Raw genomic sequence first — 285,599 nt, 5'->3', positions numbered from 1 at the left:
TATTAGATAGGCTTACTTCGCAAAAGATTTTTTTCAAACTATTTTCAGGACTAGTCATAGCTACAACATATCAGTGAATGTGCTTAGGTGCAGCCTCACAGTGCTGCTAACATGTCTATAGGCTCATAGTTCTTTTCTACCCCTTATTTTGTTTACCTCTGTGAAAAACATCCTGTTTGACTTCTACTAACTAACTCCTTTTTAGCTGCCTTCATCCTCAACTTGTTTGTTAACTGAGCGCTTCGGGGAGAAGCACAGGGATTTGGACTGGACCTGATTGGAGAGCTGACCACTATGACAACAACACCCACCTGTTCTTTATTGAACGCAGTCACCCCTGCTTGCGGGTGGTCGTGGGGAGTGTGTGTCTTTTGGTTGGGCAGGTGTGTCTGAGTTCAGAGCTAAGGGGAAGACAAAGAGGGAATTATTGCCCCCCTCACTTTCGTGTCCAAACGAAGCCCCTAAGATTCCTCCACACTAACACCTCCCCAAGGAGAGAGGATCAGACAGTCTGCAAGACGAATGAATCAGTATGTGTCCGTGTGTGTGTGTGTGTGTGAGACCAGCAGCCATGTTGAAAGTTTAGGTTAGCATGGACCAAAGGACTAAAGACCCTCTGGCAGCCTCTTCTCTATTCATTTCCTATGTTCTCTGTTCACTCCAGCTCCTCTTTGTCGCTCTCCATCTTCATTGTGAATAAAGCCTGATTTTTTTCTATTCCTCTTTTTAGTCTTCTAGCATAAGGTTCGACTGTTAATAGCCTCTGTCAACACCGGTGGTCTTTTCTCTGAGTGTTTGTCTGCTTTTTTCTCCTTTACCTTTAAAAGGCAAATACTTTCAGCATCCCGCTTTTGTCTATGTAGCTGTCTGTTTTTGACACTTTCTCCCGGTGCTTCATAAACCCTTTCTCCACTCTTGTCTCGCTTCCTCTCACCTCTGCAGAGACAGTGACAAACATATACGGTCTTATTTAAAAAGCACACTTGTATGCCTCCCTCCAGCCATTTAGCTTTTCTCTCATCTCATGTCTCCTTTCATTTATCTCCCTTTCTTTTACTTATTTGTATCCAGCCAGCGAGAGCAGGGACGTGAGGTGCATTTACCTCTTAACATGTTACTTAATTTATTTGTCTCTTCATATCATCTTATTCTGCTATCTCCATCTTCTGTCAACACACTATCTGACAGACACTTTTCAGTCTGAAATGTCTTGTGTCATGCTCTGGACATAATTGTGTATATATAATGCATCTTTATAGAAGCATCTCTATGGCGGCACCCGCATGCTGCCCCTGAGTCAGATAAGGTGGTCTCTTGTTGAACAAGTTTACATGCAGTAGCCCTGGCAGCTTCTTATTCACTCACTCCCTCTCTGTCTCTCTGTGTGTTTGCCTATCTCTCTTACCCTATGACCAGCCTGTCCCTCTGGGGTGGGGCAAAGGAGAGCCCAGTGGACCACAACAGACCTTGTCTATTTCTATCTCCCTCTCACACTGTCCCTCTCTGATGACACAAGCGTCCACCCTGGTAGCATGACTGACACCCTCAGTCAACTCTCATCTGCTGGATTGAAAGCTGTCAATCAAATGTCTGGACTGCAGTGTGACAGGGAGACGCATTGATAGACAGTCTCTATGTTTGCGTGTGTGATGTTATGTGAAAACAAAAATCACATCTCAGATTTCTCCCAAATAAAATGTATCTAGTGATCAGAAGTGTGAAACTGGAACTCAGCATCGTTAAAAATAAAGTATTATATTGATATATCTCTGTATGCACAGCACAAAAAACAAAGAAATACTCTGCTTAATTACATTTACTTGATTAATATACAGTGATTAAAGTCAGACAGGTGAAATTCAGCTCATTTTATTTAAATCACACCTCCTGTGTTGTGTTATTGAGTAAGACAAACATTTCCAATCTTTTCAATGTTTTGTAGCCGGTGGCAAAGGAGCAAAGCAGCAAGGATTTCTCAGTTCGCCTCTCTTTGTTGTGTGGGAGAAGTCAAACCCATTGTTTATGTGCATTATTAATCTTCATTCCCACCAGACAGCTAATGGCTTAGCATTCAGATCATAACTTTGGTAGCCAGGTTGGAAATCTAACCACATTCACAAATGAGTAACATTGTCATTTAAAGCAACAAAAACAATTATAACAAGATTTATCTATTCTCAGTTTGGAAAAAATAAGGGGTGGATAAAAATTTAGTATTAAAATTGCACTTGCTGTGTGTCAGTCTCTGTATAAATTCCAGTTTGATGAAACATTTCACTGTTATTTCCGTTACTATTACTAAATCTGGATAAATCCATTGCTGACCACAGCATATACAGTATCACCTGTTTGCTCACTCAGTGTACTGCATTCACTGCTGCAACACAGCTGCCACCCTCGACCCAATCCTCTGTATATCTATCTAGTGTGTACCTGTCGAGGTTAAAGAATGTGAGTGTAATAGAAAAGTTCCCAGTTTGAGTCCCCACATCCTCTGGGAAAAGGAGCATGGGGAAAATGATTTTCATTTTGTGAACCACCAAGGTGTAAATACATTCTATTTTCTCAAAGCTAAACATTGTTAAGTGAATCAACAAATCAGCTGACTTAACAATTTGTCATTATATGTAATGGAAATCTTATTATCTAAACGCAGAACAATTAACACTGTGATTTATATGACTGCAGATTAACATATCAATAAGCCTTATAGGAAATGTCTCATTAATTAGTCATCCCTTAATTGGCCCTGAATGCCATTATTGTGCTGTGTGTGTTAACAACGCATTCATTAATAAAAATACTGTGCGACCCAGATCTGCATAACCAAGCTAACTGTTGTTGTCACTTCAACTGTTGCACAGCCCTTTGTATGTGTTTGTGTGTGTGTGTGTGTGTGGTGTGTGTGTGTGTGTGTGTGTGTGTGTGTGTGTGTGTGTGTGTGTGTGGTGTGTGTGTGTGTGTGTGTGTGTGTTCTGTACGGTGCGTATGTGTTTAGTGAGTCTAAGAATGATATGACAGCCATGCCCATGCTGATGCACAGGCTGGTTCTGCTTTGATCAATGGCGCCTGGCATTGGGAGGGGGCGGCTGGAGGTGAGGTGGAGGGGGTGAAGAGGGGGTCTGAACCTCCCACTGGTGCTGATGAAGACGAATGAGCTAACAAGACATGACGGAATTGCTTTTGCAAAGAGGTGGGGCTCAATGCTGTATCGTGATATTGTGTTGAGGGCGGTTAAGGGGGCAGGTTGATTTATTGTTCCAACAGTAGATAGCCATCGTTTTACCTCCCCTCCCTCATCACCAAGACCCTGTGGTCTTTAATTACAGCCCCTGGCCTGCTCTATTCTCTCATCCATGTCCTTATTAAACAAGCCATACCATACATCATACATCTATGCTGATGGAGGACAACAGTACATATGAGGCAGAGCCTGAGGGGTAAGTACTGGTGCCCAAAATGTCATATCCATGTTGATTTTGCATTCCATTACCAGCTTATGGTCAGGAAAATGGGGAGAAATACAGAAATGGAAGCGAGTAATGAAGCCAGAGAACTGGAGGTCAAAGGAAGAACTAGAAAAAAACAAGGATAGTTAGATGAAATTAAGGACAAGAGGAAAGGCAGATGTGTACATGATAGGAAAGAGGGACAGGGCATGAGAAATGGAAAAGTAGAATAGTCTTCTGGGAAAAGGGGAGGGGGTAAATGATGTGTGTGGGGGGGGGGGGGGGCTTAAAGCCCAGTGGTCCAACCTGATGAATTCACATGAGGCCTCTGAATAGAAGAGAAAGAAAAAGAACATGATGAAAATACAGCAAATGAGGAAAAAAAGGGGGCCCAGCAGTTTCTGCCTCACCGGATAACAGTCTGTATCTACTACAATTACTATAAATCTAAATAATCTAAATACATAACACAAGACCAACACCCCTGCTGCAATAAGTGGATAAATAGCTGTGTGTACTGATTCTCTGCAGCGAACAGGGGAGACAGAAGAGGGGAAAGGTGTAAGGGAGGGGGTCTAGCTCACCCAATCAATTTATCACTGTATACCAATTCACCCTCTGAAATATCAGCCTATTAAAACATTCATTGAGCTGATTAAACTGCAATAAAATCTAACAAAATCTGCACCAACACTTTCAGTGCATGATTTATTAGGCCAAGGCTTTGCCCGAGCTTCTCAGCAAAGATCAGATGCTGCTGCCACCTGTTGGCTGACTGTGATCTGAGGGGAGGTCAGTCTGGGTTTTCAATTTATAGATTGTAAAGATCAGAAAGAGCAGAAAGACTGCTGGCATTAAATTACTTTCCTTGCTTTACTGTTTTACCTTTTAATGCAGGGCTTTAACCTTGAACGACTCCACTCAACAGGGGCAGATCAGTGTATAAAATAAATGTTTACATTTTCAGTAACTCATTTATTTTCATTGTAAATTCATGATGATTGTGTTCTCCATTCATTGATCAATCACAAACAAAACCAGAAAACCATGAAAAGCCTGAGACAATTTCCTAAAACCTGAGCTAATTTAACTAAATGCTTGTTTTGTCCAACATATTTGATGTATAACTTAAATTTTTCCTAAAAGATACTTATTTGCAGTTAATCCATTAATTAATATCAATTTAAATTTAAACTGAGGTGGTCCCAGACTGAATTAAGGCAGCAAGACATTTAAGTGTGATCATTTGTCTGACTGCTGTACAGTAACCAAGAAGCTCACTCACACCAATTTAACAAAATTAAAAAGTATGAGGATGTGGAAAAAACTGAAATGAGCCTAATGAAAAAATGTTCCTAAGGTAAGAAGAGAAAAATGGACAAGAAAGTGTGTTGAGAAAGAGAAATGTAACGAACACATGTAGGTATTAGAAAAAAGGGTTTGTAAACAGCTGTTAAATATGTAGATTCTGGTTTCTAAATGTCAGTGCAGTTTCTGTATGCAAATTGGAATTACATATTCTCATATGAATTTTGCAGTCAATTAGTCCTATGAAACACGTCAAAATCTATTCCATTCTCCTTTACAGCACGCACTCCAATTACTTACTGTATATCTGAGATAACTGGAGAAGGCGAGGGGTCAAATTGTAACAAGATCCAGTTCACATTTCACTGCATTAGCTGAGGTGGAAGTGTTTTGTACCTGGTGTTGTATTGATCCAAATGGTTTATTACAGGCTGTGTGAGTGTTAACACTGCCCGGGAAGACAGGAGAGGGGATTACCTGGAAATTGTGCTATTGATTGGGGTTTGCCACAGGAGAGAGCTACACGTCGCTCAGTACACCAGGGACTCGGAAAGATGTGTTATAAAGATGCAGCACACAAACGCCACCTGAGACGTGTGTTTATGACAAACTGCCTTTCGTCCACACTGATATATCGGCTGTAAGGTCATTTTACTGGTGGCAAAGTATGGTGTTAACAGAGAGCCTGTGGACTCATGATGTTCACAAATGAAATGAGCTGATGAATCCCATCCAAACCATTTGATTTCAGTTGGTTTAACTGTTTTATGTGTTTGTGAATGTGATTTTGAAAGACATTGACTCCATTTAATTTAATGGGATTGTTGAAATTTTAGTCTCAGCTGAGCTTTAAACATTTTGCACAGAATGGGGCATATGCATTTTAGCTTAGATTTCTTGCAGTGTGGTTCTGAATAAACAGTGGCATGTATATAACAAAAAGATGCTGTTGTAGCCACCAACCTTTTGTTACATGTATAAAAGCACCTTGATAACGTATTAAGACCAGCTTTAAAAAAGTCTGAACTATTACTTTAAGGTTAAGGTAAGGGTTTGGGACCTTTTATTAGGGGGGATGTTAGTGAGGGCATGTATGAGTGCTCTCACACTGTCAGGATGCATGTGCTTCTCTATTGTAACCTCAGTCTGCTTTGGCATCAGGCGTCACAGCCAAACTGTTGCATATCTCACTGTCTGCTGAGTGGCTGCCATGTCAGTATGCTGACCCACTTTTCCATGGAGGCATACAGCAGTGGAGTACACCTTTGAAATACATTTTGTTAAATAGACATAAAATGACGGTTTCTTTTTCTTTTTTCACAAAGTTGCACTGAGATAAATAAACTTACTAGGTACAGTATATATATATATACTTTATAAATATATGCACACACGCAACATAGTTGCATTAAAGTGCATTGTTATTGTTGTTAACCATGCCCACTTTATGTAATTTGATTGCATGCAAAGTTTCCATGCCATTTTTTAAACAAAGATTCTAGGTAAGATTTTACATTAGGGCAATGTATTTCTGTCATGTTGGGCTGATGTCAAAAAGTCCAAAACATTATCAGACAGGATGAAGTTAAATTAATGCAAATGTTCACTCTCGTTATATTGCAAATACTTGATGTAAATATAATGAGACCTTGCTTGTAAACCTTATGTGATATTTCAAATAGTTGATGTAAAGGTAATGACAGAGGAGCACGTTTAGCCAGAGACTGATCGACATCAAGCGCTCCACAGGCGATCCTTTCTGCCTGTGCCCATGAAACTGTACAGCTTCTCACCCCACTGTAAGGGGGAGGGGAACTGACTTTCATCAGAATAATTATTTATGTCATATACTTGTTGTTATTCCACCCTGGAATATTATTATTGACCTTTTCATCCATCTTGACATATTCTGTGTATATACTGAGTTTTGTGTATAGATGTTGCTCTTTTCTGGTTTTGATTGGTTTCTTTTTCTGTCAGGCTGAATTGAGAGCAACTGTAATAAGACAAAACCATTTTCTTTAGGGTTGAATCTTAAATCTTGAAGATGTGGAAAGGTGTGTTGCTAGCCAACGTTTGGTGTGGTGGCGGCAGAAGCTGCCTAAGTTGCAGTGTTAAGCAGTGTTCTCCACCTCAGGACAGCATTGAAATAAAACTTAACAATTACTAACGGTGATACCAGAGTCGATCTGTGCTACTTACACCAGGTAAACTGACAGTAGATGTTAGCACGACAGGATGCTACCAGAGATAATTAAGTAAATCATTCACTTCACTTGTCTCTGAAATGGACGTGCCACATCAGTCATCTTTGTTTTATGAAAACCAAACTATGTTAGGTGGATGTAGAAGTCAAACATCACTACACTGTAATGTATCACTTGCCACTGATAAAGTCAATAGTCATGAAAATTCATAATGCAATTATGAACTGCTTTTTTTTGCGCACGTGCAGTCTTTCCCACTTATCTTCTCTTTTAAATAAGGCAGACTAGATGCTACATTGGCCTGTTGCTGCCCCCTACAGCATAATCTTTTTAGACTAACTCAAATAAAGATTCTTGGATTTAGGTACATTTACATTATATTTATTTAAATGAATGGATAAACATTTGATATTGCACATTTCAGTTAGCTTTTACCTAAAGATAATAAAAGGGCCAAGAATCATTTTCAGGTGTGTATTGTCACTTTGTGTGATGGCGGCCTCCAGAGACACACAGCATTTGGAAATAACCTTTTCTCTTTTGTCAGCATGACTTCAGTGTCTCAGCATTTTTCATGCACGTTTCTTAATTAATTTACTTAATTACTGTCTAGGTTTGTGCATTTTCTCATTTGTCAGGTAAATAACTACATTTAAAAGGTAAAACCTATATCATATTGTGTGACATGATATATCTAAGTCCCTAAGAGAGCTAAAAATGCGCTTGATATTTGGACACCACTTAACACAGTGACCCTCCGATTATTACAGATGTTGGCAGCATGTAGCTGCTCACTCCCCAAGCTTTAGGTCATTAGTCTACAATGAAGTAGTTATAGCAAAGCTATTAATACAGATACAATTCAGAATGGTTTCCCAACAAGAGCATGAGGATGTGGTACCTGGCTATTTTCTCAGTACAGTGGTTTCTCATTGTCACACTGCTATTGTGTTTGCTATTCTGGCTCAGAAAGAAAGGTCAAGGTAAGAACACGGTGTGGATATTTGTGTTTGTAACAGTTATGTTGTTTCTGTCTGTTTCACATTAATGCAGGTAAATGCATTTCATTTCCCTTAGCATTGGAAACATTTAACTCGTAATAGTTTGTAAATTGTCATATAGTGTATATTGTATTTACTGTGTAATAAATACACAAGCATGTCATGTTATGAAAAGTTCAGTCATAGGGATGACTGTGCAGTTTCACTGTAATGGCGGTGAAGAAGGGGAAGGGCTTCAGTGTGTTTTATAGATAGCAGTTCTCTGTCTGCCTTCAGATGTCCTGTGTCTATTTAAAGACAACTCCAATGAGCTGCCTGCAAGAGACAAGCCTCCCACTTTCAGTTATTATCAGTAGAAAGAGAAAATAACTTTTAGTTGTTTCATTGGGTTTGAATTTCTTCCATTCAGAAATTAAATGCAGAAATCACAAACAACCACAATTTGTTATAGATTAGCTATATCCAGTGGTCCCACTGGTGTGCAACCAGTTTTATCCATCCATTTTTAAACGTGTGTGCAAAATACATTACATGCTTTTTCCTCAGTGACTAGTCTATCAGCTGCAACTCAAGATAAGCCCAGTGGGAGTAAACTGACCTGCTATACGCAGATAGAGTAGGTTTCCGTGATGACCACATACACTTTATACATATAAGAAAATGGATAGGAGAGAAAATGTGAGGAACAATGCTTGAGCAGCTTGGCTTTTGTAGGAAAGGTCTATTGTGTAAATGAGAAGTTGAATTGTACTCTGGAGAGAGTAATGAAGATTGTTTTCCATGACAACATGCTGATGATTCAGCTGTATAGTAAAGCCATATGCACAGTATAGCTCGCTATCACATTTTAGTAATATCATTCTCCATCTTCAGGTGATGATGACTTCTCTGCATCGGAATGCGTAAGCAAGACACCCTCGAACTCTGACCCAGCAGGGAATGCTGGTAAGCCAAATGCAATTGATCACTATCATTTTGAATATGTTGAGTGTTGCTAATAAGGCAGTGGTATATGAAGATCCAGTGTCAGATTTCTATAATGCATTTTATCATGTGTATTGGCTGCTGTACCGATCTTTAGAGATTAGCTGTACCTGCAGCTGCTGTGACAGTAGATAGTGTATTACTGTAAACACGGACACGATACCAACAACAGGGAACCACAGTGGATGTATTGATACTGAGCTAGAAAAACATACTAACATATAATAAATGGAGATATAAAATATACAATTTATTTCACTGAATAATGGAAGTGTAAATTACCCCTGTCACTGTCATACATCTAATGTTCCAGCAAGTCTCCCCACCACATTTGGAGATCAGTGTGCAATAAGAGTATGACAAATATAATACCGATATCTATAAGATGCAACGGCTCTTTTGTCAGATGTTCAGCCAAAACCAAAATAAGGATGATACTTAAAAAACACAAATCTGTGACAATTTTTTTTAAAGTAACAATTGAAGAAACTAAAAACTTACTTAACCTTAATATTCAGAAATGAATTATAAGTACAAAACAATAACATATGCACACTTAAAGAGGTGTTAGGGGATGAGAAGATTTAAATACTTCTAATAGTGTATGTGTGTATCTAAATACATTGCTCAGCTATGTGTGCTTCAATGTCTGCCAAGAGGATAGTTAAGCTGTGCCCCCTGCAAATGCTATCACTTTCCATAACAGGCAGGCTGAGTTAGAAGTTAGAGGCTCCTTCTACTCCACGCAGTGAACCAAGGTGGCAGGGAATTTTACACTCAAGGCCTCTTTCCTTCAGCCAGCTTCAGCTCCAGAACCATGGCACAAATGGCTCCTATCGACCCAACCAAGCTGGGACAGGGTCGGGCGATTGCTGTGCTGACCTCAGGAGGTGATGCCCAGGGTAGGTCAAGGAAATCCTGTGTGCCATGTGAGTGTGGAGTGCCAAGGCTGGGCATGTCTGCTGTTTGTTTCTCTCAGCAGGTGGCTGAGAAGAGAGCTAGTGAGGCTCTGGAGTTAATTATGGCAGGATTTAATGATGAAGAAGTATTTTATTTTAAAATGAGTCAGATAATCTAGATATTTTTAGCACCTTCATTGTTACTATTATTATTATTATTATTATTATTATTATTATTACTTGAAAAACATTGTAGCCAGTTCTTTATTGACACATATTTTGCTTAAATCTGACTACTCATAACTTTGTGATAAATGATTAAATGAATCATACCTCTATTTAACACATCTACTGTACCCACTCTGTCATAGAGCTAAGTTATGTTAAAGAGCAGCTTTAATGTTTTTACCTAAAGCTGCTAGAAAGTGAGACAGACTCTCCTCTGACCTTTAACTCGATGAGGAATGTCTCCACTGTGACCTTTGGGGACTATGTCAGTGACCCCACACAACCTGTACTGGGAGACTATCCGGCCTCCTTATGACTGTTTTTAAACCTATTTAAACATTACAAGGCAAGAGAAGTGTTTTGATGCTAAAGTAAATTGTCCTTCCTTCTATTTCACTCATAATTCTCATTACAGCCTTGCCATTTTGGTTTCTCCCTGCTTTCTCTCTAACAGTGTATATGTTATGAGGGCTAATTTTAGAGGCACGACCTTTCTGACAGGGGTTTGTAAAGTGTTGAGGGAGCATGAGCGCGCTGTCCTGCTTTTTTACCCTCTCCTCTGCTCTTTCACACTGTAAGTGGAGATGCTTTTGGCAGTCTCAAATTTAATCTAACCCCACACATCCCACACACACACACACACACACCACACAACCCCAGTAGGCAATGGCCCCCTTGCCTTTCCTGTAAAAAGCTATCAAATAATTATAACCGTCTTACAACTTAAAAGTAACCTACACTCTACTACAGACCGTAGTACAGAGTAACGTTAGTTAACTTGCATTCATATTTGACAGCAGCATGGTGATGTAAACTAAAACATTATTTAACATTTGAGTTGTACAAGATCGAAACTAAATATCTTTATCCAAATTGGAAGTTTTGGAGGACAGTCAAAATATCCCACTCCCATGAGCACCTTGGTAGCCAAATGGTTACAGGACATACTGAGTAACTGCAGCATCCCTGGTTTGAGTCCAGCTGGGTACCATTGCTGCATGTCATACCCCCTTTCTTCTCCCATGTTTTGTGCCAGTTTTACCAACACTCTAATTTTATCTATTTTTATAAAATGTGACCATACCAAAATAGTAAACTTGCCCACTGTTGCTACAGGTATGAATGCAGCTGTGAGGGCCACAGTTCGAGTGGGAATTTACACTGGAGCCAAGGTGTTTTTTGTCCATGAGGTAAATTATACAATTTTGTTTTTGAAATTTAGATTTTCCAAGATCAAAAATACAACTAACAATGCAAATGCTTTTTTAATGAGTTGCAACTATACTATTTTTCCATTGCTATTTTTTGGACACTTGTTGTTCTGGAATAACTGCACATGACAAAGAAGAAAATATGTACGATTGTATCAAAAAAGCCTAAAGTTTCTTCCCAGCAATGAGCCGTTTTCTGTGTGTTGTTTGTTAACAGGGTTACCAGGGTCTAGTGGATGGTGGAGACCATATTCGTCCCGCTACTTGGGAGAGTGTGTCAATGATGCTGCAGCTGGTGAGAACATAAATGCGAGATGTTTACTATGTCTGCTGATGTTGATCTGTGTAACTCTAGCAACTTTTTATAGTCTACAGTGCAGTTCTGTAGGTCAAATGGTCATTTAAATGTCAAGGATCATTAAATAGCAAGACTGCATGCATCTTAGACACAAGCACTTAGGTTTCAGATAAATCTACCCCTTCTCTTTTTCTGCCTCCTCTTGTTTGGGGCTAAAATGCTTCCCTTTCCTTTCCCCCCTCAGGGTGGGACTGTGATTGGAAGTGCCCGCTGTCAGGATTTCCGCACAAAGGAGGGACGCACCAAGGCTGCCCTTAACTTAGTCAAGCTGGGCATCACCAACCTGTGTGTGATTGGAGGTGATGGCAGTCTAACAGGTGCCAACCAGTTCAGAACAGAGTGGAGCGAGCTGCTGGCAGATCTGGTCAAAGCTGGTGAGAGGCATTAAAACGAGAATATTTTGTAACACAAACTGCACAAGAGTTTTTTATTAAGATGCTGTTGAACACTGATGCCATGGAACAACTTACTAGAGGCATGTTGGCAAGAGAGTTGGAAAAATGATGCTCTGTATCTGAAGCTGTCATTTTAATCCCTTCTCAGGCAAAATCACAGCCAATGAGGCCAAGAGTTCCTCTCACCTCAACATTGTTGGCATGGTGGGCTCCATTGACAATGACTTCTGTGGCACAGACATGACCATCGGCACGGACTCTGCCCTGCATCGTATCATAGAGATAGTGGACGCCATCACCACTACAGCTCAGAGGTTTGTATTTGCTGTAGGCATTTATACATCTATACGAAGAGCAGGCCTGGTTTGTTTTATTATTATTGTTATTTTAGAACTAATTTTAAAAATGTTGTTCTGTAGTCACCAGAGGACTTTTATCCTGGAGGTAATGGGCAGGCACTGTGGGTGAGTTCAGCCTGTGTGTGTGCTGCATGTAGTAGAGGTTTATTGGTCACCGGTTTAGTGGGCCTAGCCAAGTTAGTTTTATTATTTGTTGTCTGAAAAAAAGTTTGACCTATGAAGAAACTAAGTTCAATAATTACCCTCCCTTTAATTTTGGTGAACATATCTACAGTTACCTGGCTTTGGTGACAGCTCTGGCCTGTGGCGCTGACTGGGTGTTCATTCCAGAGATGCCCCCAGATGAAGGATGGGAGGAGCATCTGTGCAGGAGACTGACTGATGTAAAGCTCTTGTCTTGCATCATCTTTAATACCTATGACTAATTTGCATCTCGCATAAAGAAAATGTACACTTTGTTATCTAAAGTTTTTCACTGACCTTCTCAGCAACGAAGCCGAGGCTCCCGTTTGAATATTCTCATTGTTGCAGAGGGGGCAATGGACCGCCATGGTAAACCAATCACCTGTGATCAGGTCAAACAGGTCAGTAACGAGAGTATTCCAACATGCCAGCACAAGAGAATACCCATGTTACCCATAGACTACTCACAAACTATCCGTATGTCTAGCTTGTATCAACGAAACTGGGCTTTGACACGCGTACAACCATCTTGGGTCATGTGCAAAGAGGTGGCACTCCATCTGCCTTTGACAGGATCCTGGTAAAAACTGGTTTCATGTATACACTTAATTATATTACTTCATATATATTTGATTGTGGTGAATCAGCTTTTCTGACTCAGTCTGCTCTCTTATGAACTGTGATAATTCAGGCAAGCAGGATGGGTGTGGAGGCTGTGATGGCTCTGCTGGAGGCCACACCAGACACTCCTGCCTGTGTTGTCAGCTTATCTGGAAACATGGCTGTCAGGCTGCCTCTCATGGAGTGTGTGCAAGTGGTAAGTCAAATATTTTCCATAGAGTGCATAAAACCAATCATAACTCTTCACTCATACAAGGCAAATGAACTGAGCATCAACAAGCATTGTTTTCTGATCTCCCTTTGTGTCCTTTTGATTTCATTTCACATCAGACTAAAGATGTCACCATAGCCATGGGGGAAGGGAGGTTTGATGATGCAGTGAAGCTCAGGGGAAAGTGAGGCATGCACTTTTGTGTTATACATTTGAAATTCTCCAGGGTCGTGTTGCAATTTAAATGTATGTACATTTCTGCTTATTTTGCCAATAGGAGCTTTGAGAACAATTGGAACACTTACAAAATGCTGGCCCATGTGCACCCCCCAGATACAAAGGTGAGGAACTACAATTGCACTTACTCTGGACTTATTGACTCACTCACATCATGCATTTTGCACTCACTGGGTGAGCCCAGTGAGTGAAAAATGCAGTACCTCTGATATATTTCTGTATGAATTTGATGCTGCCAGAGTAATATCAACATTGCTATACTGAATGTGGGAGCTCCATGTGCTGGGATGAATGCTGCAGTCCGATCGGCTGTCAGAATCGGGCTCCTACAGGGTCACCAGATGCTGGCAGTGCACGATGGCTTTGATGGCTTGGCCCATGGAATGGTAAATTATAGTTACACACACACACACTTTTTTGTTTCAAGACAGTTAATCATCTATATATAAACCACACCAACTGTCCATGCACAGATTGAACCTATTGGTTGGTCTGGAGTGGCAGGGTGGACTGGAAAGGGGGGCTCTATGTTGGGAACTAAAAGGTGAGACATTTAAAAATGCGCTGACTTTACATTTAGCTGTTACACTGTCTTTCAGTGTACACCAACTTATGCAATACTGATTTTATTTAACAATAATTAGGTGTCAAATACTATAATTATTCATTTTCCCTTTATACAGATCCCTGCCAAATGAGTTCATGGAGGAGATCAGTCTGAGCATCACTAAGTTCAACATTCATGCTATAGTCATTATTGGAGGCTTTGAGGTGAGCAGATTAAGTATAGGGGTTTGGTGGGTGTTTTGCTATAATGTCTTTACATAATCACACACTAAGCAAATGATGGTGAAAGTCAGTCATTGTAATTTCCCCCTCCCTGTCTTCACTAGGCATTTGTTGGAGGTCTGGAGATGGTGCAGGCTAGAGAGAAGTATGAGGAGCTGTGTGTTCCCCTTGTTGTGGTTCCTGCTACTGTTTCCAACAATGTTCCTGGATCTGACTTCAGCATTGGCACTGACACTGCCCTCAACACCATAACCATGGTACAATTCAAATAGCACACAAAAACACTAGAGAATCAAATCCTGGATTATCCAAAGATGTCTCACTCAATATATTATTGTTCTCGATCTTTGCTGTTTACCTTTTCCATTCCTGCTTGGCAGACATGTGACAGGATCAAACAATCTGCTGCTGGTACCAAACGAAGAGTGTTCATTGTTGAGACTATGGGAGGATACTGTGGCTACCTGGCAACCATGGCTGGCTTAGCATCTGGAGCTGATGCTGCCTACATCTACGAAGAGCATTTCAACATTCATGATCTTGAGGTCAGTCCTCCTAAAACTACATTAACATGGATCAGCCAGTGACCTGATTTTATTTTTGTAGTGCATAGGGGTCACTACTCTGCAGCTATGGAGCCCCACACTAAGCAAACTGTTCATCATGGCAACATTCAATTTTTCATGTTAAAGCCTATCTACCACAACATTAAAACCGCCAAGTGGTGTTACTGTTGAAGCTAATTGGTGTACACAACTGAAGGATTCATTTTAAAAAGTATTTTTTATTAAATCTATGGTCTTTGATTTTTGTTTGTAGGTGAATGTGGAACATCTGGTGGAGAAGATGAAGACCACAGTAAAGAGAGGACTCATTCTGAGGTGTGTGGGAAATCAAAGCAACTGCACGCACTGCATCTCATTGTTTGTAGCTAGTGGTTTTACCATTTACTCAGTGTTTTAATCTTATTCAGTATTGTACTTATATTTTTCAGAAATGAGAAATGCAATGCAAACTACACTACAGACTTTATCTTCAACCTGTACTCAGAGGAGGGCAAGGGTGTGTTTGACTGCAGGAAGAATGTACTTGGACATATGCAGCAGGTGTGGCATGAAAAGCTGATCTTCTGTTTTTGTGCACAGACGTATTGTACTGTATTTGCCTCCCAATACTATCCTGTCCCCGTTATTAGGGTGGAACACCCAGTCCTTTTGACAGGAACTTTGCCACTAAGATGGGTGTCAAAGCTGTCCTTTGGTTGACTGACAAGCTTAAAGAATGCTACAGACATGGTAAAGTGTTGTAAGACATTTGGTCTGCTAACACTCTGTGCTCCCGGACCTGATGTAGGCTATAACTTGTTTTTAATCTCCAACTGCAGGTCGCATCTTTGCCAATTCTCCTGATTCAGCCTGTGTGCTGGGCATGAGGAAGAGATCTTTGGTCTTCCAGTCTCTGGCAGAACTTAAAGAACAAACTGACTTTGAGTAAGACTTCTTACTTTCCATTTATTTTGTTGTCACTTATTCTCATCTCTACTCACCTAATGAAGTAGACCATAATGAAACACTCTTTAAGTGTACTGTTTGGAATATCCAAACTAAAAAAATAAGAATGTGAAGATGTTAATGAAATTGGTGAATAACAAATTTGGGAAGGCAAACATGTCCTCCTATATTGTAAGAGTAACAAAGACAAACCAAAGTTGAACATAAGTATGTTACACAGAAGAAGACTCTCATGATATGTAAATGGTGCTCTGTTCTGTTGCGTATGCCTTGAGAATTCATGTTTTCTTGTTCCTCTTTGCACTCACGCATTCTTTTTTCCTGCAGACATCGTATTCCAAAAATTCAGTGGTGGCTAAGGCTGAGGCCCATTCTTAAAATCCTGGCCAAGTACAAGATCAACCTGGACACCTCTGAAAGGACTGCAATGGAGCATGTCATCAAGAAGAGAGGCTTAGTTCCTCAGTAGTCTTTGTGATTATCCTTGTCACTGAGATCTGACATGTTCTGTCTTCTTTTTGAAGCACTTTGTAACTTCGGTCTCTGAAAAATGTAATATAAATAAAGAGAATAACGATATCACCAAAACAAATTGCAAGTCTTGCAACTATTCCTATAAAAAGGCTGTTGTGTGCAGTCCAATTTTTTTTTCTGTCCCTCTATTTTGATCTGAAGTGATCTAACTAAATCAACAATAGATACACTTCTGTAATCATAATTTAAGCTTTTAGAAAGGAAAATAAGCCAATTATGCCATAAGAATTGAAACTGTATAACTCTAGTTAGTGTAACTCAAGGTTTTAGGAGAAATCATGGTTGATCAGGTCTTCAAATTCTGCCATCAACCACAACATTAACTCAGTTGTTGTGGCTTCAATTCTGTGTAGTGTTAGTTTCATGTGCCGCTGACCTCCAAACTTCCTACTAATCTAATAATGATAACCTTCTACTCAACCATTTTGGTGACTTTTGTGCTGTACAATCAGCACTATTCTAAAGTGACTGTTCATCATAATCACTGAGTCAGTGTCTGGTTTACAAAGCTCATGTGTAAGTAGTCATTGAAAACTACGGGTGCATGTTGGCATGATAATTGCAATACATTTGGCTATAAGGGCATGGTGGAAAGTACAATCCAATTATGAGCAGTCGAATTTCCTTTGTTTAAAAGCCCATCCATCCATCCATTTTCTTCCGCTTATCCGGGGCCGGGTCGCGGGGGGAGCAGCTTAAGCAGAGATGCCCAGACTTCCCTCTCCCTAGACACCTCCTCCAGCTCTTCCGGGGGGACACCGAGGCGTTCCCAGGCCAGCCGAGAGACATAGTCCCTCCAACGTGTCCTGGGTCTTCCCCGGGGCCTCCTCCCGGTGGGACAGGACCGAAAAACCTCCCCTACGAGGCGTCCCGGGGGCATCCGAAACAGATGCCCAAGCCACCTCAACTGGCCCCTCTCGATGCAGAGGAGCAGTGGCTCTACTCCGAGCTCCTCCCGGGTGACTGAGCTCCTCACCCTATCTCTAAGGGTGCGCCCAGCCACTCTGCGGAGGAAACTCATTTCGGCCGCTTGTATCCGCGACCTTGTCCTTTCGGTCATGACCCAAAGCTCATGACCATAGGTGAGGGTAGGGACGTAGACTGACCGGTAAATCGAGAGCTTTGCCTTTCGGCTCAGCTCCTTTTTCACCACGACGGACCGGTACACCGACCGCATTACTGCTGCCGATGCACCAATCCGTCTGTCAATCTCACGCTCCCTATTTCCCTCACTCGTGAACAAGACCCCAAGATACTTAAACTCCTCCACTTGAGGGAGGATCTCCCCCCCAACCTGGAGGGTGCAAGCCACCTTTTTCCGGTTGAGAACCATGGCCTCGGACTTGGAGGTGCTGATTCTCATCCCAGCCCCTTCACACTCGGCTGCAAACCGCCCCAGTGCCTGCTGGAGGTCCCGGTCTGATGAAGCCAACAGGACAACATCATCTGCAAAAAGCAGAGATGAAATCCTGTGATTCCCAAACCGGATTCCCTCCGACCCCTGGCTGCGCCTAGAAATCCTGTCCATAAAAGTAATGAACAGGATCGGTGACAAAGGGCAGCCCTGTCGGAGTCCAACATGCACCGGGAACAAGTCTGACTTACTACCGGCAATGCGAACCAAGCTCCTACTCCGGTCATACAAGGACCGAATGGCCCTTAACAAAGGGTCCCGAATCCCGTATTCCCGGAGTACCCCCCACAGGATGCCACGAGGGACACGGTCAAACGCCTTCTCCAAGTCTACAAAACACATGTAGACTGGATGGGCGAACTCCCATGAACCCTCGAGCACCCTAGCAAGAGTATGGAGCTGGTCCAGTGTTCCACGGCCAGGACGAAAACCGCATTGTTCCTCCTGGATCCGAGGTTCGACTAGCGGCCTAACTCTCCTCTCCAGCACTCTGGAATAGACTTTCCCAGGGAGGCTGAGGAGTGTGATCCCCCTATAGTTGGAACACACCCTCCGGTCCCCCTTTTTAAAAAGAGGAACCACCACCCCGGTCTGCCAGTCCAGAGGTACTGTCCCCGATCTCCACGCGATGCTGCAAAGGCGTGTCAACCAAGACAGCCCTACAACATCCAGAGACTTAAGGTACTCGGGGCGAATTTCATCCACCCCTGGTGCCTTGCCACCGAGGAGCTTACTGACTACCTCGGTGACTTCGACCAGGGAAATGGATGAATCAACCTCAGAGTCCCCAGCCTCTGCTTCCTCAACAGAAGGCGTGACGACGGGGTTGAGGAGATCCTCAAAGTATTCCTTCCACCGTCCTACAACGTCCCCAGTCGAAGTCAGCAACTCCCCACCTCCACTGTAAACAGTGTTGGCGGGAAACTGCTTTCCCCTTCTGAGGCGCCGGACGGTTTGCCAGAATTTCCTTGAGGCAGACCGATAGTCCTCCTCCATGGCCTCGCCGAACTTTTCCCAGGTCCGAGTTTTTGCCTCTGCGACCGCGCGGGCTGCGGCACGTTTGGCCTGCCGATACCCATCAGCTGCATCAGGAGTCCCACAGGCCAACCAGGCCTGATAAGACTCCTTCTTCAGCTTGACGGCTTCCCTTACTTCCGGTGTCCACCACCGGGTTCGGGGATTGCCGCCACGACAGGCACCAGAGACCCTACGGCCACAGCTCCGAACAGCCGCATTGACAATGGAGGTGGAAAACATGGTCCACTCGGACTCAATGTCTCCAGGCTCCCTCGGGACCTGATTGTAGCTCTCCCGGAGGTGGGAGTTGAAGACCTCTCTGACAGAGGGTTCCACCAGACGTTCCCAACAGACCCTCACAATACGTTTGGGTCTGCCAGGTCTATCCAGCTCCCTCCTCTGCCATCGGATCCAACTTACCACCAGGTGGTGATCAGTTGACAGCTCAGCCCCTCTCTTCACCCGAGTGTCCAAGACATATGGTCGGAGGTCAGATGACACAACCACAAAGTCGATCATAGACCTCCGACCTAGGGTGTCCTGGTGCCACGTGCACTGATGGACACCCTTATGCTTGAACATGGTGTTCGTTATGGACAAGCTGTGACTAGCACAGAAGTCCAATAACAAAACACCACTCGGGTTCAGATCAGGGAGGCCGTTCCTCCCAATCACGCCCCTCCAGGTATCACTGTCATTGCCCACGTGGGCGTTGAAATCCCCCAGTAGGACGACAGAGTCCCCAGTCGGAGCACCTTCCAGTACCCCTTCCAGAGACCCTATGAAAGCTGGGTACTCTACACCGCTATTTGGCCCGTAGGCACAAACAACGGTGAGAGACCTATCCCCTACCCGAAGGCGCAGGGAAACAACTCTCTCGTCCACCGGGGAAAACTCCAACACATGGCAGCTGAGCTGGGGGGCTATAAGCAAGCCCACCCCTGCCCGCCGCCTCTCACCATGGGCAACTCCAGAGTAGAAGAGAGTCCAACCTCTCTCAAGGAGTTGTGTTCCAGAGCCCAGACTGTGTGTGGAAGTGAGCCCGACTATCTCTAGCCGGTACCGCTCAACCTCCAGCACAAGTTCAGGCTCCTTTCCACCCAGTGAGGTGACATTCCATGTCCTTGTTTAAAAGCCATTCCTAGAATTTACCAAAATCATCTAATACCCCGACTTTGTTAAAACAGTTTACTTTATTGTTATCATTGTAGCCTGTTTGCTTGGAAAATCTGATCTGTTAGTTTAGCCTGAACGTCTCACACAGCACTTCGGAGTTTTAATTATGTGTTGGTCAATACAATAGTCTCTCTGGCTTCCACGTTTCGTTGTACTATAAACTATGTTACCCATAAGTCTTTGCGTTTCCGTGCGAAAGCGGAAGTGTTTTCGGATTGGTTAGAAAACACCGTTCAAATCGTGTGCGCGGCGGACGGAGATTGAAGTTGTTGACGATTTGAGTCATTAAATTTAGTTACACACGTTTAACAGCAATTGTACTGCTGCCTGGAAATACGTTATTATGGACACAAATTCTCACTTTTATATGTTGTAAATCAAAGTCTCTCGCTACAAGTAAGTAAGTCACCGTTCGCTATCAAACGTGAACGTTAACTTCACGTTAGTTGAACAACGTCAATGTAAGACGCTGTCACTAACGTTAGCAAACAGCTAAGCTAAAGCGCCTTATCAGACTTTAACACTGAAGCATATAACTATTAACTAATGTCTCCTCTGCAGTTTTCGACATGAAGTGTTTAAAAGTGGACGAGTACATCAAGCGGACTGCTTCTGTGAAAGAGACGGAACTTTTACTTCAAGATCTAGAGGTTAGCTTAAGTGTTACATCAATCTCCAATTTACTCCTGTGACGATTTGACTTTATTTACTAGTCTAAGACCAAAATAAAACACTGACTTTCTACCGATTGTCTTAACTGTTCAAATGAGCTCATTCCCATTTGTTGACTTATTTATTAGGCATGTTCTGTGTATAATATTAATAATCCGTTACTGTTAACCACAAACACAAATATAACAAAGTATCGTCACTTTAAACGACACTAATCTTAATCTGCTTGGTTTACAATTTGTAGACTTATGTGAAGAGTGGACCAGGCCTTCAGGGTCGCACGTTGTGTGACCGGGTCATCAGAGCCTGTAATCATCATCTAGGAGCTGGATCCCCTAACTCTGATCATATCACTCAGTTGGTGAAGCTTGTGGAGCTTTCCCTTCATGGTTATGATGTTTCAGCAGCACTTGTTTCTCAGAGCAGTCCTCTGTACATGGAAAAAATCATTTTCCATATCGTCAAGAAGCTAAGTTCCCTAGAAGCTTACAGTCTGTGCAGCCATGTGGCTGGGCTGCTTTACAGCAGGCTTACACCAGCACAACAGGTATGTTTTACTTTCTCCAGATGTTCATGTATTAAGTAGTATAATATCCCACATGAATGCTTCATGATTGCCTTATTACTGTCAGTGTTAACAAGGTTTGTATGTTCGTTAGACTGAGGACTACTGTGTTCTTGTGCGGAGCTGCTTCTCGGTGCTATGGAGCGGACTTTCTACAGCCAAAGAGAGGAAAATCCTGAATGCCCGGGATAAACTTCATTGCCAGATGCAAGCGCTGAGCTTCCTCCTGTTGTTGAATGCAGAAACCTCCTCCTTCTCCAAAGCCCCTGTGTACACAGAGGATGCCATCACTGAATTTGAGAGTAGCTATAAAATTGTGACCAAGGAGGATGCTTCTTTTCTTCTCCAGGAAGTGAACACACTTTTTAACAGATGCTTGACTGGTGGTCAAGGCTGTGAAGGGAACGGGCACAAGCAGTACATTGCGACATCTAGTTTAAATGTGCTTTCAGAAATGGTGCTAACTATAGTTAAGGTAATTTGTCTTGCTGGCCACTACAATCTGGGCTCCACCTTTCTGAATGAAATTGAGAGCAAATTGAGAGACTATGGTGACTATCAGTGTACAGCTCTGTTGCTTGGTAAGTGGGCAGTAAAACTCCATTCAGGGATGAGTGCAGGAGAGGACAGTGTCCAGGCCTTAACAGAGTGCACCAGAGCCATGAGGTCACTCTCAGAAGATTTGGGGGACCGAGAAGCTCATGCTGTTCTGGAAGGGTGTGGACTAGTGGTGTGGGCTGTCGAAAGTGCCCACAAGAAGGGATTAAGTGGACCTGTGCTCCTGGCCTGGTTTTCATTTCTTGAGGAGCACCAAAATCTGATTTCAAAAATGCTAAAGAAGGTAAGTGTAATTGCTGACCAGGAAATATGTATCTGTTCTGTTTTTTTAAAACTTGTGGAGATAATAATAATGTTACTAACGTGATGTACTCTGTTTACAGAATCCAACATGCCAGACTGAGCGTAACAGACTGCAGCACACCCTCTGTTTTAGTATTTACCAAGGCTTTGTTTTTGCTTATGAGAGTATGCTCTCCTCCCAGGTGAGAATAAAATCTGTAATACCCAACTTCATGTTTCATCACACAATATAAGTATTAACCATCCCAGACATAGTCTAAAATTGACCTTAATTCTGATTGTGATTTGATGTTTTTAGCTGGAAAACAGTGACATACGGGACAGAGTGCTGCTGTACTGCCAAGCCACAGCTGGGCAGTTGGTGAATGAATTGCGAAAGCTGCCAAGTGAAAACCTTCTTATCAAAGCAGGTTATTTCTTTCTACTTTATTAGTTTTTGTTCAGGCCACTTTGGACATCTCTGAAATGCTTTCTAAAATTTAAAGGAACACACATACATACACAAAAAAGATTATTTGAAATTGGATTTATTTTTTCATTTTGTTGTCATGTCTCTTGTAGTGACTGCTGTGAGCAACTTAACCTGTGGATTATACAACCAGCGTCTCTATGATCAGGCTTTCATGTTAGTTGAGATCCTTTGCAAGGATCTATGTAAGAGTTACCCTGTCTCACTCCCTGTTGATAAGGTATGCAGTACGTTTTCTTTACATATCTTCTATATACACACACACCTGTGTTTATAGTAAATTGTACTATTATTATGGTTTTCATCATTTGTAATTGATAAAGAAATCTACATTATCATCCCCTAGTTGAGTCGCCTCTTCATGCTGGCTGTCCAGACTTCACGGCGAGCTGGAAAACTGGAGCGAGCACTTGACTGGGTGATCCTGTGGCTGAAAGCTCTAGGGGACAAAATCTCTTCTCATATGGTTGAACCAGTTTCACTGTGGGTGAAAACAAAGACTGATGCTGCACGTAACTCTGATGAGGACATCCGCCTAAGGTAGAGCTGAGTGTCTAAGTGAAATGACTTACAATGAAATTAAGTCTCAAAATAATACCTGCCAAGACACCTAAATGCTAGTTCTCCAGTTGTATGTGTCACCAAGCTTTGTGAATTGATGTTTTGTTAATGGAAAGGGAACTTATGACCGTTGGCTTGTCACATTTTGGACAACAACAGGACATTACGTGATGGTTTTGGTCCTGATGTTCCCGATGAGGAGGTAATGCTCTGCCTTTTGGACGAAGAGCTGCGTGCCTATAAAGAGGTGGCAGGGGACACTGCCCAAGAGCGTTACAACACTCTCTGTGATCTGCTGGAAATCTGCCACGAAGAGAGCTCTCACACCCACCTACGTGCCGTCTACCTCTGTGAAATGGCCCAAGTTGTGTGTTTCCAGGATTTCAGTGAACAGACCGACTGGTAGGAGCTGTTATTATCTTCATAATTTCTAATCAGAAGTGTTTGTCTGAATGTTAATTTGACTGTTATTCTGGCTTTATGATCAGGGTTGAACATATTTTGGATGCTCAGCTGAGTTTTGTTACATTTGGAAACATATTTACCACAGCCTACTCTAAAAAGAGTGAGAGACCACACGAGTGGTAGTAAGCGACTACAAGAGAAACTTACCCAAACCATTTCTTTATTTACTGTATCACTAATTCAATTATATTATTTGTTTAGTTATGAGCATGAAACTTCAGTTGCAAGTGTGATATGTAGAAAGATCATGCAACAACTATCTAATTCAGCAGAGGGCATATTTATAGATCTCATGCTGGTAAGGGAAAGAAATAGTAAATGTGATTAGTGAGGAAAATTGGTTCAGGTCTGCAACCCAGATGTTTTGGGTGCAACTAGACTTTGTGCTGGAAAAGTGAATGGCCCCAGAACCACTGATCAGGGGGAAAAGCCATTCTGTCTCTGTGTTCACTGTTTTTCTATAACAACACAGTGCAGCGGTTGATTTCACTCATGAAGCTCTACGGCTACTGGAGGAAGAACCAGAGACCCCGGATAATGCTGATAGACTGAAGGATGACAAGGCTCATGCGTTACTTTGGCTCTATATCTGCACTCTTGAGAAGAATCTTCAGGAGGTGAGCACTGCTAGATCTAGCCTTTTTTTAAGCATTTTTTCTCAACCTCAAATGGCATAGCAATTAAATAAGGCCACTTGAAATAGCCAGAGGATGAATGTGGTAAAATAACAAAAATTATAACGTGCTTTCACAACCTTAACAAGAAACTGCTACACTCAACTACTAAATGTATTTAGCCTGTAGTACTCAAAGATGGAATAATCAAAGTGGTTGCACCACTGATATGTTGTGATTTTAATAAACTATACTTTGTGTTTTTTGTCCAGGCTATTGAGAAGGACAAAAAACTGCGAGAGTTGCGTGAGCAGACACAATGTGTGGCCAATCCCATAGGAACCAATGATTTTGATTATGAAAACAAGCAGAAGACACAAGATAACATTTTGGTCTATGAAGGTCTACATTTCAACCTGGCTGGCGAGAACAGTAGGAATTCCCTTTTCATATAATCCACTCTACCACAATAGCTCTGTATCAAGTATGTTATGCTTAAGAATGCATTTCCACTATGTACTATTTGTGGGTCAAGTCTAAATTCTCTTATCTTTCCTTTTTAAGAGTTGTGCAAGCCTTTGGAACGAGCACTGGATGAGTGGTCCACTCTTCTGAAGAGTCAAGTCCTTCCTTCTGTCAGGAACGCCAAACAGACCTGTAGCTCCATTGCTTTGGCTGCAGCTCTCTTCAGACTCATGGGAAAGGTAATGAATGATACAAGATGCCGGTGAAAAAGATCTAGATGATTTCTTCCAGTTGTCTCTTCAGCTCGAATACAATTTTCAGTTTCTATTTTAAAAGTAACCAGTTCATGCAATTTGTGAAGCGTAGAGACTTGTATGTAGACACATTTTATGGTCTGCTCTATGGTCTATGGTAATTACAGTATCTGTGTAGTAATCAGATTACCTCATTCCCTTCTGTAGCCCCTTAAGGCTTTGGAAGCTTACCAACTTACTATTGGACTTTCACAACAACTTGCTGATGCCCATGGTTGTGCCAACTCCCTCTGTCAGTCAGCCAGCCTCCTTCTGGATATCGGCTCTCCTGAACTGGCTTTGGTAATGTGGTTCTTCTAATAATTATTTAAAATAGTGCCCTTTCACATCTGTATAGGATAGGTACATGTTTTAATGTTTTATTTAAATAAGAAATTATTTCCTATTCTAACTTGTTTTTTAGGCCCAGCTAGAGCAAGCAGAAAAAAATCTTACCTCAGACATCACTGCTCAGGGACCTTCTTCCCTCTCTATGCTGGCGGTTCTGTTGAAAGCCCAGTACTGCTACAGAACAGGACAGGTACTAGCTACTATTTTTGATATATTCAAATTAATGTTTTTGCTGTTACTTTCTCTTCTTATTTGTTTTTTTCCCAATTAAATTTTCCCTCTGCTATTTGGCCACATTTCAGGTGGACCGTGGAGTGCCTTATCTGTGTGAGGTGCTAAAAGAAGTGAATGAGCAGAGACAGTCAAAGAGCTGGTACCTTCTGCGAGCTCGTGCTCTCCAGACCTGCTGCTCTTACCTGTGTTTGGACACAGCTGCACTGCCACAAACTCTACGGAGCCGTATCACACAGCTTGGTTAGCGGAAAAATGTGTTGCACTTTCTATAACATAATGTTTTTGCATTGTTACAATGTAGTGGTGAAGTGTGCCAGCTTAAACAAAGTGTGGATCTCTGTGTATGTGTGTGTGTGTGTGTGTGTGTGTGTGTGTGTGTGTGTGTGTGTGTGTTTGTTAGGTATAAATAGCCCTGACACTGCCATCTATGAAAGTCTGAAGCTTCTGTGCAGCCTACTGGTCACATTGGTGGGGAAAGGTCTATATGGGACAAACGGCAGCAGCTCAGATGTGCGCTTTGTTGACCAAGGTACATTTGTCTCACACATTGATGATGTTCATGGAAAACCTTATAATATTTATGTTTAATGTTTAATATTGCCTACTATAAAGGTTACTAATTTTTTCACCTCCTTCACTTGCATGAACAGGAGGTAACTTGGCGTTGAAATGGCAGTTGCTCTCAGAGTTGTTAAACTGCTCTATGGAGATGGTGGCCTTGAGGAGCAGCTGTGGGGCTATCAATGATGCCAGGCTTCAATGCCTAGAAGCCCTTAAACTGGCCATCAAGCTGCAAGCACTCAGCCAGTATGTACATGTATATGGTAGTGGGTTAAAATGTAGATGGTGAAACTGTTTCTGAAAAATGACTTTGATCACAACTTACTGAAAAGCAGTAGAAATGCATGAAACACGTTGTCAGTCACAGTGTGTTTCTCCTTTGTGTGCTTTTAATCTTGTTACAGTATTTAAGCATGTTCATCCTTGATTAGCAGGTGTACGATACATGTGAACAAACAGTATGCAAGCATGTGTACAATGTGTTATTACAAGCAGTAGCCCTGCAGCATTTTGAAAAAACTCTTAAACAAAGTGCATTTCACTACCAGCTAGCATGCAAACTCACATTCACTTCAATCTTTGGGCCTCTCACTTTGTGTAACGAGAGCACTCAACTTCACAACAAACTTATATATGTAATCACATATGATCACATAATATGATCCTGTTAAGCTTTTTGAATGGATTATTCTCTCATTTTTTTGGTTCTTATTTTAGATGTGCTGAGCTACTGGTGATGAAAGCTGAATTGGAGCTCATGCTAGGGGAAAAAGAGGAAAGTGGATTTGATCTAGACAAGGTTAGGAACCTTCTGGAGCTCTGCACAGGTCAGTTAAATGCACAACTTCTTAAGTCCAAATAATGCTGAGCATTGACTCACTTTTTCATGCTTTGGCTTTCAGTGAGTTTCTATTTTGATGAGATCACATTGTTTTTGATTATTGTTTTACAAAACCATGTCAGTGTCAAAAAGGCATGTCAGTGATTCCAAATAAAATAATTTATTCCAAGGAAAAATCTACTGAAGGGCCTGTGATATTGTGGCTGTTGGTCACATTACATTAGACCGTTCATTCAGTCACAAGTTTAAATGTTACTTGTGTTATTGCATTTTTAGTTACACAATGGACTTTTTTTCTGTCTTTCTTTCAGATTTTTCTGATCAAGTGCAGAAGGCAGAGGTGAAAATCAAACCAAGGAAAGGTCGACCAGCACAGAAATCCCAGTCTCCCCTTCCTGCTTTAGAAGAAGATTTTAAGGACATTCTGAGCACTAGGTGGATTGGCAAAGAGCCTGTAGTTAAAGATCAAGCCAGCTCCCCACCTCTCAAAGCCCAGCCTCGCCGCTGGCTCACCTCCCTGACTCATGATTCTGACTGCCAGTGCACCTGTTGCTCTGAGCCCTGTCTGGGCCGAGCCACTGCTCGCTGGGCAGCTACACAAGCTGATGTGGTTCTCCAGCTTGATCCCAACGAAGCCAAAGTCAGTTTCAAACTTCAGTCGGCAACATTAGCTCGCTGTAAGAGTGTCACTGCCAAACTTGGGGCAAAATTGGCAAAACTCTTCCCTTCCTGTAGCCATGCCAAAAGCTCCTTTAAACCTTCCCTGATGCAAGACGTGGTGGGCAGGGTGTACCTTCGTATGGCCTTGTCTGGGCTGGACCCAAGGCTCAACAAGGTCTGTAGTATATGGAAAGTACTCGAAGCTGGCTTATCATTTGTCGATTCCACTCCCTCTCCAGCACTAAGACCTGTTAGAGCAGGCCTAAATGCAACCAAAGCCATAGCATTACTGATTATGTTGGCTTCCAAAAAGGGCTGCACCCCAGAGGAACTTTTCTCAAATGCTTGGACTTGGAATGCACCGAAAGAAGAAAGAGAGCTGAAATCAGAAGAGAAAACAGTGCACTCCTTATCTTTGCCTAAAAAGTCTAAAGACTGTGGTAAAAAAACTGACACTGACAAAACAAAGGTCAAGATTGTCAAGCCCAAGATTCAAGTGACAAGTTCCTCAACCAAAGCAAAGGGACTGGTTCCCATGACCCCAGTTACAGTGAAGTCAAAGGCCACTGTCAAGGAACTTAGTTCTTTTGACTTTAACACACTGGTACCTACATTGTCTTGTACTCCTGTCCAAAAGGTAAAAACCTCAGTTCAGAAGGCACCAAGGACTGCTCCTAAGCTACACTTTCATGTGTATGAAGAGTTGTCACCAGTTCAAGACAAAGCCCAACCTGTGCCTGCTGCCCCCAAACGCACAAAGAAATCGCGTTTCAAGGTTGGCATCTAATCTAAGTATAGGTATTATAGTTACAAAAAATAGACTTGTTTTGTGTTTCATTGTGAAATATATTTTCCTTCATAATGTTTTAATACAGGTGGACTTTAGTGATGAGAGTGACTCAGAGGCTAATACTCAAGCAAAGCTCCAAGAAAAAACTGATGTCCCTAAAAAGACTACTAGAAGAGCTGCCTGCAATGCTAAAAGAGCTCCAGATCCACCTGCGGAGAGAGTTCCAGTCAAGAGGCAGGTGAAGGGTAAAAAAAGCACTGCAGTGCCTCGGACCACATCGTCTGAGGATGACGACACCTTGATCTGTCAGCCTGCTGCAACAAGGAGAGGCAGAACCAGAAGGGAGCTATCCAGGGCAGCGACACAGGCTGTGGAGGAACCAGACGAGATGAGGACCATTGAGGAGGAAACTACCGAAGTTCTGGACATCAGCATTGAACATTTAAGGACATCAGACACTGAGACTGAAGACAATCCTGCTGCAAGTAAAGATATTGGTGTGTATATAGTGAAAAATATTAACTGGTATTATCTACAGATTCACTAACAACATTCTAAAGCTGCTTTTACACATCGACTAAAACCCTGAATATGTCCACATAATGTCCTTGCAATGTCCAGACCTGATTCTCTGGAGATGGTCTCCATATGTGGAAACAGCGCATATGCAGTTACATTTCTACCACCATAAACACAACCCTACATTTCTTCTCAGCTCACTGCTGTTGTTTTGAAAAGTTACATTAGAAAATATCAACAATAACCTGGTACTAGATTTGTGGATATGAGGCTTCTATTGGGTTGTATTCAAGGATTCAAAAAACTTTATTAATCCCAGAGGGAAATTCTTTAAGTATGAATTTTAAGTACTATTACCATGAAGTGTTAAATGTGAAAAATGCCAGTAGCACTGGATAAAAATCTGGATAAATGCTCACACACTGATCTCTTTCTTGACTTTCTGTAGACGTTGACTTTGAGGTCTTACGGAGAGATATGCGTTGCAATTTTGAGAGAGATGACTTGTCTGAGCTCAGGAGCAGAGGTCTACTAAGAGAAGGTCCACAAACCCAGATCTCTCATTCCAACACCACACCAGGTGAGCTGCTCTAAAATTTTATAATGTGTACTAATATTGGATAACAAAGGCATTAGAAGTGTATTTTTTAGGATTATTTTGCAAGATCACCCACATTAGTACCTCAGAAAAAGGAAATGCAACATGAACACTTTTTTGGAAGCAAATATTACCTACTCAGTGTCTGTTAATAGTATAATGAAGGAGGGATATACTGTACCTTACCATATATTAAGGGCTATGGCACTATTATACTGTTTATCCATATTTATGTGTAGATGCCTTTCAATTTCCTAAATCTAGTGTAGAACAGAACTAGTATAATAGAAAATGTGTCACTGTCAAAACACGCATACGCCACATCTTTGACGCAGTATTACATGAGGATATAGTTTCATGTAATAATGCCTTTAAACAGTATACGTTAGTAGAGTTAAATTAGCAATTAAACTGTTATCAAGATATTTGCAGTGAATCCCCACCTCCTTATCAATTTCCTTTAGTAGTTTATTTGTTTGTTTTTCTAGAAAATGTTTCTCTGGAAGATGTTCAGTCATTGCTCCGCTCAGCTTGGCTGGGCCTTCAGCACTTCCCCTCTCCCACTCTCTACCCGTCCCTCTGTGCTCTTCTGGCCTTGACCATCGGACAGCAGGACCCCGTAACAACAGCAGTGCTACATGCCCAGTCCTTGGGCATCACAAGCCGTCATCGCACCATCCGGCATTTAGCCAGTTGTCTAAAGTAAGTATATCAGCTTTTTGTTCTGAAAAACAAACACTTTGTTTTATATATCAACATATTTCAAACATTTAATTTAAAGCTGAGTTTTTGCAGTGTGTATTAATTGTATTACAAACTGTTACAAAATTGTTCTTTACTTTGTTTAAAAATTTTTACAGAAAGCTGAGAAAACCATTGAATGAATTGGCAGACAAGATGGATGTCATGAGTCTAGATGAGCACAAGTCAACCGAGCACAAGACTTCTACTGAGCAGAGGTTGATTCAGTTGGAAAACATCTTTTCCTTCCCTACTGCCGACTCCTTATCTTTTCCCCAGAACCACTGCCAAGAGTTTATCCAACAACTTCAACACCTTCCCCCTGGTAAAGTGAAAACTACTTATTGGTGCATGCATGTGTTTGATTCTGTTCCCCATGTGTGATATATTATGGGAGGTAATAATGAAGAACAAATGATAATATTGCAGTGAATACATATCATGCCATTTTTTCTTGCATCTGGCAAGTGAGAATTATATCCTTTCCCTCCCACTTTGTATTCCTTTCCTATATAGGCGTAACAGTGTGTGTGATGTCAGTGCTTGGAGTAAAACCTGGGGAAATGGGCAACAGCCTCATACTGTCACGTCTTCAAAAGGGATGTGCTCCCATAACGGTTCACATCCCGACATCAAAACAACAGGTGATGCAGATTATTTTATGATTTTTCTCTTTCTTTTCTTTTTTTTTTCTTTTTTTACAACCAAAGAAAATTCCAAAAAGGTAAAAATGGTGGCCATGGTCTAGAACCAAGTAATTATATTATCTGTCTTTAGCAATGTGATCATGACCTTAACTTTGTCTCTGTCTTATGTAGCACCCTATTAGTTGGCTGGTGCAGGAGATGGATAGTATTCAGGTGGAGCAGAAAGTTGTGAGCTGTGTATCTGAGAAAGCCAAGTGGTGGGAAGGCCGTAGGGCACTTGACTCTCGAGTCGAGGTAAGTGACGAGTAACGAGGGCATTGCAGTCTTGGAGTTTACACCAAGAAAATAGGACAGAACAAATATATCAAAGAAAGAATATATCAAGAAGCAGGAAACCTGAAATAACGTTTCTAGTAGGTTTTGAGAAATGTCACTTAAAATGCTGAAGATTTTGTCTAGACACCCTTCAATCCCTTTTTCAGCAACTTTTGAAGGAGATGGAGGAGTTGCTGGGATGTTGGAAGAGCTTTCTTCTACCTCTTTCATCTGATCCTGACCTCACCAAACAGACCCAGCACCTTTTTAAAAAATTGTCTGCCAGAGGATTGACAGTCAGCGAGGAGATGCTGAAGGTGCGTGTTTGTTTTTTATTCCATGAATCCTGGAGCACCATCATCCAACCCACCTTTCTGCATTGGTTTCAAAAGCAACTGGAGTAGAAACTGCAAAACAACAACCACTTCACCTCTGACTTATGTTTCAGGCTGTGCTGTCAGCATCCCCTGTGCTCTCCCAAGAAGAACTCCGACGATTTGCTTGGGGACTATCTCCACAGTGGGACGTGGAGTGCGACCAGCTTCTCCACACAGCTGTGTCCCAGCTCACAGAAAGAGAGGAGCCTCAGGGTCATTTGGTTCTTATCCTGGACAAGGTTGGTTTAATTATCTCTTTCAAGTAGTCGAACTCTAGTATACTGTAATGTAATCTAATCTTCTGTTCTGTATCCAGTACCTTCAGAAGTTGCCATGGGATAGTATCTCCATCTTAAAATCTCGCTCTGTCAGTCGAATGCCTTCTCTACACTCACTGATTGGACTAAGCATTCAGAAAGAGGTAAGATTATACTTCACAACTACAGAATGGCCTGTACTGAAGATATGATTCGTTTTTGACAGCTAAGTGGTGGTATGTATGTATTATAATGTATAATTTAAATCTTTCCTTTTAGACTGACTCACAGTCCATCTTGAAGCAAGGTGTAGATACAAGGCAGGTGTTTTATGTTCTTGACCCTGATGCCAATCTGGGAAACTCTCAGGACAGATTCAAGGAATGGTTTAGCAGGTGAGAGCAGTACTCCATAATGCTTAAGAGAAGTATTTGACACTAGTTGTGTACTAGTGGTTGACCGATATGGGGTTTTACAATGGCTGATGCCAATGTTTGGAGAGGAGAGTTGGCTGATTTATGATATACTGTATGATGCTGTTGTTGTCGTCGTCGTCATCGCCGTCGTCGTCTTGCATCAGATCTTGCATTGAATTTTTTTTGAAATATTCCAAATAAAGAGTTGCAGAAACTCAGATCACCTACATATCACACTCTCCCTAAATGCATCACTAGGGCAGCTATTCTGAAGAATGCTTCATAGTGTACTGCCTGCAATAGTTTTATTTAATAGCTGGTGTAAGTGCAGACATCAACTGATGCGTGTGTTCAGTCATTGGTTCATTTCCCCTTTACTACTTGACTTTTTTTTTTTTCTTTCTTTCTTTTTTTTTTTTTATTTAAGTCAACCGGACTGGGAAGGCGTGTGTGGAGTTGCTCCAGAGTCAGGTCGGCTGGAAGCAGCAGTTGCTACCAAGGATCTATACATGTGAGTTTGTGATGGTCTTAAGTGTCCTGATAGGAATGAGATAGTTACAGAAGAGTGAGGGTATCTTATGTTAAAGAATAACCGTAACCAACCTAAAGTGTAATGCTGCATCTGCCTGTGTAACTGGTCATTATTCTAACTCTGACAGTTCAGAGAATGAAAGACTTGGTGTACACAAACTGTAAAAATGTTGTGACTGTAATTTTATTACTTAAGAGACTGATGAAATTACAGTTTGTTTAGAAATCCATGTATGTAGATATTTACTTCGTAGAATAAAAGACTGCAGTAAAACCTCGGTGATTAATATTTAATGTTTTTTTGTGTCTTAATCTTTGTTTTAATATGACTTTAATAGTAAATGATTCTCTTTGATTTGTTCCATTAGTTACGTGGGTCACGGTGCAGGTGCACGGTTCCTAGACAGCCAGGCGGTCCTGAAGCGGCAGATGAGAGCAGCTTCTCTGCTTTTTGGCTGCAGTAGTGCTGCTCTGGCAGTGCGTGGCGATCAGGAGGGACAAGGCATCCTCCTCAACTACCTCATAGCAGGCTGGTGAGATAACCATCTTTTCATTTTATTAATTAATACATGAATATGAAACCCCTAGTGCAGTCGTGTCGTTTTTCTCCTCAGCCCCTTTATTTTGGGAAACCTGTGGGATGTGACAGATCGGGATATTGATCGCTTCACTAAAGCCTTGCTAGAGTCCTGGTTAAGTGCTGGATCTGGTGCTCCTCTTCTGGACTACATGGGCCCATCTCGTCAAGCCACAAACCTGAAACACCTCATAGGAGCTGCCCCTGTGGTCTATGGCTTACCGATCCACCTGCAGTAGGTGGAGTGGCAAGCTAGAACAGGATGTAAACAATTCATTCAGTATCTAAACATTATTTTAGCACACAATGTGGAATACGACTTAAAGTTTATAATACTGCATTTTCTTAATTTAAAACGGTGCTTAAAATTTTAATCCAATGTTTCTGCAGGCTCGCTGATTTAAAAAGTCTCGCTAATTTTTATGAAGGGACGTTTTTGAATTCACTTTTAATGTTTGACAATTTCTAATAAATGTGTTCTCACACACAGTCAATGTTTTTCTTGTGAAAAAGATTTGCATTTCCAGCAGTATCTTCTAGGAGCAAATAACTGATGTGTTTGGAAACAAAATCAATTTACTGTGGCAACTTTTTGGATACAACACCATGTAGATCTTGTTCTTATGATATATGTATCTTTTCATTTAACATTGTGACTCATTATTGATCATATCTGTAAATTATCTCAATGAATAGTAACTAAAGAGTATTTATAATGCATATAATTAATCAGACCTCATTCTATTTTACTGTTTACGTACATGACACACACACACACAATTGATAGTATTGTTTGTTCAAATGATTCAAAAGTGACTTCACTTATTTTGAACTTGATTCCTGTGTTTATAGTTTAGGGGGGTACATAATAAATTTATGTAATTAAATTCCTCCCTATATTAAATCACTCTACTGTTTTTTTTTAGTTCAGGCTACAGATGGGTCCAAAAGTATGTGGACCTACTTGATGGTTTTGCCTTTATTCACCACCACTATGGATCTGAAACAGAAAGTATACAATTTGAAAAAAGTTAATTGACCTGGTAAAGCAGATAAAAGGCCTGGAGCTTATATCAGGCATATCAGTTGGCATTTGGCAGATGTCTGACTAAAGCTACCAATATAAAGTCCAAGTAAACATCAGTGCAAGGGGACCATTGTTAGGTTTGGAAAAAAAAACAACAAAAAATCTATATGGCAAAAACCTTGTGTGTGGCCAAATCAACAGTTGGAAACATTGGTAAAACAGAAAGCACTGGTCAACAGCATTGATGGGTCTGGAATGTGTTGATGTCTGTGGGCTTCAGACTTCAGGCAGTCACTGATTACAAAGGATTTGCATCCAAGTATTAAAAATCATGGTTACATTTACAGTTATTATTCTGAATCCATTGTGGTGCTGATAAAACTCAAACTAAACTATATAACTAAAAAGGTATATAATAATGTACAGTCTATACTCCTACTACAGAGGTTACTGTCTCCTTCCTCAGATGACTTTATCTGAACTCATCAACTTATGTCATCAACTAGGAGCTCAAAAACAAGGAAAGAGGGAGGGAAATGAAATATACTAATTATATGATATAATTATATTTAAGTACCTAAACTAAAAGCATGAGGAGCTCTGAATTTTCATATACATCACTTGTGCATGCATGTATACTTCATGGTGTGAAGTATGAAACGTACCGCAGGGGGCGATGTTACAGATCTAAAGTCTAAAGACGGCTCCTTCACCCGGAAGCAGTCACTGACGAAGTCACTTAGCATCGCGGTTCCAACATGGCGGTGAATCTCACAGACCTCTCCCTCCCTCAGTTAGAAGGACTGAAAACCCAACTAGATCAGGTAATATGAACAAGTTTAGTGTATTTCAGTCCCGCGTGTGTTGTTGTACATCGGCTTTCTTGGCCCGATGATCTGGATAGAAGCGAGACGCTCGGTTGGCTAGCTAACGTTAGCTAGTTGAAGCTAACGGCACCAACCTCAGTGAAGGATCCAGTTACTCAGCGTGTTTCTGTCAGCCTCCTGTCTTTGAGAAGCTTTTCAACAACACACAGCCATGTGTTACCATCTTCAATCTGTGCATCACTCTTGTTATGGGAGGCCTGATTTAAAAAACGTGTTGGCTCTCTGTTGACCATCACTGTCGTTTTTTATTATCTTATTATTACAAAGAGTTGAAGCGCGTCGTTTATGATCTGAATGCATTACATAAAATATTTGTAATATGTGCAGGTTATTACAATATGAATACATTATAATAAACATAGAGGAGTGCAGGCTTTTAATGGTGGATTTCCCCCACACAGCTGACAGGTGTGGTTGTGTTGACATTGATCTGAGTTGTTTTGTGAATTTTGCAGGAGGTTGAGTTCTTGACGTCATCAATAGGGCAGCTCAAAGTTGTCCAGACCAAGTATGTTGAAGCAAAAGATAGTTTGAATGTCCTGAATAAAAACAATAAAGGTAAGTAAAATATGTTTTTACAAGAGCCTTTGGCAGCGGTTCTTCATTTGCTATTATATATATGGTTGTCGGGCTGTGTTGGAGCACTGCTTTGTTTTCCATCAGATAATAATATATATTGTATAATTTATTTATTTATTTATTATTTATAACTATGTCATTACAGTCTTTACATGTATACATGTATGGAAGTTAATGAAATTATCTACCATCTGCAGGTTCATATTATTATTTAGTCATCTTTTTTCCCCTTTCTCTCTCAGGAAAGGAACTGCTTGTGCCACTTACCAGTTCTGTATCCTTTCTTTTGTTTTTTGAAACAACCAATACTTTGCTGTTTTGTGTCATGTACCTTTAAAGAGATTCAATGCCTCGTGAGATATTTATGCTTCTCCTTAACAAGGCTTCTTCTCAGATGTACGTCCCCGGAACATTAAATGATGTGGAACACGTTTTAGTGGATGTGGGGACAGGGTATTATGTTGAAAAGGTAAACATATGTGAGCATTAATAATTTATTATTTTCATGTTTTTACCAAGTGATTTATCACATAAGTCAGATCATTATTATGTAAATAGTAAATCTGCTCCTGTATTTCTATCTGTAGAATGTTGAAGACTCAAAAGCCTTCTTCAAACGCAAAATAGACTTCCTCACAAAGCAGATAGAGAAAATTCAGCCAGCCCTTCAGGAAAAACATGCTATGAAACAAGGTAAGGCACATTTACTGCACAAATTTAATAGATATATTGATCTCCACCTATAACCTTTTCTAATGTAAAGCCACTCCAGTTATTTAGCATGCAGGGTTTGCATACAGTTTGTACATTTTTGGAAGTGTGATAAATTTATTTTGGAAAGTATTCTTTATTTAATTACATACATTTTCAGCAGCAACCTTGTTTTTTTATTTAAGAATGCACAACTATGTGTTTAATACGTTATGTTTTGTGTTATAGCTGTGATTGAAGTAATGAATGTGAAGATCCAGCAACTACAACAGAGTCAACAGGCATCACCAGTGGTTGGGACCACAAAGGCTTAAGGAAAACACCTGTTTGAACTGATCATAATGGGAGGGGGGGGGCACATTAAGGCTTGTGTGCAAAAAGTTGACATTTGCTGTTGTAGTACAAGAAAATCTAATTAAGTCATGTTAAATGCACAAGAATAAAAAGGGATGCTTTTGTTTCTATCTGAAGTAACTGCAAAGACCTGGTCACTCGTATATACAAGTTTGTCAGTTTTAATGAATTTGGAGTCCAAAGATTTTCCATAATTTAAAAGTTCTCTGCTATCGAGGAACATAACAGATCTTTTATCTCCATTGCTGCACATCCCTCAGTAAGATGGTCTCTACAAAGAACTAAATTGTCACTCATCAGACTTTGTTAACCTGAGCACAAATGTAGGTAAACAAAACCCTCTGCAAGACTTTTAGTTGTTAACATTAGAATCTGGTTGTGGACATAGATGGCAGACTGTTGATGCAGGAAGAAATCATTATTAGTCTAATGTTGCTGATATATAGATAGACTTTAAGACACGGATGGTTAGTATTGGGGACGGCTGTCGGTCAAGACATTAAGCGCCAGAAACATTTGAAAACTATTAACTTCTGTATAAAGTGGACCATCTTGTTCTCTCACTTGTAAGACCCTGTACACCCCCCACAGGTGTTTTCACTTACTCCGGTCAGTCAGACTACTCAGGTTGAACTGGGAATTACATGATGAAGTGTGTACACAGCAACAGTCTGGTGAAGAGGTCTAATCAGCCTCAAGTGAAATCCCCTGTGTGGATCCTTAAAACCAGAACTGAAAGAGTGATTACAGGACTGGAAAACTTTGGGGAAAATAATTTCCTGTGCAAATTGTTCAATCAAACATTTCAGTGTTTCAACTAAGGTAACTTGACCACAGCATCAATGTGTTGTCTTACACCAGTTTTTACATTTTTTGAAATTAAAATTAAATGTTTGTGCATATTTTGAAGACTTAAAATCACACTTGTGGAATGGCATTTTGACACCAATTGGGTTGTTAAAATTGGTTTTATGTGGACAAAATTGACTATTAAACTATTTGATCAAGTATTCTTTTTGCAACATGGTTTTTAGTATAGTATAGTTTTTGTCTTTTTTTCCCCCCAATATTGCAATTTGATCTTGATAAACGTCAGTTTCATGTGAGCAGTTGTCATTTTAATTTAAAATCTTGAATATAAAGTCAACACAGTACAGTTATAAGTTAAACACTTCTTGAAGGTTGACTGAATTTAGCTGCACTGGTTGCAGATTTTGCACAGAGTCGTGTCCTATTCACTGAGATTTGACTTTGAGTCATGCTCAACTGTGTGCTGCCATTAGGAACATAACTAAGCACATTAAATTCCGTATTGTAATTTTGTACTACACTAGTTTAAATTTTGTTAAAAGCTAATGCGATCTGTTCTAGATTAAGCTATAAAACAGAACGTGTTGCCATACGTTTCTCCACTGTTCCTGCCATAACCACCAATAATTACCTGGATGAGGAGTGTTCAGTCATTCAGAAGCTGGAACATACCACTTCACTTTGTCTTCCCCACTCTATCCTCATCTCAGATGGTATCTTCCAGCTTCTAAATGAATGAACCCGTCTGATCCAGGTAATGAGCAGTAGGTGGGTCAGGTGTAGTTGGGGAAAACGAGCAGGGCGGGGGATTGTGAGACGAGGTTTGGCAACCACTGCTCTAGGTCATTTGTTTCAATTTTCATACTCTGCAAATCAGGTCAGACTGAGGTCATACTACTTCAGGGTGTTCTGCACAGGAGACTTGGCCTCTCGGTGACGCGATCCTAATTAATAAAAATTAAAAGAATAAAATGTGAGGGAAATAATTAGTTCGTGCCCTATAAAATACATTAAAAAAACATTTCATCTCAACCTACAACACTAAAAAGCTTGTTTCAACAGTCAACTCATTTTTTCTTATGCTGATAATACATGCATACTTCCACTTAAGAATATAACCTAAAAATAAATAATGAATCAATATGCATTAGGCATGCGGTGGTACATAAAGTAGTTAAAATGAACACCAACTTTATTTACCTTAGGGATGTTTAAACATCGATGCATCAATAAATAAATAATATGGCGTTCTGCATAATGTTTGGTGTTTTTGCCGTGTTTAAAACTTTGCACCATATATTTGCCCAGTATATCGTGAGAGATATCAGCTTGTGTAGAGTACGTGTTTGTTGTTAGCAGTGCGCGGACTCGCTGCGCTGCAGCTGCCGGGCGGAGGCGGAGGCGGAGTGCGGCCTGTCGGGACGTACGCTGGAAGACACGCGACGCAGCTGTCACATGCTGGACGCGCCGCGCCTCGAGCTGGACTGTGGGATGAGGAATTGAGCGGAGGACCGATTCGGACGATGGGAAACGCGTTTTACTAAAAACAGCTTTAATTAAAAACAAAAGTCACCGGTGAGAAGTTTTACTAGCAGCTCTGAAAGTTGTGGTCCGCGCGGCGCACGCTCGCTCGTGTTACGACATTACCAGTTGCCGGGGAGACCACGGTTACGCAGAGGGAAGGTCGGCGGCCCGCTACACACGAGAGCGGCCACTGATTTAGAGTTAGCGTCTACAGAAACCCCTTCACAGCACGGTAAACCCGACGGGAGACTTAAAACCCCCGGAACAGAAGACAGGACAGCCGTAAGAAGGCGAGGATCGAAGCAGCATGGTGAGTGTGGGGCCTGGAAACAGACGCTAGCTAACATGCGACGAACTGTTTGCGTCCTTCCTCCTCGTCGGAACTCCGACTAAACCTGTTAACGCTGCTAGAGCTGGTAATTTTACACCTTACATGCAGGAATCATGTGTGACTGTCGGCCTGTCAAACACATTTTCTAAGGCTAAAGTCGTAAAACACGACCGCATCGTACAGTTCTGTATTAAACTAGTTAGCTAAAAACTGGTAATTGATATGTCGCTAACGTTAGTGTTAACATATGGTAGACTGCCAAACAGCCCCATCCTGCTAACACGTGTTTAGCAGGGTATTAAAGCGGGGATGATTGTAATAAAACACCCCATGATAAGTTGGGCTGAATATATAATCGTTGACTTAATTTCCTTCCGTTACATGTGGACCAACTGCTACACGTGATTTGTGTTAAATGTTAGCTATTACACAACTGAAGCTAAATGGCTATCGGCGCTCCCGGGATAAAGGTCATAGCACCGCGCCGCGGAGACCTTCACTATTGAAGGAGCTCGTTAAGTTGGTAACTTTGAAAACGGCTAACTTAGGCACACACGCCATGTTATTGATGTTAAAAGTCGGTTGCGAGGTGAAACGGTAACGTTAGCATTTTGAATGTCGTTGCATGGGCACGTCGGCGCCATGTGCTCTTTCTTTGAGACTCTCAGAATAACAGCACTTTGTTTCACTCTGCAAACCGACGACCATCGAATTGAAACCACAATTTAGATAATAGACGGGTTGTACTGAAATGTCATGAGACTAAGCATAGTGCCTCTGCATCTAAAACTGAAACACACTCGGATTTTGAAATGGATGACAGGTCAAAGTGCCTTGTTTAAGTCACACTGAAGGTAAGAGGCGGACCAGCGCCATGTACGGCTCCATGTGACCGTTGAGAGGCGGAGTACGGAGTTAAGAAAGCCAATGGAAACCAGTGGAGATGTTTTGATGAGAGACTACGTGCTGACACGGAAAGCTGGATTAGAGCTGCTCAGATGAATACACTTACACTTCATTCATTGGATTGGTTGAGTAGTAGTCGGATCTAAATGTTGTGCGGTTTCAATGCTGTGGTTTTCTGGTTATGTTGAACAGAATTACCTAATATTAACTTACTTGTTTTTTCTTAGTTCTTTTCTGGCATCTTACACATTTATTATACGTAGGAAAACATATTACAATAAGAAACACAAGTGCTAATTATATCTGATGCATGGTATTAAAAGTTTAATGTGTTTTGGTAAAATGTATAATGTTTAATGTCTGAAGAAATTATGTCTTTAGTTTAAAACCTGGGCAGTCATAGAAAGACTGTAGCAGAGCTACAGCTGGAAATCTAATATCTAATCTAATATTAGACTATACAGTGGACAGCAATCTCACACTACACAACTCTGTACAGTTACTGTAAAATGTCCAATAGATAATTGATCTCCATCCACCATTAAAATACTCTACCACCATCCCGACCCCAGTTTTAGAACTTCGTTTTTAATACCAGTTCCTTCTGTCAGGATGCTGTAACATCAATGTTTCTTTTACATGTTTATTTATTATGTAAGGTGTAAATCTAAAACTATAATCTGTTACTCGCTTTATTCTGATAATGATGCAGGTTACCACAAATGGAGCAGGTCTAAATCCCAATGCCAAAGTGTGGCAGGAAATACCTGCCCACCAGAATGACATCCCAGGGGGCACAGAAGAGTCTGCTTGGCTGCAGACTTACCCTCCACCTGCTGAGATGACAGATGGTATGAGCTTCTTCAGTTCTGTCATATAATCTAAACCTACCTATCCCTGTCCTGCCTTGGTACAACACTGAAGTGTTATGTATAGATGCACACTTACTAAACATTAACAGGAAACTTGCAGGTAGACATTGTAGATGACAGAATTATTGTCCTTGTCTTAAGGTACACATGAAATGCAGATCATGACAAAGCCTGTTTTATAGCATTATGTTGTGGTGTAAACATGACTGTTGTGTCGCAACCATTTTGTTAATCCATGTCTCCTGTGTCTTAGGTTACTCAGATGTTCCCTCTGGGGAGGGTAAAGGATATGACATTGATTGTGCTGATGGCGCTGCTGACTCTGCCCCTGTACACACAGAGGGAACTATGAATGGCATCGACCATCCTGACTTGGAGTATTTAGTCCTTGACCACCAGTGTGAATTAGCCACAGATGAGGATGTTTCAAAGGAACAACCAATGTCTAAGGAGAGCCTTAGAGAGTCTTTGAAGAAGCAGCTTGAGTTCTGCTTTTCTAGGTGAGTATTGTAACACTGTACAAAATGACACTGGCTGGAGTGTATATGTGCACACAGATTTAAAAAATAAATGAAAATGGTAGTAGTGAATAACCTAAGGACATGGTATGTTTAATTGCATAAAATCAATTATTTTCTCAGTTGAGTATATGTCATTTAGGCCCATCAATAACTGGCCTAATAGCCGTTGATTGGAATTAAATTCGTAGGCTGTCACTGTTTTCCTGCCAAGCAGAACAAGGTGATTAGTTCTTGAATATTCCCCTAAATAAGACACACATGCATCAAATTGATAGAATTTACAGCTGGTGCACAAAAAGTGAGTATACTCATACACATTATTGCATACAGCAGTTCATATGTGACTTCTTGTTTGTTTGGTTTTTGTGATAATATTGTGGCGGAAAGCCTTAATTGTTGTAGCAGCACTTGTAGAAAAGGTAAAGAGCATCAACATTTTGAATATTTGTTCAAACCAATGTTGTTTTGCATGTTTGCAGAGAGAACCTATATAAGGACCTATACTTGATATCTCAAATGGACAGTGACCAGTTTGTTCCCATCTGGACCATTGCTTGCATGGAGCACATCAAAGCCCTTACCACTGACATGGAACTCATTCGTGAAATACTGCAAGGTACTCTAGCCACTGTTCTCCCAGAATCTGTGAGAAATACTTACATTAATTAATTATGGGCCTGTCCTAGCTGACAGTACAAGTCATTAAAAGCAAAGGAAATAAAAATACTAAGCGTTTAAACAGTAGTAAAAATAGTACAAGCCTTGTATGTAAGGTGTGTAACCTGTAGATAACTGTCTATTCATGGCATTTATGTTTTTTTTTTTTTCTTTTATTACAGCCTCTCCCATGGTGCAGGTTGATGAAACGGGAGAGAAGGTCCGACCTAACCACAGTCGCTGCATCATTATTCTGAGAGAAGTGCCAGAGACTACACCAGTGGAGGTATAGTCCTCCACAACATCCACACATCTTATTTCATAGCTTTTGTTACAATGAAGATGCTACCTGCATGGTTGTCCTTAGCTACACTGTTATCAAATAAATCTGACAAGAATAAGTTATCAACAGCAACTTATATCGCCTGCCTCCCTGTATTGTGGTTTGTAAAAGTGTAATATGCATCTTGCATGTCTTTCCCAGGAAGTGGAGGCTCTTTTTAAGAGTGAAAGCTGTCCGAAAGTGTTAAGTGTTGAGTTTGCACACAATAGCAACTGGTACATAACATTTCAGTCCGATATGGATGCGCTACAGGTATGTCTCATAAGCACAATACTGTTTTTCATTCTGATAACAAAATACACCAATTTAATTGTCATACGACTGCACACATTAGAATCAACATTGATTGATTTTTGTTTATCCTCAGGCTTACAGATACCTGAGAGAGGAAGTGAAAATGTTCCAGGGAAAACCAATTATGGTGAGTTCTGCCACTAAAATTTGTGTCTTGTAATTTATTCAGTAGGTGGGTGTCGGTTGTATTCAGTAGGGTTATCATCTTAGGTCATATCACTGTTTTTTATTTTATTGTTTCTACCTTATACTAAAATGTAACCTAAAAAGCCTGTTGTCACATGACTACTTGTGTTGTCAGCTGCCATGTCACCGCCCTCTAGGCTAGGCCGGTTGACTAAGCTGTAGCCTCAGGAGTGACCTTGGGATTTGTGCATAAAGCCACTAGATAAGAAAGAAAATCCAGTGATTTCTTCTCTAGCGTATCTCCAGACAGTTTGATTGCTCTTATCACAGTGTGACGTATACCATTTACATTTCAGTTATCTAAGACAATTTTCTGGACTTTGATTTCACTGTGTTTTTTGTTGTTGTTTTTTTTAAGTAGGTGAGGTAGTGACTTTGTTGATTGTGTCTAAACCCCAGTGATGATCAGTATCGCGCTTGGAAGGAACCATATGCACTGTGGCTGGTGTAGAGAAATATTTCATTTCTAGCTCTCTCTAAGTCTTCTTGATCTTATTTTCTGTACTGTAGTACCTCCCCCTTCCCCCCTTCCCTCTTCTTTTCTCTAGTCAGTGCAGTGTACTATGGCCTAATGACCGTGAGATTATGAGATCTGAGGGGACTAAAGGACAATGAAGATCTCTTCGCAACAGTAGAAGCTTCACATGTTCAATCGTAACAAAAAGAAAACCCTCTCCATTACTTCTGTCTCTTTATTAGGCCCGCATTAAAGCCATTAACACATTCTATGGGAAGAACACCTTCCAAAGTGTGGACTCAAGTGTGCACAATCAGCATGCCCAACCACAGGCCCAGTATGGTTCCTCAGTCTATATGCAGCAGCTGTACAGTCCTCAGCAGCAGTACCCTGTCTATCCTGTGGTGTCACCTTCTTGGAATACTTCAGTCAACCCTTCAGTCATGTCTTACTTTGAAACACCACTGGTGAGAACCTGAATGCAATACGTTTTTGTTTTCTCTCAGATGTCTGTTAGCTCTTGCTTGTAGAGTTAATGCAATATTCTTATTGTTCCAAGAATGTATTTTTTTCTATTTCTGGAACTCATTGTGTAATTGGATTTCCCCACTTCTGCTCTACAGGCGCCTTTCCCTAATGGTGCATTCATTAATGGTTACAGTGGTCCCGGGAATTATAAAACAAATTCAAACACCCATCGACCCATAAGCAGGAACCGGTAAGTGCAAGTCTTGACATCCCAAAAAATGCTGTTCAAGTTCTTGAAATGAATTCAGTTCTGAATTCAGAACCACTTATTTGGAAGAATTATCTACAACTAATTTTACTATTTTACAGATTAAATATTTGTGTAAAAATATCTGTGTAAATTATTTGTAAATTATGAAATGTTTTTTCAAGGTAGACTGAACATTTGGTTATTTGAGAAATGTGTCTTGTTTATTCCCAGAAACCATGGGAAAGGTCAGCAAAGGCCTGCTGATGTGTTGCCACCTTCGCTTCTAGGGACTTTAATGGATGGGCTGACTAGTCCTTTAAGTCCACCAGGAACACAGACTGGCGCCACCTCAGAACCGGTTTCTTTGCGTTCCTTTAACGTTAAAGACACTTCTCTGCAAACCGCCATACCCAGCGGAGATCTGAGCGGGGGTGGACGGGGCAGGTGAGTGAACATTATCGTTATAGTGTGTGTGTTTATGTGTGTGTGTGTACTGTGATTTTATTTTTAGGTAACACGATCTTTATATTTTTGGCTTCCAGTCCATAGTTTCATAACAATAACAATAACAATAACAATAACAGCATCATTGTTGGTCTTTTTAATGTGAATTCTTTATTTTCTGTCTCCATTGAAGGAGAGGAAACCAGAGAGGCATGAGGCGGAAAAGAGAAGATGAACACACCACGGTTAGCATACACACTTTTACACTTCTATATTTGGGAGTCCTCACAAATTTTTTACATTAATATTTAAAATAAAAATTTGTAGGCTCTCTCAAAAAAGTTGTCATTATGTTTTGTGACAAGCTTCATTAGGGCTTAGTCCTTTCATTTCTTTGACTTTCACGGAATTACAAATTGCAGAGACCTGTCCCTCTGATGGAGGCCAAAGAACCACCTGCACCAAAGTTTGACTTGGCAGCTTCCAATTTTCCTCCCTTGCCCGGATGTGTAGTTAGTGTACAGGAGGAAACAATGCCAGAGACGCGCCTCTCTGATGTTGTACGTGGCCTCAAGGTGACCAGCAAGGTGACCAGCAAGGTAAATGTCTTGTTAAGATCATTTGTTAGCAACATTTATGTTACAGTTGTCTAAATATATGAATTTTTTTCTCTCCAGTCTGTGAGCCAAGAGGCGAATGAGTCCCAGCACACAACCGTCTCAGAAGGTTCTGTGACCCCAATGAGTAAACCTACACCTACGCCTGTGACCCAGCCAAAAGCAGCTCCACCGCTCTCAAGGTGAAGTTTACTTTGAAATCAAGGTCTGTGATTAACAAGGGCTTATTCATTGAAAGTGACAAATCATACTTTTTGTCTGTGCAGTGTTTCTTCTTCGGTAAAGGCAGAGGACAAATCTGAAACTCCCATTACAGAAGGGATAATCTCCTCGTGTACACAGTCGTTCTCTCCAGCAGCCTCAGAACCTGCACCCCCCGCCTGCAGCCAGCCTGTTTCTCCAGAAGCTCCTCTTGTTTCTCCCACAACTCCAACATCAGACCAGGTAAGGCCTGCTTTCCTTATCTAAAGCCCTCTATTAGCTCACTGTAACATCAACTTATAGCTCCATAAATGATTAGTCGTTCATTGGAACAGTCAAAATCAAATACTATATGCTTTGTCTATAGGTTTTCCAATTACTCTGGAATGTTTGTAGCTTGTTTCTTGTGGTTAATGACAACTGTCTACTTAGATTATCAGTTTCAGTGGATTCCAAATGTGTCCTAGAGGCATAAAGAGACCACAATTTTATAGAAACTTGTCAAACTGCCAATGCTGCATAATCCACTTCTGTGATTGGACCTTTTTGTTAACACGGTAATATCTATTAATCATCAGGGGGCGAGAAAGCTGAGCTATGCAGAAGTGTGCCAGAAGATGGCCAAGGACCCTCCACCAGTACAGATGCCCTCTCCTTCAACTCCTGCTTCTACCGCCAGCCAACCCCTGCAGGAACTCAAGGTCAACCAGGTTGAAGAGCCTCGACCCAACTCTAGGCGCAATACAGACAAGCCAGAGAAAGCTGGAGAGGGTCGCCCCCCTCGACAGCCACTACGCTCCTTCAGAGGGGCAAATGGCCAAGTCAAAATCCGCGGTGCAGGCTTGAAGAGTCGGGAACATCACAGAGGTCTGAATAGTGGCAAACAGTTTCCACCCCAACAGGGAGCCAGGCAGAGTGGCAAAGAACAGAACATTCCCCCAAGGTCACCAAAATAAAATAAGATAAATAAAAGAAACTGCTAAAACATAAACTACAAAAGGAAAAAAAAAAAACAACAAATATGTAAATATATTATATTGTAAATAGAAAAGATATACTTCATTTGACAGACTGTCAAAGATTCTTTTTGTTGCAGATATGAAATTATTTGGTAAGACTGTACTTTTCCTTTAAGGAAAATGCTAAAATGCCTATTGTCTGACAAAGTTGCAGACTTTTGAGGCTAGAAAATACTTTGCTAAAAGTAATATAACCATAACAAAGGATGTACCATAATCAGGCTAAATTGTGTGTGTGCGTGCGTGTGTGTGTGTATGTGTGTGTGGAATCTTGGGAATATGAGGTAGTCTAACAGCAAACTTATCTAATCTAAAACAATTAAGACACTTTATTTTCAGTTTTGTTTTTTGTTTTTGTTTTTGTTTTGTTTTTTTAAGTTTGTTTTTCTTTAGCTTTCCAGCAGATGTTTGGGGATTTGTTTATAAAATGAAATGTGATGGGGGGATATACAGAAATGTTGGGATTTAATCAAATGGAATCAAAACCTGTTTATTAGTGAAGTAGGGCTGGGTGATAAAACAATAATGATGTCCATTGTGAAATAACCCTTCCTTGATAGAACTCTTAGACATGATATTAATTCAGTAGAGCCCAATCAATCCACTTCTTGGCACAAAACGCCAGTGATGAGAATTGCACTGCATGAACAATCATGTGGCTGAAAAAGTTACAGCCACATGACACTATAGTATTAGCTGTTAGAAGCAACACATGCTAATGTTTTGACTACTGCAGCTGTGCACAGCACTGCGTCAGGAGTAGGACGAGATAAGAGAAAATGACAATGGAAAATGTTAACGGAAACTCGCAACAGCGTTGCTGAGAAAAACATCCTGAGGGACACAGTCCAAGGCTCAAATGACAATGTTGAAAAGAAGGGTCAGAAATTTGATAGCGTGGAGACATTCTGCCTAATTAAAGTCCAACTTGTGGTGTGTACTAAAATCTACATCAAAAGCCTATTCCTACAAAGACAGGTAATGCATTTATCGTTTTTCCATCTTAAGCAGTACCATAATTTAGAGCATGCAAAATGCAAAACTTTGGTCTCGGATCCAAGCAAATGTTGGTGGTTTAACAACCAGTGTGATACAATACAACAACAAACTTGATGGTGTCCACATTCCAGAGCCGAAGAACAGAAAACAAAGAGACAGTGATCTCACACATGTAATATCCTACTTAATTGAAAAAATGAAAATCAAAAATGGCAGATTTAAGTGCCTCCACATCTCAATTGGGAGTAAAGATTTAAAATGGACAGAAAAAGTGATTTTAACTTATAGATCTATAGATATGAAAAAAATATTGTGATACAAATTTCCATATTGCCCAGCTCTTTAGTCATGAACGTGTCTTGGTATTGGTTCCACAAGTCATAACAATAGGCTTGCATTTTGAGGGAGAAATAATGTTTGGAAAAAACTCTCAGGTTTGCGTCATCTTGCTCTACAGTTAATACTCGTGCATACTTAATCTACATGGGTTGATTCACAATTGTGTAATGATTATAACCTTTCAGTGACTTCACAACTGTCTTTGTGATGCTAGGTCTTGTGTCATTTCTGCAGGACTGAATCTGTGTTTACATGCACTCAAGTAACCAGGTCTTGTAAACGGGAAACCTGGAAACCGTAATCGGGCTAGGGGATTAGAGAAACTCAATTTCCCAAGGTAAATTTCTCTTAGAACTCTGCCATGTATACGCGTAAGCGGGTTTCTAATTAGCTTTTTTTGAGAGAGCATGTGCATAAGCAAGACTGCTGACACTCACCAGTCTGCTACTATCAGCTAAGAAGTGGAGCTGTCCCCCTCTGATGGTGCTGTCAATCACCTACCTGACATTTAGCAAAAGGAAAGGTCAGGAAGTGGTATTTTCTGTCTATACAGATACAATCTTTAAACCATGCTTCTTAAATCAGGCCAACAGTAGATGAGAAATCAGATTACTCATTCCTGCATCTATACGCAGATTACCAGTAGCCAGGTTTCTTAGGGAATGTAAACTCATTCACCAGTTACTAGAGAAACCTACTTACTAGAGTACACGCAAACGCAGTGAGTGATAGAACTCCTGTTCAAGTAAGTATTTATCGTTTAAAATAAAAAATATATAGCACATGAATGTACATATGACAAGTAGTTTTTAGCCAAATCTTCTGTTAATGGCAGTTATTAGATGTATGCATGAGCAGTAACCCTGCAATGTACACTAGTAATTGTCTCACCAAGCAAAATTAACATGTTAGCCACTAACTTTGGTTTTGCCGTTTCACACAACTGGGTAATTTCTTTTTTTTTTTATTCCACTTGGACTAGTTAAAAGTAACTAGTGCTAAACTAAACTGCTCAGAACTGATCAACTTTAGACATCTGTCTGTTAACTAGGGTAACAGACAGTAGTATATGGATAGTATTTGCAGTTATAGTAAAATTTGTAGAGAATAGTACATCTTGAAGATTTGTTGGTGGCTAGCATTTGAATGTAAACTACTCAGCCCTATTGGAGGGTTTAAGGGAATTCAAGAGCAGCAATAATGTATTTGTTTGTTGTTGTTTTTTTTAATTATTATTATTCAAGTAATTTGCTGTATCTTGGTTGTAGTAGTTTTTTCTAAATATAAAGCCAGCGATAGTATCGGGTCCATTTAATTAGGTAACACTGATTCTCTACATTGTCCATTTCAATTACTTATTTACTACCTTACTTATAAAAGGATTTGTGAATATAGTCTGATTTGGTTTAAAAAACACTTTTGAGCTTGATTTAGTGAATGTCTATATGTAGTACCTTGAGTGTCTGTACATAATGTGCTTGTTTTCCTGCTGTATCATTTGTCTTTAAGTTGCATTTTAATGTTTTTCTTTTCATGGTATTCAGCATTTCTTTAATATTCATAAATGGGTGCAGATGTTTTAAGGTTGGATGTAATGACAACTGAGTTTGATGCTGGTCTGTACATCTACCTACAGAGTGTACAGCAGTGAGCAGATTACACTTGTTAAGTCCAGGAAATGTAAACATGTTGCTCAGAAATGTGTATAATTTTTGTGGTTTCCTTTCATTTTAATAGTATGTGCAGTCACAAGTTGAAATGAACATTGTGTGGAGATAAAGAACTACACATTTATTGGTTTAGGAGGATACATTAATTTTCCCTAGATCATGGTTCCCAAACCTAGTCCTCAAGCCAGGTTTTTTTTTCCAACACAACTTTACACTGAGAGACACGGTCTGCTTCTGAATACATACAACTGTTGTCTCGAACCAAACCTCCAGTGCCTTAAGTGTTTGATTTCATCTTAAAGAGTGCAAGAACCATGAGCACATCTGTTGGTTACACTGAACGGGACTGCTGAGCTGGTTGTAAAAACACAACACTGTCGGTTTATTACACTTGATCTTGTCTAATGTGCATCTCAGTTTTTTTAGGTGCAGCTGTGGGTTTTTTTTTTTTTGTTTGTTTTTTTGTTTTTTGAATTATTATTTTGCAAATTCAGTCTTGTATCACAATCAAAAATGGGGTCACAAATCTCTGTTAAGTAAATATTTTATTACTGAGCCTGATGTATTAAAATAAAGATTTATTTTTAAACAGTCTTATGTTTATTTGCACACCGTTGTTATTGCTTCCGATACGGTGAAGAGTAACACATGCGCCTGTGTGGCTGCCCCCCCCCCACCCCGCCGCCAAATTTAAACGACGTTTTAATTTTCTTTATTTTTTACATAACGACTGATGAGAAAGTGAAAAACGCGTGCACTGCGACCGTCCTTCAAAACAGTCCTTGACAGGATTTACCGGATTTTGACGTCATCAACCATCAGTCACTAACCGTATAACCCTAATGCAGATGTTGAAAGTTTTCAGGAGATGTATTTCACGACATAAACACGATGGAATGGTTCCTATAGACGTTAAATTAAAGTTTGAGTTAATAGACAAACTGGGAGGACATCAATTTAAAATGTCACATCAATATGTGACGTCTTCGTGTTTACGTTCCCCTCTGCACATCGATCTTGTTACGTAATACTGTCAAGTCGCAGATCTCGCGATGTTTCGTTAATGGAAGTGTCAGAGTGTCAACAACGGCCAGGCAGCACTGTCCAGAGCAGGGAAGGGGGGCTCAAAAGGCTGTTTATACGTCGGGTGAGTTATGACACATTTATCATTATCTAATGTAAAAACTGATGTTTTTCGAAATGTATTCAGCCAGTGTTCACGAAGCTTGTAATGTTTGAATGTGGTCGAGGCTTAGCCAGTTCATGTGCCTAGCTTTCGTTAGCATAAGCGTGCTAACGTTAGTTAACTTGGCTTTAACGTTAGATGTGAACTCACAAGGTAAGCTAACGGGGCTTCGGTTAGCACTTAGCATTAGCTTAGCTAGCTATGCACTGGGTGGCAGCTATACTAAAACCTTTGCTTTACGAGGTGTGTCCAACCGCCTATTATCCACAATTAGGTTCTACATGTTAGTTTTACCGTTCGTTGGAATGACATGGCTGTCAGTTTGTAGAAATGATCTTTTGGAGTGGCCAACGTTAAGATGATGCTAGCTTGTGGCCCTTCTCGGAATCAGCCAAATAGTTTCCACTTCTTGCTAACCCATCTACAGTCCGTATACTGTGCCCCCAAGGCTAGCCTGCTATATAGCCAAACGACCCCAAGATTGATAGCCAGCCAGCGGCAACGACTTTAAGGCACTATAGGCTAGGCTGCATGGCAACGTTAGTTAGCTTGCTATGCCTCTAGTGCCTTTTCGTTAAAGGCTAACGCTAATGCCCGATCATACCCCAACGGAGTCAGAGGCAGATTCTCCAACCAGACCCACAGTCTTCGGCCTATTTGCTTTCTAATGAGATGTGAGAGTGTGTTTTTTGATGACGGATGAGCTTATGCAATTAATGGTACACACACATATTATAACGCTAGTTTTGAATAGGTGCATGAGATTGATGCAGGTTGATAAATTTAAAACACAAGCGAACATTACAGTGACTAAATACTTTCTGGTCAGCCACTTGTGTATAAACGTTACCTGCTAAAAACTGACCAACGATCATCTGGAACAAGCATACATCGGTAAATAAGTTACACTATAGAAAATAGAAACAATAGCACTCAGCCATCACTAGTAATATGTCTTGAGCATCTATTGTTTGACAGCCAATAGAATCAAATGGATAACAGCTGCTCTATTTCTATACTTTCTTTTTCAGAACATTTGTGAGATGGGGGATGATCGACCTTTTGTATGCACTGCCCCTGGATGTGGGCAGGTAGATTTCTCAGTTTGTTATTATGCTATTATTATTCTAAAATGAAGCCACACTTTATATCCTTTTTGTGAATTCCATGCTATATTATTCTTATGTGCTGTGTTCTTGTTTGCAGAGATTTACTAATGAAGACCACCTGTCAGTCCATAAACACAAGCATGAAATGACATTAAAATTTGGTCCTGCCAGAACGGACTCTGTTATCATTGCAGGTAATGACATTACCATTTACATTAGTGTTTGGTGAATGCATGTGAATTAGCCAGAGGAATAATAATATTGTCAGTATTCTAAAGATTTGTACTGATATGGTTCTGTGATGTCTGTTGGGAAGGAGAGCTTTCTATCTCAAATATTTTCAACCAAGGCAGTGTTTTTTGCAGACCAGACTCCTACACCCACACGCTTTTTAAAGAACTGTGAGGAGGTTGGGCTATTCAATGAGCTGGCCAGCTCCTTCGAGCAGGAGTTTTGCAAAGCACAGGAGGATGAGCGGACAAAACACCCGGTAAGAATACAGATATACATGTTGAAGCAATGGTACAATGTTTCCACAAGTTGTAAGATAAAAAATTGTGATATTTTTTATTTGATATGATCTGAAATACTTTTTGTCTGCTTTCTGCTCTTAGGCTGCACTATTACAGACACCATCTGAATTAAAAAATGAAGATGAGGGCCCTTTGGAAGTTGATTCCACTCCACCTGGAAGTCCTGATTCTTCCTCCAGTATGTCAGACGACAGCAGAGACTCAAGGGTGAGAATCAAAGTACATGGTATTGATACATACTGTGGATTTCTGTGGTCAGGATCAATGTTATTATAATGAACTTAAATGAAAAGTAAAATGTACAAAACATAGTTGGTCTCGGATAGGATAAACATTCAAAGTTTGTCCAAATGACTAAGCAAAGATCTTGTGGGACTTCCAGATACAATCTGACAAACCGTTACTGGCTAACCAACCATTTAAAGTAGTGGTGGACAAACAGAGGAAGAAGGCTGTAGTGTTATGTGTGATGTAGCAATCCCAAGTGATGGCAACATCAGCATAAAAGAACATGAGAAGCTCCAACAACACCAAGGGCTGAGAGAAGAGCTAGAAAAGATGTGGAAGGTAAAGGCAACAGTGGTCCATGTAGTATTCAGAAGAATCTGGACTGTGACCCCTGAACTGGGAGAGTGGCTCCACAGATTCAAGGAACAACATCCAAGATCTCCATCCAGAATAGCGTAGTTCTATGAACAGTTAAAATACTGCACAGTTAAAATACTATGATCAAGCTTCAAGATCTGAGGTATAGGACCTGAGCTTGAAAACCAAATAATGCCCACAAGGGGCATTTGGGGTTTATATTTTTTAAACTACAGTGGCAGGAAAAAGTAAGTGAACCTTTTGGAATGTCATGGTTTTCTGCATTATTTTGTCAAAACATGTCTAGAGTATTAACAAATACGAAAAATATTACAAATAACACCATATATCTTCATAGCATATAATTCCAATACTTTCACATTCACATGCTTTTTCTACTTGCTCTTTTATAGTTGTTCAAAGACATGAAAAATGAGAATTTATTTGTGTATTATTTTAGGCACATTATGTTTGTTAATACCCTTGACTCAGAATAAGATCAGATCACATTTTATGACAAATTAATGCAGAAACAAAATTCCATTCACATACGTTTTCTTGCCATTGTACAAACTAACTGCAAAACAAAAATACCTTGAAGAAGTATGAAATGGGAGTTCACAGAGGAAAAATAATTCCAGTCCGGAATGCACTTGGCTTTTGACTTGGTGTGTCTCTGCTTACCATATTTGTAGAACAAAAATGAGCTATTTGTTATATGTGTAGGCAGTTTTCATCTAGGGGCAGGTTCAGAACCACCACATCACTTGAACAAATGATCCTCAAAATTTGCAGAAGAAGAAAGGAAAAAAAGAAAAATTGTCTGGAGATAAATACCTGTTTGTCAACACAACAACAACATCAGTTATATCTACAGTGGCACTGGAAAGTCTGTGAGCCCCTTAGAATTTTCTTTCACTGCATAAATATGATGTACACTATGATCAGATTTTGAGCCAGTTATAAAATTAGAAAGAAGGAACCAAATTAGACCAAAAAATACACTTGCTCGTTTGTTGACTAAACTTTTAAGCACCACTGCCGATTGCTTTAATGAGACATCAAACAGACTGATAAACAGTAACTGGTTCTGTGGTTGTTCATAGTTTTCAGTCACGAGACGTGGACTGATGCGCTCAGATACCTAAAGGTGCAGTCAACACTCCACACAGTGCAGCACAGGCCTGTTAATATTTTATGCTTTCCTATACCAATACTAATACTTTGATCACATACCAACAAAGGAAAAATATAGATATGACAACAAGTTTTGGGCATTTGCGATCCTCTAACAGCACTAGCTGCAGTATGTTGGCTTTTGAGTTTAGATACTGGATGTACTCTTGAACTCTTATATCTTTGCACTAGTCTGGCCTGATGTTTTGTATGGTTGCATTTGTATAAAATCTTCTTAGAGTGGATAAACGATAGTTTATCATGGTATGTACAGCAAGTGTTTTTTCTCTCTGTTCATGACAGACAAAATGTGTAAAGTGTAATTGGAAAATTTATGCTGATGTTTGATGTGTCAACAGGAGATTCTCACAAAGCCCAGCTCTGCCCCTACTCCAACGATTGTGCGTCCAGGTTCTCTTCCACTTCACATGAGCAATGACCCACTACACCCAACTCTGCCATCTCCGACATCCGTCATCACACAAGCTCCACCCTCCAACAGGCAGCTAGGGTAAAGTACAGCGTATTCCAGTAATTGTTTTGCGCTTATATATGTTGATCAGCCTAGATGCTATCTTGAATACATTAGAACTGTAGTAAGTAAAGTCTGTGAAAGTAAACAAAAGGGCAGCTTCAACAATTTTTCTAGCTTTCTATCACTGTCGGTTTTCAGACTACAGATGCAAAAGATGTAACAGAAGCTAATGAGAGAAAAGTGAAAGAAGCTCTGCCTTCGGTTCCATCTGTATTTTGTCAGTGCACAGAATGCAACAGCCATTTACAAGTATCTCATTTTTTTCAGCAGCTCCCCAACGAGTTCGTATCCATTGATGAGGCACCTCCCTAATGGGCAGACTGTCCCTCTTCTGCCCAGTCCTGTGCAGTTGACCTCAGTTATTTCTGTAAGTAATTTTCAAAACTGTAAAAACATTAAACAAAAGTACATTGGAGGATGTTTTGTGTGTGCTTTCTCATATCTCCTTTTTTTCTGTCTTTCTCTGTATGCATATTTGTTCGGATGTGCAGGTTGCGAGGGCAGTGAACACAGTGCCTAACATCCCTGGGATTCCAGGACCTCCAGTTGGGGGAGCAAGCAGTGGTTCATCCTCCCCCTCTGGATATAGTCTGCACTCTGAGACCAAGATGGTGAGATCAGTCATTACCATTATGTTTAGTATTGTAGGCACATTTTTGTGATCTTCACATTAAATGAAGTGTGTGTGTGTGTGTGTGTGTGTAGCGGCTTAAGGCAGCTCTAACTCATCAGAGCCCGGGAGCACAAGATGGGGCTGGTGGTTCAATCCCAGCTGTCCCCCAGCGACAGGAGTACAGCCAGCAGCCCACCCAAAACTCTGATGCACCATCACCTGCTCAGCCCCAGGTAGTACACATAGGATATCAACACAGACAGAAAGAAAGGGATCCAGAACCAGAAAGGATACACACAAACACAAATACAGCATAACAGCAATACAGAAAACTCAGTATATATACAGAATATGTAAGATGGATGAAAATAGGTTAATAATTATAGTCTAGGATGGAATGACAGCAATTATATGACAAATTGTCAGCTCCCTCTTCCCTTACAGAGGGGGGAGGACATTAAACTCAGGACATTAATGTAATCCAGTGTGATCATGTTTGCCTTCTCTGCTTTCCAAAGGTGTCCCCTGCTCAGCCAACAGGGGGCCGGCGACGGCGAGCTTCAGAGATGGATCCGGACGAGAGGAGGCAGCGTTTTTTGGAAAGAAACCGGGCAGCTGCCTCCCGCTGCAGGCAGAAAAGAAAGCTGTGGGTTAACTCTTTGGAGAAGAAAGCAGAGGATCTCGCTAACATGAATGTCTCCCTAACAGTGAGTCATCATGTGTCCAGGGCGTACATCGACCATTTAATCACACTCGAAAATCAGTCTCCTTGACGATTTGACAAGATGGTGTAGAATGATTTATATGCCGTGTGTTTTGTATTGCCAACAGAATGAAGTAACCCTCTTGAGGAATGAGGTGGCCCAGCTGAAGCAGCTCCTTCTAGCCCACAAAGACTGTCCTGTCACCGTTATGCAGAAGAAGGCTGCTTTTTTAGGTAATCGTTAAACATCATTATACAGACCAATGAGCTTCGAGCATCGAATCACTTACTTTGTCGGGATTCATCTGTCATCTCATCCATCTAATGTATTCTTTTTACTCGCTCACCTCTCTAAGGGTGAATGTTTCTTTCTCTGTCTCTAGCTGCAGGAGGAGAGGAAACCTCCAGGGAAACTTCAGCTGAACCCATCAGCTCCCCAGCGGCAGTTATCCAACATGGACCATCACCGCCTGCCTCCGCCTCCAGCCCAGTGGCCACCATCAATGGGCTGAGTGTCCGTGCTGCGGAAGCTGTGGCTATGTCGGTCTTGGCCGGGATGGGTTCTGGCCAACCCGGGGGGGTTGTTATGGCGACGCAGTCACAGTCAGCCCCAAGATGATATGCTGACGCAGGTAGCCAGTGTGAACTTGAGTGGCATTTCGAGGCCGGACTGGTGCAAAGTGTTTGAAAACAGGGATCCGCCCCCACCCTAAACCCCAGACTAAGATAATGTTCTCCCCTCACAGCCAATGATAATCACACAAAGATAGGGCACAGTGCCTCCGTCAGCCCTCCACTCCCAGCAGGTTCCCTGTGCAGAGAAACTTCGTCTCTGTGTGTGTGTAAATATGAATAACACATTGAACACTCACTCTGCAGGGTTTGGGGTAATTCCTTGTTCAGTAATGACAACTGGAAGTTGTTTTAGATTGGGATAAAAAAGTATGAATGAAATTTATTTGTTTATTTTAGTTTGACTTTAAAATGCAGCTTCGGTCCAATTCTGTCCCACACGCTGGCTGTGATGAGGTTAGTTGCTTTCCAGGCTGATAGTTTTACTGTAAGAGATTCTGTAATTTTTATTTGGAAGGAAAGAGTTCTATGTCTGATACTGTTTGTTCTCAAAAGGTTTTGTTGATGCAGTGAAAGTATGATGAGAGACTGGCTAATTGATTGGAGTAAAGGGTAGCCTGGAAAGATTGTTGTTATCTTTTGTTTTGTTTTTTTACTTTAGAACTTCTGTCTGTGTCTTCCTTTTGCATAACAAACCAAACTGTAGATGTGTACGCAGTTTACTCTGGGTGTCTGCCTGCCTTTTGTGTTTTTTTTAAAATCATCAGTTTTTATCCACCTGGAATAGATGTTATTACATTATTCGTGTATGTATCAAACCCTATTGACTGCATGCATTATTCAAGGCAAAAAAAAAAATACCACTGTTTGTTTGTGCTTCATCATGCTATCACTGGTAATTGATCTGCATTTCTTCTGTTTTTAACATCTAATAATTGATGCAAAAATTGTCCTTGCAACGTAAGGATTCCATCCTCAGTCCTAATTTTACACATGTGAAATGGTTAGCTTTAGAAGGCCTTTAAATGATAATCAAACCTAATAGATCTAAAATCATTTAACCAGGCATTTCAGTAAAGGAAAGAGTAGTGCAATATATTTTTTTATTGAATATCAATGTTCTTGCATTTAGCGGATGTGTGTAGCCCAGCTACTGAGATGAGTTTAGTTTATGTCAGGTTAATCTAAAGTTGTGAGGTGACCACATAAAAACAATGTGAAGAATGAAGAGCGCTGCGAGTGAATTAAGACTGGTGACTAGACGTCCTCCACCTGGGTGCTTTCCAGCATTTAAAGAAACCCGTCTTGTATCATGAAGTAGGTTTAACACTTGTGCAAGGTGCTTCTATTGAAATTTTAGGTTTTGCAGTGCAGACTATTTTATACCACATTGTACTTCTCCTCTTGTGTATTTTTTTTAAACATGTCATTGTTTTAAGATGTTTATTTTTCTCTGTGGGTATGTTAGGGGTTTTCCATCATGTGATTGTATGTTCCCTTATTTTCTTAAAGAGTGTTGACGTCTTTTATGTGTTTAACAGAGGTTGAACCACATGGGGGGGGGGAAAATGTGTCTTGAAGATATCTGAATGGAGGGAGTTTTGTCAAATACTCAGGCCTCAGGATGGAAACATTACTTGTGTATAGTCTCAACTAATGAATAAGTTGTCTTGGGCAAATAATAAAATAAATTTAAAGAAAAGTTCATCAGCATGTTTCCACATGGACTGTCTGATTCATTGTCTATCCTGATTCAAGTCACAGTATTAATAACTAGTTATAACATTAGAAAGCCTCCTGATGCCTATGATGATAAAAGAACAGGTGAAATATTTTAGACATATTGATGCTGTTTTTCTATCATGCTTTAAAAGATAGGTTCACAACAGTTCACAGATGTTCTGTTGTGTATAATGAGTACAGACATGGAAATGATGCAGGAAAAAACACACAGTTCCTTTTCAGAGCAAAAATGTTTTCAGATGCAGCTTCAGTTAACCAAATCAAAGAAGTATCTAATAAAGTTAGATTAAATCAAACTGATGTTTGTCTCCCATCACTTACATCAAAGTCGAATATAATATCGAATTAAAGACATTGATTTCTGAACCTATTCTGCTACAGACAGTCTTTTAAATATATAATCTGTGCTTTTAAATATGTCTTGAAGCAGCAGCAGCCTCCTCACATGTGGACTTGCAGTAATCCTGGTTCACCTGCAGCCTCACTCGAAAAGCATGAAGGGGACTCTGTCCACCTTGAAGGAGGGAGGCAGGTGAGCTGGATCTGGCGGAATGCTGTTTTTGCCTCCCAGCTGTCAAACACGACAGCAGAGGGAGCAGAGAGTCTGCTTTTCCCACCATCCTGTCCCGGCAATTACCATCAGCCCTGGTCATGTGACTGACAGACTCCTCTGGCGAGTTGTTCCCATCTCCCACAGTCATGGCGGTGTCGGGGAGTCGCGGAGATGGAGTAAACACCACCACTTCTACATCCTGATTTTCCTTGTTTTTTTTTTTTGGTTTTTTTTTCTACTTTGCTTCATGCTGGACCGTACCTGCTGCCATCCGAAATATCGCGAACATCCCACAGGCTGCTGTGCTTCCAACCATGGCCGACCGCGGCGTTGATCTGTCGGCTCTGCCTAAAGAGGTCAGGGACCAGCTGGCGGAGTTGGATCTGGAGCTCTCCGAGGGTAAGGTCTCCGCTCAGCGGCTTTAACAGTTGCGGCTCCCGCGGTAAAACGTGCAGACCAAGTTTATTGTTGATCCTGAGGGGTGTTTAGGCCTACATGAAAACAGTCACAGGCAGTGTCAGCTGGCCGAGACCCAGAGCTGCTGCAGTGCATCCGAGCACGACTCCAACAACTGATGAAAACACACTGACCTCCTCCTCCTGTCATTTCTTTATCATTGTTGCACATACGCCGGATTATGTGCACAGGCTGCATCACATGCGATGAACAAATGTATTGTTTATATCTGTACTCTTGCAAATGTTACCCCCCCCCCCCCTCTGTGTTGTTATGTTTCTTTTTATGCGCATATACAGCTCTTGTGCAGAAAGTGGGTCAGGTTTGGCATCCTAGTGTCACCCTAGCCTTGTGTTTGTGCAGCCTCAGACATCAGTGGACACTAAATGATGCTGTGTCCCCCCACCCCCACCACCACCACCACCACCAATGCTCAGCTTTGCTGCTCTCAGAGCCTGAACCCTGAAAAGGCAGCAGAGACAGAGAGGCTGTTTGTTTCATGAACACCACTGTGAGAAAATGGAATATGGTGCTGGCTGTTATGCAAGTCTCCTCCTCACACTGTGAATCACAGTGCAGCAGCTTGATTGGAGCCGTGCAGTTCTCAGGTGCCCGGGGGTGGATGAGTAATGTTATGCTTCACATGGAGAGCCGAGCAGGGGGGACGTATGTGCCACTCGTGATGGCGTACCGTCCCTGGTGCACGACAGACACGTAAGGAGAGGCTACCTGAAACTGTCCTGCCCAAGTGGGAGGACAGGTGAAACTTGAAATCATGGCAGTGGAAACTGTTTGCCATCATCAGTGCACACAAACACATCAGTGTTTTCATTCATGAAAAGGAAACAGCTCTCAGAGGACATGTGTTCGAGGACTTGAACAGTCTTTCTCAAACATCGAGTGTGACTTTCCCTGTCAAGCTCATTTCTTACTTCACTACTTTACTTCAAGCATTTTCCTTAAAGTAACAGAACTATCCTTTATGTGATTATGTGAGTTTTTATTGACACTATTCACGAGGTGTCCGAGCGCAGCTGTGGCAGCTGTGACCTGAGCTGCTGCTCACTTGGTTATGTGCTCTGGTTAGAAATAGTCTGCAGTGATCAGTGTGATAATGGAGCAGGGGATGTTCACTGTATGTTCGATTCACTTAACGTTGGTTAGAGACAGTGAGTGATAGGAAATCACTGTCACATCGAGTGCACAGTATGGATAAGATCACATGATTGTATAGTTTATAATAATTATTGGACTGTTATAAATTGTTATAATGTTTTTTTTGAAGGGTGTAAGTCAACTGTGGTAATTAACCTGATGCGGCATGTTGTTCGAGGACTATGATGCACAAATTGACTATAGATTAAGGTTTTAAGTGAAGTCTCCAGTGGTTCCCTCGATTGTGTACCATCTCAGAAGTTTAAAAAACACAATGAATTTAGTAGAAAACAGGGATGTTTAGCCTGCTCGATATCCTCTGTGCAACATACAGTGAATCCCATTATCAATTATTATTTATTCCTTCTATCAATAACTTGTTTAATCCATAAATGACAGAAAATAGTAAAAATGCTCATCACAAGTTCAAAGATAGAAACATGTTTAGCTTTTTCGTTTTGGCATGAGTCTGAAAAATGTAAATTAAATACAAAGAAAAGCACTAAATTCTCCCATACAGTCCAGACCAGTATCAGTTACTTAGTTTTGTTAGACATAACATATTTGATCTGGAATTAAATAATAGATGCTAAAGGGCCAAGTCTCAGGTTTAACTTGAGTCGGTAGATATACGGTGGGACCTGAGAGATCAATGCAAATAGAGGAACATGCTGCAAAAGGGGAAAACCGACTCCAGTCAACTTTAATAGCTTAACGTGTTACCATAGCAACAACAGGCATTGATCAGAGGTGTATGTCACCGTTTAGTTTCCCCTGGAAACATGGGGGGAACTAAAAAGTGTTGGACACACGCCCGCTGCTGCTATTGAGCCTCGTTAATCTTCGGAAGTTGACTGTTATTGTAATATTATCTAACATGTAACAGTCGGCGACACTCAGACATCAGCAGATGCCGTCTGTCTTCCCTGGTGATGCTCTGCCAACGCTGCAGACACCTTCAGCTCTTGCTTGTTGTGGGGTCTCTCTGCCTCTAGTCTGGATCAGCAGCTGGAATGCTGCTCAGCCAGAATGAGATCAACCCGATTGGTTGTTTCGGCCTAATCTTATGTTTAGCACTGTTGTCCTGCTGAACAATGAAATGTCGACGAGTGGCTTTTAATACATTTGGTGAAATCTGAGCACACAGTGCTCCTCCAACAGTTAGTAGCACAAACATTATCGTTACAAACGTATGATCTGAACTGCATGTGGCAGCTGAAAACCACGGAAATACTTTGCAAAGTAAAAATGATGGTGTTGTCAACTGTGTTGTTTATTTTTGGGGCATTTTGAGCATTTATTTGATAGTTTGACAGGAAACATGGGGAGAGAGAGAGAGAGAGGGTGTGACAAAATGCCCCTGGTTGGACTCAAACCAAGTTTTGAACTTAGCTTACTCAAGTCGCAACCGAGCTTGGAAGTCTTTGACTACAGTGAGACACTCAGAGTCACCTGTGACTTGTGTTTTGGAGTAAATATGAGTCAGTTGTAAGATGATAAGGTGACACCCCCCAGATTGAGCATCCTTCTGCTGGGACCTCATAGGACTCGTGCTCTATCATGTGTAACTTAAGCTCAGAGACAACTCTCTCTGTAATAAAGAGGCCCGGTACTGTCCAGATGTCCTGCTTCTCTATCCACGTCTTACAGCGCCGTCTGCTCAGCGGCGCTCGGCCTGCACAAGGCGAGCGGCAGCTGGCCGCCCAGTCAGTCAGAGACTTTCTCATGGAGATCTTTTACATGGCAACAATCCCCCTATTGTTGTCGCCATAGATGGGACTCCCCTAGCAACAAACAGGGGGAAATATTCATCAGCATCAGCAGTTTTTTCACAGCGGCAGTTGTCAAACTGGAGTGTTTGTATGTTTCTGTGTTTGTGTGCAACTGTGTGTGTGAGCAAAAGCACATGAGATGGCGAGAGAGAGAGCAGCTCCACCTACTGTAACCTCCATGACTGTAAGGACACAAAGAAACCCATTGAGGGGATCAAACACTTGGTGTTGAGCTGGACTGGAATTCAGAGCTCTGAACCACATCTGTTTAAGCTGCTCTGTTTGAGAGTGTGCGAGCATCGCAGTGCGCATGTATTTGAACGCGATTGAGAACGACTGGAGATCATTTGCTTTATACAGATGCTGTTCACACTCGAAGACAGATGGAGCTTGGCTTTGCTCTCAGATACGTCTGTTACACTGAGTACTGAAAACTGGCATGTAGTGAAAGTTGCCTGGTTTTGTTTACACAGTCTTTGATTTACTCGTGTTTTGAATCCTAATCCTGTTATCAAGGTCTTATATGACTAATTTTTACATTTAGCTTTTAGAGCCTTGTGCAATTAGGCACCGTGGTGCTTTTGAGTGAAATGCTAACATTAGCACTCTAACATGCTCACAGTAAATCTGATGGAAATGTCAAGTTTTGCATCTATTTCATTGTAAACCACAATATTGCATAAATCCAAAATGTGGCTCTAGAGGAGAAAGGTTAGGGGATGTTAACGTCCCTATAATTCACCCTGAGGGGGCGTAAATGTGTGTGTTGAACTTCATGGCACTAAAATAAAGATATTTCATTCTGGACAAAAGCAGTGGGATTACCAACACACCGGCATAGCTGAGCTGTGAGCCTGGTTAAACACTGGTAGATGTAGTATTGAAACTCAAACGGTGTGTGCATGCAAACGATATCTATCCTTTCTCACCACCTATGATGTGTGTAGATCTGCACTGTCTCGCTGCATGTGCGTGTGTGTGCGTGCGTGTGTGTGTGTGTGTGTGTGTGTGTGTGTGCGCGTGCACAGTATTTACATTTAATTTGATAGTTGTCTCACTCCTCGCTGTAACTGTCCGGGCTGATAAGTGGATGTGTGGATTTTTTTCTCGTGGCTAGCTCCCATCGTGAGAGAGGCAGGTTTTCATCTCGGCATCCATAGTGACAGAGAGAGATTACGGTCGTGCCTGCGTCTCTCAATCTAGGTCACAGAGCATCAGGGGGCAACACGCCTGGCTATTTTGGCCTGTGATTCACACTGGGCCAGGGCTGCTGCTGGGGATCTCTCCCACCCACCCACTCACCCTAAGCCCGCCGCTATATGTCAGTTTTCCTGTTTCTGTATGCAGCCATATTATTTTAAAAAAGCAACAATATTAGTCTGTCCATCCTGCACTTTGTGATCTCCCTACCTGGTCTGTGGCACTCCACTCCACGTCCACTGGTTTCTCTTAAAGACATCAATATTTAAAAATGTTACGACTATATCGTTGTATTTAAAAAAAAAAAAAAAAAGCAAAGTGAAGTTCATGAAATAGCTGGACACTGCAGATTGTTAGAAATGCACGCAAGAAAACTGCGTTTGTTGGGGACTATTTTCAGTCACAACTCTTCTGGGACACAGAGGAGGGAGATATTTCAGGTTCAGGTTATATTGCTACACTGTCGATATTAGGTTTTCTTCTTTTCATAGGATTTGTTGACAATAAGAAAATATGTAATAATGTCAACCTTATCTTTCAAGACTACATGGTTGAAAACACTGGGTTTGAGTATGGTTTCATTTCCGTTGCGGTGTTTAGGCATGCATTTAATAGTAGATCTGTGTATCAGAAGGAAGCTGATTTAGCCTTTCTATTTAAAATCTCATTAACTGCTGCAGATTAGCTGTCCTCTGATCTCCAGCCAACACTCCAGGCCACAGAATTGGTTTATATACCACAGAAAGATGGGTTCCTCTACCTCCAGTGTCACACACAAACACAACAACAGGATTCGTGCTTTTGGAAATGAATCGTGTGTGTTATATAATACCTTATGTGTCTAATTTCACCCAACACACAGATGTAAACACACACTCTAAGAAGCTTTGTGTACAAAAATGACTGAATAATTGATATGAGACTTGAGCGCACACCTCCACACAGACGCACACTGTGAGCTGGTTAGCTGAGCCATCTCACTTTCAGTCCACAACGAACTGCAGGTCGGCTCCCGACCACTTTTGGCTGTAAAGTTCACAAAACCCTGTGATAATTTCAAAAATCTCCCCTGATCAGCTTATTTTCTTACTTTTTCATGTAATTGAAAGTAACATGACTCAAAGAAATTACAATGTGAGAGAGAGACGGGATTAAGTAGTGATCAGGTCACTGTGCTGTTCATTGCATTATTATAAAGTGCTAGTTGGAAGTAGAAGCACATCAGCTAATTTACTGCCATTTCATCCAGGTTTCATCACATATCTTGCTGTATTTTGGTCTCTACGATCACATTTCTGACCTTTTTAAATAAAGCACTTACTTACAATAGTAATTAGCTGAGTCTAGACTCTAATCATAGCATTTAGGTGACATTTTAATAGCACATTTCTTCAACAACACTCCAAAACCTAAAGTCTAAAGGAAATTGAGGAAATTTAAATCTATATAATTTCTAACTGAAAACAGAAAAAACACTGGTTCCTCATATTACAAAAAAGAAAAACTGGCAACACTATAATGAACACATGCCCAACAGCGTGCTCCTGTCTTACTCCTCATTTGTTGATTGCTTCCTAATGCATTTCATGTTTCAGCAGCCGCCCTCATCGAATGGTGCCCGCCTGTATCATCGCCATGGTTTTACATCTCATGTTCCCTCACGCAGCGTCACTTGGGCCTGGTTGCTTTGGACACGGCCCATGTGGTGCCCCCATGCCCTGCGCTCAGCCTCCTGATTACACACACACACACCTTACTTAGTGAATTTTCCATAAACACTTTCCAGATTAGAACGGCCATATGCTGGAGCCACATGTACAATAACACAACTGAACGCATTGCTAAGCTGTTAATACCATTACAGAGGATACGTGAGATTTCTGCCACCCAGTTATAACTTATTGCAAAGGCTGCTTCAAATGCAGTGAAAGAAAGCAGCTGCCTCCCGCCTGAATTTAGAAATTACAACCTTCAGCTCTTACTATGTCATATAACATAAGATACTGTTCATGTCAACAAACTGAGGGGATGCTCTTCAACGTGTAGAGTGAGAACATTTGAATGTGATTGTGTTATATTCTTCTGATACCTGAGCTCAGGTGACCACTGTGTGAATTAGTCATGATGGATAAAAATAATAGAAGAAAGGCATAACCTCCACTGTTTTTAAGCAACATCTCTAGTCTGGAGTCAGGAGTCTGGTCAGTGACACCCACAGTGAGACGCTCGGACAGGTTGCACACAAATCCACCAGTTTAATCCAGTCATCTAAATCTAAATAATTAGGGATCTAGCTTTGGCAAAGCATCCTCAGCAAGCAAGTCAGAAAGGAAATGGTTCTTATAACCAATACACTCGAACTAATGTTTTGGGCTCAACAAAGAAAATCAACGCAACAGTTAGTGTCAACCCTTTTTAGTGATGATGAGATCTGGTAAAAATTAAGTTGAGAGCCAACATACTGCACTGTGTAATAGGAAATAGCTTTTCTGTTAGACTTAAATGCATTGTTATTTACTGCACACTTAATTATTGGCAGAATAAACACAGATTTTGGAGAAGCCAGAAGCTGCCTGCTTATAAATATTAAGTCGTATAATAATTAATAGTAATAATAATTGATACTTTATTTATTGTGGTAGCTGCATTTTTACATTTTAGAGTTCAGTGTCTCATCCAGGGACACTTTAACATGTGGGCAGGATTTGAAGGAATCAATTAAAGCACTCATTAAAGCAGGTTTTCAGTTTTAAAAGTTTTTCTGAAATAAATTAGAATTTTTATATTGTGAACACATTACTACTCTTACTAAAGTGGTAGTAAAAGTCGTTGAAAGGAAAATGGGCTTGTAAAAATCCTGCTTTTTATTCTCTGTTGCTCCTGGTGCTACAATTTACAATTACAGTTATTTTCTTTTTTGATGTGCCAAAAAATCTTTTCTAGTATTTTCTTTGTCTTTGCGTTTTTTGGGTTGGGTGAGGATCAGTTGCTATAGTGGACCTGTCAAACACGCATTGTTTGTGAAAATGGGCTGTACAAATAAACTTGCCATGACAGGATTTGACTTGACTGGACTTGACTGTAGCATCTGCTCACAGCAACAGTTTAGTGACAGTGACACACAAGTGTTTTCAACCTAACAGGCAAAGTTTGCATCAGTTCCTACAAGTAAAACAGTCACCTGGTGGATTTTTTTTGGGTAGTAGGGACTTTTATTCTGAGTTAATATGTTGCTTCAGAGACATCAGTTCACTTCTACTGGTGTGTAAATCCCACTGGAGCATATGGTCTTAGGTAGGTGTTGCCCAGCGTTTGTAACAGGTTTGGCACTTGATGTTGGATTGTAGTGTGTGAGGCCGTGCAAGAGGCAGTAGAGAGCTTTTGGCTGAGTAACAGCTTCTTGCTTTTCTGCCCGTATTGTTACTTCAACTGGTCCTCAAGGGTTTGTGTGTGTGTTGTTGTCCCTCCCTGTTGAGTTTAACGACTGCAGTGTGTGCATTGAAACATGATTCACTCTGTTACCTGAGTTGGCCACACCCTGACATTTCCAACAGAGAGAATCACTTGCAGACCAGCAAAGTGTGGGTGTTGAGGCTTTGGGCTCTTTCAAAGCATTTCTTTCACTCACTAGTGCCTGTAATACCAGTTTTACTGTCTTGAGTAAATATATATAGCCTTTCTTTATGATCTATAAGGCTTGGTGAAAGATAAATGCGTTACAGTAAAACACGAGAAAGATGGCAAAATAAAACTGAATTATAAATATATTTTGGGGATTTTATAAAGACACATGCTGCCATCAAGGCCACATCTTTGCCTGTGAAGTCAGTGGATATTTCAGCAGTGTATATGTGCTTGACAGACCTGCCTGCGGTCCAGGTCTGTTTCAATACAATTCAATATTTATATAGCTCCAAATCACAACAAAAGTCATCTCAAGGCACTTTACAATGTAAGACCTTATAAAATATAACTGTGTGTAGAATTATATAGAAAACCCAACAGTTGCACTTGAGCAAGCACTGTTGTCTCCTACTGAAAATGTATGATGCACCATCAAGAGGAGAATCAGACAGTGGTGAATATTGGATCCAGTAAGAATGGGAAAATAATTTCTTTGCTAAACTTGTATCCTCATTTCCCAAAATATTCAAGTGTAATTAAAAGGAAAGGTGATGCAACACAGTAGTAAACACACTCTGTCACAACTGGTTTTCAGTGTGTTACAGGCCTCAACCTTTAAATTTGCTTATATTTAAAATATAAGTTAAGTTAACAGGAAGTTAAGTTCTACTTTTGTCAGACAACTAGGGTTAGAGTTCAAGTTTAGTTTTGACAGCATTTTAGAAACTATCCCACTGTTTTGGAAATGGGGTTGGTAGCTTGAATAGAAATCGAAACAATCTGATGCCAAGTTTTTATTACGTTGAATGACATAATTGTAGGGTAAATAAAAGATCAAAACGTTTTGATTATGATCTACATTTCAGTGTCACAATTGTTGTCTGTGTTTCTGTTTTACATACCTGTGGTCCTGTGCATTCTGAGCTGCTGCTCCTCCCACGAGATTTTTGCTCGGTCACAAACAGAGAAGCAAGTATACACATGCACTTATAAGCGCCAGCTGTTCCACACTCGGAAGTCTGTAGCTGTGATAATTCAAGATCAGATGTGAACTCATTTTCGCACAGACTATCTGAAACAATGAACAATGTTACAAGTAAAGGTTTTTATGTGGAGATGGACGTTCTCTCTTTTTCATAGCTTAAAAATATAACTGGATCTGTTCCGTCTCGGAGAATGTAAGGTTAGGTACTGGACCGCATGACATCATCCACCCTGACACGAATCGTATGTGAGAAGTAGAGCCCAGCATCTTTCAGATGTATGAAGCATTATGTTGTCTAGATTCACAATAAATCACTGAAACTGTTGGTAACGTGTGCAGGATGTGTGTGTGTGTGTGGGGGGGGGGGTATCTTTAGGCTGAGTGAGTTTCAGTAGGATGTCAGTTTGTTCCACTGATAAAAATCAAAATGTGCCAGCTCTTTAGACCTCAGGAAGGTTGGTTCTGCAAACAAACGGTACCCCACCCCCCACGAAAATAATACACTCATATCAACAAATGTAGAGAGGGGCACAGTGCCAAACAGAGGGAGACCAAATGTCATCCTTTATTCTGGGCCTTCCCACTTCAGTCTGTTGCGATGGTCACATAAGCAAAGTGTAGATTTGTATTGACTTGCTATGTTACACTTGGAACATGTGAGTTGCAGTTGAATGTCTTGTTGTAGGAGACTACGATCATCTTATCTATTCTCTGTATGATAACAGATGGAAGTCCTGGTTTCTCCCTTTAATGTCTCTAACATGTGTTTTCTGTCCTTTTCGGTGAATACGTGTTGACATATGTTTAAATTTGTTTTCATGAGAAACCAACTGAGTGAGACGTGATGAGGGAGAGGGAGAAAGCAAGGAAAGAGAATAGAGGTCGGGCTGCTAATTACTATTCAGACAGAGTGCCTGTGGGGTAGAGGGAGAGAGCCGTCTCGCTGCAATTCAAATAATCCGAGGCTAGCAAGTGTGAGAGGGCTGAGAGAGAAGGCACAGCTTTGATGTTTCTCCCTCCAAACTGTGAAACTGTGCTCAAATAAAAACACACACTGTGAGGTGAACAAATGAGTCTTCCTCAGCGACGACAGATGAGGAGCTCCCCGTGCAGATCCGGACTCTCGCACTTGTCACAGAAAAGGTTTGATTGTGACCTCGACTATTCGTGCAGACGTGACTGGGTCACTGTGAGAAAGTTGGCTAACAAGTGAGGCCCTCATCACTTCAGTGGAGCACTACTCTGCAGATCTCTTTGACTGTTTATTAATATGTAGAGTGGTTATTAGACAGGAACAGATTCTTGTCCTACATTGAAAGATGTTTGCTGTCAGATACTTACTCGCCTTTTCCAGGCCTTTAATGCTTCACCTGTAACCAGCTCCCAACATTGGACCCTGTATCTGATGATAAAAAAGTAAGGAAAAAACCAGATGAATTTCAAATCATCCAGATGGAAGAGTGATTACTTTGAGATTCATGTAAAGCCGGGCCAGCCCCTCCCCCCATCGCTGACTCTGTCCCTGTCTCTCTCTCGCTCTCTCTGTCTTTCTGCAGAGAAACTGCCTGTTCACATGAGCTAAAAATAAATCACGTGACTGAGTGAGGCCAACTGTACTGTTCATGCATTACTTATGGAAGTGTTTGCTTTTCTTCCGTTTATCCTCTGGTTAAAAAAAAAAAAAAAAAGAGAAAAGAGCCTCAATCTAAGTAGAAATAGTGCTGGAGTGGGCTCTTAGGCGATGTCCTCCAAACGTGAGCACTCTCACTTTTGTTTGCTTGTCTGCAGCACGGTGGTTCAACTGTGCAGATGCACGCTTTGCTAAAACATTGCTTTGTTGTGTACTGTACTGAACAACTGTGATTTGAACGCGACTTCCAATGGAGTCGTATCGAGATGAAATCATTAGTATTACTATAGCTGATATCTGGAAACATCACTTCACTTTCACTGTTGTGATGATGATGATGATGATGATGATGTGTACATGTATGTGTAAGACAGTAGAGTTATGGACTGGGCAGGACAGGAAGAGCTATGTGTCATCAGCATAGCAATGATAGGAAAGGTGAGTGGATAAAGCAGAATTTTCCTTTATTTTTGTGACTGAATTGAACCCAGCCCACCTGGGTGGTAGACCAGGTTTGCACACCTAGATGTGTGTGCTCTGTGTAGTTGTGCTCCCTGCAGGTGTACGCCTGTGTTATTGTGCCAGGAAATCCTCGTCTAATCTCTGTTGTCCTCTGTGGTGTAACTGGGAAGAGACTACAGCAGCAGCAAACAGCTTCAACCTTTTATCACGGTGCGTCTCAGCAGCCTAATCAGGATTACAGCTCAGAGCTTAGTGAGATGATACAACGGCAGAAGATTCATTGTTGTTCACCGAAGGGAATCACCTGTCAGACTGGCCACTATCAAACAAAAAAGAAACTACTCAGGGTTAATGCCTGATACATATATATTGATAAGTATCTGGCAGGAGATCCCCTCGTTCTTGCACACACTTTAAGCCACCGCATGGTAACAACCAGTGGAAGTTGCCATGATGAAGATGAGGTTTGAAAGCAGCTATTGCCCGACATACTGAATGATTCATCACAGCTCAACACAGTTGGTAGAAAAGTAAACGCAGGCTCTCCAGATGGATTTTTAGTATGTGTCTGAAAATCTGACAGCTTTGCCCACAGGACGAGGAGGAGTTTGGCAGAGTCACCACTTTGCTTCAGGGCCAGCAGGGAGCTCAGTCAGGCTGCGTTGGGTCTGTTGGGGTGGTGGAAGCTGCAGAAGGGCTGTGGGCAGAGGTGATAGGAGGGGTTGTCTGAAGGACACTGTGCTTTCATTTGTGACTGGGGATTCCTCCTCTTCTGTCCTCTGGATGCACCGTCACTCACCTCTGACATCTCTCCTTGTCCTCATCTTCATCTCTTCCTCCTCTATGCTGTCCTTATTTTAATTTCCCCAAGGGGATCATTAAACTATACCATCATTCCTGTTTTTCCTCCATGTGTCTCCCACCTTTCTTGTCTTCAGCTTTCATGCCTCTCTGTTTTCTCTCGGTGCCTCTGAATCATCCTATCTCTTGCCCACGCTTCCGTACGTTTCCAAATTTAGTCCTGATTTGTTTTTCCCTTCGTGTTGTAGCTGAGGCCGGAACCAAGCCACATCTTTGACGCTCTCAGCCATCTCTGGAGATTACCGCAACACTGTGTGCATCCATCTGTGTTTCCATTTTCTTTGCACTGTTTTTTCAACCTGTCTCACTCCTTTCTCTTGCAGCCTTTTCCCCCTGTTTCCATCTCTCAACGGGTTGTGATAGATTACATCACACAACATAGAAAGTAGTTAGATTATCACAGTGATGTATATTTCCACCATTATTATTTCAGTGTGAATGGTTCATGTTGTTTTTTTATTTGTGTTTGGGTTTTATTCTAGAAATGATAAATCGTACCACAAATCTAAACATTTAAATATGTTATAGAATTCAGATTATAATCTACTGATACTGATACTACTGCTACTAATGAGAATATGCTTGTTTGTGTTTACAGGTGACATTACACAGAAGGGCTATGAGAAGAAAAGGACCAAACTCCTGGCTCCCTACATCATCCACACTCCAGGTAAAAACCTTTCATCTCTTTTTTTCTGCTCTGAAAACTTATCTCACTCGGTTTAAAAAGGTTTACAGAGGTTTCACCCTGTAAATCTATTTTACAGAAAACCATCACAACATGTAAATCTACTGTAGCTGCACTGCAGTGTGATTACGTTAAATGTATAGCAGGTATAGATTAGAGTACATCTCCTGTATTGGACACTGATATATTGTATATTATCAGTACCTGTTAATGCTCAATGCTGCCTCACGGTACAAGGTCTTCCTGCTTCCTCTCCTCATCTCACCAATAGTGGAGCACAAGTGCTGTTAATTGTTGCTGTGAGTGAAAAATGTATCTGCGAGCTGGTAATTACACATCGTTTTGAGGCTCCTTGTGTATTTGAACAGTCTAATTGTTGGTTAACCTGGAAGTGGTGGAATCTGCTAAACACTCCACTGCATAGAAAATAGCCCTTGGTGCTCATCAAGCTGCTCATATTCAGTCAACAGAAAGTTCATATGATTCACATTTATCCCCTCGTCTAGTCTTGTGTTTTCTGAGTATGATTCGTTTGCACGACTCCTTAATAATAAAAATAAATTCAATAATAATTCAAATTCATGCTGTTCACGTATTGTGTTTCTTTTGTTGATAAGTGTGTGTTTTGTTTATCTTACAGTGGAGCCCCCCCCTAGGAATGATGTGAAGCCTCTTGCTCCCAGTTCCTCCTCAAGCCACGCTCCTCCCCCCTCCAGCTCCAAGTACCGCGAACGCCGCTCCCGCAGAACACATCGCGGTGGAGGAACCAGAGATGACCGCTACAGATCAGGTCAGAACTCCTCCATTATAAAAACACGGACATCAGAGGAAAAATGCATTCAGCTTCACTTTCCCTGGATTTACAACACATCTGATGAAGCAGTCACTGAGGAAATAAAGTTTTCTCTGATGCTCAAATTAACCTACATCATCTTCACTTGTTGAATGAGCCTGTTTTTGAAGCTCAGACACACTGGGCTGTTTCAAAGGGACCAATTAAAGGCGAGAGAGAAAGATGAGAGCATGTGTGCGCATGTGTGTGTGTGTGTGTGTACATGTATTTTTGTTGTTGTGTGGACAAATTTCAATTTGACTCCATCATTGTGAGGATGTTTGGACCAGTCCTCACCCTGTCAAAGCCTTGTTTGAGGCTTAACATTATAATTAGGTTTAGGATAAGGGGCTCAGAATGCATCATGTCACACTGTCCTTGCAAATATCTGTGCATAAGAGCAGCTCAGACAGACAGCCCTGCAGCTGGGGAGCCCCTCGGTGAGGACCCCGACTCTGTGGAAGCAGAGTGATGTCATTGCCTGGCTATGTTAGTTGAGGTGCAGATGTATTGAAATGTACTGAGGGAAGATATTGTAGCGCGGCCTTGGATTTTAAAGTACAGTGTAGACGTAACTTTTTGAAGGATTAATGGATATAAAGAGACAGCCTGGAGGAGAGGAGCAGAGAGCAAGTACAAGAGAGACGATGAGCCATTTGCCATATAATGAGCGTGCCATCTACTGTGTTCTCCTCATGTAGTACAGTTCAGGTACAGTAAAACCGCACTGACAGCACCATGTCATCCAGACCGTTTTCAAGGGGAGCTGGAAAGATGGTCCTCATCAGTTAAGTGTTTCAAATCTCTCCCTCCGTCAAGCACTGCCTGTATAACACAGTCAGTGCTCTGTACTGAGAAGTCAGAGCAAGAAGGAGTGATCCTCATTTTGCTGCATCACAGATAAGTGTAGGAACTCTAATTGTAGGCATTTATAATACACCTCTGCCTCCTGAGCTCAGTCAGTAGATTACATACAGTACCAATTTTCACCAGTGTCAACGCCAAATGATTTCACTTTGTTAATTTTCAAATCGAAAACAGTGGTAGTGTGCATGCTGTAAATGTTTATTTCTGTTATTAAACTGATACATGGGATAAACAAAGTTATAGAAACACCACAATCACCAAAGTTACTGCAGTTCATCCTGAGGCAGACATCTGTTTCATGAATATCCATCCAATTGTTAGTTGTTTAGACATTTTACTACAACTAAACATGTCAATCTTGTGGTGAAATGAGGATTACAGAAGTGATGAGGATTCCTCCTCTGGGAACCATAATTCCTCCAAATGTTGATGGGATAACACTGTCATGCACAGAGCTAACGCGGCAAAAATGAAGAGGTTTACAGGAGATACAGCTTTAATTAATAATAACAACAAATGACCAATGCTGCAGTGATGGCTAATGGAGGAAATTAAAGCACTTTCACTTTGTTTGCTTGTATAAGCTGAAGAAAAAAGTGCAGAGCCGCCTTATTTTAATTCCCTCTCATCTCACCAAGCTCCACTTATTACTCCTCTTAACCTACGCCGACTGGTTTCTGTAGAGCTGTTCCATTTGTAGCCGCTTACTGTAAACGACTCCACTGAGTCAGATTTGCAGGAGTAAACCACAGAGGTGCTTCCTGAACATCTCGGTGCTGGTGTAAAACACATCACCAGCATCCGCACGCCGACCGTGCTTATCGCCACGGTGATGGCCCTGCTCCTCTCAGACATGTGTAGGGAGTCAGCCTCTCCCGACGCTCCTGTGTGAGGGTGGACGATGGCACATTATGAGAGCGCATGATTTAGCCCGGAGCGATCTGTTCAGCAGAATGCCAGTTATGTAATTATGGTATCCCCACTGCTGCTGTGCAACGAGCTGTGCTTGATGATTTATTCAAATGTGTTGATGTTTGAATGGGGATAATGGTAATAGATGTGATTTGTCAGTGAGTGGGCTTTTATTGCGCATGTTTTGTAACATAGTCTGAATGTGTGGCTGTTCTTTTTAATCTGCCAGTGGGTGTCGTCCAGTGAAAGTATCTCTGCATTTATCATTGTGCGAATTTGTGTGTGCTTGCATGTAGGCAGGTGTGTGGGCTAATACACGGCTTTCCTCTGGCTTCCTGTTTATGGAAAAACAAACCCCTCACTATTTTCTTCAGGTTTCTTCACTTGTAATGTTTCTTAATGTTATAATATGCCTGTTCTTATTTAACAAAACGTTCCTGAACCAAACTAAACTGCGGCTGTCAAACTGTTATTTATGACATATACAGCAGTAACATTCATGTAATGTAATGTAATTGCAACTAGGATGATTTCTTTCTTCTCATATATTATAAATAAACATTCTCGCAAATACTTTTTGTTGAATCACTTGTAAAGATAGTTTTCTTTGTTTTGAGTCAGATGTAAAACCACCTGCATCAAGCTATTAAGCCATGTCAAACACAGAAGTGTGTATTGTTTTCTATCCATTCAGATATCCATACGGAGGCTGTGCAAGCTGCCCTGGCTAAACATAAGGAGGAGAAGATGGCGCTGCCCATGCCTACCAAGCGGCGCTCCACTTATGTCCAGTCTCCTATTGAAACCCGCACACCACCAGGTAGGACAGAACAAGGACAAATTGACCTTTAGCCAAAAGGACTAAGTGCTTGAAATTCATCCTTGTTTTCTTGGTCAGACTCCTCATCGGGCTCTGAAGATGAGACGTCTGTGCGCAGACAGTCATCTGTGGTTATCCCCCCACCTGCGGTCAGTCCCAACCTGCAGAGTCCAGACTCCTGGATCAACCACTCTGTCCAGGGCTCCTCCACCTCCTCCTCTGCCTCCTCCACCCTGTCCCACGGTGAGGCCAAACCGCAGCCTCAGAGCCAACCTCAGCCCCAGTACAAGCCGCAGTACCAACCTCTGTATCAGCCTCATTACCAGCCGCAGTACCAGCCACACGAGCAGCCCAACACCGCAGCTGTGACAGGCATGCTGGCTCACAGTCGCATTGGTGAGCCACTGCTGTTAACAGGATCGTTTCCATTGCAGAATCATTAAACATTTATAACAGAATTAGCATTCTTCGACATTTTAACAAGAGAAAAAACATCAAACAAGAACTCGTATTAGCAGGTAATAGATATATCACAATATGACAGAAACTTACCATCGTTTACTCACTTCCCCTGCAGCCCCCTCAGAGAATAGTGCCCCTCCTCCAGATGTTACAGCCGTGGCCCCTCCAGCCAGAGGCCCACGTGTGGACCTGCCCTCCAACGCCGTGGTCCGGGGGATGAGCCGTGGGCATAGCCGCTCCAGCATGATGATGGAGACTGCGGATGGTAATGACTTCACCACGCGACTTTTGATCTGCTCGTGTTTCGTCCCAGCAGCCTGTGTCTGACTCTTAACAATAAGTTTTTCAACAACGATGAACCATTAATCCGACTTTACTGCTGTCTGTCTTTTCTTCTTGATCTTTTTCTCTCCTTTCATGTGTTTATTTGACTGGCTGATAGCAAGAGGTAATATCCAGAGTAAGGAAACTCTTTAATATATAATGTTCGTAGCCTTCTGTGTTTGCTGTTTCCACCCTTGTCTATAATGAATGGTTATTATAGTAGCTGCAACAAACAATCCTCACACTAAATAAACCCTCACGTGTGATCCCAGCAAAAAAAAAAAAAAAAGAAACCTTGCCCCAGTGCTCACCATGTTTTCCTTCTGTTGTGGCCACGTACGTATGCTGCTTTTCATTCCTAAAGGTTAGTGTAATCAATTCAAGACAAATATACCAACCGATAATTACAGCATCTTGTGTTATGGAATGAAAAGCAGCAGACTCTGAGATAGGAAGACGTTTCAACAGGTAATGTCTTCTCACTGTGCCGATGAACCACGGCGTACAGTATGTCACTATGTTTTTCCTGCCACATCCCTTTTCCATCTTCATCCTGCCTGCAGGAGTTCCTGTGAACAGCAGAGTGTCCACTAAGATCCAGCAGCTGCTCAACACCCTGAAGAGACCCAAGAGGCCTCCTCTCAGTGAGTTCTTCACCGACGATGCGGAGGAAATTGTAGAAGGTACGCTGAGTCTTGAAACATCACTGTGATCCCAATATTACAGATTTCTACTAGCTTCTACTTAGTGTATTTTCTTTGTTTTGGAGCAGTTTTTATCCACACAAATGATTTTATTTTCTATTAAAATATATGATTTATTCATTTAGACAGTTCACATATATGGGTGCCATTTAACTCTAACATACTCAGAAGTGTTCTGTTGCCTCTCTTATAGTACCGCAGCCCGATCCAAACACACCCAAACCAGAGGGCCGTCAGATCATGCCAGTAAAAGGGGAACCTTTGGGAGTGGTCAGTAACTGGCCTCCAGCCCTGCAGGCAGCGTTGGCCCGTTGGGGGGCCTCTCAGGGAAAGAGCCCCGCCCTCACTGCTCTTGACATCACAGGCAAACCACTCTACACACTGACTTATGGTGGGTCACTGGATGGTACTGTTTGACATGAAGACAAATGTTTACAGTGTCAGATCTGTAGTTTGTGTTAAGAGTTAATCTATAGTAGAAAGCTGTGTGTACTCTGCAACGTGAGATTTTTGGCAGTGGTAAAACGTATAAGCCTCCCTGCACCTTCTGTCTGTCAGGAAAGCTGTGGAGTCGCAGTGTGAAGCTGGCATACACCCTCCTTAACAAGCTGGGCACCAAGAATGAACAAATCCTCAAACCTGGAGACAGGGTGAGGCAGCAAACACAAGCACAGAAAGGAAATACACACACATTATATAACAAATGTATTGTCAAAGTCAGTGGGTGAATACGCTTTGCAGTATTTCTGGACAAGAAAATTCTGTCTTCCTTCATTTCAACCATTGTGCCCTGTTGTTGATGTTGATGTTAGCCTTTTATTGCGTTAATGTTTATGAAAATGTTTTGCTAGGTGGCGCTGGTGTACCCCAACAGTGACCCTGGGATGTTCTGGGTGGCCTTCTACGGTTGCCTCCTGGCTGAAGTTATTCCTGTGCCTATTGAGGTGCCACTGTCGCGTAAGGTGAGAAAATCGAACACGTGAACTGTGTGAGTGCAGAAATAGCTTTAAATATTCTTTTCAACTTGAGACTCATTTAAGTCAAAATGTGTATTTTCTTGTTCTTGGTGTTTTTTAGGATGCAGGTATCAGTCAGGTGGGGTTTCTGCTGGGCAGTTGTGGTGTTGGTCTGGCTCTGACCAGTGAGATCTGTTTAAAGGGTCTACCTAAGACCCCCACAGGGGAAATACTGCAGTTCAAAGGTTAGTAAGGTGTTTCCTAAATGTGGAATTACCACGATTCATTTAATAATGAGGTAATGAAATGAACCCCTTCTTTTATAAACTATATCCTAAAGTGTAATTTAACCAGACTCGAATTGACATTTTTCTAACAGGCTGGCCTCGACTTAAGTGGGTGGTCACGGACTCAAAATACCTGACCAAGCCTTCCAAAGACTGGCAGCCACACATCCCCACAGCCAACACTGACCCTGCATACATAGAGGTAACAGAGCTGCTGTAGGAGACTTTACTGTATGACCGATGACAATCCTGCATCTATATGTGACATGAAAAGGCAAATATGCTGTGGTTGTTACAAGTATCCATGTGCTCCTCTTGTGTGTCCTTCCTGTTCAGTACAAGGCGAGCAAAGAGGGCACAGTGATGGGTGTGGCTGTGTCTAAAGTCGCCATGTTGACCCACTGCCAATCACTGACCCAGGCCTGCAACTACTGCGAGGGTGAGTACCATCATCATCTGTTATCAGAAGGTATCCTTATCAGACAGTACTTGTCTGAAGTCATTTCTGTCTCTCTTCACTTTAAGGGGAAACTCTAGTGAATGTCCTGGATTTCAAAAAGGATATGGGCCTATGGCATGGAGTTCTCACGGTGAGCATTTGATTGCATGCAACATTTAAGTTTTTATTAGTTTAATTGTTTTTTTAGCATCCGTCCTGTACCACAGATCAACAAGTCCTGTTGTTTAAAATCTCTGTGCTTTACTGAAGTGTAAGTCTGTTGGCAGGAAGGGAATCTTTTAGTGGACATTTTCAGAATTTGTAATTTCAGTAATGTGGCATTTTATGGTGATGAATTATGAACCTGTATTGTACTGTATTAGATGCTTTATTAGGTTTTGTTTGTTTCCAGGCTGTGATGAACAGGATTCACACTATCAGTGTTCCCTATGCTGTAATGAAGGCTTGTCCTCTCTCCTGGGTACAGAGAGTCCACATCCACAAAGGTAAATTACAGTGATCTCTCAGCTTAAGTAGAGACAAGTAAAGAATTTAATGTACACTACCGCTCAAACCTTTGAGATCACTTAGATATTTTATTGTTTTCCAAGGAAACACACATGAAATTAGTCTGAATAGGAAATTTGAAATAATGAAGGAAATTATGAATGTGTTCCTTCATCAAAAGAAAAAACACCTACTACAGCCCAGCAGACTTTAGGCATTCTAGCTGTCAAAGTTGATAGCTTTTCTTCCTTAAGGTCCTTCCACTCGGTACAAATCTCATATTTTACCACCTCCAAAGCACCCAGACCATCACGTTGCCTCCACCATGCTTGACTAAACATATTTAACACTGTCCTAGCATCTTTTCATTGGTTCTGCGTCTCTGAAGTCTCGTCTTCACTGTTGATGCTGACACTGGTGTTTGATGAGTAATATTTAGTGCAGCTGCCAGTTGAGGACCTGTGAGGCGTCCTTGTCTTAAACTACACACTCTCAGATATTTATCTTCTTGGACCGTTGGGCATCTGGGCCTCCCACTCCTTTTTCAGCACCTGTTAGAGCCAGTTTGTGCTGCTCTCTGACGAGAGCATGATAAGACATGTTAAGTTTCCTTGTAATTTCTAGCATGGGTAGTCTTCCTTTCTAAGCACAACAATAGACTCACAGGTCTCTAATGTAAATAAAGTTCTTTCTTTCTGGCTATTGGTACCTATTGGAGCCTGTGAACAAACAGCTGCTGATGTTCAGATACTAAACTAGACTAAAGAACTCCACGCTCCCTTGTTTGCTCTAGTAAATCAACTAATTCTCATCTGAGCAACGCAAGTGCAGAAGGGTTTTCTCATAATCAGTTAGCCTTATAAATTGATTAACTTGAATGAGCAGCCATACCAGGAGATTGATACAAAGGACTGACAACTGCTAAAAATAGGCCTCTATGTAAAAATGTCGATTTTTGTCATTTTAATTGTTTGTGAAATGTGTTTTTCTTTGTAAAACAAAGAAATTTGCAAGTGACCCCACACTTTTGAGCAGTAGTCTGTATGATGTCATGTTACTTTTGTTTAGCTCGTGTAGCCTTGGTGAAGTGCCGTGATCTACACTGGGCCATGATGTCTCATCGGGACCAGAGAGACATCAGCTTGGCTTCATTACGTATGCTCATTGTTGCTGATGGTGCTAACCCCTGTGAGTACTTCATATAGATTTATAGTTTTATAAAACAATACCTTTTGAGAGTGATCAGGTGTAACATGTTGAATCCCCTGTGTCTTGCACTCCAGGGTCAGTGTCTTCCTGTGATGCATTTTTGAACGTGTTCCAGTCCCATGGACTAAAGCCTGAGGTTATCTGTCCCTGTGCTACCTCCCCTGAGGCCATGACAGTAGCTATACGCAGGTATGTCAGCAGGTATTAGGCTTCATATGGGATAAAAAAGTCAAACATAAAAGATGTAGCCTCCCACCTCCTCTTACCTTTACACTCTCAATTTCAATCCAAGGTTCGTGCAAGCATGTTAACTGATGATTAATAAAATCTGAAAAAGAAATGCGCACATGCGTCATTCAAGTTGATTTTCATTTTTACTGGTCCACAAAGACAGATGAAGACGTAGGCCGTTGCATGTAGTTTTGTACGCTGGTGGGTGGACAGATGGCTAACTGTAAGAACAGATGGGAGGGATGGGAATAAGATCGAACACTCTCTCCTGTTTAGACCGGGAGTACCCGGTGCACCCCTCCCTGCTCGTGCCATTCTCTCCCTGACCGGTCTGAGCCACGGCGTCATCAGGGTCAACACGGAGGACAAGAACTCTGCCCTGACTGTGCAAGATGTTGGACATGTCATGCCTGGAGGTGAGAATAGAAGGGAAGACTCTGTTGCCAAAAAGCATTTATGAGCTACAGTACAGATTTCAGCAATTAAGGCTTTATATGTAAACAAGGAAAAAACAAATGTAGGTTCTTACATTGAAAAAAGTGGTAAGAGTATGATATATAATTGTATAAACAAAATTATAACCAGAATGGAGGAATAGGACTATTTAAAAAGTCTATCTCACCTTTGATTCTACATAAAGAAAGATGCTTTTTTCCATTTCATCTGACAAGCTCAGCAGTCAAAGCCAAGATTTCAGTTTTTAATTGTGCATTTTAAGATCTTTGGCCTTTAGATAAGTGCCATCAAATGTAATTAAATTTAAATTGAACTATCTTTTATGTGAAGACAAAAATGGGCTGAAAGGACAGTATTGGTAAATGCTGGAACTTCCTGTTCATGCTTTCTAAATGCTGTCTTTATGGGTCTCCAGCTCTGATGTGCATCGTTAAGCCTGACGGACCTCCCCAGCTGTGTAAAACAGATGAGATAGGAGAGATAATAATCAACTCTCGTGCTGGGGGCACCATGTACTATGGCCTGCCTGGAGTCACAAAAAACACCTTTGAGGTATGAAAGAAAAATGACCGCGCAAGCCTGCACTGATTCAATCTCTTAAAATAAGTAAGTTAATGAACTACTTTATGTGTTAAATAGCTGTCCTTTCTGTCTGTGTTCAGGTGATACCGGTTAATGCAAGTGGAGTTCCCATTGGAGAGATTCCATTTGTGCGGTCAGGCCTCTTGGGATTTGTTGGCCCAGTAAGTCGGACTGTTTAATTACAGTACAACATCTGTGGCCACTTGAGCTGTCCTGGAAACTATTCTTCTGTATACTTTGACAGTTTAATGAACCTTCTGTGTATTCTCCACGCTGCACAGGGCAGTCTGATCTTTGTGGTGGGGAAGATTGAGGGTCTGCTGATGGTGAGCGGGCGGAGACACAACGCTGACGACCTGGTGGCCACTGCTCTTGCCGTGGAGCCAGTCAAGACCGTGTACCGTGGGAGGTGAGGAGTAATTCTTCTCTTACTGTGTGTGTGTTTGTGTGTGAGGTGAGTCCTTCTGTGGGTAAAGTGTGGATCTGAATTGATCTTTACTGGCATCTGGTGCCAGAGCAGGCCCAAGACAAGTCACGACTGGATATGCTGTTGATGTATAAACATGTTGGTACCAGCAGAGCCATGTTTATTTTTTTATAAGTGGGAAAAATTGCACAAGGCAAATCTCAGACTACACTTATAAGCAGCTTTTATACGGGAGTTTGACCACGACCTTTAATATTTTTTTGTGTCAGGATTGCTGTGTTTTCAGTCACCGTGTTCTACGATGAGAGGGTAGTGATTGTGGCAGAGCAGAGACCAGATGCCAGCGAGGAGGACAGTTTCCAGTGGATGAGTCGAGTGCTTCAGGTAAATCAGGCCTTTGTATTCTTTCACAGCTTTTCTACAGATAAAATAGTAATAATAATAATAGTAGTTATAGCAGTTAAATGTGTCTGCCAGTCATTTTTACTAATGTTCAGTGTTGGGTTTTCTTGGTAGGCTATCGACAGCATCCACCAGGTGGGCCTCTATTGTCTGGCTCTGGTCCCAGCCAACACCTTGCCTAAAACACCCCTGGGCGGCATCCACATCTCTGACACCAAGCAGTCCTTCTTGGATGGCAACCTGCATCCCTGCAACATTCTCATGTGTCCTCATACATGTGTCACCAACCTCCCCAAGCCCCGCCAGAAGCAGCCCGGTATGTGTTCGATGAAACAGGCTTAGAAAATGTGTATTAAGCGCAGTTCTGATGGGCTGTGTTTACATGAGGCCATCCTATAATTTGAGTTTTGGCTTGCTGTGCTGAGCTTTCTGACTGGATAAGAATTCCTCTTGAGCTGATGTCTGAAATACAGACTGCATCCCAGAAGTTGAGGGAAACTGCTGACTTTGCTGCTGATTTTGGAAAATAGGAGCACGGTCAGTAGTGTTACATAATGCACACATAACAGTTTCTAAATTTGAGAAAGAGATAGTCCTTGTTTGCTGTTGTACTGGCAAACACAGTCTAACGCTAATACAACCACATCAAACTCAGTGTGACACCTGAATACCTTTAGTTGATGTTATTTACCATTTGTATTTATACTGGATTCCATTTAGTATTTTATTTAAGGTCAATTTAAAGCCAGCCACAGATACTAAGGTCAGGTAAATTTCTTTCATCCACAGATTTCATTCATTTCCTTCTTCCTCCTATTATTTCTGTTTCGGCCTTTCCTTTGTTCCGTCTCTCTCTCACTTCATTTCTCTTGTAGTTGGTGTAGGTCCTGCTTCCGTCATGGTGGGAAACCTGGTGGCAGGGAAGAGAATTGCCCAGGCTGCAGGAAGGGACCTAGGCATGATTGAAGACCAGGATCTTGTCCGGAAGGTAGTATGATCACGAACATTGGATAACACCCACTTCTAACAAGCCTCTAACTCAGACTCTGTTAACCTTTTAACCTCATTATGCATGATCAGCACCAATTCTTAAAGTGTGTTATGATGATAGACGGTGAGGTTTTGAAGACTTTTCACTGCCGGTGTAACACTGGCCCAAGTTCAGCAGAACTCAGGTTTATAGATGTAAAAAAAAAAATCTGGACTCTTTTCTTTCTCTGCTCTCGTCTCTCTCTGGATGTAGCTCTGTATGTGGCCCACTGTGATGGTAAGAATTATGGTCCCCTCTGGCGTCTTCTCAAAACCTTTGTTTATTCTTGTCGTGCCTTAATGTATAGTGTATTGTGTTTTTTATTTGTTTGCTTGTGTTAAACAGTGTCACAAGCAAAATTTGCATGTTTTTGTTTTTCATTTCACCCCTTGTTTTACTACGGATGTGCCTCTCAATAAGTTATTATTTATTATTTGAAGAGCTACCTTGGCTCACAGTATGTGGCATGAATAGTTTACACATTGGCAGGAGATTATTTGTGCTAGACAGCTTAATTTAGGTATTCTTCCATCCACACAAAAGCCCTGCCTGCCTGGTTGTGTTTGTAATAATGTTTATTAATAATGTTAAGCACATCCTCAGATCTACAGTACAAATATCTAATTATGTTTTTCTTTTCATCATAGCATCAGTATTTGACAGAGGCTCTACAGTGGCGGGCACAGACAGACGCAGACCATGTCCTCTATGTTCTTCTAAATGCCAAGGTACCATGCTTCACACACTGAGTGTATCATCAGTGCTGATATACACGTGTTAACACAAGTGTTAAGATGATGAATTTCACCTTGTGTTAATACTGACTCTGCGTCCTTTTCTTTTTTTTTTTCTGTTTTCCAGGGTGTAGCAGTAGGAACAGCGACCTGCGTCCAGCTTCACAAGCGAGCGGAGAAGATAGCTGCAGCGCTTACTGAAAAAGGCAGCATCAACACTGGAGAGAACGTAGTGCTGCTCTATCCTCCGGGTAGGTTCTGCCTCCAACTTTTTAATTTCCAAGTGTCACTTCCACTGAGATTGATTATTGTGAGGTTTTCTACCTGTTCTGCTCCACCTTTATCCTCCATCTTCTTTCTCAGGCATTGATTTGATAGCTGCGTTCTATGGCTGTCTGTATGCTGGATGTGTCCCGGTAAATGTCAGACCTCCGCACCCTCAGAACCTGGCAGCCACGCTGCCTACTGTCCGCATGATCATTGATGTAAGTATAGGTTTGCTCTGTAGATGTAAAAAAAAAAACTAAACCTGCAGTTCACAGAGAATCATACTAATCATACTAATGCCTATTTAAAAGTTTTAAATTATTTTGAAGCTATCCAAAATCGATTCAGAAATCCAGCGAGTGTTTTTTTTTATTTTCCGCAGTTTTTGGAGCTTCTCCTATTCAATTCAATTCAATTCAATTCAATTTTATTTGTATAGTGCTTTTTACAATTTTCTCAGGTGCTTTCCTATTCAATTGACTCTTGTGTGTGTTTTGTTACCAGGTCAGTAAAGCTGCGTGTATCCTTACCACACAAAATCTGATGAGGATTCTGCGCTCCAAAGACGCTGCTGCCTCTGTCAACATTAAAACGTGGCCAACAATCATCGACACAGGTAAGAAACAACAGTACAGTAGCACAGCATCAGTGTTACTGGTGACAATAAGCAGCTCTGTTCCACCGTCAAAGTAAGTCATGACAGTGTGACAGTGATCAACTGTCCACTATATCAGGACCTACTGAAGCAGCTTAATGGAACTCAGACATCACTGGTTTTGTTATTTACACTGGGGTTTCGTCTGTTGTAACATGTTAAAGTCTTCAGCGAAAAAGTCTTCTTCCTATGCACTGTCAAAGCTTCACCACATGGGTGTTGTGTATCATTTATCATGGTTTGTCAACAATCTAACATAACTTCCAGCTCTCCAAAAAAACAACATATCCTCTGGCGCCACCATCAGTCCAAAGTTCAACTTTCATCTATAATTTATTTCAGTTAAAAATAATTGTATTTCTCATTTATGATTGTATTTGTAATAAAAACTACTGTGCACTGAATTAGGAATATGTATAATTGCCTTGCTCAGCCTCTGTTGTAGCTCTGTTTGAATTCCTTTAATGTGTATTGTTTTGTTGTCTCGATAACATTTGAATCATTTTTGTCACAACTCAATATGACTGACTCCAGTATCAGTATCAGTGAACCATTTTAGCAATAGTATCGGGTACATTTGCTAATGATCGTGTTTTGTTGTGTCATTATTGCTCAATATGATTTTTACCTTTACCTTGCCTTACCTCTGTACTGTTTTTCAGATGACCTGCCTCGCCGTCGGCCTCCACAGATCTATAAGCCGCCCACAGCAGAGATGATAGCTTATCTAGACTTCAGTGTCTCCACTACAGGCATGCTCACTGGGGTCAAGGTGAGACACATGAGATTCATTCAACATGTTGTGTTAGCACTAGATCACAATCCTGTATCGAGTAACACTTGTTAAATGTCTTTTACTGGCTCACCTATTCGTTAGGTCTCCGCACCTTTCACAGTAGGAATTCTTATTAGAAACAGATACAGATAAAAACAGCACTTCCTGCTTGCAAATACTAATGACAGCAGCTGTCTTAGGGAGTGAAACTCAAGTCTCAGGCATCAACATCTTTGTATTCATGGGCCAGTTTTGGGAAATTCATTATTTTGTTCCCTATTATGTTTTGTCAGACCACATAGAGTGAAATGAAAACTGTGAATTGCAAAACATTATGAACAGAATCAGGTCAATGACATTTCTGCAATGATGTTCAAATATACACCAATAAGGGTGCAATCCTCATTTTGTATGTGACCACTTTCACTTTTCATCGTCTCCAACCAATTCCTTCTAAACTTCAAATGTGTCTTCTTGTTTGTAACAGATCTCTCATGCAGCGGTCAGTGCACTCTGTCGATCTATAAAGCTGCAGTGTGAACTGTACTCCTCTCGTCAAATAGCCATCTGCCTGGATCCTTACTGTGGGCTGGGCTTTGTCTTGTGGTGCCTCGCAAGGTACTGTACACTGTCACCTTCAAAACGCACACCTGATGCACCAGAGCTTGGTCTCTGGCGTTTATCTCCTCTATTCATCTCACGTTTCTCGTACATTTGTTGTCACACAGTGTTTACTCAGGTCACCAGTCCATCCTGATTCCTCCCTTTGAGTTGGAGAGCTGCTTGTCTCTGTGGCTAAGCACACTCAGTCAGTACCGCATCAGAGACACCTTTTGCTCCTACTCTGTCATGGAGCTCTGCACTAAAGGACTGGGAACTCAGACTGAGTTGCTCAAGGCAAGCACTGCACTTATTGAGAATCATGACAAATACAGAATCATACTTGTGGGTTTGATCATCCTTTGTGTGTGTGTGTGTGTGTGTGTGTAGGCTCGTGGTGTTAATTTGTCATGCGTGCGGAGCTGTGTGGTGATAGCTGAGGAACGCCCTCGCCTGGCCCTGACACACTCGTTCTCCAAACTGTTCAAGGACGTGGGGCTGTCATCCAGAGCTGTCAGCACAGCTTTTGGCTCCAGGGTGAACCTGGCCATCTGCCTGCAGGTACAGCGCACAAACCATCATAGCCTGGCATTACATAGAGACGCACAGTGAAATATCAGTTGCTCTTAAGTGGTATCTGTGTGTTACAGGGCACTACTGGTCCCGATCCCTGTACAGTGTATGTGGACATGAAGTCCCTCCGCCATGACAGGTAATAACATGTAGATAAATTCAGTTATTATAATTTTTAAATGTCATAAAGCCACACTCAAATACCCAAATGGCAAAAGATGTGGATATAAAAAAGGAAAAAGATTTGCAAGAACATTAAAGAGTTCAAACTATGTCTAACTGCACATGCCTGCATACATTTACATGTGTTGGTGGCTATTTCAGGGTGAGGCTGGTGGAGAGAGGAGCACCTCAAAGTCTCCCTCTAATGGAGTCTGGAAAGGTGAGGTGTCCCAAATTCCAGCGACGTGGAATCCATCTATGACATGTTAAGTTAAAGGCATGTTTATATTGAATCACTCAGTGCCTTATACGTTTATTTTTATATTCAGATACTGCCAGGAGTGCGGGTGATAATTGTTAATCCAGAGACCAGAGGCCCGCTTGGTGATTCTCATCTGGGAGAGGTGAGAGGAAGTTCTAAATAGGTTCTCTCCTTTTAAGATGGCAACATGACAGCATCTTGAGTTACTGTTACTGTGAGTAAATTCTTCTCTTACTTAGATCTGGGTAAACAGCCCTCACAATGCCAGTGGCTACTACACCATCTATGGAGAGGAGAGTCTGCAGGCAGACCACTTCAACACCAAACTCAGCTTTGGAGATCCACAGACTTTATGGGCTAGAACTGGATACTTGGGTTTTGTGAAGAGAACCGATCTGTTGGATGCCAGTGGGGGTAAATACTATAGCACCTGACTAACACATAGATTTGAAACTAGATGAGATTAGCACCATACGACACCCTCTAATGGACATTTTCCTCTGCGTAACTGGGTTGATTATGTTTCCTGTATCTCCTCACTCAGATCGACATGACGCTCTCTTTGTGGTGGGCTCGCTAGATGAGACCTTGGAACTAAGAGGACTGCGTTACCACCCCATCGACATTGAAACCTCAGTGTCCCGAGCTCACCGCAGTATTGCTGAGAGGTGAGGATGCTCTTGATATACATTTTCTAATTCTACACACAAACACACACACACACACATTGGCTGTTAGCTTTCGTTCAGCATTTTGACATCATAACAATTATTCCATGACCAAGAACCAAGCCCCTTTTATTTGTCTGTAATTTTGTGGGAGCAAAAACACAGACAAAGAAACATTTGTGCTGTCTTTACAAGGTGTGAAGTCATGGAAATCGGTTTTAAAGGAACACTTTGTGGCAAATATGCTTGCAGAGAGTTAGTTTGGAACATTTTCTTACAATCACATTATGTGCATGTTACTATGATTACATAGCCAGAACAAACAATCATATTTCAAAACATAATTTATCATTGCTTGTGGGATTGAACTTGACTCTCAGTCGCCCTGTCCTTGTTCCTCACAGTGCTGTGTTTACATGGACCAACCTGCTGGTGGTGGTGTCAGAGCTCTGTGGTTCTGAGCAGGATGCGCTGGACCTGGTGCCTCTGATAACCAATGTGGTACTGGAGGAGCACCACCTCATAGTGGGTGTGGTGGTTATTGTGGACCCCGGGGTTATACCGATCAACTCCAGGGGGGAGAAGCAGCGCATGCACCTCCGTGATTCCTTCCTGGCTGACCAGTTAGATCCCATCTATGTTGCTTACAACATGTGAGGGGTTGTGGTGGTTTGGGCTTGTTTAGTCATCATTCGCAGCCTGGATGCTTCAGCTCCACCATCCCCTGCATTTGGCTGCTGGCTTGGCAGATGGTGAAAAGGAAAAGCATGAACCACGTGTACTGCCACCCAGACCTGTGTGACACCAGCATATCTCGGCCACTGCATGTCTGTGACTGGACCTGCCGTGTTTGGAGCTATTCACTGTGTTTTATAGGTAGAATTTTGCAGAAGTAACATTTCCTGCATATTGCAAAGTCCTGCGAAGAACAAAAGAGTTCCTGTTGCACTTTTGGGGAAAGGTTGACACATGCAAGACCTATTTTAAAACAAATACTACTGTATATTAATCTCTTTGTGAATATCCATCTTCTTTATCTGTACTCACCACAGACCTTTTAAAACACTTTCCCTTTGGTGTCTCCACAGATTTCAACAGCTACTAAACTTAAATCAACAACTTGAAATATTTTTACATGCGGCTTTTAGACAAACACACACATGTGCACATGCTGAGCCCTTGGCCCTTGTCACTTCTCACTACTACGAATGAGTAAAAGAGGGCGCATGACAGAAAACCATAGTAGCCAGTGTAGTCTGTGAATTTTATTTAGGAAGATGATTTTGTCCCATGACAATGAAGCCAAATAGATTTCCCTGTCCTGACGTATCTCCTGCCTTATAAAACCAGCCATGCATTCCTATCTTAATTTTTAATGAATCTGTTATTAATGACTCTTTATTCTTCTTTGGTTTTGACTAGTAGTGGAAATCCTAAGAGATATCCAAAGGGATCAAAATAAAAGAGGAAAGAGGTCATATTCTGTACTGTATCTACAAAGGCCTCTTTGTATTTTAGATACTGTATGCTACTGTATAGATATTTTAATTATACAAATTTATGAACGCTCGACTCATCTCTCTCAGTTGATGCTTTCTGGATGATCTAGCTGTGAGAGGATAACAGTAGCAGAAAGAAGATTGTAAATAAGATTACAGTACTTTTGATGTGGAATACAGGTATTAGTTGTATAATGGAGGTCAAGGCATTGTTAGTCAGGATAGATGTAACATTGCACTTTCACAAAAAATTGTCTATTTTATTATAACAATGAGGCATTATAAGTAGTGGTTCAGGAGCTAGATATATAAAATAAATATATATATATTTCTGAGGAATCTTGCTTGAGGAGCTTTTAGAGTTTACCAGAAAGGCTATCACTGTTAATGCCAGGAACGTTTCCTGTCGGCCACTATAAAACACCACCACACTCCCACCCACATAAGAAAAAGGCTAAATCAAATACCATGACTGTTTTCAGCCTACCATGTAAAAATGTAAACGGAAAAAAGGAACTGATTAAGCTAACATTCATTACCACTGTACTTTGTTCAACTGTAAAAAATTACTTTGAATTCCAACAAGATTGTTGTTGGTACTGTAAGTCTGTAGTCAGTAGAGGCAAGTCTTCATGTATCTGGTTTATAATCTGTGTTCATTCACTGGAGTTATAAGTAAGTTATAAGTACTTGTGAATGCTGTTGCGAATCTGAGCCACATCTGAAACATCTTTGATTGGCAAGTAAATAATTGTGTGAGGAAAAGGTACAAATGATTTGCATCAAGATGTTGTTACTAAATGTATTTTGGTTTTCTGCAATCTTGTGCTTTCTTTGTGCTCCTCGCCATAATTTATAGGTTCTCTGTACTGAATTGTACTGTATTTCAGTGATGACCCTTAATGTCAACATGTAAATAGTTTTTTGATATTTTTGGACTTTTGCTATTATCCCCTCATAATTTTCGATCATGCCAAACACAATATCAGAAAGACGTTTGATTATTTCAAGGTAAACAGGAATATGAGTGATTGAATTACTGCACTTTGCACTGGTGGTACTAACAGTAGATTTCTACTGGATGGACTCAAAATTTGAGTTATTGATTTGACTATCCGCATTTGGTGTTATGTTAAACGTGTTCATAATTTTAGTAATATTGCGCTTGATTTTGAGTCCACCTAGAAAAAAAGAGTAACAGCACTTCACTTTTATCTTAGCTTTACTGTTGCATCAAAAGGTTTCAGCAGAATGTTTGCATGACTCAGCCAAGCACAAGAAGAAGCTGGAGACACATCTCATCTCGAAGGCGCAAGTGGGGGGCATAGATATATATATCTGTATATTTTCAGGGAACAAAACTCATAACACAGGGATGGACCGAATGGTCCCTTGGTGCAATCTGTGAATACTATCCATACAAAATAAAAAGTAAACGTTTGTGGAGGTAAATTTCTTTGTAATCATCACGGATCCGGCAAAACAAATGAGCAAAAAGAGAGTTAGTAAAAACCAGTGCCCATTTACCATCTACCTGCTTTGCTGCGAAGTCTACAAGGGCTTCTTTTGGTTTCCACTCTTTCTCTCTGTCAGAGTTTTACACACTATGCAATCCCAAAGACGGTGCAATTTAATTTCAAAGCTTGCACAGTCTGGTGAATTATACATGCTTATACTTTTTTTTAACGAAGAAGTGAGGACTAATGAAATTTAACCAGTAGTGTACTTAACACTGAATCTTTCTTGAGTTGTTCTATCAATATTTTGTGTATGCACTCTTGGTATGTTGTATATTATTTAGTGGATTCTCAACCACTCCCTGAGGGTGTGATCCACTGACAACTCTTTAATTCTAGGGAGGTGTTCTAACTCTATGGTTAAGAAATCAAGGTGGTACACCCCTTACCATTTTTCTCACTTATTTTCTATTTTGGTTTGTTTACTTTGTTTTATACTTTATGTAAAAGTAATACAGAATAAACAAAAGCATTTAATCATTTAAGGTGTGTGCTTATTCAAAAGAATTGAAAATGACTCCAATGTTGTGCCATAGCCTTGATTATTTTACAATCTACATCCTTGCAATCGAGGCCTGCTTGTGTGTCATAATGGACAGAAAAAAATATTATTTGTTACAAAATAGGTTAATTCAGTGGAAGAAGTGGTATTCTCTGGTGGTATTTATAAAAATAAATAACTTTTTATTTTGTTTACAGCTAAGTTATGTGCACTGAACCATAGGAAGCTTTTAGGACTCTGCATATTGGTTGCTGACAAGGACAACCAACACTGTGGTAAAACAAATCAAATCAAGTAATCTACACAAATGTCAAACAAATAAATTTGGACCAATTGAAGGTTGAGGCTATTGTAGAAATAACAGACAGAAAGGTCCTCCAAAACATCAATTACTGGAGTACCGGATCGTTGGTAATATGATCACTAATTCACCGGTGTTGTTTCAAGAGGCTGGCATCTAAGTAGTGGTGATGGAAAGCTATTCAGACCTTTTGATGTCGATTTGAAAAGTGGCTGTAGAACTAAAGGCATTTTAAGTATTACTTTAAATAAAATTTTGCAAAGCCTGATGTAAAAGTACACTTTATGCAGATTTGCACCTTATAATATATATATATATATATATATATATATATATATATAGTATAGATTATTATTACTAATGGATTATTGTGAAGCACCATTGTAAAGCTGGTCAAGGAAAAGCCACATTTCCGTACATAATTCAGTGTTGTGTAATCTATAATAATGCATCTCACTTAACAACTTTGTGATCACTTTGTGATTACATTGACAATCTAACTCCAGACGCAGTGAAGTAAACAGCGACTTTAATTCAGACACTCACAGCAGCGCACCAGTGACAACTTCAACCTTTCCCGCGTCCGCCAATCACAAAGCCTGAAGAAGCTATTACGTAACAAGTCTGAGCGGCACCGCCCATTTCCTTTGGGGAAAAAAAAAAAAAAAGTGTTCAGCTATTTTTTAGCTGACATCTTTGTATTTTTAGCTGTTAGCAGCTGCTGCTAAGTAACTTTTCAAGGTGTCCACTGTGTCAAAGTATATACACGAATTGCACGAAGTCCACGCTGTGAACAAGAGCAGTTACGCGGCTTTTGAAAAGGTAAATTCTGGCTGGCTGAGCAATAATTCCGTGCGCCTCTGGCTGTCTGCTCCGCCGTTGCGGTAATGGCGGCGGTTGCTTCGTCAACTCCTCGCCGTTCTACGAAAAGGGAAGGTGTAGTTAGCTTAATGGCTCCCCGTATCGCTGACGTCTATTGACGCGGTAACTTGCGTGCCAGTGACAGAGTTACACATATTTACTCACTGAGACAAAAAGCTCCTCCATCCTGTGAACTCGAGCAGCGAAACTTGTCCCGCTCGCAGCTTTAACACGGTTGTTGTTGACGGTTTAAAGCGGTTAACGTCCGTTTAAGTGACTGTTAGCTGCCGTTAACTAGCAACGGTAACGTTGGTGAAATCGAACGTTCTAGCAGCACCGTGCTACAGGGCACGCTGCGAGTTAGCTGCGATAAAGTTGGACACTTTGCAAATATTAGCATTTAGCTGCTTTATTGGAGAAAAGAGTGAACAGATATTGAATATCGGGCCCAACTATGTTCCGTAACTCCCTCTTAACGTTAGTTGCATTGGGTAACACGGTTGAAACATAGAGGAAGTCAAGTTTTAGGTTAGTTTTAAGCTAACTAACTTTAGGAGAAATGGTTTGCTAGCTAACCTAAAGTAGGAAACTGTGATTTCATTTGGCGTTGGTCTGTTCCGCACTGGTCTCGAAGACTTATATCGCCAAATGTTGTGGGAAAAGCGCAGGCACAGGCCACAGCCGGGCAAGTAGCAGCACATTACAGGCAGGCAATCCCGCCACGCTGCTGCTGTATTATATTATATATTATTAAAGCTACTGTAAAACTAAAATATTGATTTATTTGTCCCCAGTTACTATGGAAGAAGTACAGCAGGGCAGCAATGGCACTGAATCACAGACTGCCACCATTCCCACTACCATCACATCCTCTCAGTTCTCACAGATAGCCCAACAGGTAACTAATAGATGTATTTCAAAATATAAGTAAAACCATAAATACCATAAATACTGCTATATAGTGCCACAGTAGCGCTTGCACTGTTAATACAGGTAATACTACTAACTCCACTTGTATGTGCATATATGCCATACTGAAAGGTTACACTAGTGGCTTATTAACACCAGCTACTCTTGTAGTGTATTGCAACTCTTAGCTTCATGGCTTCAAATTTAACATGGAACTACCAAAACAGTCGCGTTGAACAATAAGCTTCCACAGCTCTTATTTTGTCAGCTTGCTGCAAAGTTAAGAAAGAACACTTTCAATTAAAATAAGGAAATTAACAATACATCAAATATGAAGTAATTTAAAATAACGCAGAAGAAGTAGTCATACTTATCTTGGTAAAATAAAAATAAAATGAAGTTTTAAACAAAAGACTCTTCTGTTCATTTTGTATCAAAAGAGGTCTTACAGAGTTTGACAGGCTCTTTACTCGCTTTCTAAAAATAGTGTTACCGTAACCAAAATACCAACCTTGCCACATGTTCCTTATATAGATAGTTCTGGTTTTGTGAGACATCCAGCTTTTAAAGGTGGAGAATTGGTCTATGTTTGTGGTACTCAAAGCAAATGTAGCTTATATTTGAAAAACAAGCCCTGGTGTCTGTATAAATAATGTCCAGTTACTAAGATTTTCACTGGGACTATTTTTGGGACTATTGGCATTCTATCATAAGTGTAATGTACATGCTATTGAAACTGAAGATTATCCAGTGCATAGACTCTATTAAGACATTTTACTGTTTTAAAATCTACTGTTCACATTTATTGTATTAAATTTATTTAGCAATATGTAATTTAAAATTGTGTTTTTAGATGTCTCTGGGTGGTTCTTCTGTTGCTGTTGTACAACTGCCAGGGGGTCAGTTTCAGGTTCAAGGAGTGATCCAGTCTGCACAGTCGTCAGTCATTCAATCCCCTCAGGTGCAGACTGCACAGGTGAGACCAACTAATCTTCTTGGCACTGTGTTTATGAATGTTAAATGATAGCCTCTGTTAATTATTCGCCTTAGTTTCTTGTAAACAGTAATCATGGTATTCTATGCCATTACTTGTATGAATTTGTTAATTCACCTGTCACATTCTAGGCCCAAGGTACAGATAGTGAAGATTCACAAGACTCATCAGACAGTGGAGCGACAACCCAACAGACCAGAGAAATACTGGCAAGACGGCCTTCATACAGGTAAAAAACAAAAAACACTAAAAACTGATATTTAAATGTAGTCTTTGATAAATAGTAATACAAGGAGCCTCTTCTCACTTATTAGAAAAATCCTTAATGAGCTTTCATCTGAGGAAGTGACACACATTGAGGGAAAGGATAACAGCCCAGTGTCCACAGGAGTGACAGGTGTTACAGTGCCCACTGCCCCAATCTACCAGACCACCAGCGGCCAGTACAGTATGAACTTTTCCTTTTATTATGTTCAGAGTAAAAGAGCATGTCTTTGTAAATGTTATTTATCTGTCGACCACATAGCTAATACTTAAGAAAATAGAAATCGTGATTGTTTTGAATGGTGAATTACTAATACTGCCATCCAATAAGATGATTTGAATACAGCTATTGGCCAAAGTTATTAATGGAGTACAGTGACTTTGCAAATGTCCAGAACAAAAATCTAGCCAGTTGGAGTGGATGACATCTGTGTTTTTGTTTGTTTGTTTTTTTAAGTTACCATAAATGCTAATGGCACAATCCAGCTGGCAAATCCAGGGTCCGAAAGCCTTCAGGGACTACAGGCTGTAGCCATGGCCAATTCTGGTGGAGCCCAGCAAGGCACCACCATCCTTCAGTATGCCCAGACACCTGATGGCCAGCAGATACTGGTACCTAGCAACCAGGTTGTTGTACAAGGTGAGGAAAACATGGGATATTTTGACAAAACACACCTGAATTTTCAAGTCAGATTTATGTGCTCATGATGTATGACCTATAAACAGCTGGCACGCAGCTTTATGTCTAGGTGCCTTACCGCCAAAAAGATGATTCGATTACAGACTTGATATAAAGGAAGGATCTAGATTTTTAGAAGAATATCTTCATTGTTTATTATTAGTTAGTGCCTCTCATAAGTGCATGACGTCATGGTCACTTGAAATTACTTGTCTATCATATCCTCATGGGCTCTGATGAGATCATAAGGCACAAGTAAGCCTTTTTGAATGCTTTTTTGTGTTTCTCTCAGGTGCAGGAGGAGAGGTGCAAACATACCAGATCCGCACTGCGCCAACATCCAGCTCCATGCCTCAGACTGTAGTTATGACCTCTTCTGTGGGACTGTCTCAGAGTAAGAGTGATGATCCAACTATGAAGAGAGAAATCAGGCTTGCGAAAAATAGGTAAGTGCAATTTATTCCTGGTTAGTGACACTAAACATGCCTACAATTTCCCGAACATTGATACTGAAATATAAAACAGTATGTTTTTATAATTAAGCTGTAAGTTTTGATAAATAATGTTGTCAGTTTTATTTCCCAATTCAAGTAATTGTGGTTAAATCCAGATATAGAACGATGGGCATTGCTTTTATTGTTTTGAATTGATCACTTGTTAAGCTGGGTGTTGAATACTGAATAGAATGAAGAATAATGATTTAAAAAAGTGCATTATGTCATTTTGTGGTGCTCTTAAAAAAGCCTTTTGTTTAAAATTAAGAATATTCAATCTAAAATATATTTGTTACTTGCACGTTTTAATTTTAATAAGTGTGACATATGACAGAAAATAAGGGCAGCATTACAGAGAACATTCTCTGTCTAGGTATATATTTTAATATTATGATAGTGACAAATTGTCATTGACTATGACTACACTCATTTCTTAATCCTTGGACTAACTGTACATGTTTCCCTCTTTCAGAGAAGCAGCCCGCGAATGTCGGCGGAAGAAAAAGGAATATGTTAAATGCCTAGAAAACCGTGTAGCCGTTCTTGAGAACCAAAACAAGACTTTGATTGAAGAACTGAAAACATTAAAAGACCTTTATTGTGTTAAAACAGGATAACCTGTTTGAATAGAGGTCAAGGAGGAGATGAGACATAATGTGGCAGTGGCACAGCTCAGCCATTTGGACATGACAGGGTTTCTGGGAACACTTCATTTCAGGCTGAAATCCTCCAATTTTTTTTACTCTGTTTGATATTAAAGTGACTTGTGATGGCAGTGAGATTTACTCAACAAATAAAGAAATAGGCCATTTTCCACCTGCTGTTTTTTTAATGCTAATGCTATAACATTTATAGTTGTGTACATTTTTAATACTGGGAAGTTTGAAATTGTGAGCTTTAACTTTGAGTCTCAGTTTCTAAATGTATCCCTTTCTTTTTTTTCTCTTGTTTTTAAAATGCTGCTGTTAGATATTCATTTAAAATCTTCTAACAGCATCTACAGAATTGTGACTGTATAATTACTACACAGACATATTTCATGATTATTTTGTGAACCAGCAATTCCCATTTCCCCATAAGGAGATGTTACAGTTGTCATTCCTTATTTTTGTGCAATGGAATATAAAGGGTAACAGAAAAGATGACATTCAGCGTGGTTATTCGGTTGTTTCTTGGCAGTTACTTAGACAATCAGGGAAAAAGCACAGTGTCCAGGTAATATTTATTATGTACATCTTGGGAGGGAAGGGAAGGAGAACAAACGGTGTATAAAATGTTGCTGATTCTGTAAGAAAATAAATATATTTTCACTCTATGCGTTGTGGCTGATGTATTTTTGTTCATTGTAATTGAAAACAGATCTACACCTGGAGGAGTGCACACAATGTAACTTCATGCAGTGCTTTATAAACCCTTTGGCCACTCTGATATTTTTTATTCTATGCTGTGGTGAATTTATTTAGATTCAATGTGCTTCATAAGATGAAACCTGCAAGCTGAATTTTGGTAGATTATTGAAAATGTTGGTACACGTGGTTTATAGGAGTCAACAATAAAAATATCAAATATAGAAATTCACAAAATCAAGAGATTGGATACTTTCAACACTCATAAGTAGCAAAATAAAGTCAGTTCATTCTCTCCTGCCCTCATTTAATGGCATATCCCATGATATGTGGCCTTAGAACTGCAGTAACCTCTGGAGCCTCAATGTGTTTTAAATGAAGTTCACAGAAACCAGCTGCTTCTAGATCTTCCCATGTTGCTCTGGTAATCATGCATCCATCCGCAAGATAGTACCACAGAGGCTCCAGCACACACTGGAAGAAGTATGTCCAGGACGAGGGGTCTGAGACTACATGTTCCAAAAAGTAGAAGCCTCCACCCTGTTAGAAAGATGGCAAAAGCATTTTTAATGTCAAACTGGGCACAATAAAAGACAAGTGTACAGTGTGTTGACAAATTTTTATTTGGTTGTGGTAATACTGAACTAAATGCAATTGTAAAATCACCTTTATGAAAGGAATGTGATGATAATTCAAATTACTTAGTTACTTTTACTCCATTACAAATCTGAGGAAAATATTGTATTGCTGCACATTTGTAATTCAATTTATGTTCGAGCCAAATTCACACTGTGCTCATGTCATGTCACAGAAATGCAACAACAACGTATTTCCTGCAGCACTTGAAGGCAGCACATGGAGACCCACTGTTTTGAGGATGCGTCGGACCTCCTTCAGCACCCGCTGCACATCCCGGACAGAGCACAGGACCAAGGTGCACACCACGACGTCCACAGACTCGTCCTTTATCTCCTTCATGTCCTCTCCAGAGGCAACTACGAACCCTTCGTAAGTCAGATGCTTATTTGCGTCCATGCTCCTCCGCAGGTACTTCTCGAAGTGCGGGTTGGGGTCGCTGCAGATCACGGTGCAGCCGTACGGGTAGAAGCTGAAGTTTGCCCCGCTGCCACAGCCGATTTCCAGCAGATGAAGTGTGCCGCCAGGGGTTGCAAATTTGCCCACGTTTCGGAAAAGGTCTCTCTTCGTGTCGTGCATTTTATCGTTGTAGGAAAATGCGTTATTGTAGGCGAGGGATGGGAACACGTACTTGTACATGCCGAACAGGCCGACGAGCTCCATTAGATGTAAAGGCAAAGCCAGTGCTAAGCAAAGCAGTCTGCATAATTTCATGAGGAGGTTCTTCATGTTCCTCTGGGGTGACAGAAGATATATGAACACAGGCAGCTTTAGAGGATCAGAAGATTACGTCTTAATACCCGAGCGTCAGTGTCGCTCTTTCACCGCACGGTGGCGCAAACACACCGTAGTTTGTATGACAGAGAGCAGGAGTTCAGACTTGGACACTGACAAGTTAAGCAATCACTCATCAGGCTGTAAGTTATTATACAGTAACTTTAGATTACTTTGTAGAAATGTTTTCTACCGAAGGTCACTAGAAATAAAAAAAGTTTGTCATGATGTGTCACTTTTACATAAAAGTGTGAAGTGTGAAAAGCCGAATGAAATTAACTATGATTCAATGTTAATGTTAAAACACAAAATGTGACAACTTCCAAGGGGCTGAATACTTTTTATTATTTTTTTACACAGGTTAGGCACTATAGTGACACAACATACGTGTATTTAATGACACAACTGTCACGTCATTGAAGGTACAATTACATCCAGCACACTGATAGACAGATATTCCCAATGACAATATCATATAGGTTTATCAGCAAGGAACTCAGAGATAATGACTGAAGGATAAAAAGTGAAGGGGTATAAGATGAAACAAAGATATATATATATTTCATGTAATCTAATATGCATTCAATTTGCAAATATTGTATGCATCTATGTGAGGTGTTTCTCCAAAACTAAATTCTAAAGTTTTTTATTACAGTACAAAAATACAATTAGTGTCAACTGGTGTTTTTTCTGTGATTGCTGACGAATCATATCATTAAGCGGGGGAGACTTTCTGCAAAGTTAATCAGAGAACATCTATTTTACAGCGTAGCCTATGATGTGCGGTTTGATCATGAACGTGAGTGGAGCTTCAATGTGTCTCAGTTTGACTTCAGAGAATCCAGCTGCCTCCACATGTTTCCACGTTTCCCTGGTGACCTCACATCCATCGCCAAAGTAGTACCACGGAGGCTGCAGCACATGCTGGAAGAAGTAAGACCAAGTCGAGGCGTCTGCAGCAACATGCTCGAGGAAAAAGAAGGCTCCACCCTGCAAAGCAGAGATTTGTTAAGTCAATAGATAGTAATTCTTTTTCCCCTTAGCGAAAAATGGTTTCAATAGTTTGCACATGTATTTTTACATTTAAAATGTAAGGTAAAACCAAACATCAACATGTGAATATGAGACAAGACAGAACGAAATATATAGGCTGTACTACAAGGTGCAAAACGCTCCTACAGTAAGAACCAGAAAACCTTTGTATAAAAAGTACAGAGATGAGGCACAAATGTTTTAGAACAAAGATTTATTTATATTTACCACAGTAACAGTGAGTGAACCTGATGTTGAACTGCTAGACATACAAACATAATAATGTTTGCAACCCAGACAGCACAGGTTGATGCACTGCAGCTCTACCAATAATACCCTACTCTATGTAACTGTCAGTGGACTGTTCTTGCTGATGTAGTCTGACCACATCCTGCACTGCATAACTCTGTTTCCTCTTCATTAACACTGTCCCTCTCTTCAAGAGTTGAATATCCACCAACAAGGTTAAAAGAAATATTAACATTGTCCATTTATTGTGCGTATTTCTTCCCTCTAAAAAGTTGTTGTTGAATAGCATCTCAGCTTCTTGATTGTGATCTAGTTTAATGCAGGCACATTGGATTAGTGGGCCAGACCGCTGCCTAGAGGTCATAGAGGTGCATTTACAGATAAGCTCAAACTCATTTGCCCCATTTATGAAATTAAACAAAACCTTTAACTTTTCCTCTGAAATTACCATAACCAAAAAACGGTGCTTCCAAAAGAACAAAGACAATATCTCCACTATGTGTGATTAAGATATTTTCCTGATAATCTGAGTTAAAACAAGAAGCAGAAATGAAAGGTTAAATCACTAGTCCTTTACACTTAATTAATAGTCAAGCAGTGTAACCTCTGGGTCTCACAACTGAAAACAGTGTGAGTAATGGAGTTTTTTTTTAAGAGGGTGACCTCAAACCCCCGCATGATGCTGATCCACAGTGTACCTTGAAATCATCTTGGCAGAGATCTCAAGATTCTTGTTGATATCTCAGACTATTTTCCTTTCCAAAGATTTTCAGATGTTGCCTTTTGTCCAGGCGTGTTTCTAACAGAATTTGTCTCCAGTTGTATCAACAGAGCCACTAGCCCTGTTAAATATTACTGAAAACAACAGTAACCTACATATTCTTAGTTAATAGGTTACAACAGACACTTTAAGTATCTGGAACTAGTTCAGTGTGAAAATAACAACATCTCTCTTTTCTCTATGATCAAGTAACATTTCAACTTGCTGTTTGTCCAGTGACTCAGTTTTATTTCCAGTGGTAAATTATTATCCAAGTTGCTCTTGCTCCAAATCAAGGTGTTCCTCCCCCCCCCATGTTCTAACATGGACTAATGTTTACTTGAGTAATAAGTGATCGACTTACTGGACGCAGTATGCGGTGAACCTCACGCAGAGTTTGCGGTATGTTGTTGACAGAGCAGAGCACCAGGGTGCAGACAACAACATCTACTGATTCATCCTCGACTGTTCCCAAGTCCTCTCCAGAGGCCACCACAAACTTCTCATATGTCAGGTGGTCATTCTGCTCCATGCTTTCCTTCAGATACTTCTCAAAGTGAGGGTTTGGGTCGGTGCAGATCACTTTGCAACCGGGAGGATAAAACGTAAAGTTTGCGCCTGTGCCGCAGCCAATCTCCAAAATAGTGAGATGTCCACCAGACTTCCTGAACTCCGAGAGACTGAGGAACAGTTCCTTCTTCTTGTCGTGCATTTTCTTGTTGTAACCTATAGAAATCCGGTTCATCCAAAACGGGAATACACGTCTGTACGTTTCATACAGCCCGACGGCGTGGATCAGATGAAGAGGCAAACAAAACACATTAACGACTAAACAACAGATCCTCATCAGAAAGGTCATTTTTGCGGCCGCGGACCTTCGTTTGCTCCCATCAGTGTGGACACAGACCTGTTACATTACCCACTAGAAATTAGCCTGAAGTAGAGCGGAAATCTTCAAAATAAAAGCAGATGAGCTTGGATCGGACGTCCGATGTGAATTTTCAAAATAAAGCTGATAACTTGTTTGTTAGTGATTTATAAGTGGATCACATATATACAGTGAACTATTTGCAGTTTCCTGGTTTTCTGTATAAATCAGTCAGTCATGAAATTTGATCTTTACTTTATTAAAGTCTTGGTAACAATATTTTATTAAGGTGTACATTTAGTGGAACCACCTTTGGAGGCAATAACCTGATCATCCAACATTTACCTTTACTACAAGTTCAGTACCATTAAAAAGTATTCACCCCCTATGAGGTCTTCACGTCTATTTTACAATACTGCTTCATGGTTGATGTAATTTGACTCTTTTGATACTTTGATCAACTCCCCCCTGATTTCACAACCATAAAAGAAAATAAATGATTACATAATGTTCACCTACCTAAATCATCACTGGCGTAACGCTTTGATCTCCACTAGTAAATGTTAAAGTCAAATCCATATATATACTGTATATTCTGTTAAAATGCATACAGTATTTTTATTCTGTGCTGTCTATGCAAGATGTAAAAAAAGATAAAAAATACAAAAATACTACATGGTTTGGTGCTATTTCCATTACTGGTGACATCTAGTTTACAGCGTAACCTATAATGTGTGGTTTCATCATGAACATGAGCGGAGGTTCAATGTGTCTCAGTTTGATTTCAGAGAATTCAGCTGCCTCCACATGTTTCTAGTTTGACCTCACATCCATTACCAAAGTAGTACCACACAGGCTGCGGAACATGCTGGAAGAAGTAAGACCAGGTCAAAGTGCGTGCAGCAACATACTTGAGGAAAAAAAGCCTCCACACTGTGAAGCAGAGATTTGTTATTCTGCAACTGACGTCAGAGTTTATTGAATGAAAAACCCAGGTTTCAAATGGCACATACACTCCCCAACAGGAGTACTGGAACAGCAAAACCAATTTGTTTGTATTTACTGTGAACTAAAAAAATTAGGGTTGAAGATCAACCATTTGAAGAAGACTTCACAAGCACAAATGTAGAGGCCATACTGCAAGACACAAAAGCCTCCTCAGCAGTAGGAATTAGAGAGCCAAGTTGGAATTTGTATAAAAGAAAGAACAGAGATAAGACAAAAAAATTCAGGCCTGTACTCTAAATGTAGCCAACTTGTCAAGAATGTGTTGTTGTTATGGTTTTTGCACCACTAAACTCTCAAATGTGCTTTATTCTTTGTAATAAAGGGTTTAGGTGTCTGTCAGCATAGTGTCCAGGGCATGGAGGCGTTACCAGGAGACAGGCCAGTACATCAGGAGACGCGGAGGAGGCCGTAGGAGAGCAACAACCCAGCAGCAGGACCGCTACCTCCGCCTTTGGGTAAAGAGGAACAGGAGGAGCACTGCCAAAACCCTGCAAAATGACCTCCAGCAGGCCACAAATGTGCATGTGTCTGCTCAAACGGTCAGAAACAGACTCCATGAGGATAATATGAGGGCCCAACGTCCACAGGTGGGGGTTGTGCTTACAGCCCAACACCATGCAGGACGTTTGGCATTTGCCAGAGAACACCAAGACTGGCAAATTCGCCACCGGCGCCCTGTGCTCTTCACAGATGAAAGCAGGTTCACACTGAGCACATGTGACAGACGTGAGAGTCTGGAGACGCTGTGGAGAATGTTCTGCTGCCTGCAACATCCTCCAGCATGACCGGTTTGGCAGTGGGTCAGTAATGGTGTGGGGTGGCATTTCTTTGGAGGGCCGCACAGCCCTCCATGGGCTTGTCAGAGGTAGCCTGACTGCCATTATGTACCGAGATGAGATCCTCAGACCCCTTGTGAGACCCCTTGCTTTTGACTTGTTTTGAGGATATTACATCAAAGTTGATGAGCCTATAGTGTGTTTTTCCACTTCAGTTTTGAGTTTGACTCCAAATCCAGACCTCCATGGGTTAATACATTTGATTTCCATTGATAATTTTTGTGATTTTGTTGTCAGGACATTCAACTATAAAAACAATAAAGTATTTAATAAGAATATTTCATTCAGTCAAATCTAGATTGTGTTATTTTATTGTTGCCTTTATTTTTTGAGCAGTGTAGTAATGGTGGTATTATTATCTGTGTATTTGGTACGTTGTGCAGCCATTTTTATTCACAGCCCATCACATTTTATACTAGTGAACCTACACAGAGTCCAGCTGAGCGTTTTGCAATTCTGTTATGCCTCTTGTCAATTGTTTATTAATAAAAGATTCAAATACATGCAAGCAGCAATTCTTCAACAACAGATGCAGACATTAAAAAAATAATCTACAAAACATTTCACTTCCTTCAGGAAAGTCTCCAACCCTGTATTTTGAAAGGTGAAGGCTATACAACACAGTTCACAATACATTAAAAGTAAGTTTATCTTAGACTGTGAACAGTGTTTGACACTTTTATTCACCGTCTCTCTGTGCAAACAAGCAGGGCTTTCTCCTAGGAGACATAAAAACTGTCTGAAAATGTGTGCATGGTTACAAACAAAGCCTGGCTCAAACTTTATATAGTCTGTTGTGTGTATTGGCAAGGTCTGAAACCTAACTTCTAAGATCTTCAGCACTAACCTGTAGTAAAACTTCAGTAACTTTAAAAAGTATTCCCCCTTCATAAGGTGTTCGATTTTTTTTATTTTTTTTTACAACAAAGTTGCCTAAATAATCACTGATGTAATCCTTCATCATTAGTTTAAAGGCAAAGTCTATGCTGTATAATTTAATGACACAACACTTCATTTCACACAAAGCCTTGCTGAAGGCATTTTAAAGTATCCAGCTTTAGAAGATCAAAAGTTGACATCATCTGTGTTGCACTTTCACCTCACTGTCGTAGACACGATAGGTTGCATGTGAGAGTGCAAGTCACAGCTCCTCCCAAATTCTGACTTTGCTGTCCCATAATCTGCAACAAAATTAAACTATTTAATCACAAAAATGTTGACAAAACACATTCACCTTAATCATCTCTAAATATATTGGATATATGCTTTTTTCTCTTCAACTTCATATATAATTAGCATTGTGTGCTGTATAAGATGATCTAAGATGATTAATCGTATCATTATATTAATCAAATATTTATTGCCTTGCATATTCATACACTAGTTGTGGGGGGGGGACTTTCTGGACAACATCTACTTTACAGCGTAGCCTATAATGTGCGGTTTGACAATGAGCATGAGTGGAGCTTCAATATGTCTCAGCTTGAGTTCAGAGAATCCAGCTGCCTCCACATGTTTCCATGTTTCTAGGGTGATCCCACATCCGTCACCAAAGTAGTACCACGCAGGCTGCAGCACATGCTGGAGGAAGTAAGACCAAGTCGAAGTGTCTGCAGCAACGTGCTCCAGGAAAAAGAAGGCTCCACCCTGCAAAGCAGAGATTTATTATGTGTATACCACAGAAATGAAGTGTGTCCATTCCAACTTAATATTTCTAATATATAATATTTTTTTTACATTTTAAATTTACTATTTGGCCGACTGTTACTGAGTAACCGAGGATCCATCCATCAAAAACAAGTAACCACATCAAATGTTAAATCAAGTAGAAGGGACCAAACTGCCTGTTAGCAAGTGCAGAAGTTGTATTGCAGATATTATTTGTTTGCATTAACCTCTAAAGGTGGTGCAAGAAAATATTAGGGTTGAGGATCCCATTTTTTTGTCCATGCCATTTTTATTTGTTTTATTGTATATAATAAAACAGGAATACAAAGTTCTCTAAAGCAAAGTCTGGTCTATTTATTATCATGGACTCATGTATGTGTGAGGGTTCATTTCTCCTCTTTCATATTTTTGCATCAGTGTGTTAAAGTTAAAAAAACTCCTTTTCAAGATAAATGCGTCTAAATGTTTGTTTAGTAAGTCAGTTACTAATATCCCTTGGTAAATCATTAACCCAGATGTTGCGCACGTAGAAATCATCTTTATTATAATAACAGTAACTTAATATTCACTTCACTATTAAGACGATCGACTTACTGGACGCAGTATGCGGTGAACCTCACGCAGAGTTTGCGGTATGTTGTTGACAGAGCAGAGCACCAGGGTGCAGACAACAACATCTACTGATTCATCCTCGACTGTTCCCAAGTCCTCTCCAGAGGCCACCACAAACTTCTCATATGTCAGGTGGTCATTCTGCTCCATGCTTTCCTTCAGATACTTCTCAAAGTGAGGGTTTGGGTCGGTGCAGATCACTTTGCAACCGGGAGGATAAAACGTAAAGTTTGCGCCTGTGCCGCAGCCAATCTCCAAAATAGTGAGATGTCCACCAGACTTCCTGAACTCCGAGAGACTGAGGAACAGTTCCTTCTTCTTGTCGTGCATTTTCTTGTTGTACCTTGCAGAAAGCCGATATAAACAAAATGGGAAGATGCGTCTGTACATTTTATACAGCCCGACGGCGTGGATCAGATGAAGAGGCAAACATAACACATTAACAACTAAAGTACAGATCTTCATTAAATAAGTCATTTTGCAGATTGAACGGACTGTGATTGCATCACAACCTTTAATGCTGCTTCTTCTTCTTTCAGTTTATTGACAGATTGCAAACCGACAAAAAAGGTGCATACCGCCACCCAGCGTGAGGAGTATGAATAAAAAGAGACAGAACAGAAATGCATTAGCAAATTACACAGTAGACAGCACCTTCATACAGGGAAATAGCTTTTATACATTAAAAAAAAATACTCTGACTACAAGATTAGTCATGAGATCGGACTGTTATGAAATGTGTGGTTATATCCTGCTCACAGGGCGTCGCCCTAGTATTGCATAACATTACTTTATAGTAACAAATGCAGAAACAAGCTAATATCTAATGTTAGACAGACATACTGAAAATGACTGATGCCTGTGTGAGAGGACCAGCATTTCAGATGTGCTCAGTGGTGATCAGTTTGAGTTTTCTTGCTTTCTTTCTTGTTTTCTTCTAAGCTTGACCATTAAGAACTTTATTGTTAGTGGGAAATGTCAACAACACTAAGGCATTCAGTTCATAATGGGAATTTTCAAAGCTTGCTGATCAACATAGAGACAAAATGGCAGGAAGGATATCTACAGACCTCAAAAATATTTTTACAGTGTTGCATAAAAAGGTAAAACATATTTTTTGGGAATACATAGAGCATCCATCCATGTCAAGCCACTCATCAGGCCACTGTAGTACAATGCTGATGTGATGCATCCTATAGCCCCTCTCCCCAGCTCCTTGCATCCAGTCTTCAGTTATTGTCTACATTTAGATTTTCTGTAGACGCTAAGCTGCAGTCCTTCAACCTCTCCACCAGATGCTGATATTGTTGAATCAGTTTCAAAGCATTTCCTTCATGAAATCTTCCAGCCCTGTGTTTTGAAAGGTGAAGGCTGCAGACTAAGTGTTTTTATTTCAGAGCGTTGTGAACATTCAGGCACTCAGATCTATGTAAACAAACAGTTTTTTCTCCTGTTAACAGATATTATAGAACATTTGTGGTACAACAGAAACTTTTCATAAAGGGAAAAGTCCATCAGCATTTAGTTCTTCCTTTCAGTAAGATGTACCTCTACTAATACATTTTGAAACTGTGTGATATCTTGGTGCAGGGTGGGCTTTTACAGTAGGCTACTGGGCTCTCACATCCTCCGTATTATTTTGTGTTTAAATCAGACTAATGCTTATGTACCAGAATATGAATCCTATTTAGTCTGTTGTCAGCAGAGTTGAAATGTTTAATATGCATGTTTCACAGAAAACATTTGACATGTCACAGTGGTCAGTATTGAGGCTAATGATGGCTCAATACCACTCAGCTGCTTTGGGTTCAGGATCCTAGTGTCACTACAGCTTATAGAGACATTTCAGATGAACATAACATTTTTAAATGTTATTTATTATACCTGCAATATTTTCTGCGAACTCAAATTTGGTTATGTGTCAACTTAAGTGAACATATCTATGTAGATTTTATCATGTACAGTTTATGCCAGCACACTGGTGGCCTAACTGTCTTACTGATTTTACTCTGATAAAAACTGCATTTGATAAAGTTGCACTAAAGTCCAATTAGAGTCTTTTGACACTTATAAAACCCCAATGCAAACGTAATTTGCAATAATGATCAAGAGCTGTGTGTGTGTGTGTGCTCTGGCCTTTCTAAATGTAAAAACAAACTATCAACATAATGTGAGAGTTGCCTTGAAATACTTGTCTTGTAAAGTCTACGTATATTTTTATTATAATTGCACACATTACACATTACACAACAAATATGCTCTCAATAACCATTAAAACTAAAATCTGAATATGCTATTGTATTTAAGTCTTCGCGTTTTTTCCTGTTGTTTGTTTTTTGAGCTTACAATGCGACGGTCTCTCGTCCGTTATTTAAACTGGAGGCATTTTCCGACACTCCCTAACAATTTGCTGAGAGTCATCAATTATGCAGGGTAGCCGCACGCATTGGGAAGGAAGATAGCAGCAACAATATGGCGACAACCGCAGTTACTCCCGACTCTTTTCTACATCTGCAGTTCAGTGACACCTGTCTGGATTTCTTTTAATGTGAAAAAAAGTAAGTAGACAATCTGTTTTCTGCTTTGTCTGGTATTTGTGGTCGTGGGATAGATCGCAGTCCTACTTCGACTGACTGCATCCCGTTGCCGCAGAGCGGTCCCTCTCAGCATCTTTTCCTAGAGTCTGTGCAGGGCTCCTTGCCAGTACATGGACAAATGCATGCGATGCATCATTCAGAAGTGGCTGAGGTTTCGTTTACTGAAGGAAAAAACCCAGATTTGCGATGCGACGTGGTGGAAAAGCAGGTAGACAGCAGGTTATTTAGGGTGTTGGCCTGCCGCTGGATGTAATGACATTTCAGTGTGTCAGGATGTGAAACATACGCATGTGGGATTGAAGAGAGAGATCGCGTCAAACTTCTCAGGGTGGCGACAGTAACTAGTCCGTATTTACTCCAAGAACGCGAGGAATGCGTCGCTTCAAAAGCATTTGAAGCATCTTTTTTTTTTTTTTTAGCCTCCATTATTTTATAACTATGGTAGTTTTTACCCCCCCCCCCCCCTCCACACACACACACACACACACTCCACCTCTGTGCCCCCTCCCTTTTGCAATGTCTTTGGAGACTGTGCTGCGTGAGAGCGGTAGGTGCGTCTCGAGTTCGCCAGTCCTCCGAGGGGCCGCGGTGGTCGGTCCTCGTCTTTCCACGTAGTCTCTCCCACGTTTCAAACACATATCTCCGTCATGTTGAGACTCACTGAACGTGCATCCTGTGGATGTGAATCTCTGACGTGGTCTGTGCGGGTGTGGTAGAGCCATAAGTCCCTAATAGTTGGACACTTTTGCCCTAAATGTCACTTTTTATTAATACAGGTTGACTTGTGCTGATGTGCAATGAGCTGTTTAGAGTGGATGCAGGGACGAGTTTGCAGGAGAAGGCTTCTTACGCATTCATCTGACCTACTGTGAGTTAGTTAGTTGGAGGATAGAGCAGCAGTGAAGCACACTGCAGCATTTTAGTCTGTGGCTCTCTATAGGACAATGGCGCGCCTCGGTCTGAGAGAGCGGACGCAGGTCTACCTGGGCTGCACACCATCAATGAATGGCACTTTACTGTAGCATACAGTATGAGGGGCTCTTCATCTCCCAAAGTTCTCCGAGAAACGAGGTGTTCTCATGCCCTAATGCCCCCGTACTTCATCATTTAAAACATGGCCATGCTGAATTCTCATAGCTCATCAAATAAAACCTGCCGGGACATCATAACTTCCCTTTGAAATGGACTTGAGCTCATGCGTGAAGAAAGTTGCGTTCATCCGCACAGGATGTGAAAGGGGGGTGGGGGGGGGGGGGGGGTTATGTGAGGTCTGCTTAATATTTGGCAGCCGAGCTGTTCCCTCGGTGAGGCCTGCGGGGGCTCACTCTCCCCTTCACTGGCGTCTTTACATTTAGTGGAGGCAGCATTAAGGCATCACTGCAGGAAATGAGGGATGTGTAAGTTCTCGATCGGTCCATGTGACTCTGATGCAAGTTCCCCGTACACCTCCTCCACCGGCAGCACGGTGTCTCCGTCGTGTCCGGTTCGCTCCGTCAGATGTCAGCATCCTCACAAAGGCGCAGAGCAGAGGAAAGGCTTTGGATCCAGGTGACGAGACACACACTCCTGTACTTTTGGATGACTTTCCTGCGCATAGAGGACGCAGCGTCACGGCCGTTTGCTCAACGCTGCTGAATCCAACGGGAAACCTCATGTTGTTAGTGATCCCCGGTATTAATCCGTTTTTTTTATTTTTTATTCCCTGACTTTCTAGACTGAGCGGATCTAAACGCAGCGAGGGCGTTTCTGGCTTCGTGCGCTAATGGGACTCACTCACTAATTTAACTCTTCACAGTTCAAATGAGAAAAGTCAGGTGGTTGCGCCGAGAGCGTAAAGAATAAAGCATCGTCTGCAGATGTTTGGATTTGATTTGATTTGATTTCATCTCCTTAGCATCGTGTAAAGTGTGGCCGTGCAGCTGCTCAGGTTATTGCCTTCTGGTTTTGAATCACCTTGACGGCAGATCAGTTGATGTAGCGTCCGTGGAAGGAGACTTGGAGGTTGTGCCGAGGTTGGGTTACTTGAATAGGACTTCATCTCTCCTCTGGTTGGCTGTACTTTTCCCTGGCGGCACTGGTTTGCTGGATTTCTCTCAATGTGGACTTCTTCTGACGTCCTACTGATTCTTAACGAGGTCTGTACTGCTGCCACTGTTCCCTTGAATGTTGCGCACACATGACTGGACTGAACTGTGGCTTCACTGTCAGATGTGGTGAATCAAACCCAGAGACCATCAACTGGTCAGTGACAGTCAGAGGAGCCTGAAAAGATGCAGTACGGAGCTGCACTGTTTAAACAACACAGCCATTGATTTCTGTTATGTCATCAATAATTTATGGACTTCCTTGTGACACACTTGATCAGTTTATAATGTTAGGTTATTTATTAATAATTAGTTCTGTAAGTGTCAGGTGTGCTGTTACATGCAGTGCAGATGGTCCAGGTAAAATTTGTAGAGGGAGCAGGTGGATTGGATGTCACAGAAAAATGTTTATAATCAAATTAAATGCATCTTAATTGTAGCTTAGGATTATGTTGTTTAAAAAAATCTCACCTGTAGAGATCTGCAAACCAAAGGAAAGTGCTGAAAGCCATATAGAGCTGCACACCTGGGCTTTTCCTCTTTTCCCATTGAGACCAGTGGTACTACCAACATATTCATATCACACTGTGCAATTTAAGAATGAATACCCTGTGTCCACAATATGGTCTGTAAAGGAAAGCCACGCCGCCTTTGGCTTGGTTAGAAAAGGGGGAAATATCCTGAATAAGAAGAATTACACAATGTTTTGTAAGATGAGAAAGACAGGGAAATGGGAATTGCTGGCCATGTGCTGGGTACCTGAGCTAAACACAGGTTCAGAGCTTTGATCATTATGGTTGATGGAGAGAGTAAAAATAGTTTCAAATGTTTGCACTTTTACAGCTTTACTTCAGTTTTATTTGCAGTCTCTGGCAGAAGAAGTAACTTTAATATGTGAGCAGCACTGAAACTGAAATGAAGGCTTTTTCGTCTTTGCTCAGTACCGTATGCTCACTCTTTCTCACTTTCTCCCTCCATGTCACTCTTTTCTTCCTAGGAGTTGGATGTCTGGGATGGAAAATAAATAAAGAGGAAATAGCTGCAGGATGAAAACATGGCCGCGCCCCTTCTTGCACCCCCAGGACCTGATAGCTTTAAGAAATTCACCCCGGAGTCTCTCGCTAACATCGAGAAGCGCATCAATGAAGAGAAGAACAAGAAGCCACCCAAGCCCAGATCAGACAGCAGTCACCGCGACACATCCGACGACAATGAACCCAAGCCCAACAGTGACCTGGAGGCTGGGAAGAGCCTGCCCTTCATCTACGGCGATATTCCTGATGGAATGGCGGCCACACCGCTGGAGGATTTGGACCCATTCTATCTGAACAAGAAAGTGAGTTGTCCCACATGCTAAGTTTATACCTATCTCACGTAAATCTACCAACATAAACTAACCATGCAATAGAGTTAGGGAATCCAAAATATGGGCTATGGATGTCAAATATAACCTTGAGTTTTTCAGCACTGTTTAGTCACTGATAATGAGCCTTAAAGATAGTCAGTGCCTTCCCAGGGTGCACAGGGCGGTCGTAATAAGGCCTGTGAGTTTTTTTTAGTATACCTGTCCAAGCAGAGCACAGCTGAGGATGAGTCACGTAGTTGCTCCTGCAACACTGCGGGGTTGCTGTGGGAGGCAGTTCTTGGGCCATGGTTAGTGTCGGAGAGGTCTGCAGTGTGGATTAATTATCTGTGGTAAGGGTTAGAGTAAAAGTGATGTAACAGCTGGGGAACGACAGATCGACCTTTATGTTGAAATGCCAAATATGCCAAAGTTAATTTAATTGTTTGGTGAAAATACACACTTTCAGATTGCCAGTACTTTGTCTAAGTGGATATGTATTATTTTCATCAGTGCAGAGGAGCAGGGTTTTACCTAATACTGTATCTGTGCATGTGTGTGTTTCTACCAACACGGGGCAACAGAGCAACACGGGGCTCTCCACAATATGTATGTTTTAATCTGCTGCAGCCATGTTTTCATTAGAGTACAGATAAATGCATATTGTATTTTTATCATGGACTTTTCTTATTTTGGTGTTTCACAGTACTTTAGTCTAAAACAGCTCTAAATGTTAATAACTATCGGTGTTGAATTGTCTTGGTTACATACATTACATTACTGTACTGTGATTTTTGATCTGCTACATAATTTTTGCATTTGGGGAAAACCAACTACTTCAACAATGTCATACATGTGCAGATAGCACAATTATGCTTTAGAGAAAAAACTCCACCCTTAGCTTGACTTTACTCTTATTGTAGCCCTGCACAAACAAGACAGGAATTAATCTTTATTTATGCAGCTAGATATCACCACTGACTGTCTGTATGTCTGTCCAGAGACCTTCAAGTAAGAAACTGCCTTGTGGTGTTCATAGGTGTGGAGTAGCCAGTCTCCATTGTGGTGGCAGTGGTAATTTGTAAGAGAATCTGTGCCCTGTACAGTAGCAAGAAGCTCCGTCAGCAGCACTGGCAGCCTCAGCCATCAGCACTCCCTCGTAGGGTGGATGAAACTATCAAGTGTATTTGCTTTTTGTGATCTATTGATTCATGACCCTAGATAAGCAGGGACCACAGCAAAGGCTGCATACATGAGTTATTATGCTTCCTCACTTTGCATGTTGTCCAGTATATACTTCTTATATACTGGATATATATATATATATATATATATATATATATATATATATATATATATATATATATATATATATATATATATATACTTCAGTATATACTTCTTTACCTCTGTTGGGGTCTCACTGTAGTTCTTTATCATGGCCTCTAGTCTCCACTCCTCCATCAGCTGTTTTATTTTTCTTTGATGACAAATATTATGCTATTTAAGCAAAAGTCCTTCACTAAGAAAATTATATCTATCTATATCTAAAAAGATAGGATGATTTCAAAACAATGGTTTGAGTTAGGCATAGTTAGTAGTTGAATGACTTGCTTTTTGTGAAATGTAATAGTTATAGTGTTGCAGATCACTGCAGTCAGGATCTCTGAGGGCTCGGAGGAACAGAACAAAACAAAACTGAGATTCTGTTTCTAAATTGAATAATTTGCTTTATTACTAAAAATACTTGGACCTGACGTAGCTCAAACAAAAGCTACATTTCCACACGATGACGATGCATACAGCACAATTCACACGTAATCTGTAACACTGTACATTTTCAATGCATGTTATGCAAAAGCTGATTGATTATGGGTATGAAAAGCAAGATTATGGTATAGTAATTTGAGTTTGTGCTCAAATGTAGGCGTGTAAACACAGTTTACAATGTTTTACAAACGTTTTCCATTACTTACAGTAGGTTACTGTACAGATGTTTGTGCACAAACTTTAAAAACACTTATTTTATAATAAAGTGAATTTAAACAAGAGATGAAAATCTCCCCAAACATTGTGATTGTGTCTCCACTCATCATTTATAGGATTTGTGTTTTCAAACCCTTTGTCCTCTATGATAAATAGTTTTGTGTATAACTCCACTGGCCTGAAATGTGAAAAGGATGTTTCTGGACTCATCAGACCACATGACCTTTTTCCATTGGACAGTTCCTAACCTAGTTTTAGTAGTTTTATCAATCGCCTTAGATGTTTTCTTTGTTTGATTAATGCCAATAATTTGTCCATTCTTTAACAGATTAACATATTTTCTACAACCACAGGATGTGTCTTCAGACATGGTTGTTTAAGAAATAAGAAGCTGATCACTGCATCAGTTTGGGTTAAATAACTTACCAGCTGAAAAATAATCATCCATGCAATAATTAATCAATGAGAGGCTCTTAACTATGTGCTTCATAAAATCCAGGTGAATGGGCAGTGTACAAACCTGTGTTGAATTGTGAATTAACAAATGTTTAAAAACCCTTAAACAAAAATGGCATTTGTCTGCAGTTTGCAGAAATAATTGAACTGAATATTCACACTTAGAAATCATGTAAAATCAGCTTCATGTGAGGAAACATACACATTTTCTTCTTTAACCTCCTAAGCCCTAAGGTCCCCCAAAAGTATATCATTAAATGAGTATATTTCTGCCACCACAAAGTTTGTTTGAATACTTTCTGTGTTATAGTAAAGGGAACATTTAAAAGATTTGTTAGGATGTCTCAATATCAAGCTATTTGTTGCTGGTGAGGAGTAAATAAAGATGACACACAGCACAAACACACGTCTTAAGAACTCGCCTAGTGATTAGTTTCACACTGTGTTTGTGAAATGCTTCCTAGGGTCCCTCAACTGGGGGATTTTAGGGCCTAAATGGTACAAACATTAATTTAATTATATTTTTGTATAATTATATTACATATTATCCTAATCATGCAGAACCACGAAAATACTTTAAAATGTATTCTTAATTAATTTTTAATTTTTTCAAATCAGCAAGATTTGCAAACTATGAAAACATCAGTATGACAGGGTAACATTTTATATTGACATATAGTTAATTGACAAATTTAATATTAGTTTTGAATGTTTATGTTCAGAATTGTACACAGGCTGGTACAAAAGCCAACAGAGTAGTTGTTTGTGGTTTACCAAGTTGTTATTAAAATGTTAAAGAAATTACTCCATGACCTTGAAATGTCGCTGCATACATTAACACCACATCCCATTAGAGCTCCATCCTTTACTTTCTGGCATACACCTGATGGTGTTAATGTTGTGGTGGCCGGGGGTCAGCGTGGGCGCTCTGACTGGTCTGTGGCTACACAGCAAGCTGTTTGTTCTGACACCTGTCGATCACGACCAGCAATAATTATTTCCTATAACAACAGTAAAACCACCAGGTGGTGACTGATCAGCACATTTTTAGGATTTTTCTTTATTCTGCTCAGTCAAGATCTGCTAACTCGATTTTACTGTGCTGTGCCTGTTTTGACCTCATCCTCCCTGTTAATTTTAAAATCATGCAATCAGTCACTTTCTATATCTACTAATGACTTTGTCCTTTATCACCCCTGAGGAGGTGCCTCTAAATATATTCATGGTTAGCGTCCATTCTGCAGTTAGCTTCCTCACCTTTCCAGGCTGTTCGTCTCCTCTACTCGACCGACAGTCGATTGCACTGTACTGTATGTCAATGAGTGTGTCTAAGTGTGTGTATATGTGTGTGTAACCGTCCGCTGCAGGAAACCTGATCACAGCACTCATGCATCAAAGAGAGGAAGAGGGGGTAGTGGCGAGGAAGAGAAATGCAGCGTTGCAGTTCTTGTTTTCCCCTGTGATGGGGAGAGCACTGCCTGGGCTTTTCAAACGTCTGATGGGATTAGACACGTTAAAGCTGCATATACAGGAAGAGTGGGGCAGGCTGGATGGAGGGCATACTGTACTGTAGTGTTCTAGCTGGCGCTGTGCACGTGCAAATATCTGTTTTCAAGGAGAAGAAATTTGGATGCACATGGAAATGCAGTTAAGATGAATCAGCTTGAATTAGCCGATGTGCAGTGTTCAGGTTTTCTTGATGGAAAAGCTTCGTTCTCCTTCTCAATGTGGCATTTGGGTGACCATTTTGAAACAGGAGTGGGCAGTGGAGCCGTCATTCGTGTTAGTTCTAGTGAGCGCACATGGGGAGCTCATGGCTAAATCAGCAGTCCCCTCTGAATCTCAGCATGTAGCACTGCACACACCATCACATTATGTCCCTATCCCGACATCTGCGCCTGTGTGCCTCTGTCAGTTACTCTCTTTTTCCCCTCTCTCCTCCACTGCCTCCTCTCCAGTGCTCTTTTTTTTTTTTCAGGTGTAGTAAATTAGAGTGAGGGCCAGGCTTTAGTGCTCTGTCTGAGTCTTCAGTCTCTGATGACACAGCATCCTGCTGTGCTGGGTAGCATGAAGAAGGGATGGGGTGGCGGGTTGAGTGTGGTTTCACTGCTAGCCAGGTTGGTGTTAGGAAAGAGGGTGGGGTAAGGGGGCGGAAAGTGGGGTTTTGCAGCACAGCATAGAGGTGAAGAAGAAGAGGGATGACGCATTTTTTTTCAGGTGGTATAATTTGCAGGGAAGTTAGTTTGCAGCCGCACACATTTAGGTGGAGCTTCTTACTGCGGTGAGCTCGAATAGAAATACAGAGTTATGTTTCAGGATATACTACTTTTAGATCTCACGTTTGAGGTCTTAGTGAGATCTGTGCTGTTTTGTCAAAAAGCATTTCTCTCTCTGCTGCATGCCTCCCCTGTCCTCCTGCTCCCTCCTGTCTACCCATCTATCTCAGTTTTGGCTCTCTCCCCTCTGCAGCTCTCTGGCTTTCTGTTCTGCATCACTCCCCCTCCACCCCCTCGCTTCTCTCTCTCTCTCTCTCTCTCTCTCTCTCTCTCTTCTATGCTCTTTCCTACTGTCCCACACCACTGCAAGCTAACTGCTCACTATTCCTCCTCCTCACCCATAGAGCACAGCTACACACACACATACACACAGGCACTGTCTTTGCAGCTGCAGTCTGACTCCAGATTCTTGCATATGTGCCTTTTTCTGTAACACCCTATGGAATTAGGAACATTTCTTCAGCTTTGCAGCAAATAAGACCTTCTCATAGTGAAGCTCTCTGCCGAATTGTGTAGTATGATGTAGGTAGATCAGGGTGACATGACTTTAGCGTGCACTGTGTCAGCTACCATGTCTTTGTGATAGTGATCCTTGAGAATAGATGCAGTTCAGTGTATTTGTCCCCTGTGAGGACATATGTTTTGGACTCTAAATAGAAAGAGTTTAGAACAAATACAGAAACAGAAACATGGCCTAATTGAGCCTCTTATGCCTGAACACAATCTCACTCACTAATTTAAAGGTTTTCTAAAAAGCATGTGGAGCCTGGTGGCAGCTGTGCAGTGCTACTGTAAGGACAATTCATCACAAGCTTGCCAAACATACAGTACTACTGCACTTCATGGTGGATATGGTGATCTCATTCAAATGTGCTGTAGACAAAATGCAAAATGTTTCACTGTTTCCAGTTCACTGTCTGTCAGCCTACTTTGAGTAGTTTGTCTTGAAAATTAATTAAACTGTGCATATAAGTCATTAACATAACAATCACTGTCAAGAGAAAACATCAAACAGCATGATGAACCATATCGTCCATACCATATTGAATTGAATTATGTTGATTCTGGGTTTGGGTGTTTTCAGTCGATTGGATTTATGCCCAGTGTCCCATCAGATCCCCTTGTGTGCTGTGACTGACTGTGATCAGATCCATGCTGCTTGAACAGAGTGACTGGTTTCCTATAGAGCAGGAAGCGGTACCACTGCTGTTTGCATTACTGGCATGTTGAAGGTTTGAGGTCATCCAAGTTGCATTAAGCACCGATTACATGCAGCTCTTTCATTTCTCAGTGTAGCTTCGTCCTCTTCTACTATTCCTCCTGTGCTGTGCTATGTCTTAAAACAACTGATTTTTATAGTTGAACTTGCAGTTAAGAGTTTTCTTGTATGGCTAATCTCTAACTAAATATTTTTGATCACATCTTTAAATTAAAATACTGTGTGAGATGATTTATTTTTCTATTTGGTTCAGTATTTCATAGGCTACAGCCTCATTTAAGTCTTAGTTTTTTGTACTTTATGTCCCCAAGTAAATTGTTGCACAGAATTGTTCTCTTCATTTATTAAATGTTTTGACATTATTACATTTCATTTATCGTTCAAATAATTTACTTATATTTATTGAGTTTACGATGGCAATTGTGTTGTGAAAATAGCCCACAACGATTGGCGTAATTGAGAAAATTCCTCCTTTTACCATTTTATAAGCTTAAGTCATTGATTGATTATCAACCAATGTGACAGACGATCAATTAAGGAAATTGCCTGGCATTTGCATCCCTTGTTGTAATTGTGCCAGGTTGCCAAGTTTGCGTCAACAGCAGAATTTTCTGTCTGCAGATCGACCCACAAGGTCCATTGAGTAGCTGTTGTGGTTGAATTGTACGTCTTTATAACAATTTCAGGACTTCCATATGCTGTAGAAGATGACCTATATTGAAACTCTATATTGACTTAATAAGGACAAAGCAAAACATACTGTATAATATTCTGATCTGCTGCTCTAGAAACTCATGGATTATATCAGTGGCTATGGATACTATTAGATACTCATTAAGAAAAAGGGAAAATAGAGAGAGAGAGTAGTCTCCTAATTCACACACACACACACACACACACACACACACACACACACACACACACACACACACACAGTTGAATGCAGTTGATATCAATCTAATTTTCCATCTTAAAGTCTAAATAATATACATATTGTATAGTCTATGTTGTAAATTAAATGTATTTTATTTTTCATTCTCTAGTATTCGGAACATATATGATATGTTTTCAGTAAATACGACCAACCAGTGTCGTTGATATCTTAAATATACCAGAGGAGATGGTAGAAAAATGTATGCACACAAAGCAGTTGCAAATACAAAGTGTCCCAAGGTTTGTAAGTAATAGTCATACTTCTCACTCGGACTCCATGTTGTTTCTGTCCAAAATTGGCCACAAACATCCTCAAACACTACACATGGGTACCATAAACAAACACACAGTGCTGTCTCACCCCAGTGCCCAACCCCACTTGGCCCAGTGCTGTTTATGGGTGGGGAGTGGTTGTTGAGAGCCTGGAGTCAGCAGATCTGCCCCTGATCGATGACAGCATTTGCAGTTCTGTTCCAGTAAGAGCTTTAAACTTGGGGAGAAGAAAGCCATTTGGCCACAAAGAGGGGAGAGCTTCCCATGCGCTTGCTTGCCGCTTATGAGGCGGCTCACAAAGCTACCGTCACGGTAAAAAGCTTGTCAGGCCAGAGGCTCAGTCTGATGCAATCTGGACTGAGAGGAACTGTAGTCGGCTGGCTGATCACAGAAGGAGTGATGTCAGTGAAGTAAAGCAGAGGCTCTGTCCTTGCTGCCACAGACTACTTTGCTATTTTCTGCATCTTTACCTTTACTTTAGCAAATCTTATCCTGTGCCCAATGCATGTTCAAATGGATTTTAGTATGTCCTGCATTCTTACACTATCAGACATGTTGCTAAAGTGGATACCAACACCGCGAGTAGTCGTGTGCCGTGACTCAGCTGTGAGCTCAGAGCTGACACCAGGTAGTAAACAGACAAGCTGCAGTGATCTCTTCCTTTTGTTAATTAACTTAGCACAAATGTTTGCAGATCAGCCCCTGGATATAAATAAATCCATTCTACAGTTGATTTAACTCTCTTTCTATCTTTGTCTCTCTTTCTTTCCACAGACTTTTATAGTCCTAAACAAAGGGAAAACAATCTTCCGGTTCAGTGCCACGCCCTCCCTGTACATCTTAAGCCCTTTTAATCTACTTAGGCGAATAGCTATTAAGATTTTGATACATTCATATCCTTTCAAGTGATGATTCCTTTTTTATGCTTTACGCTGAATAAAAACTGATGTTTTAAACTGTTTGTTTTTCCTGCTTGTCTTTAAGCAAACACTAAATCACTATCATCCAGTTTCTGTGTCCCCGTTCGTATACTTTGCTCCATTGTTAAGGTTTTATGTCAGTAGTTGGTGCATTGGGGACGTTAAATAATGTTTACATGCCTGAGGTTTTTTGTAAAGCACCATTGTTCAAGCTTTCCTTAACTTTGGTCCCCTCACGTTATTCAGCATGATCATCATGTGTACCATTTTGACCAACTGTATATTCATGACGTTTAGTGACCCCCCAGAGTGGTCCAAACAAGTAGAGTAAGTAAACATCCATACTTCTTCTCAGCAATCCCATTGTTGTTTAATCTGTCATCATTTTACTGTTTACTTCTTTCTGTTTTCAAGGTATACCTTCACAGGTATCTATACGTTTGAGTCACTCACAAAAATTGTTGCCAGAGGCTTCGCTATAGATGGGTTCACCTTTCTCAGAGACCCCTGGAACTGGCTGGATTTCATGGTCATCTCAATGGCGTAAGTATTTTAAATCTAACTTAAATTTAAATATCTCTGCAGTCAATGCAAGAAACCAAAAGGGGAATTCGCCATGACTTATAAATTCATTTATACTATAGCCATAGTAGTTACAAAATGACAGCAGGTAAATCCTCAACGGCAACTTTCTCACTGCACATAGTTTGGTTTTTCAAACCAAGGTGTGACTAGTGACACTGTAACAGTGTCATTAGCAGTGAACTATCAGACTTAAGTCAAGCAAAGCCATTATTAATATTATTGGTGACACAATTGTATCTATGATGATTTAAAATAGCTGCCGTGAGAAGAGTTTAAAGCTGTGTTCTCAGTTACGTTTGGTGGAATTGAGAACACGTGTTGATAAAATGTCTGTGTAGTATTTAAAGTTTCCATGGACATGACTTTAGACACAGCCTGAGTCATTTTAACTTACACATTACACCTGGTAATAGTGTGGCTAGGTGGCCCATGGTTATTTCATTTTTAACTTTGAAGAGAGAAAGTATTTGTTAGAATGAAAATCTTTACCTGTAATACTGTTTTAACGAGTTACCAACAACATACAGTATATTCACTATGATGTACAAACTCTAAAAAGAGCAATTGTTGGAAATCTTTATAAATAATTATAGTTATAGCTCAGTCTAGTAGTTACTGATACAATAATCATCAGGCCTTTGTTACATATACTGCAGTTTAGCCCCTGCAGCTGTAATGATATGCTTCTTTTCCAGTTTCATTTCACAGCCAGTATTTTGTTACATGTAATTTTTTTCTGTGAATATTGATTTGTCTGCTACCTGCTGTTTGCAGGCTTGTAAAGACTAGACTGAGTTGTGCATCTGTGATTGACAGAGCTATCCCAAGTATATTATTAAGATCTTTTGAGACTTGAAGTGAAGTATAGCTTTTAATAGTTTCTAGTGAAATGGAAGGTGGGTTTTACTAAATATTCATAATGCTTATTAAATATTTTGTAACTGATTATTCTCTCTTTCCTCTGTTCGGGATGAGGCTGAGTAACTGTATCTGATCCACCTTGCAGGTATATAACAGAGTTTGTAAACCTAGGCAATGTGTCAGCTCTGCGTACGTTCAGGGTTCTGAGGGCTTTGAAAACAATTTCAGTTATCCCAGGTAAGACAGCCCAGGTGTCTGTGTTGGCGGGTGGGCGAGTCACGGGGTTGATGTTAGGTGTGGTTTTGTTTCAGTCCCTCTCCTCTCCTCTTCCTCCTCCGTTCTCTCCTCACTGGTCGGACAGGCGTTCTCTCTCTCACCGTGGTGTTCCCTCCTGGTCTTTGATGGTAGTACTGGTGTCATGCTCTTGCACATACATGCGTGCGTGTGCGTGTGTGTGTGTGTGTGTATTGTAATCGTGTGTGTTGTGTGTCATTGGGTTCTGTTCTGTGTGTCATCCTACCTTGTTACAGATATATAACAGAGTTTGTGGACCTTGGGAATGTCTCGGCGCTGAGAACGTTCAGGGTTCTCCGAGCATTGAAAACTATTTCTGTCATTCCAGGTGAGACTCCATTTAAACACTAAGGCTGAGCTTACTATATCTAATAGCCGTCTTTATTTATTTTCTGTTTAAAAAGAGGATGTTTTAGAATTTTTGCATTTTTTTTTTTTTTCAGTTTTTGTTATATGACAATCAAAAATGGTAGCAATACATTTTTGACAGGCTTAGCAGTCTACTGGCAGTCTTGTGGGGTGACTTGTCTCATATAGACAGCTGGACAGCTAGTGCATCACACTAATGTATGCAACAGCTAGCTTATTGTCCATTTCTAACCAAAGGGAAAATAAATTTGGACCAAAATTACGTCACAATAAAGGGCAGGAGTAGTTGCATGGAATTGACTTTTGGGATGTAATTATTGGTGGTTAAATAAATAAACTAATGAGGGAAAACATGGTCATGAGAGGTCTCAGTTTGTCACTTCTTTGGTTTGTGTTAGGTTTTATGTTATACATTGATCCAAAGTCCCAGTAGCTATGACACTGCCTTCTCATGTCTAGACTCCAATTTAATTCTGTAAGACTGCCAAGCCTACATTTTACAACATATCGATGCTGCATGAAGCTATGAGACACATGCTTTTAAAAGTTTGGCTTCTGGGGGCTTTTCATTTGGATTTTGTTCGGTTTTGTTTTAATTTGGTTAAAGCTTTAATATTTTCTGTTTATTTTTTGAAGATCTTTGTCCATCCTGGGAGTGAAAGGAAAAAAAAAAAACATTAATAAGTACTTTTCTGTGCGTATATGTGAGAGTCACAAAGTTGTTTTTTGCAGTGAACATAGAGTAAGACTAGTTTATGCATGTGATTACACATTGGAGTAAAAAAAAAAGCTTATAAAATGATTCTAAAGACACTATAAAGTGACTGTATTTCAGCACACATACACATACTGTACCTGTTATACATGTACATATGCACACACATATTGTACATTTAATCACACATATAGAAGTATACTCAGTTGTGCTTGAGGCCAAACCAGCCTGAGGGCTTGCCCAGCACCACAGGTGCCTGGGATGGGAACGGTTCTTCGGTTAAAGTGAGATTTTACAGACAGGTTATGCTGACAGAGTCAATTCCTTCAGCCTTGGCGTTTAAATGATCTGCATGCCACCTCTCATTCCTTGGTCCTCCGAGCCACCAACTCTTCCGTGCCTGTCTTCTCTTTCTCCTCCTCACCTCCCGCTTCCTGAACCGAGCCTGGTTCTGTGCACTGTTTGCCGTTTGTGGTGCTGCTGTGATTTGGTTGTTGAATGCCGTAAAATGAACAATTGCAGTTATACAGGGATGTTCCAAAACAGAGGGTGAAGGGAAGTGGTAATCCCATTATACAATTAATGTTTTCTACATGGCTGCTAAAACCAGCTGTAGTGCTATTTGCACTTCCTCTGTGGAAAATACTTTAGAAATGAAAGCCTGTCTATAAGACATTTCTATAGACTGTATACATGGGGTAGTTACTGTAAAAGAAGTCATGGAAACATCCCATACAGCTGCAGTGTTTGTTGTGTTGTGTGTTTATGAAAAACTGAATTTGACCTTTTATATATGTGCTCCAAGTGTCATTTTGTGAAAGATTGTAAAAGCTCATCTCCTCAGTACTCAATAACAATCTATTCAAGATATTTTACTCAGACATACTGTAGACTTCCTAATTTCAGTAGGCTGTTTAAAGTTAGTTATTGTCGTAGGCATTTTGTTAGTGTTTTGTTCACTCTAAATAAAGGTGTGGTGCTCAGTCTATGATAATAGTGAAAACAGTCAAGTACTGCTTAAACAGCAAGTAAAGGATAAAATAGCAGTCCAGTAAAGCGAGATTGAAGCACAGCACGTAACTGTAATTTTATCTGCTCTAAAAGCTACCAGTCATACAGAGTATATATTCTATTATTTTATTTTTACTGAATATAACTTTTTACATTTTTATCTGTAGAGGGATTTACAAATTACACACATTTATTAATTTCTTATATCACCTTGATTATTAAATCTTTAAAGCAGAAGACATTAACATTCATTAACTGGGATACTTCTCTTTATTTGAAATTAGCAGTGGTGATGAAGTAGGCAGGTAAAATTAGGCAACCACAATAAAAATCAACGGCAACAAATATTGGCACAACAAAGGGGACAGGGCTTGTCCTCCCCAGAGACACAGAGAAGCAGGACAACATGTTCTTCTCACTTACAGAGTCATGCCTGCAGAAAATGATTGGAGATATTAAGCCCTCACACACAGGCCATATTTTTCATTATCTTATGGGAATACCTGTACCTTTATTGCACTGTTCTTACATAATTTATGTTTGGATATAAAGGAAACTTTCAATGTCTACACCAAATATCTTTCACTGCTCAGCTTTCTTCCCTGAAACATGCTCCTCTCTACTCTTACTCTAATTGATCTACAGTGTAGATCAATGTGCACTGTCTGTGAAATAAACATAATTAAAAATAATAAATACATATATTATTTATTAATTAATATGATTCATAAAAGGAAATATGTTAGGGTTAGAGCACGTGATTGTATGATGAAATGGAGCCTCCGTTTGCCCAGTGTGGTGATTGTCATCAAACAGTAGATCAAGTGCTAAATCCACCCAACATGGCTAGCAGGACTGTGATTAATTCATTAAAGCAGGAGCGGACAGGAAGAACAGGAAGAAGGACTTCTACAAACTAGTTTTATTCTCTTAGTGAATGCAGAAGATACGCTGAAAGTCCATTTCTAGTATTGAGGCTTGGCAGCTCTGGGCAATGATGCTGGAGAATTTCTCCTGCTGCCTGCCAAGTTTAGATTTGTGTAAAAGCCTTCACAGCACAGGGTTAAATACAGGATTAGATATACCTTACGTAACTTTGCCACTTTCCTACATGACTTGAGTAATTTTTGAAATGCACTTGTACGATGCCAAAAGTTGCAAGTCATTTTATTTGTTTGTGTGTGTGTGTGTGTGTGTGTGTGTGTGTGTGTGTGTGTGTTTGTGTGTGTGTGTGTGTGTGTGTGTGTGTGTGTTTTCATTTGCATGTGTATGCCGGTGTGCATGTGTATGTGAGTTTGTCTGTTTTCATGTATGTGCATCTGTGCACATTGTGTGTATGTGTTTATTGCGTATTAATTGACAGGCCTGAAGACCATTGTGGGTGCTCTGATCCAGTCTGTGAAGAAGCTGTCGGATGTGATGATCCTGACTGTCTTCTGTCTCAGCGTCTTTGCTCTGATTGGACTACAGCTCTTCATGGGGAACCTGCGGAATAAGTGTGTATACTGGCCAATCAACATGACTGAGCAGTACCTGGCAAATGGCAGCAGGGGCTTTGACTGGGGTGAATACATCATGAATGACAGTGAGTGATTATTTTGATATTTTGATAATATTGTGTATGTGATGGCATAAATTGGATTTAATAAAACATATGTGCATCTTTGTAATTATTCACTATAAGTGTTGTTTTGTTTTTGAGAAAAACAGCTTGCTCATAAAACATTCACAGAATCACTGACTAATTAAGGTGTTCTTTGTTTTTCATAGCCAATTTTTACTTCCTCCCTGGTCAGCTTGATGCCCTACTATGTGGAAATAGTTCTGACTCAGGGTAAGTCAGTACTTCACTCGTTGTACGTGTGCCTCCTTTGTGTTCTTAGGTTTTTGCGTTGTACCTTCACGTCTTACAGAGCATTTAGACTCATCTTCAGTCATGCAACCAGTCATTAGGTGTTTCTGATCTTTCAGTATCAGATCCTCTTTCCTAGATGTCACTGGGACATCTTTTGTAGACAATGTAAGGTACCCAACTTGAGCTTGGTGCTGACCTTGTTGTTCTTTGGAGATGTCAAAGTCTCCTAAGTCTTGGTCTCACTTCGCGGCATGTTATTGAACTATTGTCTCCTTTTTGCAGCATGTCAGGTGGCCACTTATCTTTGCCCGTTCCATTTCTTAGTAAAGATAAAGGTGTTTGCCATTAATGCTACTCACCTTTTTTTGTCTTTCTCTCTGCTCTTCATTTGGCACCATTCTGCTGTGCAGATGGTGAAAGTCTTCCTCCTCCTTGATTCTATTCTTACTCTTCCTTGTACTTTTCCTATTTCAGGAGATTTCAGGATTTATTTTAGCACCCTGAGCTGTTTTCTGACAGTTTTTCACTAACTGTAGGATTTCTGGTCTTTGGCACCAACCTCTCAGCTGTAATCTTGACAGTGCATTAGCTGGTGCTTCTGATGTGCATCACCTCTGTCCATGGCTTCCAAGATCCAAGATCTAACCAATAAATGTGTAATATAGAAAATAAAGAAGGCGTGGATACTTACACGTACAATGCAGTTATTTATCAAGAAAACATTTTTATTTTGTGATGTTGTTGCTTCAGACGGTGTCCAGAGGGCTTTACTTGTATGAAAGCCGGAAGGAACCCCAACTATGGCTACACCAGCTTTGACAGCTTTGGATGGGCCTTCCTCACCCTCTTCCGCCTCATGACTCAAGACTTCTGGGAAAATCTCTACATGCTGGTAAAGCAGTGTTTTGTTAATTTTTCTGCCTCTTGTTCCTCTCTAATAGACGTGTGTGCTCAGTGAAAACAAAGGACAGAGCTGTATATTGAGGCTTATATCAAAGCCTCTGCAGTTTTCACGTACTTCCAACCAGTTAAAATGGTTTTGGTCCCACTGCATCATAAAATCCTATACAGTGTACAGTGCCTATAAAAGGTTTTTAACCCCTTTGGATGTTTTCACCTTGTTTTTTACAATATTGAAACATGGTTGATTTAAGAATCTAATCAGAAATACTGTAACTAGGGGTTTGTCACTAGACATCAGATCTTAAATCACCTTTCTGATTCTTTATTTGTGTTCTCTGTCAGACTTTGCGAGCTGCTGGGAAGACCTACATGATCTTCTTTGTACTGGTCATCTTTGTGGGCTCGTTCTACCTGGTGAATCTCATCCTGGCTGTGGTGGCCATGGCTTATGAGGAACAGAACCAGGCCACGATTGAGGAGGCAGAGCAGAAAGAAGCTGAGTTCAAGGCCATGCTGGAACAGCTGAAGAAGCAGCAGGAGGAGACACAGGTTGATGTCTCTCCACCTCACACACGTACATTTGTTAGATAGTTTGTGGTTATAATAATGTGTCCTTCCTTTTTTTTGCAGGCTGCTGCCATGGCGACATCTGCAGGCACAGTGTCTGAGGCTGCATTAGATGATGAAGGAGGTGGGCACTTGTCCCGTAGCTCCTCTGAGGTCTCCAAGCTGAGCTCCAAGAGTGCCAAGGAGCGTCGCAATCGCAAGAAGAAATGGCGTCAGAAAGAGCAGGAGAAAGAGAAGGGAGACAGTGAGAAGTTTGTTAAGTCTGAGTCGGACGATGGCAGCAAGAAAAGCACCATTCGATTTCCAGGAAGCCGGCTGGGGAGGAAGACATCCATCATGAATCAGGTAAAGTTAAGAAGAGAAACTGTGGTAAGTGCAGATTGATGTTTGACTTGGTATTGTATTTGTAAATATTGATTTTTCAGAACATATTTTCAGTAATGTTCCTAAAGATGTTGGATAGCCAGCTCAACAATTATCCTGAGGCTCCGCTAAACCTCCAGTGATGAGATCCCCGGTTCTGCTGAGCACATGAAGTCTACTCCAAACTTTTGGCAGTGATGCTCACAGTGTGTTTTGTCCCTTTTGTTGCCAGCTTCCCTTCATTCTTCTGTAGTGGATCTTCAAATCTTTCAAATCTAGTTTGGGAGGTTCAGACTACCAAACCAAAACACCAAAAACCTTAAGGCAGAACTGTGCACGGTGAAAATTATCCACAGGTAGACAAATGAGTAACTGGCTAAATCACAGTCTGGATAAGTACAAATACAAACATTGTTGAAGGAAACCACTGATATCATTCATACTAACCACAAATAAAGTTAATTGTTGTAGTAATTATGCATGGTCAGCGATGCTCTAATTGTAAGGAAATCTTCTCTTTGCCATTTTTACACAACTTTTCTTTTAAACACAAAATCCGTTAAAGGTTGGATGTTGAACTTTACCCTCTGCTCTTTGTCTTTTGGTTTACTCTTGTTCTCTCTGCTTTGCCCCATTGCCCTCTTCACCTTGGTGGTCTCTTCTATTCACACATTAAAATAATAACGACTCAACTTTCCCTCTCTACGTCTGTCTCTCCCCCTTTAGTCACTACTCAGCATCCCCGGCTCGCCTTTCATGTCGCGCCACAACAGCCGTAGCAGCATCTTCAGCTTCAAAGGCCGATCCAAGGACATAGGCTCAGAAAACGAGTTTGCGGACGACGAGCACAGTACAGTAGAGGAAAGTGAGGACCGCCGAGGCTCCCTGTTTATCCCTTACCGCCGCAACAGCTACAGTGGCTACAGCCAAGGCTCGTCACGCATCCATCCACTGGCACCCCACTCTGGAGGGAAGAGGAACAGCACAGTGGACTGCAATGGCGTGGTCTCTCTCATCGGCCCTGGGCCTGGCAGACGGCTTCTGCCTGAGGTGAAAATAGATAAGGCAGCCACTGATGACAGTGTAAGGACGTCCATGGGACACTAATACAGTGTAGGCATGATGGTGGTGGCCCCAATCTCTGCAGCATCTCCTTCACAACCTCTTTTCCTTGGCTCTTGTTCCCTTTGTTTCCCTAAACTCAATAGTTCCTGTTTTCCCCTGAATGTCTAGATCCTGTCTTATTATTTTATCTTACAGTGCCACTTCCATCCAAATCTAATGGCCTTTTTCTGCTGCTCCTTATATACTAATCAACGGAATCAGCAACATTTCTAATCAATCTAACAATAAAGCAATATCATATCAGCCACCTTAGTTCCCCTAACAATTATTTCGCCTAGCTTATGTCTATATGGTCATTGATTCATTCATAACAAATACAACCATCAAAACATTTTACAGGAAACACAATCAGTTCCTACATGTACATCTTCCTCTGTTAGGGGCTTTCCACATCAGAGCCCATACTGTTTTCTCTCTCCTTCTATTTCTTTCTGTCTCATTCTTTCACTTTCACTTCTCTTGCCTCGCTCCTTTCTTATTCTTACTTACATTCTGTTCCTGAACCACTGGATGGTACAACAACAAATCAAAAAACTTTTGTTTCTGTAATCTGATATTCCCTCTTTAATTTTCAATCAGTCTACCTGCTTTTACCTCATTACCTCTCTTACAATGTAGCATGGTATAGTAGCAAATGAATGTCTTGGATTTCCCTCTGTTCTTGACACGCATGCCACTGCATGTTGTTTAATTTTACCTAATTAATAAATAAAGAGATATTGTGCACACTATACAATGACAGGGTTAAAAAGCGTACTGTAAATCCTTAAATAATGTCAGTCATAACTACTTAGTAAAACATATTGTGTATAGAAATGAGTAGAAATTGGGGCAACTGGGGAAAATTAATATGACTATTTAAGATTTTACAGTACAAATTTGAAATGTTTATATGAAACACATCAGGAATTGCATTCATCATATTAGGCCTTTTGTCTTCTGGGCAGATACAGGACATCATATAGCTTCAAATGTGTGTTTACTTGTGTTAGTTGTGTTATGCATTTATTTGAGAGCCATCTCTTACTGACATTATGTCTTTCTGAGTACAGACTACAGATGTGGAGATTAAGAAGAAGCACTCTGGCTCTCTCATGGTATCTGTGGATCAGCTCAACTCCTCTTTCAAAGGAAAAGAACATGCCAACAGTCAAATGAGTGTAGTTACCAATACACTGATAGAAGGTACGGACAGTATACATGTTTTCAAGATGATTTAAGCAGGTGCCATCGATGGGTGTATTTAGTCCTTGTACAGAAATATGGTCTGCATCACTGAGATTAAAACATTTGTATTTGGATATAAGAATTGTTTTTGTAGGTAGGATCAGCAGCGTGACATTCGAAACAAATGGAGTATGTTGCACTCCAGGAAATTTAACAACAAAATAGAACAAAAACATTTTGCATGAATTTAGAGACTCACTCCTAACTTTTGTTTTCCTCAGCCTTTCAGTTTCCTTTCTGTTTCATCTCTTCTTGCAGAGTTGGAGGAGTCTCAGAGGAAGTGCCCTCCCTGTTGGTACAAGTTTGCCAATGTTTTCTTAATCTGGGAATGCTGTCCCATGTGGCTGAAAATCAAACACATAGTCTACTTGATCGTCATGGACCCGTTTGTCGACCTGGCCATCACTATCTGTATTGTCCTCAACACTCTCTTCATGGCCATGGAGCACTACCCCATGACTGATCAATTTGAAGGGGTCCTGTCTGTTGGTAATCTGGTAAGAAAATGCAGTTCTTCTATTGTGCTTTGTTTTACTTTAACCTCTTAGGTCTGCACAAATCTCATCCCCCTACCTACTGCCTATCCAGCAAAGTAAAAAAAAAACCAAAGTGTTACAAACAATGACATGTAAGACTGTTTTTGCTTATGTACTCCAGAATGAGTCAGTTTTATTTGCATAATGTCACATCTGCTGTTTGACAAGAACCTCTCTCACCACTCCCAGTTCCCACAGTCTGTTGGGAGATGCAGGTGGCCCTCTGACATGGTGACGGTGCAGAATATATTTGTAGTGAAATTATTAATGCTGTGATAACTCACTTCAAGCACATTGTTGCAGCCCTTCCATCATGTGTGCCGACAGAGCTTATTTTCCTAGTTTGTGCATTAACACTTGAAAAAAGTAACTACTGCAGTAATAATTTTAATCTTAAGTTAGTTCGAAATGAATTTGCTACAAACATATGCTGCAGAAAATCCACCACCCCTACTTCCTGCAGTTACACTCATAGACTGCCTTATTTTTAGCAATAAGATATAACATTTTATATGCCTACGTGATTCTGCACAGTATACTTTGCCCTGCTTTTGTTGGCCATATTATGAAATATAAAGCTGTCATGTTTGGTTTTGGGAAGTATGAGTAATGACATGACATGATTGTACAGATTAGGGTAGATATAGAAATGGATATACTCAGGGCCAGCTGAAAAATACGTAGGCATATGCTATATACCTGCATATATCCTACACCACTGCCTCAAACTAATACATCAATACATCATTTAGTATGTGCACTTAAGAATACACACGCATAGCATATATAGGACTCTGATGGTGTCTCATTAAAGATTTAGTTCCATTTTAATGTAGCCAGCTCCCCAAACTCTTATCGCCTCCACTCAGTGACTCAGGTCACTCTATTGTTTCCGCTGCATCCCGCTTACCTCAACTCTACTGAACTCCTTCTAACTCAATCTCTTTCTTACTCACGCACAGACACATAGAGCATAGCAGTCGTGAAAAGAAGGCTTTCCATCGATCAGTCCAGGGCTGGCTTGGTGGAGCACTGATTAACCAAATGTACAGCAGACATTTTGATTTGTCTGTGCTCTGCCCTTGCTGTTAGATGCCACTGTAGCACAGCTGTCTGAGGACAGCAGAACTGGCAGAGTGTCAGTATTAAGACAGGAAATGAAGTCACAGAGATTGGCACGCTGTCAGGAATTAAACAGGAACTGAAATCAGAGGAAGCAGCGTGGCGTGATGAATGGTGCAGTATACAGTGCCATACAGGTTTTCTGGGACATGGTGCCATTGCTCTGTGACCTTGTCCTGTCAAAGTCTTCACTCAAAGCAAATCCTGATACATTTTTTAACAGCACTACATCAAACCAAATGCAGTGTAAGCAGGCCATCTTCTATCTTTCTGCACTCCAATATATATTAAGATTTTTTACCATTATTACTGCTATAGTGACATTTTTATCTTAAAGTCTTTTTGGATAACGAGTCTAAGGAAGTTAAACTGCAATCATTTGTTATTTTTGTTCATTTCTGGTAAATTGTGCAAACAAAAAATCCAACCAAAAAGACAATTGACTTCAATTCAAAGTCAATATCAAGTCAAGATAGTCGTAGACTTTATCTCATATTGTTTGTGGGTCTACAGGTTTTCACAGGCATCTTTGCCGGGGAGATGTTTGCCAAGCTGATTGCAATGGATCCCTACTACTACTTCCAGGAAGGATGGAACTGCTTTGATGGCTTCATCGTGACTCTGAGTTTAGTTGAGCTGGGACTGGCGGATGTGGAAGGTCTGTCAGTGCTCAGGTCTTTCCGATTGGTAAGTTGAAAATAATAGATTTAGTGATGTCAGCATCTGTCTTCTGGCGAACATGCACAGACCATTTCTCATTTCTGCAAGATCAATTAGAGATGAAGGTGTGATGAGATCATATGTAAACATTGTTTAACTATCACAATATTTCTTCATTAGGACTTACTAGCCACTTTAGTTATCTGATCTTTAAAATAATACCATCTCCTGTTTCACTTGTAGTTAAGAGTGTTCAAACTGGCCAAATCGTGGCCCACCCTCAACATGCTGATCAAGATCATCGGTAACTCGGTGGGAGCTCTGGGTAATCTGACCCTGGTGCTGGCCATCATTGTCTTCATCTTTGCCGTGGTGGGAATGCAGCTGTTTGGCAAAAGCTACAAGGACTGTGTATGTAAGATTGCACAGAGCTGCGAGTTACCTCGCTGGCACATGAACGACTTCTTTCACTCTTTCCTCATTGTGTTCCGAGTGTTGTGTGGCGAGTGGATTGAGACCATGTGGGACTGCATGGAAGTGGCGGGACAAACCATGTGCCTCACCGTCTTCATGATGGTCATGGTCATTGGAAACCTTGTGGTAAGAAAAGGCAAAGAAACGACAAAGTGTAGATGCTACTGTATGATACAGTAATAGCTGTGTCAAACATTCATTTACTGTGAGAGCATGGGTTTACAAGTTTGGTGTTTTCTTTGAGGTGCTGAACCTGTTCCTGGCCTTGCTACTGAGCTCATTCAGCGCAGACAACCTTGCTGCTACTGATGATGACGGTGAGCCCAATAACCTCCAGCTCGCAGTGGCCCGCATTAAAAGAGGAATTGCCTGGTTTAAGGCCAATATGCGGGTCTTCGTAGCCACAGTGCTCAAGAAGGTACCAAAAATAGTTAAACTTCTACTGTATAATCTTAGTTGTTAAATAAGAGTTGCCAAATTCACATTCTTGTTTTCTAATGAATTTGAAAAGCAGCCTATAGAGGATGAACAGAAGCCTCTGGATGAAATGTACGAGAAGAAGCTCAACTGCATTGCAAACCACACAGTGGACATCAACCGGGAACTGGACTATGCTAAAAATGGCAATGGAACCACAAGCGGCATTGGGAGCAGCGTGGGAAAGTATATGATTGATGAAGACTACATGTCCTTCATTCACAACCCTAACCTCACTGTCTGTGTTCCAATCGCTGTTGGCGAGTCAGACTTTGAAAACCTTAACACAGAAGACTTCAGCAGCGAATCGGATGTGGAGAACAGTAAAGATGTGAGTAGGAAGGACTATGAGAATGTTGTGAGAATGGAGGTGAGGTGACAGTGACAAAGTGCCATTTTTTTAAATAACATAACATATATCCAGTTCACTAATACAGCTTCTAAATCATATCATGTATACGTTGACACTGACAAAACCACAATTCAGCTATTAATACTAAAAAGGTGACTTAATTGTATAAGTGATGTAATAAGTGCACGTGCCTAAACATGTGTGTCCATGTGACTATTGATCCTTTAAGTAAAACTGTGCTGTGCTGCCACTCTGAAGATGTTTAGTGTACCTGATATTTGAGAACATTCATTTAAACCCAAGAGCTGTAACACTGAGCCTGAGTGCTGACCCTGCAGTCAGACAGAGACAAAGGCAGTCCTGACAAGATGACAGAGAAACAATCTGGCTGCTGTATATCTATGGTTGAGGAGAAGAATGTGAAGACCTGTAATCCAGGTCCAGAAGCTTGTAGATAAGTCTGATGCGTGGGTCACCTTGACCTGGTTTGTAGTAGGAAGAAAGGAGATAACACCGCAGCGTCGCTCCTGTACCTGCGCCAGGTTCATATTCCACTGGGCTCCCTCTACCAACCACACAACAACTTTCCCTGCACCACAGCCAGCCAGGATACACTGCAGGGAGTAGACACAGACAGAGCTGCTACCAGCCGATCAGAAAAGCAGGGATACATCTGGCTGTTTGGTTGAGAGAGGGAGAAAAGAGGCGGAGAGGAAGAAAGTGCAATTGCAGTCCTTTGCTGACAACTTCAAATTATAAAATGCAGTATCACTCTGTAGTGAATTGAATTGACTGAGTGTCTGTGTGTGCATGTGCGCAATTGTGTGAATGCTTTGTTGCAAAAGCCCTGCTGTGACGCTGGTGTTTCATTAGTTTGCCCCAGCTCACCTTGATTTATTGTAAAATGTATTGCATGATTTATTGGTACAGGTGAACCGGTTCACCCAAAACAAGCTATGGTTAATATTTTATTACTCACATTATTTTTGAATGTACCTTAAAGAATTAGTAAACCAGTAATATGCACCCATAATCATATTTTTCATCAGAGCAGACTTTCCTTTTTTATATATCTACCGCTGCAGTCAGTCACCTTTCAAGTTTAATTACTTCCATGTCATGTAATGCTTTTGCAGAATAGGTTATGATAGATGGAGAACCAGATACTCTACATTACTACAACATAGATGCTAATAGCAAGAAATAATGCCGTGTATTTGAACCTAATGGGGCACTGATGTAATGGCTGTAGAGGCACTGTGCATCCAGCAACTCACTGTTGAGTCTCTAATGTTCAGTTGAATGGGTCCCTTTTGTTTGTCCCAGCTGGATGACACCAGCTCTTCTGAGGGCAGCACTATAGACATCAAGCCTGATGTGGAGGAGGTGGTAGTAGTGGAGGTAGTGGAGGAATACCTTGACCCAGATCCCTGCTGGACAGATGGTAAGTGGCATTTATTATCTATCTTTGTTGTTAATAATAAGAACAGTGAATAGATGTGGTTTATTCTTAACTGTACTTAACTGTACTCATGTTAAGTTAATGGTTTTCTGATGCAAATTGGATTGTGTCAGTACCCATGACATATATCAGTAGTGATGTTGGTATTTCTCATTCAGAATGTGTGGCCAAATACAAATGCTGTGATGTTCCCATCACTCATGGCTGGGGGAAATACTGGTGGTTCCTAAGGAAGACCTGCTACCTGATTGTAGAACACAACTGGTTTGAAACCCTCATCATTTTCATGATCCTGCTCAGCAGTGGAGCCCTGGTAAGATCACGAGGCAGCGTGTGTGTGTGTGTGTGTGTGTGTGTGTGTGTGTGTGTGTGTGTGTCTGTCTGTGTCTGTGTCTGTGTGTTTCCACTGCTATATAAATATAAGTAACATGTAATAATAAAACCAAAATGTGCCAATTATTAAAAAAAAAATCAAGTCTCATTTTCTAATGAAGATAAACAAGCAAGATTTCCTGCTTTTCTTCTGCAACTGCTCTTGATGTGATTTGTTGGTAATTGACAGCAAGTGCTGCAATGAGCTGAGGGTATGGTCAGTCTCGTTTGACCTGGTAAAAAGTGGCCTTTATCATGCAGTTTTATGTAAATAACTAATTGCCTAAAGTGGTATACAAAGCATGAATACTCACTGTCCACTTCATTAGGTTCACATGTTCAATCTAATGCAGTTAGATACACCACTCCTGCCACAAATTCTACTTTTGCAAGGTTAACATGTCCCTGTTTTTGTGAGAAAAGTGATAAATCTACTAGATGTTTATTAATGAGTTCATAGTGGGTGGTGGAGTCTGGTGTACATTACAGTAAGAGGTGGTTCTAATGTTTTGGCCTGCTCATTTATGTAAATCTGGGGTCCAAGCTGAGAAATTATAACCTTGTAAAAGTAGAAATCATGGCAGATTAGATTACTTCAGATTGTACAGGTGTACCTACAGTGACATGTGAGTGTAAGATGCTGTAGAAAATGTATCATTAAGTATAAGTTACATAAAAAAACTCTTCATTTACAAAATGTTATTGGTTGATAGAGATTTTCAATGTAATTAGTTCCATACCTAAAAGATATTACTGAAACCATTGCCTGTTCCCTTTTCATCTTTAGGCTTTTGAGGATGTGTACATTGAGCAGAGGAAGACTGTCCGCATCATTCTGGAGTATGCTGATCGGGTTTTCACCTATATCTTCATCCTGGAGATGTTGCTGAAGTGGGTGGCCTATGGCTTTGTCAAGTACTTCACTAATGCCTGGTGTTGGTTAGACTTCTTTATTGTGGATGTAAGTACATTTGAATGCTATTTTTGTTTTATGTGTTTTATGTGACTGACGGTGCAGCAGTGCACCAACTTCTCATGATGATATTTTGCAAATATCTGAGGTATTGCCTCATTGGTCAACATAAGCATGGGCCGCGAAAATATGTCATGACATTTTATCTTTATGCTGCAGAAATTGACCAACTAGGCTCCAAAGCTGCTGTCATGTTTAGAGTAATACTTGAGGAAATATTAGGCTATAATGTTAATGTATTCTATGTAACAAAATATTAATGGGCGAGAGCTTGAGAAATAAATTTTGATTTATTTCATTTGTCATATGCAGGCTTTCTTCCAGTGCAGTGAGGATCACAGTCTGCTTAATGCCGCAACTTTGAATGTTATTGTTGATAATGGAGTGCTTGGCAGTTGTATAGAGTCATATAATGTAGAACCCAAAGTGGCCAGAGAAATTTAGACAGTAAAAGTAGACATATAATATGATATTGCCAGTAAAGTGCTATGTTTTCCTCACAGTGCTCCACATTAGTGTGATATGGTGCCACTTGAAATTTTGGGCCTAAACGTCTGCAAACCCTCTGCTGAGTCATCCAGTGTTGTCCCACCTGACAATTATGTTTTACCACATATGGTTTTTCTTTCTCTATTTCTCTGTCTATTTAAAAAAGGGAAATATAAATTACATGTAATGCTTTAAGGCAAGTAAGGTGTATTTAAGGGGTGTTTTTTTTTTGTTCCAACTTACAGCATTAATTTTGTCTCTAGGTCTATGAAACACATAGTATTGCATTTTGTGGTATAAAATGTGCCATATAAATAAGGTTTATTATTATTGAAATACAGCCAGATTGAACATAGCAAGCTAGGCAAAGCTCCTCCCTCACAATTATGTTATTGCATGTGTGAGGCACAACAGACAGGCAGCCTATCAAACTAAGTAATAAATGACCTGTGACCTGGAAGACATCATCAGTCATGGCCACATTAATTAAAGGCATCTTACTGATGTTTACTCTGCTGCTGACATTAAACACTCTGCAGACATACAGTAGCTACTGCACTGATTTGCGTCAGTGATGAAATAAAGTGAAACTGCTACAGTACTGAACTGTGTTTGGATCCACAGCATGGTGCTGATTTGGGAAGGTGTTAGGTGCTTTACCATGTTTTGTTTTGCTGTCTATTGATAAGGGATTAAGTCATTTTTAAGACAAAAAAAAAAAAAAAATTACATGCTGCGTTTCCTCGTTATGCTACAGCTCCTTCAGACAAAAAAGGCTTTTCTGAGCTCTGAGTCTTCAAAGCTCCTTTTCCCCCTGTCCCACTTTGTTTTGGTTGACCAGCCTGTGGAAGGCTTCTGACAGCTGAAAACAGTGGTTGTCTGTACCACCCCTATGTTTTGTTGGCTTCAGATGCTGTTTCAATAAACTATAACAGTATAACATCACATCAATATATTGCTTTTCATATAAATATCAGCTTCTGACATGTTTGAGCCAGGATCTGATGCCAAATGTGGTCACAGCTAACCTGAACAGAACATGGAAAGCCTAGTATGACCTTTAATGTTTGTCTCGAGTTGAAATGGAGCAGTTTTCAGTTAAGGCTGTCCTTTTATGACGTCTTTAAATGTTCTACTATTGTCATGCACCAAACCATCAGCTATACTAGTTTTTTCCTGTTAAGCAGTGGGGCAATAAGACACCATCTTTGATTGTAATCCAGGAGAGAGAATCCGATGACAGGACATAATATATTGAACATTCTGCCTCTGTGATCTGGCTTCTCTCTTCAGAAATAGAAACAAAGACAGTGTTGTATTGCTCCCATTCATAGTTCAACTTCTAATCTACGAATGCAGCTCATGATAGCGGACACAAGAGTTTTTCAGGTTGTCTGGTGGGATCCAGTGCCCGTCAAACCCCTCACTGATTCTCCAAAAGAAAACCTCTATTCTAAATTGGCCCATGTGCTGTGAACTTATCCCGACTGTCCATGCAAACGTCTACCCTAATATTGACCTGTGCTCTGTCTCACAGCAGGTGCCTATAATGTGTCTCTCTTTAAGTTAAGAGAGACAATTGTGCAGCTGTCGAGATGGAACTGAGGGGTCGGTGTTTGAGGGTCCAGGGTAAGGTTTGTGTGCTGTGTTGGGACTCCTACTTTCACAGGTTATCCTCTCTCTTCTAACCCTGAAAGTTGTCCTCAACCTTCTACATTTCTCTCTCCCGTTTAAGTAAGATGCTCTCTGGTGTGGAAACTGTACCGTTTCGTACTGTGTACTGTGTATTATTGTGTCATATTGATTTAGTGTCTGTGAATACATCTCTCCTCTAATTTTTCCCTTTGTTTGACTTTTGACTTTATCTTCTCTTCCTCTCACTGTGTCAACCACAAGTTTCTTTCCAGGTGTGCTCACTGTGCTGTTAAGCTGGTTATCACGCTAGACTGGCTTGCCAAACTAAACCAAACATAAGCAAACAAACACAATAAAACGGAAACTTGGGTCATGCACACGCCATTGGCCTTTGTATACTGTAATAACCCCTGTTTAACCTCATCTTGTAGCTAAATATACTTACACATATAGAAATTATATGTACTTATATATTTATCTTTATATAACCATATAGCCATCCTTACATTATAGAGGGTCCAACTTTCTCCCTATATCCCCTTTACTTATGTGGGTCATCTCTTCCTTTGCCTCTGTCTTTCCCTCTCCTTCTGTCCCTATCTGTATAGGTGTCTATAGTCAGCCTTATAGCTAATGCGTTGGGCTTCTCCGATCTAGGCCCGATTAAATCACTCAGGACACTGAGGGCCTTGAGACCCCTCAGGGCCCTGTCACGTTTTGAAGGGATGAGGGTAAGACCATAAGATACCAGGCAGCTGGTCCTTCTGCATGCCGATTAAATAAAAGCATCAACGCATGCTAGAGATGGCTATATAGTCAATTTTTAAGGGGAATTTTTAAGTAACTCCTTTTATCAACGAGAAGCTTTTTGCATGGACGCAAATCATCTCAGATGTTCAGTAATACATCTGATTTGGTTTATCATATTTCATTTCATATAGCCTATTATAAAGTTAGTGCTATGTCAAGACAATTTGCAGCGACTTATCCATTAAAAATAGTGACAAAAACAAGTAAAAATATCCTGTGCCTGATAAAAGACGAGACTATAACATTGATTTTGGCCTGATACAACCCTTTATAATAACTCAGCTTGGAAGTATTCAGTACCAGCTAGAGAACAAGTAGAGGTTTGTATGAACCATCACACAAAATCTGTTCAAACTGAGCCACATAAGTAGAAAAATTTGTGAATTACAGAGCTGCCTAGACAAATAAATGGATATGGCTCATGGTGAATTAAATTATTACAGTGTTTGCAATTTGCATGCGATTGATTAATTAATCTTTTCCTTTGTGTGGAGTTTCCATATGTAAAGTTCTGATGTTGCGTGAGACTCCATGCCTGCAAATCCTTTTTCTACAGTAATACTGGTTTATTTGATCATTACTTTTACGTGTGATGGGTTGGTTCAGCCTCTGGTTGTTGCTGGTCAGACTCTTGTCAGTGTTTAGGCTCGACATCCTCTAACTGTCGCTCTGCCTCAAGTGTCTTGTTATCTGATCTTATAACAGTTTGGCTTTGGCATTGTCACACTGGAAGATCAACAAACTTCTGGTTGCATACCCCCCTTCCCCCACCATCCTTGCTTACAACTCAGTAAATTTCATCACCATGACTGTCATGACTATCATTTGCAGTAGCTGTATAAACCCATTAAATACCTAGATGCACTGTCTCTATATTGAAACATTAGGATGAACACCAGAATGAAATCTTAGAGTTTGAACTTTTGTTGTTTGCCTACATAGTTTTGGTTTATTTGGCTTTCTGTTACCATTGCACCTCTCTGTTTAGAAATGCACATTCTTGTGATGGACTTCTTAAGCTAATCTATAGCAAAAATATATACCCCTACATTCAAGTGGGTGGATGTGACCCTGAAAGACAACAGGAGAATACCGACTAGGCTCCACTGTGGCTATGAGGAGCCTGCTATCTTTGACATGGCAGTAGAAAGTGAAGACGATCTAAGTACTTGGGTCGCAATGAACATAGGTTAAGAGCAAAGCAAAGAGATGTTAGTACTTTTACAAATGTTCTTGACCTAATTCACAAATCCAGAGTGCAGATTTAACTTGTGACATATTGCTAATAAAGGTGGACATTTTTCAGTCAATTTCTCTGACATATTTCTTATTTTGTGTGGAAAAATACTTAAAAAAACCTAAATTCAGACTCACAATCAGTGTTTATTCCAACATTGCAAAAAAATATATTGAGGATTTTGCGTGTATTGTTATGACACTACCTAGTGTAAGTGACCAAGTGATGTGGTTAATTTAGTGCCAAGAAATTGAAAGACTGGAAAAACTCTGTAATAATAATTATGGAGGCAAAGAATGTGCATTTCTGTAAATGTGTGTCTTGATGTTCTTATGTGTGAACATCTCTACGCAGCTTGCGCGTGCTTGTCAAGTTACAGTGCCTCTGTTTCCTTGCTGTTCTCTTCAGGTTGTGGTGAACGCCTTAGTGGGTGCAATTCCCTCCATCATGAACGTGCTGCTGGTGTGTCTCATCTTTTGGCTCATCTTCAGCATCATGGGCGTCAACCTGTTTGCTGGGAAGTATTACTACTGTTACAATGAGACAGCTGAGGAGAACTTTCTCCCACATGAAGTCAACAATAAAACACAGTGTTTCGAACTCATTAATGCAAACTTCACTGAGGTCCGATGGAAGAATGTCAAGATCAATTTTGATAATGTGGGTGCAGGATACCTGGCACTGCTGCAAGTGGTAAGAAACCTTTGCCGTCACTTCTCATTTGGTTCTATCTTCTGATATGAAACAGTGTTTAACCTGTTTTGTTGCTCATTGTGTCTGTACACTAAACAGGCAACATTCAAAGGCTGGATGGACATAATGTATGCCGCAATAGATTCAAGAAAGGTACGCATTTTTTAATGTCTTACTCCAAAAGTAAATGTAGTAAATAAGTAGAGTTTAGTATATATTTCCACTTTTGCTGTTTTACAGGTAGAGGACCAGCCCGTCTATGAGGACAACTTATACATGTACATCTACTTTGTCATCTTTATCATCTTCGGCTCGTTCTTCACCCTAAACCTCTTCATTGGTGTCATCATTGATAACTTCAACCAACAAAAGAAAAAGATAAGATTTACATTTTCCTTTTATTTACCTTTCACCTTCTCGGAACCTACTGCTCTGTAGTGGAAAATGTTATTTATTCATACTCTAGAGGTGAACATTGATACCACTCTCATATCTGTCAGTTAATTATGATGTTACAGGCAGCGGCCTGTTAGCTCAATTTAGTGTAAAGATGTTCGCAAATGTTAGTGAGTTTCAGATAAGCTGGTTGGTGGATTTGCAGCTTTTAAATAGAGAACCCACCCCCTGCAACACAGTGTTTTTGCTAAGCTGTCTAGAAGCTGATGTTTCTTATTTACCTTGCAGAAATAAGAGTAGTACTATATGAGTGAGGTAACTATCTGCAACAATCTGAACTGAAGACTCCCAAACAAATAAAAGGATTGATTGATTTGAATTGCACCTGCCTCATATTAAATGTATTGAGAGTAGAAGAATAAATCCTTGCAGATTGTAACCAAATTGTTTTGTCCCTTTACTTTGGAGGTCAGGATATCTTCATGACAGAAGAGCAGAAAAAATACTACAATGCCATGAAGAAACTAGGGTCAAAGAAACCACAAAAGCCAATACCCAGGCCTCAGGTAAATATTGGTTTGCTGCCTGGCTCAACGTAAGCTTTAGTTTATAAGAAACATATGGCTGGAAGCTCTCTGCAATTCACTGACCAGAACAAGTGAATAAGTATTCCTCCTTCCATTCCCTCCCTTTCTCCTCAGAACAAGATCCAGGGCATGTTTTTTGACTTTGTGACGCAGCAGGTGTTCGACATCTCCATCATGATGCTCATCTGTCTCAACATGGTCACCATGATGGTGGAGACTGATGATCAGTCAGCAGAGACAGAGAATGTGCTTTACTGGGTCAACTTCATCTTCATTGTGATCTTCACTGGCGAGTTTTTACTGAAGCTCTTTGCACTGCGTCACTACTACTTCACCAACGGCTGGAACATCTTCGATGTGGTTGTGGTCATCCTATCAATTGTGGGCAAGTATCCAGCAGGGTGGTTTGTGCTTTGGAAAATAAATGTGACGAAAAAAAGGTTCCATATGAAGTCCTCTAGGCCATTCTTCTAACATCTGTTAACAAAACTAATGTTGTGTTTCTTTTTTCTCTCTTCTCACTCCAGGGATGTTTCTGGCTGACCTGATTGAGAAGTACTTTGTGTCACCAACACTGTTCAGGGTGATTCGTCTGGCTCGAATTGGTAGAATCCTGCGTCTGATTAAGGGCGCCAAAGGCATCAGAACTCTGCTGTTTGCCCTTATGATGTCCCTTCCTGCCCTGTTCAACATTGGACTCCTACTTTTCCTGGTTATGTTCATTTTCTCCATCTTTGGCATGTCCAACTTTGGCTATGTGAAACACGGGGCTGGAATTGATGACATGTACAACTTTGAGACCTTCGGCAACAGCATGATCATCCTGTTTATGATCACCACGTCAGCTGGGTGGGACGGCCTGCTCTTGCCCATTCTCAACTATCCTCCAGACTGTGACCCCTTATTGGAGAATCCTGGCACCCCCGCTACAGGAGACTGTGGCAACCCTTCCGTGGGCATCTTCTTCTTTGTTATGTACATCATTATTTCTTTCCTAATTGTGGTCAACATGTACATCGCCATCATTCTGGAGAACTTCAGTGTGGCCACAGAGGAGAGTGCTGACCCGCTCAGTGAGGACGACTTTGAGACCTTTTACGAAATTTGGGAGAAGTTTGATCCTGATGCCTCCCAGTTCATCACCTATGCCAAGCTTTCTGACTTTGCTGATGCACTAGAACACCCACTCCGAGTCCCCAAGCCCAACACCATTGAACTGATTGCCATGGACATGCCTATGGTGAGTGGCGACCGAATCCACTGCCTGGACATCCTCTTTGCCTTCACCAAGCGTGTGCTGGGTGACAGCGGCGAACTGGACATGTTGAGGCAACAAATGGAGGAGCGTTTTGTGGCAGCCAATCCCTCCAAGGTCTCTTATGAGCCAATCACCACCACTCTGAGGCGCAAACAGGAGGATGTGTCAGCCAGAATCATTCAAAGGGCCTACCGCTCCTACCTGGCTAGACGGGGTTTCGTCTGTAAGCGCAAACCAACCAACAACAAAGTGGAGAATGGCAACAATCAGGAACAAGAAAAGAAGGAGAGTACTCCCTCGACTGCCTCCCTGCCTTCCTATGACAGTGTAACCAAACCTGACAAGGAGAAACAGGACGACAACGAGGGCAAGGGAGGGAGGAAAGAGAAAGGAAGAAACCAAAAAGACATCAGGGAATCTAAATGTTAGAGCGTTGGATTAATCACAGTAATAACAATAAAAAGTATAATAATGTAACTTCGAGCAAAGAGAGAGGAAACTCACCCACACAGATGTACAGATTATTTCATTTGCAAGTCAGAAAAAAATAATATTAAGTAATTTTGTTTACAGACTTCATTCTTAAATTGGTGCAGAAGGAAGCAGCTTGGTCAGTTACAGCTTGAAGACTCTTGAACTTCAGTCAAACTAAACATAATCAGCATACTGTGTGACATTGTATCTAGACTACTGATATTAACAAAAGGGAATGAAAAACAGACTTGGAATTGTCTGTTGCTCACACTGGCCTACTGATAAGTAACTTTTCACCGAATGAGGTAGAATGAAAAAAACACTGGAGGAATTCAGTGCCTGGAGGCGAGTGATGGATTCCTATGGAAGACAGTGCTGTGAAGGAAAAACAAGGAAGCGGCTTGATGCTGAAGAATTGTCCTCTTAAAGCAGCCAATGTGTGGCTCTGTGTCATTTAGCCATGACATGTATAGAGGAGAAAATGGCACTTTCACTCTATAAGAGCAAACAGAAGGATGACTAGTGAGTGAAAGACACAAATGGCAGAGAGCGTTGGAAGTACTCGTTTTGTTTTATTAAAGCTGGAAATTGTTAATTTAAGCAGCAAAAATGCAAAAGAACAATATTCAACATTTTGCCCATGTCACTTAACTCTTCTAGTCATTTTATCTTTGTTATACCCACATCAGAACGCTTTTTTACATGGGCTTTCACACCAATTGGTTAAGGGTCTGTTTATTATGGGGTCAACTCGGGCCAAGGGCTTACATTTACTCAGAAAGATTTCCAAACAAATACATAAATAATTGTGCTTGTTCAATGCATAGAAATGACTTGCATGATGGCATGTTTTGATCAGAAATCTTGCATGAATTATCATAGTCCACAAGACACTAATACTCAGACCACTACAGTGGCTCGACTGTAAGCTCGAGACATTGTCAAAATTTGAAAGTTCAGAGTCCATAAGAGTCAGAGTAATTTGTTTAAAAAAGATAAGTGATATGGGGGTTGATAATCTAAAATGGATCCAGATTTTTGTCTCATTCTTCAACACATTTCAACTAACTGTTTCAGATGTTGCCCCTATAGACAGAAGAATGGAATATGTTGGTAAATTATACCACCATAGCTGATCAGTGGGTAAAATCCAAACCATTATTTGCTGCTATGGAAGATTTTGAGTGTGTCAGATGTAGAAACGGATGTCTGTGTGTATCATGGGATTGATGTGTTTGTTTATTTGGACTGAAATATCAATGGGCGCAACACGATGAAACTCAAAAGCTTGTGTTTATAATTTTCCTGCACCTATGTGATTTTCCATGCCATTTGCCTTTAGTTATGTGTGAGCAGTGGCATTTTGCAACTCCTGGTTTTGGGGATTTCACAGGTATGGCAAACTCCTTTCTATTTCCAATGTTTCTCTGTGAGTGGTTAGACCTTTCTGAAAGGGCTGGGTGTTGATTATTGTTTCGTTTACATCATTTGATGCCATGTAGCTTATTGTGTGTATGTGTGTGTTTTGTTTCTTTTTTGTTTCTTTGTTTTTTTTTAATTTTTCCTAATGTAACTATTCTATTATGCTGGTTGATGAGTCTTATTTTACGCAGTCTTATAAGCCACATCTATGATGATGCGGGAGGAAATGCACTTGTGCTTGAACATATGTTGTTGGCTGTTTGGAGAACCCTATTCTAACGAGAAACAGAAAACTATCACTGGTTGATAAGAATGTTTTGTGTGGAGAAGCCAAAGAGATCTGCCTTGTTATCCCTTGTTGCCCTTTGTCCATGGAGTGGGATTGGGTGAAGTATGCCCTGCCCATTCTGTTTTTTTGCTGTCATTATTAGACAGAGAGACCCTAGAAATGTATGCAATGCTTGAAAAATCCATCCTTTTTCTCAGGAGATATAATAGATGTATTATTATGAGCTCTGCAACAAAATGCAAGTGAATGTGACGGGAGTATTTATGAAATCATGTTTTACTGTTTTTGTTTTATGCCATGTTAATGGACAATGATCTCGGCTGGCTGCCTTATCCTGGCGGCCACCTGGTCAGGGGCCAGTTTAGCGCTTCCTGCTTATGACGCTTAGAATTATAGGGCTAGAAGCATCTCAGTGAAACTGCATCATTTCGCTCACTTGTTATGGCGGCATTTATATTGATAGCGCACTACATTTGTGGTTAAGTCATTATGAACTCTAATCTGGTCTCATTTAATTTGAGTAAATAAAAATAACAACAATCACCCCAGTAGCAATCCCAGGCACAGGAAACACTGTGAGGAGACGTCACATGAGTGAATTGGGATATGTTGGTTTGAGCAGCACACCTTCTGAAGCAGAAGTGGCACCCTCAATGTGTAGGCCCCAGATTTCAGTATCTAACAACAAAGGTGCTCTGAGCCTCTCATTAGTCGTTTTTCTTCATGCTGCTCTACTGCATAACAAATACCAAATAATCAACAGAGCACTAGATGCATTCTTATGGTACTGTGAGCCTAAACACCACACCAGAGCTTTTGCACTTACTGTTGTGCAGTGATGTCACTTCCTGTTTATCCTCCCTCATCTGTTCTCGAGTTCTACAGTCCAGTTGCTGCATGAGACCTCCAAAATCAGTGTGGGTGTTAACTTGAACCAAATAAAACTCTGAATGATAAGCATAAAAGCTACTGCCGTTCATTTCCGCCAAGATCACCATGGATGTACAGATACGTATGAGAGAAAGAAACCTAAAAAAATAGACACACATGCATCCATTTGGAAAATAAATATAAATACAGTTCAGGCTATGTTCTATACGGCACAAACTGCAAAAGCTAAGAATGGACTTTTTAAGAAACTATAAATAATGTAATATATTAATTTATTTTAACGGCATGTGTAGTTTTTTGTAAATACAGGATTACTTAAAAAACTACAGCTATTAATCTAACACTAAATATTAATAACCATAACTAGAATGGCTTCCAGCTGACACTCCTTGTCACACTTGATAGGCTGTGACACATTTGTTAGATGGAACAGATATTTTTTTTTTATCACTTTTTCACAAAAAAGGGGAGTAAGCTAAGAAGAATCTATATTAAAGAGCAGGAATTGTATTTAAAACTATAAATCAATACGTACATATACAGAGCTATATTACATATATTATATATATATATATATATATATATATATATATATATATATATATATATATATATATATATATATATATATATATATATATATATTATATATATAGTATATATTCATTAGAACAATGTCTGTAACTCAATTCTCCTGTCCACTCCTTGCGTTGAGGTAAATCAGAACCACAGAGTGTAACTGATCATGCTTTTTTCTTAGTGTGGTATGTTCAGAGAATAACCAAACCTCTGGCCTGCCCAGGACTTCTGCATACTGGGTACCACCGTACAATGCATGGTGTTGTACTGGCTGCTTGCTGAGAATTGTGGAGCCTGCCTTGGTGAAAGGATTGCACTACCAGCATACCCTTTTGTACATGTGTGAAGATGTCTTGCCCCTAGTTTCCTATATTGTACACACAAAGATATACAGATGCAGACATATACACGTAACACGCTCACACTCAGTCTTTTGCAGGCAACTGCTGGTTAACCAGTGTGCCCCAGTATGAGACACAGCTCACTTTGTGTGACAAATTTTTGCTTGTTTCAGCTCTAACCGTCCTCCATGTTTCCCCCTTAACACGCTGCTGCAGTTTGAAGTTGAACTTTAATTTTGCTGTCACTTTCAATATGATATATCTAATGATTTAAGGGTTAGTTGTCTTAAGTGTCTGTGTGTTTGTCTATGGTGCAATATCTCTTAACGGCACGTGCCTTTTTAGCTTCCTATTTAGTCTATCAATAAAATCAGCAATGAGGATCTCAAAACCCATGGGAGAGAATCAAAACGGAGCACGGTAGAAACAATGTATTGAACTTGTAAACTGAAAACTCACCACCTAGATTAGACTGTCTGGACTAACATCTTGTAGAGTCATGTAGTACAAGTGCTCTCTCTGTGTGTTCTCCTTACTGGCCCTTTGGCTAGTAAGAGAACAGCTTGCCTTCAGTTTTACACTTTTTTTTTTCATTTCCAAATGTTGGTTTACCAATTGGTATATGAGGCCATCCTTTTGTAGCATGACTGAGATACATTTCTTTTCTTTGCTGAAAATAGGCTAACTGAAGAAGAAAAAAAAATTGACTGTCATTATCTCTTGCCACTAAAACAGTCAGAGAGAGGACGTGTGTTGCACAACCATATGAGACAATTAAATGAGAATCAGCGATGTCTGAAGAATGTCTTCATTTGAGCACGAAACTATTTCCAAACAATAAAGCAGCCTTCCAGTTACACCTCTGGCTGGTGTCGTTCTTGGGTGTAAACTAAATGACTGTCACAAAAAAAAGGTGATTTTGGTATATTTTGGATTTGGTGCTCATAATGACAATAATTGCAGGGCTTGATGTAGTTGGTGTGTCATGGTGCAACAGCATTGGGATGACTTTAAAAACAGCTATGTGCGTGCTTCTTTCCTTCCCTCCCCTCCTCCGTGTGTATCTGTGTAAGGTGGTGCACTGAATGAGGGGAGGGGGGGAGGGGAGGGGTAAGTGGAGACAGCACTGCAGTGCAGATAGATGAATGCAGTGGCCTGCGCTGAGTCAGCAGCATGTTCCCAATAGGCTCAGACTGTACAGTGCACTGTATAGCACCTCCTTACCCACAGCAAGCAAAAAGAGGGAGAGCGAGCTACAGCAAGAAGACGAAAAGTAAATGAGAACAATGAACAGGGGTACGCACAGTAAAACTGAATGTGTTGCTATGTATTTCTCCTTCATCCTTCATCTCCTACCTGCAGTGCTGCATGTGTTTGCAGTGCGTCACTAATTTTGTACAGTTGAATGCTGCATCGTACATTAAAGAGTTACTGCATTAGTGGATTTACAGTTAAATACAACATCCACACCTGCAAATGTTAAAAAACACTGTAAGCCTGTATGTATGTATGTGTTGTTACCACTATATACACTGTCAAAATGCTGCACCATACATGCTTTGCCTTGTTTTTCCCCCTTTAGGTTTCTGTCCTCCTTGCATCCATCTTATTAGCAGGACTTGGTTGCAGAGGTGGGACGTGGACTAAGTAGGACATTGGATCTCTTGAGCTGTTCGAAGTGGGAGAAGGAGACAGAAGGAAGGAAATGTGTGTGTGTAACTGATACACAGAGATAGAGATTATATGTCTGTAAGGAATCAATAGCATGTAACTTACTACTGTACTGTATAATGCTGTGATCAAGTAGTTGTCTGTGTTAGTCTGTTACATTATGAAGAAGGTCTGTGGGAAGGTATATATATATAAGTTATATATAAAAAAATATAAATAAGTTTTATTTTAGCCTAAATGAAATATAAGATGTGATATGCTCATGCTTTTAGTGCTATTTGTAAACCCTGGTTTTGGTCACCAGTGCCACCACAGGCTTGATCTGTCATACAGTGACAGATCAATCGCCTGTTGAGATGGGAGTTTCTGTTCACAGACATCACAGCTGTTCATTTGTGTGTTCATTACTGTAACCTCTCCAGCACACTTCAATGAAGTTGCTCAAATCACTTCTTACAGCTATCGGACTCCCTCTAGTGGGACCTCAAAGAAATAACTTTGAGAAACTGGATTCAAAATCAGATTCACTAATTCGAAAATTAGTGTGGTTATGATGTGGTGTATGGATGGATATCAAAATCCTTCTGTAGTTGGAAATATGCCAGCAAGAGATCAGCTTGTCAGACAGGAATTCACAGCATGATCATTTGCAATCCGGGAAATCCATTTGTGTTTATTTTTCATATAATAATGAGGTGCACAGATTGTGTCATTTAAAAATACAGAAACTAAAATCCTGCATGTGTGTCCTCCTGTCAAGATGCAGGATACCTGCATAAGTTTTCCTGAATTTAAGTAACAAACTTAGATGTAAGATTTGTGACACTTATAATGCACAATAAGAAACGTGTAGTTGAACTGTCGCCTTTATGACACTTTGGCACAAACTCCTACGCTTAAAGAGGAAGAAAATACTCTTTTAATCTTAATAGTCTGAAACCACAACCTGCTTGTAAAAACTGAGCCTGGATACATTTAAATCTCCCTGTTTTCATGTCGTATAAGCTTGAACCATATGTGCTAGCATTTAAAACATTTACCTACAGCATCAGAAAGACCATGGTTATTTTCTTTTTTTATTTTATAATATAAATAATTATGCAACTAGGCCTTTTTTAGTCGTCTGCCGCAGCCTCACAGTGACACTGTACTTCCTAATGAGACCCTGTAGGTGTCACTGGTATATATTTGTCTCCGGTAAGGACGCTGCAAGAGAGATTGTTATACTTATTACTACACAGGCAGAGGGATGGCATTTTGGTAATGGGACCTTCTGCATTTCAGTGTAGAAGAACAATTGCTGCATGGTCTAATGTCAGCTGCCGGGAAAATGGTTTGAATGATTTCAGGGAGTCTATGACAATAAGGGAAGAAGGTGTGAATTATTGAGATGTTGATGAGTCACAGTGACTTTGGGTGAGAGGACAAAAGTTTTAGACATCTGTCACACGCCAGTGCATGCCCTCTGCCCCACAGACAATAGAGCTGTGGACAGGGGGGTGTCCTGTGGAAGAGGGTCAGGATCTTCTCCACACTTGCTATTCTTTCATTCTACGCTCTGCTGAGTTCCCTATGGACCCTTTACATAATAATAAACTATAAAAGCTCTGTGGGTTCGACAAGTCTGACAAGTTGGGATAAAAATATCAATTCAACAAAATAACAGTAGGCTCACGAGAGAAAGACAGCACTTTATTTTAGTGGCTGTTATTTCTGGAAAGAGCTTTGTAATTATGATGCAAAGGTAAAAGGAGGAAGAATACCTGAGACTACGTTTCAATTTGTTTAAAACCAGTTGTTAATTGGTGGATTTTCTTGAAATATCTGCTACACTTACTGTACAAGTAAAATATATAAACATTAATTTATTATAGGAGACACGCTTCTTATGTGTTTGTTGTGTGCTACTGTGTAGAGAAATTACACACTTCTGCAGTTCAATTAGTTTGAATTAATGAATCAGAATTGCACCACATTATTTCTAAAATTACCTTCTAGTGAGTGATTGGAATACTGATTGAGAGGAGCACAATAATTATACATTACTATACCTGTGTTCACAGGGCATAGGGGGGTGCAAAAACTGTTTTAGCATGATGTTACTCTTGGGTCATGTAGTCATGTAGAGAGAACTGTATTTTTGTGCAGAAACATTTAGTTTGTACTATAGTATTTGTACAATTCTCAAACTGTATTTGTAGAGAAAATACCAGTTGGGTAATAGATGTTAAATTATTTCAATAATATGTGTTAGTGAAAACTGAAAACTCATTTTCATATTTCTTCATTTTTGTAAAAAAAATGTTTAGATGTACACACAAAAAGACAAAGTCAGGCTTTTCTTTAGTATATCTTCATTTGCATGACAAAACAGTCTTTAGTGAGGTAGACTACAACAGGTCAAGAATTAGAAACATTGCTCCTTTAACCGGCAGGTGAAATGACATGAAAATAAGTCCTTCCATGTGCACGTCTTCAAATTGAGGTAGAAATGGTTACAGACACTGTACAAGAAAGGACAAAAAAGAAAGACAGCTGTTTTAGGAAGATAACACTAAAACCCGGTTTCTGCTGGACAAATTCAGCTCCACTTATTTCAAGGAGTGAAACAACAAGAAACAGCAAATACAGTGTATTAATGTAGAGCACATTCTTCGTGTAGCATTGAAGAGCATTCTGCAGTTTTAGCTAAGCGCTTCCAGACTTAAAATGTGGGGTAAGAATGCTGCATTTGCTTAACACCAATGTACTAATCTGTCATTTCTTCCTCACAATTTGACCCATAATTTGTGTGATGAGGTTTTTGAGTTTTTACAAACTCAAAGTCAGTTTATGAAATGATTTTAATTTCCAAAAATGCATTGAAATATGTTTTTATCACCTAATTTCAGCCTAAATAGTTTATCCAGGAGTTTTGTTTTCTGTTTTTTCAGCACACAAAGGGCTTATGGTTGCCAAAAATAATTTTAGCATTGTAGCTTTGTTGTATTTGTTGTATTTTCTGACAGTGCACATACTCTGTTAATGTTTGTTACAAGTAACATCTCCCTTCTTCATCATGTTAATTCATGTTAGAGCCAAATTCAAACTGATTGGTGACACTGCGTAAATGTGTTTTAAAATACTGACATTCGGACATTTAATAAACAAATGTATGGATCGTATACTGTATGTGTTGATATGTCAAATATTGTCTATCAGGAGTGCTTTGTTTTGACAGTTTGTCCACAAAGAACCTTTCCCCCACTGCTAACTACACTAAAACTTAACATGTCGTCCATTTCTCCAGCAATATCTATATGAGAATTACATCTATACATGAAGAAAATATGTGTCATATATCTAAAAACATCATCAATGTACATTATGGCATGTATTGTCCTTTTAAAAAAAATATCTGAATTACATTCAACATTTCAGGCCTTGATACAGAAACCTCAAGTTTAATTTCCCAAGACTAAGACTGTGTGTACGTGCTTGTTGTTGTTGTTGTTGTTGTTGTTGTGTGTGTGTGTGTGTGTGTGTGTGTGTGTGTGTGTGTGTGTGTGTGTGTGTGTGTGCATCTTTATTGTGTGTGTTTCTACAGTTAGTATCAAAGGCCTTATAAGTCCATTGCTTCCCTGAAGTGTTCAGAGTGTCTTTTGCTCTTTGACAAAGCCGTGGCTCTGTTAACATCTTGCTCCATTAAGCTCCCTACAAACACCCTAAGGTAATAACATACATTCTTGTTTTATCATTCTGAGGTAACAATATTCTTCCTGAGTTTTCAGTTACACAACTATAAATCATCCTTTCGAGAGGCAAAAGTAAAGAAAATGCATATAAAAACGTAAATCCCAGAAGACAAGCAGGAAAATCTTCATAACGAATGTAATATTGATCAAAAAAAAAAAGTTACAGGCACAGGCAGAATTTCTCTCCTTCAACCCACTTCAACCTCATTCTAGGCTGTGCATCAGGCTTGTACAGGCTCATACACCACTGAACAGTTTTACCACTGTGCACACTTAAGCATGGTTGTTTGACGTTTGTTGATTTAGGGGTAAAGGTTTGTAAGTTTGAATACTAAGACATAGCATTACCTGAATCAGGTATTGATTTGAAAAATATACCTGTTCGTTTTAGGATTAGTCTGTATGTAAACAACGCGCATACTCTGTGTGGTGTCATTGTGTAGATGCTAAATAAAGTTTTAAAATGAAGATAAAATCTTAGTTCCCCTCTCTTTCTTTACATCAACAAGTATGGCTTCATGTAATCATTTTATAAGCAGCTTGGTATGTACAGTATAAACAACAGTTGTTCTTCTGTGAAGGGGTTGAGGACAGGAGACCAGGCTCCAGGACAGAGATTAGATAAAGAGTGACAGAAAAAAAGGGGTTACGGAAACTGAAACAAAGCCAAGAATAAGGGAAAACAAAAGGCGGGTAAACATTCATTTGTCAAGGCCAAGCGACACACCAAGCCTTGCAGTATACTAGCTGTGTAAAGCAGCAGTGATTGTGCTGAAATAATACGGCAACCATTTAACTTATTGCTCTCCTTACTTTTTGGTCAGTTATGATTTCTGTGGTGTGGTCGAACATATTGCAGTCAGAGGCCTTTTACATGCACAATGGCCACAAATAATTACACCAACTTTCGAAATCCATGCTGCTATTGTGCTGCTGCCACAGTGGCAGAAAGGAAATAAATAGGATCCTGAGAGAAACAGACACTCATGCAATCAGACTGTCTTAATGCTATCTATGTAGAGAATGCCTCAGCCTCACCCCTAAGACTTACCTCAGCCTTACAGGGCTACATGCCCTTGCGAATCTTTGGAAAAACACGAATAATGAAAATGTTTAAGATGCACAAGAAATAATAGTAGTGTGCCCTCTTGCCCTGTTTGCTACTGAAATAAAATCTTTCACTGACAAATTTAATGTTACTTCTCCAAGTCTATCTGGATTAAGACCCTTGGTTTGTGTCAGAGAGAAAGAGAATCCTCTCCGGGTCTTCAGCGGCTTCCTGCTGGGTCCTCTGATTGTGTATGCGATACAGGGACCTTCACAGTCATTCTCTGCTGAGCAAAGTTGTGCTCCCCTGATACACTCTCCCCTGCTAGACCTGATGGTGGGCTGTAGTTCCCTGGCCCGCCATAAGGGGGCGACATCAGCGGCTTTCCAGATTTGTAGGCCTGTGGATCTGAAGCCGAGCCGCTCATATCGTAGCCATTGCCGTGCCCGTTGCTGTGGCCTTTGCTATGACTGTTCCCCTGGCCATTACCATATTTTCTGTAGCGTGATCCCTCCACCTCTGCTCCCTCCTGTCCTTCCTCTGTCATCTCAAAGGCCTTGCGCTTCAGTGGGACCCCTGGCTCGGAGCTCACTCCCAGGTTGTGAGTCGGGTAACTGTAACTGCCTCCCATCATTGTAGGTCTAGGGGTCAGAGGAGTTGGTGCACTAATCCCTGAAGGCAAGTAGGAAGCACTGGGGTGGCTGTATCCTGATGACAGGCTGGTTTGGGGATAGCATCCTGGGGGGTAGTTGTAGACAGGAGTGCTGGTGCTGTAGCTGGGCACTAGAGTGGGTGTAGCTGGCAAAGGGTGCAGAGAGGCAGGGGGAAGTGCTGCACTGGGCTGAGGGCAGTATCCTGAGGACAGGTAGGTGCTGTTGTAGGCAGGAGGGTAATCCTGAGATGATGGGGCATTGCAGGAACCAGCGCCACTGTAGCCTGGCTCAGAGGCCAAGTTACTGCTCACAACTGTTACACTTCCTGTTGCTGGGATGCCCATGGAGGCAGAGCCCACCTTGGTGCCAGTTAATGCCTCCAGTCCAGGGTAACAGTCCATACCCTGACCCAGAGTCCACGGCTCAGATTCGCTTTTCAGGAAAGTTCCAGGCTCCGAGTATGCTCCTGTAGCAGGACGTTCGTAGGGCAACTCCAGGCCTGAATACTTCTCAGCGTAGCGTTTGAGCAGAGAGGAAGCAGTTAGGGCTGATATGTCATCACTGGCCCAAGGATAACCTGCAGGGGCATAACTACGGCGGGCAGCTGTAGCGTATGGGTCGTGTTTGTGGGCAGACGGGGGCGAGGTGGTAGAGGTGACGTCTAGGTGCTGCTCAGGCCACTGAGATAAAGGGGCGGTGTGCTCCGGAGACCAGTGCATCTTCAACAGACCTACATGAAACAAGACCAAAGCAGAATTAGTCCACACACTCATCACAGGATGTTTAGTCCAGACAGGATAAAGGTTGTGCACTCGATCTGAGGTATTCTGCTCTCTAATTCACTCCAAAACTTACAAGCAAGTTAAGAGTCCACCTTCATGAATACCTGCCCTCACACGCTGACCCTTTTCCAGTATCATTTTGATGCTTTGCCCATACTCTTCCACAGTCTCACACAGGCAGGGAACTGTTTTAATCTTTGTGAAGCTGCCAACATAGCCCCCAGCCTGGTCTCCACGGCGATAAGCCTATATCAGCCTGCGTGCTGCCCTCTTCCTTTGCCTCTCTCACATTGGGGCCATTGTTGTCTTTCTGTGAGTCTTTTAGTCCACAAAGCCACCCCCACTGAGCGTGCGATCTAATTCGGCCCAAACCTCAGGGGTCTGTTGGACAGAAGGGGTAGAGGGCGGGGTCACTGTGTGGAGGGGGATAACAGTAGTTTTTTCTCCATACTACACAGAGACTGGACCAACACATTTACAAACACTATTACAAGTGTCCCGATCGATTGAGCAGTCAAAAATGCGAATTTTCACATGCCATGTACGACTCTACAAGCACATTTACACCCACAGAGTAATCCACTGGTTTAGTGGTTTTAGGCTTGTCTTTTTGAACTGGCATTAGGCTGACATTCCAGGCATTGCAGAGTATTATTAAACTGTCCTGACCCCAGGCGTAGACCAGAGGCGCTTCCCTACAACAGTACTGGACAGGAGAAGAAGACAAGCTCTTGATTTCAGTAACAGGAACGAACAGATAAATGGTAGTTTTGTGAAAGTGCCTCCTCTAATGAATCCTCCCTTTAGCACAGTGAGTAATTTCATGGATGTGGTTCTTTTTTGGTTTTCACACACCGTTCTCAGTTGTGCATAGTTAAAAATGTGTGATGATTATTTGAATAAATTTTATATTGTATGTGTAATCGTGAATTTAAAAAAAATCTTACTTATGTTTCCACTTCAGTTAGACTGATAACAAGATGCAAGACATTGCTCATGGTTGCTTTTTAAGACCTTAATCAAGGTGTACTTGACAAGGGTAAACAGAAAACACTACTGCAGTGGTAGGAGACGGGCTCATTCTCAATCATACACACACATCCTCGCTCAAATGTCTGGTTTGAAAGTGTGTACATGTGGATTATGTCAGGTTGTACCACATGTCCACTGGACCACCAGATGGGCCTCTAAACGGACCACAACTTGATCCCTAAAATAAATGATCCTTCAGCACAATAATCCCACTCATCCAATCCAGGGATCGCAACGCTCTTGAGGCTCCACCCTGGATCTGAGAAATCCCTATGCTCTGGGGAATTCTGACAGATCATTGGACCCATCCTGAGAACAAAACACATTACTAACACAAAACAGAAACAGCTTAGACCCCCACTAGTACACATAGATGTATAGATAGCTTTCTTGTGTAAAGGATACGCTAAAAAAGCACCATATTAAAAAAGAGTCAAAGAGCTCATTTATTCTTGTGAGAAATATAAAGTTTGTGGTACAAATGCTACTGAGATATAAGTGGATGCATCAACATCTGTAACCAAAGAACAAATATTCCACAATCAATACATGACAAAAAACTGAAACGAATTTAAGTGAGTAGAAAAAACACAGACATGATGTACAAATATATGAGGTAACAAAACAATCTGATGGATGAAGCAGCAAAACTAATGTTTTCCGAGATAAATAACTGTAAATAATCATTTGATCTTCTTTTAACTTGTTTAGATTTTATGTTTAAGATGAAAATTGTTTCAAATAAGCACCTGCAACTTTAATATATAAGTTGTTTTATCTGCTGATCCCACTGAGAATCGATCTGCAGCTCTGCAAAACGTTCAGGTCAGTACTACATTACTTTACCAGCTAACAAAGTCTATTAGTATAGCATATGAAGAAATCTAAATGTTTATATTTATACTTTGATACAAACCTATGCATGCATACAGCTCTACAGCTGCACATTCAGGATCATTGGACACTCAGATACCAATACTCACAGGTCATGCTGATTGAATGCACGAGCTGACTGTTTGCCACTTTGCCTTTTATCTACTCATCAGACCCGTCTTCACCAGGTGATCTAAATCATATTGGAGCGCAGTAATATATTGTCTCTGAATCCTCATGAAAAAGAATGTAAAAAACGAAAAGATCAGAGGCTGGACAAGTGAAACTAGGATCTGGTTTAAGGACCAGACTGAGGAAACCAGACTAATGAAGGATTAGAGCACGCAAAGCTTATGGGAGTGTCAGTGGTTGGTGGAAATCTGGCAGTCATGCCCATGAATTAAAGAAGCATCACTGGTAAGCTCACTCCTTATCTTTTCAGTAAGCACTTTGGCGAAGGCTTTATTCCAAGATGATCTTTTTAACAAATGTTAAAATAGATTGTGATTCCTTGATAATCATTGTGCACAATTCACTAAATTATGATGTTGCTTTTACATAAATAGTTAGTTACCAATATCTGACTATGAATCAAAGACAGTTCGACAGTTGACGAACTTCTCTCTCTTTTTTTATGGTAAGGACATGTATACTTCTAATAAAACACTAAATAATATAATTACTGAGATCTTTTAAAAGTGGATGTAAACGTCATCACTCTCTCTATGAACATTATCCACTCAGATGTCCTGCAGCAGAAATCACGTTTGCACGCTCTTTTCACAGCAAGATAATCTGTTAGGGAACAGGGTTTGGGTATAAGAAGGGATAAGTGAGGGAGCCCTTAATGTTGGCTTGAGGCTTGCAAAACACCCCTCCATTCTTGGCCATGCTTGAATTACCAAGAGACAAAGATGAGCACTAAGCCAGCTTGATACTATGACAGCTTTCCTTAATCATTGTGATTATCAGGTTTGTCCTTCAGCTGTTTACTAGGGGACACATATGAATTAAAGCTCACAGGGATGAAAAAAACTAGATATGATCAAAATAAGTTACATATGGTGTGCTGGTGATGTCCTCTACCCATAATACCCATAAGTAGTTCCTGTCTTATCTTAATATCGTCCTGATTTCCACTAGCACCATGAGGTTTTTATCGTTGTTCTCAATAAAGACATAAAAAGTGCAAATTATTATACTTTTTCTTGCCACTCTACTTAGATGTCCTAGTAAAATAAATTTAAATTCATACAAATCAATCATTATGTCTAGCTTTGAGTAATAACATGTGGTGTGTGTGATGCTTTATTTGTCCCTTTATGTATGTTGGTGGCTTGCATAGTACAGTAATATTGGAGTAGAGCTGTTGCTAGTCAATAAATGTGCAGATTCTTACCCAAGGTATTGTTAATGTTTTCACCCGAGTGAGTTTTTGCTGCAAAGTGACAACCCACCTAAAATCTTTTGAGCATTAAGAATTCATCTTGGCTTGAAATGAGGCTTTATAAGAATCATTTTCATTAACAGGAAAACATAGGTCAGATGTAACTCCTGTCAGCTATTAATACCTTCAGTAGAGATTTTAACAATTCCTATAACATAATGCACTATCCAAAGGTTCACTGGTATACTCTGTAGGCTCCATACAACCATAATCTAATTAAAATCTGTTTACACTACTTACATATTTCCTTATGACACACCAGATGTGGATTGTCCTCAGACCAGCAACAGGTCTGAACAGCCTGCAACAGCTCAGACTAAATCCTGAATTTGATGTCACTGTCGAGTTGCCTGTAGTCACTGTTACAATGGAAACCAGTGGTGTTGGAGCATTTACAGTTCTGAATGATCATGGATGTAATGTTGCTAACACTCATGCAGATCAGTAGGTACTGTGGTTAAACACTGTGGTTTGTTTATCACTATTATGAAGAACCTGGTTACATTAGAGGAGACAAGAGGAGACGACCTGTGAAAGCAAAGGACATGTTGAGACAAGAGTAGGGAAAGGAAATGTGAATTTCCCAAGCTGACCTAACCCTGTCTTTGGTGTCCTCTGCAGTTATAAACTTGGTTACGTATTTGAAGAGGTGTATGTAAGCTACAAACACAAGAACACAACAGTCAAACAAAAGTCGAAATCAGCCTTGTGTGTACTGTGTGAGCGCAAGAAATCATTCGAGGACAAGCCTGTAACCAGAGCAGGATGTGAGGTAAAATTACACCATTTCCTCTCCTGTCGACATCAAGACCAATACATGGATGCTACACAGTCTCAGGTTTCACCAAACAGAAAAATGTGCTGTGCTGTGCTGTGTGTGTGTGTCTGTAAATCACTGGGGAGTAGGTTGCTTGTAAACAGCAACCTGATCGATCCAATAAAGAGATGAACGGTGACCCTCACCAGTCTCTGTCCGTCCATCATCAGCCTCCACTAAAACCACTGTCTCTGTTCCTATCATCAGTGGTATATTAACAAAACACTGGTGTATTGTTTTGCCAAACCACATAATTTTGTTTTCCAAGAAAACATGATTATGCAAGGGATGTTTTCTGTGCATCAGTGCAGGCTAATTTGACTCGTGGTCCACCGCATGGTCAGTAGGCCTATGAGTAATTAAAGGTTAATTAGATGAAAGTGCGCATGGGGGAAGGGTCTGCCTGGAATGGGATTTGGGGGTTGTGAAGCATCAGATGTAGTTGGCTGACTGGCTGGAAGGGGAGTGGAAACAATAATCACCATTCTGGAGCTGAAAGGTCCTCTGTTAGTGCTTTTACTCCACTCACAATAAACAAAGACTCAACATTTCCTGAGGATGGACAGACACACAGCAAGACGCGCATGCACAGGCTCAAACACTTCTACGATTTGTGGTTTTGGTGCAATGTCTAGCTTCAGCTGGCTAACAGTAGCGAGAGAGACTTCTGGTCATCTATTGGATGAGTCAGGCTGCTGGAATGCCAGGAATCTAACCTGAGATCTATTTACAAAGCACATATCCTCTCCATACACTCAGCACACGCTGTCCACTCCCAAACCGAAGGAAGAGAGGGAGAAAGCAGAAAGATAGAGAACACACTTACTCACAGTGCTGATAAATGATCCTATTGGCTGTTTGCACATTATTGGATCATTTGTAATAGTTAGAGTTCACTCACTGCATTGCTCGGAAGATCAATACAGAACACATCAGAGGAGAAATGGGATATGGATATATACGTGGGGCACGTCCGAATTCTTGTTGCAAATGGGCCACACAAACATATCGCAAGGATGCCTTTGTCCTCTTTGCTTTTGCAAGCAGTGACCATAGTCTAAAATGCAGATCAGGCAGTGTGAAGGAGGACACCCCCTATCTCCCTGCTCCAGGCCTGCACAGTCCACCAGACCACACTGTAACAGATCTAAATGAACCTTTACACATACCTAACCTACAAAACTCCTAATCCCACTTTAATTACACATACATCTAATTCCCTACATTTATCTCTAGGTATTGCTGAAAAACCAGTTTACTTATAAATTAGCTCCTTCTTTTCCTCTGATTTTAGTAATTAATTAATTTATTTTAATTCTATTTTATTTTGATTTCACTTTAAATTTCTTGAGCCTTTCTCCTCGTCTCTGTGTGCTGCAGTAAAGACTGGACTGTGCGTCCGAGCCTGTGTGGTCAGTTTCCCCCTCCCCCACTCCTTTAGCGCACGCACACATGTGGCAGAAGCTAGCCTGGCCCCTCTCTGCTTATTGTGTCCACTCATATATCAGGCTGCAGCTGACCAGTCCCTCCTTACGTCCTCTCCATCTGCCCTTCACTTTACTCCTCCTTCATGTCTGTCATTTTACCCTGAGCAACACAGATCTTTATTATAAAGCCTAATGAGGAGCTATAATATGCTTAACGGGCCTCCATGATGAGGGTCTGATTTGTGTGTGTGTGTGCCTGTGCAGGCAGAGGGTGATGTTTATGTGTCACTCTATACAGGACTAATGAGAGGCTGTTGACACCAGGTTACTAACGATCTGATTTTCATTCACAGACTCGCTTCACCCTGGTAACTACCGGCTAAGAAAGAACTAAGACTGCTCATCACTCTCTTCGTGTCACACACTATCACCATTGGCCAAAGCCCCATAATGAGGTGTGACGGAGGTGTTTGAATGTTTACTTGTTTGTGTTTGTGTGTACAGATGAACAAGAAATGTATTTAAATAAATGCAGGGCTGTGTGCAGCTGACGTTTCTGTGTCCAGAAATCTAACACGATGCTGTGAGTATTTTTAAGGAAGGAATGTGACACATGCTTGTTACTAAAATTTCTGTCTGCTAGGAAAACTCCCTCATTGTCCTATTGCATTATTCCAATCAGGTTAATGTTGTAATCCTGTTAAAGCTCTGCCCAATCAATAACCTAATCAATCAATATATGCATATTTATCAGGCTGGATAGCAACCTCTCACGAGTAGCACATATGTAAACAGGGTCTGGTTTTTAATTAGTCATACAAAGGATAAGAAAAGTTTGAAGTTGAAACACTGTTTTACATTTTTAAACCTTAAATAAATGTATAGAAAGGTTATTGTTGTAACTCTTAAAGAAAAGCTCTAGATACACGGGCTGTATCTGTCCACCGTACTCCTTCAAGATGTTTTTCCAAGGGGCAGACAGTGATGCTTTAGCTGGTGTCTGTATAAACAAACTGTTACTTAACTACCTTCACATGGAGGGACTGAAAAAACAGCCACTGAACACTTTCTGTGAAATTCCTCAATGCAAAGCCCAGAGACTCAGCTGTTAAAGCCATTAGCATATCTGCCTTCTCAATATGACCTTTCAGAGAAAGCCCCCACCCTCCCAGTACACCCCAGCCCCTTCGGTTCCCTCTGCGCAACCACAGGAGATGAGTCCTCAACAAAAGAAGAGTCAAAAAATACAATGTACACAGGAAAACTCAAGCCAAGCTGGGCCACATGCCGTAGAAACCCCTCATTGGATATAACCATCGATAACCATTAGCATTTAAGTATAGGTAGTGAACAAACAAAATAAAATCAGACTTACTGTAACGGTTGACAGGACTGAGCATTCTGCAGCCGTGGCTCCAGGTGAAGAGAAGGGGATCGGGCTCCGCTGCTGCTACTGGTGGCCCAGCTGCATGCTGCTGGGCCTTCCTGAGCTACTGCTTCTCCTGCTGCTGGGGGTTGTGTGGCTACTTGCTTGGCTAGTGAGCAGCCTCCTGCACCCCTCCATGATTCATCTCGCACTTCAACGCTGACCTGACACACTGCCACCTGAAGAAGGAACACATGCCACTGTCAGATCCAACGCAACATAACTATCACAGACTTTGCTGTTTTCATCAATGTCAGCAAAAGCCATGTGTCATCCTGTAAACTGGACAAATTGGTGAATATTTAGTGCACAAATAATCTAAAGGAGTTTCCGTTCTTTGATTTATCACATTTAAGTTAAATATTGCCTATGAAAACTCAAACAGTGTGTCAATAACATTTAAGAAATACTTGCAAAAACAACTTCTATTGATTGATAATGATTTTCTTATGTATCCTAAGTGCTCTTAATTTTGCATATCCTGTCTTTCCATGTGTTCATGAGTGCACACACACATGCATGTGTGTAAATCTGATCGAGAGAGAGTTTGAAAAGCTAAATGCTCCTATGGAGAGGGGGCTTTTACCCTCTGACCACAAAACCACATGAGTGGCAGGCACATTTTCTAACTCTGTATAGGCAATGTAAATGTCATGTCCATGCAAACAGTACGATAAGAGCAAGGAAAACATTGTATTCTCTGCAGAGTCAAAGAAGCTCTCACGTCTAACATGTTACACGTGCGGAAAAAAAAAAGCAGAGTGAGTGTTATTTACAGCAGCCCGCTGTGTTGACACAGAGGACAAACCAATGAGAATATTTTACATGTGCAAAGACAACTACAGCATGTACAATGGGTAAACAAAAGGAAAACACATGGAAGATATCACAGAAGAAAGAGTGAATCCAAACGCTGGAATGTGCAAGAAGCAGCACAATCATTGTCATTACTGCTGAAAAGGAGACAGACACAAAATCTTTTTCAACAAGTGAGTAGATGGTTACTGACCTGATCATGCCTGGATTTACTTGATGGGTGATTCAATTCAGAAAGTAATCCACTATTCCGCAAAGTAAAAGAAATGTGAGTGTGACTGGGTGTGTGTATGTGTGTGTAAGAGAGAGAGAGAGAGAGAGAGGCTTGTACTCTCTTCTGGGACCCTATCCTTCTCTCCTACACTCCCTCGCTCGCCCTCCAGCTCCCTTCGCCCTCCCCCTCCTACTCTCCCTTGCCTGGTGACAACAGAGCAGCGCACAGATCCCCCTCCCCCAACCACACCACCCCTCCCCCTCCTTCCACCTCTCTTTTGTGAAAACTATTTCAGCAGGAAGGGAGAAAGAGGGAAAAAGTGACCAATCATGCAGTGTCAGAGAGGAGCCCGTTTCGCCCTGCTGTGTGTGCATGTGTGTGTGTGTGTGCATGAATTTCTGCATGTGTGTGCATCCTCTTATTTACATGTGTGTATGCATGTTTTTGATGGCAAACCTTCGTTTTGACGAATGAGCATACGGGACACACGTTGGTGAGAAATAGTGCATTTTCTCCTTCACTGATCATATGAGAAGTTCAGTTATTGTCAATGACTTCTATTGATCTGATACATTGATCTTAGTGTTGTTGGGAGGGTGGGGTTGAAACAACCATGTCAATATTACCCAATTCCTAGTGTTACCCCAACCTCCCCCCCAATACATTCACACACACTGGCCTGCACACACACATTGGTTGCTGCACACTGGCTTCCAACCTCTGACTAATTTCTTCACCTGTAATTTATCAAAGCTATTCAATTGCATTCCAGTGCTGCTTTTATTTCATTTTCATTCATACTCATTAGTTATCTCCTTCTCCTAGCCCCTATTTGTCTTCTCCACTAACTCATACATAGAAACACAGCTGTGCTTCTGCATTTAGAGTTATAGCGTAGGCGGGACAAGCGTGGCCACTCCTCATATTACTCTGCTGTAAACACTCAAGGCCCTGCAGGACACACGTCCTGCTTCGGCCGCTCTTAACACGAGGTCCTGTCCCAAACACACAGACTGTCAAATGTTTGACATGGAAGAGCTGTGTTTGAACTGGTTCTTACCATTAAGATCCCATCATCAATACAAAGCACAATTGTAACCAAACTGATCGCCTCTCTACACCAACTGTGCAGCTATGGAGTTTTTATTTTCACTATCTGAGCGTGCTATGAGTTTAATTGATAATAATGCAAACAACAGCAGCAAAGGTGGAGGGCTGTTACAAGACCTTTCATCAGGTGACTAGAGGAGTAATGGCCAGTGCAGCACTCAGCTCTTTCTCTCGTTCCCACAGTGCTGACAGAAACTGAAAAAAGCCACACTGTTATTTTTCAAGCAAGGAAACAATGCACCTAAACAATCCCGAATGTGCTGCGGGGGCTCTTCTTTTCATCATAGAAAACGTACGCTGTTTGAAATATTCTCACTGCCGAGGCAAACCGGCCCAGATGTGGTCTCTCGTTACGTCAAAAACATCTCCGCAGCTCTGTGCAGGTCACTGGGACACGCACAGGGACAAAGGGCAGTGTGTGCTAATGACAGCTCAATAGAAAGGTGCAGCTATGAGCAGGCTGGAAAACAAGTTCTATAACAGAAACAGAGGAGCAAAATCCACTTTCAAACTCTACAACTAGAAGAGATACAACATGCTATGCAAGAAATTGAACATGGTAACCCTAACCATAGGTCCCTTTGGCCCCATGGGTGGGATAAGTCACATGATAGCTCTCCAGAGAAGCTCAGCTGTTTGCCACTCTAATTCTGTCACAAGCAGCTGAGCACTGGCCCTCTGCTCAGTGAACTGTACCAGTTAATGACAATAGTGTGCTGGGACGTGTATGTGACCGCGTGTTGGAAACAGGAATGGTGTTAAAGACAAAAATAAGGCCACACCTTCAAAAGCCGGGTTACAGAGTCAGCTGAATTACACATTTCGTTCCCATAAGCCAAGCAAGTTCACAGATGATTTGAGGAGTGAATTATGAGACATAGAGCGCAGCATAGAGAGGGAAGGGGCCAAACAGGAACAGGAAATCTTTGGAAAAAGAACAGGAAATGTGTGCATTGTCTCCCACTGGCAATGTCAGTGTCAGCACAGTGTTGTGACTGTATTTGAATGAAAAGGATGATGATGTCATATATTTTTCTTAATTTCAACAAATCCCATGAAAAGACCAGAACCCAGTGGAAGAGGTCCATTATTCAGTTAGCATCGTGTAACTCAGCTGTACTGTGTCACATGTTCTTAAGATGATCAAAAAAAAAAAAAACAAAAAAAAGCAGAATATCTCTAGACTCGCAGTAGCACTCCTTTTGTGCCCTTTTATTTCATCAACTGCAGACTGTCAACTAGTCAGCTTCACTTTCACAATAGTGGTTTTTTCTTCATGTTTAAAAGCCACTGCTGACCCATTTATGTAGTATAAAAGTGTATTTAAAGAATATTGCCAACCATCGTCACTCCGAACAGCACAAACTGGACAAATGAGGATATTGATTCATATTGTTTTATATGTAATCAACAAAACAGCTGAAAACACCACCCACTGAAGCTCAGCATTCACACACACACACACACACACTCACACGCTCTCCCCCTGAGAAACACCCACAGTGTGATTGGGCACCACACACACATGCAATGTAATGCGTCATATTTGAGTGGCTCATTGTTCTCTAGGCATAGAAGACACAATATGCAAGTCTGGTAATAGAGGTTAGATTAATTGCTGACAAATCCGTATTCAGCAGTTCCCTTTCTCTCTGCTTGACAGATTTATGACAGAGATTGATGGAGGGGAGGGACGAGCCGAGAGCCTTCTCTGTTCGGTGAGAAAAGGGGACAACAGCTCAGCAAGTAAAAGAAAAACAGAGAAAAGACAAACAGGATTGTTTTGGTGGGATCTTACACACGAGCAACAATTTTGTCTTTGAGCTTGAAGGAGGCAGATGCACTTCTAATCATAGTAGTTACCTGCAAAGTATTGTTCATCACTTTATACAGAGCAGTTTTGTTCTGTTTATCACAGTAAATCCATGATAGTGCGTCAGCGTGCACAGTGACACGACCCTGCAGCTGAATGGAATCAGTCATCATTCATTTTATTATTTACTTCTGTGCTTGTCAAGATGTCTTCTTGGTAAAATTATCTCTCAAAGGGGAAACTTGATTTTATCAGCTGTTCAAAACAATATGGAAACTGAGGTAATGCAAGCTTCATTCAAAGAGTGTGTGTAAGTGTGTGTAACACAAAGTGACTGACGGTCACATCGTAATTGAACTATTGTGTTTTACCAATTTTCTCTGCATCATACACTAACAGTTAATTAATTACTGTACTTTAGATTCGGATGCACTTACGCAGTAGGATTGAAATGTATTGTTTAGCTTGTGTTTTCGCATGGACAGGAAATCTTTCTCTACAGTTTATTGAGACACTATTTGAATAGTGGTGAACATAACCGTGGTGTCAACAAACACTGTTCTGGACAACACAAGTTGGCCAATCAGAACACAGTGGGGTGGAGGAAGAGCTCAAACAAGTCTTTTTAGTCTCAAGGCCAGAGAAGCTGTTGCATAAAGAGGTATTATGTCATGAATTAGCATTTTTTAAATTAGAAAACCATGTGATCTTGTGACAGTGGAGTCCCACAATAAAAAAATTAGCTTCAAATCAAGCACAATATGGTCATTTTCATAAAGGCTGTGTTCTTCTCATGTGTAGCTTTCAGGCATTATTCATGAATCTCACTTATGGAAAACATCATACGCCCTATTGTGTGTAATGTGTTAGCTATTTAGCATTTTGTGGCAGTCTTGTAGGAAAAAACAGTGCATACTAGTTCCTGTTGGCTCTTCTTCACAAATGAAACACAGGACCTTCACATGAGCACAAAAGATGTCTTTCAATGTCTGTGCTGGATCATTGGACATTAAGGCCCGGCTCCCTCCTCAGCTGATTGCCCCTGTGCTGGCCACAAGCCATAATGACACTGGGTCCACATGATAAAAATCAATACAATAAACAAACACACAGCAGTGACAGTGGCTATATGTGATTTGTAAAAATACATTTTGAACAGCTGGCAACATTTCAATTGATGAGGTAATGAACAGCTAAAACGTCTTGTCCACCTCTTTCCTTCCACCTGATGTCACAGCGAAAACTTACTGGATTGGTTGACCGCACAGCCCGCCAGCTGTTTGTAATAAGGAGCACTTGGGAGTCAGGGTCACATGACACCCTCAAGGCACACACGCACACATAGATGTATACACACAGAGAGTGCAATGCATCTTTAACCTCGTACCCCTTCCCACAGGATACTCCCGTGCAGTCGGGATCACCTCCAGATGTGCGCACTGTGTTCTCACCTCAGGATAAAAACCGGGGGAGGGGTGCGGCACAAGAAGGAGGGGACAACCCACTAAAAATGGAAACAAATTCAAGAGGTTGAGTGGAAGGTAAAAGACAGCGGAAGAAGGTTGTTGTCTTTTTTTTAGTGGGTGCCTCCTAGGATCTGAGTCTGGGTCAAGTGTTCATCTCAAAATTATGTAACAATCATGAACTTAAATAAATATCAAGGGGACTAAATGCTCTGAATTGTGACTGCCTCCTAGTGGGACAACTCTTTAAATACATCTCTACATTTACAGGACGAGCTCAAAAATAAAGTCAAAATAACACACAGACACACACACAAATGATGCAGTAACTAAAAAAGTTTGTGTCATTTCAACTGTGATTTATTTTCCATTGTTCCATAATCAAAAATTAAATCACATATTCATATAAAACATGTAGAATTCTTCTGATCAACACTAACCATTCAGCAGTATTGTTTTTTTTTTCTGTGGCTTTAAGACTGTTAAGGTTACTGCGGTACAGATGCTCTTCTCCCTGAAAGCCTTAAACTTCTAACATATTGCTCTCTGCACCTTTATCCATCACCATGACCTTGTCCATAAAACTGACACAGGTTTTCTCTTCTATTTATATTAGAAAGGTATATATTCATATGTTGATTGGAAAGACATAGCAGGTAGGGAAGGAGGACATTAAAAACATAGAGCTCCTCCTGTATTTATAAGTGACAAAGAAATGCTACAAGAAAGACAAACTGTCCAAAATGGGATACAATCATGATTTAAAGTTTATTAGACAGCTTGTGCCTCTTTACTTTGAAACGTCAGTTTTCGTCAGATGTTTGGTGGTTAAAAGTCAAAAATGACAGCACAACAGGCAGTGGTTATGTATTCTATGACAGGGAAACAGGTACAGCACATATTTAATAATCACATCCATCAGAATGTCTTGTCTTGGTCACAAGTATAAAGTAAACCTACAGTACACTGAAGGCATTTCACTGTTTAGTTTAACACATTCACATACTGTTTACATTAATGAGTTTAAGACATATGATTTTGAACTACTGGTATTGATTTCTCTTGTTACAGCTTGTATGTTGTCATTGGCACTGGACGTTTGGACCTTCTTCTTCTCCATCATTATTCATTTATTCAGAACTATTTAGTCTCAGCACTCGTGTGACTTTGAGTATAGTTTCTAGTCATGCCATTCATTAATTCATTTATGGGTCCTCAGACACACAGATAGTATTCACATTCAAAAGTTTAACAGAGTCGAAGCGGAAGTACGAGACAGCAAACACTCTGTTCAAAGCTTTCATTCATGTCTTGGAGGCGGTATCACTCTTTGTGACGTTACAGTCACAGATTACTGCAGGTGTGCACTTTGCTTTAAAGCTACTTGATTAGAAGTGATGGGGACTGACGAGGAAAAATCTTTGACAATGTTTACAAAACTGTTTAATAATTGATATCTAATTGGACAGCAAAGCAAGATATTATAGATTTACTAAATTATTAAATTAATATATCAATTAATGGACCAACTATTTTAAATTATGTCTTATGAATGAAAAGTTGAATAGATTAGCAATGAAATGCACCTTTAATATGCCGTGGGGCTCTAAACTTCTTTTAGTCAGTTTATTTACTTCATGACTCTTAATACCTTTTACTTCCCAATTAAATGTCAGTCAATTATTGTTTTATGAGCAGTTTCAAGCCTCCACTGAGAACAAAAGATGCACGATTGCGTTATACAAACTCCTGATGTCTCCCATCGGAGCTCTTTGCTTTGTGTAATGAACTGTGATAGCATCCATTTATCACAGTATTAGTAATGTGCTGCATTCTTCAGCCTTTCTCTTAGCTTCTCTTGATGAATATATACAGAAAGTAAAGAGAACATGTTGGAATTTTATATCTAAATATAAATAACTGTAACAATTCATTGTAAAATAATTTAATTGCTTAATCGATCTCTTGAAAATAAAATATATCACAAGTTCTTTATCTACAGAAAGTGCAAACTACAAATAAAGTTACTAGTAAAGTATTGAAGATCATTCTTGTACAACATAATATCTGAGATTTGAGACGGCACTAGCAGAGGTGATAAGTAGCTACCTGAGTACATTGACTCAAGTGCTGCATTTAAGTACAATTTACTTGAAAATATTGTAGGGACACTGTACTTCTTATTCGACTTCATTTATCTGACAGGTTTAGTATTTTTGCAGATTTCTATAGTTAAAATAAAATGAAGCCATGTAATACATTTTTGTGAATTAACCACCTGTCAGTAAAATGGTTCAACTCTGCTTCACCGTTACCAGCTGCTGTTTTTGTTCCAAACCAAGTCTCTATAGTAACATTAATATTTGTTCTTATGTTTTATTACCATTAATTTGGAAAATGTTTATGTGCTGGATTAAACTTGTACATTTATGTTTTTTTTTTTAATTAGTGACTGAGCCAACTGGTGTCCAGAGAAATTGTTGCTCTTAGTGGAGCAATTGAATAAAGAATTTCAACTTCAACTTTTACTTGCTTTTTAGGCAATGATTTGCACTTTAGTATTTAGTTTGTGTACGTCTGACACCTCCGTGTGTCAAGCTCAAAAAAGGAGAGTCCTGATTCTACATTTACCAAAGAAAAGCATCAGATGTGACTCTGTTAGTAGAAAAGGAGGGGGAGCACATCACACTAGAACCTTGTTTATCCAATATCTTCCAATATTATGTAATGTTGACATTTCTTCTTTGGTACATAATCAAAGTGTTTTTAGGCTTCAAATGTTACAGTTTCCTGAACTGCCTTTATTCCACCCAGAGATAATGAGGTTCACAGATAAACAAGGTTCACTGGCAGAACAGGACCCTGATAAATGACCGTAATAGTTGTGGTTTGTTGAATTTGGTTTGGATTTCTGGGTAAATTATTGCTTTAAAGAAAAGTCTGCACCCCCTCGAAAAGAATTAAATAATTAATAGGCATTCAAAGGGACACACACACACACACACACACACGCACGCACACATACACATTTTCTGCTCTGGTTTCTCCTGATCTGACATCATCCAAAGTGCCTTACAGGAGCATTCATGACCTTGTCTGAGGTAAAGAAATAAGACACAGTACTAACACATGACAAACATTCAGTAGAACTACATCCTTCCTACACAATCATTAGTTCAAAGACAAACATCCATAAAGGGAAAACACTACACCTCAAAAAACACATGTTACTGATGCCCCTGCTTCACTTGAAGTGGGCCTTCTAACATGTACAGTTTTCAGTTTACATCATCACATTAAACTGACACAACATTTTATGGCCTGTAAGAGGATTTATCTACTGTATGTACTGAACCTGCATTTTTTTTTTTTTAATCTACAAAATAATTGACAATTCACTATTTTTAAAAAAGAAAAACACACAACACAGTAAATAAAAATAGGTTTTAGTAGATTCATGGACTTAGACAAACCTACTTAGGTTCAATAAAAAAAAAAAAACCTGGGTTATTTTTAAAAGAGCATTTAAGCTCCACTATGTTGCCCGGCTCAATATACAGATGAAATCTGTGTGTAGTTTCTGAGGGACCGGTGAAGTAGAGAGGTTACTGTTGTTGTGTGTGGGGGCTCTTCTAGCTTTGTGAGGAGCAAATGTATTTAAAAACACATCTGAGGATGATGATAACCTTTCCACATTACACTCTACTGCAGATTTAAGCTACTTACTCCTAGTTAAAACTGACGCAGTCTTTATTAGTCTGCTCCCATTTCTAAAAATGGAAAACAAACAAACCACAGCAGCACAAACTACAGCGTCCAAAATGACCCTAAAGATAAATCAACACTTTTCCGAAACGAATGACAATTGTATTAAAACATCTCTGTTTTAGCTGTGTGTACCTAATAAACTGGCAACTGGGCATATTCCTCATAAATATGGCTTTGGCTAATCCTAGTATTCCACCTAGAAGTCCACAGAAAGGTCTATATTTTTGTAGACAAACATCAGCTGTCTTTATATGAGCAGAAAATACATCATTCAGACATCTTGACTGACATATTCAGAGAGAGACACGGCTGTTACTGACTGAACTGTAAGTCTCTTTTGGGTGTTGTATCCAAATGAATGAAAGATTTAAAAATATATATTTCCTCACAAAGGCAGAAGAAAGTACATGTGTATGTCAACCCCCATGTGGCTATATTGCACCTTTTTTTAATATGTTTATTTTGTGGCTGTGTTTGCGAACAGTACTGTGTGTTACGGGTAGCTGGTAGAAATCATCAAGTTTCTCCAAACACTGAAGTGGCTGATGGTCGAAGCAGCCAAATAATGGCATCCTGTGATCCAGAAATACAGTCAAGTGGAGTGTGCCAGGACTGTGGACATCCTTTACTCATCTATGAATGCCATCCCTTCAATCCTGCACAGTAAAACACAAAAAGGCAAAGTTAAGACAGCACAGTTTGGTTCCCATCAATTTACCGTCGCATGCTGGAACAGCATGTGGAAAGCACAAAGGAATCGAGGGCAAGGACTGGCTTAGGTGTGGTCTTGCCTTCTTAGCAGCCACTGGACGAGAATCACTTTGATTGGAGCTGAGGGATTTCCACACCGTGGTTTTAGACATTTCGTCAGATATGTTAATCTCAGAAGGGTCACACCTGAGGAGCAGGGAGAGGAGGAGGGTATGATCAGAGAGCAGATAGGGGACAGAATGAGTAGGGACTCGATAGCACGCAATAATCACAGGATGCACTTGAACAGACCTCCACACAGAAAACAAGACAAGCATGCATATTAATGGACGGAAAGTGAAACATTTCTTTCTTAAACCTACCACTCTGATCATGTGGTCAGACTAAAATGTCCATCCTGTCGACTTTAGTGTGTTTGTGTAGATATGTTTGTACTCACTTAGGGTCATGTGCTTTTGGAGACTGGACAGGCTTGCTTCTCTCCATGGGAATCTCAACAGTAGTTGCTTCTTCTTTCCTTGTAGTGAGCATAACCTGCTCCTAATACACACATTCACACAACAAGCGTACACGGTCAATATGTGAATGCTTCTTTTTTCATCTAGATATTTAAAGATTTAGACTACCTCCTCCATCTTTTTAGATGCATCGTCAAGATTTTTTTTCTTCCATTCAGGCATTAAGTCATCCAGGTAACTTAGCTCTCGTTTGGAGAAACACAAGTCCAGCAGCTTGCGAATGAAAACCAGAGCCAGCACCTGCAGACATAGCAGTAAAAAGGCTGTGATCTAAAGGGAGGACATGGAGAAACTAGCGACCTAGAAGTTGGTGGTGGTCAACTCACCATCATAGGGAAGACAATTGCAGCGGGTGAAGTTTTAATGACCCAGAGAAGCACCAGACAGGTGAGCTGCGTCAGAGTGAACAGGTGCACCTTCCTCAAGGGGACATGTCGCAAGTAGATGAAGTCTGGCTGGTGCTTAGCTGGCATGCCAAACAATTTCAAACGGTCAAAGAACTGTAATAAAGTGATAAAGGTAAACACAGAAGGTAGGTGAGACAGAGACACAGAGGGCAAGAAGAAAAATGACTTAATAAGAGCAGAGTAAAGCCAGATGGTGAATACGGGGCAAGAATGAAGTGATTATGGGTGACAAATTTTATTAGAATGGCCTGACAGTTAACTCGCAGTTCTCAATAAATTGCAGCACAATTATTAAAACCAAGACAGGACGTAATGAGAGAGAGATAAGAAAAAAGCTGGGATGAAGAGAGAATAACACTCAGTTAGATTACTCATAGCTGACGTAAAAAGGATCTGCTCATAAGCAAATTTGATTAGTAGTACTGTAAATCAATTTGAGCATTTAAGATATTGTTCCTGTATATTGCTGGGATGTTGTATTGGCCAGTCCAAATGTTTTTTTGCTTATTGTAATTTTTTCAGCCTAATGATGGCCTCCTCCACTGGCATAGACACATCTTTGGACCTCATATTCCAGTAAACAACTACCAAATGCAGATGTAACACTCAGAAACACCTCCAGATTCATTTGATTAGTCATAAAGTAATGAGAAACAGGCCACAGCTGACCAGGCAACTGCTTGTCAGTTATTTGTTCCACTATATGAGAAAATATCAGTAATTCCTGAATGGTTGATGCCACATTTTTTTCAGATCCCTTGAAATAAAGCTGAAAGTCTTGATGACACTCACAAATTAATTGTTTCTGTATTCCATTATTTATGGACCTACCTGTCCATGTGTTAGATTTCACATTACCTGGATGCCTTTTAATGAAGACACTCCCATGTAGAGGAAAACACCATACAACACTGGCATAGGAATGAACTGGAAAAAGAAAAACACAGTGAACATCGGCTTTTGCAATATTATGACCAACTCCACTTCAAGACCACTACATGTCCCAGCCAGAAGAAGGCAGCATTGCATAGCTTGTCTGACTAACCTGCAGAGCTCCAGTCATGAATACAGAGCAGCCCATGAGCAGGAAGATGAACAGGCCAGTGAGCCTCTGCTCTCTAATGCCCAGGAAGCGAGGCTGCTCTCCTGGAGCTGAGCTCTCTGACTCCAGCTTCAGGCTGTTGACGTGAGAGATGGACAGAACCGTGGCTGCTACAAACCAGGGCAAGCCCATGATGGAGCACACTGCCAGCATCACCCCCACCATGAGAAGGTCTAGGTGGTACCCACAGCCTTTCTGCAACACGGAGAAGGATATATGCTGGTTCATATAGCTAAAGTATACAACCTACAAGTAAAAGCTATGTGATATAGCTATTAATGATCTGCAAACATTTTCTTGCCAATAATTTATGTTCTTTGCGGTTGATGATCACAGCAGTAATTTGTTGGTCCATGAAAATAAGGATAGTGCAGAGAAGAGCAGGAATAGAGGCAGCCAGGACTGTCCACCAGGGGTTGGGTCCTATTGGACTGATCAACCAACCTCGATCATCTCTGGTGGGCTGGAGGAAGACGGTAAACAAAAGTGAAGTCATGATTCGAATATAACTAAGCAGAGTTTTAAATCCAGATTTACATTATTAGTAGTATTTCTTCTATACCTGGAATTTGCTGGGAACCTTTAACTTCTGGGAAGGTACTCCAATGGCAGAGTCAAGCAGAACCATGACGACAATGGTGAGGAAGACCGCAAAGTCACTGATCATGGACCGCACCTGGGAACAGGATATGATATTCAAATCATTGGTTATTAAATGTAAATGTAAATATAATGCAGCAGAGAGCACTCAGAGGTTGATTACCTTGGTCGGAAAGTAACGACTAGTCTTGAATTGTTTGAGGAAGGCGGACATAAAAAACGTTGAGAAGAACAAGATGGTAGACCAGAAGAGAACATCTGGGGTGTAAGGGCCATGGTGGCCACACGCCGTCCCAACAAATTGACCCTGCAGACTGATACACTCCTGCAGAGGTGATATTAGAACAATTTTTTTAATAAATTATGACGATACTGAAGTATATGGCATATGCAGAAAAGAATAATAAAAGAGCTCAGTGCTCAGTTTCACGCACAGCAGTGAAATGTCAATTGACTGAATGTCAATGTCAGTGGAAAGGTCCTTAACAGATGTTAGCTTAGCTGCTCGAGGGGAGGTGAGGAGTTAGTTAACAAAAGTAAACACACCTGAGCAAATGCTGTGAGTGCTATCATGTGAAGGTTACAATGACATTAGACATCATTAGGAGTGGCTGAGTGTGTGTGTGTGCATTTGCACATTATTACGCTACCTTGACAGTAAGGTTGACCCAAGGTACAGCAGAGGCTGTAATGTTTCTCTCACTCCACATCTCTAAGGTTTTATTACTGGGATAATCAGGCTCTGCACACCTACAGCTATAAAGACACAGACACACACACAAATCAGTGTATGGTGGCTCATAGACACTGGAACTGCAGCGTGGAAGCGATCCTAAGACTTTTAGAGGAGAATGTGGATAGAGAATAAAAGAAATGAAAAATGAAAAACTCTGCCAGGTGAACATGCAGGTGAAAGCCAGAGGAAACCCTGAACACTGAGTCACTCACTACACCAGCGTGAGTTGGTCCAGATCAGTGTGTGTGTTGAAGGGGTAGATTTCTCCCAGGTGGAATAGCTTCTCCAAGGCCTCATAAATGAAGATGAGGCAGATGAGGGCGGCAAAGGCCTCCTCTGTAAACCGAGTGATGTAACACACCAGAGAGCTAGCATCGGTGGCAACCAACACCAGACACAGCAGGGCTGTCCACAGGCCGATGCAGGTTCTGAGAGACAGATAGGACAGTTTGTAGTCCCTGCATCAAAAGGAGAAGACAGGACAAAAAGGGGATTAGAAATGCTGATCTGTTTAGAGAAATAGATCATACAAAAAAATAAAAAAAACAAATAAAAGAAAAGCAGCTGTTGAACATACTTGCAGAACTTGAAGAGGATTTTCTCGAAAACAAGCACAGGACCGGTGCTGCCCAGGATGGTGAGAGGCTGACCAGCAAACAGAGAGTAGGCCACTCCAGTCATAGAGGCACCAAGTAACGACTCGATGGCACTCTAATGGAGGGAATGCAAAGGCCATGTCTTGTACATGTTGTTCTAAAAACCTTGGATTATGCAGCTACAGCATTTCAGTTTGTTTGTAAATCTTACAATGCGTCCCTCTGTCGCCTCCCCTAGCAGTCCTCCAAAGGTGATGACAGGTGACATGCAGGCACAGTAGAGGAAGAGGAAGGACGCCACACACTGGAGGCTAAGACCGTCCTTAAAGTCGCTCAAATAGAAGGGAGCCTTCCTTTTGATGTCCAGTATGAGGCCACCGAACAACCTGAGGAAAAATGAGGAACATTAGGAACAAACTGACGAGATGGGGTGACGTTAAGTTGATGGATTGTTATAAGAATTATATGATTTGGGTTTGACTAGCACTGACGTAGAGCAGAACATATTTAAGATTATTTCCATTGAATGTGAACTGTGCTCGTTCATTTTCTTTACTTTCTCTACATTTTAAATTGTATTTATTTTTGTTTGTATACAAACAATCTCCTAATTTACAAGAGATAACCAGCAAAATGTATCATTTAATGTTGTATTTTTTATATTTATTATACGTGACTTAATACTTGTTTAACATTTCTGTATCACTTCAGCATGGTTAAATCACCAAACTGCTTTTAACAGAGGTATTACAGCAACTCACTCTTTTAGAGATGTTTGGTGCATGAATGCCTTCAGGCTATCGCGCTTGGTGTCCCTTGTTTATCTGATCTCAGCTCTTGACACACCCAAATTTAGATTTGGTCACCCCAGCAACTGGCAATCATGGTGAGCACTAACACCACGGTAATGATCAGCGTCCCAGGATGTGAAATATCTCTTCAAAAATCTAACTGACACCTCACCCATGATTTTCCTCAGGCGGTTTTTATGAGAACATGTCCTGGTAGTCACCAAGGAGTATAACATGCTGCTTTTTGAAATCAGAATTTGCAATTTCTGTATGCATGATTGAATATAGCAAACATCACTGAAGCAGCAAGTAACAAGCCTGTGTAATAATAACAGGTTACCTTCCAGTTCTCTGCAGCTCTGGCCCGTGGTGCTCAGCATGCAGTTCTTCCTCTACCGGGCATGCTGTGCCATTAACGACTCCGGGGATTTTCCTCTTCTCCTGCAGGCAACCAATACCAGTCCAGAGACAGATGAATAATAATAACTATATATAATAATAAATAATAACTGTCTAAAACGAATACTGTCTGAACAGTCACTGTTGGTGTGTTGCACCAAACGGAAGCTGTAGCTAAACTCAAACTTTTACCTGAGAGGGGACGTTCTTAGGAGGCTCAATGCGGATGGAGGGGTCCCACTCTCCTGGTGGCAGGACAGTCACTTGGTCCAGAAACTCATCTATCCCAGCCAGCAGGTCAGTTCTGTCCTTTGCCTTGTATGCTACGTCATGGAAGATCTGGTGCACAGAAAAGGAAAGAGGACATTTAAAAGTCTGCATTCATAAGACTGATTTCTGAAATTAGGTTTTACTTTAGCAAGCTCTTACCTCATCTGTCATAATAGTTGCCATGGAGCGTCCAATTTCATGGTATTGCTGAGCCTTTCCATCTGGGCCCAGGAGAATGAAGAGGAACCTGTTAGCCATCAGCAGACAATATTAAGTATGCAAATGATTCAGGGATTATTGAACTTGGATTCATTCATTTTATGTCTAAAGGATTATTAATGTATCCGTAAAGAGTGGTGGCTGTCTACCTGGTAGGAATGGGGACCTCGGTGAGTCCAGTGAGCAACACGGCAGGGGAGAGGCGGATGAAGGCCACAATGGGCCTCTCCAGGAAGTCCAGCTCTCCCACTAACACATTGGAGGCCTCTGCACCCTCTGGGATCTTCTTCATGAAGTGCAGGTCAACCTGGTGAGGTAAAGCAAAGATTAGTATAGGTTGTGTTCAATGAGGCTGGGAAATGCTTTGGATAAATGTAGTTCCACTGTTGTTTCCTAGGAGGCGCTATGTGACCTAGTTGATTACATTGACAGCTCAACAACCATTGATCACAGATCTCATCACAGAGCTGCAGCTACATGTTGTACAACAGGAAAATGATTTGTCACTGCTGTTTTCAGATGCTTTACTTGGAATAAATCTACATTTTTGTCACACTAATATCTTGTGTCTTCACAGAGTTCAGATAAAACAAAATCACACTGATGTGAAAAATCCCCGCTGCTTGCCTGTTTACCTTGCTGAGGTCCATCTGAGTGCCGTCCTGCCCGGCACCATTCTTAACCGGCTCTGTAGCTGGAGGAGGCTGGGGAGATGTGGCTGGCCCTCCTGGATAGTAAAGGTATGTTTATATGTTTATGCATGTGCATTTTTAGACATCAGAGAGTCAGAGTCATTACATATATTTATTGGCCTGCCAAGTCACAAAGCGAGTTAATGCTCAGCTGCCAATACATTAGCTGTTTGCTTACAAACAGTCAAATGGCTTTTGGCAGCGTGTCCCAAAAAGCACTGAGTGACCATGTGGCTTTTAGAGATAGATTGAGACATTATTATATTGAAATACTTAAAATGAACCCCACTACATAATAGTTATTTTGATAACTATAATTAAAAGTTGTTTTCTTTTTGTGATAGCTCAACCTAATATTGACTGTCACTTAATGTAGGTTTAAGAGAAGGATTATTTATTTTGATAGCCTACAATTCAGCATGTTCATAACTAATATATTCTAAGATAACATCTTGTCTGTGAAGTGTTATTTCTTGATACTTTTGCCATTTCAATCATCAGGCTCAATATGGCAGTGCAACAGATGCTTCTCACCAGCTTGGCAAAAGCATCTCAGTGTTAATTACATGAATGAATACATGAATTTTCAATTTTGTTTTAGTCATTTCCTGAAAACTGTTATTTATTTCAGTTGCATTTTAGTATTCTTTATCTCAGTTTTATTCAGGATTTAGTCAGTGAATACCCAGTTTTAATTTTAAGTTTCGTTATAAGTTACCTTTCATGACACTTTTATGGCACAAACATGGACAAAAACACTTATTTTTTTTCCTGAACAAGCTCAATTTCATCACCTCGTATTATCATTCCATACTTAGGAGTGCAGCTAACCAACATAAACTGAATATTTGGACAGATGACTAGAACTTGTATTATATATGTGTGCTGCACATCTTACTGGAACAGTATCAAACAGCTACAGCCTGGGTGAGTATTAAAGTGAGTGATTACAACCATCAGCCAAAACAGTAACTCAAAGCGGTGGTTTGATCTTGTGATTTTTTTTTAATGCTGGTTATGATCGACAGGTGTCACACACACACAGTGCAACAGCTTGCTGCTTATGAGGCTGTAGAAGACCTGTCAAAGTGCCCAAACTGACACCTGGTGTGTGTGTTTAACTAAAGTTAGCATGGCTACAGGTATGACTTGTAGGGGCTACACTGATTTTGTAGGCAAGCCTGGTTTCACATCACGGCCAGAAAGGTGGTGATGTACAGTTTAAAACCAACCTGTCAGATGAGGCTCTGACTGTTTGCGGGTTCCCTCTGCGATGGAGCGTACGATGGGGATCAGATTCTTCTTCTTCTCATTCTGGTGGTGGTGTCTCTTCAGCAAGGCCTCACGCACCTTCACTCTCACGCTGTCGTCCAGCTCATGGGATGCCTCCTGGTGGTCCAGTACCATGTCTGCAACACAAGGACAGACTGATGAACCCTGACATCAGAGTACACTAGATTGATTAATATCACTGTCATCTGAGAACTTTTATCTAAGAGTTTCTCTAGAGTTTATAAGAAACCCAGTTAAGATGAAACCCTAATGTTTCAAAATAATATTATTTAAACACAATCGTTTAATTAAATATGCAATAACCTGCTGGGACGGGTTAAGAGTTTAATGCTGAATAAAAGGTGTGTGTACGAAGAGTAAGGTCAATACGTGCACAACATGCCTGGTCATGTGGGACTGCAGAGAATAATTAGCATCTCTGCATCACTACTCCTCTGATCTCTATTCCCCTCCTGAGTGTTTCCTTTTTTTTCCACTGACTAGCTGAGTAAGCATGGGACCCTTCTGTCCATTCCTCCTTAATTTCCTCGTTTACAGTCAATCAGACACACATACACATATTCACACATACACTGCAGTGCCTGCATTCGTGCAGAGCACACGACAAGGACAGTGCTAATGTGGAGCTCATCCTCAGTATAATCAGCCGTGTTAATGGGGACAGTGACAGGAAAATTGCATAAAGGAGCCTGAAATGAAATTAAGATTTTCAGTGTGCACCTGATGTAGTCTCCACTTACACTACAGATGTTTGAAATGGGAAAGGTTATTTTTAATATAAGACTACAGCAGCTCTGCCTCCTCCGGTCTGTCACCTGTCAGACGGCCATTAGATAATTTTATAACATGTCATATAACAGTCACTGGTACATTTAATATGCATTTTACATTCCAATCTAACGTTATACTTATTGTTACTACTAAATAGTTTAAACTGTCCTTTGGGAACTAAGAGGTTCCTTCTTGTGTCTGATGATATACTGTGACTGGTAGAGCGTGGAATATACCTTTTGTGCACATTCATTGATTTTCTCACTCACATAGTCTTGCCACACTTCCGAAAATAAACAGGCAAATATATAAATAACTTTCTAAACATGTTGGCTATGATTTAGAGTCCAGGTGCAGGAGTCTCATGGAGAGGAGGGGGAAGTAAGAAAAGCAGTAATGAGTCGGAGATGAGGAATTAGTACAGGCAACAAGGCTGTTCACATCCTGACCACGAGGAAGACGAGCGAGCGCTGACCTTTGTTTGCACTGAATGTACAGCATATGACTGTGTATGTGTGGAAAGGGATGTGAAACATATTTATATAATTCTTTGCATTTGTTTAATTTTCCTCGAAGATGAATCTGTAGATATGTGTGTAAATTATCCAAGCAATTTAGTTTAGTTTCATTGACGTACACAGATAGTGCTTATCCATTCATACGTTTGCATGAAAATACAAGCGTGTAGTTATTTGCATACTTGCACGCAAATGAGTTTGGACTTTGATAGCAGCTTCAACAAATTGTGTATTTAATGCAAAGCAGGATCAACTCAGACTCAGCAAACGTCTTGGGTCAGCTCTAATATTTCAGTGAAACTACCACCAACACCGAACCCTAACATTAACTTCATCACTTGACCATGTGTGACACTGGATGGTTATGTGTCTGTTAATGTCATAAGGACTTATTTGAAAGTCAAACTTCTCTATGACGGACACTTTGAGGTGATGTGTGTCTGTGTGTTTCTGAATCCCTAAATTATTCTTCCCTCAGGCCTGTACTGTCTTTGCATCCCCTTTCTGAGGAGGACAAATACATTTGTAATAGAAATCCAGCAGGCATTTCAGCTGAGATGTAGAGTGTGTTTTATGTCAATAGATGTCAGATCATATTTTTTCTCATGGACAACCAATAAGTCACTTTAAAGAGCAAGACAGTGAGAGAGGGCAGGAAAGGACACAGTGAAATTGTGTCATTTGAGTTTGAAGGACAGACACCACCACGATGAATACTGAGTTCTTACAAGGTCCTAATAGCAAATATTTCAGATGCAGCTTGGAACTTTTGTCTGTAGAGTAATAAAATAATGTCATGATATTCTGTGGTCACGTAAAACATGGATCTGAAATAGAACTCACAAATTCATTGTTTTAGTTCTTAGCTGGAGAAAGTCTCACCTGCAATCTCTTCGATGCAATCAGCACGCATGTCAAGTAGCACGCTTCCGTTGATGATGCAGCTGCGCAGCTCAAACAGGCTGTGGAGGGAGAGAGTAGCAACGTAAGGCTTGCTCCACCTCTCCCCACCATCCTCCACATCTTCCTCAAACTTCAGCCACCTGCAAAATAAGGAGAGACATCACACTTCTTGAATGACATGAAATGACATTTTGACATTAAATTTGTTAGTAATTAACATGCAATTACTCATGTGATGACTTAAACGTTGTGTAGATTAGCTCAGTGCAGCCAAGAATTGGGAAGCATTAACCTTAAAATTAAAAGATGTGTTCGCATTGAACACATAATCGGTTTTACATCTTTTACCCTGTGTTTAACACTAATTCCTAACATAAAGGATCTCTGACGTATGCTAACCACCCAATGTGAGGAAAAAGTTTGCCATTAGCACATGAAACTATAAGTTGGCATCATCAAAGCAGTGTTTGTTTGTATGGTTTTTTTTTTTTATTTGTTCTCTCTTTGGAGCTTTTTGCCTCAAGCAAACCAACCAAAAAATGATCCTCTAAGCTTTAAATGTAACTACCGCTGCTTTGTAACGGTACAGCTGTAGAGCTATCGAAGGTTTATTGCCAGGCGTTGTTGCCAAGAGTTCCCAGAGGAAATCCTGACCTGGCTGTTTCCTTCCACTCAGCATCCTTGCCATCCTTCACACAGATCTCATCCAGCTCAGTGAAAAGCTCGTGGGCCACATGTTCAGCATCCTCCTCCGTGCCCAGAATGAACTGAACCCGCTGGGACGGTGTGTCTGATGTGAGAGGATGAGCAAGAGGAGGAAGAAAAAGGTGAACCGTGATTCTCCGAAGACTTTTACAAATGCAGACAGCACTACTCGCTTTGCCACTACATGACTACTGGGCTTAGACAAGACATACTGACAGGACCAAGCGAAAACATTGTGTATACACACACACACACATACACACAAATGTACCTAAGCACATGCACACACACATGCAACATGCTTACTAGTTCCTGTGCTTTGGCAGCTAATTAGTGGTTTGTCAATTCTAGCCCGCAGTAATGTTTGTGGGAAGTGGCCACAGTATCGATAGGCCTTGTTTTACAACAAATAGTTCCTCTTGTGGGAGATGAACGTGCAGAAGTATGCATGTATGTTGTACACTGACTTGTAAGCAAAGTGTTGGAAAAGTAAGACACAGAAGATGCTTGTGTCTGTGTGTGTTACCATGACTCGAGGTGGCGGCGTCACTTCCGTCACTTTGTTGCATTGCGTTGCTTCCTGCCCGTCTGTCTCTCTTTCGGTGGCGAGAGCCATGGGGTTTGTGGTGACGATGACTCTGCCTGGGCATTCGAACACCCACAAACAGAGTCCTGTGACCTGAAAAATGGCACTTTGTCATTTAAAATAATACAAAAATACAATCCACTATGCAAAACACAGTCACAAAAATGTTCTTTTTAAATACATGTTTCTCTTTGGCTTTTTTTAACAGATCAACACCCTGCTTTCTGTCCCACATGAGTCTCAAACACTGCCGTCTGAAATTATAATCAGTGCATTTAGTGCGTACAATCTGCTATATTCTCAAGAATGCATGTGTCATGGACAATAATGGAGTATATATTGGATTTCAGTGCAGACTTCTAAAAATAAAGGATGAATTGTTAAAACAATAGATGGTAAAATTAGCTTTGCAGATTGCTATGAATAAAATGGAGACTGAGGCAGTTTAACATGTACGTGTGTATGTGTGCATGTGTTTGTGGGGTGCAACAAGGACTCAAAGCTGCTGAGCTGCAGCTGAGCTTTCCATCTCTGTACATGTTCATATCCCTGCAGGAATGCAAACAATAGACCTAGTGACACACACTAACACACACACACACACACTCATCTTTCTTTCCACTCCGATAATAGATCACCTCTTCAAGCCTCCTCTGGATAGAGAGATGATTTATTATTAATGTTCAGCTCTATTCATCTCCAGCAGACAATAAGATAACATATCTGTATGCTCAAAACAACTCACACTGTAACCTATCTACATGCATGCGCACATACAAATGATAGAAAAGACTTAATCATGAACAAACCTTGTGATATGACACTGTTTGGTCTCATTAAATATTTATAACACAAGTGGCCTTAGAAAATCCACTGAATGCTCAGTGAGGTCAGGTCACCTGAGCGGTCAGACAAATGTCTCATGCTGATACTAATTCAACCTAGTAAGATCGCAGGCAAGACTTTTGTGGACGAGTGACCAGGTGCTCATTCAGACATGAAGCCAACACGTTCAGATGCCGTCAGAATAAGGACTTTAGAATGCTTCGCATGCAATATATGTCTAGAAATATAATTTGAAAGAACAGTATTTGTATTTCCATTGTTTAAGGTGCCATATTTCCACTCCTCTACATTCTGCACATCTTGATTCACTCCTTTCAATCAGTCGGAGATATTCAGTTACATTAATACAGACTGTTCAGTAAGTGCAAAGAGATATTTTCATTATGCACATGCCGTTGCCAAGTCTCTGTTGGACCTTTAGAGAAAGTGACAAATGATAAAGGTCTGATATGGAAATGCAGAGATATTGATGTCTATGCTTGCTGGTGCTTAAAAAGATCAGAAAACCAAAATCATACAGAAAATGCTGTATATGTAAAAGACACTTCAACATCAAACCTACTTTTGCTGCACAGTGGTTTAAAAGCATACTGCTCCTGTCATTCAGTGATTTACCAGCAGAACTGCAGATGTAAAAGGCAAAAGCTTTCTGTGACTTCACTGACTCAGAAGCGGACAGATGTACAGTAGAATATCTGAATATTTGTTCCCTTAGAGAGCAGCGCAGCTGCTTCAGTGTTAGTGATGCTTTGAAGTTGAAGTTAGTTGTGCTGATAATAGTAACTTTAGAGCCCCCCAACAATCTGAACTGTACATTGTACAGGTCCAGGGGAGTGTAAGCAAACATCTTTTTACAAACCATTTAATATTCTATTGTAAATTTAAATAGGTGCCTAATCCCCTAGATTTATATCTGAATTAAACTAAACTAATTTCATTAAAATCATTTGAAAAATGTAGGTCAACTGTTAAGTGAAGGGTTTGACACCTTTTTTTTTCCATCTGTGTAGATTACTCACCTTCTAGTTCCTCCTTCTCATAGTGAATGTTCAGTACTGAGCTCGTTCCTCCCTGGTCTACCACCACCTCCTCGTCTGGCCTCTGATGGACACACAGACACACAGATGATTTAGAACATGTGCTAAGTCAAATGTCAGTGTTCTCCAGTGTTTCACCCCACTCGCTAAGTTATGTTGCTGTATGGTTGTGTTGTCTTTGAGTTGAACTTTGTAAAACAGCTTCAGCCCTTTAAGATCATTTTGTGAAATGAGACCTGAAAGGTCATTATGTCCAGAAGTGTCAAAGAGTCAAACTATGATGCAGTAACAGAACCACATATTGGCCAAATTGGCAAAAGCTTTTCAACAAAGAGCATCAAATTCCAGACAGTCTATTCTCAGACCGTCTGGCGTGGACACACAGTGAAGGGCACACACACACACACACACACACATACCAGGGGTAAACAGGGCATGAGTCAGTTGGACAATGTGCTAGGCTATACTATCTAGCAGAAATCAAATCAAATTAGCAGAATGCCACATCAATCAGGCTGCAGGATGTTGTTGTGTTTTACTGTCCTTTCTCGGTAACAGTGCTTTTTGATCACGTGCTATAGTATAGTGTGCATCGTCCGTCGGACCTGTGATAATGAGGGCAGGGAACTGTAGGAGCTTCTATAGCGGCTCTGGAGTTACGGTGCTGTTCACAGTGGCCCTTGCCATGCCTCAGCACAGGCACATGGAACAGTAAATCTTTAGTTTCTTATTTCTGGGACCATAATACTTTCTATTAAAACAATGAGCACATGCCACTGAACGTTTAAATCAGTTAATCCTTTATTTTCTGTAAAAGAAATGTCACCTTTGATGCCGGTAAGATAATAGACACATTATGCAAATGAACATTGTGAGTAAAGTATATTAAAAGCTAGTTAGAGCTGCAATCAATACAATCAATGGCTGAAATCGATAAATAAATCCAAATGAAAGGTTGAAGGGTTGCATAAATGTCTGCCAACAGCAATTTACAGGGGTCGATGAGTAACCTTTAGGTGCCCACAGACACATGCTGTTATATACATCCAGCGCTCAACATAATAGATGTTTCCACCCACTCTATATGAGCACATGATCTGCATGTACTGAATGTGATTCTTTGAGTGTGTGCGGGGTGGTGGACGCTGAATTGGCTGGTACAGAACATCAAATCTGGCACCATTTACAAAAGAACAGTGCAGAATGTTGAACTTAAACTTGGTATTATGACAGGAGCATGTAAAAGCAGGTCCCAGTGCTCTAGCCAACCTGACATTAAGCAAGAAGCAGGGACCGGTTTCTACTCAGTCTCAGGGCCAACACACATTCACACGTCTGGGCAGCTCAGAATCACCTAACCCTCCAGAATACCACGGGGAGATTGTATAAACTCCACATAGAAAGGTCACAGTCACATGGTAGCTTTGATCCCTGAAAACGCTTACTGTGAAGCAACAGTGCTAACTACTGCGCCTGCAATATTTACATGTACACAGAAGTCCCTGGACATATTGTTTTTAATCTCCTGTCTCATTTGTTCAACCTCTCAGTGCTGCAGAAAACTGAACAGTTAGTAAGAGAAGATCCCAAGATTGTGATAAGAAAAACAATTTATCAAGCAGATGGATAGAAGTCTTACTTTAATGCAAACAATACATCTAATTCAACAATTTGCTATATCCCCTGTCCTGTATCAACACAGACAACCATTTGTCATTCATAAAATAGGTGGAAAAAGAAATCTGGGATCAAGACAACCACTTAATTTACTGGTGTAAGTAGTTTGTCACTGCCTCCTTTACTATTCTCCACCCAGTCAGTCCAGTGGGATTCCTTTCTCTTTCCATGACTGAGTGCTTCTTGATCCCAAGACATTTCTGTCCTTTTAAAGAATAAGGACACTTAATTAGGAAAGGCATGCTTGGGCCAAACACTCAGTGAGACTCATTTTAAGGTTGTGAGGTTGTGTAAGTTGAGGAAAGTGTGGTGACACAAAAAAAAAATCATACAGCAGCCAGCAGTGTAAGGAAACTACTCAGTGTATATACTTGTATATACATAAATCATGCGTGTATAATCATATATATGTTAATTGTTAAAGTTAAAATAAGCTCCACTTTTACCACCTGAAAATTGACCAATGCATGGTTTTGGCTGTTTTGGTTAATGCAGCATTTACTGCACGATATCTAACAACGAGCAGACAGAAAAATAGCCACAAACATTTATTTATTACCTGTAGCAGATCATGTAGAAAAGATATTAGCTCAAATTGAGTTAAACTTACTTCAGGAAACACAGTGTCTACACTACACTACACACTTTGGTGTTAGATGTTGAGAAAAAGCTAGAAAATGTGTTGAAGTACATGGTTTATATCGACAAGGTATATTTACATGTTTAACTGTATAATCATGGTAAATACATCTTATGCATACACACATCCACTGGCCAAATCTGCAGTGTGTGGGTTTGGGATCAGGCTGGAGGCAGTTGGCTCTAATATAGCAGGAGCTTTACCAAACATATAGACACGCAACAAGAGAGAGAGTGCATGAGAGGAACCTCTCTCCCAGAGAGGATGGTGGACTATTATCAGTTAGTTTGCATCCTTAGACAGAGAGAGAGAAGGACCATCTTTTGTCTGTGGGATCAAATTGCACTATTGCATATCCGTGCCATGGTTACGATAGTTTACACTCTTCATAACACAATATGACTCACAGCTCCCGGTCACAGTTTACTGAGAAACATCCTTCTTAGGGACAAATTTATGCACGTGTACATTTTAAGCGGGCTAATGGTTCTCTGTCATTGACAATAAACCCCCCTCCGCTGTGTCACATTAAGTGCTCAAGCTAATCACAAAGCTTGGTGAGCACATTCATGACGTTCGCAGCATGCACACATGTAATTTTCCACTGATGGGTCTTATAGGTGCGTTTTGCTGCCTGGTTCTATCTCCTGGTAACCATCCCGTTTTATTTGCTTTTGTCCTCTTCCTTTGAATCAACCATGGTGCTTTGGAGAGTCTGTGATTCAATAATCATTTCCCACACAGATTAGTGCCACCACAACATAGAAGTGATTCATAGCTGGCCCCAGAATGGCTGTCTGTCCTTGAGTTTCTGTCCTCTGCAAGCATATCACTGTTAACCACTCGTGGCAAACCCACACTGGAGCTGCCTTCTGGCTGGATATCGAAAGCACATGATACAACGAATGCCAAATCAAATGACTCGAGGATACTGATGTGAGTTTTAAAAGATAAAAAATAAACAGAAGAACTTAAGAGCATTGTATTCTTACAGTCACACAACTCGCAGCACATTTTGCTTGAGTTAAATTCTTCTTTGGTAGCAATTTATTATTATTATTAATTGTAGCCTGCAACGTTTGCCCTTCCAGAATATCCAACATGATAGTCTAGTGTTTTAGCATTTAAAAGCCAAAAGTAAAGAGATGATTTACAACTCATAACTCGTCATAACTAAACAAATACAAGATTTACTCCCTGGCAGGGAAGACTGTGAGAGATGTTAGATTCCCAGAGTAGAATTGAATAGTTGCAAACAGTTTCCTGTTTTGATGCTCTTGTGATGCAGAAAGTCATGGAAAATAAATAATAGTACGAGTTCCCTTATTTCATGTGCTGAGCTCATGGCTTTTCTGCCCAGGAAACGTGTCCAAGTGTTGTCAGTGAGAATTTGGTTGTTTAGTAATCCTGGCACTTCAATATTCCTGGGAATAAATCAAGTTTTTCTTGGCAACAACTTCATGCAAAAGGAGAAGCTGTAATGTATGACATTGGAAACACCAAACTGGTCATCATCCTAAACAAATAGAGCAGCAGTGATTTTCACCCCAGTCCAATCAATGAGCTGGACCCACAGTGCCCTTTCACTCCATCAGGGTTATGAGTGGAGCCCGCTACGGTGGAATGAGGCCTGATGGCTACTATTAAGAGGTCCAGGCCAGATCGAGAGGTGAGAAGACACATCACAGACACTGGCTATTCTGGAGAGACATCAGCAGCAAGGTGAGAAGGACATCACACAGTCAATGTAATTGATTGATAATAATTCAGCAGCGTGGGCGAGACATCTATCATTACTGACTCAAATGACCATCCTGGCTGTTAAAATGACCTCTTTCCCTTTAACAAAGCACCTGTTTCTCTTTTCTATAATCATAATCACCAATCGCATTGTGCTTCTCTCCGTTTTTCTGTTTTTTACCTGCTCACACCACCAAGCTGACCCCTCTCTCCTCTCCTGCCAGGAGCACCCTGAACTGACAGCAGGGACACAGATCTCGACTCAGACAACTAGGCCTGTCACTTCCAGACTGAGCTTCGTGCCTGAAAGCCATGGTTGGCAGTCATGGTGACACAGTCTGAGTCTATTGCTGTGACTTCTCATAGCAGTGCACCATCACTAATCTCCTGTGGAGACACATGTGACGGAGCTTCATTCAGAGGACGGGTTAACATGAATGACTGAAAGGAAAAGGAAAGAAATGGTGAAAAGATGAGAGGGAAAGGTGGGAGCAGGAGAGGGGCGGTTGTTGTGGCTGCTTCAGCCCACGGGTATTATGAGTCATACACACCTTATTCAATAGCATACAGACAATTCAGCCTCTCCACAGTCCTCGCACTGTAATTGTTTTCTTTCTTGACAGATTACCACAGTCAGAGTTTGCTCTGACGGTGAAAGATGGTAACATATATAATTATATATTATATATATTTATAAAATAAAATTGAAATGACTGAAAATGTAATCTATAAGCAAACAATAAAGGGGTTAATTTAGTGGTTTTAGATTATTCTTAGCCATCTAGTTGTGATCTAAAGACTTACAGTTTTATCAGTTTTCTGATTAGTGAGAAGTTTAAACCTCTCTTTCTCTTTCATTCTTTCAGTCCAGTACATTCTTCCATGTGGTGTATAGAGGACATTAAAATATTAAATTAGCAGTTATGAAACAGGTCACAAATGAAAATATGAGCAAAACTAAAGTGCTGCACATTCATTCCTCAGACTGGATCGCACTCACTAAATGGGATCCGCTGCCACCAAACTGATTAAAATAAAAGCTCAGGACTGATGCCAAGTAGATACTGTAAGATTGAAACAGGGACTGTTCTTGTGTTCAGCAGTTAAACCAGAGACAGATTTACAATTGTAGTGCCACAAGTTAAAACACAACTGGAACTACAGTCACAGTTTCTTGATGATGTACCACACAGACACATGTGTTTGTGCCACATATACTGAACATCTCACACTGGCTTAGCTAGGTTCAGTTAAAGGACAGTATTGTACAGTGGCAAGAAAAAGTATGTGAACAATAAAAAGTTCTAATTAAAGACATAAAGATCAGATTTTTTGTATTACTATTTTAGGCTCATTATACTTCTTGATACTCTTGACTGAACAGATCACATTTTATGACAAATTAATGCAGAAATTCCAAAGAGTTCACATACTTTTTCTTGCCACTCTATGTCAGTGCACTGTAGTATGGTATGACATTGTGCTCAGTTTGTTGTTTGCTGTACAATGGATTATTGATTTCCAAGCATCTGTGCATATTAATAAATAATAGCGGAAAGTGAGGAAGGAGATTTTCTATCAATATTCTTCTTCTGTGTGATGCAGTTATAGGCTAAGCATCAATGACACTAAAAAACGCTCAATACCCACTGAAAAACAAAGAGGCCGTTCTGCATTTCACTACATGTACTGTACCTGCGCTTGAAGACTGTTAGTCAGATAATAAAATTCTGAGAGGTTTTATTACCTCAGTTATTAAACTGTCAATAAAAGTCATCTGTAAGGATTATTCAACACCTATATCCAAATGCTGACATCACCAGGAAGGAGGAGCCGTACCGTGTAGCGTCAGATGTTTTCTTACATGCTTTTATTTACTCTGACAGAGCAATGTCCTCATAATTTAGCTTCAGTGTTCACTTTCACATTAGACACATACCACTGTTTTTCACACTGCTGAGCAGCTTCTCAACTCATTAGAGGTGAAAACTCATTACAGCATTTGCTTAACAACTTCATTTGAATTCAGAGGCATCGGTACTTTGATTCTACCTACATGTCGAATAGAAATATTGTACTTTAACAGTACCACTATATGGACATTATCTTTATTTATAAAAACATCCTGTAAATGCAAAACTTATAATAGACCCTCAAAATGTGATGTATTACGGTAGGTTTAAGTGCTCATCAGTATATTCTGTAGTAGAGCTCAAAACAACTGGCAGCTACACATTTGAATAGTTTTTCAATTGAAAAAAGCCAAACATGCTCTGATATATACTATCTATCCTTGGAACAATTCAACAGTGCTTTGGCAAAGATTTCAACAGGTTTCACGTGGAGAGAATGGCAAAGACACCGGTCCATGCTGACTGACCAGATGCCACCAGCTGATATGGAGGAGAGACAAACTTACAGGTTGTGTGTGCTGTGACAGTAAGCTGGCACAGCCACAATGTCTGAAGAGTGAGGCTCTCTGGCACTTTCCCTACCCTGTCTGCAAGCTAAGCTAATCATATCAGAGACTTTCCAGCTCACCTCTGGTCCTTCTCCACCTGTCTCCTGCCATGGACAGGATAAATCATTATGATGCCATGACTCTGTTGGGAAAGGGTACATTCAGTCCTTCAAGCTAGAATACAGAATATATTGGTGGTTATAATGAAGCTATAGAAACATTACTGCAGCCAGCTTGTTCAAACATCCCTGATCTCTGAGCTTATTCATTTGCCCTTACTGAGTCCCTCTTTTCATCCATGTCATTAGGGACCTGATAATGGATCATATCATCATATCACATCAACGTGACATTAAGGTCAACCCAGATCCCCTTCAGAAGTCACAACCTTTCCTCCCCCTGCTGAGATAGACTCATAACCAGCATGTATGGAATAGGACACTGAGCACTGTGCCCTGTGAGGATGGCGTCAAGGTCATTTGATGAGAAGTGAGAAAATAACAGTCTGTCTTAGCGAGAGTCTGCTGAAAATCCAGCAGTGTGTCCATTTCCTGCTCCTCCTCACATGGTAGTTCAGGAGGAGCAGCTGCATGAGCGCTGGGTTTGTCTAATCAGTCATCCGCTGCACTCTTACTATAATATATGTGTTTGAGTGAGAGTCACAATGTGATTTCTTAGTGCATTACTGCACATGTTAGCATCTCACAGCAACAATATCAACAGCATCCTCCGCATACACCATCCTGCAGGGTAGGAAAGCCGACACAACTTGGCAAACATGAAGTTCTCTCTGACAGAAATGTGGCAACATCTGTACATTTAACACAATGCAGCAACAGGATTGAAGAAACAGGTGAGCACTGAAAAGTTCCTAAGATTTTTACACAGCCCATCGAGCCAGCAGGACACTCGGAGTTTAGAGAATTTCCAAGTGAGAGGTCCAGTTGGAGGAGCCTGTGCACAGCCTGCTCCCAGCGCCAAAGCAACGCGCCATGCATTACACATTTAAAGGGCACTTTACCTGGTAGCTCAGTGTGATCTCAGGGTCGTTGACGGGCATATTCGTAGCCTTTTGGTTAAACCTGCTGTTCAGTGTTCGCGGAGTGTCAAGGTGAGACTTTCACAGGGACCGATTAGCCTCTGTGCGCTCTCAGGACGCGTCGAAAGAAGCAGTCAGGGGTTGGTGACATCGGCTGCCTCTGTTTCTGCAGACATGTTGAGGATTAGCATCTTTTCCAGGTGAGGAACCCAGCAAAAAAAAAAAAAAAGGATAAATTTGTACCCTGTGTTGTGATGATTTCCCGGCCGCGCTTCCAGCTCCCCCTCCCTCCTGTCCTGGCTGTGGACGCAGGATGCAGAGAACATCACTGCAGCCTCAGCCAATTAGAGCGCAGATGCTCACAAAGGGCTGCGACGCACTGCTGCTACCCAACACAATAAAGCCAGTAAAGACCATGGTGAGCTACAGATACTTCAGTCCACACAGGGTCCATTTGGCAGCGTCTCACGTTTCAGCTGCAACGTGTGCATCACTTCTTCATTTGAAAACCCAACTGGAGGAAAAAGGTGCTGTGGCTTTTGTACACGAGTAACTCACAATTACAGAATAAACGTCTACTAAAACTGGAGCAGAGACTTCTTATTCACCTTTGTGGTTTTCATAACAGTGCATTATATTTTATAAGACTAAACTATGTTCTACATGCAAATAATAATCTGTATAGTAACTTTACAGCATGAACCAGAGCGAAAAGTACAATTTGTTCCTTTTGGATTTTGTGGTTTACATTGAATAAATTGAAATTGTCTAAAATGTACCTTATCAATGATCAAACAAGACATAAAACTGTAAGAGTACAACTTAAATGCAAAAGTGAACAATGACAACAGGAGATGGAGGAGACAGTATGTAGGCCTACCACAAGAGCATCGGATGCCACCGTGTGGGAAGCTCACTTATTGCGTCAAATAGTCAAATGAGATCCGTGTGACAAGGCTTGCACATGGCACACAACTCATATGCACATGGGTTTTGTTCTGGCAGTGTTTCTTTAACCAAATCTGATGGAGCCTATATTCAAAACGAACTGGAAATCATTAACCAGGGCGTTTCCTGCACTGTGGCCCCTGAGTGATTCTTTCCATTTAAACAAGTATGATGCACCCGCCACACTGTCAAACGCTTGTTTAGTAGAGCATCCTCAACCACTTCGACCCCAAAACCTACTGAGCACTCGAGCACTGAGCTCAGATTGCATCGTGTCCACACACACAGCGCCTCATCACGGCTTAATTGTTCTCGTCCGTGTCGCTTACACGTGTAAGCTTCGCTGCAACTGATAAATGATCCACTTTCTTCAACGCATGGCTGAAGGTGGCGGATTTCTCGTCGACCTGCATGGCGTGGTGTTTCTCCTAGGTACGGTCGTTATGGCAACTATAAACATCATGTGGGAGCATGCACGGTTGTTATGGTAACTGTGCGGGAGCATGAAGGAAGCAGGACCGAGCGAGTCTATGGACAGTGTGGTCGGGTCACTGGGGAAGTGACATTTGGTTTGTATATTAATATTCCATGTAAGATCGCTTGTTTCGCCTGCTTGGATGCATTTTAGGATCGTTTCTCCGCGTGTCTAGTCGCTTTCTCTGATGTCGGAGCTTCGTCTGTCTTGATATGTTGTAGTGGATGTGTTTCTTCCCCATGTTTAGACTGTGCCTGTGTGCGGGCGCACGCGTGTTTGCGCATGGCTACGTCAGAGGAGCTCTGACAGTCTCAGTCAGCTCTGTACAGATTTAGATGTCAGCTTGACCCGATACACATCACATCCTTCATCCACGTGTCAACCTATGTGTTGCCTGTCTCTCTTTATTTCTCAGCTGCAGAGGAGCTCATTAGGCTACAACATGTTGTTGGGTTAATTATAGGAAATAAGGAGGAATCCATATGTCTGTATTTCAGGTGCATGCATCTATCGCCACTATCTCCTGATTAATATGTTTCTGCTCCCAGAGAACTAAACGCTGTACCTTGATCTGCCAAAGGGAGAATCACATAAAAGTAACATGCAACAAGTGCCAGGTAAGTGACCAGACATGTGCATATACAAAGACATGTGCATATACAAAGACATGTGCATATACAAAGACATGTGCATATACAAAGACATGTGCATATGCGCACACATTTTATTGAAATTCTACTAAACTGTCTGTCTCAATGTGCAAATGCTCCAGTGGAGCGGAGGATACGTCGCAGTGTACCCAGCCTGCCAACAATCAAACCAGACAGACTGAAAACCGCTAAAGCGCTGGTAGAGAAAGCGCTCAAGGTAACCACACGCAGCCCACAGAGAAGAGTTCACTGTCACCGACGAACATTCATCCTCTAAACCGTGGGTCTCTTTAAATCTCCTCTCCCATTCACTCCTAGTTGAGGAAAGTGTTTTCAGTGCAGGGACCCTATCCTGTGATCCGAGCTGCCTTATGGACCAGAGGGTGGGTGGAACGTCGTTTGCCGCATCCGGTCCAGAAAGCACCTCATTGCCATGGCGATGAGGAGGAGGAGGATGATGACGGTGATGTCGGCGCTGATGCTACTGGTGAGACCAGAGGTTTAAAAAGACACAGCGGACTGCTAATGGTCCCTTTGTGAAAACGATGTCCAGGGTTCCTGTGCTGATATTTGACTGGGCTAAAAAGCTGTGGGAAGAAAGAACAGAAACACTGGGGCAGAAGTGGGTGTGCAGATCCTATATATACTATTACTAATAAAGGTATATCTTACTTTAAGCATCAAAAATATAATCTATGTAGTTTTTATGTTGCATCATCCAGAGTTTTATATTAGTTCTTTAGTTATTCATGTAGTTGGAGTACACCTGAAAGTACAACTGAAAAATGATACATCATCATTGCACTTTATTAAAAGGCACCAACCTATAACACATACCCCCACCCACTCCTATACACCTCCACCCATATACACACACAGACTGTACTTATCTCCTTACAGATAGAGTGGATGAGCAAGTGAAAGAGGAGAGCCTTGATGACATGTATGACCTCATGGTAAGAGACCTTTCAAGTGAATGAACTAATTTAAACTTGACGTTGACATATTGCACAGTTTCAAACTAATTGTACGTGTGCACTACACTTACTTTCATGTGTCACCTTTTCCTCGTTGCCGTACCTTTATTCTTAGTCAGCTTGGCGATTTAACTTTCTCTTAATTTATTCTAGTCTCGCCTGGTTCGAAATGAACCAACATATTTCTACTGGACGACGCGGCGGGATGACATAGACTGTCGCTCCTTACGGAACGACCAAATGATCAATCACTATGCAAATGCAGGAACATTTACAACCAAGGTGTGATTTCTTTAAGAGCTCCTACTGACCAACTTGCAAAAGTACAAGTTGTTTAACCTTCAACTAATTAACAACAGTTAATACTCCCTGTCTCCTCTTCCCTGTTTTTGTTTCTTTCAGGTCGGGCTCTGTGTGAACCTGCGTAACCTTCAGTGGTTTGATACAGCAGATCCTGACACCTTTTTCCCAAGGTGCTACAGGCTTGGAGCAGGGGATGAAAAGCATGCATTCATAGGTCTGCTCTATATGACTCCATTAATGCCAAAATGCAGTTTTATCAAAGATGCAACTTTTAAATGGAACATGAAAACGCTCATAGCCGTTCTGTCCTTTGTGCTCTTGTCATTTTGTTCTGTTACTTTGAAAACAAAGAGGACTTCAGGAGGACAGCTTGCACCAGCCTGCTGCAGCATGTAGTTGAGACAAATGAATCAGAGGTCAAAAAAGCTAAAAACAGTATCTATGAAGGTGAAATATATTGTTAAACAATCAATACAATGTTGAATGTTATGTGATTTAATGAAGTGCAGGGATGTAACAGTCTGGTTTCTTTACACAGAGTTGAGTCATGTGGAGCATCGATTCGTGGGTTCAGATGTGATCATCACAGCTTTACGTGTGTGTCAAGAGTTTCTCAGTGTTTTAGAGCATGGCGACATTGATGTAAGTCTGGAAAAAACCCCGTCAGTGAAGGAACAGCAGTGGGCAGAGTTTCTGCAAGACTACTACATGGTTGTGCAGTGAGTAGGTTTTCTAAATTTAGCCACAGCCCTGACAGTCCAACTCAGCTCATCAAGTTAAAATAAGATAGTCAGTAAAACCTAAAATACATCTTCAAAAGAAATCTACTGAGTTTTAGAGACTGAAATGTCAATATATTGTATAACAATACAGTGAATACCACAGTACGCAGCTGGGACATGGTTACTCTCTGTAAATATGCAGCAAAGGAACATAGTTGAAATCGTGTGATATTAATATGTTTTTAATCATGTCAACACATGATCTACACTTTGTCTTTGGGTTGATTACCAGCAAAAGTGCTGTCTGTCTACAATTTCCAACCTGCAATTTAAGAGCAGTTCTGATAAAATGTTTGTGTGCAGTGAGGGTGCATCGATCAGGGGTAGCAGTGTATTTGTGGAGCGCTGCCAAGTCATGTTAACAAGACTGCAGGAGGTTTGCCCTCAACTGGACACTGATGGCCTAAAAAACATCTGGATCATCAAACCAGGTGCCAAGTCAAGAGGACGGGGTGAGACTTTTTTTCCTTAGCTACATAACAGTGACCTAAAAAGTTTATCTAATTAATGAATGTTTTATTTCTTCCTCATTAGGCTTCACAGTAGTAACACATTGGAAATGTCTCTCTCTTATTTTCTCTTCCATGTCCCACCAACCTCCATCACTAAGGCATTTTGTGTTTGAATCGCCTGGATGAGATTTTGGCACTAGCAGACACTGACAGAGCCCTAAATAATGAGAGTAAGTGGGTGGTTCAGAAGTACCTGGAACGTCCTCTTTTGGTCCATGGCACCAAGTTTGACCTCCGTCAGTGGTTCCTTGTCACCGACTGGAACCCTATGACTGTGTGGTTCTACAAAGAGTGCTACCTGCGGTTCTCTACTCAGCCCTACTCAACAAAAACTCTGGACAGGTCAGACCACGGCTCAAACAAACAGAATAAAACAAATGATATACTGTATTTGTACAGGGCAATTATTATATCTTGTATTTAGGTGTCCAGGTTTTTTCACAGGTCATGTCAACACTTGCCTTGTTTGTTTTTTTGCTCAGTGCAGTCCACCTGTGCAACAACTCCATTCAGAAGCACTTCCAGCCATCCCGTGAACGCCATCCAGGGTTGCCTGACGACAACATGTGGTCCTGCTCTCAGTTTAGGACTTTTCTGCAGTGCCAAGGCTGCGAGGCGGAGTGGGAGACAGTGGTGGTGCCAGGCATGCAGCAAGCAGTGGTTCGTGCCCTGCAGACAGCCCAGGATTTGATTGAGCCCCGCAGGGCCAGCTTTGAACTCTATGGTGCAGACTTTATGTTGGGCAGAGATCTGCGACCCTGGCTCCTGGAGATCAACGCCAGTCCAACTATGGCCTGTTCCACCACCGTGACTAGCCGCCTTTGCCCTGCTGTGCAGCTGGATACACTGAGGGTTGTGCTGGACCGACGGACTGATCCTAGTGCTTACACCGGAGGCTTCCAACTAATTTACAAACAGGTGGTAATATCGCTCAAGGCAATAGCTTTTTATTTAGAGAGGACTTCCATTGAATTATTAATCAAATGCCAAATGGATTTATGTGTTTTTTGTTTGTTTACCTTCACAGGCTGCAGTTGAAGTTCCTCAGTATGTGGGAATGAACCTACTGGTGGAGGGAGTTCCCATAAGGCGATCCAGACCTCTGCTTCACAGGGAAACTATTATTTCTAACACACCATTCACTTTCCCTTCAGATCAGTCATCTTCACAGGAGGTTGAAACAGAACATAAAGTGCCAGTTCAGAAACCCCATACAATCACTGTTTTTAAACGTTCAGGCAAAGAGAATCGAGTCGTTGGGGAGAATAAGAGACAGCTGACATCAGTATCTTCAAAGAAAGAAGGTGAAGGCAGAACCGAGGTTCCTTCTGTTCCCTCCTGTGTTCGCAGGGCCTGCCACAGTTTACCGTATGAACCGTCTGTGGTGGTGCACACCGAACCTCAGACAAAAGCTCGACGTTTAGCTTTAAGTCTTGGTGCCAAGAAGACATCTCTGATCCCACAGAGTCTCACCTTTTCCCTCAGCCCTGTACACAACATGCCAGATTGTAAAACCCAGGCCAATCCAGGTCACAGGTCACACCTTTCCAGATCCTTCCTTCCACAGGCAGCTTTCGAGTCTCACAAGACTTCCACCCACGTCTTTCATTCACTCCGACCCCTCCCTACCTTGGAGGTCTTTAGCTTGAGGCCAAACATTGTGGGCATTGCCCGCCGTAATACAACCTTGCCCTCCCACCCCAGGCATCAATCATTCCTCTATTCTCACAGACAAAGTGTTCTCAAATGTAAAGGAGACTCTGCAGGGGAAGACAAACACTAGTGGTAATGAGTAGTTAGAAAACTTAAGACAATCATAAAGGGTTGTCTTCTCAATTTTACACATAGAGGGACTTAAATTATGCAACATGAAGTTAAATATGGGTAATTTGACTCATATTATATTAGTAATGTTACATATGCTGTATTTTTGTGGAAAATTTGGATTATTTCTTATTTTGGATGATTTGTTGTTTATTCGTATTAAAAAAGCTCAACTAAACTGTTGTCCAGTGGTAGATGGTGACTGGCCTGAAAATCATACAGTAATACTGAATAATTATTTAACCCAAACTGATGTAGTAGTAGCTTTTATTAGCTTCTTGATTTCTTAAACAACCATGCCTGAAGACACATACTGTGGAAAAGATGTTCATCTATTTCAGAAGAGTCAAATATTGACATGAATCAAGCAAAGAAAACATCTAAGAAGATTGATGAAACTACTAAAACTGGGTTAAGAACTGTCCAATGGAAGAAGGCCATGTGGTGTGATGAGTCCAGATTTACCCTGTTCCAGAGTGATGGGTGCATCAAGGTCAGAAGAGAGGCAGGTGAAGTGATGCACCCATCACGCCTAGTGCCTACTGTACAAGCCTGTGGCGGCAGTGCTATGATCTGGGGTTGCTGTTGTTGGTCAGGTCTAGGTTCAGTAATGTTATGTGTTCAAAGAATGAGGTCAGCTGACTACCTGAATATACTGAATGACCAGGTTATTCCATCAGTGGAGTTTTTCTTTCCTGAAGATGACAATACCAGGATTCATCAGGCTCAGAATGTGACGGAGTAGCTTAGGGAGCATGACATATCAAACATGGATTGGCCACCACCGAGTCCAGACCTTAACCCCATTGGGCACTTCTTGGATGGGCAGTGTAGTAAATAGATCTATTTGCTCTGATGGTGCAGGCGGGCTGTAGGTGGAGTAAGTCCCCAGCAGGTGGCAATAAAGATCCAGTTATCTAATAGCATGTTTGTTTCAAAGTCTTGTGGGAAAGGAAATGAAAGGGCAGAACAGATCTCTGGAAGCCCTTGTGCTAAATTTTAAACAATATTTATTTTTTATGAAGATAAAGTCATAATGTCAGATCATAATAGCTGCAGCACTCTATATTGTGATGAAACAGTTGATCTCTGCTTGTCAAATATTTACTGTTATTTTAACAATTTAGTTTATTGTCCAAGATTTTTAATAACTGAATAAGTCTGGGTATGTGCCTGAATTGCAACAATAAAATGATAAACTGTTTAAATTGTTAATCAGAAATAAACGTTTACTTAGATAAACTGACAGAAATAGAAACAGAGAGAAAAACATGGAAGAGAGATAGATTTGACAATGGAGTGCAGCACTCCTACAGCTCAGATAGTGGAAACAATAATAATATGTGGTGAAAAAAGGTTTTGATGCTCAGCATTGACTCAGGATCCTGGTGGGCCTGTGCAGAAATGGAAACCTGTTCATATCTGCGACATGAGGTAAACCTACAATTGTGCATGCTATAATCTATCCATAAATGTAATTGCACACTACAAGTTGTGGTGACAGGTAGTATTTGTTGTGATGTACTGTATGCTTCTGCATGTTTTTTTATGAATGCAGTGCTGGGAGAGTAAATATAGAGATTCTAGGATAAACAGTGTTGGTTATTGAATCAGGCAGCCAGTAATACGCATGGGAAACCACTTGATAGGCTGCTAAAAAGTTGGAGATGAATCCTGATTATTTCCTCAGAAGACGAACTGCAACTGTTTACATTCATGTTTTAGTGGCCACAGAAGGCCAATCAGCAGGAGAGCTGGCCTACGGATAGCTGGCCTACAGATAGCTGGACTACGTGAGTTGTGTTCATTGTGCCAAGAATGTTGTGGCGCTGTGGACGAACTAAATCTGAACAGACTGGATTTCACTACTTGTGGTGTTCTGTAACTCTCATTCATCCACAAACAGCCAAAGCAAATTTCCACAGGAAAAAAAATACTTTATTAATACACTTATATAACATATATCAACATATATAGACAAAATATGTACATCAAACATCTTTCATGTAGGTCCCAAAATATAAAATCTCAAGTACCTCTTTCTATAGAAAACTAGTCTTCTGGTAAAACTTTTACATTCACTTCTCTTCTCCTCACTTCTTTGACTCCAGTATTCATAAGCAGTACAGAGAATAAACATCTGAGATTTATCAGTTTTTCACAAGTAAAAGGCAACAGCAAGAACAAACACCAGGTTTGACTTGAGCAGAAACAGATGTTGAGTATGCAGACCAGGTCCAGCACAGTGCTACAGTATGTACACAGTTTCTGAGTACACAACGTATAATTGTCCACTCCCTGCCCTCCTTCTTTCTCCAGATGGACAAGAGTGCAAGAACAGGTATCAAAAATAGAAATGTACAAGACGTCTATGAACAATAATTACAGAAAAGCCATATCATCTGTCCATTTGTCACTGTAAAACAAGACTTCTCATTCACTATGGTCATGTAGTGGCCCATTCCTTCATCCGTGCATCGAGTGTACCCTTTCTCTTCTCCCTCCCTCCCTTCTATTTTATGCTGCCAGACATCATACTGTCTCGTTTGAAGGGCATGTTCAGCACTGATAATCGTGACCTAGAGGACATAGGCAACAAACTTTGGGTGAAACATTACAACTAACTTTTGGTGCAACGGTCTCTAGAGTACAAAGGTGATGTGTCTCTGTCGCAACAGCTACAAGTGAGATGCATCAGTGTCATCGGCGTTTATACTTCAACAGCAGCATCTGAAACTTTTCTTTCTTTACATTCAACCATGTGTGTACAGGTGCGTTTGTGTGCAGGGCAGTTTCAGTTTATATGATACATTTGCACTGAGTAATATCACTGAGCATTAAACATTCAACTCGAGCTCTACATCTTCCGAATATGGATAGATGATGCCCCCCTCCACCTCTCCGTGACCATTTCCACAAGTCCGCTCACTTGCTGTTTGACCTCCAGGCTGAGGAACAGACGGGAGAAATGAGGATGGATTATGGAATGGCTCAGTCATCTTATCCCTCCAACTACTGTCTCTACTCCTTGGTAACAGAACAGGAGCTCAGTCTTTGGTTTCCAGGTTAAGGGGTGGTACCTGCTTTAGTGCCTGAAGGAGGGCTGGGGAGTCCATAGGGGTCTGAGATATGGATGGAGCTGGAGAGCCTCCCCTAGGAGACAACACTAGCTGTGGTGGAGGTGGTCTCTCACTGCCTCCCACTCCAGGACATAGCATGGGCATGGCACCGGGGTACCAGCATTTCTCCAGCATTGGCAGGTAGGCTGCAGCAGAGGGTGGGATGAGGTAGAAAGGCATACAGAGGGGATGAGGAGGAGGTGGATGGTTGGGGGAGACGCTCATGTAACTACCGTAACCACTGGAGGACGAAGAACTTGATGACTCTCCGCCTGAGAGGAGTTCATCCTCAGACGACTCCACGCGGGGTCGTTTGAGGCGTGGCTCATCATCTTCCTGCTTGATGCTGGAGCTCTGCCTCTCGCACAGCGCTCGCTTCAGCTGGCTCTCCTGGCTGTAGTAATCTGGACGTCCCTGCAGAACTCCAGACTCATTCTTCTCCAGCTCCCCCCCATAGCCGCTGTCTGTATCCGTATCACTGCCACTTTGCTCACTGCTCGGTGGAGCGTACGCCCGCTGGATGACAGGCACACAGTTCCTCCCATAGCCTTCAGCGGGTTTAGGGGGTAAGCTGGGTGGCATCTCCTTGCGAGGTTGGTGCTGGATGTAAGCTGGTACTTCCTCAGGTTGTGGGCTGAGAGGTGTGCGGGGCCTGACCGGACTTTGCAGCACCTCTGCAGCTAACTTGCGAAGGTGATCGACCACATGGGATGGAGTAAAGTCTCCGTCACTCTCATGATGGGCGAGGTACTGAAGAATCTCATTGGCACACATGTGGAAGCCAGAGCGGAACATCTCCTCTGACTTTTCCTGGCTGACACTAGGCTGCTCTGTAAATACAACAAGAAACCACACAGTAAGAAACCTGCCGTTTGATATACAGATGGGAGAATTTGCTGAGTTTTAGTCTCTTTTGCAACATCTATAGCTATATTTGAAGTCACCTATTTGCCTGCAACTCTGCATATTTCCTGTCATTTTGCATTAGTCTTGTTAATTTGCATTCAACAACGTTCAACAAAAACATATTGCTCTACATGATATTATTTGTGTGTGTGTGTGTGTGTGTGTGTGTGTGTGTGTGTGTGTGTGTGTGTGTGTGAGTGGAAGTTATCTGCTGCTCACCAATTTGCATGCCATTCTGCAGAGCAAGGATCTTCTGCTGCTGTTGCTCCAGTAAAGAGGTGAGGGCTTTCACATGCTTGAGAGTCAGCTCTAAAACCACAGCCTTCTCCAGATGGCCCAGAGTCTGTGGGAGACACACACAGTCAGCACATCCCCACCTCTTATATAACACACAGAAAAACCAGGCTTTCCTACGCCCCGTGTGCCTGATCTGTAATATTATCATGACCGGCGACACAACAATAGCAACCATCTGCCATAATAATGATTAATAATGATTAAGAAATGTTTATTATACAGGATGGTACAAGTTAAAAAATAATATACACTCTCTTATATTATTTCTATTATAACTAGATGTATAGAATAGAACTTTTTTTTTTTTAATTCTCCATTAATTTATGAAACATGACAGGAGACATCCTTCAGTATGTGGCTGAGCTGTCAATCACTGACGGCTGACGCAGGCAGCACAGAGGCTGCAGTAAAGCCGAGCAGCCACTCGATGGTGTATTTCACTCAAAACAGTGAATCCTATTATGCCTCCCGGCTACAGCATGAACCTACCGTGAGTTTCAGGTGCTCTGGTAATAAATCTTTCAACTGAGCGATGCACTCGTTTATCCGGTCACGCCTTTTCTTCTCAATAAGTCTGTGGGGCAGCTTGTACGTTTCCTGCAAGAACCAAACAAACAAAATATATATTGTTAAGTGAATTCAGCTGATCAGAGAGGAGCACACCTTTTGTTTTTTGTATTTAATTATCAGGGACAGTCACTACAATGAGACTCCAAGAGCGAAGTCACGGCAGAAATGAGGTCAGCCGTTTATGGCACTACAGGACACCTGCCAGCCTTATTCCTTCCTTGTAAGTCCATAAAGGGTTCATGGTTATAACTTAACAAGTTGGTCATAAAATAAAACGAACCTTGCTCTCCTCGCCTCTCTTTAATCCCCGCCGGGGTTTATAAACATACATCGGGAAATCCATCCTAAAGAAACAGAGAGAGGAACAATGAAAAATGAGGAACATGACTGGAGAGTGTGACGTCTATTAAATCATCCAGACGGGTGTGTTGATCCAAAGGCTACACAATTGATTAGAGAAGTGTAACTTACCCCTGCACGTCTGACAGATCCGTCTGGTGTTTGGACAGAGGAGGTGGTTGCGCGCTTGGAATTCGCTCCATTCTTCTCACTGCAATTGCGCAGTCAAAGTCGAGATAGTTTTCCAGTGCAGTCACAGATGATCACGCATTGATTCACGCGCAATTAATAAGAAGAGTGAAAAAAAAAGTTGTGAAGCTGCTGTTTTCAAAAAGTGTTGAAAAATATTCACCAGCAGGTTCCTTATTTAGCAGTCGCCTTATTTCTAAAAGGGTTGTGTTCGGTTTTAAGTTAGTCCGTTCTTTCTCCGCGCCGTCGCGTCGCCGCGCAAACGAAGGCAAGCCCGTCGGTGGCGCGTCGGGAAAGTGGGGGAGGACGGAGCGACGAGTTAAATAAACCCTCCGACTCTCAGCTCGGACTGACCTACCCCCTGTCACATGAGGCTCACGTGTGAAACGGCGCTGTATGCTCCGCGCGGGGACGGCCCACCTTCCACCGATAAGGAGCTTCAGTGGGTGGAGGGAGGCGGACGTCAGAGCGCGGGGCGGCGCATGTCGGATCCCGTGTACCACCACGCTGAAGTGTGTGGAAACAAGGCTGCGAGAGCCACGGCGCGGGGAACGTGCTGCCAGGCGGCGGGACGGTGCAGGAGTTGGACAGGAGAGTGCGTGTGGTGGTGACTACCAGTACAAATGGACCGGAACACAACTCAGACACTGGTAGCCACAGGTATTAATCACCCCCCCCCCCCCCCTGCAGCTTTCTTGCAACATATAAATGCCACAAAATTTCATCAGGTGCAAATGAAGTCATTTTTAATTGAGTGCTTTTGAATTATGGGAGATTTTAGGGACATTGCGAGTGGAGAAAATGCACATTTATTAAAAAAAAAAAATAATAATAATAATAATAGTCATTTTTCTTTTTTTAAGTACCATCAATTAGCAGCTTTATAATCCTGAAGAAGCTGCGTTTCAATTCATTCTTATTAAACAGCAAAAGAGAGAGAACAGCAGTGCCAGTGCCCGCACGTCTGATCCAGTGTGGATGTGGCAGGTGCACTCCGGGGTGGACACGGCGGGGGAGCCACGTGCACCCGTGCGTGGTGTCGGTATTTGTTGTGATGAGGCGGTGCCGCCTGTCACGTTCATCTCCTCATGGCCCCGGAGCCTGCTGAGCGCGCAGGGCACATCCAGCACGCAGAGGCTGCACCTGTCTGCTGCACAGACCCCAAGAGTTAACAGTTCGTAAGGCAGATCTATAGACAAACAGCGTCTGAAACGTTCTGCTGAACTTTATTTAAATTAAAATGAATTAAAGAATTTTTAATTTCTAAAAACAACAACAACAACAAAAACAATCTAATAACCCCAGAGTCATATTTAAAGCTACAATAAGAGCGTTGAATGAATTGAGAACTGTAAATATTGAGTACTATGTGCTCATTATATCTCTCTACCAGGATAGAATATGTTGATATAAATGAGGTATGATGATTTCCTAACATGTCAAAACAGCAAAACAGCAGCAGCAAAGAACAAAGCATGGACACTGCTCACCTTTTGGAGTTATGGACAAACTCAGAAGTCTCTCCTTTTCCTCCCATCCTCTCAGGATCTGAACAAACTGTGGATTGCAAAGAAGGATGGGAGAAGAACGGGAGCCTGTATAGGAGAAACTTATGGGCTAATTTCACCAAACTGATCACTGAGTTAAGCAGTGAATGTTTGCACATTTACAGACTTGCCGCTCATTATAATCTACAAGGCTTTTCAGCATATTCACATTTTGGAGACTTCAAGGGCCAGTTTTTAAGCCTCATGATAATATGTATAGTATAATATGGGTACTGAAGAACTTAATGACCTATAATAAATGATAATCACCCTACTTTACCAACGGTGTCACGTGTAAACAGGCAGTGGGGCTTCATTTTGGTCACAACCAGCACTAACATCTTGAATGTATCATCAGTTCTTTTAAAGGCAATCTGAATGACCCCATTATTAAGCGAGGTAAAGAAAGCCTATAAAGTCACGTTATTTATCATATTAGGAATTACGATGTCATGTGATGAAGCTGTTTCTTTTTTGAATTTAACCACATCTCTTACGCCTTGTCATGGGAATAGCAGCAATCCCTCTAGTCACATGAACTCAGAGTTATGGTCTTTTAGGGACAATTTATTGATCAAATACTTCTTTTTAGAAGAAGAACGGACAATCCAGTCTCACAGACTTTACCAGTATTTTGGAAATTTTTAGAAGAAATAAGTTTTTCTTTTTTTTTTTTTTAAATGTAGAAACCGGATTTCTAGAAAAATAAAACGTATAATTATTATAAATTATATAACAAAGTGCTTAAACATTTATTTATACGATAAAAGTACAACGTACATATTGTCAGGGTTTTTACTGTCCAATGTAGTTGTATTTTGTAAATATCTACAAATTTTGACTACAATACATTGAAAATTAGCAGTTTAATTGGTAACACATGAGGGTATCGCGATTGGATGTAAACGCAGCATCCATCAAAGGCCCAGTCTTTGCAAGCGAAGGCTGACCACTTTCTGACTAATAAGGCCATATGTGTGTGACTGCTAATATCTCTAATGGGAAATTCCTAGACTAATATAAATTAAAGAGGGGCTACAGGACAGAGTAAATATAGAATGATCATAGCACACACAGTAATTCAATTATAATTTATAATGATTTAACTAAATAACCCCAATGATGATGGGAAGCCCCTCTAACTTAATGTAAGCAAATGTAATACAATTGAAAAGTGACATTGGTTTCAGTTTCATTTCTAGATCTTTTAATATTTGTGCAGAATATTGAAGAAACCACCTCCTTTCCTTCAAGTGTTTATTCTGTTGGACAAAATGCTTTCCTTGAATAATATAATTAGGTATGCTGTTAAAACTGTAATTGGACACTAAGCTGAACTAAGCTGGTGAAAATATTACTTTACTTACTTACAAGCCCAGTAAGAAATGGAAAGAGGTTGTCAAAAGTGGTACTATAGGCTATTTTGAAAACATTTATGCAACATGTGTTTGTCAGCACTATATTTATGATCAGTCTTTAGATGATCAGATAAGAGGCAGTTGTATAGTTCATCCAAATTTTATAAATGAAATTAATACTCAAACACAATCAATCTGCTGGCAATGCCCAAATTTACTTCTAAATGTGAGGCTTTTCATTCACCTGAATGCAGCATTGTAGAGGAAGGAGTATATGCTTTATACCCTCAACACCCATACTGCTGCAGATGCTGTGTAACGTTCACCATCAGATTATTTCACACACTTGTTTATTTAAATAGACTTCAAGAATGGAATGTACAATCAAGACACAAACCATCTATTGGTATAAAAGTTCAGTTTGGTCAAGCAGCACCCCAAATGACATCTTTTAGTTCTCAGGTACATTCAAACAGTCATTCTCATGTGGATCTTTTACAAAGTGACCAACCAAGAAGCAACAATCATTTGAGTGCTACAGAAAAGTATCAGTGTTTTAGGACTAAATAAGTAAAAAGAAGATTAAATAATTCAGTGCACCGAAGAATTATAAACATTTAAACATTGATCCCAAAATCCTCTGTGTTTCATTCTATATTTCTAATGTGACTCCATATAATTAAGCACAACTTGGAGATGGTTTCAGAGTAAATCAATCACATTTGCTCCTTCTCCCCGGCAGATTCATATGGGTCAGATTATTATTCTTCACAACGTACTTTAATTCCAATCTAAAGTGACCCAGAAAGAGTAGAGCCTTCATTTGAGATTATAAAGCTTACAAACAAATGCTTTCCTTCATAACAAAAACAACACTGTATATGTAGGTTTAGCATTATAGGAATTATGTAAAACATGGCGAACCCTTCACAATTATAACAGGAGTTTCTTTGTCTCCATATGTTAAATATATGATAGTATAGTTTCAAATATAAAAGCAAATATCCGTTTCCAAAAATAGTTCCTTTATATTTAGATATTGCATATTATTAGGTATTCCTATTGGTGTCAGCCAAAAGCAAAACATTAAATAGTGTACTGTAGAGTTCAAACTAACTTTTAAATCTGCATGTGACCCAAATTTGCTGGTGCAACACTGTGGATTAAACCTCAGTACAAGGCCACTTAAGGGGTATAGTCCTTCAGGAACCATGGCTGAACTTTGGCATGCTGTCAGTGTGGTACAGTACGATGAAGATGAAATCAGCATTTTCATCTCCTAAACTCACAGAACTGGCTTCTGAGATCCCAAGGCACTTGGCGCACACTCCACCCACACAGACACACTTATTGTAGAAACACTTATTGTAGGAGTGTCTGGTGTGTACATTCAGACATTGACCTACATTTTGACAGTCACACTTTGGCATTCTTCTGCCTAACACTGGATCACTGTCAGAGTGGCCAGGCAATTGTGAAACTGGCCGCAGGGGCCCTTAGGCAGGCTGCTGTGGATTGATGTTCATGTGAGGGGGATGACCAAGGAGACCAATTCGTTGCTTCTGTTTCCTCTGTTCTGTCATCTGCGAAGGAAACAATGGCAGCTTTGTAAAATCAATGTTTAATTGGTGAGATACCAACAAAAACTGTACTGTACTGATAAAAAGTACAGTACAGAGTTTTCCTTAAATTTGTCCTAAGAAGAATCTGTCACATTCATGCTGTGTTGTTAAACTGCTGATTTTGCTTGTAACTCCATCGTCCTCATAGCTTAAAGTGACTTCTAGTTGTTCATATTTAGTCCAGTTAAACGCCGAGCTGCAGGACAACGTGCGCACATGAGGCTGTTACACAGAAATCAAAGAGGGAAGTGAAAGACGGTGTCTCACAGGACTCACTGGTGAACACCAAGCAAACCTTATACTTAGTAGCGTAAGCAGTGGATATAAAATAACACACACACATAATTAATGACCCTTACAATAAAAACATCTGATCTCAAATCTGAAAAATAAATAAATAAATAAAAAATTTATAAAATCCCTCTCATAGATGACAGGCTCCTGTCATCTGGTTTACGTTGGCATGTTCTCCCCTGTGCCAGCATGTTTTTTCTCCTATAGTCCAAAGACATGTAGTTAGGTTAACTGGTGAGTCTAAATTGCCTATAATTGTGAGTCTGAGTGTGTATGATTGTCTATAAAGTATGTCAACAGTGTGATAGACTGGTAACCACTCCATAGTGTGAAGTCTGCATGTGCTCTCTGTGCCGGTGTGGGTTTCTCAGTGGGGTTTTCAGTTAGGTTAAGTAGAAACTCAAAACTGCCCATAGGTGTAAATGTGAACGTGAATGTTTGTCAGACTCTAATCTGCATCCAGAAAGCATTTTTCTCATTTTGTAATGTTACAGCCTTGTTCCAAAATAGATTAAATTCATTATTTTCCTCAATATTTTTCAAGCAACTCCCTATAATGAGAATGTACAAAACAAACAAATCACATATACATAAGGATTCAAAGCTTTTGCTCAATACTTTGCTGAAGCACCTTTAGCACCAATTACAGCCTCAAATCGTTTTAAGTATGATGCTACAAGCTTGGCACAACTATTGTTGGCCAGTTTTTCCCATTCTTCTTAGCAGCACCTCTCAAGCTCCATCAGGTTGGATGGGGAGAGTCAGTGCACAGCCATTTTCAGATCTCTCCAGAGATATTCAATCGGGTTCAAGTCTGGGCTCTGTCTGGACCACTCAAGGACATTCACAGAGTTGTCCTTTGTTATCTTGGCTGTGTGCCAGGTCGTTGTCCTGTTGAAAGATGAACTGTCTCCCCAGAACTGTTTCTGTTCATTGCTGCATTCATCTTTCCCTCGATCCTGACTAGTCTCCCAGTTCATGTCACTGATAAACATCCCCGCAGCATGATGCTGCAACTGTAGGGATGGTATCGACCAAGTGCTGAGCAGTGCCTGGTTTCATCCAGACATGACACTTGGCATTCCAAACATTTATGTTAACATTTAGTCATTTGGCAGATGCTTTTATTCAAAGTAACTGACAAGGTACAAGGTCAAGGCAGGGTTACCTAACATACAGGTAGTGGTAACCTGTATGTTACCACTACACTATCCAGCAAGAGTTCAATCTTTGTTTCAGAGAGAAAATCTTGTTTCTAATGGTCTGAGAGTCCTTCAGTTGCATCTTGGCAAACCTTTACTTTACTGAGGAGTGTTTCCATCTGGCCACTCTACTGTACAGACCTGATTGGTGAAGTGCTGCTGAGATTGTTCTTCTGGAACGTTCTCCTCTCTCCACAGAGAAACACTGGAGCTCTTTCAGTAGTGACCATCGGGTTCTTGGCCACCCTCCTGACTAAGGCCCTTCTCTCTTGATCGCTCAGTTTGGCTGGGTGCCCTACTCCAGGAAGGGTTTTGATGGTTCCAAACTTTTACAGATGATTGAGGCCACTGTGCTCATTAGGACCTTCAATGCTGCAGATATCTTTCTGTTCTCTTCCCCACATCTTGGCCTCAATACAATCCTGTCTCGGACTTCATGGCTTGGTTTGTGCTCTGACATGCACCAATAACTGTGGGACCTTATATATCGATGTACTTCTTTCCAAATCATTTCCAATCAACTGAATTTCCCACAGATGGACTCCAAATACATTGTGGAAATATCTCAAGGATGATCAGTGGAAACAGGATGCACCAGAGATCAATTTTGAGTGCCATGGCAAAGACTATGAAAACTTACATCATGTGATTTATTTTTATTATTATTTTTTAAATTATTAAATTTTCAAAGATTGCAAACAAACTTCTTTCCCTTTGATAATATTGGGTATTTTTTGTAGAAATTTGGGGAAGATTATGGATTTAATCCATTTTGGAATGAGGCTGTAACAAACAACACATTGTGGAAAACGTTAAGCACTGTGAATACTTTCTGGATGCACGGTATGTCAGCCATAAGACGAAGTAGCGACCTTTTAATTGCGCCCTGCCTCATGCTGAGTGGGATAGGCTGCTCTCCTTGCAACACTTGACAGGAAAAGCAGTTAAGATATTGGATAGATGATCTATGGTCACATTATATACCTGCTCCTTGAGCTCAGTCAGTTGTCCAGACAGGTTGGCCACCAGCCTCATGGTTGACTCCAGCTTCTCCTGCAGGTTCCTGATTTCATTCTGCTCCCCCTCTGCATCACTGCTCACCAATGACATGGCACGCATCCGTGGGAACCAGTCCAGGTTGTGCTCCTATAGTTGTCCAAGCATATGATATTCAACCGATGGTAAATTGGTAAAGCTTGAGATACAGTATTGGTCTTAATAGGTCACAAATATACTGTTTGGGAATCATGTAGGTTAAATGTGAACTACAGATGACACTGTCTTTAATCAGTATTATGCAGGAACAGGCTTACATTGTATTATTGCTGTAGCAATAACAATGGAAGGTGAATGACATCAGACTGGGCACATACTATACTTCAATGGAAATCCCTGTGAACTGACCACATACTCTGTCTTTAGGGTAACACTGTGGGTCAAGTATTTGTTCCCCTGACTTCCTGTTTGTCTACATCAACCCATTTGTGTCGTTAAATGTTCATGACCGGTGAGCCTGTCAGTTGAGATTAGAAAAGAGGAACAGATTATGGTACGAAGGTGTGCGCGATGGGCCGGTAGACATTTGCAAATATGACTCAGCTGCATAACCTGATGAACTCTCCAGATGTATTGTTCCAAAAACATGACTCAAAGGCAAGTGCTCATCCTACTGAGCTTTCATTCTAATAGACTGAGAATGTGTAAGGGATGCACTAATTCCAAAGAACGCCTTTGAAATGATGACGTACGAGGATGAAATATATGCTATCAGGCAGTGAAGGAACTTGATAGCCTAGATAAGCATTTCAAGCATTTCTCCTTTCGCCCTACATAGTGGCACTTGAACCCTCTCGATTATGATCTTCTGATATATAAATCCTGACCTAAATGCTAAAGAAATACTGTAAAAGCCAAAGCATACAGTTCATTCAAGGAAGTCAACTGACATTCCTGAGTTGAATCTGTTCTGTAAATTCCCCCACAGCTGACAACGCCTGTTACTGAAGGCACGGATTCACATACATTTGACGTATACAAATATTTAAAGCTAAAGATAGTTTTCACAACAACATTTTTTTTGCCTCATTTGTTTAATTTCATTCTCTTTATCTAGTTTCTGGACAAATGTTTATCCCATTTTAGCTCATTCATGCAAAAAGAGAGAACTTTTAAAGGGTCTGCAAAGATTTAAGCAGCAGTGTATGCTTTTGCTGCAGCTCAGTGATCTTATGCAACACAGCATAGTCTCAAACTAAAGATAACCCTAGAGACAAAAGTAGGCCTGGCCTATCTCCTGTGGGGAAGGATGTGTGTTTTAAGGGTGTGTTGCTCATGCAGTTGTTTTTACCTTTATCATCTCAGCCACATAGCTTTCAGGGCCAGTGTATTCAGTGGAATCTTTAACTTTCACCAGCACAATGAAGAAGAGGTAGTGCCACATGTTGTGCTCCTCTTTGATGTGCTCCTCAAACGTCACCGTCTTGTTGTCAAATTTGTCACGCTCCAGGCCTGCAAAGCGGCAAAACACACATTAAATGTGGTAAGAAATGACAGTATGATTAAGATAAGAAACAGCTAGCTTTTAGTTTAGTGAATTTCTGTTCCGCAACAGACTTTCACATCGAGCTGTAAAAAAAAAAAAAAAAAAAAAAGAGACACAGATTAAATTTTTTAGAAAGAAATGAATAAAAAAGTGAACTCATAACGAGAAAGCAGATTAGTAATAGGTATCACTGAGGCAAATATCTTGTGTGCAAGAAAGACCTGAGAACAGATTATAGAGATATAAAAGATAACAAAAAACTGTAAACCACACTCAAAGGAACCAGGATCTCATAAAGTGCACAGTACTGGAACTTTTATAGGCAACCTATTCTGTGATCCGACAGAGGAAAGGTTACATGCTTTGGGCGAGGGATGGGTAAATTAAAATAAATAATCTACTTTGGGTTGTGTCTGCTTTTAAGAATGACTTAAGTAAAAAATAGACCAGCAGGTAAGATTAATTAATATTGGTAACAAATGGCAGAATATAGATATACAGATATAATTAGATAAGAGCAAGTGCAAAGCAGGATTCTTCCAAAAACAAGTACATGTGCATTAAATTGTTAATTAACTGCATTAAATTATTGGTTAAAGCTAAGAAAAATCAAGACAGGCTGTCAGGTGAGCAGAACTATTGATTTCGAGTATTTCTTCTTGTAAGATATTTTTATTTTTGCAGTGCACTGCAGACAGTAATGCTGTAGGAAATGCACATTGCACATTCTGTTGGTGTAAAGTCAGGCATCCTGTCATGTGGATTTGAACAAGTCCCTAAATTGTTTACATTTAGCCATTCAGGATTAGTATGTATACCATTAAATCAATAAGACCTGTTCTTCAAGCAAAGGGAATAACTGACTCTAAATAAGTTTAAAACACACACACACTCTTTTGATCGCATAAAATGGAAAAAGAATCTTCCTTCACAGTAATGTATCTGAACTAACAGTGGCTGACCCCAAATTTAGACTCATCTTATAGGACACCATAAGTACAGAATTTCAACAAGTGTTTAGTTCAGGATGACATGTTCATTAATCAATAAAAATCATTTTTTAAATATTTTGTAATGACTCAAGTGCAAATTCTTATTTAACTTTTTCAGTAGAAGACAAAATTCAATGACAGGTAAAAATCAGCCCTTGTGTGCAGGAAGTTGATGACGTAGATCAGTCATTGACTACCAACCCCAAAGACCAACTACCAACTAATACAAGATTGTGAGAAAGATCGATGCCTTATAAAACGAAGCTTGAGTATGGAGAGGCACTTAAGCCTGCAAAGATCGGGCTCCTAATCTCTGCATCTCCTGTTCCCTCATGGTCCTTCTGGAAACCATAGAGACGGCAGCTCCTCCTGTGGCCTGGCCTTATTTAACATGAGTGACTCAGAGTTGATGGCTGGCTGGGTGACATAACACTGTTCCCGTTCCATATGCTTACCTCTTGTTCTGACTGCCTGACCCAACGTACACATGCACACACTCATGCTCACATACAGCATGTACTGCTGGGCTCAAACTCGTTAACATGCGGATGCATTCTCACATACTGTACAGTTGCACTCGTGCTCGGCAGCATGTCCTTTATTTAGACACATACACATCTTATTTACATATAAAGAAATACGGTGTGAAGTGTGAAACATAGGAACGAAGTTTGAGTTCTGAGTGAATTTGCAAAAAACATATGGTATGTAAATTCAGTGTGTGAGTGTGAGCGAGTGGAAGAAAATGTCTCTGCGTGTGAGACAGACATGAATTATGGAGGCGAGCAGAGCAGTGGCAGGAAGCCCTCATGACTCAGCCTTCCTTGGAACAGCAGCGAAGTGAAAAAGGGGGAGGATGAGAGAAAGGGGACTGCAACAAACTACATGCACCTTTACTGAAACATACTTACCAGAAACCACAAAAGCACCTAGAAATCAAATGTTCTACAGGGGAGTTCGGGAATAAACCAAGTGGTATTAGCTGGAGTTTGGATAAGTGTATAAATGCAAAGTCTGTGCAACATACAGCTGTGCCAACAATAGCAAACAGCCCTACAGGGCTGGCGGGGTACCATAGCGATTAGAGAAGTCATCCTGCAACTGGAAAGTTATAGGTTTAATTCCTATGACAATATTCTTAGGAAATTATTACAACACATGCTACTGATCGTTGGCTAAGAAAGCAGTGCCACATGTAGTAAAAGATGAAAAAACTATCACAGAAACATTTTCAGTACTAGTTCCCATGGCCCAAGATTCTGTCTTCATACAAAGCTGCCAGTGCTTAAACCGAAGGAGCTGGAATCTATAAACGTTTTCCATTTCTGTTTGATAGATTATAAAATAATGAATCAACTGCTGTTGACTGACTGATTAAACAACTAATCAGTTAGGATTTCCGAAGGGTCATCTAAGCAGAAAACTATTTCAATAATCAGATATCAGATATGCAGTCTCACCACAGATGAAGCAGGTTGTCTTCAGGACTTCTTCTTTCTTCTGTTTTTCACTCCTCAGGTCAGCAAAAGTGTCAATGATTACACCAAAGATGAGGTTGAGGACAATGATGATGACCATGAAGAAGAACAGCAAGTCGTATATCACTCTGGCTGCAAACAGCGGCTCCTGGAAAACCAGCCAAGGGTATGTATATAGGTGCACAACAGTAATATTTGTTTATGTTTTGAGGTAGTGACAAAGAAAGTGACACGATCACAGCAATTTTTGCTTTAAATGCGAAAACAACAGCTAAGAAAGTTTTTTATGAGACTGATTGGAGATTGTCCTATTTAAATGTATGACCCAAAGGGCAGGTCGGTACATAAACATGTGCAGGAGATGATGTTTTGAGTCTAAAACCAGGTTAACCTTGGTCATCATGGATGTTAATGGGAACACAAGACCACAGGTGAAACCTGCCAGATGCTACGGTAACAGAGACGGCAGAAAGCCGGTCAGCCTGATGCAGTCTGTCTCACAGAGCCAGTGTGTAAAAAATAGTATAGGTTTACAACTGTGAAGGGTAAGATTTATTGCCTGGAACTGAAAAGACCCCCCTTGCACTGTTTTGTGAAAACACGAGGGGAAATATTCACATCCTCTTTTGAAATCATTAGTGGTTGAGCCAGCATTCAGTGGAAATCTATTTTGAGGTTTAATTCTTACACAAGGCGAAGGCAGTGCAGCTGTAAGGAAATATTATGAAACAAAACAAGTTCTGCTCATGATAGGCTCCTATCCAGCTCACATGACCCACACTGCAGCTGTCCTCAACATCCTCAGGTCTCTCCGTCTTTCTCACACACACACACACACACACAGAATCAGGCTCCTAGTCACAGTTGCACATACCTCTTTGGAAGGCTTACGGAGGACATCCCCCACACCTCCTCCACTCCTTAGGCCGTGACTCAACACAGTGACAATACACATGAGTAAAGAGTCGCACGTCCGTTCCATGTTACTGTCCTCATCGGGGTTATTACCAAATTCTGCAGAAGCACAAAATAATAAATATTTGGCACAGGAAGGTCAGGAGCATTACATTTACGTCACTGCAGCGTCAGATAATGATATTCACACTATAATGCTTTAGAAAACTGTGTATTTAGGTAATTTGGGCTACTGGGTCTTATATTAGTTAATAGTTTACATCAAAAGTAATAAGTTTAAGTTCATAATAAGAAATAAATTAACTCGTGATTTAGAGAGATTCTATGGAAGCAAATACATTTTACTACACACTCTACTATTAATATTACTACACAGTATATTTATTTCAATTAGAAGCTGTAGAATTGTTTTGTATCATAATAGTATATACAATATTAAGGTGTTTCTTTTGAATAGCATAGAATAAATTCACGAATGTCCAGTGAGCTACAGAAACAATTTGGATGTGTTGTGATGTAACTGTTGCATTTATTCAAAATAATGATTAATAGCTGCATCTAAGATGTAATTACACTGTAATCATAATGTCCATATTCTGTTTTTACTAAATGACAGTACAGTATTACCTTGATTTTAAATGTTTTCTTAGTAATTTTAGTGATTTTTATATAAGATTTCTTTTGCTATTTGGTCATAAATATCCTTGGCCTTTTTGCTGAACTTGATATCTGTTAAAACCTTGTTTAGATGTTTTGGTTCACAGCGTCACATCGGTTAGTCAAAGCAAAAGTGTTTTTGTTTAAGTGGAAAGTCACAGCTTTGGTTAAACGGAAAGACAAATGATTACCATTTCACAATGGTGATCCATTTTTTATCCAGTTTGATAAGGTTCATACGTAAAAGTTAACATGCAGGTCGTAAGAGTTAAGACAAAGACACATTTTTAGACCTCTGACACAGTGAAAGGATTGATAGGACAGACCATATTAAAATCCCATTTCTATTCTTTAATTTATTGTTTTTTTATGTCTGGGGTTGAGGAAATAAAACTGGTGCTGGTCTCGTTCTCAGGAACTGCAGAAACCTCTGTGGGTAGATAATACAGATGTGGACCAGTTCTTGGGAAGCATTTCAGAAAATGTTTAGGACCATGATTCTAACTGTAACAAATATAATAATAATAATATTTAAAAAATGTAATTTTAGTCCTGAGGACATCTCACACAATGACTACGTTGAGTGTACAAGATATTTAACCTTTTTTTTTTGGCATGTGTGGTTTTGATTTGACAGGGCCAATATTTGACAGATTATTGCAACTATTGCCCTTTTCCTTCCAACATGAATCAGTTGCTGCATTAATCGACTTTTCTACCTCCTTTTAATACAGCAGCTGGTCTAGAACTTTCTGTCCTGATCAGTAACTTGAGGCCTTCGAGCAACTTGCAACATTTATAATATTATTACCAATCTTCAAAGATTTTAACCTCTGCAACCTTAGGATCAAAATTAACTACATTATAAAATGAACTTTCTGATCTTATTCATGACAAGAACACTGAACATTTGAATTTTACTTCCACACTGTTGCAGTTAACTGCATTTTACCTTCTTGCAGGGCTTCTGTAGTGCAGTTCTCATCAGACCCTCCCTGACACACTCCTTCAGACAGAAACTTGCTGGCAAGACTGTCTCCATTTTCTAGAATAGAGGAAGAGGTGGTTAACTACTAATTTCAAAATTAACAACCTCCATAGTGTAACACGGAGGCTTGTGAAAGCCCTTGGTCCTCACTCAGGGTTGCGTTTGGGATCCGGTCCACCTCAAGGATGAAGTCGTCTTTGAAGAAGATGTAACCAACAATGGAGAACAGGTAGACTAAGATGAGGGCCAGCACCGCGGTGAGCACAATGGAGCGTCCATTGCGTGTCACACTTTTGATTACATTCAGCAAAGTCTCCTCCCTGTATACCAGGTCGAACAGCTACAACGACGCAAAACACGCATTAAACAGTGAACAATTAAAGCAGGACAAATATGTTCAGATTCTGATGCATTCAATGTCCTTAAATGCACCATGACATAAGAAAGTTTTACCCAAAACCGGCTGCCTTCGTATTTCTTAATGGTTTTTACTTCCTGTGTCTACCTCTACTCAGGAGTAGTGTATATATGTATGTGCACAGGTGTTAAGCCATGTATTGATAGCATGTGTGTCTTCTCACCAACAAACTGTAGAAAAACACATGGACAAAAACCCCCAGACAACAGATGATGAGGTAGATGAGGTGGTAGAGGAACTCAAAGTCCATCACCATGGCTTTGTAGCCTCTTGTGAAGGTTCCTCTGTTCCCCACAAAACTTATCAGGAAGATGATTTTATTACACACCTGTAAGATAAAAATCCAGTGTGAAGAACAATGAGTCATTTTAATATTGTAAAATCAACCATGACCTTTGCTGAGGGACTGTAGTGCAGAAACTAAATGGGCTGACAGAGATTATGGTGGGGTGGCTTTTAAGCTAATGAGAACATTAATTGCACTGTCACGCTCCTGGTAACCTGGTTATTGTTGACTTTCCGCAGTAACTTGATTTCTTAAAGATCATGTAAATGAGAAACCAGGTTAAGGGATTAATAGAAACCCGGTTAACATGGCTACAGTAGATACATGTTGGAGAAACCTGATTTCTCTGACATGTATACACTTTCACTTTCACACTTTAAACAGGACTTTTACATGAGTATCTCACTGTGATAGCAGCAGGGAGGGATGAAAGTAAAGGTCATTCACAGTGCATCTTTTTATTTCAAACGATGAAATCTCAAGTCTGACTAAGAATGAAACTTTACTAAAAAAAAAAAAAACACAGTTATTTAAAACATTGACCCACCTGCATAGAAAAAAACCCATTTGGTTCAGGTGTAAGGAAAATGTAAATTCTGACCATCAGCACATAAACTACATTTCAGAGCTACCAGGCTTCTGCAGTTGATGATAACATGTTCTCCGATTTCCTGCCTTAACTCGACTTTGCTTGGGTAACCTTTATTTATGTAAATTTGTACATGTAGCAGTTGAGGGTAGAGATGACGGCAGCGTGAGAAAGATGTAACTTCGTGTGTGTATGCGTTTAGGAACACATCTAGAAAATCTCTGGTGGGTGCAGGGGTGATGTCACTTTCTCTAGGGCACAGTGACGCACTTCACAACCCCTAGTACAGCCAGGCGTTGGCAGGGAGAACTGTAAGGGCAGGGGGCGACGGCACATGCACTGGGGCAGCGTCCTGGCAAGTGGGCGCGAGTGTGAGTGAGAGTTGAAAGCAGAACTGGAACTAGAACGGTAGAGGTTTCTCAGTATGTGAAAGTCCATACAGTAGCATGTGTGAATGATAAAATAGTAGTTATGTGTTTTTAGTATTTCTCTAGGGAGAATAACCAACAAACCACAGAGACACACATTCCCACAAACCCAAATGCCAAGAAATGTTTAGTGTCTGTTCACTCGAAATTACAGAGAAAACACTGTACTTGCCTTTTATAGAGTCTAACCATGGAGAACATTTTGACTTAATTTGTCTATTTTTGTAGGTATATGTCAGGCTTCTTCCTTCACCCCGATATAATACAAGTGAATACATTATTTGGGCTGTTTGCACACTTGAGTTCTGTATGGTGCCGCTCACACACTGTAGTTCCAATAAACACCATAAAGTCTGGGGATTATTCAGAATAATTGTTTAATCTCAAATGCTTTGAGCACCAAAAAATTTCCTGGCTACAGCTATTTTCAATATATATTAATCTGCAAATTGGTTTACTTTATTGTTTAGTCTATAAAACATAAAAAGGAAGAAGAGACCTATCACAGAGCTCAGAGCTCAAGGTAAAATCTTGAAATAGCCTTAGTTCATAAAACATTGTCAAACCCAAATATTCTACCTCAACAATTCTGAATTAATTATACAAAGGGTTACTGATTAATTTCTTTGGACCCACTAAGTGATAATTCATGTACAAAGTCAAACTTCTTTCCACTATACTTGGATAGTAACAGTTAAGGATATGTCAGAGGCTGCATAAGTAAAAACTAAAATAAATACGTGACTAGACAACAATAGCTGTTTTGGGCGACCATTAGAGGAAGACAACTCACATTGAAGGCACCCAGAAGGAAGAGGGTGGGCTCCAGACCAACAGAGAAGATAAGTCGGAGGATGGTGACAATGACCAGGGCACGAATGCCCAGTGGTTGGGGCATGATGATAACAATGACCAGCGTTGCCAAGACTCCCATCCACAACAGTGCAGAAAGGTGGGGGTCCAGCATACCTGCAGAAGAAAAAGATGCAAAAGCAATAAGTGTATTAATGCATAGGCAAGCAATAAATAATATCTACTAAAGCTGCTGAAATTAACTATCAAAATTGTTTTCCTGTGAATGTGCCATATGTGGAACATGGAAGCATGACGTTGAAGGGATGCCGGTGCCGTTTCCAGCTCAAATGAGGCCTTGTTCACATCATCAGATTTCTACTTCCACTAACTTCTGCATCTCAGGCTTGCCATGGGCCTTCATTAGTGAGACTTTGAACTCAAAAGTGTCAGTTACATAACACTCAAAAATATATGACATACTTTTTTTTCGTGTGTGTGTGTGTGTGTGTGTGTGTGTGTGTGTACTAAGCTTCATTGAGAGCCTGGCTGATGCTTCCCTTGATCCAAGGGTAAATCCAGGATTAGTGTCCCAGTCATGGGTTTCATGTGACAACGTGTCACTCAGGCTAAAACCAGGTTCGATCCAACTCAAAAACAAGGCCACGCCTAATGTGACGTCTGTATAGCTGACCCCCCCCCCCCTTTTAAAGACACAGGACTAATGTGCTTGTATTTGTACTGCAAAAATCTGAGTGAACACAAAAAGGGAAAATATGAATAGATGTTGCTGTTAGAATAGTAGAAACTGATCACTAGAATAAAAATCAGGTGAAATAGAAAGAAAAAGGCAAATGGAGAAAAAGGAAAAACGGAGAGTAGCTGTGGATGTGAATGCAGAAGGGGAGTCGTGTGGGCATAGAGGCCCTGCTTTCCACCCCCTGCTTCCTTTCCTCCCACCTTGCTTCTCTCTGTTTGCTTCCCTCTTTCCTTTCCTCCAGCCTCTCCCTCCCAGTCCTTGTGAAGATCACATGACAGGTGCCACTTACATAACAGCCGACTCTAAAAATACCTTAGCTGAAAGATTCACGAGGAGGGAGCATGGAGCTCCAGTGATGTGGCACACTGAAAGAGGTGCAGACAGGCGCTTAGGTCCACTCAACTCTGTAACTTCTCCGCACTTCAGTTTGATATGCAGCCAGCAGATTTAAAATCAGCAGCTGATATGGCTGTCTGCATGTGAGCATGTGTTATGAGCCTGTGGTGCTAACCAGGCCGATTCATCAAGAGGCAGCAAGTCATGCATGCAGGCAGAACACACTGACCTAGATCTCATGCTCTTATAACCCTCATCCTAAAGCTGCAAGCAAAAAAAGGGAGGAAAGCAGAGACTCTGTGTGTGTGTGTGTGTGTGTGTGTGCGTGTGTGTAAGACAGAGAAGTCAGGGGCCCAAAGCAATAATAGTGCCTGTTTAAGCAGGCCAAAGGTATGTTGGAGTCTCACGTGACGATGTCTTGCACACAGACCACTAGTGCCAGTAGAAACACGGTCAGCCTTTTCTCATGCTGTGCACATTTTTCTAAAACTAACAGCAACATACAACATTGATTCTTAGTTTTGCCACAAAAGTTTAACAGATCCATTAATTATTAAAAGATGCATCTGATCTTTTTGACTTTTGCTCTAATAGTACTTATTTATTTGTAATTTACTATACACTAGTAACATGTGAAACTTTGTTTTGTCTATGATGTGCAATTCCACCAGGTAACAACTTGTACAATATGAATACAAACTTTGTTCCTTTATCAAATGAAATACAAGCACTAAATATATGTAAACGTGTTGAATCTGTTATTGTACTCTTCTTTCTTTAGTTCTATGTATTTATTTTTATTCTTTTTTTATTATTCATTATGTAAAATGTATTCAAATACGCAGCTTCAGTTATCATATGAAACTTTGTCATTCTGACCACAACACACACTTCCTGTGCCCAAGCAGAAGGGAAGAGATTCAGAGAGAAAACTGAACGCACTAACAGAATAAAACAAGCTTTATGAGTAAGGGGAATAGTCGTGTAACAGATTATTATTATTATTCCTTTTTCCAACATGTATGACTTATTCTTCCACAGTCAATAAACTTTTGTTTATGGGACACTTAATTACTCAGGGCGCTCCCATGTTTATTGAAGTCGCCATAGTACTAAAAATCAAGTACGAGCTCAAGCTATGAGTGTATTGAGGTTAGTCTGTGTGGGTGTGTCTTAAACAAAGGCAGAGGGACTCTTAGATCCTGCTCCTAATCCTGGTCAGGTGATTATAAGTCAGCAGATCAGAGGACTGTGGTAAAAGGAGATCAGTGGGTCAATGCTGATGCCTGGAAGAAGGATTGAGAGTCAGCTTTTCTATCTAGTCTATCTATGTGCAAAGCCGCACCCACTACATTACAGTACAGTGTAAGTGCAGAAGAAAACGGCTTCAAACTTAACTCAAAATATAAACTGGCACAGCAGAAACTAAAATGACTGACATAGTACTTAGTACGGCACCGCATTAGGTTGGAGATACTTTGCTTCTCTGTAAACTCTAGTTGGCCTTAATGCTGGGTATGACAAAGGGTGATAAATGAATGAATATGCTACATCAGTACAGTTTGCAACATATAGCATAGGTTTGTAGCAGAAAAAAAACTTGTAAGCAACCCCCTGTCCTTCCTGTTCCTTCTTGTGTCACTGAGTGCATAACCTTCGTCTGAGCCCGGTTTCCAAAGATGTATGCAGTAAATATGTCTTTGTGATGGTACATAAATACTGAATCGATGTGCATGAAAGAGTTCACAACAGAAACAATAAACAGTAAATTCATTTACATGAAGGAGTTGTTTCACTGGACTTAAGGTGATACAATATCATCTTTCCAGTGAAATATAAAAAATAATTCTCAGTATACAACAATAAATGGAATCTAAAAGTAATGTGAGCACCAGGGCACAGCTTTAAAAGGGCTTCTCACGCTGTTTAATCATGTGTGACTGACCTCCATATACGCCCTCCAAGGGGTAGAAGAAGCAGACCAGAAGGTTCATGAGCACAGCCAAGTTGAAGGAAACATTACTCCACACTGACATGTTTCTAGAGCACCAGTACAGCACTGGCTGAGCTGGAAGCAAGAGAGAAGAGTCAGAGACAGACATATAGAAATGCTTATATGTACAATGTTTTATACAGGACATTTAATTTGTAAAAAAAAATAAAAATAAGGAGAATACAGTTTTTGCAAATTGCAGAAGTTCCATGATCACAGATGATATGTTTTGAAAACCTAAAGATATTTAACTGAAATTAAACTTAAATCCTCAAATTCGAGAATCTTGACCGGTGAATATTTAGCATTTTTAATAAATAATGACTTGAAATATTTTTGATTAAATCTCTCAAACTAACTAATTCAACAACTGATTATTACTCAATGTGCAAGTGAACTGTATTTAATTTGAAAATAAGGACCAGAGAAGTTGAGGTTGTCATAAAGAGAATAACTTTAGAGAAAGTAATTTAAAGATACTGTTGAACTTTTAAAAATAACATCTAACCACAGAACTTCCCATAGTGTTAATAGGATATGGTAAAAATGTTCATACTCAATATAAAGTTTAAAAAAGTTCAAATGAAAAAGCAAAACTCTAAAATGTGACACTGTGACCTTTATTTCAGACACATAATCTGACTTCATAATCTGAGACAATTTTCTGTCCTCTGCTTTTAGTGGAAAAGAAAGACAGATGCAGGGACTTTTCTCTGTCCATCCCCTCTTCTGAGTGAGAGACAAAATATGGCTTTGTGTGGGTATGTAGTCTTGTATGTGGATTAGAAGTGTGACTGAGTGTGGGTGCGGGTCTGCGTGTATATGTTTATGTGCGTGAGCAAGCGCGCTCTCAGTTGTGATTCATATGGTTACTGTACAAGTGTTTCACAGCTCAAAGAATGTGGAAAGTCCCTGTCTGCTTTTAGACAGTGGAAACATGCACACGCACACACACACACACACAACACAAGTAGACATGACATTGTTAGCCCTGATGTTAGGTTCAGGATGGGCATCATTCCATCTATTTCCATGCCACTATATCCTGTTCAGGCATTCAGTGAGAGGTTGGGTAACTCCCCACTGGGACACATAGACCCAGATTCTTTTAGGGAAATTGAAAATAGAGGTGTTCAGTGGTTAAGAGTGTACCACATAATGCCAGAGTCCCTGAACCACTGTTGAGTGTCAAAACTTCATTTCACCCTCTCTAATTTTTCACTGTTTCCCTCCATACTGCTTGTGGCAATGATGCAAAAAGCCAAAGAAACAAACAAACACAACAGATACAACACTAAGTGGCGATGGCGTCTCCTGCCTTGTTTGTTATGTATAGTGTTGAAATGCTTAAAAAATAAATCAATAGCTAATGAACAGAAAATCTGAACAACTAAAATACTATTTCAATAATTCATCTTGTAAACATGCATTAGTAATAGGAAATAAGAGGATTTGCCGCTTTGCTTTTCACAGTGTTATGTAATTTGTAATTTTAACCTGGATGTCTTGTGTTTATTTATGCACATAAGCATGGATATCTGTATCATTAAGAAAGGAGGAGGTGGAACATATATCTACATAAGCACACCTGTATTAGCCAACAAAACGAAGAAAAAGAAAATTTGTTTGTAAAGATGCACATGCCTCCTCCCGCTCCTACCTCTTAGTTTCTTCTGCCAGTTCATCTCATTGAAGAGATCCTCTGCTCGTAAGAAGAAGTCATTGATCTTGCTGCCCTGCTCGTCTCTCTCTGTGGTGTAGTAGACCCGGAGTTTTGACTCTGAAGTCAGGAACTCACAGATATTGGGCACAGGGAACACTATCTCCTCCATGGTACGATCCTGACGCACAATCTGAAGAGAGGGTCACACAGTCACCTCAAAGGAGCAAATAACTTGGCCTCTGCAGGCCCCCGTGGCCACATGTGGAACTAAGTCTGTGCAAATAAATATTAAGTTTTCCAACTCCTTCTCTTTATTTGTGCTGCATGTAAAAGTACACTATCAAAGGCTTCATGGCGGTTTGTTTTATATGACATGGTGCGTTATGACCTCTATCTGAGCAGTGTGCTTGGCGTAGAACTCCAAGGCCTCATCACCCTCTCCACTGGCCCCTCCTGGCCTCAACATCACTGACAGCTCCTTATTATGACGCGCCAACTGGACGAAAGACACGGAGCCAACAAGTGAGCTTGTCACAAAAAAACAACACATGGATCATGTGTGTGTGTGTGTCTCATCACATCCCTGCATGCATGGACGGACCGGTTATTTATTTTATAATTACATAATATTGTTTGTCATGTTATGCTGTTGGCCAATCGACTTGGCACTCGGGTAAAACGTGTTCAACAGATGAATGGCAGACCTGGTGAGCTAAAATATAGATGTTGTGTCCAACATTTCTGGGGGAAGCTGCGTCATGTTCCTCCTCCTCCCCGTTATCCTCCTCCTCCTTTGTGCCTTCAAACTCTACCTCTCCTTGCAGGTAGGCCTTTTTTATCACCTCCACCTGCACAGACGTTACACTTTTAAAGGCATAATATGTGAAATGTGACAGCCAGCAGCTGTTGTATTGCAGGAGGTCCAGAGAAAAGGACAGTAAAAAGATGCACATCGCTTCCTCACCAGCTCTTTTGGCCTCATGTTGTACAGGATCCTCTCAGCATTCTCACTGTCATGACGGCTCTCCATAATGGCGAGCAACAGCTTGGACGCATTGTTCTATGAGAGAAAAAGAAAGAAAGGAGACAGGGGAATCGAGAGATCCAAGATAAGAACTTCAACTCTTAAAAAAACAGACAGAAACTCTGCTGTTCTAGGAAAAAGCACTCTGCTGCCATTTGTCTTGGCAAACTTGCATTTAATTAAGCTCCTCTCAGATGAATTAATGTCCTGCGCTGTTAGTAATATTCCATCATGCTGAATAAGAAATCGACTTTTTTTTTTTCCTTGGTTTTGATTCAAGACCCAATCTCAGCCTTAACCCATTGCCAAGATTCACACAAAGATGAAGAACCTAAGCCACCTCACCTTAAGCTCCAACACCAGGTCCATCCGCTTTTTCCCAAGTGGGTTGATGTCATTAAGGATCAGAGCAATGATTATATCAATACCATTGGACTCGTGAGTGGCAATGCAATTCTGGTGGGAAAGAGGGATGACGAATTTATGAGACCAGTGCTGACTTAGTAAGACTGTAGTAAGACTGACCTAGTTCCAGACTTCAGCTGTGGTGTGGTCTTTGTGTACCTGGTTTTCATGGCAGGGGCCCTGGCAGTACTCCGTGAGACTCTCCAGGGTTTGGTTGATGAGGGCCACGTTCTTCTCATTAATATACAGTCCCAGCAGACCGAGACCTCCTGTGGTGCTGCCACAGATACAGTCTAGGAACTGCAGAGTCTCACACACAAGGTTGTAGTTGTTCTTGTTGTTTTGACAACGAAGGAAATTCTGAGAAGACGATGAGATGCAAGATAAACATGTGAATCTTTAATGATTAATCTTAATTTTTACGCAACTTGCCTATTAACAGCTGAGTCATTACATACAGATAACAGGAGATAACATTTCAAGAAATCATATGAGAGAAATTAAATAATTATTCTAATTATAAGGTTAAATATATGAAGACATCACTGCTTTAGAGTATTATGAAAACATATTGGCATAATAAATAATTGCAAATCATCAATATGCATATGTTTAAGAGAACATGAGAATGAAAGAAATGTAGTTGTAGTCTATTTGTTGGTACCTTTGTAATGGCACCTTGGAACTGTGTTTTAAGTCACAGTCACAACAGCCAGGTACAAAAGGTCACAACAAAAAACAGGGAAGGAGTGTTTGATGCTCAGCCCACCTGCAGGTCGCGGTTGTGATTCTCACAAAGCAGCTGAAGAAAGCGAAGAATGGGCTGCATGATAACAATCACAAAACTCATCTCTCCGTCGTCCTGGTTCTTGTCCCCGGTGCTGTGCTGGCCGTCTGCCGAGGTGTAGTGGTCGTCGGGGTCTGCCTCGCGGCGGTAAGAATTGAAGGCCTTCTTGGTGGCAGACGATGCCTCTAATAGTTGCTCTCTCGTATCCTCGGTCATGACCACTGCTGAATCTTTGCCTGCATAAACAAGAGGGGTTAGGAACACGGCTGAATCCCACATAACCATCACCCCAATACATCCTCTTTCTATCCTGGCTTTGCAAACAAACTTCTCTAGGAATCTACAGCTCACAGATGAAAGGTTGCTTTAGCATCATCCTCAAATAGGTGAACATATGAGATCACGGTGGGTGACCTCTGACCTTTTTTACGGACAGGAACCTCTTTCTCCTGGCTCTCATCATCTCGCTTCCTGTTTCCCAGGTCGCTGGTGTTTACTGTGACGGTGGCTTTAATCTCCAACTGGGCCACCTTCATACGGTCGTAGAAGACCCGGAAAAACTTTTCTGACTTCTTGTCTTCTGTTAGACGGCAAAAGAATGAACGCTGGACGAGAAGCGAAAAGAGAGATTATACACTATACATCAGAACAAATAGCTGATGTCACACTGTGTCTGAAATGTGAAATGGTTACAGCGGAGATGTCTATGCCACAATTCATTAAAGCAACTACTAAGTTCCAAAGATTCTTCGTTCTTTAAACATGATTTGCTGCTTTTCATCATTTATTTGTTTTAAAAACACATTTTATCAATATTTTTTATTTTCACATGTTCTGCATAGTCAGTACTTTATTCAACCCCCGGTGTTTGTGTTATGTAACTGAAGTTATTCAGAGTGCAACGAACTGAGGGTAAAACCAGCCAATGTGATCTTGACACAAGGAGTGTGGACTTTTTACGTTTCGCTCCAAAGTGTCTCTTGCCAAGCAAAAGAAATCAATTGTCAGTCACTATGAGAAACATTATTCCGACTGGAGCGTCACAAAACATTAGATAACTATAGTGAAGCAAGTCAGGATTTAGTGTGATGTGAGGGATTGAACGCTGCAGTTGTTGCTGTGGAATGGGGTCATGCAGAATTAGAACACTTTCGAGCCTGCAAGCGTGATGCATACACCGTGTCCCAACCCACAGCGCTGTTGTTTTGATTATGTAAGAGCTGTTATCTGCTGCAGCCTATGGAAAACCAGCTAAAGTAGCCTCACCCCACACTAACAGGGTGAAAAATGACACGAGAGGGAGAAGCCTGGCCTACTTACACAGATACAGAGGAACAGGGATGGTGGAGAGTGGGGAGGGGGAAAAAAAGCTAAAGATGAAAGACAGACAGCAAAGAGGGAATACGAGGCAGAAAAAAACAGATGACTAAGAGAGGGTTAAACAGGACTAAGAGATATGAAGGGAGAGAATGTTTTCAGACAGAATCTAGGCCAGTTCTCGAAGTTTGTTACATAACTATCTGTCTTTCCAGGTTAAATGTAAAACTGGGCTACTGGAGGAAACAAATGAATGATAGTCACAAGGAAAATGTCAAGCGGAATGAACAAAACAAGCCTTGTTTCTCCGATTCCAAGGACATCGTCTGTGGGTGTTTGTCCAAAGAGGCTGACATGCATCGAAATTTAAAGTAATACATACTGCTAAATGCTTTCATAGAAAATAGAAAAAATAAAAATAGTGACCAAACAGTTAAGTAGCTAAACAAGTGAGAGCATGTAGATTCTTAAGGCAACACAAAGGAGAGCTAACACAGTTTCCAGAGAAGGAATGACATAACTGTGTGCTTGTGCCCCAAAGCAGATTCCAAAACCTTGTGACCCAACCCGGCCCTCCACCACTGAGCAGCAGCCTTCCTGCACGTACACACATTGCCAACACTCAGGGACGAGGAGATAGCTGCGTGGGGAGGTGGAGGGGGGGGGGGGGGGGGGCGCTACGAACAAGGCCATCATGTAATAAACAACTTGATGACAGAGTAGAGAGCGAAGAGAGTGAATGAGCTGCACCGTTTGCATCCCACTCACAGTTCACAACTCCCAGCATGCCTGAGGTAGGAAGAGTGGGGGGGGGGGGGGGGGGGGGGGTCAGAAATGGTCATGTCTGTGTATGTCTCTGCTCACATAACACTGTCCTTAATCAGGAGGGTGAAGCTCGGGCCTGCAGGGAGGCCGTGAGGAGGGGGAGAAAGGCAGGGCACGGAGGGTGAGGCATGAGGCCGATGGCCAGGTTAACAAACATCAATCAGACCAGAACAAATAGAGAGAAAAGCAGCAACACCAGCACCATTTACCATTATATAACCCACACAGACACACACACACATACACACACTGGTACAGTTCAAGCACACACAGGCTTGAGAGCACACACGCAAACACACCCGTTGACTTCTCCACTCACAAAACTAGGTCAACTGTCTCCAACACAGGCACATGCCAATTTTCAGAGGACACACCCACGTATCACACATGCTCCGCAATACAGTATTCTCTCACAAACTCTGTGACTGCCAGCTTTATTCTTATGTAATCACATCCATTTTCCTCTGCCCATCCTTTTATTAATGTTGCGATCCTCGTGTCTAGGAAATCCCAGGTTAGACTTGCTGCATTAGGTCTCAGGGTGCAGTCAGAAAGGACTAGCACTGTCAGGAGGAGTATTTCATCCTGTGGGTCAAGGTTAGCTGAGCCATTATATTTCACTGTGCTAGATGTAGGTGGTTTAAATCGTGGCTGTTGGAGGGGAATTGGCTGTATAAGAATAATGCATAATTATATCCAGCAGTGAAAGTTTTCTCTTGCAGCAGATGGCTGAAAGTGTCATTCTTTTACAGGCTGTTCCTAAGAATTAAACAGAGTTGAGTGGCTTGAGTGAGTCACTGAAACCAAGACAAAGCCTGCACATCAAGTTCAAACACCACACTAAAGGAAAACAACACAGCGGACATTCATTTTATGGTTTCTTTAGAAATGTATGTGAGGTTGCATCTTACTGACAATGAACCAGAAACGAAAGCAGAAACTTTCAGATCTAACCACGTTGACGCCTCGGTAGTGTTTCGAAGCTGCTCCTTACACACTTTGTAACAAAATCTGTGCTGTCGTATCAAGACTCCATCTGTGTTTTGATAACACTTGAAAAGCAAGGACAAGTGTGGCATGATGGAAGGGTGACGTAATGAATGAAGTAACACATGGTGGACAAGGAGAGGATGGAGTGACAGCAACAGAGGAGGATGAAGGAGAGAGAGGGGAAGGGAACGAGCATCTCAGGGGCCTACTGTAGTGTTGGGTAAACACGGAGCCTGTCTGTATCCATGGAGACAAGCCCTGAGTGGAATCAGACAGAGAGGAACGGGGCGAGGTGGGGGCGGACAACACCGAAAAAAACAAGGTCATAGCGCTTTCCCTTCTCTCCTTCCGTTCTGCCACTTGGAATCAACAGAGGGATGTTATGTAACAGCTATTTATACTCATGCTCCCTTTTCCCTCTCACCCTCCCTCTCATGTCAGGCAGCACCACATGCAAACCAAATGGAACTGCTGCTCTGCTCTGCCCTTCTTGTTTTCTTTGCCTCTTCCTTCTTTCCTCCACTTTAGCTTTATCTTTTTTTTCACCTCTATCACCGCGTGTCTACTGTGGTTGTTGTTTTTTTTTTTTTACATTGCAGGTTAAACGCACCTGTAATGCTTGTGTAGTGCTTTGGAAGGAACAGCACACCACATAGTTACACGCCAGATGGCTCACGAGTGAGATGTCACAAGTCTCCATGTCACAACACAATTTGCAGCTGTCTGAGCTCTCTCATAACTGTCAAAGTAAAAGCTGGAATGTGACAGAAATAAAGATGAGCAATGAGGGCTAACGGCACTAAAGACACAAAAATACACACACCATAAAATATCTGTAACACTGAGTTCCAGGACATATTTGCATTTGTCTTGAGTGATCCCAGAAAGCGTGTGTGTTTGTGTGTGTGTGAAGGGAGTGAATGTGCATGCACTCTTGAGTTGTTCTGTGTGGTTTATTTCTGTGTGCTATGTAGGTCATGAGTAAATAGTTAACTGCGTTACGTGAGAACAAGATATCCAAGAACTAACAGGTGCTCAGCTCAGCATATGAAATGAAGACACTGACATAAGCCAATTTGAATTCTCCTTGTTGTGCTTTCTCATAAAGGCAAGAGAGACATTTAAGGGGCCTGAAACTGACTTTTAGGAAACTCTGCAATATTGGAACTATGTGGTACACTTCTAGTGGTGCATACAGAGCAGTCTTTCCCGCAAAGAGATCTCTAGTTTCAGAACAAATTTAAAAATGCCAAAATTAGAGGAGCTCCAGTTTCTCCTCAAACCCCTCTGTGTTCCCCTATCCCTCCGCCCTCTCTCCCCACTGCCCCAGTTCCGGAGGCCCAGCATGACCCAGTTTGGGCCGGCAAGAGAGCGCGAGGGAGCAAGAGGCTGGAATGTTTTGAAGGCTGAGACATTCCTCATTGTTCATTCACACAGGCCTTATGTAACACATACTGATCACGTGACGTAGCTCTGCAGCAGCCGTGGGAAGCCAGAGCATTATCTCCGCCACAGTGGCTTCCTCGCTGTAATCTGATTATGCAAGCCCAGTGCTTACACAACAACACACAGATGGACAGACAGATGGAGAGACAGCGAGATCAACAGACAGGGCAACAGACAGAGACATGAAAATGACAAGCAAAGAGACGGAAAAGGTTTTAGTTCAGGTGGTTCAGGTTAAAGCAAACAGGGGGGAATGATTAGCTGACATTAGTGCACACCCACAGTCACCAATGGTCAATATTCAATAATACACTAATCAACTTAATACTGGCATCATTACCAGCTGGCCTGGCCTTTTAGCCATACGATATACAGTAGTGCTCGACATGAGGGGGAGGATGGTTGTTTTAGTAATATACATATGCAGCTATGGTGGCACACTGACCCACATACAGTAGATCCTCCAGTAATGAAAACTTCTTTTCATGGCACAATGTGTTCTTTTCACTGATCATATTGTAGAAGATCATCTGCAGATTTACTGTGGGATAATCTGAGCCTCTCCATAAGATTACAGGCCACGAAATTAAAACCCTGCAGACCAGTTACAGTAGATGGAATAGTTCCATAGATTCTCCCCCCATTAGTTTCTCTCAAATTTTGCATTAACTAACCTGGATGATGGTGTTTCCACCTTCAAGCAGTGCAATAGCTAGGAGGATGCTTTCTTGGAAGACTCGATCACTGGTGGTATTCATGATGAGGTCAATAACAAGGTCAGAGGCTCCCTCTTTGTCCAGGTGACACTGTACTTCTGCCAGGCTCATTTCACCACGGCTCAGGCCCCCAGGTCCCCCTAACGCTGCAAGATAGAGACAAGGCAACAGGCCAATAAATACTACTATTTATTTTCATTTTTAATACAATGATCAATGAAACATTTCACATAAAAACATACAACTAAATTATTAACAAGATACAATTCCTATTTATTCTAGTTATCACAAAATACATATTATTTTCCTCATTCAGTGACTGAAAATTAGATTTCCAACTAATTCAGTTCTGTATCAGTTGTGTAACTCACTTTACATGACTTTGCCCCTCCCTAATGCTCTAGCATCAGGATGCATATGAAATTGTCGGCCCAGCTCTGGTTTCTGCAACAGGTGCACAGGCTGTTTTCAGAGGAAGTATCAGTTTGTGACCTAGCAACGGTAAAAAGTGGATCGCACAGGGGAGGGGTACACCTCCTGTGGTCAGAAAATTTGGCAACACCTTGGCGTACATGGGAGAGATGGTGAACTGGAAACCAAGATGACTTTCTTTCAGTTTGTTTTTTTTGTGTCACTAAGTTGGCAGCAGTAAAGTTATATAAAAAACGGACTCACATGCCACTGGCACTAATATGCCTTCCAAAATCTAAAGCAGATTATATGTTAGGTAATAAATATTACATTTCGGGACAAATCGCTCATATAGAACGAGACTCACTGAATGCACAGATGCACTGCTTCAGTATTTTAGAGGCAGTAGTGCAGTAGTCATGTTATCAGATAAGAGTGTTGTACTCTACATGTTCAAAGGTGCACAACACTACTCCGGAGCTGATAAACAACTCAGGGCCAGACAGAGTCCCATCCTTATATAACATCATTGAGAGGACCTTGCCTTACAGTGACTTTAGGGGCAGAAAACGTTTTGGCTAGCCAAAGGGAAAAGGTTTATCTAGACTTTGCCCCCTGGTAGTAGTTGTGGTCGGCAGCTAAGTCATGCTTCTCTTTAGCAGAAGCTTTTGGTTAATGCTTGACAGAAAGGCCTAGTGTGCACTGAACGACACATCCTTCATTATTATTATTTTTATATTCATTATTAATTCACTAACAGTAACCTCCTGTGTTCAAGGTTAGAGATGTGCAACACCAGTCTTGCTGTCCCACCTGATTGGTTTTTGCCGGGTCCTACCGGACCGAGCGGCCCATTGCTAAATGACGTCAGACTGTCCCTGCGCCCACCACTCCGATGGAAGTTGCCATAGTAACGGTTCACCAGGATCTGTCTCAGTGCCTCACCCTACGAGACGAAAAGAAAGGGAAGGATGTAATGACGTGATGTCAGCAATGGGGAGAGGAGAGATGTTGTATAACAAGGAGAGCATGCATCATCAGACATACATTGGACATGTTTAACCCCCAGGTTTAAACACTAAAACTCCCCCAGACCTCAGGAAAACCATACCCTGCCTGTGATTACGACCACTCTCTGTAATTGTTGAGTACTATATATCAACTTTTCACTTTAAATATTTAACTTAAAGAAATTCTAAATATCTATTAATGAAAAATGTACAGACACAGAGCTCAGTTTATGTCATTTGCCACCCACACCGCCAACTCTGTTATGGTTATCATCAGTGACCCTGTATAGTGACAATGTGGGGTCCTGGTATTCACTTAGACAGACCTGGGGCCAGCCCTCCCACACTGTGACTCATCTAGTGTTGAGCATTCTGCCGCACGACTTTGCTGTTGTTATGGCAACCACAGCCCATAGTTACCTGACAGACCTCCCATGGGATGAAGTGACGGAAATCAAAAGAGACAGATTTTTTTGTGTGTTTGTACGTGATAAAATGCAAATCATTGTTAATGGTGCAAGGTCCTTGACAGACAACAGCGGCATTATGTAAGCTGTGCTGACATAGCTTTGCTCTGAAGGTCAGAATTAGTTTATGTAGGAGGTGTGAACACTATCCTCATCTTTGTTCTGCAGAAGGTTCATTAACTGTATGTTTTCTGTGTAACCGTGCAGTACAATATGATTCCATGGGCTCATTGGAGAATGCTGCCTTTTTTTCTGAAGTCTTGAGTCGTGATCTCGTCTGAACATGGTCTAAAAAGTCTATAAAACCCTAGTCTGTGGCAGAGATGAGCAGAAACAGAAATACAGTGTTGGTGGTGCTTGGGACTTATCCAGTTGAAACACAATACTTTTTATATACTGTGAAATTGGCTACCCTTCTAAAATAGACGCGGACAGTAATGCTGACAAGACATTCAGTCAAAACCTGAACTAACTTATGTGCAATAATGTTACTGTTACTGTAGCATCTTTAATAGAAACACCCGAGGCCTTGTGAAGTCACATAAGTACCATTCATCAAATCAGACAGAGAGAAACAAGTTATTAAAATTTAGATTCCTTCAGTTAATGAATAGTTAGTCGTGACTGAGTAGTTACTTTAAGCAGTGAAGGAGAGTGGAAGCACGAAAAGCAGGGGAAAGATAATTCAAAGTGAACTGGCTGCCATAAAGCTAAAACCTGTTACCTCACCACGAATCTCTGTAGTGTTGGATGTTTTCGTTACAGTAAGTCCCCGTGCTGTTAAAAGTACCTACCCTCTTCTGGTCCTCCAGCAGCTTCTCAGGCTGGTTCTGATCCAGCTGCTAGGTGCAGTGAGGAGTGAGAGCACAGTCGTCCAACAGACACAAACATGGGGTTAGTATTCATGCAGCAGTTGCTAAGTTAATTACCACACTATTGTAGCTTTCTAGAGTTTGAAGTAACCATGCAAAAGGCTGGTCAGGGTAAGATCTATATTAAAAGCCAGGAAAGCATTGGGTTTAGGGTTTAGAGAGGTTTCAGAGAGCTGAGACAGGAGATGTGTGCAGTGTTGACTATTACTATTAATAAAATCAACATGTCCAGTGTGATTGGTGTTTTTGTTACTTTTTACTATGTTGATTTATTATAAAATTTGGAGAAAGAACAGTTGATATTTGGGCAAAGCTTCTATTTTCCTTATCATTTAGTAGACTGGTCCGTCTCATGTCTCCACAGTAAATATATAACCAGAGCTAGAACTTAGTTAGTTAACCATTACAGGCTTGAAATGGGGGACCAGCTAGTCTGTCCAAATTGTAAAATAACCTAACAATAAAATAACAGTAATAACCATGACATTAAAAACTATCACTTGGGGTTTTATGTGGACATTTTTAAGACAAATGCAGTAACTTGTCCACAAATACGAGACAGACAAAATTCCCCAAATGTCTAACTATGTCTTAACACAAAGAGTGAAATCACACTGGAGCTGGTATTTAAATCATGGATGAGTAATCGCAAAATAGATAGTTCTCACTTTGAGCTGCGTTCTGAGCTACATGAAAGACACTATAACCAAATGAAGACACATGGGATGTGTCCAGTGTTAACTACATTTTGCTGTGTTCAAATTCAGCACATACATGTAAAGTAGAGAGAAACTGGAAAAAGTCAATGCTCCACATAAACTGTTACGTAAAAAGACACGCTAGGAGGGGCAGGTGTGAGGAGAGGAGATGCAAGGGGTGATGGGTTAGAGTTACATAATCACTCCAAAAGAAACCAGGCCAGTATACCAATGACACAGAGCTGCTTACAGTGACCATCTGTCACCGAAATCACAGAGGGCAAGACAGAGAGACAGCAAGTGAAACACAGAGAGAGGAACAAACACACCAACAGAGACGATTTACACACTTTACTTTTAACATTGCATTTATCCGAAGCGACTTACAAGTGGAAGACAAACAGAGGGGCAATTTGAGGTTTAGTATCTTGCTCAAGGACTGAATGGACGAATGCCGTGTTTGGTTGACAATCCACTCTACCTACTCACCCACGGCTGCCCCATGGAAGTTGGGCTAGTCTCTGTCAGCCAAAGTCAAAGGAGCAATATACAGTATATATAGGATATATAGTATATACTCAGGGATGTGTTTACTCTGGTGTGTTTACCTGTATGCAACACATGTAGTAATTTCAAATGCAGTGACTCTGGTAGGCCTTTTTAAGAAGTGAACATGAGCCACACCAGTCAAAAGTAACATACAGTATCTAATGTTTTACACTAAACTTGATGAAATCTAAACATATGGTTGGTTGGACAACATCAGATAGCGACCCCTGGGTCTACTTGAAGGATCAATACCTCTCTCTCCTCATTTGGTGTTTTAATGCTGATGACAGAGGGTTCAAAGCCTCCCATAGGAACTTAATTATATTGGTGACTGGGAAGAAAATCCTGTTAATTCTTTTCATATTGCTAAAAGCATTCACCCCTCATAGACTGTATGGTTGTTAAGTTAAGTTTGTTTTTTTCCAATCAGTGATTTAGTTTCCTTCAGACTAGATATGCACAAGACACTTGCCAACTTGCACGTAGCTAAGCAGAGATCTGAAATAAAAACTAAATTGACTGAAACAATATATTAACCACAGTGAAACTGAAACTGCCCATGTCTTATATGTTTGTTTAAACACCAGTGCAAGCAAAACTACATGCTGCACCTCCCTGGTATTGGATCAGTAGTGTATAGGCAGGACTGTTTAATTGCAGTATTGTGCCAATACATGTGTTAAGACCCATTACTTGAACTTTTACTTACTGACAAAAAATCCTTCGGATTGATCTGAGAAATTCAAAATTGCCAGTGATAAATAGAGTTACAGGTAAGAGGTACTTGTTTGTTGCTACGTGGGTGGTTGGAGGCAAAAGCAGAATGAGACAAAATGAAAAAGAGAAAGTGACAGACCGAGACACAAAAAGAAAGGCGAAAGGGAAAATACAAATGATGCAAATGATGATATCTCAATGCGAGTCATTTAAAATCTGCATTCTTATGCTGATCGTGGATTTATAGTTATACAGACATAATTTCTTATGTTTTTTTTTTGTTATATTTATATTGATTTGAAACTATCTGACGATGACAATGAGGTGGTGCAGGGTTCAGCAGCAGGTCAGGGGCTACACACTTAGTACTCACACACTAGAGGATCAGCATCTTCCACAAGCCTTTGGACATTACCTCACTGTCACCACATTAAAACACAAAACAAGATGCTGATCAGAGTAGATATGCACAGCTAATCGCCCCCAGTCTGACCACAGACACCGCAGAGTAACCCTTCACAGCTGCCACATCCGCCCTGACTACAGTGCATTCCAACAAACTGGAAACTCCCCGGGGCAAACCCCCGATCAGTCTCACACCTTTCAGTTCAAAAACAGAGAGTAAATGTGCACACACACACATAAAGTGTATTATACCTCATGTTTAGGTGTTTTTCTGAAAGTGCGTAAATACATGTTTGTGTTTTTGCAGGATGAGTCTGAGTCATGTTTAAAACCAATGGCTGATGCGATATGAAAACTGGGGTTTACTACTCTGCTGCTTGTTACGTGCAGACAGAGAAACAGACTAAATTAAGAGACTGTGCATTGTCATTTTCATTGCAGCTGGCCTACTTCTATAACTGAATTGTAAAATTCATTTCGATCATGACCGGAACGTGCAACGCACCACTAAGTGTGGGAGAAAATATGTTGAGTAAGAAAAAGAAAGAAAGAAAAAAAAAAAAAGAAGCCACATGCCATCTTGAAATCTAGAAGCTGAAAAGAGTTTTCTTCCACAGCCATATACCGACGAACTCGCCAACCGAATAAACAGGGAGGTAAAAGGGGTGAAACATGATGGGCTTGCATAACTGCTTTGACTAGACCGCACACATAAGGCCAGGTAAAGAGGGGAGCCTGAGAGCAAGCACAACACCCAGTATCCTCGTCACTTCTGGCTCTTACATAACTCTGACAACTAAAGAGCAATGAATTTCGCTGATTAGCACTTCCATGACATTTAGCAACAGGGTACTATGCTCACACCAGGGTAATTTTATCTCTCGTTATTTCTATTTCAAAAGATACCTCGGTAAATATGTAAAGCGCAGAAAGCTGCAGTACAAACCTGGAGTTCATCATGTGACACATACGAGCTCTGTTTCCTGTTAAACAAGCTCACATTTTCACCTAGTTTCTTTTCAACCATAAAAATTGCTTTTCGGTTTTACACAAAGGGCAGCACAGACGACAAGAGTAAACCATGCACTTTCATATCACACCTACACAAACACTCGCAACCAACTTCATTAAGTTTACACGGAGTGGGTGTGTGTTTGCGTCGATGTGAGAAAGGGTGTAAGTGGAAGTGAGGAGTATTTGGAATAATTGAGGAATTGTGTCATAATGATTTAATTGTGGCCGAAAAGGGATAAACAATAAAAAATGATTGGGGGAGAGAAACAGGTTTCTACTCGAGTGCCACGCTTACAACAGAGCTGCTTTTCTCATACAGACACTCACCAGGTGTGTGTGTGCAGGGACCATCTCTTTCTCACACGTTCATGTAAACAGCCTTTCACACCCCCCACCCACCCCTCGCCACCGTGCTCACAGCTTACACTTCTACACACAGGTGTGCACGCACACACAACAGCAGTAGGCCTATGGGTTGGCAATTACTGCTGAAGGTCACACATCAGCAGAGGGGCTGAGTTCCAGGAAAAAAAAAAAAAAGCCTGGTTCTTATGTAACCTCAGCCTAGTGTTGGCAGGGGCCCAGTAATCGTGCAACTTGCAGGCAAGGAAAACTAGGACACAGCCTCAATGACTGCCACAGCCGCACACACTCATTAATACACACGCACACACACACACACACACACAAACACATGGCATGCACACAGTCACAGTGCCCCCTATTGGTGCCTGAAGGAGCTACAGGGGAAACACCCTACAGAAATGTTGAACATTACCGTCAACAGGAACAATAAACATTTTTGTGAAATAAAAAAAAGGGAAGATGGCTTTATGGTTTTATTTGCCATTCCTTTGACCTTCCTCTTTAGAAAATGTGCAGAAACAGAATGCCTACCTCTATGACTTTAAGAACCTGCTATGATTTCCAACTTTTTAAAACTAAATTGTCATTACTTCTAGTTTGTTACTTGTTTTTTTATGTGTTTTGCTTGTTTAATGTCTTCTGCACTCCTTTATCCTGTTGCATCAAGTCAATTAAGGTTAGCTGCGACTCTCTGTTCATTTTATTTGCCGTTTCCCTTCACTCTACATGTATGTTAGCACTTCTTCTGTGACTAATGATAAACCTGACCTATTTTTCCACATGATCTCTTTTCAAATGTGTAAGTGTAAAAAATGTGACATAAGACTTTTACTGGAATCAACGTTAATCTTTCTCCCAAAAAGACTTTTATTTAATATGGTGAAGTAGGGTATGTACTGTAAATGTCCACTTAGAGGACAGAGGCAGACACAAGCACAGCACTGGCAACCAGCCCAGCCAGCAAGTGACTCACCTTGTAACGTGGAATAACACAACTCTGTTGAGCAACATGCAGTCAACCAAAGCACACATGTCCTCTCTCCTTTTCCCTGATTGCAAATGATCTAAACACCATTTCATGAGAGACAGTACAGCAGGTGTGTAAGACAGAATGAACCTACTGCTGTTTGTTCCCAGCTGTGCCCAGAGCTCCCGCTAAATACAACACACAGCCTCAGCAGCTGCAACAGTATAGTTAAAGAACATCTACTAGGGTTATACAGACATCACAGACAGGAGCTGAGAGAGATTAGGGGGCGAACGGATGAAAAAAGAAAAACAACCTTAGGCATATCCATCTCATCATCAAAGGCCCTGAGCTGAAAAAGAAAAGAGGGTTTAAGGGGTTAGATCACAACAAAGGAGGGAGGCAGTTAAAGCAGGGGTCAATGATACAGCATGACATGTTAGTTAAGGGAGTTAAGTCTGTGGAAATACTGTTCAGTCTCAACAGGTTAAAAGAAATAGTAGTAGTTAATGGACACTACCCAAAGCGAGCAAAATTTAGTGCAGTGACTGTGGCTGAAAGCATTTCTGAGAAGCGACCAGTCCTGTTTTATTGACTGCAAAGGTGAATGTGACTGAAGGGTCAAGTCAATTCCTTTCAAAATAAGGGTGCTCTTGGCAGCCTGCAAGTGAGTGTGTGTGTCTATGTGCATGTGTGTTTGATGCAGTATATAGTATGTGTGCTAAATCTCATACTGTAAAACTGTCATACATTAAAAACATACTGTACTGTAAATACAGTGTACACACAGCCATTTTTGTATTTTTAATTAAATTAAAGTATTAAAGATCAATCTCCACAAAGTGGAAAATCTAAAATCCTGAATGTAAAATATCCTTTAATTTTTTTGTTTGTCTGTTTCGAGCATATCATCATATCATCCAACTACATCCGGCTTCTCCTACCTTCTCTCCATAACCTCTGTCTTTTGTCATCATCTCTCGCAGTGTTTGTAGAACTTTGATGCACAGTCTCTCCTCATTTTCCTCCAGCAGCTGCTTGGTATGTTTGATCAGCCTGCACAAATGCATAAATGTATAAGTCTCACTTGTAGGACCACATAAGTATTTGTCAAATAGAACAAATACATATTTGTGTTGCTTACTTGCATATAAAACCTCCACTCTCACACTTCTTGCGTGAGTCTGTGTTTTCAGGGAAGAGCAGCTCAGGCCGATGCAGTACATCCACCAGAACTGACAACTCAGCCTGAACAAGCGGACGCAGACGGTCCTCGAGAGCTGACACAATGTCCTACAGACCAGACAAAGAAACACCCATACATTTTGTATGACTGAACAAACATGAAAGAAGCACAAACACACACATACACACTGTACCTGCAGCCTCTCTATGATGTTCCTGTAGTCCCTTGATGCAGTCACTACAGAGTCTCTGCGGGCAGCATTACGAACAGAAAGTCTCCAGCTCATGGCTGTCTTCTGGACAATATTATTGGACTTTGTAAACAGGTTGTTCACCTGGTTGTCCAGGTCCACAGGGATGGCTATTGCTCTGCCTTTGGCTGCAAAGTACACACACACATGAATGAAGGAGGAGAAATAAGCCCCGGAGAACCATAAGTTAAAACACAGGTGTTAAACCTAGTGTGCATGATGGACTAATGTAGAAGAATCTGTCTCTTACCCACTTCAGAGAGCACCTTGATACAGTTCTCAACAGATCCCTTCTGGACTGGGATCAGCCAGTTACAGTGGTAGACCCTGAACACTGCCTGCAACAGCTGCACAAAGACTGGCTGCCTGGTCTGAGGGGAAGACAAGGAAAATGCAAGATACGGGAGTATTGTATTTATGTAGCTGGTAGTAACTGTTTCAATCGCCTACATATACTGTGGCACCACCCGTGTGTGTGGTACAAGTGACAGCACCTGTAGTGAGAACAACATGCTGACTCAGCGATGGTGTGTTACTTTTCTAGATGACCCATCAGTCCAAATCTGACCCACTCTAAAGCGCTTCTGTTGTGCTTTAATGGTAGAGTGCTCACATATACTGTACACACAGTACAGTAAAAACTCTCTCCAACTCTGTCTTTCCTGCTAAAATACTGTAAATTGCAACAAATACCTGAAATATTTTCCCCAACAGAGAGGCCTGCAGCAGAGGACATAGGTGAAGAGATGAAATCATACACATAAAATGATCAAGCTGCCCGATGCCTTGCTAGGAATAACTATTATTGTTCCTGGAGACATGAAAGACGCTCTACTGCATAATTATAATAAATAATAAAATATTAGCCTTGTAAAACCAAGTTATTAATACTGCACTAAAAACATATATTTAGTGAATAAAATACTATCTCTCCTCTCCCCCAACTATTTTTGAAAGTTTGCTACCAAAAAGTTGAACAAACAGATGAAAACAATCACAATTACAACTAATGGGACTACTGTGTCTCTACATACCTCTGAATAATACATAAGTATGGAATAATAAGTGAAATAATTATTTTCAATAAGCACTCATTTAACCAAATGAATGGTTAAATTCTAAGAAACTCCATGAAAGCACTAATTTCACCACTTAAGGAAGCACCTAACTTGAAAAACACTACAGGGTATGATTTGGTTTTAATCTAAAAGTCAGGAGTTTCTCAAGGGGATCAGCCTATTAGGTAAAAATACAGCTAATACCTCTGTCTGTACTTACATGTTTTATCATGGCAACCTAAAGTATGACACATATTGTACATTAACAGTCAGTAGTGTATTTACGTGTAGATGCTGAACTGATTAATCCCCTGATACTCAATCATCTGTCTGTCGCCTGTCTCGTGTTATGAATCATTCCTGGAAAAGGCACTGAGAGCAGTTGAGCTGACAGCTTTATGGTAGGGATATGTTGAGTTAAAGGTTACTCTGAGAAGATCACCTTCTAACAAGGAAGTACAGTGGACAATTTAGAAATACCCTACAAACACTAAATATGAAAATCAAACCTAACATTAACAAAGAATAAAAAATTACCCATATCTCTTTGATAGTAAGAAAGACGACTGAAACTGGTTTGGTATTCACATTAAGTGAACACACTCAAAGCCCTGCACAGTGCATCGTACAGCAGTTTGATGATTTGATTGCAGTTACATACCTGCAGGCTGGTGCTCTGGTCAGAAAAGGGGGAACTAAAGAATGTTGTGACGATGCTCATGACCGTCTCCGTCACATAGCGCTCCAGAATGGTGTCAGCATGCTTGCGGTCGCTTGTATTATTGCACACCTGGAAAGCGAAGCATGCAACAAAGTACCAAGTTAGCATTTCAGTATTGTTATTGTTTCCATAAAGCTGCCCAGAGGTGTTGCTTACTCTGCAAATATCAACCAGGAAGTTCTCAAAGAGTTTCCACATGTGGTTGGAAGTGTAGATCTCCTTCATTTCCACCTCAGTGTCCACATAGCAGTGGTTCAGGAAGTTGATATAGGCGATCTTCACCTAGAAGTTTGTGATGAAGAAAGTAGTATAAGTGGTAGCGTCTGTAAAGAGTGAAAATCATTATAAACTGCACTAAACCTCTGAAGATTTTTCATTTGTTTATTTGTCAGAAAACATATTGAGCGTGTAGCAAAGAGCTACTTTGCCTCCATCCCTGGTTTAAACACAGCGCTTTGTAAATACCATTATTTCATTGCACAGTACACAACGTCCAAGGTACAAATACAAACAGAACAAAATGTTATGCTAAAAGTCCAATTCTGTTCATGGTTGTTTAAAATTAACCAAATTGTTCATGATGGAAAATAGATGATTCATGATGGTACTGGGAATTAAATGTGATCATTTAATAATTAAAAGTATGGAAATGAGATGCAGTGAGAATCACTTTTGTAAGCCTCTGTATCTAAACAGAGTTATCTCATACCACGTGGACAAACCCCTCAGCATGTGTCTGCCTCAGTCCTTTCTCACCTCAGGGATGCAGTCCTCATGGGTCACCACTCGCACTATGTCATCCAGTGGCAGCAGGGAGTTACATTTGATCTCCGTGTAGACGTTCTTGCCCTCCGTGCAAACAGCCAACAGCTCCACCAAGTGTATATGGTACATGAGCGGACTGTTTTCATCCATGCGGTCCCGCTCTGATCGCATCATCTGGACCAGTGTTTGGAACGAGGCACGGTCATTATAGAAGACCAAAACATCTTCACCAGCATTCACAAGCTGTAGGAAGTAACACATCAATATACAATTAAAGTACAGCATGGCTGAAGAAAGGTGACAATTCCCAATGTTGAAACATGACACTACCTCTGCCATGACAATATCCTGACACTTTTTGATGAACTTATTCTCTGCTTTGACGATCGTCTGCAGAAACTTGAGGTACTGAACGTTGCGGCCGTGTGTTTCGATGCAGTGGACAAAGTGCTGAACCACACGCTCGTTGATCTCACTGCAGAGCTGGAAGTTGTTCATGAAGATGTGCTGCATGGTTATGGCTTCTAAAATCTGAAGCACAGAAACGAATTAACGGAGCCAGAACTCGGCACGGATTAAAATTCCAATATAAATAACAGAGTTGCAGCAGTGTCTGGCAGGATTGCTCACCCCTGGGTTGAGGAAAAGATTAATGTGCTTGTGCAGCAAGGCTTGGTTCTGCTGATTTCCTGCACAGAAGTTCTGCAGGAACTGATGGGCTAGCTTCATGATGTCTTGCATACGCAAATCTTCTCCCTAAAGGGTAAAATATGAAAGTCTGTCCACTTGTACACAGAAATGTATATATTACTGAACTGCATTTGTACAGAGCCACTGAACCATTCATACTTTCTCATAGGGAATCTGGAGGAGCTCAAGGACCACAGCATGAGCCCCCATGTTCCTCAGAAGTCTCTGCTGCTGTTTCTTGCTCTTCCTACCTGACAGACCTTCCTGGACACATAGTCTGCTGAGACGAAGCAGGATCTAATAAATAAAATGTGAGAGAAACAAGCAAGGAAATAATAATAAAAAAAAAGTCTCAGCACCAGGATTACCTAACATCAGGAAGAAAAAAGTAAGTGAACTATTTGCAATTTCCTGGTTTTCACAACACATTTCTAAGCTGATAAAACACAGTCACAACTTTTCATGTATTTATAAAACATGCCCATGAAATGTACAAAGTGGAAAAAGTGAGTTTGTTTCTCAACAGCCTGACTCCAGCTAATGTTTAGTGACATCAGAATGCTACTTTTTCACTTACTTTTTCCAATTTGTGTATATTAATGGGTGAGTTTGTCAAAGACATAAAAGATCATGAACGTGTTTTAGCAGCCCAGATATACTGTGTTTGAATATTTGTGATTTTGGTGAAGGTCATGACCCATTTATAGAACTTTTTCTTGCAACTGTAATTTGTAAACCGTGCAGATGGGAGCTTGTTACCTGTACTGTACACAGAATTATAAAAGTTACCTCTTTCACGACTCTGTAGTTGTAACTGCTTGTACTTTCAGCTTTTTTTGGTTTGTCTGTGCCCCCCGAGTCCCCCTACAGAAAATGTGGAACAGTTTAACAAAAAAATAAAAACTTACTGTAGGTAAGATCCTGCAGCGTGCCTTGGTTCTTTTGATGTATAGTATACTGCACCTTGTTATGCTCTGGCTCTGCCAACAGCGCCTCTCCTGCATCCATCCCTTCATCTGGCCCCTGCCTCTTGTAAACCCAGAGCTCAGACTTCTCTACAATAGAACGCAGCTGATCCAGGTCTGACTTTATTTGCTTGTAATTTTCCACATCTTGGCTGGTGACCAACAACTGAACCTATTAACATGTATGTGCTGCATTATAGAGCATGTAGCAGGCAGATAATTACTGATATAATTATTAACATTGAAATACTGAACAACATTGAACTTATTTAGTAAAGCATGCAAAATAAATAAAATGCACCTATCCTAATGCAAACTGCAATTAAATTGCTGAATTGTTATAATACCTGCTTAAATGCCTGCAGAACCTCCTGCCTTTGGCTGAAATGCCTAAAGAGCAGATGCAGAGCTCTGGATACCAGAGGAGGATAGTCATGCATGGTTAGGTGTAGCAGGACCCTCAAGAAGGTACGACCACCATGATCGTCTAGGTCCAGTGGGGTGTTCTCTTCACTAGACACACACACAAAAACACGCGCTCAGATGAAAAAGCATCAACTTTTGTGTATTTTGTGAATCTTTCTACATCAGACTGTGATTACCTTCCACCAAATATTCCCTCTGCCTGTTCTTCTATGTGTTCAAAATCCAAAGCTCCTGGAATAACAAACATATTTGTAACTAACAGAGTCCACTGACAAAAGCATTTGTATGTAATCTAATCATATATAGGTCTGACCTGGCATGTTGTTCGGTCCTTCCACTGCTCCACTTACAGACAATTCACTCTGGGAGTTACTTTCATCAAATTCCCTCTTAAATATAGACAGCAGACAGGAGATCCTGTAGTCCAGGCGGACATTCAGGATGAACTGTAGAACAAGGTAGAAAATAATATTTTGGAGGATGGAAGGCCTGCATCTGTTAAATGAGCACAATGTATGTTTGGACTTGCATGTATTTTATCGCATGTCATTCACCTGAAGGATTTCAATTATCTTGAGCTTGGTGTCCATGACCAGTATGTCTTGTTTCTCTGGTTCAGTCTGAGTTTTCACGGTGTCTCCGTTGGAGGTGTTGTTTGAAGTTGTGGGAAGGAAACCCCCTCCTCTCAGAACTACTTGGGACATCAGTTCCCCAACACCATGAATGGACCTCATCACATTACTGCCTGGAAACACAGAAGTATACAAGCACAAACATACACATGAGCTTCATGTCAATGGGATATTAGGTTGCCCTCAGACCATCCAGGATGGTTCGTACCTTTACTCCCATCTCCTTTGTCCAGTTTGCTGAATGGAAAAATTGTGCTCACGTGGACACAGTCCAGAATAGCCAGCAGGATCTTTGTTAGTCTCAGCAGGTCACTGAAGTTGTAAAAACCAAAATAAATCAGGTTCCTGGCCAGATTCACCACCTAAACAAGGACGATAGATGCATTAAATATGTTTGCCAATGCCAAACTTTTAACGTGACTACTTTGATATGTGTGTCCTTTTGGCTTATCCCAATGGGGGACGCCACAATAGATCCTGGTTTGCATTTATCTGGCATGGGTTTTTCCTGACACAACCCTGGACAGCATAGGCTTTTTCAGTGTTTTATCCAGGGACTCTTTGACAGATGGCCAATACAAGTCAGGCCATGAACAGCAGACCCTGGCTGGCTAAGCTCTCTACCAACTGATCCACTGCCACCCCTGCGACTACTATGATATGTGGGCTGTTAATACTGAGTGTCAAAGACGTGTCTGGCTGACCTCAAAGGTGAGCTTGTTCTTCTCTTTATCTGCAAAAGGGAAGCTCTGACACACCACATCTCTCAGGTAGTTCTCAACAAACTCCATCGTCTGTGAGAATCGCTCCTTAATTTCGTCTTTAGATGTTCCATCATTGTCATAGCTGCAACAACACAAAACAAATACAAATCAATCTCCAACAACAAAAAACATGTTGAGAAACGTTTGACAATTAAAAATCTACTAAATTAGTCCATCTGCTCACTCGTCAATAGCAATCTGTGAGGGGATCTCAGACCAGAGCCGTGCGTATTTCACAGGTGTCACCTGCTCCTGAGGGTCACGGTCCACATGCATGTGCAGCATCATGCGACAGAAAGAGGCTCGCAGGTCATAGGGGAGGTCTTCATCTGACATGCATCGCAAGATCAGGTCAACATCCAGCTGACCAGAGATCTTGTTGATTGCCAGATACTGGCGGTCCAAACACATCCTGGCAAACAAGTTCAGCTGGTACCTGTAGTATCTGATCACCTCCTGGTCCTCTTTTTGGCCATCCTTAGCATCCTGGGCCAGCTCCCTGATGCTTTTACTACGAATCTCTTTATTGCTGTCCTTCCAAAACAACCAAACCTCCTCCTCATCCTCCTCTGACTCCACAGAGTTCTCCCCGAGCGGTGCTCCCTCGATTTCAAATCTCGACAACACCAATCTGTAGTAAAAAAGCAGGAAATGGAACAAAAACAAAACAAAAAGACATTTTTGTCACAAGCTGATAAGAAAAACATGTGTAGTGCTATTAGTACACAGATAGGAAAACTAATAATTCATTTATTGATTTATGAAAATAGTTATAGATACATTTTCTTTTAGCTGACTTATAATTAATCATGTAATAATTTCAGCACGTTAAGAAAGGAGCACTTACTTTGTTTCTATGAGAATGTCTGCATTAGCTGGATCCAGAACTGCATTACAGATAAGCTCCTGTGTCACAGGGATGGACTTATTCATCGACACACACAAGTCTGACAAGTAGTCCAGGAACCTGGACACACATATACACGCACACAAAAAGATAAGCAAAATTCAGTCATCCACAATGCTTGATATTAAAACAAAAAGAAAAAAAAAAAAACATAGGCACCAAATGATGTCAGCCTTCCAGTGTGCCGTACACTTCACTAGCTTTGTAATAGTGTGTGTTTATGTACAGAGGGTAGATGTACACAGGGTCTGGTGTGGGCTCAGACGTACCCTAGAAAGTCTTCAATCTTTAACCTGTCTGTATCCCTGAACATTGTGAACATGGCATATACACAGACACATACAGACCTGGGCTCTCGGTTCTTGCGGACCAGACTAACAAACGTGTCAATTTCTGCAGCGGTTATATGTTTCTCCAGAAGCTTGCGGTTGTTATGGAGCAGAGCTGTGATTGTGTCCTCTGCCAGGACATCATAGCCAATCTGTTTCTGCATGAAGCGAAACTGTTTGGCTATATATTCCTGCGGGACAGACAGATAAAAAGTATGAACTACTTCTCACTGTACAACTGTCATTCTCCATAAGAACTTTTAGTATTTAGTACTTTTAATATCTTTTATTTATTTACTGACAGGGGTCAGCATGCTCCCTGTTCATCTGTGTACAAAAAACAAAACAGACTTTATTCTCCCTGATGAAATTATCCCTCTAACAATTCAAAGAAATGGGAAATGTTGTATTTCATATTCACAAGCATTTTATAGCATGTGCTACCTGTTGAGCAGAATATTTAATTACAAACAGCGAACAAACTGTACCTGATTCTTGCGATAGTCCTGCTGAGAGTGACGTAAAACCCGATAACACAGGCGGCAGATGTGTCTGAAGGGGGCATGTCGTTGGTCAGCCAGCTCATCGAGTCGCAGCATGGGCCCATTCCCACCGTCTGTGAAAGGAGCCTGCAGCAGCTTGAAGATCTGAATACAGGGATAGTAGTGTGACGAAAGTAACCACATTAAGTGTAAAACCAAAGATATGTTATTAGTGAATGTTACAAAAATGTTGTTAGGAGGTTAAGAGGGATTCATTTACAGACTCAGGACAGTACCTGTTTAAGAATATTCTGCTCTCTCATGAGTTTCTGTCGCTCCCTGTTTGGTTTGTTGACCATGATCTCTAAAACATCCTGTCCATTGTTGGGAATGTCCACAACAAAGAACACCAAATCCTCCAGAAGCTTAGTAACTGCTCTGGATTGACAAGACAACACACACACACACATAAACACACACAATAAGTCCTGACTATCTTGCTTCCCGTTAAAAATTTACATTCTGTCACCACCGTAAACGTTATACCTCCTCTCATTCTGTGTGATTGTGCCTTTTTCCAGCTTTCCAGCAATAGAGGCCAGCACTTTACTGGCATCATTGGCGAAGTCAAGATCTCTCACTTCAGCCGGGGACACAGGCACAATGGCAAAAGCCTCTTTGTCCTCTTTCAGGGCAGACGTACCAATCTTAAATCAAAAAGAAAATGTACACCTTTTGTCATCTGTCAGAGCAATTTGTGATATCTGTGAACATTTACAATTGGTATCCCACAATGCAATGCTATTATTTATTATGCACAAACAGGTTATTCAACACCAAGTAATAATAATTGTTTCTAAATTACGTCAAGGAAAGGATGACTAGAAAAATGTCATTTCAGCTGACAACTGCTTTACTACTGATACCTTGGTAAATCATAAAAATCTTAAAACCTGATAGACCTGGACCCAAAGTACTTATGACAAAGTCTGCAAAGGTTTGCTGATGATATTTATAATATGAGGTGCTACTCACACGCAGCATGACAGGTTTTTCCTCTTCCTTGTCAATTGGTTGATTAGTGCTGTGAACCCACGTGTTCGTGCACAGATGTCTGAGGCGCACGTACGAGTTCCTGAAAACACATTTTAATATTGTTAATTGTGTACTGACATTTGAAAAAGATCAGTGCTGCCAATCACCGCAGAAGAGTATCATTTATCTTAAGCATCGCAGACATCTCCCACAAATCTCCCACTACCAGTCTGTTGAATAAAATCAGCTTAAAGTATGAAATGTAAAAACTGTTTTATTGTTATATAGATTATACACGTGAATTTAATGATGCATTAAAACATAAAGAGTGTGTTATCACTGTAGTGTTGAGGAACTACATTTAAGTACTTTATATAACATAATCCAGACAATATGACAATATGTAATATCTTGTCTCTGAAATATCTATAAGTAGACAACTAAATGCAATTTGTTATTATTTCACCGCTGGAGACATGAACAATTTTTTTTGACTCAATAAAACCAAAAACCAAAAATAATACTAAAATCAGTTGCTTTACGTGGAAAACAGCACGTTGGTAATTCAGCTTAAACGTCAATCTCCAACTACGTGCCCACATGAACATATCACTTCAGCATGAATTTACAGCTTCCTCTTCCCAGACCTGTTACAGCCCAATTTACAGTACTTGTAGTGAACTCTTGTGAGCCTGAGCTCGATTTGTCTTAGATGTCAAAGAAATCTGCACTACAAACATGTTTAGACACATCTGCTCTCATTCACACTCATGTCTCACGCCAGAAACATCATCTGCTTGCTGCAACTTATTTGAGCTGCGTCACAACCATTAACAAGAAATTTACAAGTGTACCCAGCAGAATATACTCTTATTTGACTAATAGTTAGTCACATACTTTCTTTAGCGCACACTAACATTAAGATTTAACGCATGGGCACACTCACAAACTCTTTCCATGGTTTATAATGTTGCAACTATATAAAGAAATCGTAATACACTGTGGAAGTCCCCGTCAGCTCTTTGTTCAATGGAAAGAGTGACAGACCAGGAAACAGGCCATGTCCCTGTCTGTGGGCACATCTGTAATTATAGATATCTAAGTACATTTAATTAGGTTCTGTATTCAAGTACAATCTTACTTATACTGTAATTTTTCCATTTCCTTGTTGCTTTTACTCCATATCTCTAAGGGAAATGCATTTTACATTCATTTTACTCCACTACATTTACCTTTAGTTACTAGTTACTAGTAAAAGATAATGGATTGTTATGCATTAACCACCTGTTGTTATACTACAAGAAATTAGAGTAGTACTTGCAGTGAAGCATTTTTTAGGCAAGTACCGTCACTTTTATTTGCATATTGAGGTTGTGTACTTCTCCCACCTCTGCTGAGCAGGTCTGAATTACTTCACCACTTCATTGTTATTTTTGTCCAGCTTTACCTGGGAACTAGTGAGTCTCCTCCTCTTAAGGTGGTAGGGTCAAGCTCAAATATTGATGAGATGTCATTGCCATCAGGAACAGATACAAGTGTGTACATGACTTTGTCCTGCACATTTCTTAAACGGGCCCGCAAGGCTTCCTGCTCTGAGTCCAGCTGGAGGGAAAAGTCAAAACACGGCCTGATTAGAAATTACTTGCATTAAAAAAACTCAACTTTCAACAAACCAGATTTCCTGGTATGTGTGGGTGGAAACTTCAACAAGAAAAGGTTAACAGTTACTGTGGAAATATTTCTAGGAACTGACTCAAGGGTGTGAAAAAGAAATGCAGTGGATGAAGCAATCACTTTTCAAAGACCCACTGGTCTAAGTCTTTAGAGATCTTTATTTAATAGGCCTATAATAATAATAATAATGATGGTAACCAGGAAAAGCTTATACACCACTTCAGCAAATTAGTTAAGAGTCATTTTAAAATGAATGCTTTGGTTCAGTTAGTTGGGTTCGGTTTCTAAATAGGATGTGCGCATTCCCAGTTTGAGTCCTATTTGCAACTATACTGAAAATGTCATCATGATACATTTCTTCTGTCTTTGATCTCTGCTATTTTCCTGAAGTAGTGACGAGTCAGCGCATGTGAAAATAATTGACATGTCATAACAGAAAATAAATTCACAGTAAACGTCTGCCATCTGCTGGTCACTGAAGTGCAATAACTTCTCATCTGTCTTTTCAGTGCTGCTTCACTGTCACAACCAAAGTCTGGTAAAAAAGAAAACTGGTATACTGTAACATCTTGACAGCAATCAGAAATATGTATTTTCGTTGTCATACTATTAGATCACAAAGAAAAAAATAGAAAAGAAATAAACAAGATGTCAGTGAGCACAGTTTCTAACACCACCAAAAACAGGTCTTTTTTTTTTTTTCTTTTTTAAATTAAAATAATTCTTTTAAATATTATACCCACTATAGATTTCAGTGCTTACTTACCGACGAGCGGGACTCTAAGCACTCCTCTTCATACTCTGGATTCATCTACAAACATAAAAAGTGGTTCACAATAAAATCTATACATTTAGTTTTTTGGTCTTTAAAAGTTGTTTTACAGTTAACTAAAATATATTTCTGAAGCCCTAATGATTGCACTAATGACATTTTCTTTAACTTAAATACCTTAATCAGCAACAGTGATTCTTAAAATACAAGCAAAATAATTCAATAATGTATAGTATTCTGATGTAAAGGTATTTGGTTTAATCTAGTGTATTGTTTGACTTGCTTCAATGTTGCTCTGTTCTTATTACAGTAACTGTAATAAGAACAAGGGGTCAGCATAATACACAGTGTCTGCCGTGGACTGACCTCTGCAGCCAGATAGTGTCCAGTGGCCAGGTGTTTGAACCTGAACAGGCTGTTCCAATAGCCTGCACCCCCTCGACATGGATCGTGCTGCACAACCTGACAGGGAGCAGACAGCAGCAGCATCTTATTTACTACTTTTAACGCGGTGCGCCTATAAAATGACTAAAACAGCGACAATTTACCATAGCTGCATGCAAACAATCAGCAGAGCTAACTTCAAAAATACTCTTCCTCACCTCAATCTCCCAGAGGGCTTTGCTGCTGGTTGCTGAGGTAGCTGACTGCCGTCCAGTAGTGCGAAGAAACACATACTGTTTTTTTCTGTGATCATCACACGTGAGGAATTTCTCCTGCTCTGCATGAAATAACCGCACTACGTCACCCTGGAGAGAGACGATACATTTGATACTGTGAAATGTATCCCACTAAAAAAAGGATAGATTTATTCATCTACAGAGTTCACAGCACAACCATGGTATTCTTTAGAACAACAAGTAGGTATATTTCTGTTGTCTTAGCACATAATGTGGCTGTCGACACCACTTGCAGTTAGTGTGGATTGATACCAGTCTTACGAGTTGATATGATCTGGAAATGGAGATTGTTTGATACATTTAAACCTTTGTTAGATATTTTTGGCTCTGGCCTTTGGCTTGACCTTCTTCTGATAGCTATTTTTAGTATTAAAGAACCTAACATAGAGCAGCCAAATAACCAATAGAACAAAATGACATTTGTAAACAGTGTAAACTGATAATACTGAACTGGAAGCAACCGGCCCCCTCAGGTCTTATGAGGAACGTTATGTAACACAGACAGTACAAAAAGCATGCATTAACACAAAATGTAAAATCTGAAATCCTCTCTAATTAATTATGTCCGTAGCGTTGTAGAACTTGTGTAGCTGAATATGTATTTGTTGTACTGGCTGAAATGTGTTTTGTTTGCGTTTTAGGAAATCCCACTAAAGTGTAATGAGATACTGTCTGTGTGTTTGTCAGTTTGGTAGTTGTGGAGAGACAGACCCCCTTTAGGATGATCTCCTGATTGTCGCTCCATTTCATAAACAGGACGATCTTCCAGCTGGTGTTACAGTTGACTGAGTTCACCTAAAAAACAGACAATCAGAATGAAGACTGGCTATAGGTTTGATCTCCTCACTGTGGCCCTGCACAGCGTGATCATCGCAACAACTCTGAAAAGGTTGGAGGGATAGTTCAGTGTGGAGTTTATTTCCTTTATCTTCTTAACTCAGACAAAGTTAAACATGACTTTTCTTTCTTCTTTAAGATTACAGAATACCTTAAACATTTCCAAAGAAGACAAAATAAATTAGATTAAATTAAATTTAAGTAGACATTTAAAAAGTTGCAAAAATCACTATAAAAAAACGTTTAACAGCACATGAACAAAAGCCAAGGCAGCAGAAACAGCAGTTCAACAAGTTCATTGTTAGGATTGTCTTCTGCATGACAAAGTCAAAACTGAAAAATGTGTACCTTCCTTCTTTTTACTTACATTCTTGCCATGTCACGTTTCTTTAAACTGCTTGCACAACCATAATTAAGTAACGAGAACGTGTTTGTCTCTTGGTGAACAGGAAAGATTACACAAATTCCTTTTTTTTTATAGTGTCAGTGGTTCTACATGAGGAAGAACATCCGAGCAATGTATATGAGAAAAAGGCCGCAAATAAGTAACACGTGGCAGAAACTTCTACAGAAACATCTAAGCAGTGAAGGCGAATAAGCCAATAAGCCAAACCTCATTGCATCCTGGGTTATCCACGAGCTGGTGTGTGCTAGCATGGAGCGGCTGACCAGCATTCACAGGGTTCAGGACTACTTTGTCCCCAATCACCACCTGTCAAACACACACAGAGCAGATAGGGCTTGTATTTTCTTTTTTGTGAGTACTGTGTAGAAGTCCAACATATCCATCTTAAATCCTAACCACACAACAACACCTCTACCATGATTACATGTACAGTGTAGGCAAATGTCAGAGAGCCTCAGCAGCCTTTAGCATGCCACTGTCTACCTACTATTCTCAGCAGATAACTTGTACCTGCAATTTTCTTTTTGTCCAAGACCTGCTGCTTAGGCCTTGTGCCAATCCTACTTCAAGAGGAGCTTAGGAGAGAAGCCCGGTCTCTAATGTGGTTCACTTTGTCCTTGGGCACAAGCCCGCTCCCTCCTGCTGCAGGGAAGAAGGGCTGGTGCCAACAAGAGCTTTGTGGTCAAGTAAGTCCCAATTGGGTACTGGCACAGGTCCATCCAGGGAGATACTATCCTCAGATTGAGGATCTGAGGATAGTATCTGCACCGTCATTCTGCAGTCTTAATCTTATAATACTAATTTAATACTGCCAGTGCAAATTTGTAACTGTATTTCAGAGTTAAAAAAGCATCATAAAGATTAACAAGATGCCCTGTATTTTTAATAAAAACACAGTGTTTGCCTGAATGGACTTAAACACATGATAACTCACACTATCCCCAATGGAGCGTAGTTTGTAGAAGGGCTGGATGTAGAACCAGGAGCCCTCATTTCCAGCAGTGTCCAACATCACCCTCATGGCGTTCTTCTCTAACAGTGCAGGTAGACGCTTGTTTACTGTCAGGTATTTGTTGCTCTTCAGGTGGAGAAGCTGTATGGACATAGGTCATAGACATCATCAGCCATGTTAGAATGCAAGGTGGGGAAGACATGTTTGTAAGAGATGCTTATATATACTGTATATGTGCAGGCATGTTATTAAATATTTGATTATTGATTTTCTTATGAGGGAACAAACCTGAATAACATTCCCATACTGAATTACTGTTCCAAGCAGCTTTTTGTTTTCAGAGTCATTTTGCTTCTTCTCCAAATCAGCTGCATGCTGGAGAAAAAAAAAGATGAGATGGGAGATGAGAGAGGTATCTTCAAAATATGAGGAAAGCAAATCTCACACCTGCTTACAATTTCCACTAATACCACATAAACACACACAGCGATGTGCTAAGCCGACGTGTGCCGGGTTAGCTCTTCCGCTAAAGTAGCATCAAAGTTCTTGGCCAACAAAAATGCACCGCTTCAACAGAGAGGCTTTAACCAAAATTTCTGGCTCACATCTCCATGGAAACGTGAGCGAGGCTGCAATTCCATTTTATGACTGTGTGGTCAGATAGCAGATTGCTTTAAATGGTAGTGTATCGCAGCAGAAAGAGAGAAAGGAGATGCAGAGGGCAGATAGGTAGGCCAGTAAGAGTAAAAGGTTTCAGAAATGTCTATAAAAGGACTTTACATTTCCACCTTCAATCCTTTTGAAACTGTTGTTTGCGGTGTATGATGTCAACATTTCTGCACAGTCACAGTATAGCTTTGCATTATGTTTCATCCAGCCCCAACCGGGAAAAGAAAATCTCTCCTCTTCTCTTTCTTTCTCTCCTGTGAGCAGCGGACAGGCCTGTGTGTCGTATGCCAGCATGTATTGACTGCTGGGAGGTGAGCATGTCGTCACTGCACTTACATGGAGCTTGTTGAGAAGCACGGTGTCCGTGTTCCCCCCAGGCTTCGCTGCTTTCCAGAACTGCTTCTGGGCCGAGTATCGGTTCATAGGACACAGTCTGAACAGACAGTCTGCAAAGAGAGACAGAGACAGAGACAGAAATTAATAGAGACAAAGAGGCATGGATAGATAAAGAGATAAACCCACAGAGGGGAAAAAGAAAGAGATTGAGGCAAACAGGTAGATAATCACATAAAGTGCGGCGTACACAGAGAAGGTAAAGAAAGAAATATAAAGAGATTTGAAAAGACACTCAAACACATGGGCAGACAGAAGCACAGTTACACAATCCACTGGTAAAAAGAAGTGGAAATTAAAGGGTTTAGCTACTGCAAGAATGGTACAGAGGTTTGACTCTGACTAAACCTAAAAACAAAAATGAGACAAACGGAGAAAACACTGTACGTTAATGTAGAGCAAGTGAATATAGAGATGTCAGTGCTACAGTGTGGGAGACAGGTCACAGACACAGTTATGCATAAACAAACAGACACTAATGATCTAAGCCGCTTAGACAAGATGAAGAACCTGCAGTACAACGAAAAATAAAAAGTAGATGTCAGCTATAAATTACTCCTCTGTTATAGGCCACATAATAAACTCAAAAAAACATACAACGACTATTTTGACAGCCTCCTACATGAGGACACGTCCATTCATGCGCGCATGTGCTTGCACTTCAAACACATATTCATATTAATCCTGAATAGAGATCAAAGCGCTTTGTCAGCGGCAAGATGAGGTGGTGATGATGGGAACAGGAAACCATGTGTGTGGATGTGTGTGCATCTATGAAGTACAAGCACTGTATAGTACTCTATGGTTACATCCTGTGGTTAGACAGTGAGCGAGAGTGCACAATAACCTTTATGTATGTGTGTGTGTGTTATCATGTGGCATAGTAATAAGTCCGGGTCAGTCGCGGTTTGTAGCCGCAGCAACGATGAGATGATGATGCAGTCGCCCTCAGACTCTGATTGTGCTACTCATTTTCATAGATACTGTAGAAATACGCCAGCAGGGAAAACAGCCCCTCCATTTGCATGTGGACGTAGTTTTAGCATAACAGAGTTCCTCTTCTGTCCCAGATGAGTTCCAGTTCTCTAAAAAGTTTCCCCACTGACTCTTTTACACTGACTAAAACTTTAATTTGCAGTTAACCAATATAGATCGGCTACTGTGACAGTTCTCTCTACCGAGTCAAACCTCTGGCCACCGTCAGCTCCTCCCTCTGAGCCCTGGCTTTCCTCTGACTTCACCTCTCGTCACCCCTTAAGCTCTCTTTTTCTGAGAGGGTGAAAAGAGGAGGAAAAAAAGAACAATCTGTCCATCCTTCCTCCCCCTCGCTCTCCTCTATAGCTGCAGTAACATGACCAAATAAGGCCAGCCAAGAGAAGGGGAGTGGGATGACAGAGGGACAGAGAAAAGGGTGGGGACTCCCTATCTCCCCCCGCCTCGACATTTTATCTTCCCTCCTTCTCCTTTCTGAATTCCTCTAACCATTTCACACACCATTTTCTCCCTCTATCTCCAAAATCTTCCTCTTGCCCCCTCCTCAGCCCACTCATCAGACATAGTTTACTTTAGCTTTAACCCAGAATACAGTCAGAAAAACAGAAAAAAAGGAAGTGAAAGACGAATGAGGAAGACCAGAGGAGAGCGAAAGAATGTGAGAGGATCAGATGCAGAGGAGTGGAGCTGTTCACTGCTGTAACTCGAGTGAATGTGTCTAAAACCGGCAACAAAACCTGTCAGTGTTAAAAACCAAATGAAAATTACCAAGTGAACTCTGAGAGTTCCTGTTTGACGAGTGAGCAGCCCTATAACATGTCATAGCAATGTTATCATACTCTAAACACGGAATCTCAGCATGATGTATGACTGCCGCGTGTCAGCTCCCATCGAAGGTTTCCTTTAATCACAGTCAGCTGTGAGAGAAAACATGTCAGTTCTGTGGTACTGAGGTCTGGGTCGGAAATTCCTTCTGGGGTCACTAAGCAGGAAAAACGGTGGGACTAGTCCAGAGGGCAGAAAACTTGATGATTCATTAACACTTGTATAATGGCGAGTGTAGCATTACCTTGAGTTTGAGCACTCTTTTGTCTAATCTGTTTGCCGTAAGTCGTCAACACCTGATGGGAACATCCTACTACATTTCTGGAGTAGGTGCAATGTTTGACTAGGTAGGACACTGACCTATTAGTAGTCAGGCAACAGGTAAAAAATATCATATAAACTCTACAACAAACTGAAGAGTTTAAACAGGACTCAGTTGTGCTGGTGTTAGGTGTTACTTTAGCAGAGAACAAGTTAAAACTACCATAACTTAGCGTTAATTACATTTATGGTAAGGGTTCAAAAACATATTTAATAGATACACAGCTTTTTAAGCAACATTACATTTTAACATGGCAGTTCGGTGTAAGTAAAATTTGTCTGGAGTGGTGGTGGTCTGCACAGTGGCCAAATATCACCCAATAAGACCGACTCTTTCAACATGCAGCGTTTGAGAAAAAGCTAATAAAAAATCCTGAAGCCACAAATAAACCTAATCAGATTTAAGAGTATCGAGAGGAAGACACTCGTAGCCCCGGCAACCGAACAAATGACGAGGGTCTACAAAGCCAACTGAGATGATTTTACTTTTCTGGATGTTTTTATCAAAGAGCAAAATGCTCTTATTCATACTGTAAGAAAAATAATCGCTTTCAATTAGATGTACTGTGATAACACACAGCTGCACATGGTACAATTTTGTGATAGTGGTTTGCTGAGAGTAGAACTAGTACAGAGTCGAGAACTTGAATTTCTACTTCATCTCCTTATTGTTATAAAACTACTTATGCAAGAAAAATACTCCCATAACAAACAAGCCATGAGCTACCCTTCCAGCAATTATACACCATCCAAACTAAGACACATACTGCACAATCCTCTTTGTTAAATAAATGATATTCTCTTTTATTTGCTTGTATAAACCGCCATTTGTTCCAAGGTGAGGTCCTGCACTGGATATCACAGAGGAGGCAGCTAATTGCTTGTACTGTATCTACCAATTACTGGTTCTGCCAACAACAGCTTCCTGCAACAACTCCCTACATCTCTCAGCAGAAAGCAACACATGCGGTTATTAGCAGAGGAAGGGGCTAAAGGCAGATGTGTTTCTGGTGTTCATCTTAGAGGAACCACCCAACTAGTCTGCAGTGTGTCTCTGACAGCGACAGTTATTTGCAAGCAGCAACGGAGAGGCTGTGGTACGAAAAGAATGCTCCAAAGCTGCAGTGTGCATCCACAAGCAAAACAATGTCTGAAGAAACTACGATGGGAGATGACGTGACTAAACAGTACAACACAAACAACACAAAAGTTTTAGACATGCGAAGCAGCTAATATTACTTTAATTATTTTCCCATGCTACTTGTTTAGTGGCCATAATGTTAGGACACTATTAAACAAGCAGTAATATGAGCTCTTGTTGTTTTGATATCTTTTGTAACAAGCAAGAGAAACTTTTATCTTTTTGATCTTTTTGCGGATATAGGATTACCTTTCACGGTTTAAAGATTTTTGTATTTATAAGGATTTTGTAAAGACGAGACGACAAACTCAAAAAGTTGCTCATGAATTAGTTGGTCATAGATAAAATAATATTTACAGTGACACTCACAGGGTCCAAAGTCAAGTATACTCAAGTATCTCATCTGTTGTGGCCTTAAGGCCTAATGACTGCTCCTTCTGGCAAACAGCAGAGACAATCCTTAAAGGCAAACCAATTTCCATAATCTATTTACTATAAATATTGAACGTCAGTGCCACTTGCTGAATGCCGCTCACTTAGATTAACCGCTGTAAACATTTTGCATCATTAGACAGACAAAGTGTTTTTATTAATATGTGAACAGCCTGGTGACTACAAACAGTGAACAGGGACAGTTATTGATGACTCAGTGAAGGAAAATTAAAAGAGGATGACATTCGAACAATGTAGCCTTCAATTTAAACTGGAATTTCTGCACACAACAAAAAGATCTGCCACCACAGCAATTTCAATTTAGACGACTGGTCTGACATAAAAACAACTGAGCAATTGAACATAAATCACAGTGACTGAGTATAAAAACAAGATTTTTTTTTCTCCTGATACAAAGCAATCTTACAGTGCTTTCTCTGCCTTAGTGTTCCTGGCTATAGCTCAGTGGTCTCTGCTGAACTCTGTAGTCACTGCACACTGAGTGTGCGTAGGTGTTTACTGGTATTTCAAATGCTGTCCGGGTGTTATACAAAGCAAGGCTACTGTTTCCTTATGTTTACAGGCTACATGAGTGAGAGTGTGGTGTTCATGGTTAGTCTGGCCTTGTGCCCTTCTCCTGTCCACTTAGCGGGATTATCTCTGCTCAGTGGTGTCCCCCTCAAACAGCCAAGGAGCTTCCCAAATGAGAAGGCACACATGAAGGTGCATTGTGCCTAAGAAGTTGCCAAAGAAATGTGCCGTTTTCTTGTATAGTAAGTGCAAAAATAGCATATTGTAATTTCTTACCACTGCAGACGTTTTAATGTGTGAGTAGGAAACACAAGTGGAGATAATAAAATTAATGATGTTCGAATTCAATTTAGCTGCTCCAGTTTCAAGGAGCTGGTTTTGTTCATGCTGAACAAGTGTCCTTTTCAAGTGTCCTGGTTTAACTCCTGGTTACCTCGTTTAACAGGACACTCATATAGATAGAATAGAAAAGAGCCATTAATCTGTGCTTTTCCTACTATGTACAGTATGTACAGTACAATGAAACACTTCTAGTATCTGACAAGGAAACACATTTGACAAATAATAGAAAAAGCACAGGTGGACGTTAGTGTGGGCCCTGTTTCATTTTAGAAAATGTCTGTCTTAGTGGCTGGATAGTGTAGTGGTAATATCCCTGCCCTCCATGCATTCAATTAAACAAACAGCAACACTGTCCTAAAATATATATATTTAAAAATGCCTTGTTAAAGGACAGGTCTTTCAAATTCCAAATGTCCAGTTCTGTTAAAAATCGAGCCGTATCTGTATCTAGCTGAGATACTACTGAAGAGTTTTGTTTTGTCTCAGTAGTCCCCCATGATGAAAAAATGGTCTTTAGGGGTACAGTCAAGGAATTTCTTTCCATCCATATGAAGCTCTTATGTGGAAACATGTTTGCCAGCCTTAAAGAAAATGTTTATCTCTATTAAATTGCACACTGCATACTGCATACACTTTATCCTCTTCCAGTTACTTTTCCACGTTACCTTACAGTTCTATCTTTTCCTCTTCCTGCCTTACAGTAGTTCTCCAGAGGCCTCTCACAGTGACAAGTAGGCATCTGCAGCTCAAGACCAGCTGACACAGTGAAGGAGTTACCAACTCAAATATAACTGCACTCACAGTATGTGTCCACGTGTGTTAGAGACACCTATATCACTACAAAAAAAAAGTAATTTTAGCCACTATCATTTGATTTGATTTATTATTTTTTGTTTGTTTTCTGTTGCACAGATAACAAAAACAACATTAGGAAAAAGTTACTCAACTTAAATATGTATCTACCCCTCCTTTAACTGCCACCTTATAGTGGCGGAGGGGTTTTGTGTGCCCGAATGAGCCTAGGAGCTATATCTGGGGATTAAAGACCCTGGTAGGGTCTCCCAAGGCCAACCGGTCCAGCCTGGCCCGGCCCAAAAGAGCGACGTGGACCTACCTTCCAGTAGGCCCACTACACACAGGAGGGAGCATAAGGGGCGGGTGCATTGTGGGATTAGGTGGCAGTCAAGGGAGGGTGCTCCGACAACCCGATCCCTGGACAAGGAGTCCTGGCTATTGGGACATGGAAAGTCGCCTCGCTGGGGGGAAAGAGCCTGAACCTGTGCGGGAGGTTGAGTGGTACCGACTAGAGATATTCAGTCTTGCCTCTATGCATAGCTTGGGCTCTGGAACTCAAGTCTTTGAGGGAGGTTGGACCCTCTACCACTCTGGAGTTGCCCACGGTGAGAGGCGGCAGACTGGAGTGGGCTTGCTTATAGCTCAGCCGCTATGTGTTGTAATTTTCCCAGGAGGACTAGAGATACGCTTGCCTACGCCTTCAGGTAGGGGATAGGTCTCTAACTGTTGTTTGTGCCTACTCCACATTGGGAGAAATCAGCTGAGGTGGCTTGGGCATCTGTTTCAGATACCCTTGGGACAGCTCCTTGGAGAGGTGTTCTGGGAGGAGGCCCAAGAAAGACCCAGGACACGTTGGAGGGACTATGTCTTCTATGAAGAAGATGGATGGATGGATGGATATCTACAGTATTCTGCAGTGATTTTAATTTAAAAATAATTAATTAATTTTAAACATCATGAGCATCCTACAGTGGGTGACATTCTTTAGATTTGGCTTCTCTTTGAGTGCTTAGTAACTTCGGATCTGAAGATTAAATGAGGCTAATGGATTTGTACAAGCCTTCCTGTACAAGTGAGCCAGGAGATCGCTTTTGACTGGGTGGTAATAATGGTTGGCATGGGAATGTACAGTTGTTAGACAAGTATATACACTCGTTCCACATTTTTTCAGCATTCATTTCCACCTTTTCGTGCAAATCTTGGGAATAAACGCTAGTTGAAATGCACATACACTGACACAGAAAGAGTGAAAAAGAAGAGACTCCTCTTTCATGTAGCTGCAGGCATGTATCAGTCTGCAACCTTTGTTTATCATGATGACAGCGATTATCTCTAGGGGGAGATCACCTGTCCTGGGTTTTCACACACTCACCGAAAAGCTTTTCACTTTATAAATACAATGATATCTTCTTTATATTCTGCAGCTTCCCAGGTGCAAAGTGTGTGCACATGAAAATGCAGCACAAGCTAATCTGAGAGTTTAAAATCACATTGACTGGAACTGCATATATTTTCTTAGTTTGTCCGACCTTATTTACCTATTTACATATTGTCCAATATAGTCGCATTCAAATACCTATTCAGCAGTATCAAGAAAATCTATAGTTTTTTTCACAATATATTCTTCAGAGGCCTTTCATATGCCGTACATCGTCAGAGCATTTCTCTCCCCAGTGATGTAAACCTTTAGCCTGAAAACCGAAGGGCCCAAGTTCAATTTCCTGTATGAAAGCTAATAATAATTGTTTCCCAACAAATCAGTGCTGATACTCTCCATCTGCCTCCACCTTCACAGACAAGGTGTGCCAGTAAGCACGCACAGCTATAAACACATGCATGGAAGCAAAAGCACGCCATTAACAGTGTCAAAAGCAGCCCTGTTTGAAGTGCAGTGGGCAGCAATATTGTGGCTGTCACCAAAGAAACACGGCATAACACATTCAGCAGCGTCTCTCACGGAGCCCGCAGTATAAACAGACAGCAGTTAGAGCGGTGATGTCAGGCCTCAGGAGGACGAAGAGAGTCGACTCTCTCTGCATCTTACCTCTGAACTTCTTTGGAGGGTTGTTGAGGTCCCCCGCATCAGGCTGGACGACACAGCGGTCGTCCACCAAGCTGTGAAAAGAAACACGCAAAAATATTATTAATCACATATGGGTTGAGTACACACTTGCTCTTCATTTCTGCTGCAAGTAATGATTACTTTCATTATGAATAATTCATTCTAGAGCCGCGCATTATTAATTATCTTATCAACAGAAAACTATTAGTTATTTACAGTGCAGGTACAAATGCCAGGACCTCAGTGAAAAAGTGAATATTTGGTTTCCTTAGTCCTCTAACAATAAATAACAGTTTATTATAGCCGGTAATTATTTTCAATTGATTATAAACAGATATATGGATGCATGATGAAATCTGATTTACAATCTTACAATACTACAATTAACTAAGGAAAACTGAAGAAGTTACACTAGAAAAGGTGGTAGTATAAGGGATAGGGTTTGGTATATTTTCTTGATACGATAACTTGCTTATTAAAATAATATTATTAAATATATACTATTATTTAAAAATATTAAATGTTTTGGTCATCAAATTAATCAACCAGCCAAAATGTATAGCGTGACTATAAAGCACTGAACCTTCTGACATTTATTGACTTTGTTTCTTTACTCCATTATTTATGCTTTGTGGGCCACTATCATGTCTGTTTTCTCTCTGTGCTTGTGTTAGAGCTGGTTTGGGTGTGTGTTGAAAAAGAAAAATGGCAAAAATAGTCACAACAAAAAATTCTTCATGTGCAAAAATTCACAGTCTCATTGAGAGATCTCACACAGATGCAGTGTGTTTACTTTCCCAGTCCACACAATAAATGAAATCATTTGAGTTTAAATGGCCTGTGGGTAAGCTGGAATTTCTGGTGACAAATTTAGCTTTTACTGGTTTAGAATAACACTTGTCTGGACACCAGCCAAATCCCACATCCATTTCAGGCCTTTTCCCCGGGTATGTCTTCAGTTGTCCAAACAGACCTGTCTACTCCTCCAGTCAGCACACTGCGAGGAGCAAGGCTGCAGACATAAAATATCCAGGAAGCAGAACATACACAGCATATGCTGTATGTGTGTGGTCATCTGCATGTGGGGATGATGCACTTAAACGTAGGAAACCCTCTGAGAGGGGTCAGTGTTTAACAAACGTGAATGTGAATAGCTTCACATCTTGACAAACTGGACTAATGCTGCTTTGGCCAGACTGTGCAAAGCAGTAAGTAGTACCCCTCAGTCAAGTTACCAAACAGAAGCTGCTGGAAATGCTGCTCAGCTGGAGAAGTTGTCATGGCCAAAGAGTTTGCTCTCTTCTTTATAAAGATTGTTCTTCTAAAGGCTGGATGATCTGAACAATGCAGCCCCGTTGGTGGTTGTGCGTGGAAAAGATGGCTCTTGGCCAAAGCTGTCATGACAGTTTCGTAAATACATGCGCATGTATGTGGGAAGCGGCGGAACTCAGTTAAAGGAGAGTTTCACAATTTCGCCTTTCACGCAAAGTCTATAGTGCTGCAGTTATTGCTCCATTTTTCATGAATGTGGGGGGAGGTCCTGGCACTGATAGCATTACAGACGCTACACAACATATTCAGCACCTTCTGCTTACATGTGGTGGTTTCCTTTAGAAAAATAAACATTCATAAAGCTTCTTTTCCTGTTTACATCAATAATTTTATTGAATGCAATAGCTGCTGCACCTCCAGCGATTGGTCGACCATTCTGTAATAGCTACAGAGGGAGTGCAATATCATCATTGTACCGTACATCTAGAAATTCAGCAACCAGTTCTATAACGTTGCTAATATGATTTATGATTAGCGTTGTGTAAATGAAGAGTTTTACTGTCAGGTCTATACACAGCCCCATCGCAGTGTTTGTTTCTATAACTCTGTCCTCTGAACCTTTTCCTGCCACAATCTAACAAACACTCCATCATTACATTTGCATTTACCGCTCCTACCTTTCCTCTTCCCCAAGCTTTATCACTGGTGAGGTCAGTCAGGGCTAAAGCACCACTTCAAAGACCTCCCACTGTTTTCACAGCTTTGCACGGTGGGACAACTGCAAAAGGACCATTTATCTTTCCCTAGCTCATCCCATTTGGTCACTGACAGCAGAAACTGATGCCTGTGACATATGCACTTATAACACTTGTATTTAACTAAATCTAACTTTCTAAAAATGGTTAACAGTCGCCACTAGTAGTATGATTTCCTTCCATCCAAATACAGCTCTGAGAAAGCGTGAAGTGTGCCTAACACATTATAATCAGGCAGTAAGATGAACATACCCCAGGGTGCTGATGAAACCATTGGTGGAACCCTCTGCATACAGGGAGCAGATGTCCCCAATGTGTAGGAAGCTGGACATCTTATCCGACATTTTCAGTGCACTCAAGGGAACGCCTGCAGCAAGAAAGTTGTACAAATTAGTAAAATAAAATACATGACATCACACTATGCTCTGCATATTAGAAATGTTTTCACTCAACTCTAAACAAGCACCAGAAACAGCTTTACTTTCACTTCCTTTACCAACATAATGGTGTGATCTACAAGTTCTTTTGCTCCAAGCATGTGCAAGTATGATGATGGCTAGGCACACACATGTAGCTTCAAGGTTCCCAGTTAGGTGGCAGTGCAATTTTAGATGAGAGGGTTCCTTGAGAGGTCGCTGCTACACTGATCCCAGTGTGTGGCAGGATGGATTTGCATAGTTGCAGGTAAATACTCAGTAACTGTAACCTGGACTGAACAGTTAATGATTAGGGGCTGCGGCTACCAGAGAGGTCGTGCACCTGCAACAGGTGATCCCTGCTGAAACTGGTGTGTGTGTGTGTGTGTGTGTGTGTACACCTCCTCTCCCAGCCTCTCTCTCTCTCTCTCTCTCTCTCTCTCTCTCTGTTTTGAAGCACTGTCTCACTGAGGTTCATGTATCACAAAGAAACTGTAAATGTACAGATGATGACACCAAAGATGAAACACAATGAGCGCACATCTTCCACACAGGCCTGTTTGATGAGCACCAAAAACACACACACACACACACACACACACACACACACACACACACACACACACATGAAACTGGAGGAAAGCCTTCCAGCGGCAGCAGGCTGTCATTTTTTTTATCGGTATCGCTATCACAGCCGTCCAAAATGAATGTACCGCACTCGGCCGAGCTCGTCGCGGTGTCTTTTGCTATAAACAGAAACACACGCTTTGCTTTGCTGTGCAGATGGGAGCCTGTTGTTAACCATTTCATCAGGGCGGACTAGACCTCCTTCCTCGCTACGAGAACATAGGAAGAGAGGAGGTGAACTGAACAAGTTGTGCGCTCAACTTTACCTCGGCTGTATGGAAACCCTCGGCTTTTCAGTTTCCTCTGAACCAGCTATGACAGCATGACTGTGGCTCCCCTGTCCTCTCCGGCCGGGGTGAGGGTGAGATCCAGCCGTCAGCGACTGTAATAATCCAGTTTGGTGACAGCTCTCACCACCCTCTCTGCGCTGGTCGGTGCTCCGGGCTGTGCGCACTGAGGCAGCACACTGGCTGAGCTGAGCTGCCTGGCTCACTGCCACTTCTCAGTGTAGCGTTGAGAGCTGGGAAATGATGTCCATGTGGCTCCATCCAATAGCCCACCACCAAGGAAAGCTGAACTGTTACCACTCTGAGTGCGGTGTTTTGATTTTAGTGAAGCAAAAAAAAAAAAAAAAAAAAAAAAAAAAAAAAAAAAAGTATAACGTCATACAACTGCACAGGCAATGTATGGTTTTAAATAAAAATATAGTATCTTATTTACATCAAAACAACTTTAATCTGGTGCATTTACAGGCTGTAATCCTGATTTGTAAAACAGTTTGTAGAAACACAGACTTCGGGCAGGAAATAGTTACAGGAGTCGGTCTGCAGCCAGCTGACTGACCACGTGACTTTGCGGAAGTGGCAGTATCAACATGAGTAAAACTTGAGATGCGCTTCGTAACAATGGTTCGTTGTTTCGCTTTGTTTTTTATTCTTGTCTGTGTGAACAAAGCGTTATGTCTCCGGAGTTCGTGCGAGGCGCAGCAGGAACCCGCCGCCCAGCAGGAAGCAGCGGGCTGCGGCTGTGAGAGCCTGAAGAGACCCGCTGCAGCTGTGGAGCCGGTGGAGGGCAGGACGGGGTCCGGGGATCCAGCGGTCAAGTACTCCAGAGACTCAAATGAGAGGATGCATGAGGCTCAGGGACAAGAGAAGAAATTACTAAGTCGGGTACGCTGTTAGTTCTGTTAGTTCGTCTTTGCCTTTACTGATCTTTGTTGTAGGTTCTTACATTTTGCCATGTGGCTGCCCTGCAAACCCAGCACAGACCAAATGGTGCACGTTTTTAATCAAACGTTACCACATAGGTGCCATTTGATCAGAGCCCCCTCTTTTATCTGCATATCTCATGGTGTAAATATAATAAAGTCATACACTTGAAGAAATTAAGATGCATATTAGACCCTTCATTGTTAGATGGTACTATTATTATAACCAATCACAGACAACAGGTCACAGTCAACAGTACGGTCTCAGAGTCTAGACAGAGCAGCTTAGATGCTCCACAGGGCTGTATCTGCTCTGCCCTCCCCACATTATGCATTAATGAATGCACAAGCAGCCATCCTGGAAACCATGTGATTACATTCTCAGATGTTGCAGCTATTTTTGGCCAGTTGCACAAGAACAGCAGCTCATTAGCATTTCACTCCCAGATTGAGAATGTTGTGTTCTGGTGTAACGCCATCCACCTTGTGTTTAACGTCGGGGAAGACAAATGAGACGCTGTTTGATCCGAGGTCTGCAGGGAACAACACATCAGTGATGATCTGTCTATTGCACAGATCACCTCATATAAATACCGTGTTTCATTGGAAAAAAAAAAAACTATCCTTCTCCTCAGCTCATGTATGAATGAACCTTGACAAAGCAAGCACGTTCTCACATCACCACTCCAATCCAGCACAGTGAGTCCCAGTTCTTTGAGTTTTGCCCTCAGGCAGGAGGTGCAGATTTCTCTGATACTGGCTGGATCGCTAAAAGTCTGGGTATTCCAGCCTGTGTCTGAACTCTTGATGTGAGATGCTGTTGACCATGAGCTCATGTGCTATTTGTTATGTTACTGACTATTTTATTGGGGTAGTGCATTGTGGAGTCTAAGTTGGTGTCCAACAATAGTTATGCTTTGTTATTTGAAGAAACACTGCACGTTTATGGCATCGTGGTTGACATAAGCTCTTAGTTCATGTTCCTTGTTTGCTGTTGTTGACAATGTGCTTTACGCTCCAGTGCAAAGCTCTCAATTCTACAAACAGCATTGGTATTTCTTTACATTTATCAGAGACAGTAAAGGTCACACTCAGGGTTTGTCAGTCCTACTGAGGTAGTCCGACTGCCCTGGTGTCAGCTTAGGGTGTGGAAGTTCCCTGTGTCCTAGAAGATATTAGACAATATTACATGACATCCTTACACAATACACAGGTAGTTGAAGTTAGGTGACTCGAGCTGCCATGATGTTAAATCAGCTGAAAGGAAACAACTTAAATACCACATATGCGTATAGCCAGCTGTTAATGTTACAGAAGATGTTTTCTCCCATGATGTCTTCTTTGTTACTTGATATATTTCTAACTGTGCTTCTGTAGCAGGTATTGCACAGCCTAGTGCTCAGACAGTTCTCAAAACTGTATTTAGACTCAGATGAGATTAAGACTCTTAATCTTTATAGTTCTGTAACCTTCTTCAAATTTAAGAGTTTAATACGATACCTTGTACGAACTCATTATAAACTAAACTTATTTCATGAATAAAGATGGTCCTGATTTCCGGAGGAGAATTCCTGATGGGAACAGACAACCCAGGCATCCCTCCAGATGGAGAGGGCCCTCAGCGGCTGGTGCACGTGGACTCCTTCTACATGGACATCCAGGAAGTCACTAACAGGCAGTTCCAGAGCTTCGTCAGTTCGTCAGGATATGTTACTGAGGTATGGGGTGGGACAGTATGCGGTGAATTCATTCATAACCGGCATTCACAGATTTATCAGCTGTTATTCTAATGCTTTAAAATGAAGATTAGGTGTCATCACTTTTGCTCACAACCTTTTAATATATGCTTTTAGGCGGAGAAATTTGGAGACTCATTTGTATATGAGGGAATTTTGAGTGAAACAGTCAAAAGCCAGATCACCCAAGCAGTAAGTATGATTATTGAACAGTGGACTTTACCTGTATAACACCCACATGTGATGGTATATACCTTAGTTGTTCTATTTCTGCTCTTCACAACAGAGACAGCAAAATCGGGTCACAGTCTTACACACACACACACACACACACACACGTTTAGACCTACACGCAGTACACACAACCACGTAATCACTCACAGATGGACGCTCAGTTTTTGTGGTTGCCATAGAAACATATAGCAGTTTGGACCAGGGGGAGAAGTTCACATGCTTTGTTTTTCAAGTTGTGAAATCTATCTATCTATCTATCTGTCTATCTATCTATCTATCTATCTATCTATCTATCTATCTATCTATCTATCTATCTATCTATCTATCTATTTTTTCCAAACATACCAGGAAATAGAAATGATACAGACTCAATTTTCCTAATGATGAGGACAGAGTCATAGTGAGTAATTAGTTATATGAGGTATTTATATAACACAGTAAATATTCCTAAGTAACTAATTTCATGTTCTCGCTGCCAATTACAAAATGTACCTACGGTTGTAAATTATATCCAGTTTTTCATCAACAGGAATGTGACATAGTTTTTTTGGAAACCAGAAGATGAAAGACACACCATGTTTTGACTTTAGATAGACATAAAGACATACATAAGTTTTATTTAAAGGCTTTGAGCATATTCACAGACTGCTGTCTGAGCACAGCAACAGCAAGAGGTCCGAGCACAACAGACGAAAACCAGATAGAAGAGTGAAATTAAATGCTTCATCTCTGCTGTCACATGCAGCCTGATCATGTGGCAGAGAAGGTGCTGTGTGTCCATTAGTGATACTAGAAACCATGAGTGCCAGGGCAGTACACCAAAGACAGTTTGTAAATGAAGCTGAAGGGGAATAGAAGCATGGGAACCAAAATGTTTCTCATTACCATCTTTCATTAGGTGGCTGCTGCCCCCTGGTGGCTTCCGGTCAAAGGGGCCAACTGGAGGCACCCTGAGGGTCCAGACTCCAACATCACAGAAAGGTAGAAATAAAATCTTCTTAATATGGTAAAAGTCTCACCGTGCTTTCAAGGAAACCTATTTTTATTACTCTGCATTGGTTATCAGTCTGAAAGCAAACCTATCTTTTATTTATTTTATTTTATTTTATTTAGACAAACATTAATGAGCCAAATAGCAGCTCAGTCATTAATTTTTTAATTACCTGATTTTCATAGACTGGACCATCCTGTTCTACATGTATCCTGGGCGGATGCTGTTGCCTATTGTTCCTGGGCCAACAAGAGACTTCCTACAGAGGCAGAATGGGAGTACGCCTGCAGGGCTGGTCTTAAAGACAGGTATGATCATTACTAATAGTGAGACTGTAAAATATACCAAGATGCTTGTGTGTCCCAAATAAACGTCTTGACATACTCCATGTATGTACTCCTCATGTAGACTTTACCCCTGGGGAAACAAGTTGACCCCAAAAGGACAGCACTATGCCAACCTCTGGCAGGGGGATTTCCCCAACCACAACTCAGGAGAGGACGGATATGTCAAAACCTCCCCTGTAAGTCAGACAAAGAAAGATGGAGAAACCCATAATGTGGGTGTGGTAAGGACATGTCATATTTCAGGTTAGTGACGAGGAGGAGTGTTAGCGCTCATTGGCCGCCGCCATAAAACTAGAAAAAGATTTAGTGCATAACTGAGCTGCTGCCTGTGGAATCTACAGGAAATGAAAAGGGCTGCAGGTATGAGCTCATTAAAGAAGTTGATAAAGAAGTCACATCAGGAGCTCATCGTTTCCAGAGAGCAAATTCATTCATTCAGATTCTCTACAAGGGGCGTTTTAAAGCCTCGATATTAGAAACATCAATCATAAATGGTACCAGGTTCTTCAAAGTTAGTAAAGAAGGGAACATAAATCCTAATCTTCATCGTTCTGATCCCACTTGCTGGAAATACTTCTAAAAATAAAATATGTATATTTACACCTGATTGGTTATAATTACACCATTTAATCGTTTTATTACATTCATTATAATGTAATGTGCTTTTCTGTCAGTGGCTGATTGAAACGACTGGGGGCTTTTATCAGTAGAAAAAACAGTGGAGAAAAAAAAAAGATAAAAGCTTGTGTAAATCCAGATAACACATCTATTTTTGTGAATCATTTCTGAGAGAGTGTTTTTAACCTAAAGCATTAATGTGACTTTTGTTTCTTTCATATCCTACAGGTGATGTCCTTTCCTGCCAACGGCTTTGGTCTGTATGACATGGTGGGGAATGCGTGGGAATGGACATCAGACTGGTGGACTGTGCATCACACCACAGACCGGCAACACAACCCTGTAAGAACACGTGACGTCTTAGAGTTTTTTTGGGGTTTATTTTCGCTGCGATAACCCCTCATTGTTCTCGCTTTCAGAAAGGTCCTCTTTCAGGCACAGACAAGGTGAAGAAGGGAGGCTCATACATGTGCCACAAGGTAAAGTAGATAAGCACTTGAACATTTTTATGCCCGTTCTCTCCACTTCAGCTAAAGAGTTAGCTCTCTACATTGTCAAGACTGAATTTGAAACACTGTGCTCAGTGACGTATTGGAACTGCTAACTGCTGGTTTATTGGTTAGATTTTGTGGGTAGTGGCGTCTTTTTGGGATGCGAGTAAATCAGGGTCAATTAAATAGCTCTGAAATCAGTATTTCTGAAGGGGCGGAGGAAGCCCTCTATTACCCTCTACCTGTTTACCTACAATAGGAAAATGCAGCTCCCCCGCTGTTTTGTCTTTTCTTCCTTGCACAAAATTTGAGACCACAGTATTTTCTGTTGTACTTTACACACAGACACCTGGTCACTTCAGGCCCCTTCACTTCACTGGTTAATTTTTTTCTGGATGTTATTTAAAGACACTTGAAAAAGCTGAAATCTCATAATGTTCATGGAGAGTATAAGAGAGCTCATACCACCACATATGGTACATTTACTTAATCTACAAAACCATCTGAGCCGCCCACTGGTGACTATTCCAGTCTGTTTGCCAATAGCATTGGTTGGCATGGGAATGTGACTAATTGCGTGAAAAATACTGTATATAAGCACAGAGGTCTCTTTGAGTCATATTAATAAACCATATGAGCAAATCAGCCTTAGAAATATAGTGATTACTGTCAGACTGTGTCTTTTCATACTGTCACAGACCTGTTTCTATTGTTGCAAAGTCCATTTACTGACAGGTGATGTTTCTCTTCCTTCCCCGTTCTTCTAGTCTTACTGCTACAGATACCGATGTGCAGCACGAAGCCAGAACACTCCGGACAGCTCAGCCTCTAATCTTGGTTTTCGCTGTGTCTCCGAGGAGCAACAGTGACCTGACCTGTTTGTCTTAAACACAAGCAGGTTGCGTCACCTGCTCACGTGGTAGAACAAACCCATGAAAGTAGAATTTGAATCTGATAGTGAGGCTGCTATTGCATTTCAACACATCTGATTTAAACGATAAGGGCACTTGGTGACCTAGATATTCTCTCCAAAAAAAAAAAACTATTTTTTTATATTTTTCTTTTTGACAAATAATAGGACAAATGTTTATTTTCTAGTCTCTGTTCATTTGACACCGAGGAGCACAGGGGAGAGAGACACTTGAGTAACTAATGTGATTGTTTTTGTCTGTGTCAAAAAGCTTGTAAAAAGAAAACTTTGCAAACCGTTTTATTAGTTGTCATTATTATTGAATGTCTGGTTGAGCTCAATGTATGTATGTGTTCTAATAGGATGTTTTGTAATTCAAGATTTTTATTACCTATCAGATCCCTCTGTTTACAATGTAAACACACTGTACACTCAATTTTCTAAATTAACATAATAAACAAAGACTGCTAATCACAAAGAGCACTTTTTGTCTCGATGCTACTCAAACAGGTTACATTAAATTGTGTATGTTTGGAAGACTCAGTTTGGTTTTAACACCAACATGTTTATTAGTGGCTTATTACTTAGTTGTTACACATGGCACCCACAAGAGGGCAGCGCAGCATTGTGATAGTGTAAATCTTATTCAATATGTTTCATCTGAGAAGGATTTATGTCTCTTCAACATGTGAAATTGAGAATTCATGTGAAATGAACAACATGTTTCACCAGGACATGAGAGTGTCTGTCTAAACTAAAAAATATATAATAACTGTTGGACAAAAACAGGAATTAGAAGAAAATACCATATGTCTGTAAAACAACCCCAAATTATTTATTTTAACTTCAGAATGCATAATACACATAGAAATAATAAACTAACTAGCAAAGAAAAATCTAGCAAAATAAGTGAGTAAATGGGGAAAGAGCCCAGAATGTTCTAGCCCACTTTAGTAAAAAATAATAATAATAGTTTGTTCTATCATTAACATCACACTTACCAGCAAACTAAAATCCTATTCTCTTGCAATTTAAATGAGAAAGTTCAAATTTATAGTTGATACAACGTTACTGCACAATTGCTAACATTCAGTAGACAGTTTAACAAGTCTAAACCCCACTGTCAGCTTTAAATTGAAGTTAATATAAACTCCATTAACTATCAGTGCACAGATTACCTGTTATACAAAACAGAGAAAGAAACACTGATCTCTACGTAATAATGCTGCAGGACGACTGTTGGTCCCCGTTGCTGAATCATTAACTCAAAAGAAAGTGAGTCAAAAATGCACCACAGAAACAGAGCGTAGCAACTAAGACGACCTGGAGGCTAAATACAGCTGCCATCTTGAGGAGTTCAAAACAATTAAGAGATAGAAAGAATCAAACAAGGGCGATACGCTATACTAATAGAAATCCTGTCCTTGATCACTCTGCTGCTTATTAGCAAAGCTGACGATACAAAAAAACATTTGCAACTTTATTCAACTTTTGCACCAAAATGGCAAAAGTGTGTCTTTTTGTGCTGCTGGAGAGGCAGCCAGGCCTCCATACTAAATCTTCACCACATGTAGTAGCTACGTGTGGTGTCCACAGGAGAGGGTTTTCCCTCTGTGCTGCCATCTTTGTCCTTGTCGGCGTCAGCCTCCCAGAGGTTGATGAGCGGAGGGTAGAGCTCATTAAGGGGGATGGAGGACGTCTTCAGCATGTATTTCTTCAGAGAGTGGTGGTAGTTTTTTCTCTTCCATCTCCGAGCCATGTAGATTCCCACAGTGGCCAGACTGAGAAAGGCCAGCATGGTCGCCATGACAGTGAGCACAGCTGCACTCGGGTGCTGGTCTGACAGGTCCAGGGCAAAGGTGGGGCTACGTGTTGTCACGTTAACGCAAGACTTGTGCGTCTGCAGGTGGATGTTGGAGACTGTGAGGCATACCTCATACTCAGTTGCTGGCTGAAGGTGTGTGAGGTTGTACTCGTGAACGTCTACAGGGACACGAGCTGTGTAGGTGATGTGTGGGTTGTCAATCTTCATGGTAGCTGAGGCCCACTTCAGATTGGAGGACATGACGTTGGAGTTGACTTTCCAGGAGACCAGGATGGAATGGGACTCAGTCTGCTTGACGTAGATTTTCATCACCTGGGCACTGTCAAGCAGGGTGCCATTTACACGGATGGTGGCAACTCGTGTGTCAGCTCCCTCTGTGTTCTGGGCCACGCACGTGTAATGACCAGAATCTTCCACCTGCACGTGAGACAGCCGCAACGTCCCCTCACTGCTCAAGTGGTACCGCTCTGACACAGTGTCTACAGTGATTTTGTTCCCAAGAGGTGTCACCCAGTAGATCTCGGGCTCTGGCTCAGCCATGGCCCTGCAGTCGAGGCTGACACTCATGGCCAGATCAAGGTTCAAGTGGCTGGGGAAGGTGTCATGGGATATGAGGGGGAGGCACTGCTCAGGTGGATCCAGAAGCCTAAGCTCTCTAACCCGCTGGCCCCTGAGATCTTCTGGGGAAGTGCACAGCATGGCCAGGGGCTCCATGAAGCGTACTGAGGTCCTGTTAGAACTCATCCACTGAATGACACAATCACAGCGCAGTGGGTTGCTGTGCAGACTGATTTCCCGCAGGTTGGGCAACACCTCCACAGTGTGCTGGTAAAGGGCAGTCAGGGCATTATTGTTGAGCATCAGGCTCTCTAGAGAGGGCATGTCCCTAAAGGCCAACCTGTGCACATAGGACAACTTAGGGTTGTTTGTGGCCTCTAACTTTGTTAGTTCTGGTAGGTTGTCCAGAGCATATCTGTCAATAGACACTAACTCCATCATATTGTTGATGCCCAGCTCTTTCAGGCGTAGCATGTTCCTGAAGTCACCTTCCTGGATTTTGTGAACTGGATTTTTGTTTAAATCCAAAAATTTCAGATTGGGAACTTTCTGAAGAGCCAGTTGAGGAATTCTTACTAGTTTGTTGTCATAGAAAGAAATGCTTTCCAGTTTATCCAGACCTACAAATGCATTCGCTGGAACATCTGTGAGATCCATGCCAGCCAGTACCAGACTCCTCAGGCTTCGTAGAGGCTTAAAGTTCATGTCTAGGAGGCCAATGACTGGGTTCTCCCCAATCATGAGGATCTCAAGGTTAGGTGTTTCTTCGAACCAGCGGCTGTCTATAACGCGCAGCCTGTTAGAGTTAAGATGCAATCTCAGCAAGCTGTGCAGGCCTGTGAATGCCCGAGGAGAGATGGAGCTTATCTGGTTGTGGTTGATGTAGAGTTCCTGGAGGTTGGAGAGGTTTCCCAGACAGTGGTCTGGCAGTTGACTGATCTGGTTCTCCTCCAGATGTAAAGTGGTCAAGTGGTTCATGCTTCTAAGGCCCACTGCTTCCACAGTGCTGAAGTTGTTCTGGGATAGGTCCAACTCTGTCAAGTTGAACAGCGCCTCCAGCTCTCCCCTGGTGTGCGAGATGGCGTTACTTTGGAGCAGCAGAACCTGCGTATCGGTTGATAGGTTGGTAGGGATGTGCGTGAGCCTCAAGTCGTTGCAGTCAACTGTAGTTGCCTCCTTGTAGGTTGACTGGGGGGTGAACCAAGGACGGATTTCGCATACACACAAATGAGGACATACTTTGCCATGTATGGGTGACAGAAAGGAAAGAAGCAATCCCACGCACAGCCACATTAAAGGGGGCCAAGGCTTTGAGCTGAGCGCCATGTTGTCTGCTCTCTCTGCTCACACAAAGCTCAGATGAGAGGCAGTGTTCAGCAGAGTGGTATGAAGCGAAGGTCCATGAGCATTAGTCTACTTTGCTGCCAGCTGCTTTAGGTCCTTAAAAGTTTGGTGAATTCTGATCAAAAGGAAAATATTTGCAAAAAGGCAGGCCCAAAGAACCAAACTTCGCTTCTACACGTTGCTTCCACACTTTGAGGATAAAACCTAAAACAAAAACAACAGAGAACAATTCGATTGTTAAAACATAGATACACAAAAAAGATCTGATTATCTGTTTGCAACAAAAAAGCATTAGAGGACATGGCGTGGGAGTGAAACTGTAAAACAGCTGAACAGAGAAAGTGAGAAGACAAAACTTTTGAGTTTTCTTTGCAGAGGGTCACAAATGAGTCCAGTGGCAGTTTTCCACAGTGTCACCCACAGATATTTAGTGGACTGAGTTGACGTGTCTAACAGGGCAGAATGAATCTGTCAAATTTGTCTTGTTGATATGCTATTGTGTGGACACTCGTTCCTACCTTTTAATGAGCTCTTAAACAGCCAGACACAGTTTGAAAATAAGAATAAGTCTGAGAAAGTGTATGTACATTGATTGTAAAATGGGCAAGACCATGAATGCCTAAAAAATAACTTCATCCTGGTCGTTCTCTCGGTTAAAATGTGTATTGAGCAAAAATGTGCTACAGGTGTCTCCTAATGTGTGAAGACAGTAACCTGCTACAGAAAAGGAAATCTCTATGCAAAACGTATATAATCTGGTTGTTTCATTGCCGAAAATGTCCATTTATCTTACACATGAATACCTGGATGCAAACATGTGGAACAGTATGAACTGTTTTGGTATCTAAGAAGATGGGGTTGATATTAGCTCTGCTCCTCTGCTGTGTTGCGTATCCGTCTCTTCAGAGATTACCAACATGTTTTCCTCTCTGGGCTGGGCAGATTAACTGCATACCAGCTTGGTATCGGCGAACAAGTGTGTGGGGTGGGCACAGCCGGGAAGCGTGGCTGTGAGCCCATTACACAACAGGCTTAATATACAGGGAGGGTGTGCGCTTCACTGTTAATCACTGAAACAGACCTCTGGGAAACAGTCATACGAATGTGAAGGGTTTAGCATTTTTAAGAGTAAATGTTCCCACTGTGTTTAAAGCACACAGTTCTCATGCAGGATCAATCAAAACCAACTCATCAACTAATGGGTTGAACCCCCATAGAAATCATATAGATTATGTTTTTGGTTTTAGCTGTTTATATCATGACACAAACTCCTAGAAATGTCCGTGACATTGGCATATTTGTATCTATGTGAGCTTGTATTTGTCTTTTGTTTGTTGTCTAAACAACCAAAACTAATTTGTTTCTGTAATAGTTCACATTACTAAGAGAGAGGAGAGAGAGAAACTCTTTCTCTCACTCGCTCAAACTATACGCCACAGTGTCAGCTTCGAGGCTGACTCACACTGATAGAAATTCATGTTTATCCTCTGATAAATAAACTGAGGTTGAGCAGCCAGTGTGGTTGCGTGTGTGCGTATGTGTGTGTGTAAATTGTTGGGTGTATTGTGTTTCATATCAAAACTGACAAGTTCCCTCTATGTTAACATAATACAGATAGATTGTTTTTTGTCCTTGGTGTTCACGCCCTACGGTATGGTGACACCTGTTTATCCTTCACATTTGCATGTAGAAAAGTAGAAAAGCAGCTCAGCAAATGCTAAATGGAAACATATACTATGTAGAAGGACAAGCATGGTAGTGCAGTGCCACAAAAAGCCCTTTTTTTCAAATTTGCCAAAATCATGTAGATCAAAAATGCAACATAAAGGCATTTTGAGCATTTGTCTCTCTTAGAGTAAGAACACATATGGTGCCTGGTGTCTGCAATGACCTGGTCACACTTAGACTGCTCTAACTGATTCTATCAGGCTGACTGAAATGTGGCAGCAGCGACCTGCACCTTTTCCTGGCTCTATTCATAGATCCTGACTGGAAATAACTGGAGAGCCTGAGCCACTTCCTGTAACCTTTAATCATTCATCATTCAGTCTCCGAGGTAACCCAGTCATATGTCTTTTATTTTAATTACTTTCACATGGACATAATGACAAATATTTCGTTTGATAATATACTTGCCCTCTCTCTTCCTCCATGAGCTACAATGCTCGAGTGTTAAATTGGAGGAGACAGGTGGGGTAATCGCTGCTTTCATGCTGAGGCCATAAAACTCAGACACCTGCCATCAGGTTTCTGGCAGCCCGGCAGCACTATGGGGGTCTGCATCCGTTCCCACCTTTCTCTCAACGTGTGTACGTGTTGACCTTATTGACCCAAGGAAGTTCTGCTGAGCACATATGCTCTTTTTCACTGATGGCCTACTTCATAATCACTGCAGTACACAGATTCATACTGAAAAGCTGCCCCGGTAAACCCACACATATCTATTGTTGGCCACACACCAGATCCACTGAAGAAGTTGGTCTTGGAGCATTGCACTTGAGATCTATCTTTGTTTTACGTATTTACTAAAACTTAATTTCTAGGTCTAACAGCACAGCTTCAAACCAAAGACATAAACTATAACTGTAAATAACTTTGTGATCGCTGTTGCACAAACTGTGCTTTCAGAATCTGTATGTTATTACTGGATGAGCGAACAGGACCCTATCTAGAGGGATGGAGGTTGTTATAGCAACATGTTGCAGAGAATCACTTCCAAGATCCAAGAAAAATTAGGTCTGAGATTAATTATCTTGCTGAGCCAGCTGGGCGAGACCAGTTGTGTGCCAGCACCTGTATCCTAAAAATTTACGCTATTGCTAATCTCTTGGCTGAAACAACACAGGGCAGAAATATCATAGTAATTTGACACAAAATGCATAAAAACATGTGTCTATGCTGCATACATCTCTACACTGTCACAAGAAGCACATTTGTTTTCCCAGTCTTACTTGACTCACCCACTGTGACAAGCGTACATACACAGATGACTGGAAGGAGGCAGAAAAATCCCTCAACAGCTTGGTATTATCCAGCTGACTGTCTGAACTGAAGCCTGCAGCGGAGGGGATTTACTGTCTTGTACTTTGCTCACCCAATCCTTATCAGGTTTTATTCTACATTAAAATGTACATATAAAAACGCACCCATCTGCAAAGGCACAACTACACTGGCAGATATTTCGACTGGGTTCCCATAAAGGATCACTGACCCTGAGGTAGCGAGACAGCAAGATGTAATTGTGAGACATAACGAGCTTTGTCTGCTTCATACTAAAGCCTCGTAAATGCATTTATAAGACAAGACAGAATCTGGGCAATACAGCAAACAATGAAAATAATCAGGCACCACTAAAGATAGACAGACCAGACACATTGTTATTTTGATCTGTGCTGTGCTGAGAGTTAAAAGTACTGTATGTTGTTTGTAAGGACTTCAGCTCAGTTAATTTCAACTTAACTTAACTTGATTTTATACCTTATACTTACACATGTTAATGCACTACTCCACCATGTGCCACTGGTGCAGCCAAGAGGAAGCTCACGTGAAAACACACTGCATCATTTTTCATAGGAGCCAATGCTCTCCCCCTCCTGAGTCTGAGGCCCTTTTCACAGGGTGCAAAATGTAAGCAGTGTCTCTGAATCAGCAGCCGCACAACAGGCTCACAGACATGCCATCACCATGGCAACAGCTATGCCACCAGCATGTCAGTTTCATAACCAAATGAGAAGACATGAGGAGACAGTTATTAGTGCCATCAGGGAGCCAAAGGAATCTGCCAGTGAGAGCTGCCACTCATACAAGAAAGCAAAAGGCAATATAAAACCATATGATAAAATCAGAGAGAATGTGTGCACAGATGGCGTTACACCATAACCAGTAAACACAACCATATTGTGCACATATGCTCCAAGGTCTGACTCTTGCCCAACATTAGCACACAGCATAATACAATATATTTCCATCGTTATAGAATAAGTAATAATTGGTTTTCCAGAACAGTCACGTTCAATGCCGAGCTAATGCGGTGTTGGAAAGTTGACTACTGCTGCCTGATGTTTCCTCCATGTCCTCACTGCGCTGGCCTGCCTGAGAGACATCCTATTCCTGCTCCATTAGTATGCAAGTGTCTCACTTCACATCACACAGGGCTTTGGTGCAGCTGCTGATGGCAGAGGTGTAGAGCTGAGAAGGACAAGGATGCACGTCCTCTCAGTCAGAAAGGAGGGAGAAAGCAGAGAAGAAGGTAGAGCGTTCTGCCTCATTTGGATGACCACAGGAGCAAACTGCACTGCTAACAACTCAACAGGGCTGAAGGTACACAGAGAAAATCTGATACTATGTATGAAATCAAAGTACGTTGCACTCTTTCAGACTCCATTAAGATTTCAAAGTTGCAGTGTGACAAGTGTCTCTGGATTTCTACTTACTGCAATTCTATATGGTTACTTTATTTCCCAGTGGAACTGAGATGGATCTCCACACAGTTTTTCTTTCCTGACTTTCATTTTCTTTTCTCTCTCTCTCTCCCCTTTTTGTCGTCATCCTCCCACTCACTTTAGCTCCACTCAATGCAGCATTGGTGAAAAGCCAATATGTTGTCATTAGAGCATCGATCAATCACACTGACAGTGCCAAAGTGTCTAATCTCAAGGGAATCCCTATTTGAAACAATGCAGATGAAAAGAAGGACTCAGACTCAATTTGACCTGTAAACCGCAGATAGTGCTAACAGTAGTTTTTTCCCTTGTTATTGTTTTATTAGACCTGCACACTTAGTTTTCAAATATTGGTGCTGCACTATTTGATGTCAACACATGTTTTTGAAGCATTACTCTTTTAAAAGCATTAAAGTTGCTTATATCTTATAGAATAGAAATGTTGCCGATTGAAGCGCCTAATGACAAAACAGCTGACTCAGTCATAATCACTGAAAACCTTTCAGTGACCCGTCATGTTTCCGTGTTCCCCTTCGCATCGCTCTGACAAAGGGAGAAGGTCAAGCTGCTGCACTCCTGTTCCCCCACCACCTCTGTGGGAACCCCAGGACCAGCACATGTTGCAGAGTTATGCCCTATGACTCACAATGGCTCCTGTCCAAACACACACACACACAGGCTCACCAAGACGTGTCTTTGTTTTGGCATGTTCTCACACCCTCCTCTGCACACTCTCCTACTAAGGGAATACGTCACTGTGTTTTGTGAAGACTGGGGGAAGGTGCCACAGCCTCCGAAACTCTCATATCACTAGTTCATTGTTGAAATCTGGATCTGGCATTAGTGCAAATGATGCCTTGCAAAGCTGTGTTTCCTGTCCTGATCCAAATAATGTAATAACTTAACTCACTATAGTGTGTTAAAAAATGTGATCTCAGTAACAGGTGCCACTGTAATATCAGTGCAGACTCCCTTCTGCTTCTTTGAACTTCTTCTAGGAAACTGTCTACTTAGAAGTTCAAGGCGGAATAAATTGTCTTTTTGTGACTCTCACTCATGCAAATGGGTTTAATGGAGCACACCAGCCCATAGCTGCTACTCAGCTGTTTGAGCTGCACTCTGCACTGGCGAGTGATGCTGCAGTTTGTGAAAATGTCATACCACATTGTTAGTTGAACCTAGTGTCAATGTGCAGTGAAATGTCAGGTCTGCTGGCAAAGGCTGCAGGTTGGATGATGCGCGCAGAGCCTCGCGAAACGCAATATTTCAAGCTGGTTTATCATGCACAGTGTCTGTTCATGCTTTCTTTGTTTCCATCCCTCTTACGTCCGTTCAGTTCTGTTAATAGTCTAGACTTGTGAGAGGTAAATAGTCATATACTGTGTGTTGACTGTTTGACTGCAGAGAGTCCTTGCAAATCTAATACTGGTGTGATCCATTTGGATTAGATTAGAGGAAAACAGCCTGTTTTGCTGAGCAGGCATCGTTAATGTAAACAATTTTCAGGCTCTGTCTTGTGTCTAAATGAAATAAACAGCGTCCTGTCTCTTTGCGGTAGTAACACGCCTCACATGAGGACCCACCAGCACGGAGGAAGAACGCGTTTATTGTTTCATTTCATCCTTGTTGATCAGTGCGTTTCTTAAAACACACAAATGCTGACTTCACCTTTACGAGTTCATGACTCTAGACAGTGAACTGAACAATATATATATATATATATATATATATATATATTACAAGAGATAATCTTTATTATTAATATGAAAATCTCAGCACATACATAAAACAAATATTGCTCTCACCTATGAAGCGCTGTATCCTCCGTACGCACGACTGCTGCACACTACTCTATCTGACCCATGCAGTATCCGCAGGTCTTGGATGATGCGCGGAGGGGTGCAGACTGCGTTTTTTATAATATAAATAATCAGCAGTATTAACGAGAGTAAATGCTGTCTGTGGAAAACACCACTCGGGGTGTGATAGCTGCTCTGCTCCAGCGCTGGAGACACGGTGACACGGAGTGAAACGCTGCAGCGCACAGCTCCTAGTGACGAGCAGCTGCCTGGTGCAGGTCAGCTGGACTGAAACGCGTCTAACGCCGACAGTGGTGCCCCATTAGGAAATCTCACCATCTGCTCTGTTATCACCACCAAGGGAACAAAAGTCCCACCCTGTCCGGACACGGGCTGCGAGGTGCGGATGGAGGAACCAAAGGCATCTGACGGACAGCGCGTCATTGTTTGAATGTTTCTTTGTTGATGCCTTTAATATGTGAGCAGCATCCGTCAGGTCAACACAACTTTAGGAGTTTAGCAGTTAGAAAAGGGATTGAAACCTTTTTGAGGAGAGGAAATCAAAAGATTGATTTAAACATAATTGATTTTTTTGATTGATTAATTGAATTAACAATTATGACATGGGATGGATTTTAAAGTGGATCTTAGTGTCACACACACACACACACACACACATTTTGTAGACAGATACATCTTCCTCCTCTTCCTCTTTTTCCTCCTCCTCCTCCTCCCTTCCTCTCTGAGGGGAGCAGTGAAAATGACAGCGTTTCATCACTTACTGTTTGAGCTGCTGCGTTGGGAGTTGCCAGGCTGGTTCATCATCCACACTGTAGCGGCAGAGAAAGAAGTGCGTGTTTCTCCATGTTGAGACATGAACGTGTGCCAGGCAGATGCCATGTGCAGCTTTTGTGTGAAGCTCAGCAGGAAGTTACAAATGTGTTTACGCGTCAGGATTTGCTTTGTCCTCCATTGTCGAATGAGTTTGAGCTGAACAACGAGCCTCTCCTGGATGCTGCATAATTATTCCTCCTGTACTTGTACAATTTATGGGGAGATATTAATTCTGAAATGCATGTTGAGGGTTTTACCCAGTTGCATTATTAGTGAAATGCATTAGGAGTAAAAGCAACTTGATACGACCTGATACAACCTTGATTAACAGTGGGTACAGTACAGTAATGGGTCATTTACCTTCATTGATTTTGTACATTTCTCAGGGAAATAATGCTTACACACCTTGTTTCCATAAATGAGCTCTTTGTCACATCACATAAAAAGTGTTGTTATATTTTTATTATTTAAAGTTCAGCCGTGTAGTAACTTTAAATGTGATCTCACATGAAATCGAACAGAACAGAAAAAGAAACTTTGGGGAATTT

General features: G+C 41.0%; 18 protein-coding genes across 30 annotated transcripts; 10 read left to right on the top strand and 8 right to left on the bottom strand.

Annotated features, from left to right (window-relative positions):
- Positions 1–8,552: 8,552 nt before the first annotated feature.
- pfkmb (phosphofructokinase, muscle b) lies at positions 8,553–16,529 on the top strand. The gene is made up of 24 exons (XM_026350222.1): positions 8,553–8,693; positions 8,839–8,910; positions 9,747–9,851; positions 11,193–11,266; positions 11,505–11,582; positions 11,830–12,019; positions 12,189–12,354; positions 12,460–12,504; positions 12,674–12,782; positions 12,888–12,983; positions 13,070–13,162; positions 13,274–13,399; positions 13,534–13,598; positions 13,692–13,755; positions 13,891–14,037; positions 14,125–14,195; positions 14,335–14,422; positions 14,545–14,697; positions 14,821–14,985; positions 15,260–15,321; positions 15,435–15,546; positions 15,636–15,735; positions 15,825–15,930; positions 16,279–16,529. The coding sequence occupies exons 1-24, from the start codon at positions 8,654–8,656 to the stop codon at positions 16,418–16,420; spliced, it is 2,469 nt and encodes an 822-aa protein (XP_026206007.1). The 5' UTR covers positions 8,553–8,653; the 3' UTR covers positions 16,421–16,529.
- Positions 16,530–20,335: 3,806 nt separating this feature from the next.
- espl1 (extra spindle pole bodies like 1, separase) lies at positions 20,336–34,325 on the top strand. 2 transcript variants are annotated; one of them, XM_026349627.1, is made up of 32 exons: positions 20,336–20,488; positions 20,654–20,742; positions 21,009–21,311; positions 21,424–22,170; positions 22,271–22,372; positions 22,489–22,600; positions 22,752–22,879; positions 23,006–23,199; positions 23,380–23,622; positions 24,158–24,302; positions 24,572–24,731; positions 24,864–25,003; positions 25,226–25,360; positions 25,482–25,598; positions 25,711–25,882; positions 26,043–26,171; positions 26,293–26,449; positions 26,921–27,030; positions 27,356–28,479; positions 28,580–28,991; positions 29,462–29,593; positions 30,100–30,313; positions 30,472–30,677; positions 30,869–30,996; positions 31,171–31,293; positions 31,482–31,631; positions 31,763–31,930; positions 32,008–32,112; positions 32,228–32,343; positions 32,792–32,875; positions 33,264–33,428; positions 33,510–34,325. In XM_026349627.1, the coding sequence occupies exons 2-32, from the start codon at positions 20,662–20,664 to the stop codon at positions 33,709–33,711; spliced, it is 6,504 nt and encodes a 2,167-aa protein (XP_026205412.1). In that variant the 5' UTR covers positions 20,336–20,488; positions 20,654–20,661; the 3' UTR covers positions 33,712–34,325. The 2 variants fall into 2 exon arrangements, with proteins under 2 accessions (XP_026205412.1, XP_026205413.1); XM_026349628.1 differs by having other exon boundaries at positions 20,336–20,492.
- An 896-nt stretch (positions 34,326–35,221) lies between these two features.
- pfdn5 (prefoldin 5) lies at positions 35,222–38,040 on the top strand. The gene is made up of 6 exons (XM_026346601.1): positions 35,222–35,323; positions 35,842–35,944; positions 36,208–36,239; positions 36,360–36,434; positions 36,553–36,658; positions 36,905–38,040. Exons 1-6 carry the CDS (start codon positions 35,258–35,260, stop codon positions 36,988–36,990), a joined length of 468 nt encoding a protein of 155 aa, XP_026202386.1. The 5' UTR covers positions 35,222–35,257; the 3' UTR covers positions 36,991–38,040.
- A 1,219-nt stretch (positions 38,041–39,259) lies between these two features.
- larp4ab (La ribonucleoprotein 4Ab) lies at positions 39,260–49,851 on the top strand. Of its 4 annotated transcripts, none has more exons than XM_026348053.1 (15): positions 39,260–39,674; positions 41,314–41,452; positions 41,814–41,973; positions 42,474–42,610; positions 42,834–42,937; positions 43,136–43,246; positions 43,362–43,415; positions 44,174–44,398; positions 44,555–44,649; positions 44,881–45,093; positions 45,287–45,338; positions 45,516–45,692; positions 45,771–45,892; positions 45,977–46,154; positions 46,490–49,851. In XM_026348053.1, the coding sequence occupies exons 1-15, from the start codon at positions 39,672–39,674 to the stop codon at positions 46,865–46,867; spliced, it is 2,148 nt and encodes a 715-aa protein (XP_026203838.1). In that variant the 5' UTR covers positions 39,260–39,671; the 3' UTR covers positions 46,868–49,851. The 4 variants fall into 4 exon arrangements, with proteins under 4 accessions (XP_026203838.1, XP_026203836.1, XP_026203837.1 ...); XM_026348051.1 differs by having other exon boundaries at positions 39,261–39,674; positions 41,727–41,973; XM_026348052.1 differs by lacking the exon at positions 39,260–39,674 and having other exon boundaries at positions 41,308–41,452; positions 41,727–41,973; positions 45,516–45,680.
- A 1,142-nt stretch (positions 49,852–50,993) lies between these two features.
- On the top strand, positions 50,994–58,661 carry atf7b (activating transcription factor 7b). Of its 3 annotated transcripts, none has more exons than XM_026349477.1 (12): positions 50,994–51,085; positions 52,156–52,215; positions 52,331–52,427; positions 52,599–52,723; positions 52,848–52,973; positions 54,887–55,038; positions 55,333–55,429; positions 55,554–55,673; positions 55,768–55,908; positions 56,194–56,382; positions 56,507–56,612; positions 56,762–58,661. In XM_026349477.1, the coding sequence occupies exons 1-12, from the start codon at positions 51,002–51,004 to the stop codon at positions 56,995–56,997; spliced, it is 1,533 nt and encodes a 510-aa protein (XP_026205262.1). In that variant the 5' UTR covers positions 50,994–51,001; the 3' UTR covers positions 56,998–58,661. The 3 variants fall into 3 exon arrangements, with proteins under 3 accessions (XP_026205262.1, XP_026205261.1, XP_026205263.1); XM_026349476.1 differs by having other exon boundaries at positions 55,330–55,429; XM_026349478.1 differs by having other exon boundaries at positions 55,330–55,429; positions 56,735–56,902.
- Positions 58,662–59,009: 348 nt separating this feature from the next.
- Positions 59,010–90,898, top strand: dip2bb (disco-interacting protein 2 homolog Bb). The gene is made up of 38 exons (XM_026349475.1): positions 59,010–59,646; positions 71,991–72,062; positions 72,721–72,870; positions 75,386–75,511; positions 75,590–75,907; positions 76,089–76,238; positions 76,861–76,980; positions 77,195–77,392; positions 77,560–77,651; positions 77,853–77,963; positions 78,079–78,202; positions 78,337–78,446; positions 78,581–78,683; positions 78,770–78,834; positions 79,096–79,189; positions 80,259–80,378; positions 80,474–80,588; positions 80,907–81,046; positions 81,502–81,638; positions 81,749–81,829; positions 81,950–82,077; positions 82,365–82,479; positions 82,612–82,813; positions 83,373–83,485; positions 84,175–84,255; positions 84,389–84,512; positions 84,625–84,746; positions 85,033–85,144; positions 85,846–85,955; positions 86,446–86,576; positions 86,687–86,855; positions 86,949–87,119; positions 87,209–87,270; positions 87,456–87,513; positions 87,623–87,697; positions 87,795–87,969; positions 88,100–88,223; positions 88,628–90,898. The coding sequence occupies exons 1-38, from the start codon at positions 59,562–59,564 to the stop codon at positions 88,878–88,880; spliced, it is 4,836 nt and encodes a 1,611-aa protein (XP_026205260.1). The 5' UTR covers positions 59,010–59,561; the 3' UTR covers positions 88,881–90,898.
- Positions 90,899–92,696: 1,798 nt separating this feature from the next.
- Positions 92,697–97,558, top strand: atf1 (activating transcription factor 1). Of its 2 annotated transcripts, XM_026349479.1 has the most exons (8): positions 92,697–92,864; positions 93,698–93,801; positions 94,666–94,788; positions 94,938–95,035; positions 95,121–95,254; positions 95,528–95,710; positions 96,042–96,195; positions 96,716–97,558. In XM_026349479.1, the coding sequence occupies exons 2-8, from the start codon at positions 93,703–93,705 to the stop codon at positions 96,858–96,860; spliced, it is 936 nt and encodes a 311-aa protein (XP_026205264.1). In that variant the 5' UTR covers positions 92,697–92,864; positions 93,698–93,702; the 3' UTR covers positions 96,861–97,558. The 2 variants fall into 2 exon arrangements, with proteins under 2 accessions (XP_026205264.1, XP_026205265.1); XM_026349480.1 differs by lacking the exon at positions 93,698–93,801.
- Positions 97,559–97,886: 328 nt separating this feature from the next.
- Positions 97,887–99,221, bottom strand: LOC113154769 (methyltransferase-like protein 7A). Its single transcript, XM_026349136.1, has 2 exons — positions 98,457–99,221; positions 97,887–98,129 (listed from the first exon to the last, which is right to left on the bottom strand). Exons 1-2 carry the CDS (start codon positions 98,952–98,954, stop codon positions 97,893–97,895), a joined length of 735 nt encoding a protein of 244 aa, XP_026204921.1. The 5' UTR covers positions 98,955–99,221; the 3' UTR covers positions 97,887–97,892.
- Positions 99,222–99,323: 102 nt separating this feature from the next.
- Positions 99,324–102,025, bottom strand: LOC113154768 (methyltransferase-like protein 7A). Its single transcript, XM_026349135.2, has 2 exons — positions 101,405–102,025; positions 99,324–99,989 (listed from the first exon to the last, which is right to left on the bottom strand). The coding sequence occupies exons 1-2, from the start codon at positions 101,897–101,899 to the stop codon at positions 99,756–99,758; spliced, it is 729 nt and encodes a 242-aa protein (XP_026204920.1). The 5' UTR covers positions 101,900–102,025; the 3' UTR covers positions 99,324–99,755.
- Positions 102,026–104,072: 2,047 nt separating this feature from the next.
- LOC113154767 (methyltransferase-like protein 7A) lies at positions 104,073–106,559 on the bottom strand. Its single transcript, XM_026349134.1, has 2 exons — positions 106,015–106,559; positions 104,073–105,399 (listed from the first exon to the last, which is right to left on the bottom strand). Exons 1-2 carry the CDS (start codon positions 106,507–106,509, stop codon positions 105,166–105,168), a joined length of 729 nt encoding a protein of 242 aa, XP_026204919.1. The 5' UTR covers positions 106,510–106,559; the 3' UTR covers positions 104,073–105,165.
- Positions 106,560–108,496: 1,937 nt separating this feature from the next.
- Positions 108,497–146,988, top strand: scn8ab (sodium channel, voltage gated, type VIII, alpha subunit b). Its single transcript, XM_026349181.1, has 28 exons — positions 108,497–108,590; positions 111,711–112,049; positions 119,973–120,091; positions 120,356–120,445; positions 120,533–120,661; positions 122,095–122,186; positions 125,317–125,538; positions 125,724–125,787; positions 126,559–126,700; positions 127,054–127,260; positions 127,342–127,623; positions 128,368–128,691; positions 129,819–129,951; positions 130,252–130,490; positions 132,165–132,338; positions 132,555–132,911; positions 133,030–133,203; positions 133,297–133,593; positions 134,941–135,058; positions 135,235–135,389; positions 136,236–136,409; positions 139,154–139,276; positions 141,001–141,285; positions 141,385–141,438; positions 141,526–141,663; positions 142,143–142,247; positions 142,383–142,653; positions 142,796–146,988. The coding sequence occupies exons 2-28, from the start codon at positions 111,768–111,770 to the stop codon at positions 143,953–143,955; spliced, it is 5,910 nt and encodes a 1,969-aa protein (XP_026204966.1). The 5' UTR covers positions 108,497–108,590; positions 111,711–111,767; the 3' UTR covers positions 143,956–146,988.
- Positions 146,989–151,584: 4,596 nt separating this feature from the next.
- Positions 151,585–163,539, bottom strand: si:dkey-195m11.8 (fidgetin). Its single transcript, XM_026346862.1, has 3 exons — positions 163,442–163,539; positions 162,382–162,611; positions 151,585–155,358 (listed from the first exon to the last, which is right to left on the bottom strand). The coding sequence occupies exons 2-3, from the start codon at positions 162,404–162,406 to the stop codon at positions 154,196–154,198; spliced, it is 1,188 nt and encodes a 395-aa protein (XP_026202647.1). The 5' UTR covers positions 162,407–162,611; positions 163,442–163,539; the 3' UTR covers positions 151,585–154,195.
- An 8,727-nt stretch (positions 163,540–172,266) lies between these two features.
- Positions 172,267–193,140, bottom strand: slc4a8 (solute carrier family 4 member 8). The gene is made up of 26 exons (XM_026347005.1): positions 193,117–193,140; positions 192,856–193,039; positions 185,299–185,380; positions 183,374–183,526; positions 182,797–182,932; positions 182,122–182,282; positions 179,890–180,066; positions 178,601–178,692; positions 178,115–178,272; positions 177,906–177,993; positions 177,669–177,815; positions 177,418–177,518; positions 176,498–176,672; positions 176,268–176,401; positions 175,903–176,148; positions 175,605–175,710; positions 175,118–175,279; positions 174,917–175,030; positions 174,656–174,817; positions 174,298–174,549; positions 174,111–174,179; positions 173,172–173,345; positions 172,954–173,085; positions 172,767–172,867; positions 172,408–172,513; positions 172,267–172,272 (listed from the first exon to the last, which is right to left on the bottom strand). Exons 2-26 carry the CDS (start codon positions 192,892–192,894, stop codon positions 172,267–172,269), a joined length of 3,273 nt encoding a protein of 1,090 aa, XP_026202790.1. The 5' UTR covers positions 192,895–193,039; positions 193,117–193,140.
- Positions 193,141–194,333: 1,193 nt separating this feature from the next.
- On the top strand, positions 194,334–199,506 carry ttll3 (tubulin tyrosine ligase-like family, member 3). Of its 2 annotated transcripts, XM_026349014.1 has the most exons (13): positions 194,334–194,390; positions 194,845–194,913; positions 195,069–195,163; positions 195,265–195,433; positions 195,847–195,902; positions 196,077–196,205; positions 196,326–196,440; positions 196,578–196,673; positions 196,765–196,945; positions 197,312–197,460; positions 197,619–197,862; positions 198,003–198,438; positions 198,548–199,506. In XM_026349014.1, exons 2-13 carry the CDS (start codon positions 194,898–194,900, stop codon positions 199,301–199,303), a joined length of 2,442 nt encoding a protein of 813 aa, XP_026204799.1. In that variant the 5' UTR covers positions 194,334–194,390; positions 194,845–194,897; the 3' UTR covers positions 199,304–199,506. The 2 variants fall into 2 exon arrangements, with proteins under 2 accessions (XP_026204799.1, XP_026204800.1); XM_026349015.1 differs by lacking the exon at positions 194,334–194,390 and having other exon boundaries at positions 194,808–194,913.
- A 1,758-nt stretch (positions 199,507–201,264) lies between these two features.
- LOC113154972 (class E basic helix-loop-helix protein 40-like) lies at positions 201,265–205,119 on the bottom strand. The gene is made up of 5 exons (XM_026349423.1): positions 204,708–205,119; positions 204,517–204,580; positions 204,156–204,263; positions 203,589–203,712; positions 201,265–203,293 (listed from the first exon to the last, which is right to left on the bottom strand). The coding sequence occupies exons 1-5, from the start codon at positions 204,776–204,778 to the stop codon at positions 202,392–202,394; spliced, it is 1,269 nt and encodes a 422-aa protein (XP_026205208.1). The 5' UTR covers positions 204,779–205,119; the 3' UTR covers positions 201,265–202,391.
- Positions 205,120–208,002: 2,883 nt separating this feature from the next.
- Positions 208,003–268,346, bottom strand: LOC113154199 (inositol 1,4,5-trisphosphate receptor type 1). 5 transcript variants are annotated; one of them, XM_026348251.1, is made up of 59 exons: positions 267,982–268,346; positions 266,925–267,039; positions 264,628–264,698; positions 257,147–257,256; positions 256,430–256,516; positions 256,124–256,282; positions 255,397–255,495; positions 254,658–254,741; positions 253,869–254,015; positions 253,633–253,728; positions 253,261–253,305; positions 252,268–252,422; positions 250,821–250,920; positions 250,332–250,492; positions 250,082–250,223; positions 249,792–249,950; positions 249,322–249,494; positions 248,915–249,034; positions 248,252–248,698; positions 248,008–248,149; positions 247,512–247,665; positions 247,226–247,416; positions 246,985–247,117; positions 246,848–246,902; positions 246,593–246,758; positions 246,244–246,417; positions 246,070–246,144; positions 245,440–245,577; positions 245,221–245,346; positions 244,921–245,121; positions 244,582–244,833; positions 243,982–244,107; positions 243,766–243,894; positions 242,297–242,417; positions 241,990–242,174; positions 241,755–241,903; positions 241,555–241,666; positions 240,927–240,962; positions 235,817–235,864; positions 234,359–234,491; positions 233,093–233,280; positions 228,262–228,445; positions 227,823–228,076; positions 227,213–227,413; positions 226,994–227,104; positions 226,589–226,684; positions 226,329–226,472; positions 226,013–226,120; positions 225,622–225,814; positions 223,914–224,036; positions 220,874–221,049; positions 218,941–219,105; positions 218,510–218,699; positions 218,324–218,416; positions 216,674–216,813; positions 215,782–215,947; positions 213,135–213,295; positions 211,772–211,933; positions 208,003–209,252 (listed from the first exon to the last, which is right to left on the bottom strand). In XM_026348251.1, the coding sequence occupies exons 2-59, from the start codon at positions 267,014–267,016 to the stop codon at positions 209,166–209,168; spliced, it is 8,235 nt and encodes a 2,744-aa protein (XP_026204036.1). In that variant the 5' UTR covers positions 267,017–267,039; positions 267,982–268,346; the 3' UTR covers positions 208,003–209,165. The 5 variants fall into 5 exon arrangements, with proteins under 5 accessions (XP_026204036.1, XP_026204038.1, XP_026204040.1 ...); XM_026348253.1 differs by lacking the exon at positions 267,982–268,346 and having other exon boundaries at positions 235,817–235,861; positions 266,925–267,016; XM_026348255.1 differs by lacking the exons at positions 235,817–235,864; positions 267,982–268,346 and having other exon boundaries at positions 266,925–267,016.
- A 24-nt stretch (positions 268,347–268,370) lies between these two features.
- sumf1 (sulfatase modifying factor 1) lies at positions 268,371–274,727 on the top strand. Its single transcript, XM_026348257.1, has 9 exons — positions 268,371–268,884; positions 270,467–270,640; positions 270,776–270,850; positions 271,791–271,873; positions 272,069–272,191; positions 272,292–272,406; positions 273,077–273,190; positions 273,268–273,327; positions 274,107–274,727. Exons 1-9 carry the CDS (start codon positions 268,606–268,608, stop codon positions 274,206–274,208), a joined length of 1,125 nt encoding a protein of 374 aa, XP_026204042.1. The 5' UTR covers positions 268,371–268,605; the 3' UTR covers positions 274,209–274,727.
- Positions 274,728–275,065: 338 nt separating this feature from the next.
- Positions 275,066–284,611, bottom strand: LOC113153277 (leucine-rich repeat neuronal protein 1-like). Its single transcript, XM_026346833.1, has 2 exons — positions 284,224–284,611; positions 275,066–278,180 (listed from the first exon to the last, which is right to left on the bottom strand). The coding sequence occupies exon 2, from the start codon at positions 277,956–277,958 to the stop codon at positions 275,811–275,813; it is 2,148 nt and encodes a 715-aa protein (XP_026202618.1). The 5' UTR covers positions 277,959–278,180; positions 284,224–284,611; the 3' UTR covers positions 275,066–275,810.
- Positions 284,612–285,599: the final 988 nt, after the last annotated feature.

Source organism: Anabas testudineus, chromosome 5 (genome assembly GCF_900324465.2).
Source record: "Anabas testudineus chromosome 5, fAnaTes1.2, whole genome shotgun sequence".
NCBI classification, from domain to species: Eukaryota; Metazoa; Chordata; class Actinopteri; order Anabantiformes; family Anabantidae; genus Anabas; species Anabas testudineus.
This window is presented reverse-complemented; position numbering and strand designations above follow the sequence as displayed.

Coding starts and splice junctions, on each gene's coding strand:
- pfkmb (XM_026350222.1), top strand. CDS start 8,654: ATGCTTGAGCAGCTTGGCTTTTGTAGGAAAGGTCTATTGT. Junction 12,505..12,673: donor GTAATGGGCAGGCACTGTGG/GTGAGTTCAGCC, acceptor ACATATCTACAG/TTACCTGGCTTTGGTGACAG. Junction 15,931..16,278: donor AAAGAACAAACTGACTTTGA/GTAAGACTTCTT, acceptor TTTTTCCTGCAG/ACATCGTATTCCAAAAATTC.
- espl1 (XM_026349627.1), top strand. CDS start 20,662: ATGAAGTGTTTAAAAGTGGACGAGTACATCAAGCGGACTGCTTCTGTG. Junction 23,623..24,157: donor TTCAGTGAACAGACCGACTG/GTAGGAGCTGTT, acceptor ATAACAACACAG/TGCAGCGGTTGATTTCACTC. Junction 32,344..32,791: donor TTCAAGGAATGGTTTAGCAG/GTGAGAGCAGTA, acceptor TTTTTATTTAAG/TCAACCGGACTGGGAAGGCG.
- pfdn5 (XM_026346601.1), top strand. CDS start 35,258: ATGGCGGTGAATCTCACAGACCTCTCCCTCCCTCAGTTAGAAGGACTG. Junction 35,324..35,841: donor TGAAAACCCAACTAGATCAG/GTAATATGAACA, acceptor TGAATTTTGCAG/GAGGTTGAGTTCTTGACGTC. Junction 35,945..36,207: donor CCTGAATAAAAACAATAAAG/GTAAGTAAAATA, acceptor TTTCTCTCTCAG/GAAAGGAACTGCTTGTGCCA.
- larp4ab (XM_026348050.1), top strand. CDS start 41,308: ATGCAGGTTACCACAAATGGAGCAGGTCTAAATCCCAATGCCAAAGTG. Junction 41,974..42,473: donor CTTGAGTTCTGCTTTTCTAG/GTGAGTATTGTA, acceptor GCATGTTTGCAG/AGAGAACCTATATAAGGACC. Junction 43,416..44,173: donor TCCAGGGAAAACCAATTATG/GTGAGTTCTGCC, acceptor TCTCTTTATTAG/GCCCGCATTAAAGCCATTAA.
- atf7b (XM_026349476.1), top strand. CDS start 51,002: ATGGAAGTGTCAGAGTGTCAACAACGGCCAGGCAGCACTGTCCAGAGC. Junction 52,216..52,330: donor CTGCCCCTGGATGTGGGCAG/GTAGATTTCTCA, acceptor TCTTGTTTGCAG/AGATTTACTAATGAAGACCA. Junction 55,674..55,767: donor TGCACTCTGAGACCAAGATG/GTGAGATCAGTC, acceptor GTGTGTGTGTAG/CGGCTTAAGGCAGCTCTAAC.
- dip2bb (XM_026349475.1), top strand. CDS start 59,562: ATGGCCGACCGCGGCGTTGATCTGTCGGCTCTGCCTAAAGAGGTCAGG. Junction 75,908..76,088: donor GCTGGCTCACAGTCGCATTG/GTGAGCCACTGC, acceptor CTTCCCCTGCAG/CCCCCTCAGAGAATAGTGCC. Junction 84,256..84,388: donor ATGTTCTTCTAAATGCCAAG/GTACCATGCTTC, acceptor TCTGTTTTCCAG/GGTGTAGCAGTAGGAACAGC.
- atf1 (XM_026349479.1), top strand. CDS start 93,703: ATGGAAGAAGTACAGCAGGGCAGCAATGGCACTGAATCACAGACTGCC. Junction 95,036..95,120: donor GCAAGACGGCCTTCATACAG/GTAAAAAACAAA, acceptor CTCACTTATTAG/AAAAATCCTTAATGAGCTTT. Junction 96,196..96,715: donor ATCAGGCTTGCGAAAAATAG/GTAAGTGCAATT, acceptor TCCCTCTTTCAG/AGAAGCAGCCCGCGAATGTC.
- LOC113154769 (XM_026349136.1), bottom strand. CDS start 98,954: ATGAAGAACCTCCTCATGAAATTATGCAGACTGCTTTGCTTAGCACTG. Junction 98,130..98,456: donor TCCGACGCATCCTCAAAACA/GTGGGTCTCCAT, acceptor TCTTTCTAACAG/GGTGGAGGCTTCTACTTTTT.
- LOC113154768 (XM_026349135.2), bottom strand. CDS start 101,899: ATGACCTTTCTGATGAGGATCTGTTGTTTAGTCGTTAATGTGTTTTGT. Junction 99,990..101,404: donor TTCACCGCATACTGCGTCCA/GTAAGTCGATCA, acceptor TCTGCTTTGCAG/GGTGGAGCCTTCTTTTTCCT.
- LOC113154767 (XM_026349134.1), bottom strand. CDS start 106,509: ATGACTTATTTAATGAAGATCTGTACTTTAGTTGTTAATGTGTTATGT. Junction 105,400..106,014: donor TTCACCGCATACTGCGTCCA/GTAAGTCGATCG, acceptor TCTGCTTTGCAG/GGTGGAGCCTTCTTTTTCCT.
- scn8ab (XM_026349181.1), top strand. CDS start 111,768: ATGGCCGCGCCCCTTCTTGCACCCCCAGGACCTGATAGCTTTAAGAAA. Junction 133,594..134,940: donor ATGTGGAGAACAGTAAAGAT/GTGAGTAGGAAG, acceptor TGTTTGTCCCAG/CTGGATGACACCAGCTCTTC. Junction 139,277..141,000: donor CACGTTTTGAAGGGATGAGG/GTAAGACCATAA, acceptor TGTTCTCTTCAG/GTTGTGGTGAACGCCTTAGT.
- si:dkey-195m11.8 (XM_026346862.1), bottom strand. CDS start 162,406: ATGCTCAGTCCTGTCAACCGTTACA. Junction 155,359..162,381: donor CAGTCCTGTCAACCGTTACA/GTAAGTCTGATT, acceptor TGTTTCATGTAG/GTCTGTTGAAGATGCACTGG.
- slc4a8 (XM_026347005.1), bottom strand. CDS start 192,894: ATGCCCGTCAACGACCCTGAGATCACACTGAGCTACCAG. Junction 175,280..175,604: donor GGGTCAACCTTACTGTCAAG/GTAGCGTAATAA, acceptor TCACCTCTGCAG/GAGTGTATCAGTCTGCAGGG. Junction 173,086..173,171: donor CAATTGTCTTCCCTATGATG/GTGAGTTGACCA, acceptor CTATGTCTGCAG/GTGCTGGCTCTGGTTTTCAT.
- ttll3 (XM_026349014.1), top strand. Junction 195,434..195,846: donor TGTCGGCGCTGATGCTACTG/GTGAGACCAGAG, acceptor ATCTCCTTACAG/ATAGAGTGGATGAGCAAGTG. Junction 197,863..198,002: donor TCAACAAAAACTCTGGACAG/GTCAGACCACGG, acceptor TTTTTTGCTCAG/TGCAGTCCACCTGTGCAACA.
- LOC113154972 (XM_026349423.1), bottom strand. CDS start 204,778: ATGGAGCGAATTCCAAGCGCGCAACCACCTCCTCTGTCCAAACACCAG. Junction 204,581..204,707: donor GATCTGTCAGACGTGCAGGG/GTAAGTTACACT, acceptor CTGTTTCTTTAG/GATGGATTTCCCGATGTATG. Junction 203,294..203,588: donor GCAGAATGGCATGCAAATTG/GTGAGCAGCAGA, acceptor TTGTATTTACAG/AGCAGCCTAGTGTCAGCCAG.
- LOC113154199 (XM_026348251.1), bottom strand. CDS start 267,016: ATGTCGGATAAGATGTCCAGCTTCCTACACATTGGGGACATCTGCTCC. Junction 253,306..253,632: donor GACACTATCTGGCTGCAGAG/GTCAGTCCACGG, acceptor TTATGTTTGTAG/ATGAATCCAGAGTATGAAGA. Junction 247,417..247,511: donor CAAAGGAGATGGGAGTAAAG/GTACGAACCATC, acceptor CTGTGTTTCCAG/GCAGTAATGTGATGAGGTCC.
- sumf1 (XM_026348257.1), top strand. CDS start 268,606: ATGCGCTTCGTAACAATGGTTCGTTGTTTCGCTTTGTTTTTTATTCTT. Junction 270,641..270,775: donor CGTCAGGATATGTTACTGAG/GTATGGGGTGGG, acceptor ATATGCTTTTAG/GCGGAGAAATTTGGAGACTC. Junction 270,851..271,790: donor AAAGCCAGATCACCCAAGCA/GTAAGTATGATT, acceptor ATCTTTCATTAG/GTGGCTGCTGCCCCCTGGTG.
- LOC113153277 (XM_026346833.1), bottom strand. CDS start 277,958: ATGGCGCTCAGCTCAAAGCCTTGGCCCCCTTTAATGTGGCTGTGCGTG.